Source organism: Salvia splendens, chromosome 6 (assembly GCF_004379255.2).
Source record: "Salvia splendens isolate huo1 chromosome 6, SspV2, whole genome shotgun sequence".
Taxonomy (NCBI): Eukaryota; Viridiplantae; Streptophyta; class Magnoliopsida; order Lamiales; family Lamiaceae; genus Salvia; species Salvia splendens.
The window spans coordinates 5,856,888-6,138,435 of record NC_056037.1 but is presented as its reverse complement, the minus strand read 5'-3'; the positions used below and the strand labels follow the sequence as shown (position 1 = coordinate 6,138,435).

At 38.1% G+C, this 281,548-nt stretch overlaps 27 protein-coding genes, 2 long non-coding RNA genes, 2 other non-coding genes and 9 pseudogenes across 52 annotated transcripts; 15 read left to right on the top strand and 25 right to left on the bottom strand.

The window, feature by feature from the left end:
- Positions 1 to 10,994: 10,994 nt before the first annotated feature.
- Positions 10,995 to 16,475, bottom strand: LOC121807637 (protein EMBRYONIC FLOWER 1-like). The gene is made up of 8 exons (XM_042207910.1): positions 16,210 to 16,475; positions 15,107 to 15,284; positions 14,603 to 14,874; positions 14,400 to 14,522; positions 14,196 to 14,303; positions 13,083 to 14,107; positions 11,833 to 12,844; positions 10,995 to 11,739 (listed from the first exon to the last, which is right to left on the bottom strand). Exons 2-8 carry the CDS (start codon positions 15,271 to 15,273, stop codon positions 11,447 to 11,449), a joined length of 3,000 nt encoding a protein of 999 aa, XP_042063844.1. The 5' UTR covers positions 15,274 to 15,284; positions 16,210 to 16,475; the 3' UTR covers positions 10,995 to 11,446.
- A 3,492-nt stretch (positions 16,476 to 19,967) lies between these two features.
- LOC121806681 (protein PEROXIN-4-like) lies at positions 19,968 to 25,706 on the bottom strand. 5 transcript variants are annotated; one of them, XM_042206800.1, is made up of 7 exons: positions 25,577 to 25,705; positions 25,278 to 25,333; positions 25,080 to 25,199; positions 24,856 to 24,984; positions 23,921 to 24,050; positions 21,118 to 21,181; positions 20,405 to 20,648 (listed from the first exon to the last, which is right to left on the bottom strand). In XM_042206800.1, exons 2-6 carry the CDS (start codon positions 25,281 to 25,283, stop codon positions 21,135 to 21,137), a joined length of 432 nt encoding a protein of 143 aa, XP_042062734.1. In that variant the 5' UTR covers positions 25,284 to 25,333; positions 25,577 to 25,705; the 3' UTR covers positions 20,405 to 20,648; positions 21,118 to 21,134. The 5 variants fall into 5 exon arrangements, with proteins under 5 accessions (XP_042062733.1, XP_042062734.1, XP_042062735.1 ...); XM_042206798.1 differs by lacking the exons at positions 20,405 to 20,648; positions 21,118 to 21,181 and adding exons at positions 23,143 to 23,476; positions 23,527 to 23,601 and having other exon boundaries at positions 25,577 to 25,706; XM_042206799.1 differs by lacking the exons at positions 20,405 to 20,648; positions 21,118 to 21,181 and adding an exon at positions 19,968 to 20,193 and having other exon boundaries at positions 25,577 to 25,706.
- A 543-nt stretch (positions 25,707 to 26,249) lies between these two features.
- On the bottom strand, positions 26,250 to 30,728 carry LOC121806623 (TOM1-like protein 9). Its single transcript, XM_042206740.1, has 10 exons — positions 30,445 to 30,728; positions 29,720 to 29,798; positions 29,302 to 29,400; positions 29,107 to 29,220; positions 28,854 to 28,996; positions 28,573 to 28,654; positions 28,275 to 28,360; positions 27,871 to 28,059; positions 27,310 to 27,761; positions 26,250 to 27,014 (listed from the first exon to the last, which is right to left on the bottom strand). Exons 1-10 carry the CDS (start codon positions 30,543 to 30,545, stop codon positions 26,476 to 26,478), a joined length of 1,884 nt encoding a protein of 627 aa, XP_042062674.1. The 5' UTR covers positions 30,546 to 30,728; the 3' UTR covers positions 26,250 to 26,475.
- A 1,547-nt stretch (positions 30,729 to 32,275) lies between these two features.
- On the top strand, positions 32,276 to 34,808 carry LOC121808254 (protein Mpv17-like). Its single transcript, XM_042208651.1, has 3 exons — positions 32,276 to 32,603; positions 33,641 to 33,732; positions 34,224 to 34,808. Exons 1-3 carry the CDS (start codon positions 32,460 to 32,462, stop codon positions 34,627 to 34,629), a joined length of 642 nt encoding a protein of 213 aa, XP_042064585.1. The 5' UTR covers positions 32,276 to 32,459; the 3' UTR covers positions 34,630 to 34,808.
- A 200-nt stretch (positions 34,809 to 35,008) lies between these two features.
- Positions 35,009 to 39,792, bottom strand: LOC121808253 (beta-adaptin-like protein A). Of its 2 annotated transcripts, none has more exons than XM_042208649.1 (11): positions 39,533 to 39,792; positions 38,457 to 38,973; positions 38,120 to 38,244; positions 37,839 to 38,037; positions 37,348 to 37,576; positions 37,076 to 37,242; positions 36,740 to 36,949; positions 36,414 to 36,524; positions 36,171 to 36,347; positions 35,627 to 36,085; positions 35,009 to 35,423 (listed from the first exon to the last, which is right to left on the bottom strand). In XM_042208649.1, exons 1-11 carry the CDS (start codon positions 39,583 to 39,585, stop codon positions 35,133 to 35,135), a joined length of 2,538 nt encoding a protein of 845 aa, XP_042064583.1. In that variant the 5' UTR covers positions 39,586 to 39,792; the 3' UTR covers positions 35,009 to 35,132. The 2 variants fall into 2 exon arrangements, with proteins under 2 accessions (XP_042064583.1, XP_042064584.1); XM_042208650.1 differs by having other exon boundaries at positions 35,627 to 36,070; positions 39,533 to 39,790.
- Positions 39,793 to 67,814: 28,022 nt separating this feature from the next.
- On the bottom strand, positions 67,815 to 70,013 carry LOC121808676 (indole-3-pyruvate monooxygenase YUCCA2-like). Its single transcript, XM_042209272.1, has 4 exons — positions 69,393 to 70,013; positions 68,667 to 68,915; positions 68,087 to 68,209; positions 67,815 to 67,994 (listed from the first exon to the last, which is right to left on the bottom strand). The coding sequence occupies exons 1-4, from the start codon at positions 70,011 to 70,013 to the stop codon at positions 67,815 to 67,817; spliced, it is 1,173 nt and encodes a 390-aa protein (XP_042065206.1).
- Positions 70,014 to 76,003: 5,990 nt separating this feature from the next.
- Positions 76,004 to 79,865, top strand: LOC121807882 (annotated as a pseudogene).
- A 3,699-nt stretch (positions 79,866 to 83,564) lies between these two features.
- Positions 83,565 to 89,275, top strand: LOC121808450 (transcription factor MYB3R-1-like). Of its 3 annotated transcripts, none has more exons than XM_042208954.1 (12): positions 83,565 to 83,789; positions 84,341 to 84,549; positions 84,701 to 84,755; positions 84,866 to 84,923; positions 84,999 to 85,093; positions 85,208 to 85,311; positions 85,430 to 85,558; positions 85,659 to 87,378; positions 87,660 to 87,985; positions 88,065 to 88,158; positions 88,239 to 88,451; positions 88,993 to 89,275. In XM_042208954.1, the coding sequence occupies exons 2-12, from the start codon at positions 84,470 to 84,472 to the stop codon at positions 89,110 to 89,112; spliced, it is 2,994 nt and encodes a 997-aa protein (XP_042064888.1). In that variant the 5' UTR covers positions 83,565 to 83,789; positions 84,341 to 84,469; the 3' UTR covers positions 89,113 to 89,275. The 3 variants fall into 3 exon arrangements, with proteins under 3 accessions (XP_042064888.1, XP_042064887.1, XP_042064886.1); XM_042208953.1 differs by having other exon boundaries at positions 83,565 to 83,815; XM_042208952.1 differs by having other exon boundaries at positions 83,565 to 83,819.
- A 637-nt stretch (positions 89,276 to 89,912) lies between these two features.
- On the bottom strand, positions 89,913 to 94,136 carry LOC121808451 (eukaryotic translation initiation factor 3 subunit L-like). Its single transcript, XM_042208955.1, has 8 exons — positions 93,689 to 94,136; positions 92,831 to 92,989; positions 92,062 to 92,393; positions 91,005 to 91,344; positions 90,683 to 90,831; positions 90,493 to 90,586; positions 90,334 to 90,405; positions 89,913 to 90,230 (listed from the first exon to the last, which is right to left on the bottom strand). The coding sequence occupies exons 1-8, from the start codon at positions 94,046 to 94,048 to the stop codon at positions 90,186 to 90,188; spliced, it is 1,551 nt and encodes a 516-aa protein (XP_042064889.1). The 5' UTR covers positions 94,049 to 94,136; the 3' UTR covers positions 89,913 to 90,185.
- Positions 94,137 to 95,138: 1,002 nt separating this feature from the next.
- TRNAL-CAA lies at positions 95,139 to 95,222 on the bottom strand. Its single transcript has one exon. It is a non-coding gene; the product is annotated as a tRNA-Leu (tRNA).
- Positions 95,223 to 96,161: 939 nt separating this feature from the next.
- LOC121808452 (nucleolin-like) lies at positions 96,162 to 99,403 on the top strand. Of its 2 annotated transcripts, XM_042208957.1 has the most exons (5): positions 96,190 to 96,300; positions 96,369 to 96,426; positions 96,573 to 97,019; positions 98,355 to 98,610; positions 98,749 to 99,403. In XM_042208957.1, the coding sequence occupies exons 3-5, from the start codon at positions 96,681 to 96,683 to the stop codon at positions 99,135 to 99,137; spliced, it is 984 nt and encodes a 327-aa protein (XP_042064891.1). In that variant the 5' UTR covers positions 96,190 to 96,300; positions 96,369 to 96,426; positions 96,573 to 96,680; the 3' UTR covers positions 99,138 to 99,403. The 2 variants fall into 2 exon arrangements, with proteins under 2 accessions (XP_042064890.1, XP_042064891.1); XM_042208956.1 differs by having other exon boundaries at positions 96,162 to 96,426.
- Positions 99,404 to 100,395: 992 nt separating this feature from the next.
- LOC121806280 (polyadenylate-binding protein-interacting protein 6-like) lies at positions 100,396 to 102,904 on the top strand. The gene is made up of 3 exons (XM_042206269.1): positions 100,396 to 100,638; positions 101,835 to 102,274; positions 102,552 to 102,904. The coding sequence occupies exons 2-3, from the start codon at positions 101,837 to 101,839 to the stop codon at positions 102,702 to 102,704; spliced, it is 591 nt and encodes a 196-aa protein (XP_042062203.1). The 5' UTR covers positions 100,396 to 100,638; positions 101,835 to 101,836; the 3' UTR covers positions 102,705 to 102,904.
- Positions 102,905 to 104,739: 1,835 nt separating this feature from the next.
- On the bottom strand, positions 104,740 to 109,625 carry LOC121809452. The gene is made up of 5 exons (XM_042210087.1): positions 109,489 to 109,625; positions 106,794 to 108,892; positions 106,499 to 106,619; positions 105,820 to 105,879; positions 104,740 to 105,720 (listed from the first exon to the last, which is right to left on the bottom strand). The coding sequence occupies exons 2-5, from the start codon at positions 108,815 to 108,817 to the stop codon at positions 104,935 to 104,937; spliced, it is 2,991 nt and encodes a 996-aa protein (XP_042066021.1). The 5' UTR covers positions 108,818 to 108,892; positions 109,489 to 109,625; the 3' UTR covers positions 104,740 to 104,934.
- Positions 109,626 to 111,286: 1,661 nt separating this feature from the next.
- Positions 111,287 to 115,157, bottom strand: LOC121809720 (triosephosphate isomerase, cytosolic-like). The gene is made up of 9 exons (XM_042210487.1): positions 115,040 to 115,157; positions 114,276 to 114,351; positions 113,186 to 113,309; positions 112,996 to 113,080; positions 112,758 to 112,890; positions 112,100 to 112,194; positions 111,934 to 112,012; positions 111,674 to 111,756; positions 111,287 to 111,552 (listed from the first exon to the last, which is right to left on the bottom strand). The coding sequence occupies exons 1-9, from the start codon at positions 115,076 to 115,078 to the stop codon at positions 111,502 to 111,504; spliced, it is 765 nt and encodes a 254-aa protein (XP_042066421.1). The 5' UTR covers positions 115,079 to 115,157; the 3' UTR covers positions 111,287 to 111,501.
- A 471-nt stretch (positions 115,158 to 115,628) lies between these two features.
- On the bottom strand, positions 115,629 to 125,199 carry LOC121806754 (myosin-10-like). The gene is made up of 18 exons (XM_042206890.1): positions 124,804 to 125,199; positions 123,962 to 124,180; positions 122,843 to 122,938; positions 122,115 to 122,167; positions 121,869 to 121,965; positions 121,490 to 121,563; positions 121,275 to 121,389; positions 120,558 to 120,668; positions 120,236 to 120,312; positions 119,593 to 119,659; positions 118,792 to 118,857; positions 117,755 to 117,862; positions 117,485 to 117,615; positions 117,068 to 117,134; positions 116,877 to 116,944; positions 116,699 to 116,792; positions 116,329 to 116,399; positions 115,629 to 116,229 (listed from the first exon to the last, which is right to left on the bottom strand). The coding sequence occupies exons 1-18, from the start codon at positions 124,951 to 124,953 to the stop codon at positions 115,857 to 115,859; spliced, it is 2,037 nt and encodes a 678-aa protein (XP_042062824.1). The 5' UTR covers positions 124,954 to 125,199; the 3' UTR covers positions 115,629 to 115,856.
- A 2,051-nt stretch (positions 125,200 to 127,250) lies between these two features.
- LOC121807059 (ABC transporter G family member 6-like) lies at positions 127,251 to 129,523 on the top strand. Its single transcript, XM_042207247.1, has one exon. It carries the CDS (start codon positions 127,251 to 127,253, stop codon positions 129,432 to 129,434), a length of 2,184 nt encoding a protein of 727 aa, XP_042063181.1. The 3' UTR covers positions 129,435 to 129,523.
- A 2,673-nt stretch (positions 129,524 to 132,196) lies between these two features.
- Positions 132,197 to 141,267, top strand: LOC121809681 (annotated as a pseudogene).
- LOC121809682 (actin-1-like) lies at positions 141,240 to 143,513 on the bottom strand. Of its 3 annotated transcripts, XR_006052289.1 has the most exons (6): positions 143,412 to 143,513; positions 142,970 to 143,048; positions 142,484 to 142,877; positions 141,795 to 142,408; positions 141,570 to 141,715; positions 141,240 to 141,456 (listed from the first exon to the last, which is right to left on the bottom strand). XR_006052289.1 is itself a non-coding variant. In XM_042210435.1 (5 exons), exons 2-5 carry the CDS (start codon positions 143,027 to 143,029, stop codon positions 141,650 to 141,652), a joined length of 1,134 nt encoding a protein of 377 aa, XP_042066369.1. In that variant the 5' UTR covers positions 143,030 to 143,048; positions 143,412 to 143,513; the 3' UTR covers positions 141,240 to 141,649. The 3 variants fall into 3 exon arrangements, 2 of the variants coding, with proteins under 2 accessions (XP_042066369.1, XP_042066370.1); XM_042210435.1 differs by having other exon boundaries at positions 141,240 to 141,715; XM_042210436.1 differs by lacking the exon at positions 143,412 to 143,513 and adding an exon at positions 143,382 to 143,400 and having other exon boundaries at positions 141,240 to 141,715.
- Positions 143,514 to 144,565: 1,052 nt separating this feature from the next.
- Positions 144,566 to 147,309, bottom strand: LOC121808029 (annotated as a pseudogene).
- Positions 147,310 to 149,668: 2,359 nt separating this feature from the next.
- LOC121808031 lies at positions 149,669 to 152,057 on the bottom strand. 2 transcript variants are annotated; one of them, XR_006052092.1, is made up of 4 exons: positions 151,916 to 152,057; positions 151,647 to 151,791; positions 151,183 to 151,296; positions 149,669 to 150,000 (listed from the first exon to the last, which is right to left on the bottom strand). It is a non-coding gene; the product is annotated as an uncharacterized LOC121808031 (long non-coding RNA). The 2 variants fall into 2 exon arrangements; XR_006052093.1 differs by having other exon boundaries at positions 149,669 to 149,986.
- A 2,565-nt stretch (positions 152,058 to 154,622) lies between these two features.
- Positions 154,623 to 157,024, bottom strand: LOC121808675 (annotated as a pseudogene).
- Positions 157,025 to 158,704: 1,680 nt separating this feature from the next.
- LOC121808028 (heat shock cognate 70 kDa protein-like) lies at positions 158,705 to 161,305 on the bottom strand. Its single transcript, XM_042208365.1, has 3 exons — positions 161,268 to 161,305; positions 160,913 to 161,141; positions 158,705 to 160,513 (listed from the first exon to the last, which is right to left on the bottom strand). Exons 2-3 carry the CDS (start codon positions 161,124 to 161,126, stop codon positions 158,883 to 158,885), a joined length of 1,845 nt encoding a protein of 614 aa, XP_042064299.1. The 5' UTR covers positions 161,127 to 161,141; positions 161,268 to 161,305; the 3' UTR covers positions 158,705 to 158,882.
- Positions 161,306 to 163,081: 1,776 nt separating this feature from the next.
- LOC121808674 lies at positions 163,082 to 164,914 on the bottom strand (annotated as a pseudogene).
- Positions 164,915 to 166,087: 1,173 nt separating this feature from the next.
- On the bottom strand, positions 166,088 to 172,092 carry LOC121808030 (CDPK-related kinase 3-like). Its single transcript, XM_042208366.1, has 11 exons — positions 171,364 to 172,092; positions 169,846 to 169,976; positions 168,902 to 168,943; positions 168,645 to 168,753; positions 168,471 to 168,549; positions 167,525 to 167,821; positions 167,290 to 167,399; positions 166,934 to 167,041; positions 166,796 to 166,858; positions 166,536 to 166,703; positions 166,088 to 166,440 (listed from the first exon to the last, which is right to left on the bottom strand). The coding sequence occupies exons 1-11, from the start codon at positions 171,850 to 171,852 to the stop codon at positions 166,306 to 166,308; spliced, it is 1,731 nt and encodes a 576-aa protein (XP_042064300.1). The 5' UTR covers positions 171,853 to 172,092; the 3' UTR covers positions 166,088 to 166,305.
- A 10,404-nt stretch (positions 172,093 to 182,496) lies between these two features.
- Positions 182,497 to 184,592, top strand: LOC121809939 (rho GTPase-activating protein 5-like). The gene is made up of 4 exons (XM_042210788.1): positions 182,497 to 182,994; positions 183,379 to 183,499; positions 183,573 to 183,692; positions 183,770 to 184,592. The coding sequence occupies exons 1-4, from the start codon at positions 182,597 to 182,599 to the stop codon at positions 184,367 to 184,369; spliced, it is 1,239 nt and encodes a 412-aa protein (XP_042066722.1). The 5' UTR covers positions 182,497 to 182,596; the 3' UTR covers positions 184,370 to 184,592.
- A 2,173-nt stretch (positions 184,593 to 186,765) lies between these two features.
- Positions 186,766 to 188,210, bottom strand: LOC121806746. Its single transcript, XM_042206879.1, has one exon. It carries the CDS (start codon positions 188,006 to 188,008, stop codon positions 187,142 to 187,144), a length of 867 nt encoding a protein of 288 aa, XP_042062813.1. The 5' UTR covers positions 188,009 to 188,210; the 3' UTR covers positions 186,766 to 187,141.
- Positions 188,211 to 193,704: 5,494 nt separating this feature from the next.
- Positions 193,705 to 197,197, top strand: LOC121808591 (probable protein S-acyltransferase 12). Of its 2 annotated transcripts, none has more exons than XM_042209156.1 (8): positions 193,705 to 194,010; positions 194,081 to 194,276; positions 194,613 to 194,704; positions 195,128 to 195,254; positions 195,364 to 195,449; positions 195,666 to 195,731; positions 195,976 to 196,096; positions 196,367 to 197,197. In XM_042209156.1, the coding sequence occupies exons 1-7, from the start codon at positions 193,756 to 193,758 to the stop codon at positions 196,093 to 196,095; spliced, it is 942 nt and encodes a 313-aa protein (XP_042065090.1). In that variant the 5' UTR covers positions 193,705 to 193,755; the 3' UTR covers position 196,096; positions 196,367 to 197,197. The 2 variants fall into 2 exon arrangements, with proteins under 2 accessions (XP_042065090.1, XP_042065089.1); XM_042209155.1 differs by having other exon boundaries at positions 196,171 to 197,197.
- Positions 197,198 to 200,093: 2,896 nt separating this feature from the next.
- On the top strand, positions 200,094 to 201,927 carry LOC121808613 (annotated as a pseudogene).
- Positions 201,928 to 201,958: 31 nt separating this feature from the next.
- Positions 201,959 to 206,340, bottom strand: LOC121808612 (heterogeneous nuclear ribonucleoprotein Q-like). Of its 4 annotated transcripts, none has more exons than XM_042209180.1 (9): positions 206,083 to 206,340; positions 204,747 to 205,191; positions 204,522 to 204,638; positions 204,227 to 204,367; positions 203,949 to 204,128; positions 203,092 to 203,296; positions 202,626 to 202,801; positions 202,455 to 202,546; positions 201,959 to 202,373 (listed from the first exon to the last, which is right to left on the bottom strand). In XM_042209180.1, exons 2-9 carry the CDS (start codon positions 205,119 to 205,121, stop codon positions 202,229 to 202,231), a joined length of 1,431 nt encoding a protein of 476 aa, XP_042065114.1. In that variant the 5' UTR covers positions 205,122 to 205,191; positions 206,083 to 206,340; the 3' UTR covers positions 201,959 to 202,228. The 4 variants fall into 4 exon arrangements, with proteins under 4 accessions (XP_042065114.1, XP_042065113.1, XP_042065117.1 ...); XM_042209179.1 differs by having other exon boundaries at positions 206,118 to 206,340; XM_042209183.1 differs by having other exon boundaries at positions 202,455 to 202,540; positions 206,118 to 206,340.
- A 5,407-nt stretch (positions 206,341 to 211,747) lies between these two features.
- Positions 211,748 to 214,966, bottom strand: LOC121809736 (conserved oligomeric Golgi complex subunit 4-like). Its single transcript, XM_042210509.1, has 2 exons — positions 213,209 to 214,966; positions 211,748 to 212,563 (listed from the first exon to the last, which is right to left on the bottom strand). Exons 1-2 carry the CDS (start codon positions 214,805 to 214,807, stop codon positions 211,934 to 211,936), a joined length of 2,229 nt encoding a protein of 742 aa, XP_042066443.1. The 5' UTR covers positions 214,808 to 214,966; the 3' UTR covers positions 211,748 to 211,933.
- A 1,256-nt stretch (positions 214,967 to 216,222) lies between these two features.
- LOC121806802 (protein CURVATURE THYLAKOID 1B, chloroplastic-like) lies at positions 216,223 to 218,161 on the top strand. The gene is made up of 6 exons (XM_042206956.1): positions 216,223 to 216,468; positions 216,548 to 216,663; positions 216,758 to 216,844; positions 217,689 to 217,751; positions 217,844 to 217,881; positions 217,961 to 218,161. Exons 1-6 carry the CDS (start codon positions 216,318 to 216,320, stop codon positions 218,016 to 218,018), a joined length of 513 nt encoding a protein of 170 aa, XP_042062890.1. The 5' UTR covers positions 216,223 to 216,317; the 3' UTR covers positions 218,019 to 218,161.
- Positions 218,162 to 220,560: 2,399 nt separating this feature from the next.
- LOC121809976 ((-)-5-epieremophilene synthase STPS3-like) lies at positions 220,561 to 222,998 on the top strand. 2 transcript variants are annotated; one of them, XM_042210842.1, is made up of 7 exons: positions 220,561 to 220,767; positions 220,905 to 221,178; positions 221,283 to 221,631; positions 221,715 to 221,933; positions 222,038 to 222,176; positions 222,272 to 222,517; positions 222,594 to 222,998. In XM_042210842.1, the coding sequence occupies exons 1-7, from the start codon at positions 220,666 to 220,668 to the stop codon at positions 222,891 to 222,893; spliced, it is 1,629 nt and encodes a 542-aa protein (XP_042066776.1). In that variant the 5' UTR covers positions 220,561 to 220,665; the 3' UTR covers positions 222,894 to 222,998. The 2 variants fall into 2 exon arrangements, with proteins under 2 accessions (XP_042066776.1, XP_042066775.1); XM_042210841.1 differs by having other exon boundaries at positions 220,564 to 220,767; positions 221,256 to 221,631.
- LOC121809977 lies at positions 221,465 to 232,362 on the bottom strand (annotated as a pseudogene).
- Positions 222,965 to 225,265, top strand: LOC121808673 (annotated as a pseudogene).
- A 3,828-nt stretch (positions 232,363 to 236,190) lies between the features above and the next one.
- LOC121808625 (protein transport protein SEC23-like) lies at positions 236,191 to 242,876 on the bottom strand. 2 transcript variants are annotated; one of them, XM_042209204.1, is made up of 12 exons: positions 241,937 to 242,876; positions 241,656 to 241,829; positions 241,406 to 241,567; positions 240,695 to 240,840; positions 240,339 to 240,414; positions 240,031 to 240,200; positions 239,699 to 239,771; positions 238,884 to 238,961; positions 237,958 to 238,119; positions 237,602 to 237,865; positions 236,865 to 236,969; positions 236,191 to 236,710 (listed from the first exon to the last, which is right to left on the bottom strand). In XM_042209204.1, the coding sequence occupies exons 1-12, from the start codon at positions 242,705 to 242,707 to the stop codon at positions 236,558 to 236,560; spliced, it is 2,334 nt and encodes a 777-aa protein (XP_042065138.1). In that variant the 5' UTR covers positions 242,708 to 242,876; the 3' UTR covers positions 236,191 to 236,557. The 2 variants fall into 2 exon arrangements, with proteins under 2 accessions (XP_042065138.1, XP_042065137.1); XM_042209203.1 differs by having other exon boundaries at positions 236,191 to 236,732; positions 241,937 to 242,866.
- Positions 242,877 to 244,977: 2,101 nt separating this feature from the next.
- Positions 244,978 to 246,821, top strand: LOC121806532 (transcription factor bHLH77-like). 5 transcript variants are annotated; one of them, XM_042206605.1, is made up of 7 exons: positions 244,978 to 245,599; positions 245,687 to 245,752; positions 245,825 to 245,893; positions 245,989 to 246,060; positions 246,153 to 246,287; positions 246,376 to 246,454; positions 246,526 to 246,821. In XM_042206605.1, the coding sequence occupies exons 4-7, from the start codon at positions 245,998 to 246,000 to the stop codon at positions 246,561 to 246,563; spliced, it is 315 nt and encodes a 104-aa protein (XP_042062539.1). In that variant the 5' UTR covers positions 244,978 to 245,599; positions 245,687 to 245,752; positions 245,825 to 245,893; positions 245,989 to 245,997; the 3' UTR covers positions 246,564 to 246,821. The 5 variants fall into 5 exon arrangements, with proteins under 5 accessions (XP_042062539.1, XP_042062538.1, XP_042062536.1 ...); XM_042206604.1 differs by having other exon boundaries at positions 245,825 to 246,060; XM_042206602.1 differs by having other exon boundaries at positions 245,687 to 245,893.
- Positions 246,822 to 249,242: 2,421 nt separating this feature from the next.
- Positions 249,243 to 255,319, bottom strand: LOC121807828 (annotated as a pseudogene).
- Positions 255,320 to 271,668: 16,349 nt separating this feature from the next.
- On the top strand, positions 271,669 to 271,775 carry LOC121810152. Its single transcript, XR_006052409.1, has one exon. It is a non-coding gene; the product is annotated as a small nucleolar RNA R71 (small nucleolar RNA).
- A 1,471-nt stretch (positions 271,776 to 273,246) lies between these two features.
- LOC121808115 lies at positions 273,247 to 274,017 on the bottom strand. The gene is made up of 2 exons (XR_006052121.1): positions 273,957 to 274,017; positions 273,247 to 273,868 (listed from the first exon to the last, which is right to left on the bottom strand). It is a non-coding gene; the product is annotated as an uncharacterized LOC121808115 (long non-coding RNA).
- A 2,044-nt stretch (positions 274,018 to 276,061) lies between these two features.
- On the bottom strand, positions 276,062 to 277,378 carry LOC121808672. Its single transcript, XM_042209270.1, has one exon. The coding sequence runs from the start codon at positions 277,376 to 277,378 to the stop codon at positions 276,062 to 276,064; it is 1,317 nt and encodes a 438-aa protein (XP_042065204.1).
- Between the last annotated feature and the right edge of the window lie 4,170 nt (positions 277,379 to 281,548).

The window sequence follows — 281,548 nt, the reverse complement described above, 5'->3', positions numbered from 1 at the left end:
TCTCTGAGATTATTTAGTTTTTTTATCATCAGCTTGTACATGATGACATCTGATTTTTTTTAAGTGTGCTCGACTTAATATACATTAACTTATTTCCGGGCGTTGGGCCTATATATGGGCCTAAATTTTGTTATATTCGACAAATTATCAACTTACTGCTAATATAGTACTACTATATAGCAGCCCTTAACTTTATTGAATAAAAATAGATTGCATTAATTATAGCTTGTAATAGTGAGTGAGTGAGTGAGACAGATGTAATAATGAGTGATGTTAGAGGGAGAAGGAAGCAGACTTTATAGAACACGATTTTCAATTACCTCAAAAAATGATAATGATAATAGTATCAAATACTCCCTCAGTCCGCCATTCAAAGTCTCATTTTGATTCGACACGGTTTTAAAAGATTGTTTGATTTTGTGAAGAAAAATAGGATAATAAATTATTGAAAAATGAATAATCCATTTTTATATATTGGTTTTATAATAGAACGTGATTGAAATTAGTAAGATGAATGGTGAGTCTCCTTATCCAAAATGAAGAAAAGAAATTAAACCGCGGATATTCTAAAATAGCAAAGTGAAATACTCATTTCGTCTGCCACTAAATGTCCCATTTTATCTTTTTCGTCAGTCTTCCAATAAATATTCCATTTCACTTTTACTATATTTGGTAAGTTGATCATACATTCCACTAACTCATTTGACTCACATTTTATTATAAAATCAATATATATATATAAATAGGTATTAGATATTTAATTATGGACGGAGAAAATATTTTTCAGCGCAAGGAGAGGAGTAAACTCAAATAGAGAAAAGTCAATATTGTCATACTAAAGTTGGAGCCAACTAGGCAACTTAGATGGACTTGGATCCTCTACGTACGGTGGGGTTAAATACAACATGTCACAATGTGCATGAAACACAAAATTTAATTCTCCCTGTTTCAATTAAGTTAGAGCCAATGCTACAAAATTTAATACTCTTTCAATTAAGTTAGAGTCAATATTTTGAAAGTAAAAATGGTGATAGAATGAGGTAAGAGTAATTGAATATTTTATTTTTTTTTATTAAAAAATAAAATGACTTAATTTAGTTGAATATTTTAAGAAAAATACGTCTCAATTTAATTGGGACGGAGGTAGTATTATATCGAACGACATGCAAAAAGTTTGATATGATCATGGGCTATTTCTCTATATTCATCTACATTTTTTCTGTTTTTGTTCATACTAATTCTTAATTACTTTTGTAGGTTGATTTTATCATAATTGAGGTTCGGTGATATGCATATACTATGACTTTTTGCTAATTTTTCATTTTAAGGTTTTTTAATGATAATAGTAAGGGAGTATTATGGTGACACCATGTTTAAAGTGACAATACCATAATACTAATTCTAACTCTTAGATCTTTAAGATGGGCGCCTAGAATTGAATTGGTGAAATAGAGTTCGAATTGCAATCTTATATGTTGGATATTGCAGACGTAAGTATTTTAGTCAATTCTCAAATATTTAAATTAGAAACGAAATTGGTAATATGTAAACTGCAAATACTACTTAGTAATAATGCAATATTCATATAGTAACACTGCAATCTGGTAAGGTAAAAAAATTATTACGAATAATGCAGGCACGTAACACTGCAATATTCATAGAGTAACACTGCAATCTGATAACAGACTGAAAATAGAGAATATCGATTTTGCCATTCAGCGTTTTTTATGTTCCAATTTAATTAAAATAGACTGCCTCATGGCAGCTTGAGAATCACACGATCTAACGGCCTAAAATGGTGGTATGGTGTTACAATAAAGATGATTGTCATATTAATACATCCCTAAATGGTTTATAAAAGAATAAAAGATACTCCATAAAAGAATAAAATATTAAAAATTAAATGAAGTAAATTTCCGTTAAATCACAAAACTACTTTTCCCATATTCATCTTTTATTTTTTTATTATACTAAAAATATTTTAAATTAAATCATCACAGCACGTTTAGAATTAAAATAAGTATCTAAATGTTACTTTAAAGTTAATGGCTATCGTTGAACCCCAATCATGATAAAATCAGCCTACAAAATAATTAAGAATTAGTGTGAACAAAAACAAAAAAAAAATGTAGATAAATGTAGAGAAATAGCCTATAGCCCACGATCATATCCAACTTTTTGCATGTCGTTTGATTTGATATATACTCCCCCCTCCCATAAATATGGACAATTGATATATGATACGAGAATTAAAATAAAATTGGTAAAGTTAGAGAAATGAGAAGAAAGATAATTAAAGTAGGGTTAGTAAGAGTGAGACTTACATCATTGGTAATGTTTAATGGTGGTATAAATTATAATAAATTGACGGTAATAAATTAGGATAACTTTTCAATGCAAAATTGATAAAGTAAATGAGAGTTAGAGAGAAAAAGTAATTAAAGTATTGTTAGTGGAGAATGAGTCTCACATGAATAGAGAGAATAGAGTTTCCAAAATTAAAAAAAAAGTATATATTATTATAGGACGGACTAAAAAAATGTATATTCTTGTGGGACGTAGAGAGTACTATTCTCATTACATTATTCAATTTCTCTCATCAGAAAAATTATTAAATTTCAGTTATTATATTTGGTTACTTAACATTCCCATATTTATACAAAAGAGTTTACTTACTGTATATAGTGAAAGTGAATGAGAATTTTATTAGGATAAGTATCGAAATGACAAAAAAGAACACCATTTTTCACTTTTGAATTCTCTCGCTACAGTCTTACAGATTATAGTTTTCTCATTACATAATTCAAATTGACCCATTACATTACTAGTACAATTTAATTGAGAATTTTATGTATCTCAGATGATAGTACGATTTTTCATCAATATAAGACCATCCACAATGCGTCTCGCGCCGGGCTCGCGTCTCGTCTCGGAGAGACGAGACCCCCGCGAGACGCATTGCAGCGCCCATCTCGTCTCTATCTCGCGCCCGTCTCGTCGCGTAGCTCGTCTCGGCGAGACACGAGACGAGATGGCTCGTCACGCGCCAGAGACACGTGGCACGTCCCCATGCGTGCGTGACGCCCACTCGCTGGCCCGCGAGTGGGCGTCGTCACTGATGACGCAATAATTCATTTTTATAAAAAAAATCGATTTTTAATTAAATTTTTTTTTTCAAACGGTAATATTACCGTTAAATTTTTATTTTCATTTTTTAAATTTTTTAATTTTTTTACTCTATAAATAATTCTATTTCATACTCATTTCAAACACAAACACACATCTATTCCTCTCAAATCCTCTCTATCACTCCAATTTTCATCTTCAATCAACTCAAACAAATGGATCCTTTTGAGCAAATGCGTCAATTAATGGAACAATCACTCGAAGAAGATCGACGACGAGAGGCGGAGGAAGCCGCACCACCCCCACGACGCTCCCGGAAGTACATCAATCGGAACCGGGAGGAAGCCGCCGCACGGTTAGTACGCGACTACTTCTGCGATAACCCGATTTGGGGAGATACCTATTTCCGTCGCCGTTTCCGCATGCGGAAACCGCTATTTCTCCACATAGCGAATACTTTGGCGGCCAGGGAGGAGTTCTTCCGAGAAGGGTTCGACGCGGTCGGTCGTCCCAGCCACACGACGCTGCAGAAATGTACTGCAGCCATCCGGCAGCTTGCGACTGGACAAACGGCTGACATATTCGACGAATACCTGCACATCGGAGACAGCACTGGGCGCTTGTGCTTGCTCAACTTCTGCAGAGGCGTCCGGGCAGCCTTCAGTGACGAATTTCTCCGGAGGCCAACCACGGAGGATTGTCAGTTCCTCCTCAACCTGCACGAACAAGTGCACGGATTCCCCGGGATGCTTAGCAGTGTCGATTGCATGCACTGGCAATGGAAGAATTGCCCGGTGGCTTGGAGGGGTTCCTACACGAGCGGCCACAAAGGCACCCACCCAACCGTTGTACTCGAGGCCGTTGCCGACTACCGACTTTGGATCTGGCACGCGTACTTCGGGGTCCCTGGCTCGAACAACGACGTAAACGTGCTCCAACAGTCCGACCTCTTTACCGAAGTTTTGGATGGTAAAGCGCCGGCCATCAACTTCGTCGCCAACAACCGGCAGTATAAAATAGGGTACTATCTCGCCGACGGCATCTACCCGAAGTGGCCGACCTTCGTGAAGACGTGCGGCAGGCCAGCGAACCCAAAGCAGACTCTTTTTGCGCAGAAGCAGGAGGCTGCGCGCAAGGATGTGGAGAGGGCGTTCGGGGTTCTCCAAGCGCGCTTCAACATCATTAAAGCCACGGCTCGTTCGTGGTTCATGGAGAGCATGGTCGACATCATGTATACGTGCATAATCTTGCACAACATGATTGTCCGAGACGAAGGACCCGATGCCGGAAATTGGTTCGACCCCGAATCCCCCGGAAGCTCAACCGCAAGTAGTCCGCCGCGAAGTGGAGCGCATCCATCTATACAAGAACGGTTGGCTATTCGGGCAAGGACACACGACTCTAGCGCCCACACCCAACTCCAAGAGGATCTAATTGAGCACATTTGGGAAAATTTTGGCGGAGAAGATTAAATTATGTCATTTTTATTTTTTTAGAATTTTAATTATGTCTTCGTTTTTTTAATGTTAAGTTGTAATGTTGTTTTAATTTTAATAAAGTGTGTTTGTTTAAATTGAATTGGGTTTTAAAAAAAGTTTATAAATTAAATTGAATGAATAGTAATTAAGAGACGGTATAGAGACGGTTAAGAGACGGAGCGTTGCAAGTTCCGTCTCTTAGTTAAGAGATGGAGGAAAAAAGGACAGTGGGGCCCTCAAATAGTGCTCAAATAGTAGTTAACAGACGGTTTAAGAGACGATATAGAGACAGCGTTGTGGATGGCCTAAGGCCATCCGCATTCCCGTCTCTTAACCGTTTATTAACCGTCTCATCTCTTCACTATTCACGGGCCCCACTGTACTTTTCACCCCATCTCTTAACTAAGAGACAGCACCTGCATCCCTCCATCTCTTAACCGTCTCTTAATCATCTCATCCCTTAACTATTCATTCAATTTCATTTTTTATTTTTATTTTCAACAAATTCAATTAATAAAAACATACTTCATTAAATAAAATAAAATTACAACTTAAAATTCTAAAAAAATAAAAAACCACATTAATAAAATCCTAAAAAAATAAAAAAATACATAATTTAAAACTCAAAGAAGCAGAAGAAAGAGTTGTCTATTGACGATCATGTGCGTCTACTGGTTGCCAAATTTTGTCCAAATGTGCTCCATTATATCCTCGTGGAGTTGGGCGTGGGCAGTAGAATCACGTGTCCTTGCCCGAATAGACAGCCGCTCTTGCAAAGACGGATGCACTCCACTGCGAGGCGGACTACTTGCGGTAGAGCTTCCCGGGGTTTCAGGGTCGAACCAATTTCCCGCCTCAGGTCCTTCGTCGGCGACAATCATGTTGTGCAAGATTATGCACGTATACATGATGTCGACCATATTCTTCATAAACCACGTACGAGACGGGGCTTTGATAATGTTGAATCGAGCTTGGAGAACCCCGAAAGCTCTCTCCACATCCTTGTGAGCAGCCTCTTGCTTCAGCGCAAAAAGTGCCTATTTTTCGTTTATCGGCCTGTTGAACGTCTTCACGAAGGTTGGACACTTCGGATAGATGTTGTCGGCAAGATAGTACCCCATTTTATACTAGCGGTTGTTAGCGATGAAGTTGATGGTCGGCGCTTTACCATTCAAAACTTCGCTAAAGAGGTCGGATTGGTTGAGCACGTTGACGTTGTTGTTCGATCCGGGGACCCCGAAATACGCATGCCAAATTCATAGCCGGTAGTCGGCAACGGCCTCGAGTATAACGGTGGTGTGGGTGCCTTTGTGGCCGCTCGTGTATGACCCCCTCCACACCACAGGACAATTCTTCCATTGCCAATGCATGCAATCGACGCTGCCAAGCATCCCGGGGAATCCGTGCACTTCTTCGTGAAGTCGGAGCAGAAACTAACAATCTGCGGTGCTTGGCTTCCGGAGAAATTCGTCAGTGAAGGCTGCCCGGACGCCTTTGCAGAAGTTCATCAAACAGTCTCCCAGTGCTTTCCCCAATGTGCATGTATTCGTCGAACACATCCGCCGTTTGTCCAGTAGCAAGCTGACGGATTGATGCAGTACATTTCCGGAGCGTCGTGTGACTGGGACGGCCAACGGCGTCGAACCCTTCTTGGAAGTACTCTTCCCGGGCTGCCAATGTATTTGCGATATGCAGAAATAGCCATTTCCGCATGCGGAAACGGCGACGGAAGTAGGTCTCTCCCCATACCGGGTCCTCACAGAAGTAATCGCGTACCAACCTTGCGGCGGCTTCCTCCCGGTTACGATGGATGTAAATCCGGGATCGCCTTTGAGGCTGCGCTTCCTCCTCCTCCTCCCTACGTCGATCTTCTTCTAGCGATTCTTCCATTATTCGACGCATTTGCTCAAATGGATCCCTGAATGGATTAAATTTGGGAGAAGAATAATGTTTTGAGATGAATAATGTAGAGTGTTTGAGTGAGAATAGATAGTTTTTTTTATGGTGGATTAATTTGTGGGAATGATTTGATATTTATAGAAGTGATTGGGGGCTTAAAAAAATTTGTAAAAAACGGCTATATAGGCTAGTATATTTTTGGGATTTTTTTTATTTTTCGAATTTTTTCTGAATAAAAAAAATATTTTTAACGGAAATAAACAACGCCCACTAGCGGGGCGGCGATTGGGCGTCACGGACGAACCGGAGCTCGCCACGTGGCCAACGCGCGTGGCGGGCTGTCTCGCGCGCTGCCTCTCCGCGGCGAGACGCCCGCCGAGACGAGACCGAGATGGATGGCTGCATCGCTGTCTCGCTGTCGTCTCGTCTCTCCGTGACGAGATAGAGACAGCGTCGAGACGCGATGCGGATGCTCTAAATAGTAACAATGTCTTTCAATACATGTGATTTGACAATCTAATGACTAAACATGTCATTGACAATCTTATCCGTATTAACTAGACCAGTAAATTTAAAATTAGGTCTCTGGAAAAATCACGTACAATCATCTGCTTCTGTTCAAAGGAGTGCAGGCAAAACAAGGGCAATTATTTTCATGCTGTTTGTGAAAAAGAATGCTCCTACAGAGGGACGGAAATGAAGCTGGTGGTCCCTTTGGCTGCCAGAGTTACAACTCATCCACTGAAATTTGCAATCCACTGATTCAAAATATGATCCGTCAAAAGCTTTTAATATCATCTCTAATAATACACTAAAACTTAAAATATGGTAATAGATAATCAGCTATTTACTCAAAACCCAATCTCATTTTTATTTTTATTAAAAAATAATTATTTTTAGATTTATACTAAATCAAATCTATTTTTTTTTAATTTTATGAGTAAAAAATGCATAATATAGAGAATATTTTTATATTTGAATTTAATATAAATGATTGGAGTAAAATCATACTCCATCCGTCCTATAATAGGAGTCACTCTTATTGTGGGCAACGAAAATCATACTCCCTCCTTCCTTCCCATATTTTACGTAATTGAAAATAGAGAAATATCCCACATATATATGAAAATTATAAAATATTCTCTTCATTCATTAAAATAAATTTGAGAGAATATTTTTTGGGCCACGAAATTTGGCAAAATATCATTTCTAATCTGATCTGAAATTTGGCAAAATATCATTTCTAATCTGATCTTTAATTTCTTCTCTTGGTTCGGTCCCAGTGAGCTTTGATTGTAGGAGGAAATTACAACTGATGTCAAGAGGGCTCGAACTCGACACCGAGTGCAATAATGTCTAAGCTCCTTGCCGCTAGGATAAAGGCTCTGGACATTTCCTAACGCAAGTAATTGCATCTCACTTTTGTGTTCCTACAAGATAAATTCTTTTTTTAGTCACACTAAAAATAACATGGGTCCCATTATCCACTAACACTACTTTAACTGTACAATTTTCTTCATCTCTCTTACTTTATCTATTGTGCATAGGGATAGGTCGATAAGATATACCGTAGCGAGAACGTCATACTGCATATCGTATTGAAAACTTCGGCATGACAAAATATTTTCAGTATATATTTTATGATATATAGTAGTACCGCTATACTGAAAAACTCTATTTTATATCTAAAATATTTAGAAGTAGGATTTTGGAAGTTTTTTCCTTTTAAATTTTATTTTATTTTGTATATATGTATATTAAATATATAATAATATTTAATATTTCAATATATACTTGTTTTCGTATGTACCGAGGATTCGGTATGCCATGATAGGAGAATTGATATTGTTATTGTACTGAAAATTACAGTATAGCAAAAACTGATACTCCCTCCGTCCCCAAAAAGTATGCACTTTGGGTTTGATATGGGTTTTAATGCAAAATTGGGAAAGTAAGAGAGAAGTATAGAGAAAAAGTAATTAAAGTATTGTTAGTGGAGAATAGGTCTCACATCATTAGAGTGAAAAGAGTTTTAAAATTAAAAAGTGCATATTCTTGTGAGGACGGCCTAAAAAGGAAATAGTGCATATTCTTATGGAATGGAGGGAGTACTTTTTATACGGTAAATATAGTATTTTGATATTTTAATATTTTTCTCCACCCCTAATTGTGCATCAGGCGTTGGGCCAATATATGGGCTTGAATGGTTAATGGATCATATCAGAAACCCCCAACACCACACATCTCCCCATTTGTGTTCGAATAAAATTCAAAAAGTTAAAAAGGAATTTATATGAGATTATATACTACTCTCCTAACGGTTCCGTTCAATTATCATGATTCATTATCATACTCTCTCTGTCCCATGTTACTTGCACTTTTCATTTTAAATCATAAATTTGAAATTATTTTTTATTATAATTAAATTAGAATTTGAAGTATAACGAGATATCGCTTAATAAATGAGCTCTTAACTTAACTAACATATTAATTAAATACATTAATTCTAACTTCAACTAGAAATAGTGTAAGTAGTTTGTGACATGCCAAAATAGAACAATGCAAGTAACATGTGACGAATGGAGTATTATTATTTATCTAGGACTAAATTAATAAATTATTTTAATTGGAAGAAGTACATATGATTTATTATCATATGATTATCCATCTACTGTTAAAGTTGTGGGATTCAATCATATATATATCTAATATAAATCTAGCAAACTAAACAACCCTTGTCTATCATAAGTTTAGAGATCACAGTCCGCATGGGCAACGCAGTTGGTTCCTGAGGGGCAGATTCGTATGAATGGCCAATGATCAAATCTCATTACTGTCGTGTAGTTGCAACACCTTACAGGCACAAGTGTGAGGCCTTGAGAAGTGGGCTTGATCTGGCAAGTAGTGGGTTAGGCCCTTCCCTTAGCAGGTCACTGTGTACCCTAATTTAACAATCCTCATAATACTGTCGGACCGGAAAGGGGCCCCTTATATTAGGGTTTCAACCTTTTATGAATGAAGTTTAATGAAGTTTAGAGATCACAATTTTGTTTTTTTTTTCAGAGTACAAAGTTCAAATGGGATAGTTTATGGAGTATTAAATATGCAGTTCACTCATATAACTGGTTGGTGCATGTGAAATATTTGAAGTCAGATTACACACCCATTTATTTATATATATCAAGATGATCTTTTATAGTTGGTCGAATTATAACTTAATAGTAATTTCTTTATGTAATTCATAGAGATATAATATGACGAATTACGTATGCTGACATGTGTGGGGTAATGGATGGCACATCAAGCTTTTGTTAACAATATAAGCTTTTATTTAATAGCAAAACTGGTGTTTATTATTAATATTAATGAGAATACTGTTTTCACAGGGAAAAAGAAAACATTGTAATTAAATTAGGGGTGTTATTACAATTTATTTGTTAACTTATTTACTTTAAAACTTACCTGACCTATCGATCATATCCTATATATGTAGAGTTGACTCTAGTTGCATAACAAAATAGTTTTTTCTTAACTAACCTATTTATCTTTTGTAATAGGGACTTTATTGTTCTTTAAGATACAGTACATAATTTTAAAAAGGATAATAATTTCTTTTTGAATTATAGTAATTTTTCATTTGACTTTTGATCAATTCCATAATTTTTCAATTTGAATTTTGAAATATAAAATCACTACTTTTCAAAAAAAAATTTAATTACCTAATAATGATCAAACCAAAATTAATGTAGTACTATAACATATCAGATCAAATCACGTCATTTAGGGGTACATCTCGCCACACATGGTTGCAGTTAGAGTTTATAAACCTTAAGATAAATATTCTAAACTTGATATTCAAGTAGAGTTCAATTGAAAATACAAAGTACTCCCGCAATAGGAGTCACTCTTATTATAGGCACGGGTTTTAGAAATGTAAAGAATAGCAAGTTGAAAAGTTAGTATAATATGAGACCCACTTTTTAATAATGTGAGTGAAGTGAGTTAGTGGAATGTGAGACCTATTTACTATTTATGGTAAAAATGAAGTGTGGCTCTTATTGTAGGATAGACCCAAACGTTAAAGTATGACTATTATTGTGAGATGGTGGGAGTATTTCCTATAACCAATAAGTTAGCCGTTCTATGAGAGTTCATGCATGGTACAATTCCAGTTTTCTTCATCTCTTAGTTTTAAAAATAAATAAATTGTATCTCTCCCTATAACAGTAAATAAGACACTTCTTTTAAGCATGAGATTTAGAAAATGTAATTAATTAGTTAAAGTGAAGAGAAAGTAAAGTAGAGTAAAATAGAGTACTAACTATTTCTCCATTTTAACTATTAGTAATATATAGAGTACTAAAACTGAGTAATATGCATATCCTGCTATTTCGAACAGGAATGTAAGAAACATTAATAACTGTCGTACGAATAATAAAATCAATAGTTATATTTCATGTTGTTCTTTTACTTTAGTAGTGTATCCAAAGCTAAACAACTCCTGACTCATGGAAATATAAGGGAAATATCACACAAATAGTTTAATTTAGTTCTGTGAGTTTGTCCAGAAACAGACACTTTTGAACTACATAAGTTGAAGAATCTAGAATGAAACCTCCAACAAACCATTACACAGCAGCATTTCTTGAGATCTTGCAGAGAAATCTGACTATCTATATGGAGTATTATATATATGCTGCAATGCTGATCTTACAAGATCCCCAAAAAAAAGAAAGAAAAGTGGACCGAGGTCGAGTAACTTTGATGTTATTCCCAAATGATGAATGCATAAGCATATGCAAATTTGGATATGGCCTGAATGCGTGTAACATGTTCCCAAAAAAGAAAAAAACTAAAGAGATCCATCCCATTGAAAGAAAAGCATAAACTCAGTCTTACAGCACCAACCCGCGAAGCATAACAATGCCATAAGGTTATCTCAGCTATTTTCTTGAATACTCTCTCACAGTGGCGTCTTTTCTTGCCCTTCCTCTCTTCAGACCCTCCAAATTCAGGCCCTGGGATCTTTCCTTCAAAGATTTCCGTTTTCTCGATTTCATACCTCTAGCGGTTCTAGTATACTCATTCTTTGCATCAGGGATGCTGAAATCAGCAGGATTCCGGTTAAGAGTGCAAATCTCCATTTCCATGTTGCCCCTTGATGGTCGAGTTATGAGATTATCTGAGCTGTCTGTGTTGAAGACTTTACTGTTTCCTCGTGGTGGAGGCATGTGGCCTGATGACATGAATAAATTTTCAGATATAAATGTCAGTTAAAAGAACACAAATGCAGTAACTGTCATCAACTGTTGACAAAAATGATATTGACCTTGTGCATAGTGTTTTTTCTTAGAGGATTCACCAGGGAAACAGACACCGTTTAGTAACACAGGGAAGTCCTTATTACTGTGGCTACCTTGTGAAAAGAACGGCCCATTGAGGAATGGGTCGTTCTGCTTTTCGCTTACATTAAGCCGTGGATGGTGGTTGCAAGGAGAGAAAGGTTTATCATGAAAGCTATTTGAACCTGCTTTGAACGTAGACCCTGATACAATTCCACGATCCATCAAGGACAGTAACTGCATAGCTGGTATTGTATCATTTGTATAAGCATCCATAGATCCGGCAGACTTGGTGCTTGATCCGATTCCACCATCTTTGTTTGCAGAGGCATCACGTGCAACTCTTCTTGCCTTGCCCTTCATATCACTAACATTCTTCCCCTTGTAGCTTTGGCCGGGGAATGACTGCATATCCATACCACTATGCTGAACAGAGCGGTTTGGTCGAACATCAAGATGAAAAGGTGCGTTCTTCCTCCTTGGAGCCCATAATAGATCAGCCCCTTCACTAGGTCTAGGCCCCGAATAGAGAGAATTTGAGGCCAAATACTGTGATTTCTTTGGTTGACTAGATTTGAATGAATTGAAAAGCCTGAACTGGTTCTCCTCCATACTGCCTATGTCCAACTGACAATTTTTCGCCAGCGGGAAACTCAAGATACCTTGGCCGGGTCCCGTCTCGCCACTTTTAGCACTAATCCCACTTCTTGCGTTGGTTAGAGGAAAACTGATGACGCCAGGACATCCATCAGCGTAGACGGAGGGAGACCCTCTAACAGAACTGTTGCTGGTAGAAGCAAGTAGATGGTTCCTCGACATTTCAAGCGTCCTTTCACGTTGATTCCTTGCCAAAAGCTCAACTATATCCATCGGTATATCATCTAAAGTTCCGCCAGATTCTACATTGCTATGTATCTTACGGACAGCTTGTGGCATAGACACTCCAAATTGTCTTTTTCCTTCTTCAGCCATATGTTTACCAGAGGAGGTGGCCATATCCTGGATTCAATACAACTAGTTAATATCAAATGAAATTTTGCACAAAATACGACAGTAGTTAAAGTAGTCGGATAGCAAACATCAGATACTTATACCCCCCAATCAAGTAGAATAAACTAAACCTTTCTTGTTGGTTTGTCCTAGAAAGATTCATAGCTGTCGAAATCTAAGGTATAAAGGTTGTGTAACTTCATAGTAGAATAATCATGCAATTTATCAATACAAAAACTTGGCATACCAAATTTTTGTGCACAGTTGAGCACCTATTCTCAGAAGTAAACAACTGCTTCCATTGAGATGAAGACGATTTTTCCGTAAATGACTCATTCAGATCTGGAATGGCCCTATGCTGCCTGTCAGATATTTGGCTGTTCGAGTTTCTTTCAGCATTTGTATAGCTGCTCAGTGAAAGCTCCAAGGCCACTTTCCCTTGAATGCTGCAGCCTCCCACAAAGCTCTTTCTTGGAGGCACGAGAGTTCTATGCTCAACTTCGACTTCAGGCCTCTTACTTGTGGACTTATCAGAGGTTCTATCCACTTGTTTTCTAGATATTAAATTATTTAAATGTGGTGTGAATTCTCCTCTCATTACGTGAGGGACATTCTCCATATTACCACAATTAGTCATGACTGGAGCAGAATGTCTCTGCATGTTTTCCAGAAACATCTCATTTGTCTTTGGCAGCAATTCACTTATCGGCATGCCATTGTCACCATAAATATGCTTCCTCTTTCTTTTGATTCCAAGAAATTTATTTCTTTTGGGCTTGTTCTGTTGAGTCTTTGCACTAAGTTGCAAATCTGACTCTGCGGAGCCATCTCCTCCCGATTCTGAATCGGATATTTCAAGCGTTCTACGTCTTTTATCTGAATCTGGAAGTGGACACTTAAATCTTTTAGCTGTATCAAGTGGATTAGTTGCCCGAGGAGGTCCTCTGTCTTCTTCAGCAGCAATCTTTCTTTTCCTATGAGGACTTATAGATACTGCTGCAACATCAGCAGACGTCTCCAACTCAGAACGATGACGTGAATCATCTTCCTTCTCGGTAGATCTGACCTGCATCCCACTGAACAAAGCAGACTTCGTTTTAATATGCTCACTCATTGAATTATTTTCTTCCTCCATTATATCAGCCAAAGAACGCAATTTTGGCTTTCTCCTACGTGGTAACGCACAACCTGCGGCATCGCTTGGAAACGATAAATCATCTGGCTCATCAAATCCGAATGAAGCATTCTCAGCTATTCTCACATCTGACACATCTGAAACCGAGAAAAGCAAACCAATATATCATCCAATGACCTAGAGATAGTAAAAATCTCAAAGAAGCCAAACAATTCTGCCAAACACCTGCATTGTTATCATTTCTCTGTACAATCTGGACTGGACTAGATTTTGTTGTATGAGCATATGAAGTCCCACATTCGTCATTCTTGACATCTGATTTCTCTTTGCTGCCTGCAGACATATTTTGTTTGTTAAAAATGGCTAAATAGTGTTGACAGCTTTGGAACTTGTGTTTCGTGTGGTCTTCTGTAATAAATTAAAACCTACTTGTGGTAGCTTTATGATGCTTGCACTGTGGACCAGCATTTTTCATTTTGTTACTTGGATCTTTGTCTGCCCTATCTATAGAACCCCTTATAACATGTGACTCCTTTAAAACATGCCTATCACCTGCAAAGCATATTAGTAGACAGATGTAAAGAAGACTATGCTAGACGGAACATGCCTGATTTGAGGGTGCATGTATGTACCTATATTCCGCCTGCTATGTGAGAACAAAACTCCTTTTTCTGGATCAACATGCTGACAAGTACTTGTGCCAGCATCACTTCTGACTGCAAGCACCATTTCAAGTCCAGTACCCTCAGCAGCAAAGTCTGGGACACAGGTCGAACACTGCCACCATCTAAACTTAGGCACAGATAATGGAGGTAGATCATCGATGAAATCATCATTTACTCCTTGGGAGGAAAATGGTAAACATGTCTTCGAATCTTTTTTCCGCATTCCAGCAACAAAGCCACTGCATCCACAGATTCAGTTACTACCCTTTAATATATAAATTTCTGCAATCTCTAACAATTTTATACTAGTATGAGTCAATGAGAATGATACGCCCGTCTTTGTAAAGAATATACTATGATGTATATTGTTAGATCGCATCTAGAAAGAACAATATAAAACATATTTCAGGATGCAGTATTGCAGTATATATTTCAGAAAAAAATTTCAAAAGAAAGTAAAGAAAGACTTACCGTATTGAAAAATGCTCATGCAAGGGTGACCCAATCTCTTCCATGACACAACTGAGATCTATAGCTATAGAATTAATCTGGACGAGTGATCCAAAAGACTTTGATGCAGAAACTGGATAATCGCTTCTGCAATGACTTTCTTCCACAGCCACAATACTCTTACCCATTTAAAAATAACCTGCAACCATCACACCATAAAACAAGGGAGGATCAATGAACTAATAGCCTGCAATCGCAACTCAAGAACTCAAAGCACAAATACCAACTCAGCAAAAGGCATGCATGAGAGATGGAGCGGCAAGAATAAGATTATATTATCACATGCGATATAAAAACTAAAGTGGATCAAAAGTTGGTTAGACAAGAAGAATCAATCCCCAAACTAAGGCAAATATATTCACAATTCAATCTCCAGAGATGGGAGAAGAAACCAAAGCTCAGCACCAAGAAACGGTAACATGCAATGGTGAAAGTATTCAGGCGTTTTACCGACCAAATATATAAACCCTAATTTCACAATCAAAGTAAACACAAAGCTTAATCCAATCAAAGGTTAGTATTCGAGCACGTCACATTTAAAGCCAACAAAACTTCCCAAATAGTAAGCAAAATAAGTAAGAAAATAAAGAATAAAAGGTAAAGGCAATTCTAGGGTTTTCATTAGGGGAAAAAGATGCTGATTTGATTGCTCTCCACAACAGTGAAACCAAAGATGAATCGACGGCTCAGAAATTAACTCGAAACCCACATTACCTCTCCCAACCGTAATCGAATGAAAAAGCAACCCAAATAAATCTAATCTCACTAACCGAGATTAGGGTTTAACGAAACACGGATCGATGGCATTTCCACTGCACTAGCTAAATCAGTAAGGAATCAGCTGTAAAGCAGCATAAAATAACAATAATGTGAAGCGGAATTGAACCGGAAAATAAAAAAGGAAATAAAATAAACCGACGCTATAGAAATAAATGGAAAGACCCACTTCAGATAAAGAGATATTTCAAAAAAAAATCAGCTGGAAGTCAGCTAAGACCTAGTACGAAGCAACAAAAATAAGGAGAAATTGAACTCATACAGTAGCAAAAATTCAAGGAGCCAACCTTAATCGGAAATCGAAGGGAAAAAATCAGATAAAAAACCACCGCTGTTTAATTAACCCAGCGCAATCCATCTACGGCTCAGATAGAAAAAAAATCTTCCTTCGAAGAAGCTCGCGATATCATCTCTATGAATTCGCTGAAACGATTCGATAAAAGCCCCCGCTGATTGGACTTTGAAAGAAACGGAGGAGTGCTCGCTTTTATTTAGGTCTGAAATTCGAAGGATATGTTTTTTTTTTTACAGAGAGAGAAAGTGAGGTTAGATAGTGAGAGTGATAAAGTGCGCAATTTTTTAATGTGAGTTTACTGTTGAAAAATACGAAATTTGTAGTATTTATACTGTTTTTGTCGTTGTATGCATATGTACTCCCATTTCTAGAGAGAGAGAAATGGAGGGAGGAGAGAGAGGGGTAGGGCCAATGGGAGGGCGCCAGCGTGGCGCAGTGGTGGGTTTGCTCATCACCATCGCACTGTAAACCCTAGCCAGACGAGGGCTGGCGCGTGGGGACACTGGCCGGTTATGGAAGGTTGTTGTCCACGCACTTGGGCGAGATCTGATTGGGCGTGGGGAACGCGCGGTGGTTGCGCAAGTGGGGGTGAGAGAGGGATTTTTCCTGAAAAATAAAAAGAGAACCCTAAGTTGTGTGGTGTACCAGTAAAGAAAGGTGGGGATAACCCTAAAAGGGTGAGGCAATTTCAATTGGGGGAGTAACTAATTTACCAAGAACTTATACGTAAATATTGAATGGGAATTAAATGTAGGAGTAGTTAGGTTTGAAAAGAATATTATTTGGGTTTTATAATCTTTAACTCTCACTTTTGGTTGTTCTTTTAAAAACATAAAACTGTATTTGGCGGCGGAAGTTGTGAGTAAATAAATGGAATTTCGTTGGATTCCCGTGTGAAAAAAATGAAAATAGGTTCTTTTATTAAATAGTATGAGTATGTAAAATAAATTCGTGTTTTTCGAATTTAATTTTGCTTTGAGTTGGGCATTTACAATTTACATGCATCAATGATGATGGGGCCCACGTAATGTGGATTCATGTAAATAATATTATTCGCTAATACCAAGATTTGGAGGAAAGTGGGTAAATGAAAATTGTTGAGTTTATTTTGAAATTACATGAGAGCGCAGGCCACTTATAGATGTCATTTCAATAGATGAGGCATTTTATGAGAGGGTGTAAATTTAATTTTGTTTTAAATAATACTATTATTATCGATTACCTTAATTCAAAGTGCATGCAGCCGTTAGCGTCGGTTATTAATACATAAACCTAACATTTATTGTAAAAATTAGACTACGAAAAAACAATCTACATTGATCCTATTCCTACCGACGTATACATTTGAATTTTTGGGGTAAAAATAGTATAATTAAAAAATATACTACCACTACTATTTCTTTACTCTTTATTTGGCTTCATAGATGATAGTGCGAGCATGCATATGATCTGGATTTTACACGTAGCACTCTTAACATTTGTCGAAATTTAAAAATTTTGTTTAAAATTACTTGCATAGGTACTCCAAAAAATATAAATTATATATGGACGAGGAATCAAGAGAATCAATTCTTACGTTGATACGCGCATATAAAAGCTCGTATATACAAAAAAAAGGTATTTAAAAGCTAAATTTAACGATATTTAAATAATAATAACTATGGGAATGTCATAATTCAATATCAGGTATAATATGTATTGATAGTTGTATTTGAAAAAAATGTTATCATGTGTGTACAAAATAAATATTCATATTATATATGTGAGTGAATGATGCATTAAGAGTGTTATATTGCCTATATATATATATATATATATAGATATAGATATTCCCAAAATTATATATATACCCCCTACTTGCCATTGTCGCACATTACAAAATTGAGTCTAGGATATATGCTTTTGGATCGAAGCTCACTATACACCCATCAAAGAATTGTCGAAGGGATAGTTGAAAATGGTCGTCAGCAATTTATGGCAGATAAATACGAGGGAAAATAAATTAAATAGTCATAATCGCATTTCAAAATTAGCAGAGGAAGGTAGGTATGTAAAAGTATTTAAAATTATTAATTTATTAGTATTTTTTATGATTTTTACTAAAATAACTTGGTACAGCAAGTCATAGTATTAATATATGTAAATAGGAGTGGTATCATAGTTAATTAGAGTTTATAATGATACTTCATCCGTCTCAATTAAAATGAGTCATATTCTTTCTTGAGATGTCTCAACAAAGTTGAGTTATTTATTTTTTAAAAAATAAAGTATTCAATTTTTCTTACTTGATTTCATTACCTACTTCACCCTCTTTTATCTCTCCATTTTTTTTCTCTTTGTATCAACTTAATTAATTGGGATAGAAAGAGTAATAAATAAGCATATCATGAGTTCTGCATGACCCTTATATCTTGCAATCTAGCTGTTTAAATCATCTCCACGTGGCCCACTACTTTTAGCATTTTTAACGAATAATAATTAAATCATTTTAGCAAGCAAAAACAGATAAAGAAGATCCTAAACATGCTTACAAAAGTAAAGATTTTATTCTTGTAGATTCGACGATTGCTTATGTCTTCTCCATATGTTGATCCTTCAATCCAACCTTATAACTTCTAACTTATTCCCAATATAACATTATGATTCTTATGTAGTGATATAGGCAACCAATACTAGAGAACAAGAATTTAGTTAACTATAAAGAGCGATTTAGTTCACTGCAAAGAAGTTTCAATTTACAAACGAATTTGAAAACAAGGAGTGAACCAAAACGCTATTATAGTGAACTAAATCCTTCACAAAGTAAATCCTTCACTATAAATTATAGTGAAATGTATCGCTCTTATAGTGAACTAAATTCGTATTTCTAATTATGCATTTAAAATTAATCCTACCTTGATATCTCCTATACTCTTATGTGGACAAACTTATCAGAATATAATGAAAAATAGAAAGAAAGAAAGAGAGAGATATGGCCAAAAATTTGGCCAAAAGACAACAATACTTAGAAATTATTTTTATTGAAAATCAAGCTAATTTTCTCCACCAAACCACATCAATTTATGGGCCTAAATTTCATTTGAAATGACTGAATTTTTATCATCATTATAAGAGAGTTGAAGCCATGGGTATAACAAAATTGATGGTTATCTAGCTTTTATGTCAAATGCGTTTCAACATAAGCATACAACTCTATGTAGCCAACTACCTCGATAATGCAAAATCATACGTGAATTGAGATTTTAAGAGGAACACTAGGCATATCGATACATGACTGTCCTTAAAATGATGAGCCATTTTAATGGAATTGAGCTTTTAAGAGGATCAATAGTTCGAAATTTTTTGGAATAATAGTTAATCTAGTAGTCTCCCTTTCCCTTTTCATAATTATAGAAGTACATCGATTTAGCATTTTATTGCAAAACAAACACCTTCAACATTTTCCAATAACTTCGAAAATGACTTTGGCATGATTTTTATCTTCTATGTGGATGAAATTCGACTAAAAAATTAAGATAGCATGATAAAATCGTCATACAAAAAAAGGAAAGGAAGAAAATATATACTACATGAGACAGATAAACACGGTTTAGTTATTAAAATGTTTTATGTATTTCAAAAATTCTACTCCCTCCGTCCCAATAAATGTGAAGCATTTGCTTTTCACATGGAATTTTATATATAGTGTTTTTTTGAGTTGTAGAAAGAGAAGAAGTAGAGATAGTATTATTTTATTTTATGAAATGTGTCGTTAAAGGATATTCCCTACTGATCACTATTATTACTACCCCATAAAAGATCTTAATGTACACGTAGATGCGTACAACATGAGTATCTGAAAATAGCTAACTTTATGGCAGTGTCAGAAATATGAGAGGGAAGACTGATCACAGCTTCTTGGGCATGGCAGCAAGTCTGGTATACATCCTAGCCATCGACTGGTAGCCTAGGATATCGCCAGACTGGAGAAGGTTACCTCCAACAAAAGGCAAAAACACATCAACCGGAATAATCATAATGAAATGAAAGAATGCGACTACACAAAGAATTAGAGCGAGGATGGATAACTGTGTGACCAACTATGTCACGACCGCCCTTTAGGGTTAATAAATACGGGCGATCGTGATTAAAAGAATTTAATAAACAGACGAAAAAGATTAGGGTTTCAACACAAGTTGGACCAACTATTAATATCCAATTAAATAACCAAGAGTTTAATATTATCCAACAAGAAGTTCGGAATATCCATTATCCTAACAATTAAAGTTGTCGGCCCAAATAAAACATGAATAAACGAAAAGTCACAGCGGAAACGACCAAGAGAAAGAGTGACGTCATGTGTGAAGACACAACGACACCCAAGGTTCAAAAACAACCATAATATCTTAAATTCACTTGCTCAACACCACCACATCCTCGTCGCCGCTCAACCTGCACATAAGGAAAACACATGCAGGGCTGAGTATTATAAGAATACTCAGTGGCTCATGCCGAAAACATTTTTCAATAAAGAGTAATTTATCATGCCATTCACAAGTAACCATCGGGGTTTAGCTTTAGAAATGTCCGAGGCACTCAAAATCATTTCCATTTCAAACATCGACTGATCAGTCATTTTCCCATAGACGTTTACCATATCTGCCAATACATGACTTGGAATGTGGCCACAAACCAAGCCACTAGACCGGCCAGCCCGTACGCTAGCACACGATCTACCATAGGTGTACACTAGCCCAAGTAGGGTTTGCGGCCCTACAAGGACCCGAATTCGATTTATATAATAATGGCATAAAGCCCTATCAGATAGGCACGTAAAAATCAAACCATGGCATGATAAATACAGTTTCATTTCCATCGATAAAATATTTAGGACGTTGTCCTTATTTAAAAGAAAGCCCACCTCAATTGCTTAATTCTCTACACTTCCTTCCCTTTGGTATCTCGATTCCCTTGCGAAGTCTCACCTTTAGAATTTAAATAATACATATATCAACATACTTTCCAATTAGATAAAATAAAAAAATGCATGCACCCTAGTTGAAGTCTTTTATCTTGTTCCCTCGAATTTTCGCATATTTTCGATTATTCGGCGGCCGCTTGTGCCCATAATTCCTCCGTTGGCTCCTCGTACTTTCCTCCAAAATATAGAAATTAATTCCCAATATTTATTTAAGCTCGTAATTAAATCCCCGCAATTATTTCTCTTCGAATTAATTATTTCCGACATAAGATACAGTTATTCACTATTTGAATTATTGTGGAAATTAATTAAATATTCTTTACCATTAAAGTTATTCATTGGTCCAAGTATTTAAATTAATTCCCAGCCTACTATTAGTCTTCAATTTAATTTGTGAGCCCAAGACAATTTAAATGGAACCCAACTTAAGTAAATCTTCCCTTTTAATTTAAAGGCCCACTTTCTAAAACAAAGGGGAGGCCCAATTAGTAGCCCAAATCTTTCTTAAATGAAACAAAAGAGGTCCAAGCCCAATTTCCCTCCTACCATCTCCACGCCTTCTCTCATTCTTTCTCTCTCTCTCTCTCTCTCTCTCTCTCTCTCTCTCTCTCTCTCTCTCTCTCTCTCTCTCTCTCTCTCTCTCTCTCTCTCTCTCTCTCTCTCTCTCTCTCTCTCTCTTGTCTGAAAAAGGAACTCCCCAAATTTCCCGTCGTTCTTCTCCGATCTGGCGTCGCCTTCCACCTCCGCCGTCAGTCGCTGCACCGACCGCGCTGTCGCCCGCTGAACCGACGCACGCCGTCGCTGCTGTGCGGTTCAACCTCCGCCGCGAAGGGTGCCGCCACCGGTCGGTCCCAGCGACGATTCGCACACCGTCGTCGCCGTCGGAGTGGAGGGACTCTGCCGCCGCTGCGGTCGTCCAATTCAGCCGAGCCGCTGCTGCCGTCGTCCAATTCATCCATCGTCCATCACCGAACCAACCCCGAACAACTCCGAACAGCCCCGAAACGACCCGAACAAAAACCGCGCAGCCCTGACTAACTCCGAAAGATAAGTTCTCATTCAAAGTATGTTTCTTTTCGTTCTTAGTTTGATTTTGATTCTAAAAAAGGTTCGATTGGTTTTGATTGTGCGATTTGATCGTTGATTAGTTCTTTGTTTGGGAGATTGATGCGGAGTATGTGATATATGAATGCAGAATGCAATAATTCATGTTTCCAATCTGGGTAGGAGATTACCTCTGTGAATGAGTTTGGGTTGTGAAGTTCACAAACCTAAAAAGGCAGGGTCTTGATGCCGAAAGGATTTCAATTTCTGTTGATAGTGATCTGGTGTTAGATTCCAAAGTAGGAGCAATTTAGATACAAATTGATAGGAATTAGTTTACCTTGAGTAGAAGTTGAAGGATGATTCTTGCTTGCGGAGACGATAGGTGAGGAAAAGAAGTAATGGTTGAAGATTTAATATACGGGAGAGATTTGTGGGATAGATGGAGCGGTTTCAACGTGGGATTAGGGAATTTAATTTCAAATTCTCCCCTTTTTTTTGTTAAACGCGATTTAGCTGAAATTATATTGGTTTTTGGTATTTTATTTGCAGATTACGGAAGAGGAATATCTTTTCACGGAGTAGGAAAATCTGCGCAGAATCTTTAATTAAAATTGGAATCAAAGATGTTTTATTTTAATTAGTTTAGTTTAATTCATAGCCCATTGTATTTTATTTTAAATTGTGCAGTACACAATTTATTTATCACGGACTGGACTTTCATATTATTTATTTAATTTATCGGATCCAACATGGAATTGAGTCCAATAAATATTCCTCACGGAAAGGAAATTATTTAAATTCGCGATGTAATTTATTTCATAATTTCTAGCTCTCATAACAATTAATCGATTATCCAAAAACCTTTAATTTATCCTCGTATTCAATTATTCGAGCAGCCACGTCACATATTCAACACTGTTGACCCAGTCAAAATTCCAACTCAAAATTAGGTCACGAAAGGTATCCAACAATTTTACTCGATAATTAATTCGCGGACCTCGCAATATCAAAAGCATTAAATACATGTACTTTAGGGTTCGAAAATTAGGGTTCAAAAAGTGGGGCGTTACAAACTAGTTCCAGGCAAAAACGTGCGTGCATCCGAATATACGCACATATAGTATAATTCGTGTTCACAATTCCTATCTGCTAATCAGAATAAGGGTATTATGATGGATGCACCATGCCATCACTTTGGATTGCAGCAAAATAGACACTGATCAAATTTTGCAATTTACCACGCTGGAAAAATGTTGTGGTACGAAGTAATGCTGGCTAAGCAATTTACCACGCTGGAAAAATGTTGTGGCACGAAGTAATGCTGGCTAAATCCCGAGGAAACAAAAACAAACTGTTGGATCTTGAAAAGATCATATGCTAGCAAATCAAAAAGTGAGATCAGTATTGACACGTTTTATAGTCTGTCTAAAACCAAAATAGAGTCAAAGTTGGCGATGTTTTAATCAAGATTTTTTCATAATATCCAAAAACTAAACTACAATGGTCCACGGAGAAGCATCAAGATTTTCACTTATGGTGGATCTTGCTACCGTATATCAACTATAATTGATCAAAAGGGAATTAGTATTGCAAAGTAACAAGACGAGAACAGTCTAGTTTACAAAACCATGGCTGTAAAACTGAACTAAGAAGATATGTATCATAGACACTAGACAGATATCACAAACAATGATACCTGAATCACAGTTAAGTGGGCTATCGGGCTCTGGATGACCCATCAACGCTATTATGGCCCTACAGACCGACAGCAATGTCCATGCGGGGCTCCAAGCATTCTTCAAGATATCAAGGCAAATCTCACCCGTCTGCACAAAACGAAGGAAACAATATCATAACCAGAGCAATTGTATCAAATTCTATTGTTTAATCATAAGTGAGGGGAGAAACAATGACATCTTCAGATTATAAAAGCCAAGCTTACAAACTATGGAACCAACGAGTTAGGAAGCGTTTCACCACAAATAACCTAGCAGTGCATACACAAGGAAAACTACAATTCGGTGACGAAATAGGAACTATGTCTAAAGTCATTCCTTTGTCTTTCTAAAACCTATCTATAAGTACGTCCTAGTTTTTTCATGTCGGAAGCCTGTGTGCTTTTCCATTTTTCAGACACCAACACTTGACTCAGCACTGTCCCGACACATGATAACAGTCAGAGATACTTAGCTTGACCAGTAACAACAAATCAACCAGCAATGGTATGAAAACGGCCTATCAACTACAAAACCAGGACTATATATCATCATGATCATACTAAAAAAATTGAAAATTTCATTTCATACTTGAACCCCAAATCCAACCTCTTATTGAGCAATTTCATTCAGCAATTCAAACCGGCTAAAATAGAGCAAAAAACGGCATGCAAACAGCTAAAAAATTGATTACGAGCCCTATCAAGTGCTCCATTTCAGCAGTTCCACTTCCATCGTTAGTTGTACACATCACTTCCAACACTAAAATTACTCAATCGAGAAAAGACTTTATATAACTACAGAAGGCACCAAACACTTCATGCTCGTCGCCATTAAACAATCACACGAGACAATAGCAAGAAACATATCTATTGAAACTAGAGCATCTACGACAATCCAAGACAAGATAGACTACCTTGAAATGCACATTTGGATGGAAGATCTTAGTCAAAAACCGAACTTGAGGTGGCTGCAGAGGATAGTGCTCGGGCACAGTAAATAAAAGCTGGAAAATTCCACCTTCATACGGAGTTTCTGATGACCCCTAAACACACACCAATAAAATCAACCAACTAATTTAAATAATCAAATCCTCAAAGTTTCTTGTTCCCTGAATGAAAACGAGGAAATGCAAACCACCTTTATAAGAGCTGTCCATTTAAATATATTTGAATCATCACACACCAATTGAATATCAGGATCAGCTGATTTCTCTCTATGCACCTCTTTGTATTCCTTGAAAAGCCTAGCCCTAGACGCCTAAATCAGAACATTTGATCAAATTCACCAAAACACAATTGAAAGAAATCGATTGAACTTCCAGAGAGCAAAACTAACCTGCATTATGAGGCCTAATAATTGAAATTAATGAGGCCTCAACTATAGAATAAGAACTGCATAAAGTCGAGATTATCCTATACGACTCAGCAATTGAATTATATAAAATCCAACAACTCATCACCATACATCCCCAGAAAAAAAAAGAAAAAAAACTATTCTTTATGGGCAGAGAAATTCCAGATGTATTGTGAAACAGTTTTCGCAAACCGAGTAAACAGAGACGCAAATTCTTGAACCCCATATTACATCTACTTGCTCTAATTAGAAACAAATTGGGGGAAAATTAATACACTTACGGAATTGTACTGTTTAAAGGCGATCAAGAAATTGGAAACTCAGCGTTAATCTGAAATGCGAACTGATAATCAAGAGAGGAAGCAGACAGAAGAGAAATTGGTGTTGAATTGATTTCTATATTTTCAAAGCTTGTTTTAATTATTTATTTATTTATTTATTTATTTATTTATTTATTTATTTATTTATTTATTTATTTATTTATTTATTTATTTATATAGTCACTAAAATCTTTTCGCTTCATTTGAAACTTGTTTCGGTATACACCAATATTTTAATCAGTTTTCAGACAGGCGATTCAGTGTACAAAAAAACGAGATTCTACATTAAGCATTTTTTTTTAGTTTTTGAATTGAAAATTTAAGTGCGTCAAGGATAAAAGAAATTCCCTGCTGATTTGTGATTTTATTTACAATTTTTTGTTGATAAATGGTAATCATTTGCTCATACTTTTTTTACAGACGTATTTATTTCTGAATTTTTGCAGTTTTGTCATAATTTTCAGGAGCACTATTTACTATTGTCCATATTACTATTAATCTTGAAACACGTTATAAATTACCGCGGGTATTAAACTTAGAAACTTATCCAAATTTTCATAATTAGAGTTAATGGTGCCACACTGAAACACACTACGTAAGGACAATAGCAGTTTAAGCAAGCTTTTCACTTGCATTCAAACAAATAATGTGTGATTTATACAAATAATAACGTCGAATTGTACTTGCATTACAAAAAATAATGTATGAGAGAGAGAGAGATACAGAGGGGAATGAGGGATGGGGTCAATGCAGGAGGCCAATACAAACAATGCGTATCAAACAAATAAAAATACAAAAAAATGAGCCAGAAATGGGTAAAAAGGAATTATGATACAGAGCAGGTGTCACAAACTCCTAGTTCAACCTACTGTGGCTTTTGCTGGTTTGTATATGGTGATGTCAACAAGGTCTTTGAAGAGCTTGTCCTCCGGCTTCATCGGCTTTCCAGACGGAACATAAGCCAGTGCCGATGCATTGTAAGAAGCTGCACTGCTGTCCCTCAGTGACAAGCCAGACATATTCTGTTCGAGATACTGGGCATTGTGCATCTGCTCCGGGCTATAGCCATATCCGTAGCTGGCCATTTGGTTGTTGTACATCTGTTGGGGATATGTGTACCCCATGTGGTCAATTTGCATTGGTTGATGATACACGCCCATGGGTTGCATGCCCCCCATCATCTGGTTGCTGAGGTGGCTTGAATAAATATATGGTCTGACCACTGGGTTATTTGACTCTGTTTCGGGCCGTGGGATGTACGCCCCACTAGGCAAGGGCTGGAAGCCGTTGGCTGCTGCTTGTGTAACTTGCGATTCTTGAGGTTGGCTAATGGCTGAGATGCTGTTGTCCAGCTGGGCTTCCCAAGGAGGAGGTGGAAAAGCACTGCTACTTTCAGAACCTACCAATGGAAACATATGAACTCAGATTTTTGCAGAAGAAAAAACTGCGTGCATCGACTCCAATTAGGGTTCATCAATCTCCGATTATGGTTTTATTAATCCCCAATTAGGACATATTAATCCCAACTTAGGCTTCAATTAGGATGGAGTGTGCTTCGTCCGAGAATGAGAGTTGATCCCAAAAAAGTGGACAGAAACAAACAAACATGATTGCATCAAACAAATAAGTTTAGATCACGGCTTGTTAGATTCACACAATTGGGATCTTCCGGCAGGAAAAATTTCAATAGTTACCATATATTGGTGAGTCTGGCAGTTGTTGCTGGTTCATTTGGCCATTCCATGTGAAGGCAGGTCCTTGCGAGTAAGTCAACTGGTCATGTTGAGCTACCAATGGATTCGAAGCGCTTCCGTTAGGGAGTAGAGACGGTTGAGGAGATTGACCATTATTTTGTTGCTGAAAATGAGGCAATGAAGAATGGGCTTGCCTATTGGGATTTGAGGATTGAATGTCACTCTGTGGATACATATCGACCAGAGCAAGAATATTCTTCTGGGATGCAACTGGGCTCGGCGGCTGAGGCTCCGACAATGGAACAAGTGCCAGAGAGTCTGCTGTCAGCAAGTTCAAATCATCTCCACTCAAAAGATCAACTTTTGCTGTAGTTGTCAATTGGTTATTAGTTGCTGGAGGAGCAGTGAGTGTAAGCAGCAACTGTCCTTCTAAATTACTTTCGAATATCGATCTGAAAGTGATATTTGCATCTTAAATGATAGATACAACCAAATTCAATCTCAAACAAGTTGGGAAATTCCGACATCAATATATTTCATAGTTGGACAGCTGAAAATTACCCCTTTTCTGATTGTTTATCACCAGTGTCAATGAGAGGAGCATCAATGTTGACCAAGGCTTGAGCAGGTTGGGGTTTTTTGTTCTCTGATTGAACAGGGATAGAGCCAGAAGAAATTGATTCATGTTTAGCCAAAATACGTTGCAAATCATCATTTAGAGCCAGTCCTTGACATAATAGCGATTCATCCCTACATCATAGAAACATGGAAAGGGCCTTTAATCAAACCAGAAGTATGATCATGCACAGCCACATCATTAGCAGGATGCTTAGTCAAAGACAGATTTAATGCATTTTGGACAGTTTCCATACGTTTGTGCATCACAAAACATACATTGATGTACAACATGAGCTCCTACAAAATAATTTATACCCATATTGAAAACTAGAAACCACAGCTCTTACGTTGTTGAGTTAACAAGATGTACAACTCTAAGCTTATAGGTACGGCACTTTTTCACCAGATCAATAATGAGATCTTGCTTTACTTCCTGCCACCAAAAAAAATTTTAATTAAAAAAATCAAAAAGAAATTCTTAAAATTTCATAATATTATATTTTAAATTAGTCTGTAACACGGTGGTAGCCATTAAGCAGCCAATTTCGCTTCCATGAGACCAGCATAAAGAAGTAATTTTGACTAAGCTACGTCAGCAGTAAAAACTTATGGTCATTCAACATAACCAAGTATAATTCACCATACCTCTTTGTTATCAGGGCCTATAGTGTTCAGCATTTCAGCAAGGACATCCAAAATACCGCGTGCATTTTCAATTTCTGTCGGGCTAACATAGAAAGATCTACCATCAACTTTTTACACGGATAATTTCCAATCACTAAGACAATAAAAAGATGCTAATAGAGGTATGAAAACCTTTAAATTACTCTGTAGTTTCAATTCTGAAAATATCAGATAAAGCCACCAGGTATTTAAGGGATTGCTAAAAACTCTATCCAGATAGGGAGAAGTTAAGAAAAATGCACCTCAATGTTGGAAATTCAGGTTCAACAGATGAATCAGCTGGAGGCGGTCTAGACTCAGAATTACCGATATTATGTGGGTTAGATGGCGGTGCAAAAACAGGCATTGATGTCTCAGAAATTCGGGGGAAAACTGCTCCGAGGCGCTGGAAAAAGGCCACAGGTTGCAGAAATAAGCAACATCGGATATGTAGGACATGAAAAAAAGTAAACCACCAAGCAATGAGTAAGTCATGAATATGCTAGCACCACATACCAACAACTCTTGATAAGCTGCAAAGTATTGGGTATATCTTGCCCTTGGTCCTCCAAAGGCTTCTTGCCAAGTATTTATTAATATTAATATCTTCTCTTTCACAAGAAAATCCGGCTGCAACAAGAAATTTTGCGTCATTAGAAATTCTAACAACTTTTGGAAAGGAATCTAAGGGCGATAATAGCGACTAACTACCTTCTTCTTCGCAATTTTCACCATCTCACGTGGCAACTCCCTCTCAGCCACAAGCATATGGACAATATCACCACAGTTCTTAACAATTGTCTCCAATAGCTAGAACACAGAACAAAACCCCAACTATTAACATTCCATCAATTGCAGGAAATCAGATACATTTCCTATAAAGGTTCTTTAGTTGTGGACAATTCTTTCAACACTTAAGTCATAGGGTAAGAACTGATCTACTAAATGTTTTTAAGGGAATCTTTATTGCCGTGTATAACTTAATAGAAATGAGAGTTGACTCATTGGCTATTCAGTTTCCCTGATGCACGTGTACTCACAATTTGCACCCTAAGTGTGACTTTTAGCAATTATGGTTACCGTTACTACAGGACCAGCAAAATGTTTATGAAAGAAAAGTCAAGCTTACAGTCAGGGCAAGGAGCTGGACTCTGGGCCGTTTGCTACGTAGGCGATTCTTTATACCTTTTACAACATCTTTTGCTTGTCTGATACAAACAAGAGAGACCATGAGCTCACAGAAGGAATGTGCTATGCTTTCTCAATAAAAACAACTAGAATGCACATAAAGAGGTGAAGCTAATTCACAAATTTCTAGCATTCAGCATGAATGAAAGACACTACTGATCAGTTCAATTATCATGGTGATATAGATCCTCCCAGATCTATAGATAGCTTCCTCCTTCCAAATCCAATAGTGACAAACCAACTACCTCATACCTCAGTTTTTCGTTACACACTCCAGAATACAAACTACTCAGGCAACATAAATTATTTAAACTAATCATTAAAAGGAAAGTAGGTCACTTAATCATCTAATCATAGCAATATGATACATCATGATGCGTAACATGACTTCAAACTGTAGTTGACATCCTAAAATTATCAACGAGATCAATCAGTAGTTCAAGTCGGTTACATTCTAAAATCATCATGAACATCTCCATTTCTGCTGACCAGCTAAATCAACACTTCTAATCATTCCAAACACAATTATGAAGCTTGATTTCCATTTAATTACAGACATTAAAATCAGATCAAATGCAGACTAACGCAAAAAGCATGCTGGAAAAGCAATCATTACACTAAAACTAAAAGAGTTCGTAAAAACTATATGCAACTTGAGAGAATTACGCGGGATCGGCATTGCAAATATCGCAGATCTCGATATTTCTCGCCCAATCTGGACCGATCAGCATGTCGCTCGTAGCTCTTTCCACCATTGCATTCACCATTTTCGCTACAAAATAATATCTCTCGCCGGATAAATATTACTGATCCCACCGGAGCTGCCGAGTCACCGCTGGCGGAACCAGTCACGAAATTCCGGCGACGCCCTCGGAGATTAAACTATAATTTGAACTAAATATTTTATTTATCAAAGGCGTCAGATCGCAGGCTTTTATCAAATGTATAGATCTTTTATGAATTTGGTATAAGAAAAATATTGAAATATTATGTATATATATAGGTGAAGATTATTAAATAGTATATTAATTATATTTAAAATTCATTCCCACTGACCTGTCAACTGTTGCAATAGCATTGTTCTAAAATGTCGGTGTAATCCATCCGTCTAGGGTTGGTTTAGTACGATATACTGTACCGTGAGTGTCATACCATATACCGTACTAGAAGTTACGGTATGACAAAACAACATACCGATACAGTACTGAATTTTTGATATACCGAATTCCGGCATACCTTAAAATTAGGTAAGATAGTTTTTGATACCGTTACCATACCGTATTTTCGATATACCGTATTTTTACGGTGTACCAAATGCGGTTATACCTGTAATATCGGAAAAAATCTATTATACCCAAAATATGTAAAAAAATAATTCTATTTTTATTTTTGTATAACAGATAATTCTGTTTTCAAATTTTAGTATGAATATAACATAAATATTATATATATATATATGTGTGTGTGTGTTTTTTTATATATATAAACACATAGGAAATCTAATACCGTTATATACCGGTATACTGAAGATTCGGTATACCACGGTATAGGAAATCTAATACCGTTACCGTACCGAAAAATCAATATAGTATTTTTTCGGTATGGTAAGTCCGATATTCATGTATTTCGGTATAATTCCTCAGCCCTACCTCCGTCTGTGTCTCTATAATACTTCATCTGTCTCAATTAAGTAGAGTCGTATTCTTTCTTGTATATCTCAACTAAGTTGAGTAATTTCCTTTGTTGACTAAAAATAAAACATCCCATCATTCTTAATTTTTCCCATCACCGACCTTACTCTCTCTATATCGTACATGTTTTATTCAACTTTCCTACTTTTCAACACAATTTCTTAATCTACGTGTTTAAAAGTTTTATATTGACTTAATTGGAACGGAGGGAATAATAATTAATTACAGTAAAAATATAGTAAAATAAGATAAATAATTATATATAGAAACTCCTTTTTACATTACTATCTCTCTTATTTTATTTATATCCACTTAAATTACTCCTTATTATCATTTTTTTAAACACAAGGGTCCAAAATGAAACGTCGTCTCTGCTGCATGGATGGGTGGAATATAATTTAAAAAAAAACTAACATTGTACTCTTTGCTCCTTTTTGCTGTCAATTCACTTTTTTAAAAAATAGTATAACTATATTTTTTATATTTTACTTTTAGAATTAATGACTATGTCACTTATCTACTTTATCTATACTTTATTATTATATGTACCTTATTAACTACTCCCTCCGTTCCATTGTAGTGGGAGCATTTCTTTTCGGCACGGAGATTAAGAAAGTAGAGAGATGAAGAGAGAATAAAGTAAGAGAGAGTAAAGTAAGTGAGAAGAAATGTGTTAACTTTTACTAAAAAGGGAAATGACTCCACTACTATGGAACGTACCAAAATGGCAAAATGACTCCACTACTATGGAACGGAGGGAGTACAACTTAATTCATTATAGTATTTCATTTTCTTAAATATTTTACCTAAGGAATCAATAGAGATAGAAAATTAGGCAGAGAGAGAAATTAAGGAGAGAAGCCAATCCACCTTTGTTCCCTACTGTCTGTGAGAGAGTTGAAACTTGAAACACTCCCTCTTAACACAATCGTTTGGAAAAAAACCGTGAAGAAAACGTCGGATTAAGCTGATTGAATTAAGAGGAAAATCATGTTGAGATTGTGGAAATGGTACCAGAATTGTTTAGCGACGCATCCAGTAAAAACGCAGGTGATTAGCTCCGGCTTCATTTGGGGGTTGGGCGATATTGCAGCTCAAGCCGTCACGCACTCCACCGCCAAGCCGCAAAAGCATGTGCGTTGTCATTCCTATTATTATTATCATTTCCTTTTTCACATTCGAGGTTTTTGCTAGGGGTTTTGGTTTTGATGATTTTAATTGCGCGTTTTTGTTTGAATTTTTTCAATAGGGGAACTTGCACAGTTTGTATTTCGCTTGCATTTTTAGGGTTTGATGGAATACGATGCTAATTGATGTCTTATGATTTTCAATTGAGGGATTTTGCGCGTGTAGGGATCGTTTACTGTGAGAAACCTGCGTTTGCATGCTGTTCAATTTGGTTTGGTGATGAAATGGTTATCATTTCCCTATTTTTATGTGACTTTGTTTACTTGTATTAGTCGTTGTATGTGGATTTGTATGAAATTTAGTGAAGGATTGGTTCGATTCTGATAGAGAACTTCGATAGTGTTTGTTGTGGAAGGTTGTTCGGCTACTTGGCCCTGATATTGCACATAAATGCTATTGATTGGCATCATATATATGATAGTGAAGCAATGGTGTATCTCTGTTTAGAGGTTTATTCTCCCATAATCTACTTGTTCAATCATGCTCTTCATGTTATTTTCGATCTCTTATCCAACAGATGGTGGGAGTGTTCTGCTGCTTGAACTCGTGCACTGTGAAATACCTTTGCCAGTAATCTTAGTGTAACACGTGAAGATAATGGATGTGAATTCATCTTATTACTTATTTCATGGCAATGGATGAATCAGTATTTATGATGCTAGCAATAATCTTTACTGTGATAAAACTAGATGTTGTGGTGTGTTTCTGAACGTTCTTAAGACACCCTATATCTCTTAACAGTGTGGACAATAGTATTACGTGGTTGTGCTTCTTTGAAGGTATTAAGCTGCTTCCCAGCAGAGAATAATGAATAGAACATAAAATTCATAAATGGGCTGTTCCTCCATTTCATAAATATGATAGGTGGATCAGTCTTTGCGAATTCGGGGTTTGATTTTAGGTTTGATAAGTTGTTGATTTTTTGAGATAATGGGTCCCTCATTCTTCAATTAATAATGGTATATCCGTGTTCACTTCTCCAGGATGAACATAAAGAATTAAAGATCAATTGGAGACGAGTAGCCACCACAACCGTGTTTGGTCTTGGATTTGTTGGTCCAGTTGGTCACTACTGGTCAGTATTTTACCTATTTCCCGCATTGTTTTAGGAAAGTTGTATTTTTTACTTTTTACTTGTATAAACTCTTACATATGCTCGGTTTGAATATACTGGTGGATATACTCTATTCACTTCAACTGCATGCCCAGCCATTAATGACAAGCATACAACTGTTGCCATATTTGAATCTGTTGCATTCTACTTAGTTCACTAAAGAGACGCAAACTATTTTCCATTATGACTTGCTTGAAGAAAAACATTGAAATGCACAGCTAGTGCACACTAGTTTTTTTACTGACTACTGTACTAGTATCAGTGTATGTCAACAAACGAGAAACCAGCAATGGGCATATTCTGTATCATCTTCCGGATACTTGAGCACAACAGTATTTTCCTGTATCTCATTTGTATGTCACTCTGGCTGGTAACTGTCAATGACACAGCCCAGAATTGTAGGGGAAAATGTTGGATGACAATAATGTTATTAATATTTGTCTGCCATGCAGGTATCAGGGGCTGGACCGCATCATTAGGGTGCGGCTAAAGCTACAGCCAAATTCTTTCCGTTTTGTTGCTTCAAAAGTAGCAGCTGATGGTATAATCTTTGGGCCCTTGGATTTACTCGTGTTCTTCACTTACATGAGCTATTCCTCGGGAAAAAGCACTGCTCAGGTTAAAGAAGATGTCAAAAGAGATTTTCTCCCAGCTTTGATTTTGGAGGGAGCAATATGGCCAGCTGTTCAGGTTGCCAACTTCCGATTTGTCCCTGTTCATAACCAACTTCTTTATGTCAACCTATTCTGTTTGCTGGATAGCTGCTTCCTTTCGTGGATTGAGCAACAACAAGACGCCCCCTGGAAGCGATGGTTGAAATCTAGTATCTCATTCAAGGAAGAGGGTCAAGGCGGCTGAATTCTGTTGTCCCTTCTTATAGCTTCTCCTTGAGTTTTCTGGTAATCACCATTTTTGTCGGTGGAAAATCGAGCATTGAGCCAGTTTTAAGAACACCTTTTAATGGTGGCTTGTATATTTGAAGTGGGTATCCATGAAAAACATTGTTCCATCCAACAAGATGACGACAAGTTCTCTCTTTTCTTGTTGATCATTTTTCTCTTATTTTTTTCCCCTATGATAAATTTGTTGAACTTGGTAAAACAAGCAAATTCATAGTATTATCAAATTAGAATTTACATTATTTTCAGAAATGAGCTTTGCTTCCATATCAATTTCAATTTACTAAGTTACTGTAAAAATATAACTAAGTCCAATAACATATTGGAGGAGCAGGACAGACAAAAAGACAACATAAATGAGCTATTTTTTTCACGTATTGTACACAAATCGAATTTTACAACTGTTTCTATTGTTCATTGTTTTTCCAGACAAAAATGGAACTAAAAATGTTGTTTAGAAGCCTAAGCAGAACCAAATTTGGCCAGCGCAGACTGGAACAACTCGGAGAATGCCTGTGACGTAGCCTGGTCATCGGCTTTGATCTTTAGTTGCACTCTACACGACGATGAGTTGATGATACACTCCACAAGATAAGCAGACGAACCATCTTCCTTCTGCGCGAAGAAAAAGAACTTGAATTTTGGGGCTTGGCCACCTGATGCTATGCAGTTGATGGAGTGGCCTTGCATATGCTGAGGGAGGGCCTGAGGATTCATCATTCCCGCCACTCCTCGTGGATCTATTGAGGTTTCCTAAACGAATAAACAACAAAAGGGCTTCATCTATAAGATGTGTAACAAGAGAAAAATTATGGAAAACGCAAACAATAAGTAGAGAGCTTATTTCAAGTCTGGGCTATTAATTTTCAACTGAAGCCTAATAAAGCCCACAACCAAATCCATATACCCTCATCACAAGCATATTAGTAAAAAGGCAGCTATGGAGGTTCATAAACCTGGGATAAAGATATGGATTGCTGGCGCCATTTCTGCTGAAAAGCGTTCGCGTCTATGGAAGCTTTGGCATTAAGCAGCAAGGTAGGAGGAGCAGAACTGGGTGCGGCTGGCATTCCAAGACCGAGTAGATCATCAATTGCAAAGCTAGCAGGTGGATGTACTGTAGATGGCTGGTCTATCGATACGAGATCAAAGTGGCCTTGAGAAGCACCAGCTGTTGTCGAGGCATTGTAAGACGGGGCACTATATGCAGAACCATTGCTTCTATAACCATGACCCTCTTCCTTCTCGGATGTACCCAATAACAAGTCATTGTCATTTGCCTCGACTCTCTGAGCCGCAACTGCAGCATCTGAAGGCTCGGTGCCAATAGATAGATTACCCAGTTCCTCTGAGAAAGCAAATGGGCCTCTGTGTTCCTTGTCAGTGAACATGTATGATGGCTGCAAAAATTGTGCCTGCATTAGATAGCGTGACCTGGCTCGATACATACTTCTGAGTATATATATATTGGTTGCGCATTTACCCAGGAATCAGAAATACCTTTTGGTATACGACAGAGAGACTGTTGAATTCATCGAAGATGCGATCTTTCATTTCACTACTTTGTGTATCTGCAAAGACTGAAACAGCTTGTTTTGGAGGGTTTACAATGCGCTTAGCAACAGAAACATCATACTTTAGAAGCCTATAGTACAAAAGAGCTCGATCGCGAACATCCTGCAGTTAACCAAGATTTAGCAACCATTCTAGCATTAACAGAAGGATCGTAAACTTGAGCTTGACCTGATGAAAATCAGCAACACCAGCTGCTAGAGCATCCCCTAGTGCCTTTTGAGTCTCTGGTGCTCTTCTCAAGAAGCACTTCATTACTGCTGTAAGAAGATGTAAGCGAACCTGTGTATCATATAAAAGTTAATTACTAGAGCAGGATAGGTTAATTGAGTTTAGTTTTTTCTTATTCTACTGCATGTTTCAAGATGGCTTCTGCAATGGCAATTTATAATTTAAATAAAAGAACCAAAAAGCAAGCTGAACCCACCTAGCAGAAAATATATAGGAATTAAATGAAAAACGACAACAAAAGAAAAAAGAAAGTGGCTTCCAGTTACCTCAGTAGAGTCCTCCTCGTCCCAGTTCTCAACAAGGCCCTCCAGAATATAAGGACTATCTTGCATATCTTGAGCATATTCACCAAGCATCCAAATGAGAGCAGCTTTGGCTTTTGGTTCCTGAACATTTTTGCTGCTGATATTCCCAACAACTGCTATGCAGTCATGGCTCCACTGAGGATATTTTCTGAGCAGATCTTTCACAAGAACCTAGATATGTAACATGTTAAGCTCAAGCTTCTCCACGACACATACTTCAAGAAATTGGAAATCCGCAATAGTATATCTCAATATTGGCAAATCGGCATGGCCCTAGAAAAGAAACTAGATACTTACAAGAGTTTCAGCAGTCACATGCTCTTTTTCCATTTCCAAGAACTGAAGCAGTCGATCAACTATTGCATTCACATCATATTGTTGCAAAGCAATTTTACCAACAGCTCGAATTGATTCCCTTGCCATTGAGATATCAACATTGGCAACATATTCACAAAGTTCAGTCACTGGAATTGAACCACAAGGTTGGCAGTGAGCAGTGACTAGAGTATAATTTGATTATGTTCTCTTTCATAGCAAAGGCTTAAGAATGCAAACAGAATGAAAGTCACCTATCTCATATGTATTGCTCTCATTTGCCACAGCAGTCAACATCTCAAGCTTCAATTTCTTGACATAAAACGGCTCATTATACTGGCAGTAGAAGTGCTTGTAGTCTGAAGAGAAAATGTATGGTGCACGCATCACAAGTAAATGAAGGTGGCTAAGAACTGCATAAGATTGCTCAGGACTTCCTGAGCTTACCAAAGTGAGCAGAGGAGCTTTAATTCGCTCATAGACCTGGAGAATGTATCAGCATTTTTTTATCAGATGATATAACAACATATCTCAAATATAAGGTACTGCATTGTGATTTCTGCAGGCTTTAACTGCAGCAGCAAAAGTATGTAGAGTTCTAAATGCCATACACATGGACTAGAACAAAACTCTTCGTGCGACAAACTCTCAACGCATTAAATTCAGTTTTATTAGGAACCACAATCATGCTAATGTTCATCATTATTTGTGAAGTTATGGATAATAAAATGAAAAGATAAAGTACCTGTTGGTGAACATCAGTCATGGACAGCGTCATATGTAAAAAGACCTTAATAATTGCCAAGACAACTGCACCATTTGCATGATGAAGTCTATCTTCAAGAAGATTCATTATGTCAAAGATCTCTTCAGTATCCATAGGAGCATATTTAGAAACCAACTCTAAGATAATACACTGTGCCCATTCACTGAACTCTTTCATCCTGAATCCGTAGGAAACCAAGTTAGGTCCTTTTACAAGATAGAAAAATGATTTCATGGCGGGAAACTTCTTTCACTCGATACCTATTTAAAAAGTAATACACAATTGGCTTGCTAAGCAATGTTTCTCTCTCCCTTGCTGCTTCCTCAGATGTACTTGCTTCGAGACTCCAGATCTCTTGCAGAGAAGTTAAACAGTTTGCCACAACCTGTTTAAACAATTGCAGAACTAGTGATAAAATGGTAGCTGTAGTGTGATAGCCATTGTCCAATGACTTGTACTAGCCAGCATCCAAACTCAACTTTTATATTAAGTCGTAAATTTTGTATGTGTCAAGCAGAAAACAACCTTTATATTAAGTCATAAAAGTAACATCTATTCCTAAGAAAAGGTTACTGCATCAAGGGTGCAAAACCTGACCTGGGAATCTTTGTCTTTGAGCATTAGTTGCTTCAACAGAGGTGGAAAATCAGCATCCAAGCATGTTGAAGCCGATAGGTGATACAGCTTAAGCACTCCGACAGCTGCAACCATCCTCACATAGCTATTCCCATCTTTTAACCCATTACCTAACGGCCCCACCAAGTACTCCACCAAATTCGCCACACCAAGTAAGCACAAACTCCTCAAAGCCAAACCTCGAATCATGGGGTCCTCATCCTTGCAGTCTCTTTGAAGAAAGTTAATAGTCAAAAGCGCAAGATCCGGATTGTGTTTTGCATAATTCCCAACATACAAATAACACATCTTTTTCAGCACAATGTCTGAGGTAGCCGAGCACATCACCATTTCACTAAAAACTGAAGATACATCAATCCCAATAGTCATGTAAGATATAACCTTCTTGAACAGCTCCCTCTTTGTGTCATCTGTTCCAGGCGCTCGGCTACCTGCCAGCAGGCGTAGCTGCGTTTTAAGATCAGAAACCTCTCCCTTTCTGATAAAAGTAGAAAACAAGAATTAGACCTCTGGGAACTACTACTATCAACATTTTCAGATATAAGATTATATGCTCTACAGTTGAAATGTTGAATTCAGTACAACCTATTGCCCCAATTAATCATTATTCCCTCCCTAACACACAGGCACACACAAAAAAGGGGCCAATTCTTCATTTCTCATCTAATCATCCAGCTGAGAATACGACCAATTTTTCGTTTCTCATCTAATCATCCAGCAATCACTCATCTCAAAACTACCATTACACAGAAAAATAACTCATGAATCAATGAGTTTCTTCACTTCATATTCCTTATTCAAAACGAATGGATCAAAATTAAGCATTTTCTTATCATGAATACTCAGAGCATTACCCAAAACCAGCAGTTCCAACATTCATCAAACTAATTCATACTCCCAGCGCTAAAATTGAGATAGAAACTAAAAATGCAAACTAACTCCTAGTAAAATTATGCTACACATATCGGCACGCAAACATATAGATGGGAATAGATTGACATTGGGCGGGCGGAGGGATTATGTGATCGGAAAATTACCCAGACGGCTGCGAAGGAGAAGGGGATCGATGAGATTGAGCTGGAGGTGCCATAGCTAATTCTGATTTCTTCAAATTCACGTCGCAATTCGCCCTACTCTGAGACTTAGATAGCACTCACTGCGATTTTGAGAGGAAAAAACGATCTTTATGAGTAAAAATTACATGCGGAGACAATTTGATCATGATCGATGATATTTTCCTCTCTCTCTCTCTCTCTCTCTCTCTCTCTCTCTCTCGTTTTTTGACTTATTTTTTTCGTTTTTTTTTGTGTTTTGTTTTCCGTCCATAAATCATTTTCGTCGGAGTGATTTCAGTTTTATTTTGTTTTACGTAAATGATTTTTTTATTGCTTGTTTGAAGATGGCAAAACATAAATTGAGGATTTAATTAGCTCTGCTACCTTTTATATCTAGAATTCTAGATATATATTTATAAAAATATATTTTTAGAATCAAAAGAAAATATATATTAATGGGAGTAAGAGATCCGATACTCATTATATTTTGAACTCACAATCATGTACTTTAAAATAATAATACATGGTTTAATTAAAAATGGGAAGCATGAGTAAAAATTATTTCCTTAAAAGGCCCATAAATATTTGAAACCCATTCGAATGGCCCAAATCATTTTTCAGACCAATGGGCTTTTTCGGTTCCTTCCGTACAGTAATATTTTCAGTGGAATTTAATTACTAGTAATCCTATTTAGTTCGACCAATATAATAAAAAATTTATTTCCAATCTTTCTTTTAGACGAAATTAATTTTTAACTTAATCGCATACTAGTATTAAAGTGATTTTGTATTCTTAAAATTATTTTATAAGGAGCGGAGTAGATGTTCTGAGATAAGTTAATTAGTAGGAAAATCACAGTTAGATGATAGGAATTAAATTTAAAATGTCACAACAATAGAATCTGACATTTAAGTATTAATTAATTCATGACAATGGGGAATATAAGTTGGTCAGAAAGGTTTTTACACATAGTAGAGATTAACTGAAAGCCATGCCACCAGATACTGTAATACAGATAAACAAAAAAAAATTATTGTTCCTTTACCAAAAAAAAATTCTTGTTCCATTTTATGGGAACAAAGCAAACAAATTTATACTTGAATTATTATATCCCTGGCCAGGCCTCTTTAATTTTACTTTAAAATATTATTTGAAAAAAATTTACCCTGTTATGACTGAACAATTTCAGTAGTGTATTAGGAAAATCAAGGGTGCAAAACCTGACCTGGGCTGCTTCAAATTACAAAAATAATTATCTTGTGCAGGTGAAGAAAATTGGGGCTTTTAATACATATTGATAGAATCAAGTTATATAGATGTATATTTCGCTAATTTTATACTCCCTCGGTTTCGTCTATCAATAGTAGAAGTCCTACTTTTTGGCGATATGAGTTTTAACAAATATGAAGGCACATAGGTGCAAAAAATTTTATTAATAGTATGACTTTCATTTGATATAATATTAATTGTATAACTAAATGTTAGTGAAATGAGTTAATAAATAGAATGTGTTCACTACATTTAGTGAAATAAGACATTGAATGTCGGCCATCTCAAAATGACAAATTATAAGACATTTATAGGCCAATTTTTTCTTTTATATTTGTCTTACTTTATCATTTTTACATTAAAACGTGTGTTATCCACTGTCAAGACTATTTTTCGTGGACGGAAGTAGTATGTTGATTGAATGAAACACATCGGCTCTAGCTAGAGGGTTTAATATCTTAATAGTGTGGACAAGTGGGCTTTCAAGTTACAAATATTATGCACTATTTCTGTTTGTGCTTTTCCCATTTGCTTGTGCAGTGAAAAATAAAAGGTTTCATTGTAAACCAATAAAGATTAAGATTTGTGATCAAGTCTCCGATGTTGACGAGAATAAAAAAGAATGGTAGTAGTATAATTGTTGTTTGAAGGAGTACTTCCCAATAGAAAGATGGATATTCCACCATTCTCACTTCTCCATATAAGATGGATATTCCACCATTTTAGCAGGCTCTTTCTCTATCACACACTGCTTATAGTTGGTCTTTTCATCTGACACAATCAGTCTTATGAATTAGTACTAGTGCTTTTTAGTTATTACTACAACTCAAGAATCTAGTGGAGCAATTTAAGCATGTGTATGAAATAAAGGAACTACTTACGTTATTGAAGACAAAGTGGTGGTCCATTTACTAATTTCTATCTTTGTTTTGGAACATTGATATGATCCGTGAACATTTGTGAACCGATTATTAAAATATATGATGATGATCATGGTTGTATTCATGTCAAAATTCTGATATTTTCATTTACACATATACATCTCGAGAGTCGAAAGTTGGGAGCATAATTACAGAACCAAAATGCCCCTTCCCACCATTTCTTCACCTTTATACATTTATTACAAATTTTCAAATATATATAAAAACTAGTATAGAATATTCCTTCTCAAGTATATAAAAAAATTATATATATATATATATATATATATATATATATATATAGGGTTATGTTAGGTTGAGATTTTTTAGCTTAATTGAGAATTGAGATACATTTTCAGCCATTCTTCTATAATATTTTCGAAATGTCAACTGCAAGTAGATTATGTCAACTCGGGGGTATTATCGTCAATAGCCTGCACATCAAATGTCAACAACTTATAGTTGATATTATGCGTGTATAGTTTACATGAATTGTATATGTAGTTAACATTATAGGTGTGTAGTTGACATGAATTGTATATGTAGTTGATAAGAAAATAAAAAATTTAAAAAATTAAAAAAAGTTATTAATTGAATAAAATGTACCATGAAATTATCATTCTGCCATTTCATAATTAATTAATCTAAAAATATTTTCCATGTGCCAAATTCTGGACCATTCATTTAATAAAAATGAGTGACTGAAAATGCATCTCAATTCTCAATTAAGCTAAAAAATCTCAACCTAACAGGACCACATATATATAATTTTGCCCCTCCTACCATGAAACCCTAGCTTCGTACCGGAATATATGTATCTAACTTCATCAAAATCAAGTTGTATCGTTCATATATAATATAATAATCGAACTCATTGAGCAAGCATTATTTAAGCAAGTACTGTTTTCAATGTTTCACATCATAACATTACATATATATGTGTGCTTCACCTAAATGGAGTGTTGCAGTCATAATTAGAAACTTGGGACCCTATTTAAAAGTGACTCGACTTTTCAACATATTCACCATTGGTATATATATATATAGAGTTGTGATCAATCTCGAACCAATTTTAAAGACCGAACTAGAGACCAAATCTGGGCCATTAGATCTAGTTTATTTGATGAGATGTGCTGCTGTGTAAATTTTTCGGTCTTCATTACAGACCCATTTTACTTCATTGTATAGGTTTATTACTTCATTTCGTACGTAATACCTTGAAACTATAACATGTTTTTACTTTCTTCCAGTAGGTTTTGAAATGATTCAACATATGTTTCATTTGAATTTATATATATATATCGTCGACAAATATATATTACCACTCAACATACATATACTGACGGATGATTATTATGATGATGATTTGTCTCTTTCATTGGTGTATCTTTTCATGCATCCAAAGATGCTGGAATTTATTGTGCATATATTAATTATTCATAGTTTTTCCCTCTCCACAAATGAACGACTAGTCAAAGTCATATATAAAAATGGCACTCTCTTTATTCTAAATAGTTAGTATCTTGGTCAAAGTGGAGATGATGTTCATCTCTTTTAGGTATTTTTCAAGATTAATCCTATATATAGGGAGGCCTAACACCCACAAGCATGCATGACTAGTATATACTACAGTATAATCTTTTGTTGGTTCATAAATTATACTTATGTTACAAAAATAGAAAAAAAATTGAATGTCGTTTGGGAGTGTCCGTTGACGCATAGACATATGTAAACTTGAAAGCAGAATTACTTTCATAGCTTCTATAGTAAATACTCCTGCTAAATAGTTATAATTGAAATACTAATCAATGGCTTTTATAGGTAAAAGGATTTATTTGTTATTAAAGCTTAGTATATTCAATTTGATTGGGGTACCACCAAAATTGATGTTGCAAATGTTGGTACAATTGTACATATTCAAAGATTATGTAGACCACAAATAGTGGTCACAAGTTATGTGATGGATAACGTATGACATGATACCACTTATCCTTCGTACACATGCTGCACATTCATATATACTTAATTAAGCATCACACCATGTAATTAACCATCCAATCCAAACAATAAATAATTTAATTAAATTTATAAAAATTTAACAAATTTCTAAGAATTCTATTTTATACAAAGTTTATTGCTAATAATCTTATTATAAAGAGGAATAAAAAAGATAGAAAAACTAAATAGTTATATAGTTTTATATTTTTCAAAATCATTGGGAGTCTTAGCTAGCCCCACCCCATAGATCCTCTAAGGGCATCCGCAACGTGTCTCGTTGCGGTCCCTATCTCATCTCGGAGAGATGAGACGGCAGCGACACAGCGTTGCGGGCTCCGTCTCGTCCCCAGCCCGTCCCTATCCCGTCCCGTAACTCATCGCTGAGAGACACTCAGCGAGTTGTCTCGCCACGAGCGTTGGCGACGTGGCGAGCTGCGGTTCGTCCGTGTCGCCCACTCGCCGGCCCGCGGGTGGGCGTCGTTTATTTTCGTTGAAAATGTATTTTTTTATTATTTTTTAAAAAAAAAATCAGAAAAAATTCAAAAAAAAAATCCCAAAATTATACTAGCAGTTTATAGCCGTTTTTTTACAATTTTTTTATTTTTTTTATTTTTTAAAAGCCCCAATCACTTCTATAAATATCAAATCATTCCCACAAATTAATCCACAAAAAAAAACTCTCTATTCTCTCTCAAACACTCTACATTCTTCATCTCAAAACATTATTCTTCTCCCAAATTTAATCCATTCATGGATTCATTTGAGCAAATGCGTCGAATAATGGAAGAATCGCTAGCAGAAGATCGACGTCGGGAGGAGGAGGAAGCCGCGGCGCCTCAAAGGCGATCCCGGATTTACATTCATCGTAACCGGGAGACCTACTTCTGTCGTCGTTTCCGCATTCGGAAACGGCTATTTATGCATATCGCAAACACATTGGCAGCCCGGGAAGAGTTCTTCTAAGAAGGGTTCGACGTCGTTGGCCTTCCCAGTTACAGAAATGTACTGCAGCAATCCGTCAGCTTGCTACTAGACAAACGACGGATGTGTTCGACGAATACCTGCACATTGGGGAAAGCACTGGGAGAATGTGTTTGATAAACTTCTGCAAAGGCGTTTGGGCAGCCTTCACCGATGAATTTCTCCGGAAGCCAAGCACGACAGATTATCAATTTCTGCTCCGACTTCATGAAGAAGTGCACGGATTTCCCGGGATGCTTGGCAATGGAAGAATTGCCCAGTGGCGTGGAGGGGGTCATACACGAGCGGCAATAAAGACACCAACCCCACCGTTATAATCGAGGCCGTTGCTGACTACCGGCTATGGATTTGGCATGCGTATTTCGGGGTCCCCGGATCGAATAACGACGTCAACGTGTTCAACCAATCCGACCTCTTCACCGAAGTTTTGAATGGTAAAGCGCCGGCCATAAACTTCATTGCTAACAACCGGCAGTGTAAAATGGGGTACTATCTTGCTGACGGCATCTATCTGAAGTGGCCAACCTTCGTGAAGACATTCAACAGGCCGATGAACGAAAAACAGACTCTTTTTGCGCAGAAGCAAGATGCTGCTCGCAGGGATGTGGAGAGAGCGTTCGGGTTCTCCAAGCTCGCTTTAACATTATCAAAGCCCCGGCTCATACATGGTTTATGGAGAATATGGTCAACATCATGTATACGTGCATTATCAAACCCCAGTTGATATGAGGCGGGAAATTGGTTCGACCCTGAAACCCCGGGAAGCTCTACCGCAAGTAGTCCACCTCGCAGTGGAGTGCATCCGTCTATGCAAGATCGGTTGTCTGTTCGGGCAAGTACACGTCTTTCTACCGCCCACGCCCAACTCCAGGAGGATCTAATGGAGCACATTTGGGCTAAATTTGGCAACCAGTAGACGCACATGATCGCCATTAGACAACTCTTTCTTCTGCTTCTTTGAGTTTTGAGATTTTGAATTTAGAGAGAGTGAGCGAAAGATTTTAAATTATGTATTTTTTATGTTTTTTATGATTTTATTAATGTGGTTTTTTATTTTTTTAGAATTTTAAGTTGTAATTTTATTTTATTTAATGAAGTATGTTTTTATTAATTGAATTTGTTGGAAATAAAAATAAAAAATGAAATTGAATGAATAGTTAAGGGATGAGATGGTTAAGAGATAGAGGGTTACAGGTGTTGTCTCTTAGTTAAGAGATGTGATGAAAAGTACAGTGGGACCCATGAATAGTGAAGAGATGAGACGATTAAGAGACGGATAAGATACAGCGTTGCGGATGGGCCCAGTATATACTCATATGGGCACATTGTAAGATCGTTTCATAATTGATAAGGCATGTCAATATTTGTGTTGTTGAATTAAATTCATTTTTAACACCATCTTAAAAAAAATATTCCTAAAACAGTCTCATACTTTTTCTCAATCAATTAGAGAATTTTATATAAGCTCGGAACTTTTTGGATACCAGTAATTGATACTATAAATTATTTATTTAGTTAGCCTCAAATGCATTTAACCAACCAAATATTTGTTTACTCTAATTTACTTATTTAGTTTTCGATATACTCATTACACTAAAAAAAGTATGATTAAGGACAATTTTTTAATTTAATTAAAAATGCTAATTGATGTATTTAAATACATAATCAACACTTCTTGAAATGTCATTATTCTTTTTTTAATGGGTAAAAAAAGGTTCTCATTCTTGACGTCTAGAATGGAAGCTCAAGCTCAATAACAGTATTAGATTGCAAGCCAAATTCGAACCATATGATTAAAGCTCAAGTCGGGTTTGAGTTGGTCAATATTCGGCTCGACTCGGCACATTTACAACCCTACTCACTTGATCTCTGAATAAATATTCATTTTAAAACTACATCAAAATTATGGCAAGTTTCACATTAATTTACTCTTTTCATCAATACAAATTCTTTTAGAAGTTTGAATTTCCATTCACTAATTGACTTTAAAAAGGACGAATATTTCTCAAATAGGTGTGTGTGTGTGTGTGTGTGAGAGAGAGAGAGAGAGAGAGAGAGAGAGAGAGAGAGAGAGAGAGAGAGAGAAATCATTTGTTGTCCCACTATAAGAAAATGATTTTCTTAATAAAGATTTGATAATTAAGTTAGGGCTTGCACGTAGCTCATAAAACATGCAAAGCTAACACCTTAACCACTCTCCTTCCTACAAAATGGTCCTAAATAAAGACACCCACATGCAACTCTTCTTCTCACCAAAACCCACCCACAAACCTCAGATTGCGCGCGATCATAATCATGTTTTTATCATTAAAAAATTTGGATCCAATCAAAAATTATTTCTTAGAATATAACTAAGATTGATCATTAACCAAAAGGAATTAATAGACAAGTTTCCATTCCAAGTATTGTGACTTTAAACGTTGCTCTAGACTTCTAGCTCTCATCATTATTCATCAACGAACCTAACGAGAGCCTTTTTTAGGCTAACTAATCGGTAGAGTGAAAATAAATAAATTTATGATTTAATGATTATACCTACAAGAACACCTTTAGATTGAGTCTATCATACCTACTAATTACTAGATTACTATAAGAATGGAGTTTATTGTAAGATCCTCTCAGGTTGTTAACTGATGGGGTGCGTACTAAACAAGCCCAACAGCAATGACGGCCCATTAGCCCAAAGCCCAAGGAAGAGTATGAGTTCGGCATTACCAAAGAGTTCGGCCTCAGCCTACAGCTCGGTAAAAGCCAACCAATCAAGCTCTGCTCTCAGGTCGGCATCAAGCTCTACTCTCAGATCGGCAACCAAAGCAGTTCGGTCTCAGTATTCGACCGAACAAGGAGTTAGTGGACCCATACAGGATTTCCACAACTTCCAACACACCCACTACCACGTGGTGTCAACTCAGGCCACGATCGTAGGCCATGACCTACGCTACATCCACGATCTTAGGCCATGACCTACACGACATCCACGACTTAGGGTGGTGATGCAAGCCACGATCTTAGTTCAATATATAAATAGAACTTAGATCTGATAGACAGGGGTTAAGCTCTCTAGAGATAAAATATCATATAGCAAGTCTGTGTTGTAAGCTGTAATCCCAGATCAAGCAATACAATCTTGCCCTCCCTTCTTCCCGTGGACGTAGATTTACTTCAGTAAATCGAACCACGTAAATTCTTTGTCGTAGTCTTTATTCTCTACCAGCATTTACTAACATCAGAAATTCGCGGATTCATCACTGGCGCCGTCTGTGGGAAACAGAGAACAAAATTTGTGATAAAACGAATTTTTGACCCTTTTCCACCCCAAAAATGCGTACCAGATCACGTAACACCCGTAACACCGTTCGCGATAACCAGGAGGAAGCTAGTCCAGCCCGCAGCTCTGGGAAACAGCCTCGGGAGACTACCTCCTGTTCTCACGGTGAAGGAACTAGCCGCTCCAAAAGCCGTCACACCGAGTCTTCCCAGCAGCCCGATTTGAACGAGGCTGTCAAGCTGTTTTTGGCTGAAAAGCAGGAGGAATTCTTAACCTTCCTGCAAAAAAGCCAAAAGCAGCCGGAGACGAAAACGGCGGATTCTCCCTCTCCCTCCATACGAGACAGTCACTACCGCAGTAGTGTCATGTCTTCCAGGAGAAAGAATCCTCGGTACCGGAATCACAGGAGAACTCCATCTCCTCCATACCGAAGAAATGTCGGGTTCGCCATGTACGGAGCATTGAGGACTCCGTTCTCGGACGATATTACCCGAACTCCCCTACCACAGAACTACCGAACTCCGTCGATAACCTATGACGGACTCGTGGATCCTCATGATTTCTTGGGACGCTATCAATATAACATGGCGAACCAGGGTCTCAACGAGGTCCACATGTGCAAGCTGTTTCCCGAGCTGCTCATCGGGAACGCAAGAAGGTGGTTCGATAGCCTCCCCCAAGGCAGCATTAGATCTTACCGAGATCTAATGGATGCATTCCATAGGAGGTTCTTTCAGAAAGCGGAAGTCCGAATCACTTCGGCTCAGCTGCTTTCCATTCGTCAAGGTCGCGACGAAAAAATCAGCGACTTTATGACAAGATTCCACAAGGAATGCCTGCAAGTAGACGATCTCAACGATCTGCTTGTCATCTCGGCATTCCAAAATGGAATCCTGCCCGGAGCTCTCTACAGGAAGCTCGTTGAGTGCGGTCCGCAGACGGCTCAGGAAATGTGGGACATTGCGGACCAGTACTCCCGGGCCGATGAGGCAGACCGTCGCAAACGGTCGTTAGACAGCTCATCGTCCCGAGGAGACAGAAGGAAGCCCGATCATAGCGATCAGGGGCATCCTCGCCGGACTCCATTTGAAAGAATTCAAAGGGCTCCGGTGCAAGACAGATTGGGACCCCCGTCTCAATCCCGAGAAGCCGCCCGCTCAGTTCGTACCGCTGAACAAGCCGAGAGCGGAAATTTTCGAACTGCACTCTGACCTGTTCGAAAAGCCAAAGCGGATGACGAAATCAGCCGCGCGCCGACCCCAGGATAACTACTGCTCCTACCATCAAGACCACGGTCACGATACCGAGGAGTGCAGAAACTTGGCTGCAGGTATCGATGTTCTTGTGAAGGCAGGGACATTGAAAAAATACCAAAGCAAGCAGTCAAAGAAGAATAAGAAGCAGAGAGGTGCGAACTGCGCTCCTCAGGATCCGAAAAGGCAGCCGGATCCCGAAGACGATGACGAGCCGCAATATGATGGAGTAATCCAGACTATTGACGCTCTCCCTGCCGGGAAGACCAAGTCGTCCCTGAAGTCAGAGCGCAGAGGCTCCAATCGAGAGGAGCCAACGCATAAAAGGCTGAAGCAGGACGAAGTGATTACGTTCTCGGATGCTGATCCCGTCCCGGCCATCTCTCCTCACCAAGACGCCATTGTCATCCGAGCCGGAGTGGCAAACAAACTGATCCACAGGGTGTTTGTGGATACAGGAGCGTCAGTCAGCATTCTTTTTAAAGAGTGCTTCGACAAACTAGAAGTGGACCCAGCTCGGCTCAGTCCGGCTCCGCTTCCCCTGAAGAGCTTCGCCCAGGAGGACACCCGCCCTGAAGGTATTATCAGCCTTCCGATCACGGTGGGGAAAGCGCCTACTAGCTCCAGTACGATGATTGAGTTTTTCGTGGTGAAAGCTCGGTCCCCGTACAACGTCATCCTGGGAAGAGACTGGCTCAACACAGTTCGGGCCGTTTGCTCTACTTATCACCTCACCATCAAGATTCCCACTAAAGGTGGGATAGCGGTCATCCGAGGTGATCAAAAGAGAGCAAAAGAGTGTCTGCAGATTGCGCTTAAAAGTGCCGAGCAATCAGATCGGCACCACCAAGCATAGCAATCACAGCAGCCGGAGTCAGAGGCAATGACCGAAGTCATACCGGAGCCGAATTCGATGACAGTTCAGCTGTACGAAGACGATCCATCCAGAACGGTTAAGATCGGCTTCGCGGGAACGCCTCTACTTCGGGAAAAAACCATCCAGCTCCTCAAGGAGTATAAAGACGTCTTTGCATGGTCTCCGTTGGACATGACCGGAGTGCCCCCCGAGGTAATCACTCATCGGTTAAATATTGATCCTTCGGTCCGGCCGATAAAACAGAAGCAAAGACTCTTTGCGGCAGAACGAAGTCAAGTCATCCATGACGAAGTCCGTCAATTATTGAAGGCGGATGTGTTATTCGAAGTGAAGTATCCTTCGTGGGTGGCCAATCCTGTCATGATCAAGAAAAAGGAAGGAGGATGGCGGATGTGCATAGATTTCACCGATCTAAATAAGCACTGTCCCAAAGATTGCTATCCCCTTCCGAACATAGATAAAAAAGTAGAAGCTTTGATAGGCTTTGAAATTTTTTGTTTTCTTGATCTGTACAAAGGATACCATCAAGTTTTAATGGATGAGATTGACGCTTCAAAAACGGCCTTCATTACTGATTTCGGCATTTTCGCTTATAAAAAGATGCCATTCGGTTTAAAGAATGCCGGAGCCACTTATCAAAGGATGGTAGACAAGCTTTTTCGGCACCTGATTGGAAAGGAGGTCGAAGTGTATGTTGACGATATAGTCGTCAAAAGCAAAAGCACTTCGGAGTACGAGCACAACCTCAAGTCCACTCTCAACGTGCTCAAGAAAGCCAACCTCAAACTTAATCCCCAAAAGTGTACCTTTTTGGTAGATTCGGGAAAGTTTCTGGGTTGTTGGGTTTCAAAGGACGGACTCAAGGCAAACCCCTCAAAAGTTCAAGTCGTTCAGAACATGGCAATGCCGAAGTCCATACATGACGTGCAAAGGCTAACCGGATGTCTAGCCGCACTGAATCGATTCCTTTCCCAAGCAGCCGAAAAGCAACTGCCGTTCTTCAAGGTGTTGAAAAAGGCACCAAAGTTCGAGTGGGGAGCCGAGCAGAAAAAGGCCTTTGACGAGCTCAAAAGTTATCTAGCCGAGCTTCCTATTCTCTCTGCTCCAACCGAAGCCGAAGTAATATTCTTATACTTAGCGGCATCGGATCAAACCATCAGCGCGGTGCTTGTACGAGAAGAAGGCCTAAAGCAGCTTCCCATCTATTTTACAAGCCGAGCATTAAGAGGTCCAGAAACCAGGTATCAACCTCTGGAAAAGATTGCTCTGGCATTAGTAAATGCAGCAAGGAGACTGCGGCCATACTTCTATGCTCACAAGGTATGCGTCTTAACTGATCTGCCACTTCGGCAAGTGTTGACCAAACCAGAAGCATCAGGCAGAATCGCCAAGTGGGCTATAGAGTTGGGAGAGCACACAATTGAATATCTACCTCGGAAAGCCATCAAGGGACAAGCCTTGGCAGATTTTCTTGCAGAAGCAAAGTTCGATCAAGCAATTCCTGTTATTGCCGAACAGAAGAATTCTGCCAATGCCGAACTAGCACAGCCCTTGGAATCCGAAGTAGAGCCGCCGGACTGCTGGAGCGGATTCGTAGATGGAGCTTCAAACAAGATGGGAAGTGGAGCTGGTATTTTACTTGTCGCTCCCGACGGACACGAGGTAACCTACTCACTTCGGTTCCTATTCCCCACTACTAATAATGAAGCCGAGTACGAAGCCCTCCTGGCCGGACTCCAGTTAGCGCAAAGTCTGCTCGTCAAATCTCTCAAAGTCCATTGTGATTCACAAGTCATAGTAAATCACATGTTGGGTACAAGTGAAGCTCGTGACGAGAGAATGAAGAAGTATTTGGACAAAGCGCAAAGCATCAGCCGAAGTTTCTCCTATTTTCGGATAATCCGCATTCCCAGAGCGGAAAATAGCCGAGCAGATACCTTAAGTAAGTTGGCCTCAGATCCGAGCTCAAAGGCGGAAGAATTAATGCATCGAAGCATTGATGAAGCCGAGGTACATTCAGTATCCAGCTCGCCGAACTGGATGACGCCGATCTTGCAGTATCTGGATCAAGGACAATTGCCCGAGGATAAGAGAGAAGCTCGGAAGATCACGTGCCGAGCACTTCGGTACGAACTTCATGAAGGAGTCCTCTTTAGAAAGTCTTACCTCCAGCCGTTATTGCGGTGCGTAGGACCAGAAGAGACGGACTACATCCTCAGAGAAGTTCATGAAGGATCGTGCGGTAGCCACATCGGAGCCAGAGCTTTAGCTAAAAAAAGTTCTGAGATGGGGATATTATTGGCCAACCTTGGTACAAGAGGCAGTGCAGCTCGTCAAGAAGTGTACGAAGTGCCAAATTCATGCAAATGTCCCAAGGATGCCGCAGACCGATCTATACACTATGCAAAGCCCTTGGCCTTTCATGCAATGGGGCATAGACATAGTGGGACCACTTCCTCAAGCTCCTCGGCAAATGAAATTCCTTATCGTTGCCGTGGACTACTTCACGAAGTGGGTGGAGGCTGAACCATTAGCTACGATAACGAGCTCAAAGGCATTGGACTTCGTCTGGAAGAACATAGTGTGCCGATTTGGCATACCCCACATCCTCATCTCGGATAATGGGACTCAGTTCACCGACAAGACGTTCAAGAATTGGTGCCAAGAGCTGAACATTCAACAGCGGTTCACTTCGGTCTCCCATCCCCAAGCAAACGGACAAACGGAAGTAACGAACCGGATTCTGGTGAAAGGGTTAAAAGCTCGGTTAGAACAAGCCAAAGGACAATGGGTAGAAAATCTCCCTCAAGTCCTATGGTCCTACCGAACTACACCCAAAACCTCCAACGGTGAAACTCCGTATAGTCTGGTGTACGGCACTGAAGCCGTAATTCCGGTGGAGATCGGCGTACCCAGTCCCCGAACTCTAAATTTCTCCTCAGAAATGAATGACGACGGACTGAGAGCAGAACTAGATCTCGCCGAAGAAAGAAGAGAATTGGCGTGCATAAAAGCAGCCAAGTATAAGGAGCAAGTAGCCCGGTATTATAACCAAAGGGTGAAAAGCTTCAATTTCAAGTGGGAGATCTCGTCTTGAGAAACAACGAAGTAAGCCGAGCAGAAAAGCTGGGCAAACTCGAACCCACATGGGAGGGTCCATATCGGGTGTCAGAAGTCCTCGGCAAAGGGTCTTATAAATTGACTCACATGTCAGGAGAACAAGTACCCCCGAACATGGCACGTCTCCAACCTCAAGAAGTTCCACTTGTAAGAGACAAAAGTCCGGTCAGTCCGTCTCGTGTCTAGTTCGGTCATAGGGGTATATGTTTTTATTTGTTTGTTTCTTACTTGTACCTTTTACTTGTCGTTTTTTAAAAAAAGTTTAAAGTTTTTTTTCTTTCATCTTTTTCATTTTTTCTCTATGTGTTTTGTCTCTATGTGCTTGTCGTCTCTTACAATTGGTACCAAGGTATATCGTTCTTTAAAGACTGATCCCCTTTTTAGATCGATTATTAAAGACTATTGTGAGTCCAAGCTTCTAAGGAGGATACAAGACCACAATTCAGCTTAACAAGCAGTCCGTCTGAAACGAACTGCAACAAGCCAACGACTGTGAGTCCAAGCTTCCAAGGAGGATGCAAGACCACAATTCAGCTTAACAAGCACTTCGTCTGAAACGAACTGCAATAAGCCAACGATTGTGAGTCCAAGCTTCTCAGGAAGATACAAGACCACAATTCGGCTTAAGAAATAAGCACTTCGTCTGAAACGAACTGCAATAAGGGAAAGTCCGATCCACGCGATAAACCTCGCCGAATTAGGACGACCAAGTTCGGTCAAAGAAGTTTACCTCATAAGACCGAGGACGACCATGTCTAGTCAAAGAGGTTTACTGCATAAGACCACTTCGGTTAACTGGGAAAGTCCGATCCACGCGATAAAACTCGCCGAATTAGGACAAGGGAAAGTTCGATCCCGGCGACAAAAATCGCCAAATTAGAACACAAACCAAGTCCGGTCAAAGAAGTTTCCTTCATAAGATCAAAGACGAGTCCGGTCAAAGAAGCTTACTTCAAAGTCCAAATACGAGTCCGATCAAAGAAGCTCACTTCATAAGACCGATGACGAGCACGATGAAATTGTTTCGCAGAGCTGTAAGTAAGCAGTGATAAAAGCGAAAGGAAAAAATTTCATTTATTAAATCTCGTTCGGCTGACAATTCAGCTCCCCTACGAGAAGGCATTACGCCATTACAAAGGACTATTCTACTGTCCTCGGTTGCTAAAGTTAAGCCACCTATCTGCAAAATCCTCTGGAAGCCGAGTTCGGTTGTTCCGAGCAGATGAAGAATAAGCAGGTCGACGAGATGCTATCCTCGACCCAACACCTCTTCCGCGAGCCCCAGAAGCTCTAACCCCTCGGCGATGAAGAGTCTCTGCAATAAGCATCTGCTGATCTTGCTCGCTCATAGTCACAACTCCTCGGCGAATTTCAGTCCGTCCCTGTCTTGACGATTCCGGTTGCTCCTGAGCCCGTTCTCGTCTTGACGTTTCCGGCTGTTCCGGAGTTCGTTGTTGACTTGGAGTAGGATTTTGAACAAGGGAACCAGAGGCTTGATCTGGAGTGTGAGCATCTGTTGGCGGGAAATGCCTAAGGAATCTCTCGATTGAGGGACGCCGGGAAAGAATGATGTCGTACCGAGAAGCCCAGCGCCGTAATGATTTCACAACTTGTTGGCAAGCCGAGCTCTCCAGCGCATTGTTCCTCCGGAGTACATGATATTCCTCCCACAGTTCGTCAACTCGACTCTGAACATCTGATATGGTCACTCCCCCGCGCACACGGATGTAATCCTCGTACGCAGTCCTCTCAGCAATGGTCGTATTCAGCTCGGCCTCCAGATCCTTCTTATCGGACTCTAAGTCCTTATTATCGGCCTCCAGCTTCACTAAACGAGCCAGAAGCTCGTCATTCTTCGTCTGATCGGCTATAGCTCTTTTCTCAGCTTCGTCTAAAGCCGAAGAGTACAGCCGTTTCCAGTGAAGTATCTCCATCTCCTTGAGTACAAAGCAGCTATATTAGTTCGGCAGCTGTACCGAGCAGATAGTAAAATACAACAGGAATAAAGGCGAGTACGAAAAGCTATACGAAGACAAGTGTAGAGAATTTTTCATTCACAAGGAAAATTTTTTACACTAGGAGGGCTTCAAGGCCATTTTACAAGGAAGAAACTAGACTAAGAGAAGGGAGACGAAATCATACTCCGCCAGCTTCGTCTCCGGCTCCTCGGTCTGGTTCAGCTTCTTTCTCCTGAGCTACCTCAGCCTCGGCCTCGCATCCTGCCGGCCTCGCCTCCGCCTCCTGATCGGCTTCCTTCTCCGGATGCCCGGCCCGCTCGACTTCGGCCTCCTGCTCCAGCGGCTCGGCCTCACCCTCTCCGTTGTAAGTCGAAGCGGGTGAAACGGGTCCCACGGAGGCAAAGATAGCCTCCAGGTTCTCGTCCCGATCAGCTCGACAACTCCGGACTCGGTCTGCAGAAAGCAGGACCGAGGATGAAGCGAGCTCCTCAAGGAGCGGCAGATTCTGAAGCCGAGCTGCTATCTCTCGGCTGTACAGAGGCAGCACGACGTCGGCCCCCTGCTCGCCCTTATCGGTAATTAGCCTTACCAGACTACCGACAAAGGCCGAGAACTGGCCGCTCAAAAAGAGTTTCTCCGTGTAAACACGGAGAGCCTCCCCCTGGGCAGCCACGGCGGCAGCCTCCTTCTGAGCCTCCCGGTGCTTCGTCTGCTCTTGCAGGATGATGAGCTGGTTTTTGGCTGACCGGGCTTCATCCTGAGCCGAGATCCTAGCAGCTCGGGCCCTCTCAATTTGGCCTCAGCCTGTTCGGCCAGACTACGAGCAAGATGCAACTTCTTCTGCATCTCCTCGTAGTCGTGGGATGCTTTGGAGAGCTCCACGGAGACGAGCTTGGCTCTCTGAAGATGAACAAGGAAAAAACTCAACAGAATGGCCATCAAAAAATGTGGAAAAGAAGCCAAGTCAGAAAGCTTACCTCCACAAAATTCGTCGGCCATTGAAAAGGCTCAGGGACGTGTTCCGGGATGTCTGCAACCACCTCGGAGATGACCAGGTCTTTCCCCGACACTCTTGGGGACTCATGAAATTTCCCCTTCCCTTTAGCCGAACATGGCTCCGGCTCTTTCGGATCCGAAGAAGAGGTTTTTTGCCTCTTCGGATTCTTCTCGGCTTCAGACGCCGAGCGAGGGGCTCTCTGCCTCTCCGGCTCCACAAGCTCGGAGGACTTTCGGATAGCCTTATTCAGCAAGTTCACTGTCAAAAAACAAAAAAAAAAAAAAAACAACAAAGTCAGATTTTCTTCGTTAAAGCAGTAGAGCATAAAGATAAAGAGAAATCCTCACCCTCGGCCTCTTCGTCCGAAGACGAGATGTCGAACACGACGTCGCCCTTGACGAGCTCAGACTCCGTGTATTGTTTCCTAACTATGGGAATCTTGTTGAGCTCGCCATCGAGCTCGTCCAACGGTTCAGGCCGAGGATGACGGATAACGGACTTCGGCCCTCTCCAGGGAAAACTAGGAGCCGCGGTCCTATCATAGTAGAAGAAGCGGTTTTGCCACTTCGGCCACTTCGTTTTACAAAAGGCCCTAAAGGGCTGTACAGGGATCAAGTAAAACCAAGACCCCTTCCTCTTAAATTGAAAGAATTTAAGGATCGCCTTCAAAGACAAATCCCTTCCTAACTTACGGAGTTCGGCAGCGAAGGCCGACAAGTGCCTCCAAGAGTTCGGAGTCACCTGGCCTAAAGGAAGCTGAAAAAAATCTAGTAAATCTATAAAGGCAGAAGGGAGGGGGAAACGAAGCCCGCATTCTAAGCAGGCCTCGTACACGGTGGCGTAACCCTCCGGCGGGGAGTCAGCCCTATGATCACCGTCAGGTACCACCGCCTTCCCCCCAGGAAAAAAGTATTTTTCGGGTAGGGATATCACAGTATCCTTACTCAAAATACTATGGAAATACTCTACGGTCTTCTCCCCGGACTCTTTCCGGCCAGAAGACCCCTTACCGCCTCTCCTACCGCTACCCGACTCCGAAGAAGAAGAAGAAGACATTTTTCTTACTTTTTGAAGGTGAAGAAAGTCTGAAGAAATTCTTGAAAGCGGAGAGAGAATTTTCGCAAAAAAGAGAGAGTGCAGAAGAAGCAGTCGCAAAAGTGCTTCAATGATGAAGAAAGGAGGTATTTATCAGATTCGGCGAAGATTTCAAAATCGTCGCACCGTTTCGAATCCCACCTTTTCAGGATTCAACGGCCGGATTTTACTGTCGCATTTAATGCAGTCACGTGCAAGGCACGTCCCCTGACATCAGCCTCCCCCTTGCCTTTATCCAGAATGCCGAAGTGACTCACTTCGCCGAAGTGATTCACTTCGCCCTTCGGGGGGGGTAGTGATGGGGTGCGTACTAAACAAGCCCAACAGCAATGACGGCCCATCAGCCCAAAGCCCAAGGAAGAGTATGAGTTCGGCATTACCAAAGAGTTCGGCCTCAGCCTACAGCTCGGTAAAAGCCAACCAATCAAGCTCTGCTCTCAGGTCGGCATCAAGCTCTACTCTCAGATCGGCAACCAAAGCAGTTCGGTCTCAGTATTCGACCGAACAAGGAGTTAGTGGACCCATACAGGATTTCCACAACTTCCAACACACCCACTACCACGTGGTGTCAACTCAGGCCACGATCGTAGGCCATGACCTACGCTACATCCACGATCTTAGGCCATGACCTACACGACATCCACGACTTAGGGTGGTGATGCAAGCCACGATCTTAGTTCAATATATAAATAGAACTTAGATCTGATAGACAGGGGTTAAGCTCTCTAGAGATAAAATATCATATAGCAAGTCTGTGTTGTAAGCTGTAATCCCAGATCAAGCAATACAATCTTGCCCTCCCTTCTTCCCGTGGACGTAGATTTACTTCAGTAAATCGAACCACGTAAATTCTTTGTCGTAGTCTTTATTCTCTACCAGCATTTACTAACATCAGAAATTCGCGGATTCATCATTAACTATACTTGATATTACTAAAATTTAGTCTATCCGATCTAAAAATAGTTGACTACGATCAATTTTCGCATAATATCAACTAGGGTTTAATGAAGTTAACTCGTGTGTAAATATCTCAAAGCTTCAAACTCATATAGCTATCTAGATTTACACTATTTTTCCACAAAAAATATAGTATCAAATTAAAAGGTGACAAGATCCTAATTGCATATGTTTTAAGTTAAAATTCAATAATTTTATTCGAATTTCAATATTTTTGACATTCAGATTCATGTCAATAGATAGTACTCCCTCCGTCCCCAAAGAATATGCATTTTGGGGGTGACACGAGTTTTAATGTAAAATTGATAAAGTAAGAGAGAAGTAGAGAGACAAATTAATTCAAGTATTGTTAGTGAAGAATGAGTCACACCTCATTAGATAGAAAAGACTTTAAAAAACTAGAAAGTGCGTATTATTGTGGGACAGACTAAAAATGAAAGAGTGCATATTCTTGGGACGGAGGGAGTATATATAATGTCAATTATATGCATGCATGTTCAATGTCAATCAATATAGTTGACATTATTACAGTACCGTGTTAACATCGCAAGAATCACAAAATTGCCATGTATGAATATGACGAAAATGCCAATTTTGAATTAATCAATACAAAATAAATTTTCGCGTGTCACCACTATATCTTTTAGATCTATTGGCTCACTATATCTTTTAGATCTAATGGCTAGAAATTGGTAGTAGTTATCCATTAATAAATAGTTAGTGAATAATCAAATCTGTATATATAAATATATAGGAGTGAATAATATATAGTGATATTGCATATTTTGGCTTAGCACCAAAAAAAAAATTAAAAACTAAAAAGTCGCAATTCAGGTTGATGTTTTGCGCTGTTGTTCTGAGAGAAGAAAATTTAATATATTACTTTAGTCCGTAAAAAATAGTCATTATTCTCATTTTAAGTATTCTCCCGTTTCACTAACAATACGTTAATAATCTTTCTCTCTACTATTTTGTGGACATAGATATAAATATTAATCGTATGGATACAATTAAAGAATGCATGCACATGATTAATTAAGTGGTGATTGATGAATCGGCGAATTTCTGATGTTAGTGAATGCAGGAAGATGCAGATCACGACACAGAGATTTTACGTGGTTCGATTTACTGAGGTAAATCTACGTCCACGGGAAGAAATGAGGGCAGAGTTGTATTGCTTGATCTGTTTTCTTACAGCTTACAATACAGACTTGATATTTTGTATTTTATCTCTAGAAAGCGAGAGAGTCTATTTTGAACTTAACCTATCTATCTGATCTAGGTTCTATTTATACATTGAACCTAGATCGTGGCATGCAGCCATTTACTAGGTAGTGGATGTCGTGGAGATCGTGGCGATCTTGCATGGGTCCACTATCCTGCATGAGTTAATGACTGCTTGACACCACTAAATAGATCGTGGGTGGTGGAGGTGGAAATCCTGCATGAGTCCACTATCTCCTAGTTCGGTCGAATACTGAGACCGAACTGCTGAATTATGGCCGAGCAGCTTTTGCCGATCTGAGAGTAGAGCTTGATGCCGACCTGAGAGCAGAGTTTGATTGGTTGGCTTTTACCGAGCTGTAGGCTGGGGCCGAACTCTTTGGTTGTGCCGAACTGAACTCTGATACTCTTTAGTCATGCCGAACTGATACTCTTTCTTGGGCTTTAGGCTGATGGGCTTTACTGCTGTTGGGCTTGTTTAGTACGTACTCCATCACTACCCCCCCCCGGAAAGCGAAGTGAATCACTTCGGCATTCTGGATAAAGGTACGGGGTAAGTTGATGTTTGTCCTCGGTCTGATGAAGTGAACTCTTCTTTGACCGGACTTGGTTTGCGTCCTAATTTGGCGAGGTTTATCGCTCGGATCGAACTTTCCGTTGTCCTAATTTGGGGATCGGACTTTCCCTTGTCCTAATTCGGCGAGTTTTATCGCGTGGATCGGACTTTCCCTTGTCCTAATTCAGGCAAGTTTTATCGCGTGAATCGGACTTTTGTTGCAGTTCGTTTCAGACGAAGTGCTTGATTTTTAAGCCGAATTGTGGTCTTGTATCCTCTGTAGAAGCTTTGACTCACAATCGTTGGCTTGTTGCAGCTCGTTTCAGACGAACTGCTTGTTTAAGCTGAATTGTGGTCTTGTATCTTCTGTAGAAGCTTTGACTCACAATCGTTGGCTTGTTGCAGCTCGTTTCAGACGAACTGCTTGTTTAAGCTGAATTGTGGTCTTGTATCTTCTGTAGAAGCTTTGACTCACAATCGTTGGCTTGTATATGTTCTAAGAAGGGGATCAGCCTTCGAAGAACAAGATACCTCAGTAACATTTGTAAGAGACGACACGCACAGAGACAGACAAAACACACAGACAAAACGCACAGAGACAAATAAAGACCAAGTAAACCAAATAAAGCACATTGACTGAACAGGACTCAAGACTGACTGACCGGACTGTCTCTTACAAATGGAACTTTTTGAGGTTGGAAATGTGCCATGTTCGGGGTACCTGTTCTCCTGACATGTGAGCCAATTTGTAAGACCCTTTGCCGAGGACTTCTGACACCCGATACGGACCTTCCCATGTGGGTTCGAGCTTGCCCAGCTTTTCTGCTCGGCTTACTTCGTTGTTTCTCAAGACGAGATCTCCCACTTGAAATTGCAGCTTCTTCACCCTTTGGTTGTAATACCGGGCTACTTGCTCCTTGTACTTGGCTGCTTTTATGCATGCCAATTCTCTTCTTTCTTCGGCAAGATCTAGCTCGGCTCTCAGTCCGTCGTCATTCATTTCTGAGGAGAAATTTAGAGTTCGGGGACTGGGTACGCCGATCTCCACCGGAATTACGGCTTCAGTGCCGTACACCAGACTGTACGGAGTTTCACCGTTGGAGGTTGTGGGTGTAGTTCGGTAGGACCATAGGACTTGAGGGAGATTTTCTACCCATTGTCCTTTGGCTTGTTCTAACCGAGCTTTTAACCCTTTCACCAGGATACGATTTGTTACCTCCGTTTGTCCGTTTGCTTGTGGATGAGAGACCGAAGTGAACCGCTGTTGAATATTCAGCTCTTGGCACCAATTCTTGAACGTCTTGTCGGTGAACTGAGTCCCGTTATCCGAGATGAGGATGTGGGGTATGCCAAATCGGCACACTATGTTCTTCCAGACGAAATCCAATGCCTTCGAGCTCGTTATCGTAGCTAATGGTTCAGCTTCCACCCACTTCGTAAAGTGGTCCACGGCAACGATTAGGAATTTCATTTGCCGAGGAGCTTGAGGAAGTGGTCCCACTATGTCTATGCCCCATTGCATGAAAGGCCAAGGGCTTTGCATAGTGAATAGATCGGTCTGCGGCATCCTTGGGATATTTGCATGGATTTGGCACTTCGGGCATGTCTTGACGAGCTGCACTGCTTCTTGTACCAAGGTTGGCCAATAATATCCCCATCTTAGAACTTTTTTAGCTAAAGCTCTAGCTCCGATGTGGCTGCCGCACGATCCTTCATGAACTTCTCTGAGGATGTAGTCCGTCTCTTCTGGTCCTACGCACCGCAATAACGGCTGGAGGTAAGACTTTCTAAAGAGGACTCCTTCATGAAGTTCGTACCGAAGTGCTCGGCACGTGATCTTCCGAGCTTCTCTCTTATCCTCGGGCAATTGTCCTTGATCCAGATACTGCAAGATCGGCGTCATCCAGTTCGGCGAGCTGGACACTGAAAGTACCTCGGCTTCATCAATGCTTCGATGCATTAATTCTTCCGCCTTTGAGCTCGGATCTGAGGCCAACTTACTTAAGGTATCTGCTCGGCTATTTTCCGTTCTGGGAACGCGGATTATCCGAAAATAGGAGAAACTTCGGCTGATGCTTTGCGCTTTGTCCAAATACTTCTTCATTCTCTCGTCACGAGCTTCACTTGTACCCAACATGTGATTTACTATGACTTGTGAATCACAATGGACTTTGAGAGATTTGACGAGCAGACTTTGCGCTAACTGGAGTCCGGCCAGGAGGGCTTCGTACTCGGCTTCATTATTAGTAGTGGGGAATAGGAACCGAAGTGAGTAGGTTACCTCGTGTCCGTCGGGAGCGACAAGTAAAATACCAGCTCCACTTCCCATCTTGTTTGAAGCTCCATCTACGAATCCGCTCCAGCAGTCCGGCGGCTCTTCTTCGGATTCCAAGGGCTGTGCTAGTTCGGCATTGGTAGAATTTTTCTGTTCGGCAATGACAGGGATTGCTTGATCGAACTTGGCCTCTGCAAGAAAATCTGCCAAGGCTTGTCCCTTGATGGCTTTTCGAGGTAGGTACTCGATTGAGTGTTCTCCCAGCTCTATGGCCCATTTGGCGATTCTGCCTGATGCTTCTGGCTTGGTCAAAACTTGCCGAAGAGGCAGATCGGTTAAGACGCATACCTTGTGAGCATAGAAGTATGGCCGCAGTCTCCTTGCTGCATTTACTAACGCCAGAGCAATTTTTTCCAGAGGTTGATACCTTGTTTCTGGACCTCTTAATGCTCGGCTTGTAAAGTAGATGGGAAACTGCTTTAGGCCTTCTTCTCGTACAAGCACCGCGCTGATGGTTTGATCTGACGCCGCTAAGTATAAGAATATTACTTCGGCTTCGGTTGGAGCAGAGAGAATAGGAAGCTCGGCTAGATAACTTTTGAGCTCGTCAAAGGCCTTTTTCTGCTCGGCTCCCCACTCGAACTTTGGTGCCTTTTTCAACACCTTGAAGAACGGCAGTTGCTTTTCGGCTGCTTGGGAAAGGAATCGATTCAGTGCGGCTAGACATCCGGTTAGCCTTTGCACGTCATGTATGGACTTCGGCATTGCCATGTTCTGAACGACTTGAACTTTTGAGGGGTTTGCCTTGAGTCCGTCCTTTGAAACCCAACAACCCAGAAACTTTCCCGAATCTACCAAAAAGGTACACTTTTGGGGATTAAGTTTGAGGTTGGCTTTCTTGAGCACGTTGAGAGTGGACTTGAGGTTGTGCTCGTACTCCGAAGTGCTTTTGCTTTTGACGACTATATCGTCAACATACACTTCGACCTCCTTTCCAATCAGGTGCCGAAAAAGCTTGTCTACCATCCTTTGATAAGTGGCTCCGGCATTCTTTAAACCGAATGGCATCTTTTTATAAGCGAAAATGCCGAAATCAGTAATGAAGGCCGTTTTTGAAGCGTCAATCTCATCCATTAAAACTTGATGGTATCCTTTGTACAGATCAAGAAAACAAAAAATTTCAAAGCCTATCAAAGCTTCTACTTTTTTATCTATGTTCGGAAGGGGATAGCAATCTTTGGGACAGTGCTTATTTAGATCGGTGAAATCTATGCACATCCGCCATCCTCCTTCCTTTTTCTTGATCATGACAGGATTGGCCACCCACGAAGGATACTTCACTTCGAATAACACATCCGCCTTCAATAATTGACGGACTTCGTCATGGATGACTTGACTTCGTTCTGCCGCAAAGAGTCTTTGCTTCTGTTTTATCGGCCGGACCGAAGGATCAATATTTAACCGATGAGTGATTACCTCGGGGGGCACTCCGGTCATGTCCAACGGAGACCATGCAAAGACGTCTTTATACTCCTTGAGGAGCTGGATGGTTTTTTCCCGAAGTAGAGGCGTTCCCGCGAAGCCGATCTTAACCGTTCTGGATGGATCGTCTTCGTACAGCTGAACTGTCATCGAGTTCGGCTCCGGTATGACTTCGGTCATCGCCTCTGACTCCGGCTGCTGTGATTGCTATGCTTGATGGTGCCGATCTGACTGCTCGGCACTTCTAAGCGCAATTTGTAGACATTCCTTTGCTCTCTTTTGGTCACCTCGGATGACCGCTATCCCTCCTTTAGTAGGGATCTTGATGGTGAGGTGATAAGTAGAGCAAACGGCCCGAACTGTGTTGAGCCAGTCTCTCCCCAGGATGATGTTGTACGGGGACCGAGCTTTCACCACAAAGAACTCGATCATCGTATTGGAGCTTGTAGGCGCTTTTCCCACCGTGATTGGAAGGCTGATAATACCTTCAGGGCGGGTGTCCTCCTGGGCGAAACTTTTCAGAGGAAGCGGAGCCGGACTGAGCCGAGCTGGATCCACTTCCATTTTATCGAAACATTCTTTAAAAAGAATGCTGACTGATGCTCCTGTATCCACAAATACTCTGTGGATCAGTTTGTTTGCCACTCCGGCTTGAATGACAATAGCGTCTTGGTGAGGAGAGATGGCTGGGACGGGATCGGCATCTGAAAATGTAATCACTTCGTCTTTCTTCAGCCTTTTATGTGTTGGCTCCTCTTGATTGGAACCTCTGCGTTCTGCTTTTAGGGACGACTTAGTCTTCCCGGCAGGGAGAGCATCAATAGTCTGGATTACTCCATCATATTGCGGCTCGTCGTCGTCTTCGGGATCCTCATGCCTTTTCGGATCCTGAGGATTGCAGTTCGCACCTCTCTGCCTTTTGTTCTTTTTCGGCTGCTTGCTTTGGTATTTTTTTAACGTTCCTGTTTTCACAAGAACATCAATACCTGCAGCCAAATCTCGGCACTCCTCGGTATCGTGTCCGTGGGCTTGATGGAAGGAGCAATATTGATCCTGAGGTCGCCGCACGGCTGATTTCGTCATCCGCTTTGGTCTTTCGAACATATCGGAATGTAGTTCGAAAATTTCCGCTCTTGACTTGTTCAGCGGTACGAACTGAGCGGGCGGCTTCTCGGGGTTGAGACGGGGTCCCAATCTGTCTTGCACCGGAGCCCTTTGAATTCTTTCAAATGGAGTCCGACGAGGATGCCCCTGATCGCTATGATCGGGCTTCCTTCTGTCTCCTCGGGACGATGAGCTGTCTAACGACCGTTTGCGACGGTCTGCCTCATCGGCCCGGGAGTACTGGTCCACAATGTCCCACATTTCCTGAGCTGTCTGCGGACCGCACTCAACGAGCTTCCTGTAGAGAGCTCCAGGCAGGATTCCATTTTGGAATGCCGAGATGACAAGCAGATCGTTGAGATCGTCTACTTGCAGGCATTCCTTGTGGAATCTTGTCATAAAGTCGCTGATTTTTTCGTCGCGACCTTGACGAATAGAAAGCAGCTGAGCCGAAGTGATCCGGGCTTCCGCTTTCTGAAAGAACCTCCTGTGGAAAGCATCCATTAGATCTCGGTAGGATCTAATGCTGCCTTGAGGAAGGCTGTCGAACCACCTTCTGGCGTTCCCGATGAGCAGCTCGGGGAACAGCTTGCACATGTGGACCTCGTTGAGACCCTGGTTCGCCATGTTATATTGATAGCGTCCCAAGAAATCATGAGGATCCACGAGTCCGTCATAGGTTATCGACGGAGTTCGGTAGTTCCGCGGCAAAGGAGTTCGGGTGATATCGTCCGAGAACGGAGTCTTTAATGCTCCGTACATGGCGAACCCGACATCTCTTCGGTACGGAGGAGATGGAGTTCTCCTGTGGTTCCGGTACCGAGGAGGAACAGGAACATGTCGGGGTTGAGGATTCTTTCTCCTGGAAGACACGTCACTACTGCGGTAGTGACTTTCATGCCTAGATGAGGAGGGAGAATCCGTCGTTGTCTTCTCCGGCTGTTGGCTCTTCTGCAGGAAGGTTAAGAACTCCTCCTGCTTCTCGGCCAAGAACAGCTTGACAGCTTCATTTAAATCGGGCTGCTGGGAAGACTCGGTGCGATGACTCCTGGAGTGGCTTGTTCCTTCTTCGTGAGAACCGGAGGTAGATGTCTCCCGAGGCCGTTTTTCAGACCTGCGAGCTGGACTAGCTTCCTCACGGTGATCATGAACGGTATTACGGGTGGTATGTGATCTGGTATGCATTTTTTTGGGGTGGAAAAAGGGTCAAAAATTCGCTTTATCACAGATTTGGTTCTCTGTTTCCCACAGACGGCGCCAGTGATGAATCCGCGAGTTTCTGATGTTAGTGAATGCAGGAAGATGCAGATCACGACACAGAGATTTTACGTGGTTCGATTTACTGAGGTAAATCTACGTCCACTGGAAGAAATGAGGGCAGAGTTGTATTGCTTGATCTGTTTTCTTACAGCTTACAATACAGACTTGATATTTTGTATTTTATCTCTAGAAAGCGAGAGAGTCTATTTTGAACTTAACCTATCTATCTGATCTAGGTTCTATTTATACATTGAACCTAGATCGTGGCATGCAGCCATTTACTAGGTAGTGGATGTAGTGGAGATCGTGGCGATCTTGCATGGGTCCACTATCCTGCATGAGTTAATGACTGCTTGACACCACTAAATAGATCGTGGGTGGTGGAGGTGGAAATCCTGCATGAGTCCACTATCTCCTAGTTCGGTCGAATACTGAGACCGAACTGCTGAATTATGGCCGAGCAGCTTTTGCCGATCTGAGAGTAGAGCTTGATGCCGACCTGAGAGCAGAGTTTGATTGGTTGGCTTTTACCGAGCTGTAGGCTGGGGCCGAACTCTTTGGTTGTGCCGAACTGAACTCTGATACTCTTTAGTCATGCCGAACTGATACTCTTTCTTGGGCTTTAGGCTGATGGGCTTTACTGCTGTTGGGCTTGTTTAGTACGTACTCCATCAGTGATCATGGATCTCGCCTTTAACCGAAACTCACCTTCGTCGTGGCTATAGAAAAACTACTAAAACAGAATCAAGAAATTAATGCTGATCATTATCTTAGTTAGGCCATCTTTAAGAACCAGTAGTTAGTTAGATGGCGTTTCCGTCTCATATATATTTCAACACATTAATTAAAACCTTTTCGATTTAGGTATCTAGCTAGAGTGATGATCAATATTGTATATAACTAAAAAACACGAATTTAGTTTAAAATAAAAGTGATTTCAGTTTACTATGACGGTAATTTAGTTCACTATAATTTATTGTGGAGGATTTACTTGAAGGATCTAATTCACTATAATGACGTTTTGGTTCATCCCGTATTTCATTCATGTTATAAACTAAAAACATCTTTATAGTGAATTAAATCACTCTTATAATTAATTAAATGTATGTTATATAGTTATGCATTTAATTAAGTAGTTGTTGCCCTATATCACTACTCTAGATAACTATATACTCGTGAAGTAAGCATTGTGTATAAATATCACGCATGATTGAAAAAAACATTGTTATATTGAAAGAAACATTATTTGATAAATCGGTTTAACTTTATTAATAAAATGAAGATATTTACACAACAAATCGCCCATCCACTTATATTACTAGAATAATATAATTTGATAAAATAAATGTTATCATAATTAATCCAAATAAAGTTGGATAAGAAGAGGTGAACAAAACAATAATGAACTTCTACACGGTTAGGAATACATAAAAACCTAAAAAACAACTATCGATCATTGACATTCTAAAACATATGATAGATATTATACCTAAGCACTTCATCAAATGTAGTGAGAATGTGCTAGTATTAACTATTCAGAGTTCCTTAGCTCCATAATCTCTCTCTTCTTCTATCGATCTAATTACCAATAAAAACTTATTATATACACATAAAATCATATACTACTAGCTAGATCTATATATATACATCACACAATGTAGAATGGCTTTTAATTAAAACTCTTTTTGCAACATTTTTCTATGTCCTTTGCAATGTTCTTAGCATCTAAGGCTGCCCCAAGAAGACCGCGTTGGGTGAACCCCACTGCATACAGACCGTGCTCGCCTTTCCAGCCGTTCGGGAATGAACATTTTGGAAGACCGTCTTTCTCAGAGAACATCTTGTTATCCTGTCACGCCAACATGAAATAAATGCACATAGTGTGATGTTCGATATCAAATCAACTGTTTATCGTTGTTCATGTAGCATTTAAAGAATTACCTTTAGCCATGATGGCACGTTGCTTTTGTAACCCGTTGCTAATATTATTGCGTCAAATTTCTCTGTTCTTCCATCCATGAATTCTACACAATCACGTCTCACTCTCTTGATCCCGGGGAATACCTGCAGAAAAATACTATAAAAGTAAAATCAAGAAAAAAAGAGCTTAAAGTCACAATTTCATGTCTCATTTTATGTGACAGGAATGCACAATAGTTAGAGATAAAAGGTTGTTTAATTACTCCTATTAATTATTGTATGTCAACATTATTATATCATCATTGATGAAATACAAATTCAACATTTCCCTAAATAATCAAAGCAAAAGCATCAAGCGTGGAGAATCTCAGCAACATAAACTCACACAAACCCTAAAAAAGTGAGACAAAATCAATGAAGTTAAACACTTTATACTTTGTCAAATACGGAGTAGGTTGTTTTTGTGTGTATATATGTACGTTTGCTCACGTGTGACTTAACCAGCAATGTACTTTCCGAGTTAGAACGAAGAGGAAATCCTCGATTGTAGTACTCCTATTTTGCAAATGAGGAGTTGCACCTATAGCATTATGTATTGTACCTTGATGTATCCCTTTTTGATCTTATGAAGGGTTCCGACATCCAATACCGGAGTCTTTCCGAACTTTGTCTTTAGCTCTATTGGCCCTAATTTGGGCCGTTGGATCCCAAGCCGCTCCGTATTTCCGATCGTCAACCATGAACCGGCCAACAAAACCCGGTCGACGAGACAAACCGGCAACATTCTCACCAACCACATTGATAGCCCGAAAGTTGAAGCTCCGAGTATCTCCTTAGGTAGAATGTGAACCTAAAATCATCACCAATTTCACTGAAGTTAGACAAAATTAAAGTTCTGAAAGTATATTATTTGGTGATAATTAGATAAAATTATTCATTGTTAATGAAATTAATCTCAACTGATGTTACAAAACGATAAATTGCAAAGACAAATAAGAGAAAAATAAGTTTTGATTTATTCGTTTATAATTTTTAATATTCGGGTTCTAATCACCTAATTTTACTAGAAGAAGAATAGAATAAGAAAATTTTAACACCAAAAGAAAACTGAAAAACTCGATTTTTAGCTAAGGAATGAGGAAAATAAAACTCATTGTTTATGAAGGTTACTTACATAACTGAACAAAATAACAAAAAATAACAATCCCATTCCCATGCGCAAAACCAAGCAAATCAATTATCGAAATCGAAATTTAAAAAAAAAACGAAAAGTCGAAATTGGAACGCAAAAAGTAACAGTGAATTGAAGGTGAAAAAGCACACATACTTTATCCCTAACGACGAGCGAAGGCTTAGCATTATAGTTGCAGAGATCCAAAGCAACTTCCATTCCTGAATTTCCGCATCCAACCACTAGAACTCTCTTCCCGTCGTACCCCTCGCCGCTCCTGTACCCGCTCGTGTGCCCCACGGCTCCTCCGAACACCGACATACCCTCGATCTCCGGCATCACCTCCTCCGCGTTCTCCCCCGTCGCCACCACCAGCCACGGGCACGCGTACTCCACCCCCGCCGCCGTCCTCACCCTCCATCCGCCGTCGATCCGCGCCGCGCTCGCCACCGCCTGCCCGAACGCCGGCCGGATCCCGAACGCCGCCGCATAGGACTCCAGATACTCGACGAATTGCCCGCGGCTCGGGTAGGTCGGGAAATCGGGGGGGAAGGGCATGAACGGCAGCTCGCAGTAGCGTTTCGGGATGTGGAGCCTCAGCCGGTCGTAGGTCTTCAGCTGCCAGAGCGAGGCGATGCAGGTTTCTCTCTCTAGGATTAGGGAGGGGATACCGCGGAGCTTCAGGCACGCCGCGGCGGCCAGCCCCGACGGTCCGGCGCCGACGATGATCGGAGAGGGGATCCACACGGCGGCGCGTTTGGCTTCGGCTTCTTCCATGGCCGAGAATTTCATTGATTAACCGTCGATTTTGATCTGAGAGAGTGAGATTTGAGATGAAATTAGGGGTATAGTGGGTAAGATTACTGAATCCGACGAAGAATTGGGGGAATATTCCAGAGATTTTGGATATAAAAAAGGAGGGAAAATCGGAAATATGGAAACGAAAATTGGAGATGAAATGAAATTAAATGGATAGAGTTTAGGGACAGGTTTTTAGGTGGATTTTAGACAGAAACTAATCCACTTTGGAAAATTGGGGTTCCGTTTTTCCGAATGTATCATAGTGTTTTTCATACTCAGCTATATATATATAGTTGTTGATTTTGGAATTAGGATGTGGTTGTTTGGTACTCCTATATAGGACTAATAAATAACTAAACAATAAAGTACACTGAAAGATGGAATAAATAATTTCATGCAGAATAATCAAGATATTATACAGAATTTGGATTTAATTATAACCACATTAGTATTAAGGTTAAGATGGAGCACTTACATTATCATGATTAATTGCCTACATTAAGTCAATCTACATTATTGTTCATTGTTATAATGTTATATTACTAGAAAAGTGTGTTTAACTGTTTCATTACATCAGCTAGCTAGCTAGTAATGATCTATTAGTAAATGTAATGTACCATTAGTATATATTGTAATTGTATAGATACGACTATGGGGTTTCGAAATTTCAGTTAAATCCATATTTATTTTCTGAGTGTGCTCTTTTAGTTTAAACCCTACTTATTAAAAAGTTTAGGTCAAAGTTTTTGAAAGTTAATAATGTTTAAAGCATCCACAGTTGGACGGATGTCCCGGCGGACATCCCGACGGACTTCCCAAAAACACCCCCTACCACGTCATAAGGACATCTCACTGCACTGCCACGTCATAAGGACATCCCACTGCACAATGGCGGACATCCCCAAGGACATCCCGACGGACATCCACAATAATAAAAATTCACCAAATTAAACAATTTACGGAATTAAAATTTCGACACGAATACGGAGAAAATGCACCCACTTTATTTAAAACAAAAAACATACATAATTATTAAAAAACTACATAGTTAAAAAAAACCTCAAGCTTCGACAAATGCGGCCCCTGTCTCACTCCTCGTCATCCCCACCGCCAGTCCCGTCGTGCCCGTGGCCGGTCCCGGCGTCACTCACGGGCAGGGACGGCATCCCCAAATCGCGCCGCCTACTGTCGATGACATCCTTCAGCATCCCCACCGCCATCCCCACCGTCATCCCCACCGCCAGTCCCGTCGTGCCCGTGGCCGGTCCCGGCGTCACTCACGGGCAGGGACGGCATCCCCAAATCGCGCCGCCTACTGTCGATGACATCCTTCAGCATCAACTTGTATAAGGGGTCAGTCGCTGCATACCACTTCTCCATGGTGTGTATTAGGGTCTCATGCTGCTGTATGCGGGCGGGTGAGGGGAGCTCGGGATCGATTTGGGAAGGAGCTGCCGATTGGACCTCGGGGGACCTGCTGGCGCTTCCCCTAGCCATCCGCATCGCGGTCTTTTGCCCAACCGGGCGACGGCGGTGGGAAGACGATTGAGGGGTCGGGAACTTTGCCTCGGCGTCAGGGAGTTCGTGGGAACCGGCACTGCTGATGTACTCCCCGGAAGCGTTGATCTTCATCCGCTTCGGTCAGCCAGCTTCAACACCCGAACTAAACTTGGCGGAAGTCTCCACCACAAGATGACCTCCCAATATTTGAATTCTCCGAAACCCAATTCACTGTCGGGGAACTGCTGGTGAGATAGAAGCTTCACATCATCGGCGGACATGCCGCTGGTTGCCGTGCGGAGGTTGTTTTGGTAGATGCCGGCAAATCGGCTGAGCTGCCTCCTCAGCCGCTCCCACTGTTTCCGGCATTGCTTTCCATCGTGGGGCTTCCCACCTGACGGTTTGAATTGGAGGTAGATTTGGCTAATGCGCCACCACATTCTGTCGATATGCTGGTTAGCCCCGACGTAGGGATCCTCGACTACACTGATCCAGGCCTTCGCCAGCGTGACGCACTCCCCTATGCTCCAGATGGTCCTCTTTCTCCCGCCGGCTTTCTCCCCCTCCTCCTCGGCCCCTGCCCCGTCCTCGTTCCCCGCACGCGAGGACGAGGTAGTGCCCTTGTCCTTCCCTATCCCTTGTTTCCACGTCCTCCCTATCGCCGGTGGCATCTCAGTGGGAGACTCCCTGACCGGAGATAACCCAAACTCCTCAAAAGAGAAAGTCTCAATGCCGGTGACTGAGTCTCTAGAGGAGTACTCTAGGGGAATCACTAGACAATAAATCCATGTAGGGGCGATAGACATTGTCCCCAGGTGATTGGGTGACCCCCTGCCTACTCCACCGCAGCGGCAGGCATGCCCTGCATCATCCCGGGCATCATCATCCCGGGCATTTGGGGCATCATCCCCGTCATCGCGGCACTCATCCCGGGCATTTGGGGCATCATCTCTCCCATCTCTGCACACCAAGGGGGGACATATTGTAGTACCCGGGCATCATCCCCGCCATTTGGGGTTGGGGCATCATCGGCGCCATTCCGGGCATCATCTCGGACATTGGTGCACTTCCGCCGGCATTTTCCCCAACTCTAATAGGAAAAGTCGGCGTTTGTGACTCCCTCGTGGCTGGGGAATCACTATCGTGGTGCTCCATTTATCTTCAAAAGAAATGAAAGTAGAGAGAGAAACTCGTTCAAACAAGTGGTGAGAATGAAATGAAGTTCAACGAGCCGTATATATAGAGTTTTTTTTTAAAAAAAATAAAAATCGGGATGTCCGCCGAGACGTCCGTCGTGGCACCGCAATGGCGGACGTCACGACAGACGTCCCGACGGACATCGTCGGAAAGCTGCGGAATTCCAGTGTCCGTAAGCGACGTCCGCGTCCTCCGGGTTTACGCCTAATGGCGGATGTCCGGCACGCCGGTCCGACGGACGCCCACCGCGGCATATGCTCTTAGATTACTATGAAAAATTTGCATTTTATTCTATTGAGCTAACACTGCAGGTCGACATACGATTTTACTTTAGCAGTTTAGCTATTTATTTAGCCAATTAATTATTTGCATTTCGTATTGGCAGTTGTCAAATGGTTTTATGAAATCTAAATATTTCTTTTTAATCGTTTTGGAACATTAAAAAATAAGATTTGTAATTCGACAGTGTGACTGAGTGATTATATATGAACAGTGATAGACTGATCAATTGATTGAAATAAGATCTCACCCGCCTTATAAAGATTAAAATACCAAATGTGCGAATCCTAAAATTATATGTATTGACTTTCTCTGAACTTTAATTAGGGTTTACTTTTTTTTTATTCCACGCATAACTTATAATTACCTAAATTATGAATATTTCCTAATTATATTTTGGTACGTAGACTTAATATAGTACAGTATATATAACTCTCCAACTCTTCCTATCTGTCGCATTCTTATCCTAGGAATAATAATATTTATTAATTAAATACTTAAAAGGATTATATGTGGTCATTTAATTATCAGTAAAAGATTACATAAGACATTCACATAAAAAACTCGTAGACTGATACGATGCTTCTTTTATGAGATGTACTCCGTAATACTATATTGTTTTTGTTTTTTATTAGTGTATGAAGTCAATTAGCTAAATGTGTGGTATTTATGTTGTGTTGATACAAAAAATATAACATAGTTACCTTACTTGAGTAAATAGTTATGTATCGATACTTGCCTTTTGGTATGAAGCGGCCTTAAACCCTTGTCAACCTTTTGAAATATGACCTTAGACCCTTGTTAATTGTTTTATCCTTCGAGATGCCTATAAATTAGCACGAGAAATATTCACCGAGTAATAACCCAAAAAAATTGCATTACGTAGGCATCTATCAATATAAGGCAAAACACTTCAATAATAGCTATAGTTCTCTTTTTTCTTTTTAATTATAACAAATGTATTGAATCTATTATCAACCCCTTTTTTTCTTTTATTAAATATGTATTGAATCTATTTTCAACCTCCTAACTGAATGTTGTTGAAATTATCTTGTACTTTGAATTGCCAAATTGTATGTCATTTTAACATTGGCAAAATCTATTAAATAGTCACTCAATATGTATGGAAAAGGGGTAACAAATCATTAATGGGATAGGGGAAAATTGTAATACTAATAATTCCTTACTAACTAGTACTAATAATTCCTTACTAACTAGTACTACGTATGTCTTAAATAAATGATAGAATATGCATTTTTTATTTTGTTAACTTTTTAATCCCAGATGCAGCATTAAGAATTATTCCGTCGCATAAAATTATGAATTATTTTTTTAAGTCTGTTTCATAAGAATATGCATTTTAAATTTTGTTAACATTTTTTTATAATGTTGAGACTCATTCTTCATTAACAATACTTTAATTACCTATTTTTTAACCTCTACTATTGTACTTAGCAATTATACATTAAAACTCGTGTCCAACTAAAAATATATACTCTTGTGAGACAAAAAAAGATATATTGTATCTAAGGGTTGTGATCAATTGAGAATTTTTAGCCTAATTGAGAATTGAGATGCATTATCAACCACTCATTTTTATTAAATGAGTGGTCCAGAATTTGCCACATAAAAAATATTTTTAAATTAATTAATTATGAAAGGATAGAATGGTAATTTACATTTAATTTTTAATTTTATTCAATAAAATTTATTTAATTATTTATTTATTTTTTTAAAAAAATTTAATTTTTTTTTAAGTTTTAAATTTTAATATGTACAATTAATGTCAATTACATATATAATCCATGTCAACTACATATACATACTATGTCAATTATATGTAAAATGTTGTTATTGACATAATTTATACGTAAAATGTTGCTGTTGACATTAATTATATGTAAAACGTTGTAATTGACATTAATTATATAGGTCGTTGACATGAAAATGTTTATTCTTGACATTAATTATATTGCTCGTTGACATAATAACGTTTGTTGTTGATATGAATTATATAGGTCGTTGATTTAAATTTTATGAAAAAATGTTGTTGACATAAATTATATGTAAAACATTGTTGTTGACATGAATTATATGTAAAACGTTGTTGTTGACATGAATTATATGTAAAACGTTGTTGTTGACATAAATAATATAGGTCGTTGACATGAAAATATTTGTTGTTGACATTAATTATTTGTAAAATGTTTCTGTTGACATAATAGTTGGCATAAATTACGTTTGCTGTTGACATTGTAGTTGACATAAATAACGTTTGTTGTTGACATTGTAGTTGACATAAATAACGTTTGTTGTTGACATCGTAGTTGACATAATGTCTCTGTAGTTGACAACGCGCAAAAATGACAATTATGCCCCCTAGCTGACATAATGTCTCATTAGTTGACATCGCGCGTGAATGGGTGGCTGCAAATACTCACTCCGTCCCGCACTACTCGCACCTTTTCTTTTGGGCACGGAGATTAAGGAATGAGTGATACACAAAGTCAACAATTACGGCTGTAGGTATAAATTGTTACTAAAAATGGAAAGAGTGCAAATAACTTGGGACGCCCAGAAAGGAAATAAGTGCAAGTAGTGCGGAACGGAGGGAGTATATTTTAGTACTCAATTAGGCCTAAAAATCTCAACATAACAAGACCCTTGTATCTAAATTATACATAGGTACAGAGATGAAAAGAGAATAAAGTAAGATAGATTAAAGTAGGTGTAGAGAAATGTGTTGATTTTAACTAAAAAGAAAAATGACTTTATTAGTATGAAACGTACTAAAATAACAAAATAGCTCTATTATTATGGGACTAAGGGAGCAAATAAAAAAAGAAAAAAAGAACATCGCCGGATAAAGAATTTGGAAAATTGGTGTGTGAAATTAATTATTTTCCCATAAAAGGACAGATACGACGCCGTAGCCACCTCGATTTCTGTGACCGTTACTCTTTCCCTTTTTTGAAAACCGTAGCCCTAATCACTCACTAAGTCGAGTAGCGTGTAAATTGATATCCAATCACCGATTTTTACTCTAAAAGCACGCAAATGCAGGGAAGGCAACCGGAGACAATCCCCCGCCCCCCGCTGCCGCTTTGGTCCTCTCGGTGCAGAGAAATTTGTCCGTTAATTCTTTTCACGCTCAGCATTCCATCAAAGCAAAATTAAAAAGTATGGAGTAAAAATTTAATTAATTTCTGTTTATTATTTTTTGTAGTGTGGATTTTGTGTGTCGGAATCTCGCTGGAGCTGCTGATTTACACGCAGGTAAGGCGGTGCTTTGCATTTTGTATGCTTGCTCCTTTTTAGTTTCAGATCGAAACCCTTTTTGCTTCGAGACCTTTTTGAGAAAAAGTACTAGGAATTATTCATTAGATTTTAGGAAAAATGGAAGCATATTCAGTGTGATTCCTGCTGTGATGTGTGTTAACATTTCCCATTGCTGATTGTATATTTGTTTCTAGTGAAGCCGTTGGAGTAGCATTTTTCAGAAAAGGGACTGACTGATTTTTTTTGTTTGATTTCTTTTGTGTAGTTGTGTGTATGCTTCAAATTTAGCTTGTGGTTTGGTTTTTGATAGATGCGAAGGTTTAAAAAGGCCTTTATTCGGAAATTGGAAATGGGGTGTGCTCAATCGAAAATAGACGATGAGGAATCGGTTTCTAGATGTAAGGAGAGGAGGAATTTGATGAAGGAGGCTGTAGTTGCGAGAAATGCTTTCGCGTCGGCACATTCCGGCTACTCCGTCTCGCTTAAGGATACCAGCGCCGCCTTGAGTGATTTCGCTGGCGGGGAGGTTCCCCCGCCGCCGCTGCTGGCCACGTCGGTGCCGGAGAATCCTCCGGTTGCCGACCGCCCTCCGCCACCCCCTCCGCCGCCGATGGAGTCCAATCTCCCTCCGCCACCCCCACCGCTACCGAGCTTCTCGCCCATGCCGCCCCTCCAGCGAGCTGTTACAATGCCAGCGGCATTGTCGGAGTCGGTTAGGAAGGGGAAGATGAAAGGGGTAGCTGTGCACGAGGACAGTATCTATGAGGAGGACGAGGAGGAAGAGAGGTTTCGTGGGAAGAAGAAAGAGGATGAGGTGGCGGAAGTCGAGACTCCAATAAGGCCACTTCCTAACCCGTCCACGACCCCTTCGGAGATTAAAGGGATGGCGTGGGATTACTTCTTCATGGACAACATGCTAGAATCTAATTTGGACGAGGATTCGTGGGAAGAAGAAAGGGGATGAGGTGGCGGAAGTCGAGACTCCAATAAGGCCACTTCCTAACCCGTCCACGACCCCTTCGGAGATTAAAGGGATGGCGTGGGATTACTTCTTCATGGACAACATGCCAGAATCTAATTTGGACGAGGTCGGAGAGATAGGCGAAGGGGGCTATGATGAGGACATGAATGTGAATCTCGATCAAGCATTCGAGAATGTGGCAGGAAATGATGAGTTCAAGACTCCGGAGAAGCAAGTGGGTTTCAATGATATGGAAGCGTTCAAGACCCCGGAGGAGACGCCTGCGCCTGCCCCAGCCCCAGCCCCAAAGTTTATGCACTCGAACATGGCACCTACTATGATGAGTAGAACTGTTATTGGTGGGAGTGCGGCATGAGATGAATATGGTGTGGATCTGTTGAAGATTTTGAGTGAGATCGACGATCATTTCCTTAAAGCTTCCCAAAGCTCACAAGCTGTTTCAAAGATGCTCGAGGCCATGAGATTGCATTACCATTCGAATTTTGCTGGTAACCGAGGTGATCATTTTGCTTGAACGTGCCTACATTGTGATTTTCTGTTGTTTAAAGTTCCAGCCTTGCAATTTAGAGTTGGATTTGAAATTAGTCGTATACATGAATCATGATAATATGTCCATTGAATCTTGAATCCAGATTTGCATAATCTCATATTGTATTGATGCATTTAACTTAAAAACATCTTGTAGAAAATATGTTAATTCGTTTACTAGTTTTTGTGAACATATTGACTTTTCAAATGAACTACTAGTACTCAATAACTATCAATATGTTCGATTGATTTATGATCACCGTATTTAACTACTCATATATCTGTTTCACACTGCAATATTGAATGTTTGGAGCCTCTTTTACTAGTTCCTTTGGAATAATTTTCACATTTACTGTTTGGCATCTCTTTGTTTCTTTTCCGATTTTAGATTCGGTTGTGAACTTTTTATCGTATCCTGGCCACATCGACCATGCAGCTCGAGTCATGCAAGTTATTACTTGGAACAAATCCTATAAGGGCGTCTCAAATGGTGAAACAGCGCTAGTTAGCTTTGATCCAGATGATTACGAGACACATGCCACTGTTTTGGACAAGTTGCTAGCGTGGGAGAAAAAGCTATACGAAGAAATCAAGGTTTGTCTCTGTTCAAGACTCGATCTCCCTTTCCTTTTTTCCTTATGAGTAATTCATATTCATAGTTTGGCATCAGTCTTGTATTTCTGTTGTCTTCATATGGGTAGGCGGGTGAGCTTATGAAACGTGAGAATCAACGTAAAGTTGGCGTGCTGAATAAGCTAAAGAGACGCAATGCCAGTGCCGAGCAACTGGAGAAGGCGAAAGTTGACATGCAATCGTTGGATTCTACGGTATCAGAAGTCAATGATATACGCGACAAGCAGTTGTTTCCCAAGCTCGTGGCTCTCGTCCACGGGTGAGTGCCGGTGGTGCCTGATTTTTAAGCAGCCTCCTACTTCTTTTAAGCGATTTAACGTCTACGGTTGCCTAATATGTCGATTTCTTGAAGGATGACAACAATGTGGGAGTCTATGTGCGTACATCATGATAGGCAGCTTGAGCTTGTCACAGGCCTCAAATCCCTCGACGTCTCGGGTGTTCTGATCAAGACGAGCAAGCACCATCACGACAGGACGAAGCAGCTCGTGACAGGCCAGAGGCAGTACATTACGAGGCTCTTCAACTGGCTGAAGCTGAATCTCATCCCCATCGAGAGCAGCTTGAAGGAGAAAGTGTCAATGCCGCCAAGAGTCCCGAGTCCTCCGATCCAGCTTCTGCTCCGCGATTGGCATGACTACCTCGAGAAGCTCCCTGATGAGGTGGCAAAGGGTGCCATCGCATCCTTCGCCGCTGTGATCAAGACGATCATCCTCCACCAGGAGGAGGAGATGAAGCTGAAGGAGAAGTACGAGGAGACAAGAAGGGAGTACGTCCGGAAGAAGCAAGCCTTCGAGGAGTGGCATCACAAGTACATGAATCGGAAAACACCCCCGACGGACGAGGGCGACCCTGATAAGGCTGGGGAGAGTGGGACGAAAACCTGGTGGGGGAGAAGCAGTTCGTGGTCGAGAGCTTGAAGAAGCGGATGGATGAGGAGATGGAGGAGCATCAGAAGCATTGCATTCAGGTGAGGGAGAAGTCGCTCGGAAGCCTCAAGATCCGGCTGCCGGAGATCTTCCGAGAGCTCAAGATCCTGCTGCCGGAGATCTTCCGAGATCTCTCGGACTATGCACATGCGTGTTTCAAGGCATACGAGCGGTTGAGATTGCTCACAGAATCGCAGCATCCTAAGGCCTCCGCAGCTGCACCGCCGAGCCATCCGCCGCCGGCATTATCTGGACGGTGAAGAAGGACGTCACGAGGTACTCCTCTCTGCTCTCCACAAACCAAACCCAGCTGTTTATTTGGGGAATCTCGTCGATTCCACCTACATCGGCATCTACCACGTAACATATTGAGAGAATTTGGTTTCCACCTTAGGGTTCCGTCAAATTTTTGACGAAACCGTCCAAAATGGACCAAATGTTACCCGTTTTTATTTGTGAGAGACTGAATAATTCAAAAGATAATGTTTTGGACCAAAATAAAAAAATCGAATATGTTAAGGATCAAAATGGACCTTTAGTCTTAATTTTTACAATATTTACTGTTTTTTGATAAAATTGCTTTTAAAAGTTTTTCATTGAACCGGTGTATGGACATCGTTTACCCGTCGCGTCAAGAAAGGGTTAAAAAATGGTAACAAATCGAATTACTTTTAATTGTTTTTTATTTAACTCTTTTTTTGTGAAATTGCTTTTAACTATTTATATCCAATCGAAGTCCACTGTCGGAAGGGGTGGAAAAACCAGAGAACGGGTTAAATTATCATCTTAAACGTAAAAATCGAATTACTTTTAATTGTTTTTCTATTTTAACGGTTTTTTGCCAAAATTGTTTTAAACTGTTTTCATTGAATTGGAGCGTAAGGAGAACAACTAAATTTCATTTTTTTTGTTGATTCAAGTTTTATTTTTGTATATTACTCTCTCTCGTCTTTGAAATTTTGTCACACTTCTTTTCTGTACTATATTTTATAAAAATAATACTCTTTTTAAAGAAAGTGGGAGAATAATCCATAGAAAAGTCTTAACTATATTATTCTCTCTCTTACTTCACACTCTCTTTACTTTTACAATTTATTATCATTTTCACAAAATGAGTGCAGAAAATAAGTGTGACAAACTTTCAGGGACGGATGGAGTACTAAACAATTTTTTTCATGTTGACTGGTAGTATATATTTAAATTGGTGAACTGCAAGAACTAAATTATACCTCCTCCCTTCCATAGTAGTGATGCATTTCTTTTCGGCACGCGATTAATGAAAAATTGTATTAAGTGAGTTTAGTAACGAAAGAAAAAAAGTAGAGAGAAGAAGTGAGAATAAAGTAAGTGGGAACAAAGACTTTTACTGAAAAGGGAAATGACTCCATTACTATGGAACGTACAAAAATGACAAAATAACTCTACTACTATAGAACGAAGGGATAGTATACTGTAAATTACTCATACGATTTTTTTATTTTTTGTTGACAACATAATAATTTTATTATTACTCAAGTGTTTTTATAAAATTTTGTTTAATACTACAATATACTTACAGATGAATTATCCTCATTAGAACTCGGAATAAGGGGGACTGTGTCGAAAAAAACATCAAGAAGCATGGCATAGAGTGCAAGCTGATATGCCAAACTCGAGAAATGTTGACGTATGCAACAATCAAAGGCGGCGTTGCCGATTAGCCAATTGATATTGGAAAGCGAGTCATGGAAGGCTAGGCTAGTATACAACTTTTTACTCTTTTTTTTTTCATTCACAAAACAAGAAATTCTTTCTTGCGGTCATCCGCAACGCCGTCTCTTATCCGTCTTTTAACCGGCTCATCTCTTCATTATTCATGGGCCCCACTGTACTTTTCATCTCATCTTTTAACTAAGAGACAACACCTGCAACCCTCCATCTCTTAACCATCTCATCCCTTAACTATTCATTCAATTTCATTTTTTATTTTTATTTCCAACAAATTCAATTAATAAAAACACACTTCATTAAATAATATAAAATTAAAACTTAAAATTCAAAAAAAAATACATAATTAAAATCCTAAAAAAATAAAAATTACATAATTTAAAATACAATTTTATAGAAATTATAAAAACTACTCCGCCGGCGAATCATCCCCCGAAGGCGGTGGCGGTGCACTTAAGCTACCTGGAGGGGGAATACCAATTTGTCTTGCCATAAACTCAATTCCGGCAAGATGGGCTTGATATTGGGGAGGCGTCATGCGGGAAGTGTCAGCCATCGTGGCGGTCAAGTACATGGACAACAGGGTTTTCGAGCCCGAGACCGAGCCCGAGTCCGCCTGGCTTGATTCGCCTCGGCCCCTCCTCCCTCTAGCCGCCTTCGCGCGCCTTGGTCCCTTGCGGCCGACGGCGCCCACGGGAGGACCCCCTGCATCGGTGGCCGTGCCCTCAACCTCTTGTGAGGCAAACTCTTGTGGGTCTTTATCTGACCCGCCCTCACTAGACGAGTATTGGCCACCCGCCGTGTGCTTCGTGCGTTTCGAGCTCGAGCCCGTGCTGGACTGGACACTGCCAGCCCACCTTTCAACGTCTCTGACAGCCTCCCAAACATCGACATGTTTGAATTCTTTGCAGTTGTCGTCAAAAAAAGACTTGCAAAGCCGCTCTATGAATGTCGGCTCCACTGGCTCCGCTTTGGTAATTCGCCGCTTCATTCTTGTAGATTCCACAAAAATTTTTGACATCTCTAGCGACTCAGTCAAAATGACTGCGGGGCATCTTCATGGTGCGGCGGCGGGCCCCCTTCGGCTTGTTCTCGTTGTAGGTGTCGATGACCTTTTCCCAAAAACACTTGTGGGTTTGTTGATTCCCGACAATGGGATCGTACGAGACGCTGACCCAAGCGTTGAACAGAGTCATCGTCTCCTTGCGGCTGTATGGATGACGACCGATATCCTCCTCCTCCGCGTTCTCCTCCTCCTCTTCCTCCACGGCGTCGAATGCGTGACCCCCGGAGCTTCCACCGCCTCGTGCTCCTTCCGGAGTGAGTTCATCCAGAAAATTCTCCCTAATTTAGGATAATCCCTGCGAATACCTCGGGGCAGAGGGACGAGCGTATGCATCCATATTAAAATGGGGTGGTTGGTACGCCGCAGGCGTCGATGAGCCTTGGATGCCCGGCGTCGACGAACCAGACACCCAAGAAATTATACATGCCCCAGTCGCCAAACGTGTTCAAGTCATAGCCGCCGGAGCCGCCAGAGTTTCTGTCGCCGGACATTTTGAGATTAAAATTGGAGAGGAAAGATAGATGATTTGAGAAGAATAGATGCGTGTTTGTCTGTATAATGAGGATGAAAGATGAATATTTATAGAGTAAAAAAGAAAAAAAATACCATTGAACGGTAAAAAACGGTAACATTACCGTTTTAAAAATTTTTATTATTAAAATTGATTTTTTTAAAAAAATGATTTATTGCGTCAGCGTCACGACGCCCACTCGCTGGCCGGCGAGTGAGCGTCATGCCTAGCGCCAGCGCGCGCCACTCGCCACGTCTCGCCAGCCCACCCTTCGGGATGACACGCCCGCCAAGACGAGACCGAGATGGAGGGCTGCAACGCCGTCTCATCTCTCCGAGACGAGATAGAGACAACAACGAGACGTGTTACGGATGACCTAAATCTCCAATATGAACTTAATTTTTTGCAAACATGGAGATAGCATTACAACCCTACAAATGGATTACAGAGCTTACAAGGCAATCAAACACACCCCTAGAGAGGTCTCGGGTGATGTGATTTGGTTAAATTGAAACTCAAAATATTTCTTTTGTTTTTTTGTTTATTTCATATCACTTATTCTCCATTTTTCATTTTCTAAGCCAACTCTAAAACATTATAACCCCTACTACAATCAATTTCCATTTTCAAATAAAATATTTTCACACTATATTTATTGCAGAGGATGAATAAACAACGATATGTCATCTGGAATTACCTCAATTTTGGACAAGTATAGGCAATTAATAAAAATTTAAATTGTTTCCAAATGTGCCGTTATGCTTAAACATTTGTATACAGCATACAAAGCTATGAATTCAGATTGCGCAGCGTGGCGGAATCGTAGCCGTCGATGGAAAAAAGTTGTTCGACATTTACCGTCAGGGGTTTGAAACAAAGCCTCTCCGCACTTTTTAATTTTGAATTATTTCGGCCGTTTTTTATTTCACTTTCTTTCTCTAAAACACACACTTCACGCACTACTTATCATAGGAAACACATCATACTGCGGCTCTCTCTCTCTCTCTCTCTCTCTCTCTCTCTCTCCTCTTGCCAAATTTCACCGAGAATCAGCGGATCCCTCTTGTGCTACTGGATTTATTGGATGCGTGGATGTCTATGAAGTTTCTGCTGGATCCGCTAGTGCTCGGTTGGAATTTTGGTGTGTCTGCTGTTGGATTGAAATTCGTTAGTAAGCATTTCAAATTTCAATTTCCGTTTTTGAACTATTATTTGAGCAAGATGGAAGAATTATTTTTTGTTAGAGTTCTTTATTTTTCTGGATTTGGTTGCGGTGTTGGTATAAGGAATAACATGAATTTAGAACCCTAGTTATTTTCACTTTGTAACAAGTTAATTTTTGTGTTTGGTTTTGCTTGAAGATGGTCTTTTGTTGATTTGAGTGGTTTGGCATCAATAACCAAGTCAGATGTGGTGTTCGGAATTAGTGGTGTTCGGAATTAGAGTTATTCATGTTTCAATGCAACCGGATATTTCAAAAAAAATTTATTTTAAGAGCCAAGAAATGGCTATTTTTTCAATCTACGGCTCTAATCACATAAAAGTGTAATTTTGTTTCAATTGTATACATTTCACGGCTAGTTAGTGCAGTTGATATATAGAGTGTGCAACAATTTTTTGAATTAATATGCTTGTTTCTGTTTGTGTATGCGCACACCTGACTTCTCTCTTTTCATCCTTCCATGTTCCTAGCTATTGATTCTATCCCAGATTCAGACAGTTCCTACCTTTTTATAAGGTAGCTTATAATGATTTTTGGAAAAAATCTTGAAGAGAATTGCCTACGAGTTGGAGGCCTAAACTTACACTTATCAGCCAAATATGGAAAGTGATAGGACAGGCAACAATAACCCTTCAGATGTTGCAAAAAATGGTCTGCAAAGAGCTCGACCTTTACATGGGTACTATTTCAATATTTTGTTCATGGTTATTATGTGGAACCAGTTTCCATTTTAGTGAAGTTGTGTAATCTATAAATAAATTATGGTGGCTCGTGCTCAGATACATAATAGTCTTTCGATATATATGACCTTTTCTCGTTCTGTTATGCAGGAGAACCAGTGGCCCAACACGTCGTTCGACGAAGGGGCAATGGACTGCAGAAGAGGTTAATATGAATTTTTTCCTATAGTTGTAGTTATTCACGTCTATAAACACAATTACAGATAAAATAAGAATGTGTTGGGTAAAAGATTGATTTTTTAGCTCTTATTGCAGGATGAGATATTGCGAATGGCTGTTCAACGCTTCAAAGGGAAAAATTGGAAGAAGATAGGTAAGAAAATGGGTTTAAGCCTTCATGTAGTGAATTATTCAATTCACTTACTGTGATATGTTATGATATATTCAGCGGAGTGTTTCAAGGACAGAACAGATGTTCAGTGCCTCCATAGATGGCAGAAAGTTCTTAATCCTGAACTTGTGAAAGGTCCATGGTCGAAAGAGGTTAGACTGCTTCTCTAGTCATCAATGGCTTTGATGTCATTCTCTTGGTTTATCTCTATATTCTGTAATAAGATTTATAGAGTCTATTTAATTTCAACTTTTACACATAATTAGGAGGATGAAGTTATAACTGAATTGGTCAACAAATATGGTCCCAAAAAGTGGTCTACGATCGCAAGTCATCTTCCTGGGCGTATAGGGAAGCAATGTCGTGAAAGGTAACCTTGCAGGAGCTTCCATTGATTTTTGTGATATATTATGAAGTAATTGACTCTGCATTTTGTGTTATTGGCATGCTTTATATGTGGGTCATTTGGTGTTACTCATTTTTTTCAGGTGGCACAATCATCTTAATCCCAACATCAATAAGGAAGCTTGGACACAGGATGAGGAATTAACATTGATCCGTGCCCATCAAATTTATGGAAACAAATGGGCGGAGTTAACTAAGTTCTTGCCTGGAAGGTACATAAACTAGTATTAGCCCCTTCACACCTGTATGTTGTATGTAATTTCTCCTTGTTGTTACTCATTTTGAGTGCCTTTTTTGACTGTCTGCCACCAGAACCGACAATTCTATCAAAAACCATTGGAATAGTTCTGTCAAGAAGAAATTGGACATGTATTTAGCTTCAGGATTACTTTCACAGTTCCAAGGTCAGCCTCTTGTGAATCATCCTAACCAGTCAGAACCTTCCTCCTCTTCAAAAGCACAACAAAGCAGTGAAGACAACAGTGTTGTTCGAAGCAGAATAGAAGCAGAGGAAGCCTCCGAATGCAGTCAGGGCTCTAACATTGCTAGTATGTCTCAACCTACAAGCAACCCAGTTGTACATCCTGTAGGGGACTGCAGAATAACTGAAGAATCAAGTTCAATTCAGTATCCTGAAGATTATCGTCCTGCGTTTCAAGAAGCAGCATTTTCTATACCAGAAGCACCTTGTGAACTGAGTGACAAGTTTCTTGAGCATGATTTCTCTCTAGATTGGGGTGCCTTAGCGGGGAAAGATTGGCAACTAAATCCAAATGAACTACCGTACATGTCTTTGCTAGATCTAGGGCAAGAGTCCCCTGGAATGTTCGTCGTAACATCTTCAAGTGGCCGGAATAGTAATCATGAAGAACTCTTTCAGCAAGAGTCTCATATGCCATTAGGGACGTATACCTCCATGGTGAACATGGCTGTAGATGCTGATGCCACAAATATGGTCTCTACTTTAGACTGCAGGATGGTTTACACCGAGGCTGATCAAGGTGGATGCTGTCCCTCTGAAGTTATAAACCAAATTGATTCATTGCTCCATTCTTCAACTCTCCTGTTTCCTGAAAATGGGGCTTTTGCTTCACAATCTTGTTATACACCTTCTGATACGCTGGGTCCTTCATTTCCTCAATGTGTTCCCTTCCCTATACAACTTCCCTCTGCTGATGGTCAGCACATGTTTGGCACTCATCCAAATAAGTACAGTATTTCACATGCAGATCAGGAAGCTAATCCACCAAGTACACATGGCTTCATATATCCCCCAGAGTCTGATCACTTGCAATGTGAAGATAATTTTGTTGAGGAAAAGGGAACACCGATACTAGTTTCAGTTAATGATTTTGTCTTGACATCCTCAAATGATTCTCAAGGTTGTTCTTTTGTGGACAAAGATACTAAAACTGAAGAACAAAAGGATTCTGGATCTTTATTCTACGAGCCCCCACGTTTTCCTAGCTTGGACATACCATTCTTCAGTTGTGATCTTATACAATCAGGTAGCGATATGCATCAAGAGTACAGCCCACTTGGCATCCGCCAACTTATGTTATCTAGCATGACCCCATTCAAACTGTGGGATTCGCCAACCAGAGATGACAGCCCTGATGCTATTCTCAAAAGTGCTGCCAAAACTTTTACAGGGACGCCGTCAATATTGAAGAAAAGACACCGTGACTTGGTGTCTCCTTTGTCCGAAAAGAGAGGTGAGAAGAAGCTTGAAGGTCCTAGAAACCAAGAATCATTTTCGAATATGAACAGTGGTTTTCCCCGGTTAGAGTTTATGTTTGATGAATGTAAAGAGAAAAAAGGACAGCTGCTTTCGCTATCGCCAAACAGAAGAAACTTTGAAGTGTCTTGTATGGAAAAAGAAAACGCAGCTCCTGCTTCTGGACAGGAACAAAATGAAGGCAATAAAAGCATTGTCACTTCAGAAAGAGATACAGCAGAAGGATCTACTAACAATGGCAGTGGTTGTTCGAACAGTATGACTAAGAATGCAGAAAAAGACTTGACTGTATCAGTGAGTACCCTACTTTGTCTCCACAGGCATTAATCGGCTTCTTTCTGCATTAATGAATCGGAAAATACCGATAATTACTAAAAGCAAACATTTATTGCTACTGCCTTACTAAAACGAATTTGCTGCAAAGCTATCTAGAATATTCTCATTTTCTGTACTGCATTGTATTGCACATCATGAATTTGGTTATTCTTTGTGAATGCACTAATTGTAGCACTGCACTAGAATGTTCCCAGGTTATTTTTTGCAATTCTGATGTGTTACGATTTTGATACTGGCAGGCGAATGAGTCTTCTGGAATACTTCTCGAACATGATGTGAATGACCTGCTATTCTTTTCTCCTGACCGTTTCATAATGAAGAATGATAGAACTGTTGGTTCAAGTGCTAGAGCCCTTGCAAAACAGTCTTCACGAAGATTAGATGCTGTGTCAAAACATGGGGCCGTTTTAACTTCCTCAGATGCATGCTTTTCCGTCCTGTGTTCTCCTCGACTGGGTTCAAAGAACAGGACTAATTTGTTTAGAACTACCTCTCTGCAATCCTCGAGTCCTTCAGCGAAGAAAGTTGAGGCTTCTGGCAAAGGTTTAGCCAATGAAAACAATATGTAAGATCATTATCACCTGGTTAAATGCTAGCCACTTGACATTTCTCAGTTGCTCCTAATTTTGATCCTTTATTTGCAGGTTTGCAGAAACACCTCCTTCAATTTGGAAGTCCCCTTGGTTTATCAATAACTTCGGACCAGGCCCAAAAGTGGATACAGATATATCAATCGAGGTATGTGAAATATTTTAGTGGGATCATTATTTTCATTGTTTTATTTTTTCATGTTATCTCATAGTATGTTATTTTGGTAGGACATTGGCTACTTCTTGACCCCGGGGGACGGAAGTTATGATGCCATTGGGTTAATGAAGCAATTAGGAGAGCAGACAGCAGGTGCGTTTGCTGATGCCCAAAAGGTTCTTGGAGATGAAACTCCTGAAACCATAATGAAGGGAAAATGTGTCACAAACCCTGACGGAGAGAAAGAGCATAACCACAATCCATGCTCTGCTTCAAGTTTCATGGTATGTGTTTACAATAAATTCTTAAATATCTTTTTCTACACCATTACGTATTTTGCTATATGCACCGAGACTAAATAGAATACGTGGTTTCTCCAACTTTCTCTAACTCTTACTCTAAGGGCCTGTTCAAGTTGCTATATATGGGCAGAAAATGGTGTATTTCTGGGCTTAAACCTTTGTTCATGTTTCTTGTTGATTTTGAAGTCAGCCCGAGAAATAGATTTGGGCCCTCACTGTTTGAGCCACAAATACCATTATTTGAATTCTCGACATTTTGGTGGTATTATATTCTTGCATTGAGAGTTGTGCCTAGAAATGAGGGACATATACCATATTTGCCCTGCGAATTTGGAGGTGGCGGGATGTGAATTTTTTGGGTGAGGACATTTTAGGCAGAACGCTCCTTATTGCCTTTTAATTAAATAATAAAATAAAGCTGTTAAATCTATTACAGGTCTAATTATCTCATCAAGATAATATTCTAGGCTATCCATATCAATTAAAATGAACAGGCCTTAATGGTATTATCAATCTGTTGCAGTCTGAGAGGCGCACACTCGATTTTAGCGAATGTGGAACACCTGGAAAAGAATCTGCAAGATTTTCAAGCAGCACCAGTTTGTCAAGCCCCTCTTCCTATCTGTTGAAGAGTTGCAGGTAGAAGAAGAAGAAGAAGGCAAGGCATTCATGGTATAGAGCAATCCTACTGTAATATATATGTAAGTCTAAATTTTAAATTTTTTAAATTCTTGAATACCATATATAACAAATGGCATGTGTCCGTGTAAAATGCATTTGGGAAATTATACAAAACCTTCGATTTATTCTAGAGGCCATAAACCTTGATTGATTGTTTGATGTTGCTGTTTCGATGATACTCTTATTGACAATTCAGTTTTCATATATATACAGCAATTGAAGGTATTTTTATTTATATTAATATTTTTTGGATTTTTAATTATCCCCTTTTGTATGTGATCACACTCCTAAATTTACAAATGTCAACTAATTATTTAGTATTTCTGATTATAAGAGATTTCTTATTACGTATTTGCACAACATAACTAGTAAAATTTTATTCGATGAAAACGATAACGCTTATACGCTATTCATATTCAAAATGAAATGAAAAAAAAATACTCCGTTAGTTTAGAGTTTAGACATTAAATTACTACTATTATGATAGCAATGTTTTATAGTTTATGATCATATTTGATGTTGGCTTTTGATAAGAAAGTCTCAACAAACAAATTCTGAAGCTGTTTATTTAACCATGTAATAATATTGCTTCTTTATAGATCATGAATTTATGAATACAAAATAAGTAGCACTAGCGAAGTTATGTTTCATAGCAATACGTCAATTCACATAATATTAACTTTATATTAGGATTTAATTCTCTATTGTACAACTAATAGATGTTGCAATTAGCAAATTTAGAACAAAGAAATAATTCTCAGCTAACAATAATTATGATTCAAGTTATTTATTAAAATAAAAAAAGATCTGAAATTTAAACAGGAAAACTCTTCCTAAAACCAAAGAAAATGTCAGAATAAATTAGAGATATAATAATTATTGAATCATATATAACACTCACACAATCTCGGAAGATAAAAAATGATGCAACAAAACAGCATTGTTCCTCTCATACCCTGAATATTTTGAGCTTTTGCCCAGGGAACCTTCCAGAAACCGAGAAAAGGACAAAATCATAGAGCAAGACTTCAATTCTTACTCCAGCTTTACTCTGTCGATATCAGACATTATCCCTTCAAGCTGCAAGATGAGTGTTGAAGGGAACAAATCAACTTTATATACTTGGTAAGCATGCCGTGCAAAGAAAGTATTCCAAATGAATTTTTGGCTTTTCTGTACGTACCTTGACAATTTGGCGCATAAAGTAATCACCGTATTTCTTTGGTGCTTTGGATTCAACAACATGGATCATGTCCTGAGATAAGAAGATCAAATGAATCCTCATTCGTGTTACAAATGAGTCAGTGGGAAGAAAAGATGAAAACATACAAAAAAAACTCACATCATCAATGTAGAAATTGGTATCCATATTGGAGATAATTTTTCCATCTGAATTAACCGAATGCATCTTGTGTTTGTATGTCATCAAAATTGTCCTGTGAATAGATGATGAAATACTGCTTACGGAAGCATCATTTTGATATATTAAGGAAAGCAGGATCTCAAGTTTGGATTTAAATGTAACACGTCACCTCAAAGTATCCTCATCAACTTCCATGTACGAGGCCAGCTTTGCAATGGAGATTGTAGAGTATACATTTAAAAAGGTCCGGATGCCTGATAATAGTTGCTGCTGCTTTACTTCATAGAGAAACAACTTCAACTGTAGTCTATAGGCATCCTGAAAATATCATATTTGAAAAGCCTATGAGATTATGAAAATAAATTAGAATAAGCATGACAGCTTAATCCAGAAAACAAAACCAGAGACATGTGGTATCTATGCCTAATGCACATGAGAATTGAGAAACTGAAATCACTTAATTAGAGTTCGCTCGGATGATATATTCACACCTGGTTGTAATTTACAAGTGGCTCCTCATAACTTGAGGCAGATGGAGTGATGAACTTTGGGCATGCATAAGAGAAGAGCTCGTCATATAGAGCAAATGCCTCATCATCATATCTCTGCATCCTCAACATTTTTTCACCATACTTCTCCCGCAGCTGAGAGTTGACAGTCTCCTCAACAATCTTCAATTGAGGACAGAGGGAAAGAGTGACTGCAAGCAAAGCATACATTTGCTCATTCTTTTTCAATATCTGTTCATATTGAGGGGACTTCTGGTGATACTGCTTAGTCTTGAATATGTAAAGAAGTATTTTATTGAATTCTCGAATTGCCTCCGTATACCTGTACATATTTTTATGAGAATGTATTAGAATACATCCTTCATAAACAACTCTCTAAACAAGAAAATCAGTTGGTCTCATTATGTTACTCAATCATGGCCTATTTGTATGCACATAGAAACATATCATACCATGCTACAATGATGTTCAGTTATCACAGCATGATATGATGGAATAAAGTGGACAAACAATACCATTGAAGATTAATTCATGCAAATCAATGTTATCAAATAGCAGATATGGCGGCGCCATGGCGCTATGGCATGGCGTTCTGTGGTGGATCCGCCATTTGACAACATTGTGTGTGTACTGCATTTAGGAATGGGGCATTATGCAAGAAACACGGATGTTAGAGTTGTATTTTATGCTTTATTAATTGTTTTAAGAGTTTTAGATGTTATATTTTTGTTATTTTCCAATTTTTGAATTATGTATAAATAATAAGTATTATTTTATTTAATTAATTATTGACCGCCATATCCGCCATACTAATACGCCATATCCCTGTGGCGGTTTTTAGGCGAACCGCCATAAGCTGCCATACGAGATTGATAACACTGATGCAAATACTTCCTTTTTGGCCCACAGCAACAACCTTATTATGAAAGCACAAAGCTGTATTCAATTCAATACATAAGCCTACTAATGAGGGTATTGAAACACGAAGATTACGATAAAAGGTTCATAGAGCTTTAGGTTAAAAGAAGTTAACACCCACCTCCGAAGCATGAGATTTGCAAACCCATAGTGATATATTGTGGTTATGTGGCTCCCAATGACACTGGTATAGACGCCTTGTTGACTTATGTCAATAGGAAGTATGCACTTCAGGCCAGTGTGATAATCACCCAATAAACAGTGAACTCTAAGCAGGCCTACCATGCTGAAGTACCCCAAGACCTTCAACACATTACTTCCGCCACTATAATCATATCCATCTGTAGCAGTAAACTGCTCAAGACCTTCCTTCTCCTGTTCCAGAATCTGAATGATCGAAGACTTCTCCACAAGTGCTTGTAAATAATTGAGGACACCATACACATTCCACGCCTGAGAAACAAATATAATAATCAGAAATAGTCCTTTCTTAAAATAACAATGATGGCAAGATTGACAAACCAGTATTCAGCAGTATTATGGAAACCTATTTATCATGCAAAATTTCATATTGACTTCTCATTATCCCTGACATACAATGTGCACGAAGGAAATTCAACAACGTAATGCACAAGGCTAGGAGAAGCCCATCCAAAGACAGCATGAGAAACTCAATAGTAAGTTGGTTTCCCCATGAGGCCTCCATATTATTTCCCTTCCACTATTCTAATATGAAAAGTTCTTTCTCTCTATACATGACTTCACACAAGCAATGAAAATCATAGATAACATAAATTAGAGAACTCTGTTATAAGAATATTACTCTAAAAGAAGCACATACGCACACAACTATCTATATAAAATTACTCATCAATTTCTCACTGACAAACCTGATCATACTGGCGCAAAAGTGCAATCTCCTGCTCAGTTTTGTTCTTCATCTTGGCACGATACTGACAGAATGACTGGAACTGGTACACAAATTCATCAACCATGTCCCACAACCACTGATTTGGCAGTTGCATATTCACCACTCCATGCAATACAACCTATCAAAATTTCAGATTCAGCACGCAAAATCATTCATCACAACAAGCAAAGTCCATCTAAACTATTACTATTAACTTACATTTTCTCCACCACGTCGAAATTAAGAATAATTATACAATCAGCATGGATTCCCACCAAAAAAAATCATACAAAATATGGAAAAAAAAATAAGTACTACTACTATTTAGTACCATCTTGAGGTCCGTTGTAACTGAAAATCACTCTATCTGATAAAAGTGAATAACAGGAACCACCCTAGTTCATTCATTTCATTTATCACAAACAAGCATCATTATAGCCAACGACCGTTGAAGTTTGCTAAATGGAATGCAATTTGATACGTATATTGGGCCAATAATCGTCGTATATTGAGCCACCTTCAAGCACAAAATAAAAGTCCAACAATACTGCTATAGACAACACGTGTCTTACACGCCCAAAAACCCATCATCCTCACAATATTTCATCATAAAAAAAACATACTCCACATTGCTTCAGTTTATATGTTGTCGCTCACTCAATAGAAACACCGAATCACTCTTGTTGCAAACATTTTGGATCAATTTTCTACTACCATTCACATTCCACATTAATTAGAGGAATATAAATACGAAATTTTTTGGATACACTGATGTTTCAGCTTAACCACTGTTGAGACAAGCAGAAAAAACACTGAATTCCATAAAATTAGCCCAAACCTGGAAGAGATTGCAATAATTATCCCACGAATCAATCCGCTGCTTAAGCGTCGGCGAGAGGCGCGCGTAGAGGTGGCGGAACCACATCTCGCGATAGAGCAGGCAGAAGACGTGGTCATTGTCGACGTAGGTGGCGACGGCGTCGACGGAAGGCCACGGGGCGTCCTTGAAGAACCTATCGCTAATGCTCTGGAACGATGTCTCGTACATTTGGTGGATCTCGTAGACGTTCTTCTCCCGTATTTGGCGGTACATGTGCACCACAAATGACTTCACGGAGTCCGGCACGTAGTTCGGGTCGTAGCCGGAGGCGGAGTCGCCGTGTGGTTGATCAGAGTCGTATGGCGCAGCGCCGGTCATGGTGGCGGTGGTGAAAATCTTCCGGCTCGGAGCTCAAATATGCTTCTCCGGTGTGATAGAAAGAGTTTTTTTCGGGGGTCAGTTTTGCCCTAACCAAAGAGAGGTAATAGGAATTAATGGGCTTAGTTTGTAGTTTTGGGTCTATTTTGGGCCTTGTTCCCGTGTGGGCTTTCATATGGACTCTAAAAAATGAACTCATTTTAATAAAATCAATTTAGTATGCGTTTTAAATCACTATGCTTATCATTATGTGTGTGCGTTGGTTAAGCGGTGGTAGAGTGATTAATGCCCGACCAAAGATCTAAGGTTCAAGCGCACCGTGGCATGGTCTTTTCAAATTTTAATTCATTTATCAATAAAAACAGAATATGCTTATTATGATGTAGGTGAGTTTGAGTTCGAATTCTCCGTAATGTCAGGACTCTTATTTGCAGACGAATTGAAATAGAAAACCGAGACTGTGGACGAGTGTCGTTTTTTTTACATGCATTTCATTAATCCTTTGATGCGAACATGGTAGTTAGAACTTGATTTGTTTCCTTTTTCTTGCTCAGGTCGGAACCATGAAAGTGGAGAAACGAATGAATGAGATAGTTAACAGGTTAAACAAAACAAAGGTTGAAAGAGAGCCAGATCTAAAAGGTGCTTGTATGTGTGTGTGCCTTTATTGAACTTTGCAAGATAAAATCTTCTCGTTTCTTGTGAGTCGTGTTTTGTGTTCAGCTGAATGAGAGGCTGTCAATGCATCCGAAATAGTAGAAAGGAAGCATCAGTTGAGAGACAAAGTGAGTCACTTCACCTTGGTGATGATATAAACCTATAGGTCTCTGCTATTTATGACTTTTTTGATGAATGATGTTTTGCAGAAACGTCGAGATGAGCTTTGAAAAGCTCGAGAAGGAGAGACAGGCTGAGCTGAGAGAAGATGACCTCGTAAAGCCAAAGCCATATATATTGATCTTCTTCTTTGCTAAATAAATAGTAGTATGAACTATCATAGATAATGGTGATATGTAAGTATAGAACATGTATTATCTCTATAAATTGCTTTTGCTCAAAGTAAATGTACGTATAAAATAAAAAACATAAATGTCAGAAGTGGGATTTGAACCCACGCCCTCGTTAGAGGACCAGAACTTGAGTCTGGCGCCTTAGACCACTCGGCCATCCTGACTCCTTGTTCTTTTTCTTAAATTTATTTATTACTACAATTTAACTTTCTTTGTACACAGATCCGTCCAATTCACGGTTCATGTATGAGATGTATACTTTGTAATCCAGCCAATAATCTAAAATATCGATAGTGTGTAGCCATTTAATTTAATACTACTAGCTACAAATTGGTCAAATTCATAAATTTATTAGATTTAAAGTTACATATTAGAAGTCAACTGAAATAGGATAAATAGTCTAACTATCAAACTGAATGATGAAGAACAATAAAAAAAATAATAGAGTATAATAAAAATGTAATGGGTATATACAATGTCAAAATGCTATTTTTTTCACCGTAATATTTTGGAAATTTGCAGAGAGAAAAAATGCTACTTATAAGCCATAATACCACCCAGAGCAAAAGTGGTAAATTTATGCTATTATTTCTAACAAAAGCTGCACATTTATTAGTATTACTACGTTTATGAAAGTTGGGATAGTTGTAATAATGATAAGATAATTATTTCTTTAACATTGATTACGTTTTGCCTCTCTTACCTAATGGCTAATAGCTTTTAAAAACCATCGTAACAAACTAAAATTCTAAAAAAAAAGCAAACTAAAAATGTACTTTAAGAAACTAAATTTATTTTGGAAACAACTTATTTTTAAAGTAGCAACTATATCATGATTTGATTTTGTAAGATATGCAAAATAAAGTATCTCATCTGTTGTGAAAAATAATACAGTAATGGGCAATATATGTGACAAATAACTCCTACTACTACTCTACTAGTATACGTATAAGTAAGATCACTACGGATTTACTACTACAATATTTGGGGAGATAAAGGTAAATTAAGTGGGCAAAATTTGGAAATAATCAAAACTACAAGGACCGGTTTCATACACAGAGCACAAGTATAAAAGCGCGTGGCTTCCTCTCACGTTATCTCAACCACACCTCCGTCTCCAATTCCGAAACCCTCTCTCTCTCTCTCTCGCCCCACAGGCGTCACTGTGTTTATATGCAACACCTATACACACACAGCGAACGGATATAGATACGGATATCGTTCTCACACATCGGAACCCTAGTATACCTCTCTCATTTTGATTTTTTTGTTGTTGTCAATTTGGAACCCTAATTCTCTCTGAGCCTTAGCTTTTCGGAATCGCATTTTTGGAAGCTGTGAATAAAGGAAGTTGAATATCGATAGAAGGTCTTTCGAAATCTGAAATCTAATTATACGTCATCTAAGTTTCGCGAAATAATTTGGAGTTCGTCTAATTGATTTATTTTGTGTGTGTGAATCTACTCTGTTCTGATTGTGTTTTGCTTGTGTTTTTGTACCTTCTGAAACTCTAGGAGTCCTTGGAATCATCGGCCATTGCTGTATCCAAGCTCCGGGTTTGGATCAATTTCGAAAAAATTTCTGTGTTTCACCAGGGCTTTTGACAATTCGTGGGATTGGAAATGGTTGGAGGCGGGAATAGAAGGGATGAGTCGTCTTTTACTGTGAGCAACACCAATGTTTTTGCGGCTCTGGATACTTTGAGGAAGAAGAAGAAGTCTGACAAAGAAAAGGGGTCCTCTAAGGGGGGCAAGGGCACGTCGAAAGCTGCGGGGGGACAAAATACTGTGGCAGAGAAGCAGGTGTTCTGGGCGCCGGCACCTTTGACAGTGAAGTCTTGGGCAGATGTTGACGATGAGGATGATGATGACTACTATGCCACTACTGCTCCTCCCCAGGCGATGTGGGGTGGTTCAGCTCTGAATGCACCTGAAGAGACTCATAAACCTGATGTTGTGGAGGTATAAATAGTGAAGACTATGGTGTACTATTACACATTTGTGTGTTATTTTCAAAGTTGCCTATTTGTACATGCTTCTGAGTCTGATTAATTTGAGCATGTATGATGATAGTGAATTAATCATTCCTAAATCTTTGGGGATCCGTTGGGGATGGAAGTGTTTATTCACGTGTGCCTTTATTTATACTAGCTATTTGTCATGAAGGTCTAACATGTTGCTTTTACGTCATGATTTGCATCGTATACAATCCATCATAAATGTAAGCTTTTCGTTGACTTGAAAAGTCGGTATGCCTTGTTGAAAGTGTAGCTAATTAAGTTGTTTTCCCTTTTCACGTTATTTATGTGCAACAGATTTATCTGCAAGCGATACTTTGATGTATTCCTTCCTCTGTCATATATTGTTTGATTGAATTGGATATAAAAAGAATTGTTGAAATGTAGCTCAGAGCTACCATAGTTGGGCTGGTAATGTGCCATGTTATTATTTGTTTGCATGATTGACATCAATAGAGCTTCAACATGTATGTATTATTTACAGACATTCCTTTTTTCTGTAAAGGCTTTTAATGCTGTTACAGCTGGAAATTTGATTTTTGTCTTGACTGATCTGCTGCCATGATGGCTTTACTGCAAAACCAATAACTTGTTTTTTTTGCTAATTGTGGTTTCGTTCTCCAAAAAGAAATGTCTGATTAAAATATAGAAGTTCATGGCTCCTATTGTTCAATTTTTTTGTCATGTGAGCTTTATTAAACTTCTAGAATGGGCTGCAACGTTACGTCCACTAACTGTTTGAGTTAGTTATGGTGTTCAATTATTATAGGTATATATTCCTCTAACTGATGTAATGTTTTTACTTTTATTCGTGGATCCGGGGATTGTGATGATTGTCAGAGAAAGTGCAGTGCTACATGTATTGTTACAACTTACAAGAGTGAAATTGAACATGAGCAACTGTGCTTGTTAATTGAAGCTACACCTATAATTTTCGACCTACATTGCAATCTCTTGAATCTTCTCTTGATTAGTAATGCCTTCTTCAGGCTGTTCTTATATCCTCCTTTCATCTACTACTCTACCAAGTATTTGATTGAGCCTGTTTCAGCGACTCTTACATCCCTGTTTCTCTCCCTCAGTACCTCATGTACAATATCTTTTTCTGCCTCTGACCAGTAGGGGGTCTATGGTAAATGCTACATGTTTAAGTGTACATCTGAGAATACAAATATTGGAAGATTCTTTGCTGTCTGTTAATTAGCACAATTATGTGCCGTGCATTGACATGTGTGAATTGCATTTTTCACACATAATAGCTAATTCGTCGTAACTGCAGGAAAGTGAAAGTGAGGATGAACTTCTTGATGAAGGTGATGATGATATGGAAGATGGGCATGGCCAGGAACCAGAGGTTGAAGAACAGCCTGAGCCAGTGGCTGTGCAGCCGGCAGAAGCTTCATCAGCACCTAAAGAGACAGAAAGACAGCTTTCCAAGAAGGAGAGAAGGAAAAAGGAGCTTGCTGAGCTCGAGGCAATTTTAGCTGATTTTGGTGTGAACCCCACAGAGAAAGCTGAAGATGAGGCATCATCTGGTAACATTCTCCCCTAATAAATATTGCTGTGTTATAATTCCAGACAGTCCTATAAGAAAGCTCTTTGATCTGTTGTGCTATTGTTGCATTTGTGGAACTTTCTTGGGCGGAGATAAAAATCAGGCTTTTATTCTGCAGATATTGCGAAAGAGCAGAAGGATGGACAATCAAATGGGACTGCTGATAAGAAGGATAACCCCCCTGCTGAGTCGAAAAGTGCAAAGAAGAAGAAAAAGAAGGAAAAGGCTTCCAAAGAGGGCAAGGATCCTCAGGATCAGTCCAACAGCTCGGATGTTCCTAATGGACAAGAGGAGACTGCTGGAACTGAACAAGTGGAAGAAGACGCCTCGGCCGTAGACGTGAAAGAGAGGCTCAAGAGGTTGGCGTCTTCCAAGAAAAAGAAATCAAATAAAGAGGTGGACTCTGCTGCAAGAGCTGCTGCTGTTGAAGCTGCCGCTAGGAGTAAAAGACTTGCTGCTGCCAAGAAGAAAGAGAAGAACCATTACAACCAGCAACCAATCCGGTAAGATATATAGATTATTGAATCTACATAGAGATGGAGATGTGATTTTATTGCTCGCGAATAAACTTGGAGCTCCTCCACCCTGAGTCCTCTCGTTTCATGATCGATGAACTTTGATGACATTTACATGACCCCAGATGATGATTTTGGTTATTGAACTCGGTTTTTATTTGACACTGTTTCCTTTTCCCAGAGCAGTTTGTAACATTCTAGTACATGTCATGAATCTACTTCTTTTGGAAATCTGATGGATTTTTTGTGTTTCATAAATTTATTTGACTTTCATCTCTATTTCTTGTCGAAAACCTAAGCATAGCGCCAAATTAGGATTTAGATGGTTTTTTTGGAAAAAATAATTCAGTGGCTACCCAAGATTTTCCAGGGTTTATAATTGTTGTTGTTTACAATTCTGGAATTCATGTCTCCTTTTTAGGCCTTGTTTATAATTGTAGTTGTATTTTATTTTAATTATTCGTTGTATAATTTTACCGGTTTGCAATACAACGAATATTCGGGCCTAATTACCTCGTATTCTAGTTATTTATACTGCGATTATTTAAATTACACTTGATTGAAACAAAAAAATATTTAAAAATGAAAATTGATTATAAAATTTGGGGGCTATTGGAGTTGTCCATTATAGTGGCGGAAATAGAATTTTGGGGCTATTGGAGTTGTCCATTATAGTGGCGGAAATAGAATTTTGGGGCTATGGACAACAAAATTGGGGCTATGGACAAAAACTGGGGCGGGGCTATTGGGCGTGTCCGCCTTATAGTGGACACCCTAGGAGAGTAGGAGAGGGGAGGGAGTCGTGTATGCTGTAAGTCTGTAACTCATAACTACCATTAACCTTAATATTTAGTACTTTAAACTTTCAAAATTAGAACTAATATATTAGCAATTAGAAATTACTAATATAAAGCGGACGTTAGGTTATTTCATATTTGTGTTTGTAAATAAGTAAGAATATGCAAATTAGAATTAACACACTATTTATTAGTTTTTAAAAAAATCAGATAAATCGGGTATATACCCGATCAGGTATCGGGTTATTTGATACCCGAAAATCCAAAATTCTCAATACCCGATTTGAAACCCGAAAAATCGGGTTTCAGGTATCCAATTACCCGACTTTTTCAGGATACCCGATATCCTTTTTGACAGGCCTAACTACAACAGTAAATTAATTATACTGTAATACTAGCACTACAAATTTCCACCAATTTATGATCTCTTTGCAACTTTAATGTATTAAAGGCTACTAAATAAACAACTGTGTCGATGATGATGAAATAAATGAGTTAACAATTCTATACATATTAAATTAAACCGTCCATTTTTCGGTGTCCATTTTTCCGATCTTTCGCTATGATTCCAAAATTCGCAAATTCTTCCCCAATTTGATTCTATTATTTTCGATTTTCCGATTCAATTTCAGGTGATCACGAATCCTAGGGTTTCAGCTTTCAACTGCAGTTCGTTCTCCGCGCTCTCAACCTAAGGTGAGAAATCTTTCAATCTGTATTCATCGCATGCGATCTCGTAGTCGTATACTGCACTTATTGTTTCAGACTGTAAATCGCGATTCCTCTGTTTCCTTATCTAATTAATCTCGATTTGTTTTAACCGTATGATCATGCAGTTTCTTGCCTGAATCTTGCTTTGTTGCATCGTCGACGTGATTGGATGGAATGGATTTGCATTAATTTTTGTTGATTTTCTGAAATTCTGTTTCTGTTTAATTGCCTGTCTTTGCTAGTTTTCGGTTGAGAAGCGATGCTGGTATTAAGTGCTCGCGTTTACAGTAATAGAGATTCATGGTAAAGATTTAAAGGAAAAGAAATGAAAATTTAATGAGTAGCGGAATCAGCTCTTCGTTTGTTTTGCGTATGCATCTGCTTAAATTCTTTATATGTATTGGTTTTTAAAGTCACTTGTTGAATATATATTATGAAGCTGTTTAAGGCTAAATTATTAATACTATTATTGAAGCAATTTCACTTTTGCTTTTACTACAATATACTTTCGTGCAAATGTAATTTTCTTGTTTTGTACTACTATTTTGGTAAGTGAGCTGTAAGGTGATATCAAATAAGAACGATTCTTTGTACTTCTGTTTATGCAGCCACTCTCTTCCTTTGTCTTGGTTTGTGCACAAAGAGTGAGAAATAGACTTAGAAGTCAGTCAATACTGTTTTGTTTTGTTACTGAATTCTATGGGACTTGTTATTTAGCTTTTAGGGAACTGTCTCCAAGCAACTGATGATTATAAAAACAATCAAGTATTTAAGATGTATTTGATTTGAAGGAATAAATTGACAAATAAACCAACTATTCAAACATATTTCTGTAAAATCTTCAGTATGTGCAGGATTAAGCAATATGACATGATGGAGATCACATCTCATGCCTGTTGGATGTAGTCTTGTAGATCCGAACTTGGTTAGAGTTGGTATTATAGAACTCCTTTTCTTGAATATATGTTCACATGATGCTCCTTACGAATTTGCTTAACCTTGAAAAACTTATCATGGTGTAAAAATAGTTTGTATGGTGACGATCATATCTTATTTGTTATGTTTACTTTTAGATACACTTGCTGCTACATGTTTTTCTTCACCGTGTTCCTCAAATGAAAATTTTGTTCTATGGCGATGCTAGAGTGGTTTCATTGTTCTCACGATTCCCAATGTTGCAGCAATGAAGACAGGATCTTCTTTAAATCCTTATGCAGCAGCCTATGTGCCACTCTTTAAAAGAGGCCCTGCTGATCTAACCAAAGAGTTTGGTTCACCTCAAGAATTTAACAGTGGAAATGAGGCTGGTCAAAAATTTGGATATCATCCTGTAAATCTGTTTCCACGAGGTCAGCATCCAAATGTTTATCAAAGTCATTCCCAGAGTCCTGGTGCTCCCCAAACTGCTGAATATCCTAAATGGAAAGATAATCGCAGTAGTGAGTTTTTTGCTTCGACGTCACAGTACCCAGAAAAGCAAAGCTTTGATGTAGACTCTGACATGGACCTGGCTTACCTGCAAATGATCTTTCCTGGAATATCAGATGAGTCTCTTTCTGATGTCTATCAAGCCAACAGATGTGATTTGGATTCTGCAGTCGACATGCTAAACCAACTTGAGGTATTATTGCATACCCTTTTCTTGTCAATTTGTGGTACAATTAGACTGATATATTATGTCTAGTTTGCTCGGAATTAGTGAAGATTTGTACGTATGAAACAATTTCAACCGATAATCTCCACATTATGTGAAGTTAACCCTACTTTTAATTCGTTATGATTTTTATTCTTACTAGGTCTACTTTCGATGATGTTTAGCTCCATTGATAGTAAGTCAGTGGATTTGAAAATTATGTTTTATCTTACAAGTTTTAGTTTATCCTGATGTTGTTTTACAGGTCCAGCATGATGATTCAACAGATAAGCTTCCCGATACACTGGACATCGGCGATGTGCCCGATTCTGCGCCTGTCAAAGCACCACAGGGAGCAAAGAATGCAACAGGTGGAGCTTCAACATCTGCCTTGTCCGACCTTCCTGCTAAAAGCTAATCTTCATACAAATTTGGAATTTAGCAATTTTGTGGGATTTGTTTCTTTTTTTTTATATTCTGGAATGTCGCTATGAATTTCTGAATCGATAAAATCCATTTTTTCTTCTTTGGTGTGCATGCGTCTTCTTTGTACAAATTGAACGCAAACTGTATCATAGCATCATTGATTGTTCAATCAGATTCTGTTTCTTACGAGGACACCACCCCTTCATCGATTTTTTATAAATCCTACTAATAATAAATAAATTAATGACAACAAAAATTAGCAATATATGATTAATTTTTATTTTGTTTACTACTATGATGAAAATTGCTTTCGTGAAAAATATAATAATGGAGTGAAATTGCTGAATCGTGCGCACTTAATGGCGAATATGACCTCCCTGCGGCGGAAAGCAAACGATTTGTTTATTACTATTAGTATTATATTATTTTTTTCAGTTTATCCCATTTTGATCGGTTAGACATATGTGTTACAACCATAATATCTAACCAAGCACATCAGCCCCTCAAGAAAACAGAGGGGGATTCCAATTCATAATCCAGAATTTTCAAGTTTTCTTGTCTGTAAATGCGTTGAACCCTTGAAGATTTTCTTGAAGTTTACAAAAAGAACAAGGCCTACAGAAAACTGGCAATGAGATGGCACAGACAAGAACCCAACGACAAAGCCGAAGCCAAGGCCATGTTCGCGCAAATCTCTCAAGCGTACGAAGTCACTCTCTCCAACATATAAATATCAATCTCTCAGTTCCAACCCAAAAAGTTGCATCTTCCCTCATATATACTTATCATAATGTGCAAGAAATAAAATGGGAAATAAGTTTATTTGATGAAAGCTAGATTTAGGGCTACTCTGATCACATATAAGACGACAGTTTCAAAGTTCAACCCTCGAAATGCAGAGGTCATATTTGCAGAGTTCTTTGGTCTTTAGGTATAGAGATGGGGTCAAGAAAACCACCTGCGAAGAGTATGCTGCCTTGTGACCTTGATGAGCTCTACACCCAGGTTGTAAGTTGTTGGTATACATTTTACCTCGTTAGTGCTTCCATTCTTCTTTACTTGGCCAAATGCATCTGTTTTGATCCTTTCTCAGCCTAACGAACACTTTTTTGATAATTTCGAGGCCTAATGCAACGCTTTTTGAACCATTTCTTGATCTAATGCAACTAGTTTTGAATCATTTCTTGACCTATTGCAACGGTTTGTCATTTCTTGATCTAAGGCAACTAGTTTTATTATTTCTTGCATAATGCAGCTGTTTTAGATCATTTATTGATCTATGCAACAGTTTTGGATAATTTCTTAGTGAAACTGCTTTTATAATTTTCTTCATATAATGCAACAGTTTATCAATTTTATTTTTATCCTAATGTAATTTTTAACTATTTCTTGTTCGATTACAATAGTTTTGAGTCACTACTCAGTCTAATGCATCAGTTTTGGGTAATTTCTTGGCCTAATGCATCAAGATTTTAATCATTTCTTGGTCTAATGCAATAGTTTTGATCAGCTTGGCCTAATGCAACAGTTCTTGATCAATTCTTGGACTTTTGTGTTTGATTTCTTTCAACTGTGTTTTATTGTGTTTATGCGCATGAGGACTGAATCAGATATATTGACTACAGAGGTGAAGCCAGGCTGAAGGAAGGGAACGACATAGATAACATTTCCAGACGATGGGAATCAGCAGATGAGCCAGCTTCCTGCAGATCGACGAGAAGCCTCAGTGCCTCACGACCTCTTCAGCCACGACACCAATGCCTTGATGATGATGATGAGCCAATGTATTACACTAGTTGAGGCTGTTGGAGTGAGGACCATGGTGCTAACAATGGTAGATGGTCCGACTTCGTCTGTATCGATAACCCTGCATTGTGAGCCCCGGTTAGCATGTGGTGGAGGGAGAGGGCATACAACATGCATGCTTGGATGTCACAGTGCAATTTAGTATTTTCCATACTTGATTTCAGTTGATGTTAAGCTAAAGAATACAAGATTAAAAAATAATTCATGTTGATATGAAAGCCTTGAACTTCAAAATGAGCACATAAAATATAATGTATAGTGAAAAAACATTAGGAGATAAATTGATTACAATATCCATGAAGTGAAATGAAACTCCTTCAAACCGAGAGAAAATTATTACTACTTGTTTTATTTCCTCAAGAGCAAGGCCAAAATACTCCTTTCTCCAAAAACTTAACGCATCAACAAATTACAAACTATTGTTGCTTCCATCTCGCATCATGCATGTGCTGGCGAGGCCGCGGCCATCGAGCTGGCTGCACAAGCCCACCCAATGGCTGCTGGTACACTAAATCCGAACCCATTGGGTGAGTGGGGAGGCAAGTCGGGCCCTCCGGCCACCACTCTGGAATATCATCGTCGTCCTCCCACGACTTTACGCTAAGACCTCTACTCTCCGCTCGATTCATAGTAACGGCACTGTCACTACTTTGTCCATATTTTTTAATAAGCTCTCTCACACGATCGACCGGAGTCGTCGTCATTTTATCATCATAACTATGCATTTCTCGCGATGATAACCTAGCTGCGGACGAGTTGAAATCACCAGAGAAATTGAACTCAGGCAAATCATCCTCGTCTCTTGTGGGCCCAAACCCGGGAGGAATGTCATCATCATCCTCTGGTTCAGACTTCAGATGCAACGTGTTTTTGGACACATGAGCCAAAGCCCGATGCGCGGGGATATTAACATTAACATTTGATGAATGTTGTAGCCTATTAGAAGAAGAAAATGGTTGCTTTTTGGAGGGGTGTTTGTGATACGAAGATGCATTAGGAGATACACTTAAATGAGCTCTTCTCCATACAACTACACCCATCAGTTCATTTCCCACAGAATTATCACTCTCACGACCTTCCTTGGGCAGGTGCTTCTTTAGCAGTTCTGCAATTCTTGGAGTAGGGGGGCATAGGTAGAGCTCGACTCCAGCTGCTGGCTCCGCGAATCCTAGCCTTTCGTCCGAGGCGTACGAATTAATAGCCTGCGTGGAACAAGATATGTCACGTCTCATGTTTAAAATGACATGACTGGAAAGCGGATTGAGTTATAAAGCTATTAAAAAGGATTAATAAAAATTTACCTCAGAAATAGTGGACTGCTGACTCTCAGATGATTTGTCCTTCAACACGAACTGGATTATCTGTGGATAGAGAGAGATTCTATTTTTATTAGCTGCAAAACTACATACCAATATCTCTTCTGATATGTATGCACAACAATTATAAACTATAAACCAAGCCTAGTTAGAAATCATCGAGCCCACAATAACGATTAGTATGAAATCCGCTTGTCTACAATCTAACGTCTAATCATAACATCAAAGAGTGACGTAACAATTCCCTCATAAAAGCAAGAGAGTGAAATCTGGATTCTTCAATCACTCAGAAACTTGTAGAGTTCAATAAAACCTAGGAAGTTTATGTCTAGCAAGGCTTTGGTACAGTTGAACTTCAAGACAAATGCCATTAAGACAGTCACTTGCTGCCTAGCGTCTGTGGCAACTTAGGTATTATTCTTGTTTTATGTAAATTAACAGCTGTAGGCATCTGCTGAAGCGAAAAATATGCTGTGAACTTAATCTTGTTGCTAGAAATATGTATGGTTCTATTGTACATGGAAACAAACACTATGCTACATTTAATTGTATCAAACACAGAAAATAGGAGGCTATTATGCCTTAGTTGCAGAGAACCAAAAGGCAATGGCCTGTACAGGCTGAAGAATTCAGATGCAGAGAAAGGGAGGCAGCCTTGATGTACCATGAGTGCACGAGTTCGAGACTTGGGGAGCTCCTGAAGGAATTTCTCAAAAGCATCGAGACGGACTCTGCCCTTGATCTCAAGAGAGGGGGACCACTCCTTTGCGGACGTCTTTTCACCACTGTTGACAAAATTGACATTATTCAGCATATATAAATTTTGATACATCTCAGAGCTAAAAGATCAGTGGTATGGTGTTATGGTATGTCGACCAAATAACAGCAGAATAGCTGTCACACACACATATATATGGAGAAAAACGTAGTATTATGCATGCCAGGTGCAGGGCACAAACCTCTGAAATAGACCACGAACAGTGACAAAGGATGATACATTCAACTGAAGAATACCCTCCCAAATAGATGCAACCTCCAATGCACTGCTAGGAACTTGATTCAACAGAGATTGATATTTCTTGCTAACGTCAGCCCTTCTTGAGGGAGCATCTCCAGGAGAGATTGAAGCTCTACGAGAAGAAGCCTGGGCATCCCTAGGAGAGATTGAAGCTCTACCAGAAGTCTGAGTGTTGCTAACCACTTTCTGGCTCACCTCATGAGCTACTGAGATTTTCTGAGCTGCATCTTCTGAAAAATTATCAAAAGGAGGTACGGAATTAAGGGATTCCATAAACTCATCCAGTGAGATAACAGGAGGTAGAGATGCCGCATCCTTGATATCATCCACCATCATTCCTTGCATTAAATCATTTCCATCAGTGGGAATAACCAGGCTACCAGAAAATTCCTGGCATTCTGCATTTTTTTCTTGACCAGCAACATTGTCTTCATCCGTACAACTTGGACTCGGAGAGTAATTTCCAGTCTCCTTTTTCAGTAAACTTTGTATGTTCACAGAACTGCCTCTAGAAACCTCATCAGCAATGCCATCATCATCATCGTGCTCATATTCTACTTGATACTCACCCTTGTGAGTTTTCTTGACCAAGCGCCTCATATTAACTTCAGTATCAGGTAAAACTACCATTTGAGCCAATTCTTCGGCTTTGGCTATACGCCACTCTGATAATTCCTTGGAAGCAAGCTCTTCCGCTGTCATTGAGCATAGTCTTTCAGGAGATATTTTACCCGACATAACTCTTTCTTTCAGTTCCGGATTCTTCTGATCTTTGAGGTTGAATAAAAGAGATCTACCCTTCTCTTTGTACTTTTTGTTTATGCCGTCAAATAGCTTGAACAGTTCAGCTTCAATTTTAATAGCCAAGTTCTCTGGTGTCAAAATTGCTACCTCGTTTCCATTATCATAGAAGTCAGCTTCCTCTTTCGCAGATTTGGGCTTATCCTCATTCTGATCCACTTTCCCCTCCTCCATCTGTGCATCAGCATGAATTTCCCAAGAAAGCCCATTTCCTTGCAAAAGATCATCTTTAATAAAAATATTGTCACTGAATTGAATGTTGCCATCAGGCAAACTGGAATTAAACTGGAATTCATGAAAGCTCTGTGCACCACTAAACTTGCTTCTTTTCATAGAATTCTCACAAGATAACTCCAGAGAATCACTAGTAGTATCTAATGCTGATCCTTGAGAAGGATCTACCCCCTCATTAACAGCACGAGACTGGAAACCTTCGAGCATCTGATGTGTAGCAGAATGCTCAGTTTTATCTTTCTTGCCAGTTGAGGCATTATCTGGGTTTTGAGATTCCAAAACCAGTGCAGCAGCCAGAGACTCCCTCATTTTGGACCTGACTGCATCAGACAACACAGGCTGAGACTTGGTTGCTGAATCAATTTTAGTAATTTGCTTCTTTGGAGGCCGTCCGCGTTGTGAGCCAGATTTACCAATAGACTCAGGGTGTACCTTTCTTTTACTTAATGCGGAGTGAGCCTGTGAATCTGGAGAACCTAGACTGTGCTGCACTGGTCCGGTTTTCCTTCTGGATTCTGATGATTGCACAGACCCAAGGGGCCGATCATCTGCTCTGAGATTTACTGTGCCTTTGCTAGGCAACTGCATCTGCAGAGAAACATAACTGTTCAATGCATGTCCCATCTCAGCATTCCTTTCCACTGGCCTAGTTATACTACCCAGTATAGGTGCATCATCAAGTCTGGGTTGGTTTGACATAGTGATGGAGCTTGACTCCACACTACCATATGTAGATTGCCACTGTACAGCATCATTGCTAGCCAACATAACAGCATCGAACTCAGAATCATATGATATTGGCTCCAGAAAACTCATTTGACCCATTGTCACATTAAAATGCTTTGGATCGTGATAGTTTGACATGTTTGGTACCACTCCCATTTGCACTACAGGTACTGGAAAGTCCATAGAGTGGGGAACATGCTCCATCTAAATTAACAGAGTGAGATACATGCAACAGAATCTAGCTTTAGAAAATATATTAAGCAGAGCCTCCAGCACCACCTACAAGGAATTCCCACATGTTACAAAATGCACAATAAAAAAAATGAATTAGGCTGTAGAAATTGTAAAGTTCGCACGATGAGCTGAATATGATCTTATTCTCTTACAAACAAGACCATAAAAAGTAGACATACTGAATAAATCAAGCACTATCAATGGTCTCCAGAGATTGAAAAAAAACATAAGACCAATCCAACCACAAATATCAAGAAGCTCGTCTATCTTATTTCAATAAAAAAAAACAGGCTATCTTATTTCCACAAAAAACTGAGACAACAAAAATCTTGATTTAAATGAGAAATAATATTTCCTTCCCATCCCAAAACCTACAGAGAAATCGATGCCCCAATATCCTAATTTCCTATTTCTGCTCTAGAAAATGTGCTCAATCGCCTAATTCCTATCCGCTATCAGGAAAACTATATTCGTGTCGAAAGAATCCAACTTTTATTTTGAAGAAACCCTAGAAACGCATTAGAAGATTCCATGAATACAAAAAACAGCTTGTTTTCTTATCGACATAATGAAACTTCGATCCGAAACCAGTCCTCATAAAACCACAGATAAAATTGATGAATAGAGCAATTGGTTTTTACCTAATAAGAAGTGACGAGCAATCGATTAAGCTAATATGCGTGAATTCGAGGAGAGGAGTGGAGAAATTGGTGTTTTCCAATCGAAGCCCTAGAAATATCGTATTGCGTTTCAAATGCATCTGCTTCTTTAAATTTACCCTATTTATATATACACGACTAGTATTTGAGATAATTTTTTTATTATCTTAGAAGATATATAGATGAAAATATACTAATGAGAACCTAACACCAATTAGGGTGGGTAGGTAGGTACGGTATACCTTACCGAAATCACCATACTGTAAAACCGGTATGTGAAAAAATCATACCTTTACCTTATCAATATTTTCGGTATATCGAACTTCGGTATACCTTATTTTCGGTATGACGAATTTCCTACCGATACCATACCTTATTTTCGATATACCGTACCAAAGTTCGGTATACCGTACTTTTGTGGTATACTTTACTTTCAACGTCAATTAAAATAGGTAGTTTGAGTTTTTAGAATATATTATTTATATTTTATAATTTAAAATATATTAAATATATTTTGTTCATAATTATATTTGTATTTTACAATAGATTTTATATTTAAGAATTATATAAAGCTATATTTTATATATAATTATATTTATATTTTACGGTATATACTGATTTTCGGTATGCGGCGGTATACCGCGGTATATGAAAATTTATACCGTTATCTTACCTTACCGAAATCTTTCGGTAATATATCATACCGTACCGAAAATTACGGCATATAAAAAATTCGGTATTTTTTTAGTACGATAAGACCGGTATTTCGGTATTTTTCCCCAACCCTACACCAATATAGTATTACAATGAAATTTTTGTTAAAACTGCTTATATTTGTACCCAATCACTGAGGAGGTAAGATCCATTTGTTATTGAATTTATATTTGGTATCCGAAATTTATAGAATTGAATTAAAATAACAAATCATTTCAGTTTTATAATTTGAGTTTTATATTTAGAGATATTCAGAATCAAATATCGTAATATTGAATGTTTTAATATCTTTCTTTTTTATCAATCCCTAACCCTTATTGATGATTTGAACTCTTGCAATCTTTTTTTAATACTTAACTGCTAATATAAAAATTATAAAGTTTCACATTCAATCACACAACTTTAAAAATAATTAATTACAGTATATCATAATTTTAACATTTTTTCAATTGTACCACTGATTTGGATCAAATTTAAATAGAGTAGTATTTTAAAATCCGGGCTGGGTCATAATTTTACACATTTGGTGTCAAGTTTCAAAACAGCCGATAATGGATTCATATAAACATGGTACAAACTTCATTTTTTAATTTTCCTTCTAAACTTTTTGGTAATATAAATACTTGAGTTATAAGTTATTAAAAAAGGTCGGTTTTAATCTTAACCAAATAAAATTGAATTAATTGTCGAAAGTGCTAGTGTGCCAAACATTAAAAATTTAAAATGACATAGCAGAAACGACATTATTCAATAGAAGCATGTAATAAAATGCAAAAATACATAAGAAGAATGGAGTCATAGCAGGTGAGGGCCGTGGGTTTGAAAATCCTGGGCTTCAGGTTCAGGTGCAGAACCGCAACTGCATTTGCAGATACAAATCGTTCTATCCTCGGCAAATTGTCTTGCACTTTTTCGCTTCATATAGCAAATTCAGTATACATGTAAAACAATTCTACTTTACACGGATCTAATCCTGTTTAATATGCAGGGTAAATCCAAGTAGGGATTTCTTGTGGAGTAGTGCGTGACAGATTAAATTTATTGATAATGAAACACGCAATCAACATAAACGCAAACATTCATGAAGAAGCATATGAAGTTGTTGATCAATAACAATACAAGGCTAATGGTTGCCAGATTTATTAGTATTCGGTACAGTCAAAGCAACTTCAGGTGCCGCAATTAACTAGAGAAATTGCACAACAGACCCAAACGACCTAATAGTTATTACATCTCTCCTATCAAAGGCTTCAAAAAATTGACTCTCCTCGACTCTTCAACTCATGCGTTCTTCTTCGTTTCAGCTGACTTGATGATGTCAATGAATTCCGGCTACAGATTGAAAAAAAATCCATGTCAGAATATCGCCCACACAACTCTATCTGTAGTCCCACTCGTACAAATTTGGAAGGTCGCAGAACATATGCCAAATAAAAGGAAGAGTTGCGATTACCTTGAGAGAAGCACCACCTACAAGGAAACCATCCAGATCGGGCTGTGAAGCCAATTCCTTGCAGTTGCCACCATTCACAGATCCTGCACGAAAATATCAGATCAATATGGTGCCAGTTAAGAAGAAAGTTTTACAAGAGACTTATGAGAGATACAGACAATCAGGGCTATCCAGAGCCTTTCAGGGAAAATTAGTGACCTAATAGCTTATATATTTTATGAGAGAATATTTGAATTTGGCTAAATGCTTGTTGCTGTTACCTCCATAGATGATCCTGGTTGAAGCAGCAACATCAGCATTCACATTGGCTTTAAGCCATTTCCTCAACTCAACATGTACCTACAGCAAGATATGTTTGAGTGGCGTTAGACGTCTTCATGTCATTCGACTTCTACAAATGGAAACCATGATCTTGTAAAGCCTTACTTCTTGAGCCTGAGCAGGAGAGGCAACCTTTCCAGTTCCAATAGCCCATACAGGTTCATAAGCCAAGACAACATTTTTCCAATCAGAAATCTTTTCTGTAATGTAAAAGTGGAGTTAGTTTCAGGAAAGAGTCGCATAGGGGTAGGACTATGGATTTTATAAACAAGACAAGCGATCAACATATTAACCTATGAAAGAAGGATAGGAATATCATTTTATCAAGGTTGAGCAAAACTACCAAGATAAACAAAAACATCCAAAATATATTCACCATCACAAATTATATGATACTACAATTTTTTGAACACTGTCAAAACCATAGCAGCTCTCCTAGCAGGACAAGGAGATTATGAAACTAGCAGTTACCTGGGCTGGAAGTCCTCACAATAATTTTCATCAAAACTCAAAAGCACTATTTATGTTCATGGATGAGTGGATGGAGTTAAACATGTAGGAGGCCGAAATACAATATTAAGGAAAACCAAGCACTACATGCTGATTTGAAAATGAGACGTCCAAGTGTACCATGATGTACTTGATTTGATTTAATATTTTACAAGATGATACCCAATAAAATCAGGTCTAAGAAAAATTTGTACAATTAATCCCCCAGAAATGAAACCTTGACCAGGAAACCTTTCCCCGATAGATTCATTACCTGCAATGGCCTTAGTCTGTGCAGCCACAACATCCACAGTTGTTCCGGCTTCTCTCTGTTCAAGTGTCTCACCGATACAGGCAATTACCTTCAAACCTTTTGAAAGTGCATACGCAACTTTATCCCCAACAAACTGGAATCACAGTAAATTACAAGATTAAATTATATGAGGAAAAATCTAATACTACAAACTAACAAAAGTACATAGAATTTTAAGAAGGTTCATTAGAAATATTACCTCACTTGATTCATTCAACAAAGCTCTCCTCTCAGAGTGACCAAGGATAACCCAAGGTACGTTCAGGTCTACAAGCATCTCAGCACTACAAAAGATGAGTAAGTATATGAAGATTTTCATACTCCTAAACCCACAACATACTTGGATATGCAAAATCTTTCAGCTATATTAGATCACAGAAGATGCTTACCTAACCTCACCGGTGTAAGCACCTCCTTTATTAACCCAACAATTCTGAGCTGCAACATGGAAATCAGGTCGCAGAGACCCTTTTACCAAGGGAAGAAACACATATGGAGGACTGACAACCACCTCTGCAATGAACGGCCAATAAACAAAAAAATTAGTTGACAGGGAAGAAACCAACACGAAGGCATACATAAACATCTCTTGAGATTAAACATATTTCCCTCAAGTAAAGAGTCTTGGTTCTAAGTTTTCCATAACAGTCCCCACAACTATTGAATGTTATGTAACCAGCAGTTTAGCATATTTAGAACACAATTATCTTCCATGTCATTCGGTATATCAGGATAAATTTTATTAGGTAATTTTATACTCCCTCCGTCCCATAAAAATATGGGCAATGAATATTGCACGAGAATTAAGACAATATTGGTAAAGTAAGAGGGATGAGGAGAATGGTAAGGTAAAGTAAGAGAGAGGAGGAGAATGGTAGTTAAAGTAGTGTTAGTGGATAGTGGGACCTACATTATTAAATTGATATAACTTTCCAAAAATGGAATGCACATATTTTTGTGGGACGGACGAAAATGGAAAGTAAACATATTTTTATGAGCCGGAGGGAGTATATAAGAACTGGAGCAACTCTTCTAAATGTGATTATTCAAAATTTCAGTACGTCAAATATCATTAAGAGATGACACACGACTCAATCATATTGTTATAGACCATAAGCCCAAATAATCATTCAGAAGGATTTGTATTTGAGTCATATGACATTTCCTTATGAATGAGTCTATGGTCCCCCTAGGCTGAAAGAAGAGATCAAAATGATTCAAAATAAGCAGAATGTGTTGAAATTATATTCATGTTTACTTGAAAAAACAGTTGATGGGACAGACCATATGAATGTCAATGAAACAAGACAAGCAGACAGTTTATTCCTATCCATTCTGGGAAATAGCAGAAAGAAATCATATATGAATATGTATGCAACAAATCAGTGGACTGGCGGTGATTATTTCATTATTTCCTTGACCATTAAGATATCCATCAGCTAGAAGCTTTAAAATGTCAGGTTAATACAAAACACTCACCAACAACATCTTGGGATGGCACTTGAGCGGCATTGAGTGATGCAACGATCTTCTTCACTTCCTCAGTAGAACCATTCTGCAAATATAAATTGAAATCATTTAGCAAAAAAAACAAGTGCAGCCAAAATAAAAGTATAAATAACTGATATTCAAGCAATCACTCCAGTAAAAAGAAAAAATAACGAAAAAACATTAAGAAAATAAGATTCATTAACCTGATGCTCTGTGCAATGCTACAAGACACGCTTAAAAAAAGTGTAAATCTCAAAAGTAATAACATAGGATATGCAGTATGAGGAAGTTGCAGCACATATTAGACTAGCATGCTGCAAAATCTGCCTTTCATAAGAAGAACAATAGATAACGAATCTACCAGGCTTTCATTTCAAAGAAAAAAATATAGTATCATCGAAAAAATCAGTGAGTTCATCTCGTTTCCATCGACTTCGAAACTACTACTGAGACGAGATCAGCTAAGATCCGAATAAAATAGCATTTCTACAACCAACCAACTTCAAGGTTCCAAACAGTACACTCCCAGCTAAAACGATATCGAATTCTAATCAGCGATCACGCCCAATACAACCGACTATTGCTGCAAAATCTACAGATATAATATCCCTAAGCATGGAGATCCACATCAAATCGGCAGGAGTGCTGCTAAATTAAACAGTAGATCGGAAACGAAATCGGGTAGAAAGAAAAAGGAAATCTAGAATTAACGAACCAATCATTCTATGATGATCGAAGAGACGAATACTTACGCATTTCCAGTTGCCGCCGACGAAGAACTTTCTGCCCATTTTTCGATATCGGAGATAACTAGAAAATGAAGAAAATTTGCTTTTGGTGTAGTGACAGGCTCTGAGTGACTCAGATATATCCGCGAATTTATACAATCATGAAAATTGAAAACTCATTATTTGCGGATCAATGAAAATGAATTGCCTAAAACGCCCTTGATGACGTGGAGCTGTGGGAAAAAAGTTGACGGCATATATTGAGCGCACGCGGGTATCAGATACGATACGACTTTCTCTTATAGTAATAAAATATTTTACTAAAACAATATTTCCGTCCTTTAAAATAAATTATTTTTTTTCAAATATTCACATAAACTCGTAAAAAATAGAGCACTACGTTTTTTTTTGGCAGTATACAACACAACTTTTAAATTGAGACCATTTCTTCACTCACCATAAAGTAACCACTTTTATTAATTTATTACAGAATACGAAAAAGGGCTATAATGTGCCTTGATTAATGAAATGTAACTATATCATGCCTTTGGAGAAGTCACTTTGAATAAATATAATTTGTACTAACATATTGACATAACCTGCAATCATCCCATGATAAAAGAAAGGCTAATAGTCACATCTCTAGTTTCACTTTAAATAAGTACATATGTTAACAATTCATCCGCTGGATTTACACATCTTGATGACATAATAGTACAAACATTTCACAGTGTACACATAAATTAAAAAATTTGGAACAACGGGAATTATACAAAGAACTCCGAGGAGAAAAACATAAAGAGTTCTACAACATTGAGTGTTACTAGAATATAGACAACACCTATTTTCTTGATGAATCACCGGATTTCAGCTCCCTCTCAAGCTCATCGAATTCCCATTCACCGATTTCCTGGGTAGAGTAGTCTGGATTTACTTTTCCAAATTCAGACTCAAGTTTCGCTAACTCTGCTTCAGGGTCGAGTGTCTGGATCTGCTCCGACTTAGGTGAGGGTCGTTGCGGCTCGTTAGCCTTCTCAGCACTGACTTCTCTTTCTGCTTGCTCTGTAAAGGAGCTTGCAATGCTTTCGCTGGGTGATGCATCCGTCTCTTTAGTGGGATTCTCAATATCAAGAGTAGGTCGCTCGATGGATTCGAATTCCTCTCTTAGCTTCTCAATTTTGTCAAATAGCTCTTCAACCTTCTGATTCTCTTTACTGAAATTAAAAAATATTCGAGGTAGGCTTAAGACGGAGTCGAGGCAAGGTACTACATATGGAAGGACTGAAGTGGTTAAATTTGATTAGCAGCCAGACCTGGATAACTTTCCTTGTTGGGCGTAGAACTGCTCTCTCATGTTGTCCACTACGCTGAAAGTAGTTATTATCTGCAAGTTGTTGCAAAAGATAAACCGCTTAAATTTTTGTAAAGTCTGATGACTCAATCGCCAACGACTACTGGTGTTACACAAGATACAGATCGAGAAGAAATTCAAATGCATGATATTTTCATGAGTTACTTCTAAGAAAAAAAGAAATCAGGGCGATGAAAAGTTGACCAACATGGGGATACAGATAAAAGAAGCTCCCATAGATTATGGGTTTGAACTCTGAAACAGCTTAAAGGCATCAATTGGATGATCAAATCGCAGAAACTTGTACACAAAAGGAATCAATTTTGGTTTACCTTAGCTTCATAATCCAGGTATTCATCCTCGAGATTTCTTCTTGGATTAACCAATTGAGAATCACCAGTTTCGGTTCCAGGAGTGAGTTCAGAGCTGTCACCAGTTTCAGAAATATTAGGCTCGCACGTAGCCAAACTAAAATATTTACTATCTTTCGCAAATTTAATGAGGAAATACCCATCACTCATGCTCTTCAAGTTCTCCACATACTTTCCAATGCGATCAATAGGTTGTCTCAACTCTTTCTGCGACAATATGAGACAGAAGAAGATGGATATATAGTTTGCAAACACACAATTGTTAAAAGGAGATCTGGCATGCCACTGCAGTGAATAAAATAAATAAATAGGAGTAGATAAAATAAGCACCTCATAAGAAGAAAGCAGCTGCTTAACCAAATCTGTGAAGTAATCTTCATGTCTCTCGATCTCAGCACTTGCAAAGGAAATGGAAAATGAGCATCAATATACCCTAGGCTTTTTAAGAGTAAGTTGTAAGTGTGTCTACATAAACATGCAGTATATGCACTAAAAAACAACTTTGCAGTTCTTTGAAAATTGACACTCTGTTAGAGGTCCCTAGCTAGGAGTTCAGTTGACTATCAAATACTACAATATCGTCTTAAATGAAATTCACCTAAAAGTCCATTCAGAGTGTGCTTTCATACAAGTGTTATAGAGCTCATATAAAAAAAGAGCATAAATAAGTTAACTTTAGAAGTTAAAATGAATGTGTTTACACCAGAGATTTCTATTCATTAAATCATACTGAATTCATGCACATACTTGGTTTCCTTGTCCTTAGCCTCCAAATATGAACACTGAAGAGACCAAGTATCTTCCAAAAAGTTAAGCCACGTACTAAGAATGTCTGATTCTGTTCGACAAGACACAATGGATTTTGCTAGTTCATCCTCCTACAGAGTTGTAAGGATATGTTAAACAAAACAATCAAAAAATGGATAAGGCAATCCTTGAAGTATAGTTGATAGTATTATCCATGTGATTCAGTAGTTCATGGAACATGTAATCTTTCATGAGAAAGGTATAGCAGACCTTAGTTTTCACATGGGCGACAATTTGATCATTAGCATTGAAAAATTGATCCCTCTCTTCTGTTACATTGTGAAGACGAGCTCGCACAGCAGACAAGGAAGTATTGACCTATATAATCAAAATGTTCAGATTACCAACGACAGAATAAGTTATTTTAAAATAGATTAAGCATAAACTACTTGTGTGATTGTATCCATATAGGAAGAAGTTATGGAAAAAATAATTTAAAATATCTTAAGAGCAAATGAATATTATGTTTATCTAAGATTCTTATTGATCCAACAGAGTGGAATATAAAAAATTTAGTTTGGAACTTAATTAAACAACAGAATAAGGACCCTAAAAAACAAAACAAAATAAAGGAGAGACTGGCAGTTGGAGGATGGAAACCAGTTCTCTAATGCAAACAGAATCAAGGTTTCTAAACCAAGAAGAGTTGCTCATAATAAATACCTACCCATCCCCCAACCAAGAGTCAGAGGGGGTGATGGAGAATGACAGAAACCAAAACTTGATTCTATGCAAGATCATATTTTGGATTCCACTATATTTCAGCATTTTGGTGCTTTCGGGCTTTCAGCCACCACATTCACAAACAATAAAGTCTGAATCGTTCCAATTTTAATAATGCTTGAGGCCAAAGGTCTCGGGTTCGAGTCCTCCGTGGCGCGGCCTTTAAATTTATGTTCATTTAACCATAAAAAAAATTTAAAGTCTGAATATTGCATACCATCATAATTGATGTTTATGAATTCCTGAGACACAGATGGAACATGATTCCCATGGGTTAAATACACTCATTCACCTCCCAGCCATGACCAAGCATGACAGGACAAACACATCTATAAATCAAACACCATGCATGACAAAGACACCATGAGTGATATGATAGACTGATAAAACATGGGATCGTGTATTTTAAGGATAAGATGGTCAACAAAGATCAAAATGAATCCATCCATCATATCACTCAAAGTAAACACCTCCTAATTGTTTGTCATCAGAATTTAGGTTATTACACATGGACTATGAATCACCTTTTTCAACTGAGCTTCAAGTTCACCCTTCTGTTTCTCAAGATCAGATATCTCAGCTTTTAGTTCCTGAAAATGAATTGAGCCATCAGCATATCTAGCATGCAAGAAATCACAAAACTACCCATGACACTATATAAAAAAAATTATGATTGTCAACCGTACTCAATGATAAACTTCACCTATTTCTTCCAGAACAAATAACTAAATAACTAAATCTACAGAAAGACAAGCCTTCTAGAAACTCAGAACTTGATTTCAGTTGGTATACAAAAGTGTTTCCGAGGATATCATTTCGAGTTACCTTCCTAGCAACATTTTCTCAAACTTATTATGTATTATATCCAATTCTTGAAACACAAAAACAAAAAGCAAAGAATCATCCCATAAGAGATCAAGTTGAGGGCATGGTGCGGCATCATTAATAGAAATTTTGTATAGGATTCTTCAAATAGAGAGGCTTATATTTATAACATAAGGATCTTCACAGTACTTTAGCTGACTTACTGAACTCATGCATCTTTTACTTTTTTAGTTTATCTATACTAGTAACTTATCCTAATAGAACAATATTAATTTTCAATCAATATTCATAATCTTTTAGTAGAAGGAAGCATCAGATGTGCATTTTGATGAGAAGAATAAATATTTTTTCACCACTTTTTGGTAAGTTAATTTTTAAAATGTTCAAGTTGTTCCCTTTCTAAGTATTTTTTGTGTTCTATTGGGTTTCAGTAAAACTCATCCGAAGTTTACCTAAGCAAGAAAAATTTACACCACACTCATCTTCTTAAATTCCTATACCTTTTCAATTTCACTAACTTCACTGACTTTGCTGACTCGGAACTTCAACGCATCTTCTTTCTGAAGCCTGTGAAAAACAAAGCAAAATGAAACATTTCAATTGTAGTGCCAATATAATAGTCCATCTGTCCATGAAGAGTGTGGTGCGGAGGAGGGGGAATCGGTTTTAAGAAATATTAGAGATGTATCTAAGTAGAGATGGGTCCCATAAGGGGTATTGGCCGTTGGGTAAGTATTGGTTTAGAGGCTTTGGAGCTCACTAAAAAGTAAAGAGTAAGTGGTGGGTTTTTGTACAAAATATTGAGTGAGTGTTCACAAAATATAAGAGATTGACTTAAAATGGAAATAACACACTCTTGGTGGAAGGATGAAAATGGTAATAAGACCACACTCTTCGTGGATGGAGAGAGTAACAAGGATTGTCGTACAATGAAAAGGAAAAGAGATATCTAAAATAATTTAGCACAACACTACAGATCTACCCTAACAAAGCACCTTCCTGAAGGAACATAAGCACAAAGATACCTGGGTGAAAATTATAAATACCCACTTTTGATAAGGCATATGTAGAAACCACTCACTTTTATAAAACCTTGTAGAAAAAATCCACTTGACAACAAACTTGTAAGATGCAGTACTATACCTGTAGTCAGAAATGCGCTTCTCAGCTTTCGAAGAGGAGCTTCCCAGGGATTCCAACAATACCTTCAATTTATCAACCTGGCATTCTTAAGACACAAATATCAGAGGCAACATACACTGAACCTTATTAAGTTCCCACAGGAAGCAATGGACATCAATGAAATCCATATCACAAAATGAAAAGGAAGGCATAATGATATAAGCGAAGATAGTGGGCTGAGAAGAATGTTCACATATTTGGGAAAGAAGATTGACTCTATCATGAGATAATAAATGGTTTTACTAACACCATAACAGTAAAAACAGAAGGTCCATGTAAGTACCTTCTGAGAATGAACTTCAGATGTGTCTCCACATTTAATTGCTTTCTTTTTCAGTAGAAGCGCTTCCAATCTGGAACACACTCTGATGTGCGCAAGTGCCTCTTTAAGAGCCTGATGGAGGAAAAAGATAACTCGACATGTAAGATCATGAATTTCAAGAAATCAAAATAGTGCACTTTTAAGTCATTTGATATATGTGTGTGCATATATAAACATATGCACAGACCACACCTGGCAACTATAATTCTTCCAATGAATTGACTACTTTTTCAGATAACATGGAAATGTATTGTAACAAACAGATCAAATTCCTTCTGAGTTTTTAAGGATTAAAAGTTATATTCAATATATATAGTTAATGACTTGCATAAAATTCCGCAGTAGTTCTGTGGATTTGAAGGAGCTGCCGCCACCAAAATCGATTTTGTGTAATAACCGAGATCTTAAAATATATAAAAATACAAAATCTTAGTATTCCTAACTTGAGCACAAACTAACACTAGCTTACCATCTGTTATGGCATTCACTGGTTGAAAGATTTACCAATATTCTAAAGCCCTGAATATTTCAAATGGAGTAGAAGCAATAAAACATCTATAACATAACTATCCTGTCACCTTAATAACATGGAATTAACTTTATATTTTAATAGATTCTGCCTTAGGAACCAATGAAACAGTTATTTGAAAAATAACGAGTGGGTACAGCAATGTTCACCTCTATTGTTGATGCAGTGCTCTGCTTACTGTTTGTTTCAAGGCTGTCACCATCAAGGTTATAAGATGCTCTTGATTCAAGTTGTTTCTTCAGTGTGGAGACTTCAGCATCAATCCTGTTTGTAGTAGGACCAAATGTGTGTCAAAACTTTTTGTGGGCATAGATTACAGGAAAAGGTAGAAGGGGGAAGTAATGAAACTGGTATTCGACGAAACCTTTGAATATCAGCATTGATTTTCAACCCTGTTATGGCTCTTTCAGCAAATTGAAGCAACTCTTCTCTCTTCACCTATCCAAATAACAATATTTAGATTCTTTAGAGGCTTATATTTCAGACTGAATTCAGTGAAGGAATAAGACGTATTTCTTCAACTCAGTTTTTTAACATTAAAGATAAGCTATTTTAAGCGGTGCCTGATTTGATAGGGTATAATATGCATTGTCAGTGTGATAAAACGTAGTACTATCTAACAGTAGTATATTAGCCAAAATTTCTTCTATGGCTTTGCTTCAGTTTTTTATGCCAACGAAATATTAATGTTTCTTCCAATGCTGTGCATGAGTTTTTATGAAAGGTAGGTTATAAACTAGTACCAGTACTTCATCTTGGTAGCCAGAAAAAACTTTTGCAAGATCCTGAATGCTGCTAACTATTGCATTATGAACTGCTTTTCCACCTGTGAGGCAGTGTCTGCAGGTGAACAATTTAATAGTCTTATACACAGATCCAAGTATAATTTTCATTTGGCCGATATGCTCCAATGGAGAGCAGCATGGCAGCGTTCTCTCTTTCTGAGCATGACTTAAATACACATTAGCTACCATAATGGAGAAACTTACCCAAATAATTCAAGCAGTAAAGCAACTTCATCTTCACTTGGAGGTTCAAGAATCTAATCAAGCAAAAGAGAAGACAGCACAAGTCATAAAATCCATCAAAATACATAAATATTTTAACCAATATAGACTATATAGTTCAATTGATATGATAATCAATTGTTAGGCTTGTCTTATCAGATCAGAAAATGTAAGGTTCTTGCCAGTTAAAATATATCTTCAGGCATAAATACTGGGAACACACCATAACCAATAGTAAGCAATAATGCCTACCACATACTACCTCCATCCACAAAAAGTTGACTAGTTTTACCATTTTGAGAAAAAATGGAAAGTTTTAAATACTACTAACACTAATAATGTGGACTCCACAATCCACTACTTCTACCACCTCTCCCTCTCTCTCTCTCTCTCTCTCTCTCTCTCTCTCTCTCTCTCTCTCTCTCTCTCTCTCTCTTTTACTTTACCAATTGTGCATAAAAACCGTCCCATTTGTAGTCTATTTTTTGTGGACGGAAGTAGTATTAAACTACAAGCTTTGGCAACAAATGTTGACTGATGCATTACTCCTAAAAACAGGAAAAGCCAAAACACACCATATCCAATAATAGCGGCTTGTTTTTGGTAGCAAACTTTAGGTTTGCATAAAAATTATTATTACAAGATCATTAACAATATATAAACATAATGTTGAAACTACCATATACTGAATTGGGACGATTTTCACTTACCATACAAATCGATATTCCCTCCAAAGCCTGACTGTAAAGAAATACATCACGGAAGGTCAATGGTTCACCACTCATATCTGAATCATAATATAACACCTGCCCATATAATAAAATAAGGGGACATTAAAAATTTGATCCATGATAAGTGATTCAGGAGATTCAATTGTCACTGACAAATCCCAACTAATTATAAGAATGATTACAAATAATCATAACTTATTTACAAATATTACTTATATACCTCATACATTATTTAATGTTATTTTTGCAATGCAAATTTTTACGATTGTATCTCACTTTTTAGCATTCCATGATAAGTAATTCAGGAAGAAAATTTTGAAGCAACCTGAAGAAAATTTTGAAGCAACCTAACTATCTAAATTGAAGGGAGAAGGCTAGGTACAAAATTCCATTCTGATCAATAACAATCCAATGTCATGGAGATAAGTCATGTATGTGATCCCTGAATTGACCCAATGGGCAGATTTTGAGTCATTAAGGATGTTCCAGGACAACACATCAATCCTCCCTTGCTCTAATGTCTAGACTGCCAATTTGATCATATATGGCAAGTAAATGGTACTCCCTCCGTCCCAACTAAGTTGAGTCATATTCCTTTTTGGGATGTCTCAACTAAGTTGAGTCATTTCCTTTTTTGACAAAAAACAAAACATCCAATCACTCTTACTTTATCCCGTCACCTACTTTACTCTCTCTTTATCTTTCCTACTTTACTCGTCTCCTACTTTTCAACACAATTTTTTAATCTTCGTGCCCAAAAGTTTTGACTCAACTTAGTTGAGACGGAGGGAGTATGTATCACACATGTAAGCATGAAGGATGATCTTCCACCTAGCACAATTATGCTAATATTTCTGAAATTATATGCACGAAAAGAAAACGAAAAGATAAAAACTGAGGATGTTATAGGTTTAAAAAGCATACACCCCAGCCTAAATGATCCTGGGTCCCACAGAGCTTACTGCTTGTTAGTTTCGATTCTTTAGAAAGTGAAACTGATTTTTTTTTTTAAATGGGATGTTAGAGAAATGAATAAAATCAGTTTAACTATACAAGCATGAAACAAGTACAGCTGTAGTGTAGAGCTCAAGAGCTAACCATTGACTGTCTTCTTGGGCTCTTTGGCTCTTCATGAAGTTGAAGATGCTCACTGTTCTTTTCTTTTTCTTCAAATGTAAGAGTTGAAGAGTTTTCAATTTCTTTTAAAACAGCTAACCATCTTCTCATCAACTCAGCTCTCTCACGTCCCCTACATGAAACGGAAGCCTCTTCTAACCTTTTCACAGTCTGCTTGAAGCTTTTAACATTGCGACCACCCTGACAATACCAACTGCAGACTTTACAATTTCATGGGAACTAGTACTACAAATGTTGAGCATGTTCCGCTTTTCAAAATAGATAGCCAGTGACAATTTTTATTTTTTTCTTATGCTCCAGTAGCGGACAGATAATAATCTATAATTTTCAATTCAAACTGAGTCAATTGAGTGATTTTAATCCAAAAAGAAAGCCCCCTTCTAGGTTCATGTGTATTCCTCAACTCCATACATGCTCAACAGTCGGATCCTAGTTAACTATACAAACAATTAGACAATATCTCCATTAAACAACTTCAAAGAATTTCTGCAACAGAACAGAAATTTTAAGCAAATGAACTGAGTGTGCATTTAACGTCAACAGACACAATCGTATTCCATCGCAATACCTCAATCAAAAAAACTCAGGTATATGTTTTCCCAATTCAAATAATAAACGATCGATAACTGAAACCTGATAGTGTGCCAACACGCAAAACCTAAATAATCGAAAGTCAAACTACCCATATTTCGCTGATAAACACTATTTTGGTCCAGCAAAAACTCCAAACAGCTTGATATTAACCAAACTTTTTTTCTAAGCGAGAAACGAAATTATACAAAATTGAGGTATAAGAGATTTACAATGCGGTCTTGGAAGCGTTTGGCGCCCTCGGCCACAGCTTGGCCGGCTTGTTGGACGACGGAATCAGCGTAATTTTTTACGGTGCGAGTGAGGTTGTTCTTGTTCCCCGCCTCCACCGCCTTGCTCACCGCCGATCGTATCCACGACATTGCCAATACTGAGATATCTGCTTCTGATGTCTGATTTTTGAGTTTGTGTTGCCCACAGCTTCAGCGAAACGGTAAATTGACTGCGAAGTAAGACTGCACTTGCCGTTGATTCCTCACCAATTGCAAATAAGAGTAATTAAATTTGCTCCAAATCAATCGATCGGTTTGAAAATATCAATACAAATGGACTATGTTGGTTTTTTTTGTCCCTGAAATGAATATAGGCGTCGTATTAAATATAGTTGATGGAAAATTTCCTCACTGCTTTTTCAAAGATCATAACTGTGCTTCTCAATTTTACAATAAGGTGTTCTTTCATATGTTAGTCTAATCAAATATAATCGGCTCTTAGAGCATCCGCAATGGCGGACGTCCGGCACGCCGTGGATACGAACGTCTGCTGCGGACATCGGAGTTCCGGACGTCCGGCACGCCGTGGATACGGACGTCCGCTGCGGACACCAGAGTTCCGCGGCGTTCCTGGGACGTCAGTGGCGACGTCCTTACGGCCGTCCGCCATTGCGTTGACCCCGGGCGGACGTCCCAATTATTTTAGTATTTTTCGAAAATTCTATAAATACGGCTCGTTGAATTTCATTTCATTCGCTCCACTTGTATTAACGAATATCTCTCTCTAAATACTTTTCTTTCGAAGATAAATGGAGCACTACGATAATGATTCCCCCACCACGAGCGAGTCACAAGGATCGATCTTTCCCGTTGGCGGAAGTATCCCAATGTCCGCCACGATGTCCGGAATGGTCGGGATGATGCCCTAACCCCAAATGACGGCGGGGAATCTGAGGAGTGAAACGACGGTTTTTTTTTACTATGTAATTTTTTTTAATAATTATGTATGTTTTTTTTGTACTATGTAAGTTTTTTTTAAAAATAAAGTGGTTGCAATTTCTCCGTATTTGTGTCGAAATTTTAATTCCGTAAATTGTTTAATTTGGTGAATTTGTGAATTTTTATTATTGTGGGAAGTCCGTCGGGATGTCCTTGGGGATGTTCGACACTGTGCAGTGGGATGTCGTTATGAAGTGACAGTATAGTGGAAAGTCTTTATGACATAGCATGAAGTGTTTTTGGGATGTTCGCCGGGACATCCGCACCACCGTGGATGCCCTTAATGTGAGCATAAATGTTAACCGGAATGGTCTCTAATTGTAAAATCGGACAAAATCAATACTTAAACAATTTACTTAATAACATGTGAGCCTAAAGATGATAAACTCATTTTAATCCAAGCCCATTGGCTTAGCGGTAAATGGCGCGCCTAGCGGTAAAGGGCGCTTAGATACCGCGTCCATCCTGGAGGTCACAAGTTCGACCCCTGGAAGGCACATCTTGGGGATTAAGCCTATCGGTCGGGGGTCCGAGTCATCTCGGGGGTAGCTGAGGAACTATCGTTGACCCTCCTTAAAAAAAACCATTTTACAGTAGAAAAAATAGATAAATGAACCCAAATACGAACACTACAATACCCTATACGGTCCTAATTTTTGTTGGGCCTCATCTTGCGGCCCAGCAACAAAGGAGCAACTATATGTATAATGAAATTTGTTTGGATTATACTCCTATCAATACTATTCCGAAAGTGCTTTTTTTTTTTGGTAATAAACAGTGGACAAAGTTCTTCCATATATACATTCCGAAAAACTTGTAATAATACAGCAATCTATTAATTTTGTGAATAATGGCTGTCAAACCCATCCTAATTTTTATTAAAAAATGAAAAACTTTTCGCCATGAAATCAATAAATTAGTTTAGTGGATGGATATATCTTATAGTTTCCGACAATCGAGATGCTTATGCTCAATTCTTTTATTAGGGTAATTAAGGTTGTCAATTTTAACTTCACATGTTACAACGTCGCCCCAATTTGGTAAGGCAAAACAGTAGATTACCATCCCCACCTAAATGAATCACGCCTCAACAAATCAGAGACATACACATGTCTTGACCCATATATAGCCATACTCGTAGAAAAAAGATTAGGAGATGTAGGTCACCTCTCATATCTATCCATCTCCACAAATTCAATCCCATACTCCTTCACTTGATACTTCATGCAAAATAACGGCAGCAAAATCTGTATATCAATTCATAATCTATATACTAATCACCATTTCAAGATTCAACAAAGTGTGCCAACATATTTAATCACCACTTTGACTTTGTTAATTGCTCACAACTCCTACAACTCACCACCTAATTGCCACCGGCTTCATACGTATAAATATATTTCTTCTCCACATTGTAGTTCTCACAAGCAAATTAATTTCGTTAAGCAATGTCGAGAGTAGTCGCCGATAATTCATATCTCCCTTCGCCTTCTCGAGACAACATACCACTTAGAGAGGTGGCCCATGCAGACTCATCGCCCACGCTCGGCCACCTCCTCAAGTGCGTCGGCGACCTCCAGAAGGAGGTTGCAGGCGACGAGACGCCCGTGCACCAGGCGCTCCAGATCAGCGGCTGCCCCGAGCCCCGCTCGATTCCGTTCCTGCTCTCGTTTACTAACATCACCTATAGCATCAAGGTCCGCCGCAAGTTCACCCTCCGCCGCCGCGCGGCTGCGGATCCGGAGTCAGGCGAGCCGGATTTCTCGTCGACGAAGACGATCCTCAACGGCATCTCTGGTGAGGCGTGTGATGGCGAGATCATGGCGGTGATGGGCGCGTCGGGCTCGGGGAAGTCTACGTTGATTGACGCGCTGGCGAATCGCATGGCGAAGGGGAGCGTGAAGGGAGAGATCACTCTCAACGGGGAGCAATTGGAGTCGAGGCTATTGAAGGTGATCTCTGCTTACGTCATGCAAGACGATCTCTTGTTCCCGATGCTCACCGTCGAGGAAACCCTAATGTTCGCTGCGGAGTTTCGGCTGCCGCGGACGCTATCGAAGTCGAAGAAGAAGCTTCGAGTGCAAGCGCTGATCGACCAGCTAGGGCTCCGCAACGCGGCGAACACTGTCATTGGCGATGAAGGCCACCGCGGCGTCTCCGGCGGAGAGCGGCGGCGCGTGTCGATCGGGACCGACATAATCCACGATCCGATTTTACTGTTCCTCGACGAGCCTACCTCCGGATTGGACTCCACCAGCGCGTACATGGTGGTGAAGGTGCTGCAGCGTATCGCGCAGAGCGGAAGCATCGTGATCATGTCCATCCACCAGCCGAGTTATCGGATTCTCGGATTGCTGGATAAAATGATCTTCCTCTCGAGGGGGCAGACTGTTTACAGTGGTTCGCCGTCCAATCTGCCGGTTTTCTTCTCCGATTTCAAGCATCCGATCCCAGAGAATGAGAATCGCACCGAGTTCGCCCTCGATATCATTCGCGAGCTCGAGGGCTCCCCCGGTGGGACTAAAACCCTCGTCGAGTTCAACAAATCGTGGCAGGCGCTAAAGAGAGGAAACGACGCCGTTCAAACAAACGGACTAAACTTATCACTAAAAGAAGCAATAAGCGCGAGCATTTCGAAAGGGAAGCTCGTATCCGGATCTGCCGCGGCCGGGGCCGCCCCAACCTCACTAGTCCCGACGTTCGCAAACCCTCTCTGGATCGAAATGGCGGTTTTGTCGAAGCGATCCGTGACGAACTCGAGACGGATGCCAGAGCTCTTCGGCGTCCGTCTCGGCGCGGTCATGGTGACGGGATTCATCCTGGCCACCATGTACTGGCGGCTCGACAACTCCCCGAAGGGGGTGCAGGAGCGCCTCGGGTTCTTCGCGTTCGCCATGTCGACGATGTTCTACACGTGCGCCGACGCGCTCCCCGTGTTTTTACAAGAGAGATACATATTCATGAGGGAAACCGCATACAACGCCTACAGAAGGTCGTCTTACGTGGTCTCCCACGCACTGGTCTCACTGCCGTCTCTGCTGTTCCTCTCCTTAGCCTTCTCCGCCACGACCTTCTGGGCGGTGGGGCTGGACGGGAGCTTTATGTTCTACCTACTAATAATATTCGCGTCTTTTTGGTCGGGAAGCTCATTCGTGACCTTCCTGTCCGGGGTCGTGCCTCACGTGATGCTCGGGTATACAATCGTGGTGGCGATTCTAGCGTATTTCCTGCTATTCAGCGGGTTCTTCATAAACCGGGACAGGATCCCGGGGTACTGGATATGGTTCCACTATCTGTCGCTGGTGAAGTACCCGTACGAGGCGGTGCTGCAGAACGAGTTCGAGGACCCAGTGAAGTGCTTCGTGCGGGGGGTGCAGATATTCGACAACACGCCGCTGGCGTCGGTGCCGGGAGATCTGAAGGGGAAGCTGCTGGACAGCCTGAGCAGCTCGCTGGGGATCAAGATCACGAGCAGCACGTGCGTGACGACGGGGGCGGACATACTGCAGCAGCAGGGGGTGACTGATCTCACCAAGATGGGGTGCCTGTGGGTGACAATCGCCTGGGGTTTTTTCTTTAGGATTCTCTTCTACTTGTCGCTCTTGTTTGGCAGCAAGAACAAGAGGACTTGAGCGCCTTAACCCCATTGTTTCTTAAATTTATACTCCTTTTCTCGCACTTTTTCAACTGTATTGTTACATAAAACTGATGCAATTTTATATTTTCTGCTTAATTTGGTTCTTTTCTTCATAATTATATTCGTTTCTATTGCCGATTTTTTTTATTGGATTTTATGTTTTCTTCTAGTTTTAGACATTATGTGTGACCCCGTAATAATGTGCAATAGACAAAATATGATTTGAAAAAGCATCAAATATCCATACCTTGAGTAAATGTTTGGATTAAATGTTTTCTCGTATTCGCTATAGACATTTTGATCGAAAAGGTAAAACTTGACTACTATGACAGTGTTCGTGCATAAATACTATCTTTGACACGTGGAATTTAGATGACAAGCAGGTCATCGGCAATTAATTGACTTTTACTATTATGTTCAATTGTTGATTGTTATTGTCCCGAGCTGTAACTAAATACTCCTTTTTAACAATATTGAAACTCTTTTTAGGTGAGGCAGATATTGACCATGATTGTGAATGATCGATAGCGAAACGTACAAGAAACTCTTTTAACTTTTACTTATTGATTAAATAATGATAACAATTTAGTGGGTTAAAAATAAACAAATACAGTATATAATTGCATTTGATAACAGGATTTCTCTATGTTTTTCAGTTTGGGACTGGTCATTTTATTCATTAGACTTAAAAGTTAAAACAGTATATATACTCCGTCCATTGAATTTTATCACACTTTGGCTCTGGGCACAAGTTTTAAGAAATGCAATAGAAAGTGAGTTGAAAAAGTTAGTAGAGAGTGAGTCATACTCCAAAAATGTAAGTTAGAATAAGTTAGTGGAATATGTGATCCACTACAAAAAATGGTAAAAAGTGAAATATGACAAATTTTATGAGACTGACGAAAATGAAAAAATGTAACAAAATTTAAAAAATTTAAGGGACAGAGGGGATGGAGTATATTTTTCACTGAATAAAGATGCAGTGATATCATGCGTATACTCATCAAAGGAGATGATCAAAGTATAACTAATATTAAGTGTATAACTAGAGAACAAATCTCAGTCATTAGATCAAAATGATATAGTTCACTATATATGCGATTTAGTTCACTATAAAAGTGATTTAGTTCACTACAAAAATGAGTGAACCAAAACACCATTATAGTGAAGTATTTACTTCGTGAAGGATTTAGTTAACTGTAAAGGCGTTTTGGTTCACTCCTTCCTATAGTGAACTAAATCACTCTTAGAACTAAATTCGTGTTCTCTAGTTATGCATTTAAGTAGTGGTTTCCCTATATCACTACTCTACTCATCAATGTACAAATATACACTCTAATAATTTGGCAATTAAAATGCAAATTTATAAATTGAGTGTAATTTGTTTGTTTTCCAATTTTTATTTTGTTCCCAATAAGGCATCAATACAACTACATTAGTACATTTTGTATAACAAAACCAAATATTAAACCATTTTATCATAATATACCAACCACGCAACATAGCAAAGCATCCAACAAGATTTTAAAAGTTCATATTCACCATTCACGCGAAACTGAACAAAGTTGTTCTAATTTTTTTTACCACATTCTAAATTGGTGTTGCAAACATAGCTTCTCCGAGTGAAGTTCATGATACATATGTGAACTTCAACTAAGTTCAAGCTAAGGCTAATTACATAGTGTGAGACATGTATTCCATATTCATTTTCAATAATGGGACCATACTATATATATTACTGTTATTTTGATAATAACCTTTTTCATCATGTTTGATCCCATAAATTTTGTTTTCTGCTATTAACTAGGAAAAAAAATTCAGTGGTCATGACATAACAAGTGGCAGTATGACGAGTACGCCCCACCAATAAATCTATGACATATGGATTTATAGAGGCTCCATTAAATACCTTAATTTCTTTATAAAAAATAGATATTATTATAAAGTTTGGAAACTATCAAAAAATTTAGGAGTTCCTATATTTAACACTCCCATAACTTATATAGTACTTATAATACTTATATTTCTTATGACAAAAAATTTACTGCACTATAAGATATAAATTGTTTCGTCCTTTTATCTATGAATAAAAAAATGAATTTAATAAAATAAAATATAGTATGAAATAGTATATACTCTATTATGTTTTGTTTATAGATAGACGAGGATTTCATATTACAAAAATAATTTCAGAACATTTGCTTAATATTATTAGCTATATTTGTATTTAATGGAGTATAATTATTCATATATATGAAATGGTAAAATAATACTATAAGAATATAATTACATAATCATTCATAATTTCACAGAACTCGGTCATTTGATAAAAAAAAGAAAGAAAGAAAACAAGACTTCTAAGTTATCTTTACAATTTAAAAATAAACATAATTAAATCATAAATAAAATTAAGTGACAGTACTTTAACTATGCGATATTATGAATGATTATAGGGTTTCACTCTTATATATTATTTTACCATTTCACATTCACATAAATAAATTCTGAAAACAAACTATAATATATAATATTTTATATATTTATTTTATCAAATTCACGTTCTTATTAAAGACGTAAGTATATTATACATAAGTTAAAAAAATATAGGAACTCCTCAATTTTTGGATAGTTTCCAAATTTAATAATAATATTTATTTTTATAATGAAATGAATGTATTTAGTGGGACCTCTATAATTCATATATCAAAGATTTATTGGTAGGGCATACCATATTGCATTGCCCCTTGGTATACGGTGACCACTTTTTCTAGTCTATTGGAGCCTGGAGGCGTGAGCAACAAACATTCCAGTTCCACACTCTCAAAAAATGAATTATCCATCATCGCCAAACACCAAATATCTTCTACTTGCAGCTTTTCTCCTCTTCTCGCAATCGGTGCTCACTGCTTCCCGAACTATAGACCCGAAGCACCTCCGCCAGCTCAATCACGTCGGCGTGGACGACTCTCCGACTTACATTTGGCCGTTGCCTTCGCAGTACACCTCCGGCAACCAGACTCTCTCCGTTAACCCCAATCTGGCCTTATTTACCAGCGGAAACGGTGGCGGCTCTCGAATTGTTTCCCAAGCATTTGAAAGGTACAAGAGAATCATCTTCGAACACGCTAGTTTAAAGTTGCCGACCGCTGGAGTTGACTATGATCTCAGTAAACTCACTATACTTGTTCGTTCAGATGATGAAGAGGTACTTTGGAATTCACGAGCGCCGTTGTTTGCTTTAATGCGTGTGATTTTTATTCAATTTTTTTAATTATGTTGTAGCTTCAACTTGGAGTTGATGAGAGTTAAAATTTGTTGGTTGCCGCCAGCGACGCGCATTCGGTGATCGGTGAAATCACAATTGAGGTGCACTCAATACTAACGTTGTTTTTGTTACTTCAGTTAATTTTTATGTTCGAATTTAAATTGCAAATTTCTCCCGAGGTTAACTTATTTTCCCACTATCCTATTGAGAGGAAAATCACCGTGAAGTCTATCTTACCATTGTGCTAATGACAGAAATTTATATTAATAAACTGAAATTACGTTCCATGGGTTGAGATGCTGGCAGAATGTCAGTCCTTCGTAGTAGTTCATTTAGGATTTAGGAAGATCATGTAGCAGCTCGTCAGATTTGTGGTGTTTGTTTGACCAGGCTCATTCAATGAGTGGCTATCTACTTTGCCAGCCATTTGGGACTTGTTTTGTTATTTTGATCCATTCCAATTTGTTTATTACCTTAATTCTTATTTGTGTGTAAACTAAACCGACAAAAGTGAGAAAAATAGGACCATGACTTTCGTATTGCTGACTGACTGCTTAGTTTGCTTATCTTGCTGTGCCATTTTTCTCTATTCTCATGATCTTCATAAACTTCTTCCTTATTACTTCCTGCAGGCAAATTCTATCTATGGAGCGCTGCACGGCCTAGAGGTATATTTGATTGTAATAGGTTCATGATTTTTTTAAAAAAACAGCATTGTAATACTGAGATTCTCGGATATTCCTAAAAAAATGTTACACGTTAGAAATGTAATCGTTAGCCTTCTAATGACTCTTGTTTATACTTTTTTGTCCAGACATTGAGCCAGCTATGTGCTTTTGATTATGGTACCAAAACTGTAAAATGTACAATGCTCCATGGTACATTCAAGATAAGCCGAGATTTGAATACCGCGGTCTTCTGCTTGGTAGGTGGAGCCTTAGTTGCAGATATTCTTTCATTTACTATGGTTCTTTATAACGTTGCTTGAAGTTGAATGTCTTGTTTACATGTTTTGCAGATACATCTAGGCACTATTTGCCAATTGAGATTATCAAGCAAGTTATAGAGTCTATGTCATTTGCTAAACTTGTAAGATACATGAATCAAATATACTTTTCTTTCTCTAGACATTTTTTCCATTTCATATTTAAGAGTTTTGATGATTGCATTCAGTAGAATGTCCTCCAATGGCACATCATAGATGAAGAGTCATTTCCTCTTGAAGTCCCAAGTTTCCCGAATTTGTGGAAAGGGGCATATACAAAATGGGAGCGATATACCATAGACGATGCTTCTGAAATTGTCGAGTAAGATTCTTATTCTTTCACATCCTACTCAGTGAGTGTTAAGTCTTAACCAGGAGCGGGTAAATGTCTGTATGGAACTTTAATTGGTCCTATTAAGTTTTGTATTTCTGTAATGTGGAAGGCATCAAGTAGTTAAAAGTTTACTGCTGCATACCTTTCTAAATTCCAGTCACTTTAACCATACATGTTCCAATATTTTCATCTTGATTTGCTTTATAGAACCTACCTTCTATGGTATTGCCGGAAGTTTTCAACTTAACTTTTCTATGCCTCGAGTGATGAGAAATTTGCACATTGCTCTGACTTTTGCATCAGCTCTGCATCCAGTTACTAGCTTAGTATCTCCCTATATCCTCACTCTTGACAAACTGATTAAGATTTTGTAGGTTTATCTTTCCATTACCAGTTTCAGGAAATAATAGACCCTTTTTAGATAAAGATAATCCCTGGAACCTGAACTTATGTAGGAGGACGTTAATCTGTTGATGATTTATTTTAATCTAAATTACGACTCACGAATTTTAATTTAATTTGGTTTAACAGAATGAGCACATCCCACCTTCTTGTCTCTTTTACTTTTGTTTTATTTTGGCCTTGTGAGTTACGAGAAACTAATAATTTGTTCCTTGTGCAACATATTCTCCTTGTGCCTACATTGAAGTTTTGCAAAACAGAGAGGTATGTTGTGTCATAGAACCAAGAAAATATTATGTCTGTTGTTTAATACCTAATATGATTTGCTTGAGGATTTAATCTTTATATAGAATCCACTTCAAGTTGTTTCAATTAAGTCTTCTGAAGCTTTCTCCTTGTCATCCTATGAATATGAATGTATATCCTTTTGTTTATGATGTTGGTTTTTAAATTATTATTATTGCTTAACCAAGCTAAGATCATTTGTCAAACTTTGACGCTGGGTCCAAATGTGTCCTCTCTGTTTCTTTGCACAATATCTCAATCATCTGATTGTTTTATTTTCAGGTATTAATGTCATGGCAGAAGTTGATGTTCCTGGACATGCAGAATCATGGTAAAATTTGAGATTAAGTTATTCTTTCCCTTAAGCCACTGTTCTTTGTCTAAAGCTAAACTATTTCTACTATTTATTAAGTTTTATGTCCTTCGACCAGACTCTGATTTTCCAGATACCATGCAGTGTCTTTACTTCTTAATAGCATCACTTGTCATCTAACTGTTGCATGTTGCTTAATACTCGTAAATGCTGATGAGCAAGTTATGGTAGATAACTTCTAAAAATAGTTTCCATGGTTATCTCATATTGTCATATATTAGTGGTTCCATTATTATGTTTGTCACTTAGGGCTCTATGTGGGTGATTGATTCCCTGAACCAGTGCGTTTGGCGTATGCCATGGACATCTACCAAAAATAATATAAAATGCAGGCTATTCTGCTGGAACCTGTGCCCCTTCTGCAAGTCTTTAATGAGTTTTGTTGATATGGGATGTGTCTCAGTATTACTAGTTTCAGCTGAAGTCCGATATGAACTGGTCATCTTTTTATTACTCCTATATTACAAATTCCGGTGAAAGAGTAAAACAGTACATACATGCCGATTTGTACTTTCTTGACACAATGTCTATTTTTCCTGAAGGAGACTCATAAGTGGGATCTTCTGTTGATAATAGAATTATCACGATCTTGAGCAGTTCAAATGTCTCAATTGATAATTTCTTGCAGTGTTCCTGTAGATAGGGATTAACTCCAAGTGAATTATTTGGAGGAGGTTTTGTACTATCTTTCCTCTGCTGCAATAGACTATAGGAACATTGGCTAAGAAGCCTGACCATTATATATGCTTGTTCAAGAAACTGCCATACTCACTCTTATCTGCTGAATGCATCCACCCCTTCAAGATACACCTGTTCAGATGACCCTTTTCTGTATGCAGGGGGACAGGATACCCTGATCTTTGGCCATCCTCTTCCTGCAGAGAGCCTCTAGATGTTTCTAAAAACTTTACGTTTGATTTGATCTCTGGCATACTCTCAGGTTAAGATATGTTCTCTTGAATGAATTATGTGATATATGCTGTCCTTCACATTCTTGATATGCATCAGTCTGTTATCTGCATATCTTGCTGTTAGGCTGCACATTTATTTGTATAGTGAATCTCACTGGTTTGTCTAATCCATTTGGAACTTTGCAAACTTTACTCTGTACAGAGAGATTCTCGCATAAGTAACTTTGCTGGTCCATTTTGCAAAGCAGACTACAAATCTTAAAGTAGTCCTAGTGCAGTCCATTGTGAATGAGTCTTCCTCATGGGGTCTTGCCTATGGGTTTGGCGGTGATAATTATAACCATTATATAAGTTTTTCAGACCACTTGTGATTATCTTGCTGCAGAGGTTAGTAAATGCCGAAGTAATATATTTGGTCATTTACAACTTAATTTACTAAATAATCCAATTTTCATTTTTTTGTTAATCATTTAGTCTTGTGTGAGATTACATGACAAACCATCTCTAATTTCCCATGCATGTGGTATGTTCGTGGACATAGATTTTTATAAAAATTGTGATTTGTGACTGTTATGAGAAATTCCATCTAGAATCTAATTTGGCAAAAGCGCTTATAAAATAGTTTTCACTTTTACAGATGTTACTTTATCGCTTATAAAGTAATAGTCTCAGGTGAATATATCACGGCAGAGAATGCAACTCAAAAACCAACACTTCTGTTGCTAGGCTAGTTTCAGAAGTTATTGGCCTTTCCATCTTCTAGATGCTTAAATTATTTGATAAAATCTGCTATTCATGATCTACTTGCATCACAAGTGATATAAGAATAATGCATGTAGCTGAGGAAACATCCTTGTGACTGCTCTCTGCCATGGAATAAATTTTGGTTTGTACTTGCAGACATGAAGAAGATATTTCCTTTTGGACTTTTCCATTTAGGTGGTGATGAGGTCAATACAGGTAACAGCTCTTAGCTTCTTCCTTTCTTATCTGTTCCTTTGAACGCAAATTGCTTAACTTTAAACTTCATATGAGATAAGATAACAGCGTGCTTTCTCACAAAGAGGAAACGCATGTAACTGCTTAATTGAGGGATTGGTTAAAGGCCTCAGGCTATGCATCTGAACTATTCTCTTTGATATGTAATCATGTGTCAAAAGATTACTGATATAATAAGAATACTTCCGGGAGAAAAAAAGTTTGATTTAGATTCCCTCAGATCTAGTATTATGTTTGCTGGGTGAAGGAACTTAATCACAAGTTCTGCAGGCTTGGAGAAACTGATTTATCACACATGCCATCACTAGTCTTTATAAAAGAAATAAATATGGGCAGTTGTTGTGAGTATTGGTCAGTTATTTGAATTGTTTTAGAAAACTTGTCATCTAAAAGAGGTGAAATACAAATTAATGCTTTATTTGGTAGTTTAACTGTGTGCTCTATCTGTGGGATATATTATTTTTACTGCTTCTGCCCATTTATTTGATTTCATTCTCAATCCGCCTCTTCGAAATTATGCAGATTGTTGGACCTCAACCCCCCATGTGAAGCAATGGTAAGTCCCAACCCCTTTTTCTATAATCTTCTGAATGGATTGCTAATTGCATTCTTGCAAAGTTCATGTAGTTATTCTTGCAAAGTTCCTAAGGTCCTTAAAGTTTCTTCTCATTAACATATGATAAATTACTTATGTCTTCTGACATACTCATAGACTCATAAAAACCATATTATGTGTCTCGAAAATTGGGTCTCCATAAACTTCAATATGTGGATTTATCATCTGGCTGTTTTTTTTGTTCTCTGTATGAACCATGGTTATTTCTCTTGTTTGGACTTGCATGGTTTTTTCTATTGTTCTCAGGAAAGTATTTGTTAACTTTCTACCTGTTGTGTTGATTACGGTTACAACATCAATATGCAGGCTTCAAGATCATAGTATGAGTGCAAAAGATGCATACAAATATTTCGTACTACGAGCTCAGGAAATAGCTATATCTCTAAATTGGACTCCAGTTAATTGGTAAGTTGTTAGTCTTCTCAAAAACCATATCTTAACTCTAGAGTTGTATGTTCTTTTCCAACCATAGACAAGTACCTGGATATTCTTTTCTCACTATCATTTGTCATTCCTAAACTGATACCAACTGTAAACTATTTTCAACTTTATCCCATCAGGAGCATGCTTCTTTGAATTCTAAGTAATTGATAATTGCATGTTTCCGTGTTTGATATCTAGTCCATATTCTCAGGGAAGAAACCTTCAACAGCTTTCCTACAAGTCTCAACCCCGAGACGGTGGTTCATAACTGGTATATTTCTAATATACAGCTTTAAAATTTAGATGAATTAGTAAGTAGTAACTTCTCTGGTCTAACATACTTGCACGATGAAAATATAGGCTGGGAGCTGGTGTTTGTCCAAAGGCTGTGGCAAAAGGTTTTCGATGCATTTACAGCAACCAAGGTTTCTGGTATCTTGACTGTCCCCTGGGAATCAGTCTATTTCGCAGAACCGCTAGAAGTTATAACTGATGCTTCACAACAAAAACTTGTGCTTGGGGGAGAAGTTTGCATGTGGGGTGAAACAGCTGATGCATCGGATGTACAGCAGACAATATGGCCTCGAGCAGCTGCAGCAGCAGGTATGTTCTTAAAAGCACCAGTAATTACACTCCATACTTAAGACCTTATTGCAATTGAACATTAAAGCTTTAGTTACTAGTGTTAATCCTTGTTCAGTGAGTTCCAATAAAAACTCTCGACATCTAGATTTTTCTTATTGATGAGTACATCAGAGTGCAGAAATCGCCAGTGTTCTTTTGTTGGTAGTTGGTCACTGAGCACGTGCCATTCACATTTGCTACTGTTTTTAACGTTGATAGATTATTTACAATAATTTGTGTTTCAAATCTTACTGTTTTAGAGCCTTGAACATGTGTTCCAAATCATAATGTGACATGATTTTGTTCAACACAATGCAAAATTACATGTAATGGTGCCTCAACGTTTATGTAAATTTTGGTTTTATCTTCCTGCAGAGCAGCTATGGAGTGCGCCGGAATCTGGTTCTTCGCGTAACAGTACAACTGTGTTGCAAAGATTAGAGTATTTTCGCTGTCTGCTGACAAGGCGTGGTGTCCCAGCAGCCCCGGTTAGAAATTTTTATGATCGCCGTCCTCCGATTGGTCCAGGTTCTTGTTACAGCCAGTGAGGTGAAGCTCTGACTCTCCTGAGAAACATTTTAGGTGGGTAATATGTTTCTTCTATAAGTCGAGTAAATGGATTAATCTGAATAATATTACTCCACTTAAAATTAAAACCGATTGCACCATTACCAAACCGGTAGAAACTATATGTTGGCCTAATATGAACCAAATACTGGAGTACTTAGTATAGAATGACTCTAGTGGATCAGCTTGGCCACTTATTTGGGAAAGTTTATTTACCGTTAAATTTGTGATGACTAAATTTCTAACTGAATATAGACATATAGTCCATGATGGATTGGTGTTTTATCAAATAGTAGGGCATTAGGCTAAAAAATGGTACTTCTCAACTGACAAAAAGAGAGATCTGTTGTTGTCGGAGGAAGTAATATAAATGGTCTACTTATACCTTTCCTTTGATTAAAGTGTAGGAGCTTGTTATTTTACCAGCAACAGAATAAAAAAATGATAAATACTTCAATGTACGTAAAATAGGCCTCACAAATCAAGAACATCGAGGCATTATTTGTCGATACGAACACAATAAAGTTTGATATTAACTCATTAATTCTGTGCTTAAGTTGTTTCCAAAATTACCTTTCTTAAACTAAAGGATCGAGCAAATCGAGTTTAAAGAGGACATTACAACTAAATGAAAATAAGTCTTATAATTTGATTTATAAAACCTCAACTTCCGCAATAAACACAAGTTTACTAGTACTTGCTGCCAAGACTATACGTGTCATAAACGTTAACTTTTTATTAATAGTCGGGCAATGGCTAGAAGTTACAACTACAAAAGGCAAAACTTGGTCAAACATTAAAGAAGCATAATAATAATAATCCTGTGAGATCATATTTTGAATAATAGAACCCACCACATCAACTTCTCAGATGAAATACATGCCTGTACAAGACCACACCTTGGGTGTTGAATTCCTTCTCCACTGTATTCTCAATGATCATACAATATACAGTAGTAATAAATCAAATTTGAGTCACATAGCGGCAATTAATGCGAAAAATAGTTGAAATTTTCGGCTCATTCAAGATGCAAGAACGCGACCAGCTGAGGCTGCTTCCTGCAGTTTAGCAAGCTCAGGGAGAAGAAAAGGCCAACGCGCTTACAATGAAAGTTGCCAACCATACACAAAGAGAAGGTGCATTTTTTTACACTCACTATTCATACTTACTCGAGGCTAGTGCATCAGAACACTACTTAACTGATGTCAAGTTTTCAGGAGCCTATGTCGAGGAGGAGAAACGTAATGTTAACAGAAACAGCCTATAATTTGCAATAATGGACAGCAACACTATATTTGCTTCTATTTTGATATTATGCTCTCAACATCTAAAGTGTGTTTCAGTTCTTTTGCTTGCAGACAGACACGGCTTCAGTGCTTCTTGAGGCTTCTGCTTCAATCCAAGTGTTGAGTACAAACCTATCCCACATAGGAAATCTGAGGGAAGTTGGAAGGTGTATATAATTCCTGTCCAACCCCAAAAACAAATCCGTGCGGGCTAGACCCAAAGCGGACAATATCAAACTAATGTTTGCCGACACCGACAATCCTGACACCAAGCACTACAAGACCAGATTGAGGTGTTTCAACTTTCCTTACACTAGCTTGTTCTAAATGTCTTAGCTGAGACGACCTAACCATTTTCAACATCTAAGTGAGTTTCAGCTCTTTTGTTTGCAGGACATGCTTCACACTATATCAGGAAAGCAAACAACGACGCAGATAGGAGAAAAAAGATCTAACCTTTCGAAGCAAGGGATTGTGCTTAGTACCATCAGTCGGTCTTGAAGAACTTGATAGGCGATTTCCCCAATACCTGCTGCAAATCTATCTGCAGAAAACCGTCGATTCGAAGGACTAGGCTCCAAGAGTTATACTATCTTTTAAGAGCCAAGAGTTATACTGAGTTTACCACCTGTGCCGTACCAGATGAAATAGACATGCATTTGTGTATGTGTGTGTGTGTATGTGTGATAAATGAAAAACAATCAAAGAATAGGACTCAAGAAACAGCAGGTCCAATGAAATAACACACATTTTATTAAGCATCTGGAACAAAATCTACAAGCGAAAAGATGAAAATAAAACATAAAAGAGTACAAATCCATCCTAATTTATTACTATAGCATCCCTTGCAGATTTGAGGAAAACCAGCAGACCGCGACATGAGTTGTAGCGATAGTATACAGTGCGCTCCTAGTACCAGCTCAAGATGATAGTCTTTCTCAATCCAACTGGAACGTCAAGTTATTCATCTAATTTTTACCAGTTGTAGCTCTTGGAGAAACATGCTAAAGAAAGAAAAAAATTCAAAGAATAGGACCAATGAAAAAAACAACTCTGTTACCATCTTAATGAAATAAAAATCCGAAACTCGGTTTTGACCACCAATAGATCCAGTGCCAAAAACCTCGTGAGATGACCTGCTTAGAAACACTTCCTGTGGACAATGGATGGACCCGACTCATCATATTCGGATTTGGATATCCACATCTGTATAAATGAGATAGTCAAGTTATCAGATTGGAAATGAAGGTTGAGTGGAAATTATTGATTGAAGATGGTAAGCAACCTGTTGGAAGGTACTGAGAGATGCTAAAATGGAACCTCCAATCCAGACACTATATTTCCTTTCAGGCGGGGCAACAACCTTAATCTTCATGCTGCTGGGAGCGAGGGCGGTGATCTCCTTGCTCATTCTATCAGCAATACCGCCGAACATAGTGGTACCACCACTGAGAACAATATTGCTGTAGAGGTCCTTCCTAATATCCACGTCGCACTTCATGATGGAGTTGTAGGTGGTCTCATGGATACCCGCTGCTTCCATACCGATCATGGAAGGCTGGAAGAGGACCTCAGGGCAACGGAAGCGCTCATTGCCAATAGTAATGACCTGGCCATCAGGCAGCTCAAAGCTCTTCTCCACAGAGGAGCTAGTTCTTGCAGTCTCGAGCTCCTGCTCGTAGTCAAGAGCAATGTAGGAGAGCTTCTCCTTCATGTCCCTCACAATTTCTCGCTCTGCTGAGGTGGTGAACGAGTAACCACGCTCAGTCAGAATCTTCATCAGGTAGTCAGTAAGGTCACGCCCGGCCAAGTCCAGACGAAGGATGGCATGTGGGAGGGAGTAACCCTCGTAGATTGGGACAGTGTGACTCACACCATCACCAGAATCCAGCACAATACCTACAAGGAGCGAACCACGCCAGAAAATCATTATATCACCATCAGTATATCAACATGTGTACACCAACTTCTTACCAGTGGTTCGTCCACTGGCATACAGGGACAGGACGGCCTGGATAGCAACATACATGGCAGGAGCATTGAATGTCTCAAACATGATCTGAGTCATCTTCTCCCTGTTAGCCTTTGGATTAAGAGGGGCTTCAGTGAGGAGGATGGGGTGTTCCTCTGGAGCCACACGCAGCTCGTTGTAGAATGTGTGATGCCAAATCTTCTCCATGTCATCCCAGTTGTTGACAATACCGTGCTCAATGGGGTACTTCAGAGTCAAGATACCTCTCTTCGACTGAGCCTCGTCCCCAACATATGCATCTTTCTGTCCCATACCAACCATCACACCAGTGTGGCGTGGCCGGCCTACAATGCTAGGAAACACAGCTCGTGGAGCATCATCTCCAGCAAAACCAGCCTAAAAACAAACAATACCACAATTTGATACCATCAATGCATAATAAAATTTACAAAATTGATGATCTCAAGCAATTGATGGAGTTATTATACCTTCACCATTCCAGTTCCGTTATCACAGACAAGTGGCTGGATATCCTCTGCTTCGGCCATCTTGAACTGGTTTTTTTAACTATAAAGAAACATGTTCCACACACAATAAGCGCATATACAGCTCTCTTGATTACATTATTTCATTTCTCGTCACATCAAATGTGAGATAAATCAATTGAAAAATGCTGGAACAACAAAATATGATTTCCAAAAACACGCATGCTATTTGATTTTGAAAAAAACTCGATCTATGCATGAATCAATTTAATGATGTGGCGCAATTACCTAATTTGTTCAAAGCAATAAAACATTTTCATGCACACATTATCCAATAAAATCTATCTCCATTACAATTACAGCAACAGAATCGAGAAAAAACAATGCGCATCACGAATAAAGAGAATTGAATCACCAATTGTTGAGAGAGAAACTGAAGATACACCTTATGAGACAGAATTAAGAAGGAGACGCAGTTTTTTGAAGCGATTTGGTGAGAGTGTGGATGTATGGGTAATATATACAAAGAGATCCGAATTTACTGATCCTCGATTATTCCTATTTTCATGCTTTAACTCTCATTTCTACACAAACTAATTCTATTTTTATCTTTTATCGTTTTCAAATAAAAAGATTATGATAATGGTGGTGAATAATTGCCGGACAAATTTTTTAACGTGAATGCATTTTCCTTTAATAATAATAATACCATATTCCAAATCGTCTCAAAATAATTCAAAGATCGTTAGTATAAATGTGTAATAGTACCTGAATTTCAAACTAATCCTCATATAATTTATACTATTCCATATTATCAAAAATATTTTTAGTACCTGAATTTTTATTTTTAATCTAGTTGAATCTTTGTAAAATTTTTTGGGTGACATAACTAGGAGATTTCATTGACTTAAGTCATTCTAATATGTAAATCAGTGTATGCATACACTAGGAAATTCAATACTAGTAGACTAGTAGTTAGTACTCCATTTAGCATTGAGTAATTAAAATGCACGGTTTGAAGTAATTTCTGAATTTGCAAAATGTCAATATTTTGTACAATTGATCGGTACAAAAACCCAACAAATTGAACAATTCTCAGAAATTAAGACAAGAAGATATAAAATCACAAGATTTTAATGGGGCTAGGAGGCTTAATCTGCTTATCTAAAAAAATAGACCTATTTATTGATTTGGGACATCAGTTTTCTCTTGCTAAATTCTTTTTTTTAGAGTGAAATTTTTTGCCAAAACAAATAGCTGAATTTTTTTATTTTTACGTTTTGACCCTTCCAGTTTTCAGCCTATTAATTAGCCAATTCCTGTAACAAATGAATCCATCCTTTTCTCTGCGAATTCTTACTTGCAAAACTATATATGCAATAATGCAAAAATACAAGCTGCCTTATATGGTAAATTTGAGAGGAAAAGAGCCGGATTTATGAATTAGAATTTTGATACTCTACACTACTAATCTGCAGAAAACCTATATTTAAAACATGACACTGATGAATAAAAAATAAGCACTGTATCTATAAGACATTACAAGTTTACAGTAAGCTGGATTTTAATACTACTACCTATTAACTCTTGTAGTCTGTGTGAGGCAAAAATAGTCTTTATTCACTTAGAGCAATCAAAAAAGATCATTTAAAGACAAGTTTTTCAGTCTAATATACTAAAAAATGCTGGTCTGTATCATCAAAATGGAACAAAAACAAACTACACGATCCTGCCAATCTGCTTCTCTAAATTGTGTCACGTTGAATCTTACTACATCTTGGCAATAATCGGGCCGAAAATGGTCTCGAGTTCTCTCATCTCGTCTTCAAAATAATCAACCTTTGCATGTTTATTTGACCCCAACCACTGTGTAAAAGACTCAAAAGCATCTTCCATGTTATTCTTGTCTGCTCGTGTGAGCCTGGCTGCACATCTGATGGTGTCCCTCATGCTGTAGGCGTAGTCCTCCACGGCATTCTTTGCCTCCACATTCTTCCTATGATCCTCGTCCTCCTGCTTGTACTTCTTGGCATCCATTATCATATGCTCGATTTCTACCTTGGACAGCCTGCCATTGTCGTTGGTGATGGTGATGTTCTCCTTCAGTCCAGTCCCCGTTGCCTCCGCTGACACAGTCATGATACCGTTCTCATCAATGTCGAAGCACACTTCGATTTTAGCAACACCTCTGAGCGCGGCTGGAATGCCATTGAGCTCAAATTTCCCAAGCAGATTGTTGTCTGTTGCCCTTCGTACACCCTAATCAGCACACTGGTCTGATTGTCCTCCACTGGGAAGTAATCTTCTGTTCTCCTGGTTGGGATAGTTGTATTCCTCGGAATAATTATACTCATGATATCTCCAGTAGTACGAACACCAAGGGACAAAGGAGTAACATCCCAAAGAACCAGATTCTGCACCTTGTCATTGCCATTACCACTCAACTTGGCAGCTAGTACAGCAGCACCATATGCCACAGCTTCATCCGGATTAATGCTCTTGCACAGATCCTTCCCATTGAAAAAGTCCTGCAACAGCTCCTGAACCTTGGGAATTCTACTTGACCCCCCCAACCAGCACTATGTCATGGATGCTGCTTTTCTCCATCCTTGCATCCTGCAAGCACTTCTCCACCTGCTCCACACACTTCCTGAATAAACCCTTGTTAATTTCATCAAATTTAGCACGTCTGATAGTTGTAAAGATATCAATCCCCTCAAACAATGCTTCAATCTCAATCGTGGTTTCGACAATGGATGAAAGGTTCCTCTTTGCCCTTTCACATTGACTCCTCAATCTCCCAACAGCTCTAGGGCTTCTAATTATATCTTTTTTATACTTTCGCTTGAGCTCATTCATGAAGTGATTCACCATCCCATTGTCCAAGTCTTGACCTCCAAGATGAGTATCGCCGGTAATAGCCTTCACTTCTATGATGTCCCCCTTAATCCTCACCAGAGACACATCTAACGTCCCACCACCAAAGTCAAAAAGGAGCACATTCTTTGCCACGGAGCTAGTGGACCCTTCATCCAGACCATACGCAATTGCTGCAGCAGTAGGTTCATTGATGATCCTCATAACGTTAAGGCCGGCAATGATTCCAGCATCCTTGGTCGCCTGACGCTGAGAGTCGTTGAAATAAGCAGGCACAGTTACAACAGCATCCTTGACTGTTGTTCCAAGAAATGCCTCTGAGATATCCTTCATCTTAGAGAGCACCATTGAAGAGATCTCCTCGGCTGAAAACTGTTTCTCCTCCACTTTGTAGTTTACCACGATCATAGGTTTGTTGGTTGCATCGCGTATGAGCTTGAATGGCCAGTACTTCATGTCATTCTGAACCGTTGAGTCACTGAATTTGCGGCCGATCAACCTCTTTGCATCTGTGTGACACCCACCGCGTAAGATATTCCTCAACCACATTTTGTAATTAATCATATCCCCACTTTATCTAACAGTTATCCGAATTAACTTAGAGTATCCCCAACCATTTACACTACTAAAACTCATTTTAGTGTAAATATCACATCAAATATAATTTTACTCTAACTATTTATGATTAATTAAAACTTAAAAGAATATTCTCTGTATAATGCATTTTTTACTCGTAAAATTTTTAAAAGTTTTAAATATAGGTAATCCTTCCGTCCCAACTAAGTTGAGATAAATCTTTTGGGCACGGAGATTAAGAAATTGGTGTTGAAAAGTAAGAGAGATAAATAAAATAGGAAAGATGAAGAGAGACTAAAGTAGATTGGTAAAATAAAGTAATAGTGATTAGATGTTTTGTTTTTTTAAAAAGAAATGATTCAACTTAGTTAGGACATCCAAAGAGGAATACAATTCAATTTAGCTCAATTTAGTTGAGATAGAGAGAGTTTTTTTAGTCAGATATAAAAAATGGGATTGATTTTAGAGTAGCATTAAGCTAATTTCCTACTCCATATTAGGATGGTTTAAGAAAACTATGCTTACTCATACATGTGCACTTGAAATACTAACAATAATCACAGAAGCGAAAACTCACCGAAAATAGTGTTAACTGGATTTCTGGCGGCTTGATTGATGGCGGCGTCGCCGACAAGACGCTCAGTGTCGGTGAAAGCCACGTAGGACGGGGTGGTGCGGTTGCCCTGATCGTTTACTATTACCTCAATGCGGCCGTGCCTCCACACCGCCACGCACGAATATGTCGTCCCCAAATCGATCCCAATAGCCCGTCCTTCGCCCTTTCTTGCCATTAATGATAAACACAGCTACAACTCAAACAATACAAAAATTATCAAAACTAATGCTCCAAATGTTCATCGAAAATGCTAGGAAAGAGGTGAGAAAATGAAACGTCGTACCTTGAAAGAAACCTATGATCGACCAAAAGTAGAGATCGAATATATAGAGCAAAAAAGTAGGAGTAGAATTACTTCTTGACATCAGCCGGCGTCGTCTCCCAAACAATTCCATATACTCCGTAATAAAAAAATTATATAGAATTGTTTCTAGATTCTAGTTAACGCTGCTAAATAAAGTCATAACTAAAATAAAGCTTTCTTATTATAAACAGCAAACTTTATAACAAAAAATATAGTATTACTACATATAATCATGAAGTATTTTTTCATTATTATTTTGAATGAATGACAAAAAAATAAAACTGTCTTGCCCAACTAAAAGATCCATTAAAAATTAAGTTTGATCTAAATAATAATTTTAAGTTGATTTGGAAATAAGAGTAGATATTATTTCCTTCTTTCCATAAATATAGCTTTCTTTTTCCACTTTGGTCCGTCTCACAAAAATAGTCTCTTTCTACTTTTGGCAAGTCTTTTTTTATAAGGTGGAACTCATTCTCAACGATCAATACTTAAATCACCTTTTTCTTTCTACATCTCTCATACTTTACCAATTTCGCATGAAAACATGTATTGTCCCCAAAGCCCCTATTTATAAGGGACGGGGGAGTATATATTTCCTTAAAAATAAACACTTCATTTTGGTATGTCTCATAAAAATAGTACTACTCCCTAAATAAGGCATTTCTTTTGGTCACGGTAATATTACGAAATTATGTTGAATGAGTTAAACGAAGATAAAATTAAATAGGAGAAATAAAAAAAAAAAGAGCAAAGTATGAGAGAGAAAAGAGTAAAAGTGATTAGGGGTTTAGGTTTTTGTTAAAAAAAAGAAAATGCTTAAACTTAATTGGGACAACTCAAAAAGAAATATGATTCAACTTAGTTGAGACGAAGGAAATACATTTCTATTTTTAGCAACTTTTTTTATACTTACTATTGTGGTGAGTCTGTTCTCCATTATCAATACTCCAATCACTTTTCTTTTTAAATCTTTTATACTTTATTAAATAATTTTATATTATTTTTATGGAACGGAGAAATATGATTTTATATTTGTAATAAAAAAATAAAGGACTTTATATTAACTATAAATATTCTTCGTTAAATAAAAATATAGATATTTGGAAGTACATTGAATTTTAATTCATAATTGATAAAGAATGAAAGAAATATAAAGACAAATATTAGTAGAGAATGTGGCCACCAAATTAGAATTAGAGAAAAAGAAGTTATAAAACTATGCCAAAATATAGATTGAGTCTCTATTTCTATGGGATGACGGAGTATAAATTAGAGTTACAGTCCATGTTTCATATTTTTATATTCTCTCTTCCGTTAATGCGATGTAAGTTGGAGTATTTCTTCGTATCATTCGATATTTGATAATTCGATTTTTTTAAAAATAAAGTAGTGTCATTACTGTGGTTTCCAATCTTTATGAGTCATAGTAATTGGCTAATTGCTAGTCTACCTTTTTGGACCTTTTTGGTGATGGAAATTCTTTTATAGAGTGATCGGAGAATTTCTGAATGGATCGTAACAAGATTCTCCACTAGGGACATTAATTTCAAACAAACCTAGTGGTTTTATTATCACGCACAACTATTTTGACTGATGATGAATTAAGAATTCAATTCATTGTTTGCCTTTTTCTTATTCTTAATTGTTTCCACGTATATATAGTGAAAGTGGTTACAGATAATGTTTGAACTCATCTTCATTTGGCTTTTATTAGTACTAGATATTTGGTCTTAACAAAAGAAATAAGTACTCCCTCCGTCTCTCAAATATTGTCACAGTTTGACCGAACACAGATCTTAAGAAATGTAATGGAAAGTGAGTTGAAAAAAGTTAATAGGATATGAGTCCTACTTTTAAAGGATTAGTTTTATAATAAAATGTGAGTGAGAATCACTACTAGAAAATCAGCATTCCGTGACACTTGAAAATGTCAAGAGAAATATAGTTTTGTGGCACTTCATCTATACTGGCACTTGAGGCAAGTGTCATGCCAAAAGTTGTAATAACAGGTGGAGTGTGAGGATAGAACATCTATTCCTTCACCTAAACATGTCATGAAGAAACGCATGTGGTGGCACTAAGAAGTGTCAAAAGATAATGTCTAAGACTACACCATTTTACAGCGTTTGAATATTTACAAAATGGCTCCTATAAATGTTTTTAATTAGAATTTACCTCTATATTGTATTTAATTTATACTTCCACCTATAAATTTCGGTAATTTTCATTTTCATCCTTCAAATATTTATATATTATATTTTCATCCTTTAAATACTTGTATTTATCTTTTTTCTCTTGTAATATACCAAAATTTTACTAAACAATATTAATCATCCAATAAAATGTATAAATAACTCATTAAAATATCAAATTTGAATAGACAAAACTTCAAAGTATCTATTGGTCTTACACCAAAATCTTACATGTATTGAAACAAAATTCATACAAATGGAATGAACTACTACTTAAACTCAAAACACAAAAACCATACCAAATAAAATAAACTACTTAAACTATACAAACAAAACTAGTACTAAAAATTGTAAAGTCTTCATTCCTCTAAAACAGGATAACACATTTATACGTGCATTCCTTGTCTCTTTTGATATTTGAGCCTCTTCTATTTGTCAAAAGAGCGAAAGTCCTATACAACGTGAACTGAAACATTAAAATTATAAATTTTCAAGTTACTACCATAAATTACAACAGATATACTGGCATTAGATGAATAATACATATGGACAATATCAACTATAAGAGAAACTGAAAAAAATAAAAGTAAATAACAACCAAAAGTTATACGATATCTTATGCCATGATATAGAAAACATCAAAATAGTAAGAAACACAAGACTATGTAGTATTTGGCAACCAACATACAACCTTAAGTATACCATAGGAAGAAAGTAAAGTTCTAATTCAATCTCAAACACAATTATCATGATGACAAGCATAAAGGAGATTGATCAAACAAAAAATAATATAACTAGTAAAATAAATTTACAGCCATCAAAATGTGAGTTGAGAAATTTTCAGGATGTGAATCAAATTGCAAAGACAAAAATTTTCAGGGTGTGAATCAAATTGCAAAGACAATCATTCTCTCATTATTTAATCAATTGCTGTAAACCACACCAAACATATTCAAATTAATGATGAAATTTCAAAACATCTAAAACAAAAACATTTAAGTAGTATAACTTAATTCAGTTGGGATTACATTTATGTTTACCTCCTGCAGACATAGCTTTAGTAGGCTCAACATATTTCTTATTTCGACTAATTTAACATCTAATTACCTCGTATTTTGCAAGGCATCTTCAGATTCACTCACTGTATTAATGGCAACATGTGTTATATGAAGCACATTGAGGACTACTAAAGTCAATCCTTATGTATCATTGCCATAAATTAAATATTTGGTTTGGAATTGATAATCCTCAAGAATATGTATATTTGGATACAACTTTATCATCACCTAGATATTTTGAAGACTAAACTTCACTATTGAAACTTTGAAAGGCAAGTCCTAAATATGATCTATAATGCTTATCAGAAACAAAACATATATCTCAAGTCATAAAAAAATTAATCAAAACAACCGAAGAGCATTTATGCATATACTTGATTAGAGATAGAATCCTTGTCCTTGAACAAGTAAATGATGCTAGCAGTAACAAACGATTCAAACACAACACCAATCAATCTTATAGTATTTGTTTCCTTGAGAGCGGTGACAGTTTCCTAGTGAGTACTCATAGCAATTTCTATATGTCTAAAAACAATTAAAGAATGAGTATAGAATTTATTGGATTGTTCATAAAACTATAAAATGCATACCTTTCATAACTCAGATTTGTCTGTTCTCCCAACATACATCTTCAATTTCATATCTCCCAAATGATATTGATCCCGAAAGAAAAGATTATGTATGTTCATCCAAAGAGGGGCAAACTAAGAAGAAAGGAGACCACCAATAAACCTTTGATTATAAATTAAATTTTGTTATTTGCTACAAAGTATATCAACAAAACTCTTTTCCATCGACAATGTTGTCTAAAATAGCTACAATACACTACTTGGTTCACCCAGTATCGAAGCATATCTAGAAAATTATTCATAAATGAAGTCACAAAAGATATAAAATTTCCCAAATTCATAATCATAACTTAACAAGAATTACTCCCAAATGCAAATAGGGCATGTTTGTAATTCAATTTTTTCTCCCAATCTCAAAATATCAGCATCAGCCACACAATTTGTCTAAAAACAATTAAAGAATGAGTATAAACCCAACAACTCACCATCTTCATACGCACAACGTGATCCAGCCATCAAAAGAATATTTGGAGCAATTTAAACGCATAAAAAAGTTAAAACAGATCCCAAATCTTCAAGCCTAATGGTTCCATTTCTTAACTGCTCAAAACCATCAATCTTTACAAGCATCTGAAATGCCACAGACAACAAACCATCACACAAAAAATTGATATATTTATTCAATTCAGCCTTACAAAAATTCCAAAAACATATAGAAATTACAATTGCAAAAAATTTCATAAGGAGAACTTACCTTATAATCGACTTAGAGTAATAGACTTGTGAACTATCTGAGTCGTCTTCTGTCAAAATTTCTTCTCTTTCTTGACTTGTGAACTATTTGTGGTTTCCGATCGCTGTGGAAGAGTGGCGCGCGCAGTTTCATTTCAATTAGGTTTTGGAGCTAGTTTGCCGCTTATTTCTTAATTTCTGAAAGATATTAAAATATAAAAACTAGTCCACAAAGTATTTCATGAAATAAACGTCTTTAGTATATTTTACACTTATGAAATGTGTATACGGAGTATTATGATAAAATAATATTATTAACATTTAATTTAATGGAAAGATATCACTAGTTTACTAGAATAAGTTTATATTTTACAGAATTAATAATCTTCAATTTTAAAATAATAGTTTTCTGACTTTCTTAATTAAAGTTTTCTAAAAGTATTCGTATTATTGATACACTACTAAACTATTTCTACAACTCCAGTATACTGTAATTAACTCTCTTGCCGTATAATTTAGACGAATTATTATTTGTTTAAAATAAAATTCATAAATAAAAAGTAGTGCCAATGCAGTTTAGGTCAATATTATTTTTATGTATTTTATGTTGAAATATCAAATTTGTTTTACTTACATATTTTTTTAATAAAATTAGTTTGGAAGAATTACGTATGAAATAGAATTGTGTGTAGACATGATAAGTGTAAGTAAAGGAAGCTTATCTTGGCATTTAACTTGATATGTAATATTAGTATGTGATATAAATGCAGCAAAAAGATGGTGTGTTGATAGAATATCTGTGCTGGCACTTTTTATAAATTGTCATAAGTAAGGTGTAAGGACAGCCCATTTTTCTAGTAGTGAATAAGTTAATGAATTGTGGGGTTCATTACCAAGAAGATATAAAGTGAAATGTGACAAATTTTGTGGAACGGACGGAAATAGAAAAATGTGACAAAATTTGAGGAACGGAGGGAAGGAGTAGTATTTATTTGGTTTGTTTTGAACACAAGATATAATAATAGTACCATATTTTTCCATGTGATCGAAATTCCATTCTTGTCCCTACAAACCCTAAAATACAAAGTAGATACTAACTTATCTCCTGTGCGACGCTGTGGAACGGTATTCACTGGCGTAGTCGGTTGGTTGTCCAAGATTGGTCTTACCTATGTCTCACAACTCGTTCCAAGAACCTTGCACGGGGGCTTGTTCTATCTCGAATGCTCTTTTCCCCTCCAGTAGTTAAATGTAATTAAAACAAACATATACTACAATAATACATTTGATAAAAGTATTGAGTTTTATTAAAATAAGTTGGGTGCAAAATTATGAGTGAGAATAATTTGTGTCAAACATTTGGCATAAGAATAATTTTTATTATAAAGTATAGTATTGATAAATGTGCATAAATAGTATTTAGAACAAAATTATATGAATTTAGTTAGTTTGAAAAAAAATGAGTGTACATATCCAACTGAGTACATTTGATATTAATAACAGTTTAATTAAATAACATAGATATATGAATATTAAATAATTGAATTGTGAAAATATAACTAAAAGATAGTAAAATAAACCACACTAATAATTATAATCTCAATCTGAGGTAATATAAGAAAAATGGTAAATTCAATTACGCATTTTAAGTTCAAACTATTAGTATAATATACTCCGTCTGTATCATGTTGCTCGTATTTTCTATTTTGACTCATCCCAATCTACATACAGTACATTTTTTATATTTTAAATAAGAATTATTAATATATTAGAGTTAATTAAGTGTTTCTTTATTAAGTGATATTTCATTACGATTAAAATACTAATTTAATTACGCTAAAAAATTGATCTCAAATTTATGACAAAAAATGAAAAGTACGAGTAATGCGGAACGGATGGAGGATTTAATATTATGTAGGGTACATAGCTTACTGCTAGATTAATTCTAGAGCTGAATAATTGGTGGCAAGATAATTTAATCATGAGGTTGAACAGACAAAAAAATATTAATTAGTGTAATGTTACATTTTTGTCAATAGATAATCGACTTCGCATTAGCCCAACAAAAAAGTTACTCTGCGTAATGGATGACGTTTTTCACACAAATCTTAATCAATACTCTACTTCATTGACCAACCCAATTAATTGAAGCTCCACCTTCACAGTATAATACTTATCATCCAAAATTCTAGGGCTATACCAATTCTTCTTGGCGCCTCACTTCCTTAGTTCCTTTATCCTTAGCTTCGTGATTTAAACTTCTATTTTCCCTATATTTGATATTATTAATAATTACTAATAGTAGTACTATAATATTTGCAGCACAAATTATAAAACTTAATTAGAAAAGGATGACTATGGAGGCCTTAGAATAAGTATGCAGATGAAGATAATTAAGTGTTCGAGGCAAACTATTTATTATGAAAAGACAACTGTTTAATTAATTCACTTAATATTTATTATAAAACCGGTTTACCATTGTAGACAAATACATAAATAACATGACATGGTTTTTTTGGAGTGGATATTCGTGGAAATGGTTTGTAGTATGAAGTAAATTGGAAACAAATTTGCATGACAGTTTTGATCCAAAGATAAAATATTGGCGACCGCCCCTAGATTTGCGGCTACCTATATTACATATGCACATCTTCAAAATTCCATGATTCGTGTACCCAGTTTTTCAAAACACGTCATTTCGGACGTAGGTTTCATTTTGTAAATTTGATTTAAAAGAAAATTCGGACGTAGGTTTCACCATCCCATTGATCTCCAAGATGAGTATCACCAGCAATAGCCTTCACTTCTGTGATTCCTCCCTTAATCGTCACTAGAGACACATCGAATGTGCCACCACCAAGGTCAAAAAAGAACACATTCTTTGCCACAGAAGTAGCCCCTTCCAATAGACCGTATGCAATGGCTGCAGCAGTAGGCTCGTTTATGAACCTCATAATGTTGAGGCCAGCAATGGTTCCAGCATCCTTGGTCGCCTGACGCTGAGAGTCGTTAAAATAAGCAGGCACAGTCACGACAGCATTCTTGACAGTTGATCCAAGATATTTCTCGGCGATATCCTTCATCTTGGAGAGCACCATTGAAGAGATCTCCTCGGCTGAAAACTGTTTCTCCTCCCCTTTATAGTTTACCACAATCATAGGCTTGTCAGCAGGGCCGGGAATGACCTTGAACGGCCAAAATGTCATGTCACTTTGAACCGTTGGGTCACTAAATTTGCGGCCGATCAACCTCTTTGCATCTGTGTAAGATATAATTCAACTAGTTGGAGACTTGAAGTAGAAAGAGAAGCAAAACAACAAAGCTTAGAGTGATTCATCTCCCCAAATGGAGCTTGAATGGGTTAGTAGAGTCTGCTCCAACCACATTTTACAGTATTTAGTCCTCTCCCCACTTCATAACTGATGGGGTACGTACTAAACAAGCCCAATAGCAGTGACGGCCCATCAGCCTACAGCTCGGTAAAAGCCAACCAATCAGTTCGGCATTACCAAAGAGTTCGGCTCCAGCCTACAGCTCGGTAAAAGCCGACCAATAAGGCTCTACTCTCAGATCGGCAAAAGCTGCTCGGCAACAGTTCAGAAGTTCGGTCTCAGTATTCGACCGAACTGGGAGATAGTGGACTCATGCAGAACCTCCACGACCTCCACTACACGATCTATTTAGTGGTGTCAACTCATGCAGGATAGCGGACCAAACAAAGAGATAGTGGACCCATGCAGGATCTCATGACCTCCACGACATCCACTACTTAGTTAGTGGTGATGCAAGCCACGACCTAGTTAGTGGGGATGCAAGCCACGATCTTAGTTCAATGTATAAATAGAACTTAGATCAGATAGAAGAGGGCTCTCGAGAGATCAAATATCAAATAGCAAGTCTGTATTGTAAGCTGTAGAAAACAGATCAAGCAATACAACTCTGCCCTCTTTTCTTCCCGTGGACGTAGATTTACCTCAGTAAATCGAACCACGTAAATCTCTGTGTCGTGATCTGTATTTTCCAGCATTCATCACCATCAAAGATTCGCCAAACCATCAATAACAGTCGATCCTAATTTAACTTTGAAAATAAAATTATCCCTCCTCACAAATACACAAATCGAAATTAATTAAGTATTTTTAATTAATACCACACACATCCAATTACTATCCATCCAGAAGCAACATTTGAAGTTTCCATTTACTTTTGCCGGATCCTTTTACTCCATTAGTAATTACTACTTGTAGGACATAACCACAAAACAAGGAAGTCGTTATCATTATTTAACTTTGATAAGACGAAGTAACACAAGGCACCAAAATTTGAAATACTAATAATACAGTACTAATCACTGAAGAGGAAACTCACCGAAAACAGTGTTGATGGGATTACTGGCGGCTTGATTGCTTGCAGCGTCTCCGACAAGACGCTCTGTGTCAGTGAAAGCCACGTAGGACGTTGCCCTGATCGTTTACTACTATATCAATACGGTCATTTATAGAAAGTTGTCTCAACTCACTACCATATACATCAATTTATTTGCAACTTATATCAATATGACTCATCATTACAACTCATTAAACACTAATAACAATGAGATCCATTAACACTGCTTTAGCTATCCTTCAACTCCTCTCTCTTACTTTAATTTGAACGCCCATATTTTTATGGGATGGAGGAAGATTTTTATAGTTTTACGTTAACAAAGTTACATGAGTATAAATTCCTTTCAATATACATATATATTGTGGACTTGTAGTGCAAAAGACTCTCTTGTCGACACACATCACTTTCTTCAACACAAATTCCATTCACTATATGAAGAATATTAAGATTGATAAAAAAATAAAATAAAAGTGTGTAATTCTCTAAAGAGGGGCAAACCTCTACTACCTTTGTACATGAAAATCTAGTAGTTTATGCGCCCCTTCTCGCCATTAAGGATGGCAACGATAAACAACGCTACATCACAAACAACACACACAGACAGAAATGATCAAAATGAGTACTCCAAATGCACGTTACTGAAAGAGGTTTTGAAAGGTGAGAAAATGAAATGACGCGTACCTGAGACAAACCCTAACCTGAAACGATCAGCCAATATCGAACAAAAAGTAGGAGTAGCAGCCATCACCATATATAAATATAGGTCTCTCTGTCATCTTAATAAGAAAAATATGTAACGCCGCCAAATTAAATTGTAAACTAAAATTCTACTCCATTTGACTTAGTTTAAACTTTAAAGACGGACGAGGGAGGTTGTATCGGAAGAAGGTTTTTTTTTTACATAAGATCCACTTGTTCAATTTACAATATAGTAGTAGCTTGGTGATCCTATCAGATATCTATTTAGTAGTTAAACATTATTTCGGAAAATATCAACAAAATTAACACTAGAACTAAATTATGGGCATCGAATTTGCGAGCTTATATAAATAAATAATAAAAATATAGTCGAAGATTTAGTTGCATGATATTTGTTTGGATTATTTGGGCTAATTACATGCCAATCACCATTTAAATCTTTAATTTAACCAAATTTCCAAATTAAACAAAAATATAAAATATACTCCCTCCGTCCCACCACAAGGGATCAAATTTCCATTTTGAGTTGTCCCACCACATGTGATCAATTTTGTTATTTAGCTAAAAACAAAACTTCAATCATCTCTTACTTTATTCATTCTCTCTTACTTTATTCTCTCTTTATCTCTCTTACTTTTTCTTCTCTCATACATTACTCTCTCCACTTTAACTCAATATATATCATATTCTTAATTTTCGTGTCCAAAAGAAATCTATCACTTATAATGGGACGGAGGGAGTACTCCCTTTCATCTAAGTTAGCTGAGTTATTTTTTTATCACGAGAATTAAGAAATTGATATTTAAAGATTAAGGTGAAGAAAGAATCATGTATAAAAGAATAAAGTATGAGAAACGACTCAACTACGTTAAGATGACAAAAAAAGAATACGACTAACTATTGTTGGACGGATGAATAGTATGCATAAGTATAAATTTTATGTAATCAAATATACTTAATAAAGTATTATGCATAAGTATAAATTTTATGTAATCATATATACTTAATAATACTGCTATTAATTATCAGGTCTCAAAATCTAAATATGCCCCGAGCAGGGTGGAATGAACGACGCAACAATTAACATGGTATCTGATGAGATTTTTCATAGGTATATGTCGTGGAAATATATAATAGTATGAGCTATTTAGAATATAAGTTTTCTTGACATATCATTTCGTTATAACGTGCATATATAACACATTCTAATACCATTGACATCATTTCGTGACGTGCATAAAACATTCTAATCCTATTGACATTATATCAGACATTTAGTCATAGCGTGCATAGCACATCCTATCAGTTTCATAAAACAAATTACATAAGTGAAGTAGATATCATATCATTCCCCAGTGTGCTTCTTCCAGTTGTTGTGGGTCTATATAAATCGAACTATTAACTCCCCCTTGCATTTAGCCTTCGTTCCAATTGGACGACATCGCGGCGCTTGGCCCACCTCCTCGCTTGAACATTGGCCTGTGTCGGTGTGCTTTGTGTGTTTCGGGGCCGATCTTGAATTGGACTCTATGCAGTTGCAAAACTTTTGAATTTCAGGGATCACTCATTCAAAACAAGCCCGAAGCTTCTTGTACATCTGTAGTGGAAAACCATCAGACCGAATCGAATTGTACGCCTCACAAACTCTCAGCCAAATCTACCATCAACACAAAACTATTTCATATACTCCCTATTATCTCTTGTGGTCAGTGAGTGGCAAAATTAGTTTTCATTCACTTATAAAGCAGTCAAAAATATCATTTCACCATATTTTTTCAGTCTAATACACTGAAATGTTGGCCTCACTTCAACAAGGTGTCTATACCAGCAAAACGGAACAAAACAAACTATATGATCCTGCCAGTCTACTTCTCTATAGTCCAAATCACCAAGCCTTCTTCTTGCTACATCTTGTCAATAATCGGGCCGAAAATAGTCTTGAGCTCCTTCATCTTGTCTTCAAAATCGTCAGCTTTTGCATATTTATTTGACTTCACCCACTCTATGAAAGACTCAAAGGCAACTTCCATCTTATTCTTGTCTGCTTGTGTGAGCCTGGCTGCACCTCTGATTGTGTTTCTCGTGCTGTAGGCATAGTCCTCCACAACATTCTTTGCCTTAACATTTTTCTTATGCTCCTCGTCCTCCTGCTTGTACTTCTCGGCATCCATAATCATATTTTCAATTTCTACCTTGGACAGCCTGCCATTTTCGTTAGTGATGGTGATGCTCTTCTTCAGTTCAGTACCCGTTACTTCCGATGACACAGTCATGATACCATTCACATCAATGTCGAAGCAGTCCTTGAATTTAACAACACCTCTGGGAGCTGGTGGAATGCCTTCGAGCTTGAATTGCCCAAGCAGATTGTTGTCTGATGCCCTGCTTCTTTCGCCCTCATACACCCTAATTGTCACACTGGTCTGATTGTCCTTAACTGTGCAGAAACCACTTTTTGTTCTCCTGGTTGGGATAGTTGTATTCCTCGGGATAATAACGCTCATGATATCTCCATCACATTTAACACCAAGGGATAAAGGAGTGACATCCAAAACAACAAGATTCTGGACGGTGTTATTGCCATCGCCACTCAGCTTGGCAGCTAGCACAGCAGCACCATATGCCACAGCTTCATCTGGATTAATACTCTTGCACAAATCTTTTCCATTAAACAAGTTCTGCAACAATTGCTGGATCTTGGGAATTCTACTTGACCCCCCAACCAACACCACTTCATGGATGCTGCTCTTCTCCATCTTTGCATCTCGCAAGCACATCTCCACCTGCTCCACACACTTGCTGAATAAACCCGTGTTAAGTTCATCGAATTTAGCCCGAGTAATAGTAGAAAAGAAATCAATCCCCTCAAACAATGCTTCAATCTCAATTGTGGTTTGGAAAGTGGAAGAAAGGATCCTCTTTGCTCTTTCACAGGCGGTCCTCAATCTCCTAACCGCTCTTAGGCTTCCACTTATATCCTTACGATACTTGCACTTGAACTCTTTCATGAAGTGATTCACCATCTGGTGGTCCAAGTCTTGACCTCCAAGATGAGTATCACCGGCAACAGCCTTCACTTTTATGGTGCCAGCCTCAATTGTAGCTATAGACACATCAAACGTGCCACCACCAAGGTCAAAAATGAGTACATTCTTTGTCTCAGAGCTAGCATTCCCATCATCAAGACCATACGCAATGGCTGCAGCTGTAGGCTCATTGATGATCCTCATAATGTTAAGACCAGCAATGGTTCCAGCATCCTTGGTCGCCCGACGCTGAGAGTCGTTGAAATAAGCAGGTACAGTCACGACAGCATCCTTGACGGTGGATCCAAGATATGCCTCAGAGATATCCTTCATCTTAGAGAGCACCATTGAAGAGATCTCCTCGGTTGAAAACTGTTTCTCCTCCCCTTTGTAGTTTACCACGATCATAGGTTTGTCGGCAACATCGGGTATGACCTTGAATGGCCACAACTTCATGTCACTCTGAACCGTTGGGTCACTGAATTTGCGACCAATCAACCGCTTTGCATCTGCTTAACACCGTGTAAGAAATTATTAATCTAGTTAGAGACTTAGAGTAGCGATAGCGAGTGAATAGATACAGCAAAATTTATCCATACCCCAGATGGAGCTTGATTGGCTTAGTGGTGTCTCACACGTACACAAATCCAAATTGGTCAATATATATATATATATATAGTATATAGTTCTACTACATACATAGAAATTAAAAAAGGTAAGTATGATTGAGATATTTGAAGTTTCAATTTGCATTTTTGCTAGACCGCTTCACTCCATTAGTAATTAGGGCATTACCATAAAAGTAAGAACTCGTAATCATTATTTAGCTTCGATAAAAAAAAAACTCTCAACATCACACGCATTACACGAAATACAGCAAGACACGGAAATTTGAAGAGAAAACTCACCGAAAACAGTGTTAATAGGATTTCTGGCGGCTTGATTGTTGGCGGCGTCGCCGACGAGACGCTCAGTGTCGGTGAAAGCCACGTAGGACGGGGTGGTGCGGTTGCCCTGATCGTTTACTATTATCTCAATACGGCCGTGCTTCCACACCGCCACGCACGTATATGTCGTCCCCAAATCGATTCCAATCGCCCGTCCTTCGCCCTTTCTCGCCATCAATAATGCCAAACACTGCTACAACTCAAACAATATACAAATTATAAAAGCTAATGCTCCAAATGCTTGTCTAAAACGTGAAATTTTCAATAAGGAACTGCGCCGCACGGTACTGAAAGGGGAGAATATGAAACGACGTACCTTGAAAACAAACCCTAATCCGAAACTATCAGCCAATCCAAATGTATGAGCAAAAAGTAAGTCTCAGTACTTCCCGCCATCACCTTTTCTCCTTATTATTATTATTATTATTATTATTATTATTATTATACGAATAATACGAATAAAATTATTAAATAAGATATTTTGAAGATATTTTAATATAAATTTATATCAGGATAGATTGATAACTATCTTAAATTGATAACAGACAAATATCTTCGTGTTGACAAGATGTTTACATAATTGTTAGTTATCAATTTTAAAATAATTGTTAACCAACCAGACCCTTTATATCATTATATAAATTTGCGAGCATCAGTATATAATATATTTCGGCAAATATCGAGGCCATCAAATTTGATTTAAATTTATATAAGTATTCTGTCATTCAACATAAGAAAATAAATAAATAGGTAGAACTATAGTAGTGTTCTTATAGCAGTAGAAAAGTTTAGTTGCATGCCATTTGTTTGGATTATTTGGGATAATTACATCCCAATAGATTTTTAATTTAAACAAATTTCCAAATAAAAGAAAAATATAATACTACATACTACTACTCCGTTCGTCACATATTAGAGAATGCACTTTAATTAGATGCACTTTCTAATTTTGAAAATTAGTTTTCTCACTAATAAGATGGGATTTATTCTCCACTAAGAATAATTACTTTTTCTTTCTACCTCTTTTTTACTTACCAATTGAGCTTTAAAACTCGTGCACAACCCAAAATGCATACTCTTGTGGGACGGAGGAGTATTATGCATGTAAAAAAATGTAAATTTTAGTTTTAAACATATTGCTGAAATACGAAGTTGGTTAAGAACATTCATTTTTTTGAAATTTTAGTCTTAAACAAATGAAATCGTCGTCGGATCGGTTTTTTTTACGGTTCCATAAAAAACTACTCCCTCCGTTCCCTTATAGTTGAGTCATTTTCTCATTTCGAGAAGTTTTCTAATAGTTGAGTCATTTCCATATATAACAACATTTTTCTCTTTCTTACTTTATTCACTTTTTACTTTATTTTATTTCATACTTTTTTATCTATTATTTTTACACACTCAATATTCATTTCTTAAACTTCGTGCTAAAAAGTTTCGCCTCAATTATGAGGGAACGGAGGAATAATAGCCAACGGATGATTAGTGAAAGAGCATAGTCTTCTCTTGCTAAGTTCTTTTTTAAAGAGTATCTTGTAGTAGGAAATTTTTTACCAAAACTAGAAAATTGTGCATATTTATTGGGATGGAAAGAAGCGTAGTCTTCTTTTGCTAGGAATATTTTTACCAAAACAAGAAAATTGTGGTTTGTGCAGTTTTAATTGAATAATAGTACTAAAGTTTCAAATAAAATTTGACGTATGCACAACTCCAATGCGTCAAGTAAAATTTAAGAAGAAAAGAGTCGGATTACTGAATTAGAATTTTCAAATAAGACACTACTAATCCGCAGGCAGACCACTTAGGATTTGAATTTTCAAATAAGACATTACTAATCTGCAGGCAGAGTACTTAAAATAAGACATTCGAATAAAAAATAAAGCACTTTGTATGAGATACTAGTAGTCTAGTACATTGCAATTTTACAATAAGCTAGATTGTTTTTTTAATTATAATAATCCCTCGATCCCAAAATAAGAGTCACACTTTACCATTTTAGTCCGTCCCACAATAAAGTCATGCTTCATTTTTACCATAAATGGTAAGTAAGTTTCACATTCCACGAACTCACTTCACTCACATTTTATTTTAAAACTAAATATAAAAAAGTGGATCTCATATTCCACTAGCTTTTCCAACCCACTATTATTTATATTTCTTAAAACTCATGTCCACTATAAGAGTGACTCCTATTGTCATAGAAAATTTTTGCACTATTCCATACAGCTATACAATTGTGGTCATAGTGAGGAAAATTTAGTTTTCACTCACTTATAAGTAGAAAAGAAGATCATTCCCGATAATTTTTTCAGTCTAATACACTTAAATGTTGGCAATAATTGTCTGGAGCTCCTTCATCTTGTCATTAAAATCATCAGCCTTTGCATGTTTATTTGACTCCAACCACAGTACAAAAGACTCAAATGCATCTTCCATCTTATTCTTATCTGTTGGGGTGAGTGAGCCTAGCTGCACCTCTGATGGTGTCCCTCATGCTGTACGCGTAGTCCTCCACGGCATTCTTTGCGTTAAGATTTTTGTTATGCTCCTCGTCCTCCCACTTGTACTTCTTGGCATCCATAATCATATTCTCAATTTCTACCTTGGACAGCCTGCCTTTGTCGTTCGTGATGGTGATGTTCTTCTTCAGTCCAGTCCCCGTTGCCTCCGCTGACACATTCATGATACCGTTTGGTTGTCCAAGTCCTTTCCCTTGAACTATTGTACGAAGTGATTCACCGTTCGGTTGTCCAAGTCCTGACCTCCAAGCTGAGTATCACCAGCAATAGCCTTCGCTTCTATGATGCCCGCCTCAATCGTCACTACACACATCGAATGTGCCACCGCCAAAGTAAAAAAGGGAGTACATTCTTTGCCTCAGAGCTAGTAGTCCCTTCATCTAGACCATATGCAATGGCTGCAGCAGTTGATGATCCTCATAATGTTAAGGCCCGCAATGGTTCCAGCATCCTTGGTCGCCATTGAAATAAGCGGGCACAGTCAAGACAGCATTATTTGACGGTTGATCCAAGATATGCCTCAGAGATATCCTTCATCTTGGAGAGCACCATTGAAGAGATCTCCTCGGCTGAAAACTGTTTCTCCTCCCCTTTGTAGTTTACCACGATCATAGGTTTGTTGGCAACATCGGGTATGACCTTGAATGGCCACAACTTCATGTCACTCTGAACCGTTGGGTCACTGAATTTGCGACCAATCAACACCGTGTAAGAAATTATTAATCTAGTTAGAGACTTAAGTAGCGATAGCGAGTGAAGAGATGCAGCAAAATTTATCCATACCGCAGATGGAGCTTGAGTGGCTTAGTTTTACAGTAATTAGCCCTCTCCTAACTTCTCAACAGTCGCTGCTAATTTAACTTTGAAAAGAAAACTATTCCTGCTCACACATACACAAATCCAAATTGGTTACTAATAGTGTTTATAAATAATAAACCTCCCACATAAATACGTTTCCATTTACTTTTGCTGGATACTTTCACTCCATTACAGAAGATCGAATCATTAGTCTTTAGCTTTGATAAGAATCTCACACACATAACACGAAATACAAAGACACGAAATTTCGAAATACTAACAATAATCACAGAAGCGAAAGCTCACCGAAAACAGTGTTAATAGGATTTCTGGCGGCGTCGCCGACGAGACGCTCAGTGTCGGTGAAAGCCACGTAGGACGGGGTGGTGCTATTACCTCAATGCGGTCAGACCGCCACGCACGAATATGTCGTCCCCAAATCGATCCCAATAGCCTTTCCGGCCATTAATGATAAACACAGCTACAACTCAAACAATACAAAAATTATCAAAACTAATGCTCCAATTCCAAATGCTTGTCGAAAACGTCACAATTTCAACAAGGAACTGAGATGTACGATACTCAAAAGGGGGTTTTTGAAAGGGGAGAGAATGAAACGACGTACCTCGAAAAGAATTAAACCCATTGATGGGGTGCGTACTAAACAAGCCCAACAGCAATGACGGCCTATCAGCCCAAAGCCCAAGGAAGAGTATGAGTTCGGCATTACCAAAGAGTTCGGCCTCAGCCTACAGCTCGGTAAAAGCCAACCTATCAAGCTCTGCTCTCAGGTCGGCATCAAGCTCTACTCTCAGATCGGCAACCAAAGCAGGAGTATGAGTTCGGCATTACCAAAGAGTTCGGCCTCAGCCTACAGCTCGGTAAAAGCCAACCAATCAAGCTCTGCTCTCAGGTCGGCATCAAGCTCTACTCTCAGATCGGCAACCAAAGCAGTTCGGTCTCAGTATTCGACCGAACAAGGAGTTAGTGGACCCATACAGGATGTCCAACACACCCACTACCACGTGGTGTCAACTCAGGCCACGATCGTAGGCCATGACCTACGCTACATCCACGATCTTAGGCCATGACCTACACGACATCCACGACTTAGGGTGGTGATGCAAGCCACGATCTTAGTCCAAGATATAAATGGAACTTAGATCTGATATGAGGAGGTTAAGCTCTCTAGAGATAAAACACCATATAGCAAATAGCAAGTTTGTATTTGTAAGCTGTAGAAAACAGATCAAGCAATACAATCTTGCCCTCCCTTTTTCCCGTGGACGTAGATTTACTTCAGTAAATCGAACCACGTAAATTCTTTGTGTCTGTATTTTCATTCTCTACCAGCATTTGCTAACATCAAAAATTCGCGGATCCATCACCCATCAGCCAATCGAAATGTATGAGCAATAAGCAAGAGTATCAGTCTCCCGCCATCACCTTCGTCTCTTTATATCTTGCTAATAAAAAAATATTATTATTATTATTATTATTATATGGAATTGATCAAAACACTGTTTCTTAATTATATAATCATTACTTAGCGAGCATAGATTAACACTTAAGCTCGCAATATCCCTGTTAATCTGCCCAAATAATCTTAACAAACTTTACATTCGGCTGGTAATTTCCCCACGTCGATTAATCAGTATATCCAACTAATATACGTAATCTTTTTATCCGATTTAGCACGACTAAATCAATGGGATCTTTTGTTTTTCTTGCCACCAACATAAAAACTAGTCTAAAATATCCCTAATGTTACACGGTTGCACACGTACTGTAGTGCAAAACACTTGTCCACACAAAACACTTTCGTTAACACATATTCCATTCATTAATCATTATATCAAGAATATAAAAATTAAACAAAAAAACAAAATAAAAGTATGAATTCTCTAAAGAGGGGGGCATGCCTCTACTACATTTGTACATGAAATTCTTATAAATTTATGCGCAAAATCTGTGTCCACCAAAATAATTTCTTTTCGAGGATTCCCTAAATCAAGAATCAAGAGAAGCTAAGCTTAGCTAATGATGTCTCATGTTTGAGCTCCGAAGGGTGAGCCCATGCAAAAACTTAGTATATCCCACCAAACTCAGTCTGCCGTCGCTCCTCAACCAATCTCTCAGCATCGAATACGCGCTAGCCCCGACGTTCAGCTCCTGCATTCACCCGAATTCCATTAAGCTACGATGGAACATGGATCACCACAGGCGATACACACAACATTTTAGTTAGTTGATGACAAGATACATACCTGAGCCAACTCCTCTACTGATATAGCACGGTTACCCTCCTCTTCAAAATGCTCGAAAGCCGTGGAAGCAATTTGCTCCCATCTCTCTACGGCCTCCAGTTGGTAAGTGCTGATTGCAGCTGCACAGAACTCTTCAAACTCCATATTTCTATAAGATAATGGTGCCATCTGAATTAACAGAAGAAAATTAGCTTATTTAGTTTCATAAAGTTAAGTACTTGTGATGTGTTAAATATGTATCTAGGGCTTGGCTAGCTAACCGCGTGGAGGATATCCGGGACCCTAGATGCCTTCATGGCATCAGTAGCATTACGTGCAAGAGCCTGCAAAACGATTACCATGTTAATATGGGCACGCATGATTCAGAAATTCAGGGACGGGAGGTTAAGCTCGATGACCTTTTTGAAGTTCTCGAGAGAGACTCTTCCATCCTCACTAGGCTCTAAAAGCAAGAATTGTGCTCTGAGGTAGACCAACTCCTCCTCACTCAATGCCTTTGAGAGAGCCTATATATATAAGATCAATTAATACTATATCGCGACAATCTCATCAAACAGGGAAAATCTACGAAATTAAAAAATAGAGAAAAGCGAAACACACATAAGGTGTGCGTTTTTAGAAAATTTGTGGAAACTACTCGAGATAAATCATATGCAAATAGACCTCAAACATCTGTAGTAACTTAGAACTAAAGGACAAAAACTGTTAAATTAAACAAACTTCTAAAATAACATTTCGCGAAATAGCTCACAACCTTAAGTGCTGCACGTTTAAAAGGTGTAGCGTGTAGATACGACTTCACTAGCTTATAGACCAATATGTCTAACGGAATTGGATGGCTCTCACTTCGCAACCAAGGATGAGCTGCATATGCAAGGATATATATATTAGTTCATAAACTTTGAAAAGTAAAGTTAGCAGCATCGTTTAGCAATATATTGGCGATTTCAAATTGGACTTTATGAGAAACTCATGGAGTAAATACTAACTTAAAGCTTGAGCAGCAGTCATTCTTTTCCGGTAATCCTTGTTCAAAAGTCGCTTTATGAAGTCCTTGGCATGTGAAGAAACAGATGGCCAAGGCACGTCCTCAAAGTTTGGCTCAGCTCTCAAAACAGAACGGAATATTCCAGATTCCGTTCTTGCCCAAAACGGTCTACTTCCACAGAGCAAAATATAGGTGATGACACCGATACTCCATATATCAGCCTCCACACTGTAGGATCTATGAAGAACCTCAGGTGCTACGTAATAAGCACTTCCAACAATATCATTTAGCCTTTCATCTGCCAAGTCAAATATGCAGCAAAAATTAGAAAACTAAGATATCTGCTTAATTAATGCAGCGAATGCTTGGATTTCAGCACTAAGTTGGTAACAACTTTTTGGTTCACTGAAACAGTATAAACAAAAAATTAAAAACCATTTCTAATTTTTTACTGATATAGATATGTGCGTTAGGGAAAGTTCACTTAATCACTTCCAAAAGTCAAAATGTTATGGAAGAAAACAGGAACTAGTCATAGACTTAACTGACAAAATTCAGAAAGCCAGACGAAAGAACTGATAAACAAAAAATTTATACAAATACTCAAAAGAACAACCACAGATAGCAATTGCACATGGCATGCACAGAAAGTGAGAAGCTTAAGAAAAACTCTTAATCCGCAGAGCCAGACGACTAAAATGGGAGGCACAACCGGATCAGAAAACTCGAGCAAGTCAAGAAAATACCATCAAACTCATCAACTAAGTACAAATAAATAGGCAGTGTGATGCAGTTGACCCAGAAGAATCTAATACAATCTACATTTTCTCAGCATTTAATAATTAACTTATCGGGCAATAGCTGATCTCATACATAGGAATAAAATTTAAGTTACAGCAAGGCGAAAGATAGCAGTTCCCAGAAAAGGTGATAAAATGGATTATTACCTGTTCTGATGAAGTCAGAAAGACCAAAGTCAATAAGCTTCATATCAGCATCTTCACTTCTGGAGGTAAATAGAAAGTTCTGAGGATTTGGATTAGCATCAATGTCATGTTGGAAAGATGAAGTCTTCTATCAAGAGCTATAGCAAATGGATAGCAAAATAAAATTCCATTTACCTCGGGTTTCAAGTCACGATGTACGACACCTTGAATATGACAAAATGCAACAACACTAAGAATCTGAACAATAATACGTTTTGCTTCATCTTCAGTATATCTACCACCTCTGAAATGAATAAACTATTGTGAGTGTTTTGCTGCATGCATTGTAAAGATGGCTTGAAATTAGAACATAAACAAACATCAGCTTTTCTCAGCCTCCCCTCCCTAATAGAGTGCGGGAAGACTATGAAAGGAAAACTTCTATCACTTACTTTGACAATATTCTGTCAAGCAGTTCTCCACCTTCACACAACCTGCAAGAAATGAGAGAGAGTGCCAATATCAGAATTACATACTCTATTGGTTCACAGACTCATGGTACAAACTTTTAAATCACCTGCCCAGTTCCAATTGTATCTATGTTTTCTCCTAAATCTAAAGTGTTTTGAAATCAAAATGTATTTTTCATTTATAAACCCTTTAATTTAAAAGAGATCATTCATACCGAAAGGAAAATTTATATATATAACCTATTACGGGATGTTATAGAAAAAACTTGTACAAAACCATCACATAGGCGAAAGTCCTAAGATAGAACCAAAATAACAATTTTAGTTCAATAGCCATCACTTTGATAACCATAATTCTCATTTTGAGAAAGTAAGACTATTAGAAGCAACATATCAGTTGTATTGAAGTGGAGCATCTGTATGACAGACCAAACTCAATGAGACGGTTCTATAAAAAAATTGTTGAAAGTTATTTATGTCTAATAAAGGAAATTACTTAACTAAATCTGCATCCTAGATGGGGGAATGGATATAGGCTCCACCATAAGGTTAACGACGATATAAAGTTATTTTTGGAAAAGAACCTTACAGTAAATTTTAGCATGTCTTAGCAAGCATCAACTATAGTTCCTAGGTTAAGAAACTATTAAAAAATTGCCTGACCTAGGAAAGGTGTATCAAAATATTTTAGCAGATATCAAGGACATAAAGTCTCTAAAGAAAGGGTCAATCAGGAAAAACCGCAAGTTTCACTAGACAAAGATTCAGTTATGCACACAAACAGCACCAGGGAAGAGAGAAGAAGTTTCACTAGACAAAGATTCAGTTATGCACAAAAACAGCACCGGGGAAGAGAGAGAAAGTTTCATTAGACAAAGATTCAGTTATGCACAAAAACAGCACAGGGGAAGAGAGAGTGTACGTACTCCATTATTATGTATACATTATTGGCATCCTCACAAGCATCATAAAATCTAACTAGATGTCTATGACCTGAGAGAGCTTTCAAAATTTTCACTTCTCTGCGAACATCTTCAATGGATATTGCAGTCGTCATCTGTGCAAAAGTTTGTTGAGATATTAATCAAGTTGCATAACATCATAAATTCTAAAATCAGGAAGAAAAAGAAGGAAAGAACTCATCACAAGTATAAAGAAAATTGTGCAGTTAAACCCTAAATCATAGAGAAATGACAAATACGGTTCTTTCCGTTCCGTTTCACCATGCTAAAGTTGGAATGTAATCTTTCGAAGTACCCTTAATGATTTCCTTAAAGTCACTCTAATCCAAAGGTTTACTTCTTCCACCAGTAAAGATATTGATTGTGGTCTGCTCACTGTGCACTCGCATCATCTCCAAAATAATGTATCAATAAGGACATCATGAAAAATTATTATGTTCTGAAGCTGAAGGTAGATTTTTTATAGCTCATTCTCTAATTCGACAATCATTTTAAGGGGAAAGCAAAACACATATCATAATGGGAGCACTCATATTAAAGCTCATACCAACATAAATACGATTGAAAGGGACCTCGTGATACATATCATAATAACACAGTCAAAAATATGCATTCTAGAACCAAATGCTATTGTCCATAACCAAGATGACAACTCAATCATTTCTTTATCTGAAACCACAATCTCCCTCAGCTCAACAGTTACCTCATTCCGTTAGGTAGTTAACTTCCTAAAGTCATAAGAAAAATGAATTCTCGAACTAAATGCTATTTTTCATAACCAATATGACAACTCAATCATTTCCTTATCTGAAACCACAAACCTCCCCAACGGTTACCCCGTTCCAGTTTTAAAGCCGTTTAACTTCTTAACGTCGTCAAAAAAATGAATTCTAGAACCAAATGCTATTTTGTCCATAACCAATATGACAATTCAATCATTTCTTTATCTGAAACCACAACCTCCGTACACCTTAACGGTTACCCCATTCCAGTTTCAAGTTCGTTAACTTCCTAACGGCGTCAGAAAAATGAATTTTCGAATTAAATGCTATTTTGTCCATAACCAATATGACAACTCAATCATTTCCTTATCTGAAACCACAACCTCCCTTCAACTCAATGGCAACCCGTTCCAGTTTTAAGGTCGTTAACTTCCTATAACCCAATACACAACAAAATATTACTCTAATTAGAGTTGAATCAGTTAAGAATCAAATCCTGCAAGTTAGGTTTCAAAAGGATAACTGGTTGATCCGATTAAAAAACATCTTAAATGCTTTGGTAGCAACATTCAACAGCCCTAAACCTGTTCTCCTGATCTGCTAAACTTCACCAACCTATTCAAACCATAAATACATTGTTGATCAGCTAATCGAAGCTAAAAAAGATGCCTCTTCATTGTAAAGATAATCAATTGACTATGAAATAAAGATTTTTATTTGGGCAGTAAAATGAAGCACATTATAAGTGAGAGAGATAAACCTTAGGTTTGGAGATGATTTTAACAGCAAGAGGCAAGTCCTTGAGCTCCCCCTTTCTCCCTTTAGCAAAACAGGTATGACCAAAATGCCCTCTGCCAACCTCCTTCCCAAGCTCATACTTAGCCCCAAAATTCTTATTATACCCAAAATTCTTATCAAGCGCGTGCTGCTGCTGCTGTTGTGGCGGCGGCGGCGGCGCATCCTCCGGAATGGTGCCGTGGCGGGGCGACTTCTTCCTGTGCCCCAGCTTCCTGAGAGAGGCCCTAATGTGCTTGGCCGGGGAGGGCGGAGGAAAGGGCTTTTTGAAGAACCTCATCGGCGTGGACCTCGCCGGGGAGGGGGAGACGCCGGCGGCGCTGGGGTAGGGGCTGTTGGCGGCGGAGGATCTCGCCGGAGTGGCGCTGGGAGGGAGATCGGAGGCGGCGGCGGTGGTGGTGGGGTACCCATCGTCGTTTTCGGTGGGGATCGTCTTACCGTAACACTGCCCCATCAGCAGTGACTGTCACCTCTCTCTCTCTCTCTATACTCACTAAGCTATAATTGGATGGAGTACAAAAGTATATACGTTTCTGTCTCTATTTGCAACTGTGATTTCTAACTGTATCTGTATTTGTAGTAATTTGCGAATTTTCAAACTGGCAAACAAACAAAAACACACACATTTACACACATTCATTTGATTCTTGGAATCTTATGCACAGTGTTTCTAGAAAGAGAGATCTGCGGAGAGGAAAGGAATCACTATTGTAACTTAGAAATAGTGTTTCTCATTAATATATGGAGTACTACTACCAGTTAAAAGATGGATACTCGATTTTGTCCTATTGTGTTTATTCGAAATCGAAAATGATCCAACGTTGGCTATTGAAACATCTACGCCGATTACCTAAATTTCACATTAATTTTTTAAAGTTACACGTCGATTACTCTATGGACATGCAATTTCAGTTGCAGCGTCGATATTTCAATCACCATAATTTTTTTTTTCGGACATTTTATTCCTAAAAATGAAACAAGTACTAGTATATAATAATGTTCCTATCGTTTCCTATCAATAGAGACATTTATTTTCGCCATGAAGATTAATATGTTAAGGTTTTATTTGGTTACTATGACTCATTATCATATGATTATCCAAGATTAAAATTTTAGATTATTTTATTGGATAGATGACTATGACTCATTATCATATTATTATCTACTCCCTCCGTCTCATAGAAATATGTCATATTTTCTTTTCGTCCGTCTCATACAAATAGTCCATATCCATTTATAGCAACTTTATTTTCCTTCATTTTTACTTTATCATTTAAGGACTCCACCATCCACTACACAATTTCAACTACTATTTTTTCTCTTTCTCTCCTACTTTACCAATTACGCATTAAAACTCGTGTCAACCCTAAAAGGTTTATTTCTATGGGACGAAGAGAGTATTTAAAAATCTCATGAGCCAAACATATGAATACTTATTTAATTATTGGATATAATATTTCAAACCAAACATATCCTAAAAAAGAATAAGCTACTCTATTATTTTTTGTCAAATATAGAAATGACTCTATTATGTAGAACATGTAGACCATGATTACGACTCTATTAACACAGAACGGAGGAGTAATCATTTAAACGGCGAGACATTTCGGATAACGCCACAAATAATGAGACAAAATCGATCATTTACTCAGTATAAAAATAGTATTTTTAAATTTTTTTCAAAATCATATTAAAGGGCTTGCTTATATTTGTGTAAAGACTGTAGAATATTAAGTGGAAGGAAAACGGCTCTTTATATATGTCCCATTAATTATAGGAAATCGAATTAAAAATTGATGGACGATGAAAAAAAAGGAACGTCTACTGTGAATTGAAATAACGTACGGAATCTAACATTCAAATAATCATTATGGAAACGGTTAAAAAATGTATTTATTAGTTACGATTAAATTTATTTTTGTTTTCCTTTTTAGCATAAAAGCTTGACAGTAATTATTGTCCTGATCAATTATGTTACAAAAATTTATTGACATTCGCGTTTTTTTTCAAAAGGCCAATTGCCAATAAGAAACTCAAATAATTTAGTCAAATTCAAGTTAATATAATATTATTTAAAATGGTCAATTAGATTACGTAATTTTAACATTTTTATTAATTACCGATGGCAAAAAAATTCATCATATTATGTTTCTGAATTTATTAACATATTGCGAACATGTGTAAAAATTAAAGAGATGATTCACTATAGTCGAACGTTTTGTTCGAATAGTATTTTATGTGTGCCAAGTCAATTTATTGTGTGTGGGACAAACAAAAATATATCAAAGTTATGATATAGTAGTATTAATTATTTTTATAAGTCGCGAGATTAACTCGAATTTGATCAAATTTTTTGGGCAATTTGCCCCTTTTCAAAAAAATTGTTTTCGCCCTATTAAATTATAATCATTTGCGCTTTAAATTTTAGTACAATAATGCACAACATTGGTAAAATTTACTTTCTTCTTCCTACAAAATTTGTCATTTTTTGATTCGGCATAAATTTTAAGAAATGTAATTGAAAGTGAGTTGAAAAAATTAGTAAAATACGAATTTTAATTTTATATTTCAATTCATAATAAAATGTGAGTGACAATGAATTGATGGAATACGAGGTCCACTTCAAAAAATGATAAAAGTGAAATGTAATAAATTTTGTAAGACGGATGAAAATGGAAATACGAGACAAATTTTTTTAGATAAATGGAGTATAATTTTAAGGTCAATCTGTTTGGATAAGAACTAAGATTTTTTTATATTTTATTTTTATGAAATAAAGCAAGTTGGGATAGTAACCTAATTAAGTGATAGTGAGCAATAATGTGAAATTACAAGCCACCTACAAAGTACCCAGTGCCCAGCAGAATTAAACAGACTATATTATCATGCAACTACTAATATCCAAAACTCAATTATGCTAACAATTAAATGCATTCTTCATTTCGCACATTTTGCTGCTGCACTATATATCAGTTCTTTCATTCAATAATGAGTCAATGACACATCCAATAATCAATAACACATTTTGCAGTTGCAAATCAAATTTTAAACAAATTCAAATGCTACAGTATGGGTTGATAAGTTTTGATACGATATCAAAGCAAGATACAATCATGCACGAAATTAATATGTTGATGTGTTTATGGTGTTCATGTTGGTAAGATAAAGTGGCGATAATTTCATATCATATTTTATTTTTATTAAATGATTATTTTAGTTCTTAGTTTACTAGTTATGGTTTATTTGAGTGTTACTTTTTAAACAATTTTTTTTACTTATGGTGCCATGTCGAATTTAAATTTCATCATATTGTCGTGTTATCAGGATATGTCAATATCAATTAAAACTTGACGCTATCGTGTTCGTGTCTTTATGAGTCATGTTGTATTCGTATTCCTTACAGCGTCGTGTTCGGATTTAGCTTTGTCGTATCGTTATAGTATCAATACGATAATGACCCAAAATGCACTATTTGCGGAGCCTAGTCGACATGTGTTTTCAATTGAAATAAAGGCTCCAAACTTAATTGCTAGTCGTACACGTAATATTAGGTTAAATTAATGATCTAAGTAATTTATTTCCAACTTGAGTAGCAACTTATTTAATTCAAGTCTTATTGGGTTTTAATTTTTGGTCTATATAATGTGTTGATACAATTTCAAATTAATGAGTTAAAATCCGGCAAGAGTCATAATAATTATTGTAATATGAAAAATCTGATGGTATTATTTCACCTTTCATATTTGGTGACTGTATTTTAATAGGAGTATCATTTGTCCAGAGCTTGCCACTACACGAATCAGGCTGGCCTTGTTGAGTATTTGGGCCCAGGCCCATTTCAGGTTTAATAGTGCTAACAGTTTAAACACATTTTTCTCTCTAATTAAACACATTAACCAATAACTCTTAAAATCTTGTGTCGATTAAGAAATATATCATCTTAGCCGAGATGATAAGACTGAGTAATGATGTTATTCGATTTAGTAGTTGCGGCATATACTTAATTTCAGGATATGCTAGATATGATTAACATTGATTTGAGTTTTGATCTCTCCTTGTGAATAAATTAGTCTTAGGTTCTCTCAGATCAATATTTGAAAAATTGATAAATCAAGATTGTGTTAATGTAAATATATACTCCGTAATTGATAAATCACTATACACGTGTGTGTGAATAAAATATTAGGCTGGTAATTGTTTAATGACAATATCCAATAAAACGAGGCTTGAATATTAAGAAAAATATTTAGGTGGGAATTTAGTTGAGCTTTTCTCTGACTTATACTTAGTGGGACCATATGTTAATACCTTACGTATTAAAAGGAGTTACTTTCATGGGTATCTTCAAAGCAAATTAAGTGTACATAAATAGATTATATTTTGTACTATATAATCAACTTTACTTTAGAGCATCCGCAGTGGCGGACGTTGGACCGGAGTGCCGGACATCCGTCATTAGGTGAGCGACCGGCGGACGCGGACGTTGCTTGCGGACATTGGAGTTCCGTGAATTTCCGACGACGTCCGTCATGACGTCAGCCATTGCGGGTTCCCAACGGACGTCCCGATTTTTAATTTTTTTTATAAAAAAACTCTATATATACGGCTGTTTGAACTTCATTTCATTCGCACCACTTGTTTTAACGAGTTTCTCTCTTTATACTTTCATTTCTTTTGAGGATAAATGGAGCACCACGATAGTGATTCCCCCGCCACGAGCGAGTCACAAACGCCGACGTTTCCCGTTAGAGTTGGGGGAAACATCGGCGAAAGTGCACCGATGTCCGGGATGATGCCTGGAATGACGCCAATGATGCCCCAACCCCAAATGGCGGGGATGATGCAGGGGTACTACAATATGTACCCCCCTTGGTGTGCAGGGATGGGTGGGATGATGCCCCAAATGCCCGGGGTGAGTGCCGCGATGACGGGGATGATGCCCCAAATGCCCGGGATGATGCAGGGCATGCCTGCCGCTGCAGGGAGGAGCATACAGGGGGTCCCCCAATCACCTGGGGACAATGTCTATCGCCCCTACATGGATTTATTGTAGAGTGATTTCCCCCAGAGTACTCCTCTGGAGACTCAGTTCACTGACATCGAGACTTTCTCTTTTGAGGAGTTGGAACTATCTCCTGTCATGGAGCCTCCCACTGAGATGCAACCGGCGGCAGGGAGGACGCGGAAGCAGGGGAGAGTGAAGGACACGGGCACTACTTCGTCCTCGCGTGCGGGGAACGAGGGTGGGGTGGGGGCCGAGGGGGTGGGGGAGGAAGCCGGCGGGAGAAAGAGGACCATCTGGAGCATAGGGGAGTGCGTCACGCTGGCAAAGGCCTGGGTCGGTGTAGTCGAGGATCCCTACGTCGAGGCTAACAACACATTGACAGAATGTGGTGGCGCATTAGCCAAAGCTACCTCCAATTCAAACCGCCAGGTGGGAAGCCTCACAATGAAGAGCAATGCCGGAAACAGTTGGAGCGGCTGAGGAGGCAGCTCAGCCGATTTGCCGGCATCTACCAAAACAACCTCCGCACGGCATCAAGCGGCATGTCCGCCGATGATGTGAAGCTTTTGTCTCACCAGCAGTACCCCGAGAGTAAATTGGGTTTCGGGGAGTTCAAATATTGGGAGGTCTATCTTGTGGTGCAGACTTCCGCCAAGTTTAGTGCGGTGTTGAAGCTGACTGGCCGAAGCGGACGAAGATCAACGCCTCCGGGGAGTACAACAGCAGTGCCGGTTCCCATGAACTCCCTGACGCTGAGGCATAGTTCCCGACCCCTCAAACGTCTTCCCGCCGCCGTCGCCCGGTTGGGCAAAAGACCGCGATGCGGATGGCTAGGGGAAGTGCCAGCGAGTCCCACGAGGTCAATCGGAATCTCCGTCCCTGGTCACTCCCGAACTCAACAATCTCGCCCGTGTGCAGCTAACGCAGAGTATGCTCGACACCATGGACAAGTGGTATGCAGCGAATGATCCCTTATATAAGATCATGTTGAAGGATGCAATCGACACTATGAGACTCGATTTGGGATGGCACCCCTGCCCGAGAGTGGCGCCGGGACTGGCGGCGGGGACGACGAGAAGTGAGACGGGTGCCGCATTTGTCGAAGTTTGAGGTTGTTTTTTTAACTATGTATTTTTTTAATAATTCTGTTTTTTGTTTTAAATAAAGTGGTTGCATTTTATCCGTATTCGTGTCAAAATTTTAATTCTGTAAATTGTTTAATTTGGTGAATTTGTGAATTTTTATTATTGTGGATGTCTGCCGAGATGTTTGCCATTGTGCAGTGAGATGTCCTTATGATGTGGCAGAAGGTGTTTTTGAGAAGTCCGTCAGGATAACCGTTCCACCGTGGATGCTCTTAATATATGAGTGTAGCTTCTATTACTTGAGTTGGATGCATATGTTAAGAATTTGAATGGTAGGGGCAGTTTGTCACAAATCTTACGAGTATGACTTGTGAGAGTTTGTTAATGGACACTCAAATTCATATTAAGATGTATTGTTAGGGACAAACTATAATTTGTTCTATTATCGTTAAATCCAAGCGTGATAACTCATATTTAGAATCTTTTTAGTGGTACGTCAGAAAATAAATACTGTATTTAAAAGAAGTATTGTTTGAATAAATTTTTTTATACATAAATATATTATTCAAATAAAACTTTTTATATATAAATATACATTAATAGTCAGAGATATTGTCTTAGTAAGTGAGATATTGAGACTCTTAATTAATTAAGGAATGAATAAAAGGCGGGGATGGAAATAACATTCCATGTGCCATCATGAGCATGATGTGGATGTCGCACATTTATCGCGCTTGCATATTATTATTAGATAGTAGATACTACTATCAAACATTATCTACATTTATATCGTAACAAAAATTTTCTAGGGATATTGGTCCATAAAATCATCATTTGCCTAAAATTTGGTATTTCCCACGAACTTTGAAATTGGTATACAATATCATAAACTTTGCACCTTGTTTGGTACTTTCTCCGTCCTAAAGAAGATGGCACGCTTGGGAGATGATACGAGATTTTAGGAGATGTTGTTTTGTGTGTTACGTGGTGAGAGAAAATATAATTTTATAATTGATGTGAGAGAAAACTTTTTTCAAAAGATGAAATGTGACATTTTTTGTGGGACAAACTAAAAAGGAAAGTGTGACCTACTATGGGACGGAGGGAGTATTTCTCACGGTATGTCTATTACTATATTTGACTAACTTACGAGGTTTTTTTATCATACTTGATACAATTAAATCAACGTGGTTTTTAACATAACTTTTTATTCTACATGTCATGAACTTAAAAAAGTGATTTAAAATATCACAATTAATTAAGGATTTCTGGTGGCTTGATTGTTGGCGGCGTCGCCGACGAGACTCTCAATGCCGGTGAAAACCACATAAGACGGCGTGGTGCGGTTGCGCTGATCGTTTACTATACCTCAATACGGTCGTGCCTCCACACCGCCACGCACGAATATGTCGTCCCCAAATCGATCCCAATAGCCTTTCCGGCCATTAATGATAAACACAGCTACAACTCAAAACAATACAAAAATTATCAAAACTAATGCTCCAATTCCAAATGCTTGTCGAAAACGTCAAATTTTCAACAAGGAACTGAGATGCACGATACTGAAAAGGAGGTATGTCAGAAATACCGTATGTAAAAGAAGTATTGTTTGAATAAATCTTTTATACATAAATATATTATTCAAATAAAACTTTTTACCCCTAGGTAAAGGTGAAAAGGTTTCTAAAAATAGGAGTACATGTTGGGAATTTAATAATTTAAAATCATGTACTGTGTTGGCATGCAAAACAAATAGTCATTGAAGAAAGTAGCTGAAGTCGTTAAGAATATTGCAAGGGCTGAATTAATATCACCTTTTTCTGTAATTATTTTTGCTATGATAGTAATAGTATTACTATTGCTCTTCTGAGCATATCTACTCATATTATCCGAGCTTGGAATATTTGAGAGGAGAAACATAAACATCACTCCTACTACTACTCCTAGTCTCCTACAGCCTACTGTATTATACTCTAGTAGATTATTAGCAGAATTTCCATTTTCTTTCTATATTAGATGTGGAAACAATTATCAGACTGGTAATTAATTTAGTGGCATATGTACGTGAGTAGTTCATTTTTCTCCTATACATAAAAGAAAGTTGAGAAGAGCTGAAGAGTAAAGAGGCAGGAATCTCTCAATTCTTTGTAGGGAAGCAAACATGGCATCTGATACATGATCATGCGATAGAATTGGAGGAAAATAATTAATCAAACTAATTAACTTTCTTCTTTCTGTTCCTCCAAAAGTAACTATCTGCCACTGCCACTACACATGTAATAGGACGAAAATGACTTCACAAGCGCACACACATAATTTTATTTAATTTTGTCATTCCTTGAGCAATGTCAAAAACCAACCTACAAATGTAATAAGCCCAATCACATGACCCCAAGCGCCCATTAATTCTCTCGTCCTTGTGTAATTCTACAAAGGAAAAAACAGAAATACTAGTAGTATATTATATAGTACTAGTACATTTGCTTCTATTCCAAACAAAATGTTACTCTCTTTGTCCCTATAAATTTGTACACCAACATATTTATTTTTGTTTGTTCCATAAAATTTGTTATATTTTACTTTTTACTATCTTTGTCAACCTGTCTATTACATTTATTAAAATCGGTACCATATAAAAATATTATAAAATTTAAGGGTAGAGGGAGATAATATATTGAAAAAACACAAATTGTAGTCAATGATATATATTATAAATATAAAAAAATTCCATCTCCTCACTTTTGCATGCACGAACTTGATTACGTGGAGGCATGGGAGGTCTATGGGGGGTAGGGCCCAACAATTTTTTTAAAAGTATTTTAGTAATTAAATGTTATATTGTTAATTTGTTTATCACTCTTTAGTAGTAGTACTACTATTATTTAAAGATTTAACGCGAGCAAAATAAAACAAAATACTAACTTTTAGAAATCTGTTTGATTTAAATTTAATTTTGACTAAGATTTTAAATGAAATCTTATCTAGGAATAAGTCAATAAACAAACAAACAATATAGTAAGGCCACCCGCAACGCGTCACGCGGGTTGCCCGGAACCCGTCACGCAGGGATGGGAGGGCAACGCGACGCGTTGCGGCGCCCCGTCTCATCCCCAGCCCGTCACCATCTCGTCACGAAACCCGTTCTGCCGGGACGTAACGCGGGACAGCTCGCCACGCGCCGCGGCGACGTGGCGCGCTCTCATGCCCTGCGTGACGCCCACTCGTCGGCCCGCGAGTGGGCGGCGTCACGCTGACGCAATAATTATTTTTTTAAAAAAAAATTGAATTAAATAAAAAAAATTAAAAAAAGTGAAACGGTAATGTTACCGTTTAAAAGAGTCGTTTTCAATTTATTTTTATTATTTTTATTTTTTTACTCTATAAATACTCCTAATTCATCCTCATTTCACACACAACTACACATCTATTCTTCCAAATTCATCTCCATTTCCTCTCCAATTTTCATCTAACATCTAATCACAAAATGTCCGACGACGGAAACTCCGGCGCGTGGGATCTCAATGCGTTCGACGACTGGGGGAGCATGTACAACACATTGGGTGGTTCCTGTTCGTCGACGCCGGGCACCCAGGGTTCGGGCACGCCGGGGGGTACCAACCACCCAATTTTGATGTTGATGCAAACGCCCGTCCCTCTGCCCTGCGGTATTCGCAGGGATTATCCCAGATTCGGGAGGATTATCCGGTTCAACCCACTCTGGAAGACGGCCGAGGCGGGGGAGGCTCCAGGGCGGATGCGGAGGAGGAGGAGGAGGATCTAGGCCGGCATCCGTACGGCCCCAAAGAAACGCTGGCGGTGTACAACGCCTGGATCAGCTTCTCGTACGATCCCATCGTCGGGAATCAACAACCCCGGAAGTGCTTATGGGAAAAGGTCACCGAGGCCTACCACGAGATTAAGCCGAAAAAGACCCTCCGCCGCACATATAAGATGCTCTGCGCTCACTTTGACCGAGTCAACGGAGTGGTCAAACGATTCTGCAGCATCTACAAGAATGAAGCGACTCAGTATCAAAGCGGAGCCACGAGAGCCGACATTCTGAGGTCGGCTTTGCGGGTCTACTACGAAGACACCGGCAAACAATTCAAATATCCCGAGGTTTGGGAGGTCGTCAGGGACGAGGAAAGGTGGGCCGGCGGTGTGCGGTCCAGCTCGGGCTCGACCTCGAAGCGCACGAAGCACACGGCGAGTGGCCAATACTCGTCTGATGAGGGCGGTTCGGGCATCGGGCTACAAGAGTTTGCCTCGCTGGAGGAGGAGACCCCGGCAGACGATGCCGGGGGGTCCTCCCGTGGGCGCCGTCGCCGTAAGGGAGAAATGCGGCGAAGGCGGCTAGAGGGAGGAGGGGCCGAGCCGAATCAAGCCAGGCGGGCTCGGGCTCGGGGGGACCCTCGAACTCCCTTATGTCCATGTAGATGACCGCCACAATGGCGGACACTTCCCGCTTTACGCCCACCCAATACGAAACCTGACTTAACGGAGTCCTGTTTATGGCGGCACAACTTGGTATCCCGCCTCCAAGTGGCCTCAGGGCACCTCTACCGCCTTCGGGGGATGATTCGCCGGCGAAGTAGTTTTTTTAATTTTCTATAAAATTGTATTTTAAATTATGTCATTTTTATTTTTTAGGATTTTAATTATGTCTTTTTTTTTATTTTTTTGAATTTTAAGTTGTATTTTTATTTTATGTTGTAATGTTATTTTATTTTTAATGAAGAGTGTTTTTATTAATTGAATTTGGTGGAAAAAAAATAAAAAAAATGAAATTGAATGAATAGTAATTTAAGGGACGAAGGGTTGTAGGTTCCGTCCCACAAATAGTGTTTTAAGGGATGGTTAAGAGACGGTATACTGACCGCGTCGTGGATGGCCTAAAACGGAAACAAAAAAGGAAAAGTATTTTTATTAATTTGGATTTTGGAATATGAATCTGTATATGAAAGCCAGTCGACATCATAGTACAACTACAACCATCATATCATTAATAATGAATTAATCAAATACCAATGCATTTCATCTTCATCTTCATCTTCTCAATTCTCTCTAAATTATAGTAGGAGTAGTTCTATAAATTTATTCCTCAAAAAATGACTCGCCGCTTCCGATCCAAATCCTGTTCTCTCAGCTCAACCCCGCCGCCTCTCTACGAAGGCGACGACGGCTATTTCGCTGATTTCAACACTGATGACGAAGACGACGACGGCGGCGGATTTTCCGAGAATCCAGCATCCACGCCTTTTTTGAGCCCAGGCGGAAATGGTGAGAATCAGCCGCAGTTTTCTGTGCTGGGGGTGGTGGCGGCGGCGCTGAGGAAGTCTCTCGTGACGTGCTCCGTCGACGCCGACGACGTTGCATCTGACGTGGACATAGGCTGGCCTACTGACGTACGCCACGTGTCACACGTCACCTTTGACCGATTTGATGGCTTCCTGGGCCTACCGCTAGAGCTCCAGCCCGAAATCCCTCCTAAACCCCCCAGCGCCAGGTTTAATTCACTCTTCCCCTTTCATTTTCTAATCCGTGTGTTAAATTGTTGAATTTAATGCCCTAATTTATGGTTAATCCTAATTCACAGTAGATAGATTGTGTATTTTCCGGATTTTGGAAATTACATAATTTTATTTTAGGAATTGGATTAGAGGTCTTGAGTTGATATTGAAAAAGTGATCTGGTTGTATGCAAGCTGATCAAATTAATTCATCAATATTGTTTGCAATAATTGCAGTGGTGGATGATGATACGCAATATTGATAGCTGTGTGTTTGTGTGTTGCGTTCATGTGCATAGTGTGAGTGGTTAGTTGAGAATTAAATTGATTTGTGGAGTTAGAATCTGATGAATTATATGTATTTATGATGATGATGGACAGTGCTAGTGTATTTGGAGTTTCTGCCCAGTCAATGCAGTGTAGCTTTGATCAAAGAGGAAACAGCATACCAACAATTCTTCTCATGATGCAGAGCATGCTGTATGAACAAGGCGGCCTTCAAGTATGCACTTTTTCGTAGCTACATGTTCATGAGTTCATCATCTGATTAATTGTGTGTGTGTGTTAATTTGAAGGCAGAAGGAATTTTCAGAATTAATGCTGAGAATAGTCAAGAAGATAGTGTTAGGAAGCAGCTGAACAAAGGAGTTGTGCCACATGGAATTGATGTCCACTGCTTATCTGGTTTGATAAAGGTATTAACTACTGGAACTAGATGATAGATCCCAACAAATGTATAAAGATATATGCATAATGATGTTATAAATATCAGGCTTGGTTTAGAGAACTTCCTTCAGGAGTGCTTGACTGTTTAAAAGCAGAAGATGTGATGCATTGCAACACAGAGGAAGAGTGCAGTGAGCTCGTAAAACAGCTTCCTCCTACTGAAGGCGCGCTGCTCGACTGGGCCATCAATCTAATGGCCGACGTGGTGCAGCACCACCAACGTAACAAGATGAACGCAAGGAACATTGCTATGGTTTTCGCACCAAACATGACTCAGATGGCTGATCCTCTGACTGCACTCGTCCATGCTGTCCAAGTCATGAACTTTGTCAAGACCTTCATAGAGAAAACACTTGCAGAGAGACAAGAAGGTCAGCAGAGTGCTGCTGCTGCAGTTGTTGTTGATGATGATGAATCTCGCAGCTGCAGTAATGCAGTCGCGAGTACTAGTACTGAGGTGGCTGCCACCATGACCACGACCACGCGTAAAAGGCGAACCTTCGGGCATGGTTTCAAAGAGGAATATGAAGCAGAGGACGGAATTCTCCATCGCCTTAGTCTGCGGAGAGGTATGCAAAAGCTATACCGACATCCAGTGTTCCACTTGACCAAGACACAACCTAAGAAGCTATATAATTCTAGTTAATCTCTTTTTAATGCTTTTAAGCTAGCTATTTTTTTTTTCTTCCACATAAATAGACAGGCTTTAGACAGCTTGGTTTGGAGCTATGATTCTTAGGTGTTTGTCTTGGGAAATTAGGATTTTCTATTTATCCAAGTCTGTTTATTTATTCATTCTAACAATACCCAAACAATTCGATCTTTGTTTTATTTATTTATTAAAGAAGATAAATAATGTTCGCCATTTATTTCTTGGCTATGAAGGAAAATATCTTACTACTAACTAAGTAGCATCGGCCAAACATTTCAATCTAACATCTCCGACGTGCTTGAATATATACTTCCTTGTAACTATCTCAATTCATTCTCAGTTAACATTTTAATAAATCAATTCTCCTTAAACTTCAATCCATCATAATTCAAACTGTCTATTTTCTACAAAGTACAGACAACGACGCCCATATTTCATAAAAGTATAAGAATGGGCATACAATTTGATTTGGGAATATCTGATTTGAATTTATTGTTTTATTAAAACGTTTGCGTCAGTTGATGGTACCAAAAAAATTAACTATGAATCTGAGACATAAGGTATTGTTAATTGTTATAATAGGGTTTAGTTAATAATTTTGCATGATTTTCTACTCTGATTAATTTTGAAATTTATGGTATTTTATTTTTGTGTGTGGACTTTGTTACATCTACCTATTTTAGGTTAAAGATTATAATAAAGTTTTTATTTGATTTGAAAAAACCAAATCTAATTTATTCTCTAATTAATTCAACTTAGCACCTTATGATCTTATCATTATGAAAGTCATTTATGTACTAGTTATTACGATTTTAAAATACCACATTTTCCCATAACTATCAGCAGTATTTCTCTTCTCAGACTATCAAAAAAGTCCTTCGTATTAGAGTTTTTGTAGTAGTATATAGGTGTATTTTTTTCACATTGCATTCTTATTCCATTAAATATTGAATGATATTTAATAAACAAATCATACTCCGCGTCGGTTCACTAATAATATTAATGAATAATAAGACTAAATGTAATTATTTGAGGGGTGCAAATTTTAGTAACAATTTAATAATATTTTCCTAAAATGGCAACTTTAATAATTACAATTTGATGAAAATTGAATTTTTTTTTCTATGCATCTTGCTTCAAATTCTAGTAGCAAAATTTATTACTCGCCATTTTCTAGAACGAACACTGAAATTTAATTCAAATATCTACTAGTAGAGTAGTAGTAGGATTAGTGTTTATTTTGGTTTGTCCAAAGATATTCTGAATTCCTCTTTGATGGAATCCACCTACTCGACCAGATTTGCGGATTAAGGCCGAAAATCTCTCAGCGGATGGAGGAATTTGAACCCGTGACTTAAAGGTTATCATAGCTCCGCGCTGCCAGCCGTGCTACAACTTGTTTGTTAGTATACTACTTAGTATTTATTAGCATCACCCTACCTCTTATGATACTATCGATCCTTGCAAACAAATTTTGAGAAGCTCGTAACGACGAGATGCGCAACCTAGCTAGCTATGGAATTGTGGCATGAATCTTGAATAAAACTAAATTGAAGTAAGGTGGATATTTTTGCATGCATTACTCTCGGACATCCTTATCTTGATAAATGATAATTTTGCATGAGCCAAACAATTATTATGTCATTGGGTTGTCATAAGTCGATCGTCGGGCAACTTGTATCGAGTCGCTGACACACTAAATAGAAATAAGGAACTTTACTACTTAAGTCCCTCACAATTTTTCTCTAATTCAAAATAAGCGGAAATTATATAAAAAAATATCTTCAATACTTATTAAATTAATGTAATGTATAGAAAAAATCAGCGGAGTCCCTGTCAATTTTTTTTCTATTGTTATATTTCATTAAAAGATAAATCGATCGATTAAAGAAATGATTCTTATGAATATTTACGGTTACAATTTTTTGTCTGAATAACGATTCAATTTATCAAGAAATAGCATGCGAAGGGAGCATAGTATTATCACAAATCATTCTCCCAGATAATGATTTTTTTTTTGTTATCATGTTACATATATCACCCACACAAATTTAAATAATAGTAATTCTTCTGTTTCATGTGTTTTAACTTTCCATTTTATTTGTCTTTTATTAATCATCTTATTTTAATTTTACTATATCGGACAATCGTCACACTTCATTAATTCATTTTGATCATTTTATTATACTTTAATATATAGAATTAGGATCCATCGTACTACTAGTTTTTATAATCCATATCTTTTTACATTTTTACAAACTATGTGAGGTCGAAGTGGAACATGGACACATATTTAAGGATGGAGGTTTAAGTATACATGACCGTGTCCATCTTTGCTCTCATTTGTTGGCGGAGTCAATTTAAACGCCACGTACACGGAAAATTCTATATCTCTGCAAATTCATATTGTAATTTATTCTTCATTTTTAGTCCGAAATCATATTCAAAGGTTTCATATCATTTTTCCTTTAAAATTAAAGCAACTGAGAAATTAAAAATAAAACTCATTGGGCTCATAGAAAATGAAATCCACCTACTGATGTGGTCCAATCCCAGCCCACATAAATTCAATAAATTAAAAAGGATAGAGAAGTGGAGAGAGAAGAAGAAGACTAGGTAGACATTGAGCAATCCAGCTTCGAATTCGAGAGGGAGAGGAGAGGAGAGGCCGAGGGATACAGGCCTCGTTGACGCCGTCGTATGATATGAGATGATGATAGGTCAGAATCAATCCAATAACTGAAATTTATTAGCATTTGATTCCCATCAATACAGAATCCAGTGCTCGCCGTCAATCCTGATTTGAAATCCGTGCACCCTCGCAAAAATATGAACCGCAGTACGCACCCCAACCCAGGCGTAGTCATGCCCGAACAGCACCCCTCCGGGCTTCAGCACTTTAAACGCGTTGTTAATATCCACCCACGCCGAGTGGAAATCATGCGCTGCATCCACCTCCACCAGATCCCCGTACACCCCCCAATCGCAGAGCCCCCCCAGCGCCGTCCCCGCCGAGAACGGCATCATGATTATACTCCCCGTCGCATTCGCCCTCACCACATTCTGCATAAACTGATACATCAGGAGAGAGTCCCCGTTCACCATCTTCAAGCTCTTCTCCTCGTCGTAGTACCCCGGCCAGCCGCGGAAGTCGTCAATGCACACAATCTGCGTGTCGAGGCCTAGTTTGCGGGTGAGGCCGACCATGTGCGTGGCGGAGGCGCCGAGGAAGGTGCCGACCTCGATGATGGTGCGGGGGCGGACCTGCTGGATGAGGTGCTCGAAGACGGGCATCTGCGAGCCCCAGCCCTTGTTCCAGTCCTGCCAGAGGAGGGGGCGGGCGTGGGCGGGGGGGAAGGCTTCCCACGGCGAGGTGTTGTTGAAGACGCGGGAGATGATGGTGCGGCGGACGTCGGAGGAGGGGACGGGGGCGCCGCACTGGTTGGGGAAGCTGTTATGCTCGTAGACGTCGCTGGCGGTCTGGGAGAGGAGGGGGTGGGAGTGGGAGAGGTAGCCGAGGACGAACGCCAGGATGAGGAGGATGATGTATGCCCTAGGCCTGGATACCGAAGTCTCCACGCGCTTCATGAATTGGCCCTTCCGCCGCGGCGGTAATTGATCGTCTATATTCATATCGTGATTGATTGATGATTCAGTGATTCGATCGGGATCTGATTTGGAATATGAGAAGAGATGAATGGAGGACAAGAGGAGGGGAGCGTGGATATTGGACAGCCTGTTCAATTCATTTCATTCTTCCTTTTTTATTTTATAGACACACAGATCTGTTGACTTCTTCCATCTTATCACCACTCCCTCCCCTATACCTTATTCTTAATCATTCACATATCATTAATCATCAAATCAATCATTATCTCTTAATTATTTTATTAACGGCTATTGGCTGGAGATATCATTAGCCTTTTAACTAAACCACCTCATTCATAAATTTTTCTAACCCCCTATTATACCAATTCGACTCTTTTTTCTACTAAATTGAAATCAATGCGGCTGTAGTCGGATTTAACTATATAGCCATCGCAGTTAGGTTTCTTCTTCGCCTATCGAGTGAATCTCTAATTCAGGTTCTACTTGAGCTCTAGTTAAAAAATAATTATATGTCCTCTTTGGTGCAACATTATTTGTTAGATGCGTGGAGAGATAATTATATTTATTTTGAAATTTTCAAATTTTAAAATTTATTCTCTTTTATTTTTTATGCTTAGGAACTTTGTTATTGTGTGACCCGTCATGGCCACTTCACATGTTGATGTCACTGGACAACCATATCAGTTTTAATTTGGTTGAAAGTTAATGTTGGGTGATATTTGCACATAAACCAAAGTTCAATAATAGTCTCTCAGTCTCAAGCTAGTTGGACCATTTATTTTGATCATAAAATTTAAAAAATTGATGTGTTAAAGGTTAAAATGAATAGAGTAAAATAAGAAAGGGAATAAAGTAAGAGAAATGAACAGAGTAAAACAAGAGAGAGAGAAAATTATTTAACAAAAATTAGTTATGTTTTCGATCAATACAACTTTTATTAATTTTATCAATTTAATCCCAAGTTTTTGGTGATTGAATCAGCTTTAGCACAGTTCTTTTATAAATGTCAATCTTTTCTATTTGTATAAATTTAATTTATCAGTTTTAGATAATTATTTATAAAATAAAATTAATAATTGTAGAAGTATAGCTTTCTTTAGACAGTAGACACGTTATGCCATGATTTCATAGTATTTGATGCGAGTTAAAATAATGGTGATATAAGTACTTTTTAAAAGATTAATATACAAATAATAAAATTTTAAAATTAAAATAAATCTGATTAAACTACTTAAGGTCATTGAATAATTAACCCTATTATATATTAATTCTGTATATTATTAAGAGGAATCAATTACTCCTAAATGTGATTTCTTACCACATCGCTTTCTCCCACTTGGAAAACAATAGTGATTATATGCCAAACCTTTTAATTTATTGCCTCTATTGTAAAGAAGTTTCCGAAAATTATAGTTAAATGTTGATTGGCGGAAAGCGTGGGGAAAAAGATATAGTAATAAAGACTTTTCTCAATAATATCAACTTGACTTCGGAAGTTTTCATTTTTTTTTAAAAACCCAAATTATGGATTGTGTGTCGTGCCTTGAATTGGAAATAAAATAAGATTACTCATATCGTACTCATTTTTTTCTTCTTAAAATCAATCGGTCCACCTTCACTCATCAATTTTTTTGATTATTTATTACCAACGAGTGGTGATACAAATACACAATAATCCTCGTACTTCTTAAATCAGATAACACAACCTATAATTAGCAAAAATACTAGGAAAATGAATAATTATGAGACCACATTCAGTGTTGCTTCTATCTACTACTCCATTTTAGTGAAACTGATATTGCACGTATAAATTCAAGAGATATTGGTTTTAAATATTACTCCATAAATTTTTTGAAAAATTTGGACCACTCCATTTTTCACGAATTTTAAAAATGATCTTAAAAATTACAAACTTTAAGACTGATATAAATTTTTCATAGCGGGTCGTTCTTCAAATCCGCCGGATACAATACGAGGCATATTTTATCCTATTAGGCACATGATATTTAACGTCGAATTCAAGAATTAGGGTGTCACAACAATGTCATTAAATTCATGTATTATTTAGATTAAGTCACGTAGAATTCACAATTTGGCACGTAGGATTTAACCCTGCCAAAAAATATCTATTTGTATTGGATGGATAATATTTAAGATCATTTTCAAATTTCGTAGAAAATATTAAAATTCTACTAAACTTTGAGGAATTAAATTGCACTTTAAACTGTAGATCATTGTTCATTCATTCATATCATATATACAAATTAAAATAATGTACCTAACATTCTCAGTCAAGATTAACGTATTTGGCATACACACATATGATAGAGATTTTTTAATGCACTATTTATTGTGGAGTACTAATTATCGATCTATACTCCCAAGGCTCCTTTGAAGATGTCGAAAAGGCCGACTTTGATTTGTTTTTTATATGGGAAATATCTACTAAATACGTACAAATTACAACCACCCAAAAACTATATCCAATTTTCTATGAAATGAAGTACTTAGATTATTTTTATCTACAAATACTACAAGAACACCAACGAAAAACTATATCCAGTTTTCTAGGAAATTAGATACTTAGTTTAAATCCAATTGTTGTTTATCTTGTCATTGTTTCTGACAAAAAAACATGTGGATGGTGGTAGCGATGTATGCAATGCTATTTCTGACTTGATTAATCTATTACAAACCTGAGAGTTAAATATTAATATGTCCGGCCTAACATCACCGGATGGCATCGCTCCAATCACCATTTATTTTTCCTTTTTTAGAGAAATATCTAAAACTATTGCACTATTAAGTACTAATTATATTATCATACTCCACTATATTAAACTAGACGATATTATGATGATAATTGAAATGTCAGCATACTAAATAATATACTATGAGATGTCACGTTAAGTTATAAAAGAAGTCGAACTTGAATACCCCTTCACAAAGTATGGAGTACATACTTTCTATTTACAATAGCTAATTTTAAGACGAGATTCAATATTTCATTGTAATATATTTTTAATAGTGTAATAAATAACACTACCTCTAGGGGAGATTCATTTGATGGTGGCTACTTTTGATAAGATTAACATGTTATGATATAATTCAAGATTGAATTACCTCGAAATTAAATTAATACATGTTATCCAATATTAATTTTGTTATACAGAGGAGACCAAGACTCATAAGCTAGGACTAATTTTATGTAACATTGTCTCGAATTCAAGTATTGTTCTATACATTATTCTCTCTTTTACTTTATCATTTCTCCACTTTAATCATTTATTAGTACCATTTTTTATAAAATGAGTGCAGAAAAGTCAACAGGACTTCTAATGGCGGACGTAAGGAATATAAATTTGAGAGTTACCTTTCGATATAATATAAATCAAAGAAGAGAAAAATATATTGTAATTTGAGTATATGCGAAGTCTTTGTGTGTGTTTCACAATCAAATATTTATTGGCTGGTCATCTAAAAGTGGGCCGCCAAATTAGTTGCCTAGATTAAAATTTAAATTTAAATTGCTATGATCCACTATATTTGAGGACACGATTGAACTAAAGTTGAACTTCAATAATTTTGAAAGCCTGATATATATTCATCGTAGTTTCTGATGTGAGCATGCATGTATGGAAATACATATTATAGTGGATGAAATCGAAATTCGACATTGGAAATGAATTCATTCATTTTTCTCCTCTTCTTTCTTTACATTATTTATAAATAGTGTTTTTTTGTTGATATTTAATTCATCTATCCTCGATTGACTCTATTTTAGTTTAGTTTGAAAGAGTTTCGAACTTTCAATTGTACTTGCCTTAATTTCATTTTTTTTTCGAAAAAAGGGAGAATAACGTAGTGTACTATAATGAACTCAATAGTATAATGGTCCAATTGGGATACACTATTGAGCAATCCCAAATAAAGGTTATGATTCTTTATTATGAAAACTTATAAAGTATACTACTATCTAAAAAGAAAGTAAGGATGGAGTACAAAATTGTGACCTGAAAAGGTTATATAAGTAAATAAAATGATGAATTTGAAGTAATGCATTGACTAAATTTTGCGCATTTAGAGATATATGAGTAATATTTATGAGCATACATAGTGAATTTAAATTAATGCACCACCTTAATTTTGCGTGCATTTTCATATATTTAGAGATGTGCTAGTAGATTGCAATAAAAATCAATATATACCATTGATTTATCATACTTTGGTTTAATCAATCTTCGATATATCGAAAATTATAAGACAAATAGAGGATATATAATAAAATAAGCTTACAAATTTTAAAAAGATGGGGTTAAAGTTTAAAGCATCCATGAACTAATATTGGAATGATTTATTTTAATATATAGAAAAGTAAAGAAAAGCTTTTTTCCCCTCTCCGGTATTACTCCATTTCGTTTCGCGAAGAGGGTAAAAATGTAAAATAAAAATGGAATTAAATAGGAATACATCTATTTTCGGAAATTATAAAAAGAGTGAACTACATCAAAAATCCCTAACTTAAGTCCATAACTTTTTGGTTTGTGACACTGTAGGTCCCTAACAAAAAAAATAACGCCAAAGGACCCTAACGTTAAGTATAATCATGAATCATATTTTTTCAGACCAAAATACCCTTAGGCCCTAAAAGGGCATTTTTGTCAATCCATTATATTGTTGACATGTGATTTCTGCCACATTTTTATTAGCAACTTCTTATGTAATTTTGTAATAAATTCTAGTACTTCATATGTAATTAAAATTTTGTCATTATTTACACTTTCTATTTTTTTTATAGTATACATATTTATCATTATCTGCATTAATTAATATGAAAATAATAAAATGAGACCCTTTCTTCCTTATAAAACTCACTTTCAGGTATTTTTCGATGCTTTCTATTTCCACTAATTTTTATTTGTTTTTTACCTTGATTTATCGATTGATTTTATTTATTATGATAGTATCCTAATTTTGCAGTATTAATTTATAAATTTACATTGTCTTAATTTCAGATACTATTATTCATAAAAAAAAATCTACAAGGATTAAATTGCTTGAACATTTTCAAAATATAACTCCTGTTTCAATTTTATCATGAATGACAAGAAACTATGCAAATTTATATATAAAGATTGAATATTTATATGATGTTAAAAATTTCAGTTTGAGCTATATTATAATTCTTGATAAAATATTAATAAATGTAAGATCGTCTTAAAGTTAGGCTTACATTAACAAATTAGTTCAATGATATATAATGAATAAATATTTTAAATGTCAGTGTTTCAAGAAAATAATACTGTATCATTTAATTAAATATGAAATATTTTTTATTTTGTGTATTATTGATTCGGATTTTATTTCATAAATTACTTCACTTTTCCATATTTTTGTTGTTTCTCAATGAATTTCCTATATGATATACCTAGTATATTGTTACCACTAACTAGAAATAGAGGAATATAAGAAGTTTTTTTTGGGTACAAATATTGACAAAACTTTAATCACGTATGAAGTATCAGAACTTAGGAGGATATCACATAAGAAGTTACTGACATAAATGTAACAGAATTTATATGTCAACAAATTTAGGGATTACCAAAAATGCCCTTCAAGCCATTTGGGCATTTTCTACGGTGTCACATACCCAAAAGTTAGAGACGTAGTTCACTCTCATAAAAAATGATAAAATTACCGTGCTGCTTGAGCAGAAATACCGAACCTTCTATTTTGTGTGTAGATAACTTGCAACTCTGGGTTCTTCATATATGCTGAAACGACTAGCTGGATCAGGATCTGGAGCGCGTAAGGGGCGAAGATCGATCCGTTTAGCGATGGATCTGAATCCATTCAGGCTGTGCTCGGGGCTCAAGTTCCTCGGCTACTTCATGGTGGGGCTTGTTTTGGGTTTAATTGCAGTCTCCTACTACGCTGTCGTCATCCTCACCTTAGGGCCCGACCTCCTCCATGGCGGCTTCACTTCACTCTTCTCTATCCTTCTCGTCGCCATCTTTCATGTCCTGGTACTATTCTTCCTTCCCCCCTTTTTACTCGGAGCGAATGTTTCTGATTAGACTGATTTTTGACCGGTAGCTTGTATTGTTGGCTTGGAGCTATTTGATGGCTGTGTTTCGCGATCCTGGTGCTGTGCCTCCGAATTGGAAATTGTTGCCACAGCAGGACGCCGCCGAGACTTCATCTTCAGTGGAATTGAATGCAACAGCTATTCCGCAATTTTGCAATCGATGCCAGAACGGGAAGCCACCACGCTGCCATCACTGCTCTGTTTGTAAGCTCTTCCCTATTTTGCTCGATCTGTTAATTGACTGTGTTGACTAAAATTAGAATCTGAATGCCTTTGTTTTTGTATGGCGTATTTGTCTTGATTGCTTTGGTAACCTTCTAATCCTGGTAGCCCTATCATTCTTCAAGCTTGTTGCTATGGTGCCTGCTTCACCAATAGGATTAGTTTCACATAATATATTGCTAATATTTACTTGGAATTCTGCAATTACACTTGTACACTCCATGAGTTTTGCAGCATGTCGCTATAGTCATTATTATAGATGCTTGACTTTGAAGATGTTTGTATTTTCTAATCATAAGCATATTTGTGCTAATGCAGGTGAACGTTGTGTTCTTAAGATGGATCACCACTGCATATGGGTTGTTAACTGTGTTGGTGCTCGCAACTACAAATTCTTCCTCCTATTTTTGGTGCGAATAAATTAAACTCTGAACCTTTTTACTGGGAGCTTTTGTCATATATGTATATGTATGTGTAGTTTTTGTGGTGTCATTAAGTTTACTTGTGTATTTGAAATTAAAGTTTAAAAAGTAGTAATTGCTTAAATCTATCTTGGGCTCATAAAATGCAATGCTAACTCTTTTCATTACAATGAAATAGTTCTTTAAGTATGACAGCTATAACATGAATTTATTTATGGGTCTATCTCTTCCAAACCCATTTTATTTTTATCCATTGGGAGTGTATAACTCTTACTTTAGCATGTTGCAAAACCTGAGAGAGATCTTGGTGATTGAAATTCCTGTATGAGCTTTTCAAATTGTTGCAGTAGACGAATTAGTGTATCTTAATATCTTTCTTTTTGTCTCATTGTCCTATAAAATGATTAACAGTTATACACTTTTCTGGAGACGATGCTGGATACTTTTGTACTGCTTCCTGGTTTCATAAGTTTTTTCAGACAAGCTGAGCATCATTTTAGCTCACCAGGCGAATTAGCTATCACCTTTCTGGCCTTTGGTAAATTTCTTTGCACCTTTTATCATTGCATCTCCACTTCCCCAATCTATCGCTGCATTCTCAATTCTCATCCCTCTATATTTCTTACAGATTCCATCCCTTATTGCAGTTCTTAATCTAGCTTTTGTGCTGAGCCTTCTCTGTTTCGTTGTCATGCATATTTCCCTGCTCTTGAGCAACACAACCTCAGTGGAGGTAAACATAACTATGAGTCATCATCTACACTATTACTTAATATTTACTGATTATTAAAGAAGTACAAAATCATACTACTCTATAATATAATGTGTGTCAGATTACATCAGAACTGCATCGTTTTGATTTTCAAAATATCATAGTACTTCATGCTAGTAATGCACCAAGTCTGCATCTCAGTTGGACTATCTTGTTAATTGTCAGTTTTGGTTTCAGGTTCATGAGAAGAAAAAGGGTATGCCATGGAAGTATGACTTAGGGTGGAGGAAGAACATTGAGCAGGTAAGCGTTCTTTTAATTCATCTAGAAATTTACTAACCTTGATTGACAGAATGCCACTAAAGAATGAGAGATCTGTCCTTGTTTCAATTCCATAGAGTAATGATCTAATAATAATTGGCCATTGGCAGTTAATTATTCTAGAGTTTCGTGGACAAAAATCTTGTTTGTGTAATACAAGTCCTATTTTTCTGTGCCCAATTGAGTCTTGTTCAGAAATCAGAAGTGGGTAATCTTGTCGATGCAGGTTTTTGGCACTAGAAAGGTTTTATGGCTGTTTCCAGTATTCTCGAAAGAAGACTTGGAGAGAGTGCCTGCACTTCAGGGTCTAGATTATCCGACACGCCCGGATATTATTAATGTATAAGGTATTAGGCTGAGCTACACCTATCTGCCCACTGATTGATATATACATGTTTCCAATCTCTACTTTTCATTGCAGTGTGAGCGAGAGAGTGAACAAAATATAAGTGGGAAGGGCTGTGAACTGAAAGTTTCTGAAAACCACATGGCAGTCAATGATTTGTAAATTACTATAAGATAGAAGCAGAAGCACCAGAGTCCTGAAAATACTATATATATTCATTAATATCAATCAAGTAGAGATTGAGTAATTATTGTAGCATGCGTGTTTGTAGATGGAAAATCACATATGATATGGTTAGGATGATAGCTAATCGGGAGATGAAGTGAGAGAAGCAAACTAAAATAGGCGACAAAGAGAATGAGTCCCACAGGCACCATCCACTGTTGACGGTTGGTGGCGTGGAAGCACCAGTCCCACCAAATCAACATCGCACAGCCTGCCAAGCTCACCGCCGGCCATCTCAAGTATCCAATCCTTCTCTCCTTTAACTTCTTATTTGTACGAATATGATGTCATTAAAAATTCCCTCTCTGCGTTTGGAAAGATTTATATGATCTGCATATTAATCAGCTCATATTTAATGGGGGAAAACTAAAAACCAGTGGTGTAGCTCATCCCATAAGAGTGCCTTTTCATGGAAGTAGTTGTTAATTGCTTGAAGAAAAATGATGATAAGGGTCTGGCGTATAGCTTTCGAGGACGGATTTTAGTTGAGAAGTGGCTTGTAGATTGCATATACCTTCTAGTTGGCAGTTAGGATGGATATGTCATATAGGGAACTTACAGAGTATGACATCAGATTGCCTAACTTGAGAGTTCAGAGTTGAGTTTGAGTATCATTAATCACACTTTACACACTTTTATATCAAAATAGTATGCAGCTAATGGTTGCCAAATATGTTTCACACCCTCTGTTTGGCACGCATAACAAGATAAGAATACAAGGCAAATATGTACAGTAAAATGAGGGTTGATGCCATTGATATCTTAGAAGGTCTGTTTGTGTTTGTTGGGAGGTTCATTTTCTCAACTATTTCTATGTACCTATATGTACAGTAAATTGTTTTCTCTCCAATTCAATTAAGCAGCTCTTTATTGTCAATTTAACTTACACCAATCCTAAATGGGCTAGTCAACAAGTTTGGTTGCTTGAGGCCCAAAAAGGTCAAAGAAGAAGCTTGATACTGAGATTGGGACCTATCTGCCTAACAAAATGGCAATAACAGTCCATTTGAGGATAAAATATTAAAAGTTTTTATCTTTACAATAACAAAATGAATAGTATTTTATTAGTTCAATATAAACATAAATATAACATTCAAGTATATTGGATGATTGGGCTTAGACGGTTCAAATATTATCCGTATCAATTAATCAATCATAAACGGATTTTTCCCAATATGGAATGAATTATGAATCCAACTCTCATAGTACTTGAGATTGACATAATTTTCGTACATTGACACAGTTAGGAGCAATCAAATAATAGACAAAGCGGCTAAGCCTATGGACATGGGCTTCAGTGTTAATTAACAAAAGAAACTATATAGTAATTAGAAAGTATAAGGTAAGCTAATGGTGTTGGGTAAATTTTTTTAATGCTGTGGCATACATTAACAAATGAAATGCCTAGGTAATTAGAATAGTAGTACTTTTTATACTTCACTATGTAATTTTGGGACAAAGCAATGTCATATGTTATTTATGAAGTTACTATAATTAGGGTTCTCAATTTGATTGTTGTTGGGGTAGCGTGGTGTCTGAGACTGGAAATATCATTCTCAATTTGAAGTTTTACTGTTCGAAGCAATTGTCGAAAAAGTACACAAATTTTCCAAGAACTTTTACCCCTATAAATTTCACTTTGAAAGAAAAGATTCGTTGACTTAACTGGATATGAATTAATAACATTTTAAGTCTTAAGTATTCAATTTCATTTAATATATTATCTGCACATTACTAGTGTAGTATGGTTGTCAACTTGCTCTTACTGACCGAGAAGTCCCTATGGGCCTATGGCCTATACCAACTCGTTCGCTGTTAAATAGTAGACTACTCTTTGTCTATCTCGTTATTCGCATTTTTCATTTTAGGCTATAAATTTAAGATTAATTTTTAATATAATTAAATTAGAATTTTAAGTGTAACGAGACATAACTTAATAAATGAGCTCTTAACTTAATCTAACATATTAATTAAATACATTAATTCTAACTTAAACTAGAAATAATGTAAGTAGTTTGAGATGAGCCGAAATGAAATAGCGCAAATAACATGGGACAGAGAGAGTAGTATTTCATAGTACTATTATTTTTTATTTGTTTGTCCATTATTAAATATTTCATTTCATTTTTACTAATATTGATATATCTATGTAAGTATGCATAATGCATCGAAAAATCAATTTAGTTCTTAACATTGCATATGTAAAAAAATAAAAAAGGAAAAGAATACTTTAAACAATATTTATTGATGAAAAAAATACTGTAACTTGGAGCAAATTTTGAAGTCTATAACCGTTAAACAATAGTCATTCATACAACATAATCATGTGGCAGCTTTTATACATAGCATTTTGATACACTTAATTAATAATTTAATCATGGGAAAAATAAAAAGAATAATGTTGTCTATTTTTGAAATTTATGTGGTAATGGATGGATGTTAGAAGTTGGGCAGTGTTAGAACCTCGATTGGAGCAAGATCATACAAGAATTTGTAACTCACAAATTGATATGAAAACTATTCAAGAACACGAAGATATAAGTGGTTCAGCGTAAGCCTACGTCCACTGACAGAATGAGAAGGAATTCATTGATGAACAACTATAGATACAATGAAGAAGAACACTCCCATATCGAATACAAACGGGAACTATGAACACTCATTTTCTCTCCCTCAATCTCACTCGAAACACGACCTGGTTTCGAGAGCACATAGCACATATTGCAATTTGTATTCTCTATGATGAAGTTGTTCTCTCTTGCTGATCTCTGCGGCTTGCATCAATATTTATAGGAAGAGTAATCCATGCTCAATGCTTCAAGATCATCAATAACCGATTCTTGATAACTATCAATCGGTTGTAACCGCCGTCAACCGCCAACCGCTATGAACTAACATCAAACGGCTAGTTGCCTTCTCATTGATCAAGTCCTTAATTTGTTGTAGTGTTTTATCAGCTCAAAATATCCTAACAGGCAGCTTAAATGCCAAATGTTGAACCATTGATAGTTTGATACAAAGATAATTAAGACGGCAGCTAACAGCTAGCAGTAGCATACATCTATCTAACCTACATAATTTGCATTAAACACGGCAATATGATTTCCTGATAATTTATTAATTGATTTAAGTAATTCGAAACATAATTTGTATTTTGATTTAAAAAATATTATCAAGCAAATTATGATATGTCTTTTTCGGCATCTCAACGTGAAGCATTTGGCTATGTTATAATCCAAAAATACCCGCAAACCCCAAATATTATATGAAATGATTGAAATAATTAGATATGCGGTACGAATATTTATTGAGGTTAATATAGTCACATTTATTTAGTTTTGGACAGCCAACTGTTTCCTCCCTTCTTTATTACTGTATTACTATTTCGTAAACATACCATTTACGCTTGCTTCAAAACGAGGCGACAAGTGGGCTAAAATTTGTTGAATCCAAAAATGAAATGGGAATAATAATCATATAATCATTATTATTAAATTGAAATAAATTAATGATGTCTATAAATTGAAATAAATTAATTCTTATTAATATACTACCAAATAAGAAAAAAAAAACTATTTTTAAGAGATGAATTATCGTAATGTTTTCCTCACGTGGGCGGTGATTCAAATGACTCTAGCAACGTTACCTATAATTTGTTGTATTTTGTAGAGACACTTTTTCTTAGACAAACTAATCAAAAATCCAATCCCATCTGTTTCACCTAGTTGGTGAACTATCTTCCTCTATAGTTTACACACACCATTTCTCCCAATCATCATATCATATATACACACCCAAATCCCTCTACATTTTCTTGCTTCATTCTTTCTTTCTCTTTCTATTTCTCACCCAACCAAACAAGCTCCATCTCCATGGAAAGCATCGACATGAATGAGGAGAGGCTACTGGCCGAGGTCGACTTCAAGGACTCCTCCGTCGTCATCAAGATCCGCCGCAAGCTGCCGGATTTTCTCCACTCCGTCAAGCTCAAATACGTCAAACTCGGCTACCACGCCTACTCGTGCAGCCTGGCCTCCGCGGTGCTTCTCATCCTGGCTGCGGTGGCCGTGTCGAGCCTCTTGTTGGCCAAGACAACACTCCTTGACACGGCCACCATTTTGCTGGCCGCGGCCGCCCTGGCCTTCCCTCTCGGCATCTACTGGACCAGGCGGCCGCGACCAGTCTATCTCGTGGATTTCGCTTGTTACAAGCCCCACGACGAGCGGAAGCTCTCCGTGGATTCATTACTGAAGATGACGGCAGAGAATGGAGCCCAGAGCAAGATCGCTCATCGCTCTTTGCTGGGGGACGAGACATATTTACCCAGGGGATCACATCTCGTCCCCCTAACCTGTCTATGGCGGAGGCAAGACAGGAGGCGGAGAGCGTCATGTATGGCGGTCTCGACGCCCTTTTCAACAGCACTGCGATCGACCCCAGTGCTGTCGGGATATTGATTGTGAACTGTAGCTTGTTCAACCCAACCCCTTCACTCTCCTCCATGATAATCAACCATTACAAGATGAGGAAAGACATCAAGAGCTTCAACCTCAGGGGGATGGGTTGCAGCGCGGGGCTGATATCGATCGACCTCGCGAAGCACCTCCTCCGGGCTAACCCGGACACGTACGCCATCGTGGTGAGCACTGAGAACATCACCCTCAACTGCTACTTCGGCAACGACCCCTCCATGCTGCTCTGCAGCTGCATCTTCCGGATGGGGGGCGCGGCCATGCTGCTGTCGAACAAGTCCCGAGACAGGCGACGGTCCAAGTACGAGCTCGTCCACACAGTGCGGACGCACAAGGTGGGGGTGTCGCTGGCGCGGGAGCTGATGGCCGTGGCAGGGGACGCGCTGAAGACGAACATCACGACGCTGGTGCTGCCGCTGTCGGAGCAGCTGGCGTTCCTCGTGAGGCTGGTGAAGAGGAAGGTGGCGGGGGCAAGGGAGAGGCCGTACATACCGGACATCAAGAAGGCGTTCGAACACGTGTGCATCCACGCAGGCGGGAGGGCGGTGCTGGACGCCGTGGAGAAGAACCTGCAGCTGACGGAGTGGCACATGGAGCCATCCAGGATGACGCTGCATAGGTTCGGGAACACGTCCAGCAGCTCCCTCTGGTATGAACTTGCCTACACCCGAGTTTCGAGAGGGAATCGAGTGTGGCAGATCGCCTTTGGCTCCGGGTTCAAGTGCAACAGCGCTGTCTGGAGGAAATCCCACCCCAAGAATGCACCACTAATCCATGGTTCGATTGTATCCATAACTACCCTCTCCACATTCCATCTTCCACTTAATCATTAATTCAAGTCATCACGAGATTGATTATATTTAGCAAACAATGCATCTCTTTTAAATTGGCTTCTGCAATATACCCGAACACTACTACTAGTTATACAGCAAACCATAATGCAACATAAATTATAATTTCAACTTGATCTCTCCAAAGTTGAGGATATAATGAACAATCAAATACTAAGAAATTTCAGTTAGGTGTTGATGTTTCTTATTATAAGAATTGAAGAAAAGTAGAAGCATATCTATATAATGAACCACCTGACCTACCTACTCATTTACTTTTCAAACCTATATTTCCCTCACCTCAAGGATATACTAAATGATTTTAATGTGTTAGTATTACCAAAGAAATGAAATTTTTTCAATTTTCAGAATTATACAAAATAGAAAGTGCTTTATTTTAGCCCATGACACTATTATTTTGTCCATGGATAATAACTAGTCGAATGGTCAACCAACATCACACCAAAGGGCAAACTTTTTATATGAACTCAGCAGCAATCTTTTCCCACTCAACAAACGAACAACTTAATTTCCATCTACTACCAACATTGAAGTAGCCCAGGGTTATAACTTATAATCATCTAGCTTATCCAAATACATAATCATCTAGTACGGCCTGTATCGTCTACCACGGTTGCTATCGTCACTGCCATTACCTCCTCCCCGCGCTTGTGCTCCACCACTACCTCCACTACTCCTATCATTTCTGCGTGGTCTCACAGGCTGGGGAATCTGCACACCGGGCTGCTGTCTGCAATATATATAAATTTGTCACGACGCTACACGGTTTCTTCATTCTCATACTACCTATGCCATATATAAGGCAACTTACAGGACATAGCCAATTCGACCATCGGGTAAAACCATTGGCACCATCTGCATTCCTGATGGCATTGGCCCCCTTCCATAAATCATCGGCTGCTGCTAGAAAATGTTCCGGCAAGTTAGAATACACAATTAAAGGAATGAATAGAAACCGAGCAAAAAAGAGAACAGCAACTACCTGTTGAAAACCAGCAGCTCCGCCATATCCAGTAGCTATAGACGCATAAGGATTTACAGGTATACCGCCATATCCTGGATGAGGAATATAGTTTGGAACTTGAGCGTTGTGGGGATTGGCTGCATCAAACTTCCTCTCAGCCTGAGGTTTTGCGAGGACAACTTCCAACACCTGGCCTGCAAGTATATATATAATGATATCATTCTTCGTCCAAATAGTTCAACAAGGAAGTGCACCCTTACTGAAAATAAAGGGCAAGGCATGGCTTTCTTGTTCATCACTATCATAACAATCTTTTTTAACAAGTATGAAATTAATGCACCTAAATGACTTCAACATACATTTGCATTTCCCATCAAATGCATGCCTCATAAGCGCATCAGCCATCAAGTGTCATCAACTGTATATCTAAATGCTAATAGCATATTGCATTTGTCCTAGACAAGAAAGAAAAATGGGAACTAACCATTTATCTCATATTTTTCTGTTTCCTTGACAGCATTAAGGGCACTTGATCTTTCTGCATAGTGTATGAAGCCAAAGTCTCTCTTCCCACCAGCTTTAGCAGGTGGCATAACAACTTTGGTGACTTCCCCATGTTGGTGGAAAATTTCCTTTAATTGTTCGGTTGTTGTATTCTCAGGAATGTTCTTAACATAGAGGGCCTTGACCTACATATAAACATCATAAAAGAAAAAAAAATAACATCAAAACATAAATTGAGTATATGAACATAAGTATCCTGCTCACTAAGTAAAAAAACATAAGCATTTCATAAGCCCATATACACAAGAACAGAGAAAGAGTAACTACTATTGGACCAGTGGATGACAAGACAGTGGCAGTGTCACAAGTCTATTTTCATATTCAAGTGCTTGCCGCTTGGCATGTTGATAAATGTTGCTCTTGCATCAAAATCAGTTTTATGAATAAATGTTACTCACATTTCTAGGAATTAGACAATTAGTCTTGCCGTGACAGATAGCAACCAAATGTAACACATACAACTATGCAAGTTACTCATGATTGGCAAAACTAAGAAACCATTTGCCACAAGGATTATTGTAGAAAATAGATAAATGACAGTAAATTAGCCAGAACAAAATCCATTTCTGCTGTTATTCCAGTAGTTCCAATTCACAACATCTTGTATATTACTCCACAATAAGAAGATAACAGCACAATTTGAAGCAAGCATACATCACCAGAATGTTAATATCCAGCATTTCAAAGAATGAGAGTATCTTAACTACTTCCGGACTATGACACCCAAGAATATCAATATGCACACAGGTAAGGGAAATTTCAGTTTCAAAATCAGACCTGAGCAGAAGCAGCAGAATGATCAGGTGTAATCTTCGGGTCAGCCCAAGTTACAGTTGGCGTGTTGCCATCCAGCTTGAAGCTCGCGGCAGTCATCTTTTGCCTGGAATAATCAGCACAAGCATTGTTGTAATATTCCACAAAGGCAAAACCTCGATTACGACCAGGGTTCAGAGGATCCTGTAGTAATAAAGTGAATAAGGTCAAAACTGATGTACTACTTTGCTGAGAGACAGCTGAACTCATTAACAATAAAATAGCCACTAAGCCACATATACCTTTATTAGTTCAATGTTTTCAGCACCAGGACCTGTCGATTCAATTAATTTTTTGAAATCATCTTCACTCCATGCCTTGGGTACATTGCCTATGAACAACCTGTATTTAGTTTCGGAAAATGAGCATCGCAGCGTCCTACCCTGAAGTGAAGAAAGGGTCGATAACAAAGAAATTTATTTTTGTCACTAACAGACAGAATAACAGAAATAGGAAATAGTTAGCAAAACAAAAGGCTAACTGGCTAACATTGTTCCATTAGAAAAGGAAAACAAAAAGGAATATTTTCTCAATTACCTTGAATTCCTTGTTATGCAATTCTTCAATTGCCTTTTGTGCCTCATCTTTTGTTCTGAAGGCTACAAAAGCAAAGCCCTTGCTTTCACCAGTATCCCTATTCTTCATTACCCTTATCTGCAAAATGATGAAGCTATGATAATAAAGAGAAACAGTATGTGCATAGAGATATCTGTTTGCCACAAACAATTTGCAGGTAAAATTTTCCGCCTTATATCCACTAACCTCAACAATTTCACCAAGGGGTTCGCAGAGTTCCCTCAAGTCTTCCCCTGAAACATCTCGAGAAAGTCCTCCAATGAAAACTTCAGAGCCATGAGGTGGAAGATCAAGAAGTTCAGCATGTTTCTCTTTCTCATCTTCACTAATAGATGCTGAGTTCCCTTTATCTCCCATATCCCCAATGCTAATATCATTTTTATCTGTTCCCGGAGATTGACCTTTCCCACCATCCTCACTTCTAGTATCCTCCTGAGGTTCTTCATCATTTTCTTCACCTTCTCCAGCTCCTTCATCTTCCATGGGTTCTTCATCATCTTCTTCAGTGTAGTTATCATCATCAAAATCAACACGGTCATCCACTTCAGTATTTTCTGCCATGATTCTCTTAGGTTTCAAGTGTTGTCACACAATAAACACAATTTGGAGGCCCGGAATCCACCAGTCGAATCTGCATGCTTACATTGTTATTATGGCAGAAGGGAAAAGAGAAAACCATCTGCAGATTGACATGGGCTGGCAGGCACTTAACCATGACGAATTTGAAAAACATCATTTCGGGTTCTTTAAAATGTGATATGCTAGGTAGCAGGTCATTTCATGTTTTTGGGTAGTAGGAGTATATGGTAAGTTTTAGGTAACTGGAAGTCATGGGTGTCTAACCATCTATTTAGGGTCCACCGGCTAGACACGAAAGTTCTGTTGCCACTAGCCAGATTTCGGAATGTGGGGGAAAAAATGCGTGATTCACAGTCAACAATGTGTCTGGTTATTGTTTCAGTTTAGGGATTATTCTCGGAATGGAACCAACACCAGAAACTGGAAATCCATTGGACTAATTTCCTTTTCAATAACAAGGGGAATGGACTCGAAATCAAGAGCAAATACTCCCACACTAGCTTAAGCCAATAAGGAAACCAAAGATGTGTGTTTGCCCCATCCTATATATTTATTTTTTGGATGCTATGTTATACACTAAGCCAACAAGGCCTTATCCCTTCCCACCTTCTTCCCCAGCAGAAAGAAATCGCCTTCCCCCCCCCCCCCCCAAAAAAAAAAAATCCAAATAATTTAGGTAAATCACATAGGCCCTCATTAAATTGAAAATAAAGAGCTCTCAAATCAAAACGCCGACAGCTAGCTCCAAATAGCAAAGAATTTCAACTCAACAAGAATCAAAAGCAAGCGGCTTTGAAGAGGGGGATGCATATGTAAATATAAGATTCAGCGAATCAAGGGATGTATGTATGTGTATGTGTTTGTGTTTGTGTTTGTGTTTATGTATGTGAGAGTAAACAAGTATTGGAAGAAAGCAGGAGGAGATTTGAGTAAGACTGCATACCAAAAAAAATTCCTTTTGATTTCATTTCCCTTTACCTTTTCTCTCTCTGTGGAGTGTGAGATCTATCCGATCAAATTGCGAGAGAGAGAGAGAGGCCGTCTTCCCTTTTTTTATATGCTTCTGACCTAATTTTTTGTAATTTCCCTTCTCATCGAGGGATACCTTTGTCTTTTTTTAAAAAATAGTAGTATGTCCAAATAAATCATACCGGAGTTTCAGACGCAGACGATGACGATGATCTCATTCTCACCTGACAAGTTGTTTACTAGAAACTCACAGAAAGTAGAAATTCAAACCAAGTAAAATACTGGTGATGGAGCATTGGATGTGGATCTCGACTCGCTTCTTCAAGGGTTTTTTCTTCTTTAGTTCTAGAGTACATTAATCATTCCTCGTTTGTACTGCGTTTTTTTTTTGTTCCGGATTTGGGAGAGACGCATGACCCTCATGCGTCTCTTTTTAATGAGACGCATGACTGTCATGCGTCTTTTATAGAGACGCATGAGGATCATGCGTCTCTCATTTTTTTCCGTTTTATTTTGACGACGCATGAGAGTCATGCGTCTTAAAGACAGACGCATGACGCTCATGCGTCTTTTATTTTTTTAAAATTTGACTGAAGACGCATGAGCATCATGCGTCTTAGAGAGAGACGCATGAGCGTCATGCGTCTCTACTTCGAATTAAACCAGCGGCGAAGGCAGTAGCTCCTCACTTACGAACGCAGACAGCAAACACTCACGGATACGGCGATTTCTTCCTAGATTCGGCGAAAGAAGACGATTTCGACTTGTTTTCCGGTAAGTTTCGTTCAATCATTCTACTTGTTCGCCAAAATGTCAGATCAACCAAAGCTCTTATTGGCAACTCTCTTACACCTCTCAGTACGTTGTTGTAGCTCTCTGACATGTTTGTCGAGGGCACCCCCCATCTCAGTTCATCATCGTAGCAAAGAGACCAGTTCTCTTTTTTGGCTTTGTTGAGCTCGTGTATCGCAATAAGACTTTCCTCCCGTAGTGCACGTCGCCTTCTCACGTACTTGCGTACTTGTGTTGTGACACCCAATGCCCATATCATGCCTTTTGCTTTTCCTCCCTTACCCTTTAGTTTTGTCAAGATATTTTTCCTCACATGGATCAAACAAAATTTGTGGTGACATATCGGCGGCTTTTTCCATTCATCTGAACGCATAGCCTTGAGGATTCCTTTGTGCCTATCCGAAATGATGCATACCTCCCTTTCGTACTTCACCACATGAATTCTGACATGATCCAAAAACCACTCCCAGCTGTCGCCAGTTTCTTCATCAACAATAGCATATGCAATAGGCAGACATTTCTTGTTTGCATCAACACCACAAGCAACAAGCAGCTTACCTTTAAATCTTCCTCGGAGGTGAGTTCCGTCTATTGTCAAAACTGGTTGGCACTCCTGGAAAGCATGTATAGCAGGCCCAAGTGCCCAGAACACGTAATAGAAGACTTTAGTACGGCCCTGGCTCAACAACTCGTTATGCCTCCACTCAACAATGGTGCCTGGATTCCTATACTGCAGTTCAAGCATGTAGCTTGGCAAATCCCTAAATGACTCCTCCCATCCACCAAATACAATCTCTAAAGCCCTCCTCCGTGCATACCATGCCTTCTTATAACTGACTACCACATGAAATTTGTCATGAACAAAATTTCTTACGGCGGCGGCACTAAACTCGGCATTTTTAGCAACTGATGGCGAATACACAAAGCAATCATTGGTGATGAAAAGTTAGCATGTCCTCTATCATTACGATGACCTTCACAACTATGGCGTCCCCGCCACTTCCTAATCTCCCACATATCATCATGGGCCATGTGTGTAACAGACACTTCCCACCGACATTCATTCGCTTTGTCAGCGTCGGTCTCGCTGATAATAGCTGTCCCATCTTCTGTCCTCCCATTTGGATATTTGCACACGGCATGCCACCTTAATTTACTCTCAACCACCCTAAATTGCCGGTGTTGCCTCAGACTCCACATAGTAATAGCAGTCTTCACATGCAGCTTGCTATCAAATTTTGTTCCACCATTAATCCGATATGGGTGTTCTTCATCCCAGTACATGGTACTGCGTTCATTACCAACTTCAGGTACCTCAGTACGACCACTTGGCAGTTTGCGAAAATATTTCAACCCAGTGTGAACATATTCTGGAAGTGGTTGTTCACCTTGTACGACGGGTTTATACACTACCTCCTCATCACTAGAGTCAGCACCGGAATCATCACTTAAAATATCATCAGACGATGATGACGACAATTCTGGATCTGCAAGGTCTCCTCGTACAACATCAACATCAGCATGTTCTTGTACATTCTCTTGAGTATTCAATCCAACATCTGCAACGTCTGTTTGCTCATTCATACCGCAGTCGATGCTCATAGGTTCAAACCTCGTAGATGAACCAACACCATGATCAACAATTGGTGGGATTAAGGCATTTCCAACAGACGAATACTCAACAAATAATTCAATATGCCGAGTAGAATTTAGAGCCGCATTGAACATATAAAACACACTTTGATCACTGTCAACCGCAGTACATACATAACTCGTACCGGTACCCAAGAAACAATGCCTCCAAGATATTTCGATGAAGTGTTGGTTGGAATCTATTCTTATCTTAGCACATATCATTCCTACTAATTCAGATAATGAAACACATGAATCCAATACGATGGAAGCTCTCGCACGAGGAGGATCATAACAAATGCCCACATGAGGAAGTTGATATATTCTACCACCCCAATATAAACTCACGAATACTTGCATGATTTCTGCAAAAATAAATATACAAACCAACAACAATTAAAGATAAATTTTTTCAATAAACCCTAAAATAGTAAGTTTACATAAATTTTTCAAAACCCCTACTAATATGCAAATAAACAACAAATAAGGGAGCAGTGTTGAAAGATTGAAGGAAACTTACCGAAATATGACGGGAATCGCCAAGAAATCGCCAAGGAAATCGCAACCTTTGCTGTCTGCGTGCGTGAATGAGGAACTACTGCCTTCGCCGCTGGTTTAATTCGAAGTAGAGACGCATGACGCTCATGCGTCTCTCTCTAAGACGCATGAGCATCATGCGTCTTCAGTCAAATTTTAAAAAAATAAAAGACGCATGAGCGTCATGCGTCTGTCTTTAAGACGTATGACTCTCATGCGTCGTCAAAATAAAACGGAAAAAAATGAGAGACGCATGACCCTCATGCGTCTCTATAAAAGACGCATGACAGTCATGCGTCTCATTAAAAAGAGACGCATGAGGGTCATGCGTCTCTCCCAAATCCGGAACAAAAAAAAAAGCAGTACAAACGAGGAATGATTAATGTACTCTAGAACTAAAGAAGAAAAAACCCCTTCTTCAATCGCGCGGCGCCGACAAAGAAGATGGTCACCGCCGCACCCTCGACCAAATTCTTCTCTCTCCTTCTTCCCCTTCTGTTCATCTCAACCAATTGTTGAGCTAGGTTGAGAGATCACGGAATATCGCATTCACATTGCCATTCCATTCCTCTGGTTGACTAGCATAGCCATAAATAATGCCAAATGAGTATAATTCGTTGTAGTTACTCACAGATTTATACTTTATAGATTAGACCAGATGACATAATATCGTGTCGACTTATATTGCCTACTAAATGGTGTAAACAAATGCGCTTTCAGATGACGTCCCTTGGTTTGCAAGGAGATAGATCTCATGTCCCTTTAACTTCCATGTGCTTCAATCAGCATGGAGATATGCTCTTTGCAGGATATGGTGATGGTCATTACACTGTTTGGGATGTGCACAAGGCCTCAGCACCTAAGGTTATCACTGAACATAGAGCTCCAGTAGTTAACGTGCTATTATCTGTGCCAAGATACTCAAGTTAATCGTCAATTTCATGTGGTTAGTGGTGACAGCAAAGGTGTGGTCAAGTTGATTTGGTTTTCCGTGGTTCCATGGCTCAATAGGATGTGTTATACAAAATCTATGGTAAATATGGGGAAACAATGTCAGCTTTCCCAGAACTGAATTTGAGTCAATGTTTCAGAAACTTTTAGATGAAACTACTAGCAGAGTAGTATGTGCTTCTCCACTGCTATACAACAAAGGATATGGAGGTGCAACGCTTTCTTCGCAGAGTAGCTTCACTGTTTCGACTAGTAGTATAAGTAGCATGATGGGTGGCATGGTTGACAAAGGTGTTGTCATATTTATCACGCATCAGTGTGCTCTTGTGGTAATGTTCGTAGGGAGGCTGCATTCCTCAGTGATTTATTGTTCCTTATACTATTACTCTTGAGTGTATGCTTGCATTTTTTGTTTCTCTGAATCTCGTGGATTGAATATTCCCCGAAGACAAAAGTCATTCTCACTGTGGAAGTATACGCTCAAATTCCCAAAACCCGATGGCAATAGGGAGGGCTATATGCCATATGTTGCATGGAGACGTATATCCCAATCTCTCAGTTCATCCTCTGGTATGTGTGAATGAAGTTTGTTAATTTCCAGCAATTGCTGTTTTCTGCAAATTTTAGTTTGATTTTTTGTTCCAGAAAATGCTCTTGTTTAAGCGTCAGACAAAGCTTCATTGCTTGGGACCAGAAGTTGAGGTTGCTAAGCTATTAAAATCAGAGTTGGAAGTGCTAGAAAAGTGGACTCTTGAAAATGCAGCTGTCGGCTTGGCATAAAAATTATCATTCTCACCACCTTGCCTGAAGCCTAATTTGCATTACAGTAGGTAAATATACATATGTCACAGATGCTGGCCATCCTCACCTCTGTTTGTAAGTTAAAGATGGAAATTTGATCCACCAGACTAGCTTTTCTGTGGATGACTTTTGAGGGGATAATTATTTGATTTCTCGTCATATATATTTTACTGGGAACCCTGAGAAAGCTTATCACAACAGTATTGATGCTAGGGGTGCTACTAATACTATATGCATACTTGGACAGGAGCATCTCATTGCATCTCGCCTTCTCTCATAGAAGGAACTAATTGAAGTACTGCGAACTGGATTGGTTCCTTAAACATGGCGATGGCACTTTATGATGGCCAATCATTCGGTCTTGTAGATATTCCCAAAAACTTGGATGACTTGCAAAGAACTATTATGCCTTTTCTTTCGGAGTTACTTCAGGCATATGTTAATGTTAGTGAGTATTTTCATACTTATCTTTTGCTTGTTACAGCCAAAATACAAAGGTGGACCAGTCCGATGAGATTAAGGAGCAATACATACGTGTTGGTGGTGTTGCTGTTGAATTTTGTGTGCATATCAGGATAACTGACATCCTGTTTGATGATATCATGAGTAAATTTGATGAGGCAAAGTTCTTTTTCTTTAAAATTTGGATTTGCGGTTCAGTTTTATTGGTTGTATTTTTATTCTCTCAAAATTTGAATATTTAGATCGATTTAAGTTTGACAAAAATTCAATCTGAAATACAAATCAACCTTATAAAGATTGAACTTGAGTTCAATGTGATGTGAATATCATCATCCAATCTTACAACTAGATTAGCGAAGGATCAATCTTAATGTCTGGTGGTGGTGGTGGTTATTTTCTTTAGGATTTCATCAACAAAAGTATTATTTCATCCTGTTAAGGGAAGACAACCTACGCCATCCAGACACACCAACCAGGATACATAAATTTGCTAGAAAACAACTAATGATGCTTATTACACATTTTCAAATGAAAAAGACCAAATAACCTCAATACATCCATTATAAACCAAAAAAAAGGCAAAGTAGAAGAAATGCTGAGATTGTAAATCAAAAGATCAGCGAGGAATGATAAACAAAAAGTGTAGGAGGTTACAACTTAAGAGCAGCTATAGCTTCAGGTTTAAAATCAACTCTGAGACCCAATACTCTTCTCACCTCAGCAGGAGTCAGTCTCCAAGTCATGGGCCCTGAGTTTTCTCCCCAGAAATCCAAAATCTCAGACACCTTCTCCAAGTTTAGAATAGTAGCCATCTGCGTTAGCCGCGAAAACTTGTCTCTGACAGTCCTCTGTGTCATACTGGAGAAATGACTTACCAGTGTCCTGGCATCTCTATCAAGCTGAAGACCACCAAGTTGGCTGAATCGTTTTTGCATCATGATCACTTCAAGCCTTTTCACAATGAAATCAATTACAAGATGCAAAAATGTGTCATAATTTGTGGCTGTCATCAATGGCTGAAGCCATGCCACATTGATCTCAACAGCGTGAAGGAGCCTTTGCACCCATGGATCATTTACTTCATTGTCAGCATATTCTGCTTCAGAAAGCTCAAAGCTGATAGTTGCCACGCTATCTAAAACTGGCCGAATTCGAGGAGTCACAGTGGCCACGAGCTGCTCCATTCCAAGATTCAAAGCCTTCTTAAAGCTATTGCTCATTTCTATCAGTTCAGATAAGCAAGATTTTACTCTCTCTCTATCAGCTGGTGCGGGGAATACCTGCAGCGACCAGCAGGATTTAGTCAGAATTATGAACTAATATAAGAAGCAAGCGAGAAGAGAGCATAAGATAGTCGAGAAAACAGCATCCAGCAAGATTGTTGCACTCCTACAGTTAACAACTAGCTTTTGGAAAAAAATCAGGTGGTAGGTATCCTTGTAAGAGCATCTATACCTTAGAAACTTTACAAAATTCAAAACTAGTCATAGAAATTATACATATATACTAAACTAATTACCAACAATCAATATTTTCTCAGTGAAATAAAGGTTGTGCTTTATAGGATACAGTGGCAACATGGTTATTGAAGATCTACACGAAAAACAACATAAACATTGACTACTTGCATCATCTATTTACCAAAAAACATGAAGATATTACCATGTTCCTATCATTACCACAACATATAACAAGTTGACCATCAATTAAAGCATTAAGATCATATTGAGGCAAGTAGAAAATCTCATAGATGCTTATATAAGATTGAACACAGTAGCATCAAGGCATAGAATTACATCATCTCCAATTGACTTCAGCTCAAGCTAAACACTTGGAACACAAAACCAAATCCGTACCATCACACAAATTATAATATTAGTGGCAGAGGAAGAAAGCAGAAATGCTACTACTACTTTAACACATACCTCTAGACATTGCTCTTCAATCTCATGGCGAAGTTTCAAAGCATACTCACTACTAACATCCAAGTTGTTCAAGGTTGTTGCAATCTCTGTTCCAGTCTTCTGCACTCCAACACCACCCAAAAACAGCTTCGCTCCAAGATTAGGCTCCCTCATCTTTTGCTGCAAAGCTTCACTATATTCATTCCCCAATAAACTCACAGCACTACTGAGCACTGCAATAACTGAGCTAATATTGGAGGTGGAAATTGCCCTACGGCAGCAACTCTGCAGCACATAAAACACATCATCCACCATCGATGTGGTGAGACTGTCAGGCACAGGCTCATCTATCTGGATGGCTTTCCTCACATTCTCCACCATAAAGAACCCCTCCAAAATGACGTAATAGCCGGTAGTGTCCTGAGAAACTTTGCTGAAATTCCCACTCCTAAAAGCCTTGGTGGCTTGGGGCCCTAATTCCGGATCCACAGAGGTCAAGCTCCTTATTTTGGAAACCATATACTCGGTGTAATCCTCTCCCAACTGTGTCAAGGAGAGTATCTCCTCTAGGTATAGCTCAATTTCTCTAGGGTCTGGACCCTCCGCATGAACAGACAGCAAATTACTCTTGTATGAATTAATCTCAGAGGTCAATTTTGCCAATTTCCGATAATCCATGAATTTTTTCAAGATATTAGAACCCCTTGAATCACATTCCTCTTGTAGCTCGCAAATGGCATAAACAATGCCATCCTCGCCACATAAATTCCTCAAAATCTCATCATTTTCCTCAATAGCCAACACAATGTCTTTGAATAAATTTGTCAAACACGGCACGAAACTCACCTGGGTGTTGCTATTCGATTGCTCAATCTGTTCCAATAACTGCTCGAATTCCTCCTTGGATCTGGAAGAAATGACCTTCTTGAGATAACTTACATAGACCTGCAGTCCTTCCTCTTCAAGGGCAAGAGGCTTGAAGAGCTTGATGAAGCGGAGGATGGTGGGATGATCACGCTGATCCACCGCCGCGGAGAGCCTCTTCTTCACAATGCCTTCCAGCTGCTTCTTGTAGGAAAGGAGCTGCTGGCGCTGATCCGCGGCGGAGGAGTCTTTGAATTTGGAATCGATCTGGAGGAATGTCTGAATGTAAGAGGCGCCAGATTCGAAATCCTCAGCGAGGAGAGATTTGAGGACGCCGTCGAGGCAATTGGAGCGATCGACGATGGCGTCGATGCGGAGGAGGGTGTCCTGCACGCGCGATTGGGCGAGATCGAGGTGGCGGACCTTGGCAGAGACCTGATCGGCGAGGGAGGAGGTGGAAGAGATGTTGGAGAGCATGTAGGAGGAGTCGCCCTTGACGATCTCCAAAACGTCGGCGGATTTGTGGAGGTTGGAAAGCTGGCGATCCAAATCGGATCGCTGGGAGAGTAAGCTCTCGAGCTCCAGATCTAGGCCGCGCTGGTAGGCGATGCATTCATGGAGGAAACGAGTCATGGCGCCGACATCGGTGAGTTTGCGGACGTGATCCAGCGCCTCTGCCATCCCAAATTGCAGAGACGAGGAGGAATTTGCCGTCGCAACGTCGCCGTCGGCTTCGCTTCGCGGTGACATCGCCATCGGAGCTCAATTTCCTCCACAGTCCAAAACCCCTAAATCTAATCAATAATTTTCAATATAACTCCTACTCTTTCGCCACTCCTAATGCACCATTTCTACTAGATTTTGCTGTGAGATTGAAATACCCAATCTTATTACTGTGTTTTTCGTTTCTGAAAAATATTGGTTTTAATTTTTTTTTACTTAGCATTTTAATAATTTTTATTCCTTGCAAAGCATACAAGTTCCAATTTTAAGCTAAAATTGGACCAAATTGCCCAAATTAATTGCACGCCTAACTACAAATTTTGGGGGCAATTTGGTTAAACACATTTTTAATGGAACATTTTAGTGGTTTATCTAAATCATACAAAATGTTTCATTCGTGTTTCAAATTAGTACATTCCGTTATTTTTGTTTAAACGATGTTAACTTTTACTTATGTATCGCACAAACCATAAAATAAAATGAAATTTTTTGTACCAATATGAAACAATGGAATAAATTTTGTACTTCATATATACAAAGAGTTAAAAGCATCCATATAAAAATAACGGAATGTAGTAAATTGATACATGAATGAAACTTTTTATACGATTTATATAGACATCAACTTTTTGTACCAATATGAAATAAAAATGAAACATTTTGTATAAGTTACGTATTTATCCCATTATTTAAGCTACAATTGAAGTGTTTGATATATTTATATAAGTAGGAGTATATTACATTGATAAAGCAAAATGAGTATTTACATTAAGGTGGTATATTTAGTATCTTAAAAAAGATAAAAGTGTACTATAAGTGATAAGTTAAAATGAGTATTTACATTAAGGTGGTATGTTTAGTATGTTAAAAAAGATAAAAGTGTAGTATAAGTTTATTTTTGAGAAAAATAAACTCTAACATAACCTCTAGTAATTACAACTAAACATGGTAATCGAAAAACTATTTAAATTATTATTATTTTCAAGGTTAGTTGACTCGAAAAACTATTTAAATTATTATTATTTTCAAGGTTAGTTGACTCGTCGAAGATCAATTTTATATTTCGGTAATTGAAAATGGAGTCTAATTAGTTTCAATTGCAAAAAAATCTAGATTGGGTGTTTAAATGCAACTTTCAAAAAACAATCGCATGTCTATAAAACATCAAGACACATTTTTCTTTCAAAATAGATTTGTATTCATTTGTGTATCAAAATAATAATAACAATAAATTTTATTACTACTTGAGTACATCCGCAGGATTTAATTTTACTCATCTATTGGATAAATCACTATTTTCATCATTATTATGGAGTACAAATATATATTTAAATTTTTGATTCCCACTTTCGTTAAAAACCATTGATTCTGATATTTATGTAGGGACCTGATATACTTTATCAATAACAACACATAAAATGGCTATCCTTTAAAATGGCCACCTATCAATCCAACATTATCCATAAGATTGCTATATTTGTTTTTTGATAGAGAGAAAAAGGCAACAAAGAAGAGAGCAGCTGCTGAATTTGTGTTAGAAGAAATGGCCTCAACAACAACATGCACCCGCACCCCCCTCTCTCTCTCTTCTTCATCCAAGGCTCCTCGTCTTCAGCCACCACCTTCCGGCGCCGCCCTCAGCATTCCAACTCCTCCTCCACTGCCTCACCTCGCCCAGACTACTACGTCTAATTGTCTGTATTCTTATCATATTTTATCTTACTATCTTTTTTTTATCAAAGTTAATTAATTATTCATAAATTCGTACAACAGCTAGGAACATTGGCCGGAATGTGGCGGCCATGGCTACGGGAGAGGTGTCCGCGGCTGAAGTGGTTAACGTTGCCACCATTGAGACCCCTGAAATAATTACCAAAATTCAACAAGCAGTAACAACTTCATTTCCATATATATATATATACATATTTTACCTTTAATAGATTAATTACATATATATGTTTGATATACATAACATACTTGTAGTGGGAGAAAGTTGAAGACAAGTACGCCGTTACTTCTCTTGCAGTGGCCGGAGGAGTTGGACTCGTTGCCTGTGCCGGAGCCATCTCCGTAAGCATATACTTTCTCTGTCTAGCTTTTAAAAATACTAACCTTTGAAACCACTCAGATTTTTAATGCACGAGAGATTAATATAAAAATGATTAAAGTATGATATGGAGAATGAAAAAAGTTTTCTATATTAAAATTTTTTATCAACTGACCAAAAGGGAAATAGTTAATTGTTAGTACTACTACTAAAGGGCAAAAAGTATATTCTATATAAATGCAGTATTCCCTCAATCCGTCATTAGGTATCTCATTTCTTGACGGCACAGATTTTAAAAAATATTAAGAAAAGTAGACGGAAAAAAGTTAATGGAATAAGGGTCTCATTTATATATATTAGTTTTAAATGAAATGTGTTGATATGGGTTAGTGGAAGGTGAGACCCTATTATCATTTATGGTAAAGGTGAACCAAGACTCTTATTTGTGGACGGACTAAAATGACTGAACAAAAAGTGACAAATTTTAAGGGACAAATGGAAATGGAAATAAGTGACAAATTTTAAGAGATGGGTGAAGTACTTTTTTTTCTAGAGATGGAAACTCTATTGTAGTCACAAGACATAAGTAATTCGCAATCATATAAATATGATAGAACTAGTAGACATGTTTTACTTTAATACTCCTGCTTGGTGTGAAGTTGACAATTCAGTGTTATTTTTACATTGTTACACTAATTTGTTCGCATAAAGGCATTAATATTATAATCCAAGGAATATTATTATGTAGTGCGTGGAAAGAATTTCCATTTGCTATACAAGGAATTCTAGAATGTTCCTTCCATTAACTCTATTTTCTAAAGTGATATTGCATGTTTAATATATTTATGCCCTCTGTTAATTTGCAAGGCTATTGACAAGCTTCCATTTGTACCTGGACTTCTCGAGCTCGTAGGAATTGGATATACTGGCGTAAGTTCTTTTTATCCATTTACTTATATACTCTATATGCTGTTACAAATTAATCTATTTATTGATGCATCGCATTATTAATTTTGGTGCAGTATTTTGCATATAAAAATCTGGCCTCGAAACCAAGCAGGTCTTATTTCTTTCTCATATCCTAATTTGGATTACATTAAAGAAAATGCTTTTTGACTGACTGTAGATTAAATTTTCAGGGACGCTCTGATTCAGAAAATAAAAAATACATACAATGATATAATTGGGAGCAGCTGAGACCAAAATACTGCAGCTACCTATGTAACATACTCGGTGTACATTTTATTACTCGCCTGTATAATTGTTTTTTTTTCTTTTCTAATTTTAATAATAATGGGAACATTGTTATTTAAACCATAAATAAATACACTTTTGATCAATTTCATAGTAACTTTTAAAAGTAGTGAATAAGATTATAAGTTTTGTCCCATATGATAAAAATTATGATTAAATTTAATGAACCCTTCCATATTTCCAAGATATGCTGCAAATATGCAGTGTTTGATCCCTATTTTAACACAATTAAAAAAGGTAGTGTGGATCTAACTATAAAAACTAGACTAAAAAAATTAGGTGGGGAGATTAGAAAAGGAAAGAAAGGTGTATAAAGGGAGGAACCTTCCTTAGGACATAAGATCACTCACAACAAGATGAGTGCAACCTTTGATTATTTTTACCAAAACAAGCACTCCATTGGGCCCACTCACATGAGGGCATACAAACTATAGGTGTATATTTTTACTTTCATAATCTAAAAGATGAAATCAAGCAACTTAGGAATTGGATAAAATCTCACAAAGGATATATTCCATAGGAGTTTTTAACATTTAACAATAGGGTTTAAAGTCTCACAAATGAGTATATAGGTGAGGCTGGAAAATGGATAAAATCAGCCAAAATAGTGCCCGCGCCCGACCCGGGCGTTCAGAGAGTGGCAAATCACCCGACCAAAGTGAACTTTCTGCCCAACTTGTCAAAACCGTGCGAAGTCTCTGGACTCGTCCTCTCTTCTGCACAGCTTTAGTAAATCGGCCATAACTCTCTTTAAAGTCGGACTCCAATTGAGGCGTGCAAGATACTGTTAGGGATATTTACTCAAATGTGAACAATAGGATATCCTGAAAGGCGTGAAACACTTTCAGATCAAATCAATTTGGTGGTTCTACCAATATTTGATCGGATACAATTCAGGTTTAGAAGTTTCGTATGTTGATTCTGCGATCCCCACTTTGAACCGAAAATGATCAATAAGAAGAGGCCTGAAACGAAACGTCGCGTCTTTTCACGAAACGTTGCGTCTCTTCGTTTCTTAACCGATTTTAACTGTTTTTTCAAAGGGTTTCAAAAATTGTAAATTAGTCCTTCGACTATCAGAAATTATATTTCCGGATGAATTTTCTATACAGCTCGATCCCAGCCAGGGGCTCTGCCTCTTGGACCCCGCTACTCGGGGGTGCTGCCCCCGAACCCCCGTCTAATCATAATGAATTCAAACAAGCGTGCACTCCACACTTTCCAAACTTGTATGATGTCTCATTATAACAATATTGATCAATCAAGTTAATCCAATTACACTAAAATAACCAACAGATACTTAGGCGAAACTCTTTCGAAGACGAAGACAATGGTTGTCGTTAAAGAGCGTGTGGAAGTCATCACGATAAGCCGATTATCCTTATAATCCAGGTGCGGCTGAAACCTTTGACGCATGGCTCCCAATCCCAAATCCCATGATCATATGATCATATCATATTGTGATTGTATATATACGGCAATTGTCTTTCCACAGTATCGTCAGTTGTCATATAGTTTGAGAAAATTACATATTTACTGTAAAATTTTCAATCTAAACAATTTAAAAAGAAAATAATATACTAATTAATTATATAAGATAGAAAAATTACTACAGTATTGTAGTAAAATTAAGATTTGCTATCTCAATTCAAAATTCATCACTCTCTAAACAGTCTGAAGATGCGTTGCAGCTGTTGTGCAGAATGATTGACAGGAGTGTTTTACGTAATGTTGTCATTTATATAAATTTTATTGAATTTGTAAATTGGTTTTATACAAGTCTAGCACAAACTTGTCGTAAGTAATGTTTTCAAGTTTCAACCCTCGTCGATATACCTATATGTATATCGCAGAACCTCGAACAATTAGTTATTCAGATTTTAAATTAATATTTTATCTGATGACTATGATATAATGACATCTGGATTGTTACGATGATTGAGAAAATACTCTATCAAGCCAATTTTTGCCATGGAAGTCACTGTCGGATTTGGACAAAATCGATTACTCTATTTAAGATTGAGACATTGAAATAAAGATTAATATGCATTTCCTACCTTTCTCGGCGACCACCAAAATCACGTGATGCCAATGTAAATCATCACGTAGTACATTTTGAACGCACTATACATTTTATAAAAGGTGGCTAATTTAATTTGGTGACAAAGTATAACCACCGATACCCTTTATCCTTGTCTTTGTTTATGTCTCCGGTTGGAACAAATGTTACGCTGTAAATATTGTTTATAAGAATCACACAACTTTTCCTCACAAAATCTAAATAAAATAGCATAGGGAACAGTACATTTTTATAAGAATAGGCCAACCTATCCCACTAAAGCAAAAATAAATACTCCATAACCAATAATGCTAAAATTATTTTTTTTATTAAGTATTGGCCAACCTTTTCTGACAAAGTAAGAATCGCCCATTGCAATACTATATTAAACGAAGCCCATTACTCTGTTTTCTATGCCATATATATATATATATATATATATGTGTGTGTGTGTGTGTGTGTGTGTGTGTGTGTGTGTTTTCTTGCTTAACAAAGTAACCAAGTTTGAGATTTGCAGACATACATACATAAATGGCGGCTGTAAATTCGAACAGTTTCTATCATCGTCCAGAGGCTAACTTCTCCCCCAGCTTGTGGGGTGATCGCTTCATCAATTACATTTCTGACTCCAAGGTATGCATGTCACACTATTTTTATTTATTTTTTTCAATTTACCTATGAATCAAGTTTGTTGAAGGAGGTAGATTAATTGATTGGTGGAAGAAATATTTGGATGATGCTAGTATTTAATTTTGATGAGGCATCTGTAGGTGATAGACAGCTATTCCAAGAGAGTTGAAGTACTGAAAAATGATGTTCGAAGTCTGCTAACAGCTCCAGATACCAAAATGATAGACACCATGAATCTGATCGACACCCTTGAGCGTCTTGGCGTCTCCTATCATTTTCAAAATGAAATCGAAGAGATATTGCAACGTTATTTCCATCTCAATACCAATTATCACGATGATGAAGCCTATGACTTGTACACTGTTTCTCTCCATTTTCGATTGTTCAGGCAGCACGGCCATCCTATATCTTCTGGTATATATATAACACATCTTCGTTTCTTGTTTTTAGTTGGAAAATAGTAACTGATTATATCTGCGTTTTTTTTCAAGAAATATTTGGTAAATGGGTGGATGTAGAGGGAAAATTCCAGGAGGGCCTCAAGAGCGATGCAAAGGGTCTGCTGAGTTTGTATGAAGCGTCGTATCTTAGAACACATGGAGAAACCATACTAGACGACGCACTTGCTTTTACTACGGCCAATCTCAAAATCATGGCGACAAACCTCGGATCTCCCCTCAAGGAACAAGTTGGGCATGCCCTCGTGCAGCCCCTGCATTTCAACATTCCAAGAGTTGAAGCACGCAGGTTCATCTCCATGTACGAAGAAGAAGAAGAGCAAAAAAATGAAACCCTGGTGAAATTCGCCAAGATAGACTTTAACTTGCTGCAAAATATGCACAAAGAAGAGCTCAGTGAAACCTCTAGGTAACATATCTCCAACCTAGAAAAATGACCTTAATGTGTATGAACATGTGTATTGATTGCTATACATACATTAACATATGTAGGTGGTGGAAAGAATTAGGGCTTATCTCGAAACTTAGCTACGCAAGAGATAGAGTGGTGGAGTGTTACTTTTGGGCTATGGGAGTGTTCCATGAACCACAGTTTTCTCGTGGGCGTATCATGCTGGCCAAAACCATTGCTATCACTTCTTTAATAGATGACACCTATGATGCTTATGGTACAATCGAGGAACTAGAGATTTTCACCGAGGCAATACAAAGGTCAACCTTGAACCCTAAACCCTATTGTTTTGTGTGTATTCAAATAGAAATAGCTAGGTTTCACTGATCCTCACTAATCAAGGTTTTATCTACAAATTAATTAGGTGGGATGATGTTGAGATTGCTCGACTACCCGAGTATATGAGACCTCTCTACAAAGCTGTTTTAGAAGTCTATGAGCAATTCGAGGAAGAATTGGCTGGGGAAGGAAGATCATACACAGTATACTATGCCATTGAAGCAGTATGCATGATTAATGGGCCTTAACTCAACATTTAATTCATTAATTGCTATTTTAAAAGTGTGTATTCTTATTAAATTTGATATAATAACCGTAGCTAAAGGAATTGGTGAGTGGCTATCTTGTTGAGGCAAAGTGGTTCATAAAGGGATACTTGCCACCATTTGAGGAATACCTAAGCAACGGTCTCGTTACCAGCACCTACCATTATCTCACCGCCACTTCTTACCTGGGAATGGGATCTGCTCGAAAAGAAGACTTCGAATGGCTAAGTAAGGAGCCTAAAATGCTTGTGGCTGCACTCAAAATATGTCGATTGGTCGATGATGCAGCTAGCTATGAGGTATGCATGCAAAGTCCTTCCAGTTTTGCTAGTATGAATAACATTATAACTCTCGCTACTTTTTTGGTGTGTTTAGGTAGAGAAGGAGAGAGGTCAAGTTGCTACTGGAATTGATAGCTACATGAGAGAGAATGGTGTGACAAAAGAAGAAGCCAAGGCTAAATTCTGGGAAATGTCTTTGGATGCGTGGAAGGATAGCAACGAGGAATATATAAAGGCGTCTTGCTATATACCAAAGGATATCCTTACGATAATATTCAATTTGGAACGAGTAATTGATGTTGTCTACAAGAACAGTGAAGATGGATATACTCATCCCCAAAAGGTTCTCGAGCCTCATATTATTGCATTGCTAGTCGATCCCATCAAGGTTTAGCTCACTTTTATTGGGTATGGAAAGTGAAATTAGTGTGTATTGCACTTTGAAATTGAGAGAAAATATATGATATGGATATATCTGGCTTGATTCTGAATGATGAAATAGTGAGGCTTACAAAGGTTTATTTCAAGAGAGATCACCTGTGAAGAGCTTACAAAGGTTTATTTCTAACATATGCAGATGAAGACCAATAACAATATTGATTAGAATTGCTAAATAAATCAACATGCAAATGTCAAGAGATGCGTGAGACGACACATTTATGTTCTTTGCTAACATACAAATTAACAAAGTAAGAGATATGCAGGGACATAAAACTCACCATCTTCATTGAATCTGTTTATCAGCTCTGCCTTTGTCGGAAGGGCATCAAATATTCCTGCAGTCACGTCTTTTCTAATGACAAATCCATGCTGGATCCTTTAGGGAATTTCCCCTACAGACAACAAGGTTTGAAGCATTAGAAGCTAGACACTGTTCAATGAGAGAATCATATCATCGACACTAAACGATTGGCATGATCGCGAAATGGAAAGTACAGAAAAAACTAGTGACCAGGCAGCAGGAAGAGGGAGGACATACTCTGAAGAAATGATTCGCTCAAAAAATATCCTGATCATGTCAAGTGTACGCTTCAGTCTCAAAAGAATTCTTGTGTTACTCCTGGCCTTGTGCACACAATCTGATCTAACGTCGTAATCAATCATCACCGGCAGCACAGCTACTGATTTCACAAGATCATTCACCTTAAATGAATCATACAAGAAATTAGGCAACTGCGTTGAAAATTCAAAGTTCTTCACGACTTGTTGAAAGAGATCAATTACAAAGTGATCAATACTTCACCCATCCCTAAGTCTATGTATATGTGTGAAGGGTTGAAGGAAAAACATAACAAACACATCAACATACTCTCTCATATAGTAGCTACTTTAGGAGCATCGGTGAAATAGGCACTATTCAGCCAAATTCAAATATAATTAAAAATTGTTTCGTCGATGAAATAGAATTACATTGAATTGAATTACGTGATATTAGGGGTTGAGTAATTAATACAAGAAATTTTTAATTTTAATTTGTAGGTGGTGGAAAGAAATAGGCATTATCTCGAAACTTCCTTACGCAAGGGATAGAGTGGTGGAGTGTTTCTTTTGGGCTATGGGAGTGTACCATGAGCCACAATATTCTCGTGCTCGTATCATGCTCGTCAAGACCATTCTTATGATATCTCTACTCGATGACACATACGACTTTTATGGTACAATCGAGGAACTCGATGTTTTCACTAAGGCAATATAGAATTTTCAATTGCACGTATATTTCTTAACCATTCAATTTTGTCAAATCGTTTTAACATTTTAACAAAAATGTGAGCTCACTTTTGGGTTTAGGTTCAAAATGGCCTAAATATAATTTCACATCGAAATTCATGTCTATAGAATATTCCAAGTCTCCTACAATACCTAATGGCGATATATTTCTTCTAGCTTGAAACGTTTCTTATAACCTAAGACTAAAATTGAAACATTAGGTATTTTAACTTGTTTAAAACTTTTTTTAAAAAAAAGAGAGCTTCTTGGTTAGGTGGGATTATGGAGAAATCGATGGACTCCCCGAGTACATGAGACCTCTCTACAAAGTTGTTTTGGAACTCTTTGAGCAACTCGAAGAGGAATTGGCCAAGGAAGATCGATCCTAGGCAGTGTATTATTCCATAGAATCAGTATAATTACTTAGCCTCAACTCTTTTACAATTCTTTTTATTACTATATATCAATATGGAGTAGTACTATATTATGGATCTAATGTTTGGTGATTGGTATGCATAGCTAAAGGAAGTGGTGAGGAGCTACTATGTGGAAGCGAAGTGGTTTATAGAGGGACACTTGCCACCATTTGAGGAATACCTAGAGACTGCTCTCATTACTTGCACCTACTGTTATATCGCCACCTCTTCTCTTCTGGGAATACAATCAGCTATAAAAGAAGACTTCGAATGGCTAAGTAAGAAGCCTAAAATGCTCGTGGCCGCACTCACAGTATGTCGAGTCGTTGATGACATAGCTACCTATGAGACAGAGAAGGACAGAGGTCAAGTTGCTACTGGCATTGAATGCTACATGAAAGAGTATGGTGCGACGAAAGAAGAGGCGATGGCCAAATTTGCAGAAATATCTACAAATGCTTGTAAGGATAGCAACCGGGAGAATGTTTGTCACAAGTCGAGGGATATTCTTATGAATATAATAATCAATGTGGAACGCTTAGTCGATGTTACTTATAAGAACAATGAAGATGGATATACTCATCCCCATAAGGTTTTGAAGCCTCATATTATTGCATTGCTAGTTGACCACATCAAGATTTAGTCACATCATGCATGCTTGTCAAAATAACTTACCATAATATATATTCCATACTTTATGGTTCTATTTAGTATTCACATGAATTCTGTTTACGGCAATGATAGAAAGTTGTACTCCCAACATAGTACTATGAGATACATATATCCGATGTTGAGGAGTATACTAGTCTTACCAATTTCACCATTCAGTTCCTAATCCTCTCGAGATGAGGAGTTGGTCGATGTACTCACTGACTTGGGCTGCTGAGGATATGAAGTTCAGCATCTCAATTCTTGATGAAGTTTCTGAAAGAGGAAAAAAATACTAGTACTAGTTTATAATTGATTCTACCTGTTCATGTTTTATTCTAACATATGCAGATGAAGACCAATAACAATTTTGATTAGAATTGCTAAATAAATCAACATGCAAATGTGACGAGATGCGTGAGACGACACATTTATGTTCTTTGCTAACATACAAATTGTAATAATGGAGTGCTCATTTCAGTTGGAAGAAGCTCGGCTAGAAAGGAGTTCGGTAAGCTCGGCTTACCGAGCTGGAACTAGCCTGGAACTAGCCGAGAAGAAGAAGAAGGCAGAAGTCGGTAAGCTCAGCGGTAAAGAAGCTCGGTATGGAAGCTCGGTAAGGAAGCTCGGCGTTGAGCTGGAATGAGCCGAGCAGGAAGAGTTCGGTTGTAAGCCGAGCCGAGAAGGAGTTCGGTTGTAAGCCAAGGAAGGAGTTCGGTATTGAGCCGAAGAAGGAGTTCGGTCTTGAACCGAGAAGGTAGAAGCAACCTAGCCGAACTAGCCGTTGGAGCAGCAGTTAGTTAGCCGAGATGTAGCGGTTATTCTTCTTGCTTTCTTGATTCTTCTTGTAGTTAGTTAGTAGCAGTTGCTACGTGATTATAGAGCTTTAAATAGCTCACCATGTATGTAGTTTAGAATATAGAGTTTAATCAATAAAGAGTTTTCCAGTTTTCTCTCCAAGATTATCATCTTCAATACTCAAAGTGTGAGTGTGTGTGTTTCCTGCATTGTGTGATCTCATACAACAGTGAGTGTGTGTGTGATCTTATTGAGTGTGTGAAAGCCTTGTGTGCGTAAATCCCAACAAGTGGCGCCGTCTGTGGGAAAGGGATATTGAAGCTGATTTGCAGAGGATCAAACGGTTTCAGAGATGGCAGCAAGGCTTGATGCAGAGAAGTTCACAGGCAAGAATGATTATGGCCTGTGGAAGATGAAGATGAAGGCGATCTTAATTCAACAAGGCTTGGCGGCAGTTCTTGCAAAACCAGATGAGAAAGGGAAGGCTCCAGTGCTTGATGAAAAAGCTCAGGCAAAGATGGAGGAGATGCAGCTCAAGGCACATTCTGCAGTGATCCTGTGCCTTGGAGATAAGGTCTTGAGGGAAGTTCAAGAAGCCAAGACTGCGGTGGAGATCTTGGACAAGTTAGATGAAGTTTACTTGGCCAAATCCTTGGCTAACCGGCTGTATCTCAAGAAGAGGCTGTATGCCTATAGTTTTTCTGGAGATAGGTCCATCATTGAGCAGCTAGAGGAGTTCAACAAGATTATTGATGACCTGGGATCTGTTGATGTCAAGATCTCAGATGAGGATAAGGCCATTCTCACATTGAATGCCTTACCTAGCTCGTATGACCAGCTAAGTGATGCAATTATCTATGGAAGAGATAAACCTATCACCTATGCAGAAGTCTATTCAGCCTTGATGGCCAAAGAACTCCAGAAGACAGCCAACAGAGGCTCTGCAAGCTCCAATGTTCAAGCTGCAGAGGCCTTGAATGTGAAGAAGTTCAAGAAGCAGAACTTCAAGAAGAAGTATGAGGGCCCTAAATCCTCAAGTTCTGATGCTCAGAAGGAAACCAGAGCTTGCTATTGGTGCAAGAAACCTGGACACTTGAAGAAAGATTGTCATGCATGGAAGAGAAAGATGGCCTCTGAGGGACACAATCAATCTGATTGTGTGGAGAGTGCTGATCCCCCGGCTCAACTCATGAATATCAGTGATAGTGGGGTCAGTCATAGGTGGATAATGGACTCGGGGTGCAGCTTCCATATGTGCCCCAATAGAAGCTGGTTTCATGATCTTCAAGAAGCATCGGGTACGGTTGTTCTTGGTAATAACCACATTTGTCAGATCAAAGGAATAGGGAAGGTAAAGCTAAGTCTACAAGATGGCTCTATAAAGATCCTAACTGGGGTGAGGTATATTCCAGAAGTAAAGAGGAACCTCATCTCATTGGGAATGCTGGAACAAAAAGGGTTCACCATATTGATGAGTCAAGGAAAATTGTTTGTGAAATCTGGAGATGCAGTGATGATGGAGGCTGACAGAGAGCATATTCTCTATTATCTGAAGGCTAGGGCTGTTGATGGAGAAAGCAATGCAGTGTCAGATGATTCCATAATGCTATGGCACAAGAGATTGGGCCACCCAGCCGAAGGAAGCTTGAAAGAACTCATCAAGAAGGGTCTGATCTCGGGAGATTTCAACAAGATGGACCCCTGTGAGCAATGTATACTTGGAAAGGCTAAGAAGGCACCCTATCCTACAGGTATTCACTCTTCTACAGCCCCTTTAGACTACATACATAGTGATCTTTGGGGGCCTTCACCGGTGTGTTCAATTGGTGGAGGAAAGTATTATCTAGCTATCATTGATGACTATACAAGAAAGTTGTGGGTATATATTCTTAAAGAAAAATCTGAAACACTCACAAAGTTCAAGATATGGTGTAAGGAGGTTGAGCTAGAGAAGGGTAGAAGTGTTAAATGCTTAAGGACAGACAATGGCCTAGAGTTCTTGTCTGCTGAGTTTGATCTGTTCTGTAAAGAGAAGGGTATGAAGAGGCACCGGACTGTTCCTGGTAATCCTCAGCAAAATGGTGTTGTGGAGAGGATGAATAGGACAATCCTAGAGAGGGTAAGGTGCCTACTTCTTGGGTCTGGTTTGAGCAGCAGATTCTGGGGTGAGGCTGTGTATACAGCAGCCTATCTCATCAATAAATGCCCATCTACTGCCCTGAAATCTGAAACTCCTGATTACATGTGGTATGGAGCTCACAGTGACTACTCAAAATACAAGGTGTTTGGGTGTGCAGCCTATGCTCATGCTAGGCAAAGTAAGCTTGAAGCTAGGGCTCTGAAATGTATCTTGCTGGGATATCAGAGGGGTGTTAAGGGGTATAGGCTCTGGTGTATTGAGCCTGGTAAGCAGAAGGTCTTGGTGAGTAGGGATGTGGTGTTCTTGGAGGATCAGATGCCATTCCTGAAAGATAAGCCGGACTCCAATGAAGATGAGGGTGATTTCTTCAAGGTGGAGCCTGTGGGGGTTGGCCTAGGAGCAGGTGGAGTCATTGACTCAGGGAGTGAGTCTGATTCAGATAAAGAAGAGGCTCCAACTCAGGGCAACCAGGCTGGTGAGTCTATATCAGACTCCATCAGAAACTATCAGCTTGCAAGGGACAGAGTTAGAAGAGAAACAAGGCCACCAACAAAGTTCTCTGATGTTGTGTATTATGCTCTGTGTGCAGCTGAAGGTATTGATGGTGCAGATCCACTCACATATAAAGAAGCTATGCAGAGTAAAGATAGAGAAAGATGGATTGAAGCCATGAATGAGGAAATAGAGTCTTTACTCAAGAATAAAACATGGATTTTGGTGGACAAATCCAAGCTGAATACAGATGGAAAGGAGAGGAAGCTGATCAGTTGCAAGTGGTTGTTTAAAAAGAAGGTAGAAACCACTGATAAAGACAGAATCAGGTTCAAGGCAAGGCTGGTGGCTAGAGGCTTTACACAGCAGGAGGGAATCGATTTCAATGAAGTGTTTGCACCTGTTGTGAAGCACACTTCGATTAGGATTCTATTGGCTGTGGTGAATCAGCTTGACTGGGAGCTACAACAGCTTGATGTGAAGACCGCCTTCCTCAATGGAGATCTAGAGGAAACTATCTTCATGGAACAGCCAGAGGGCTATGTGAAGATTGGAGAAGAAGGCAAGGTGTGCCTGTTACAGAAAAGTCTTTATGGACTTAAGCAAAGTCCTAGACAGTGGAATAAGAAGTTTGATGCACAGATGAAGAAGATTGGCTTCTCCAAGTCAGAATATGATGATTGCATCTACATCAAGAAGGCAGGCAAGACTCCCATTGCCTACCTATTACTCTATGTGGATGATATGCTACTTGCAGGGCCTTCTATGACAGAAATTCAGAAAGTTAAACAAGATCTGAAGTCAAGCTTTGAAATGAAGGATCTAGGAGAGTCAAGGAAGATCCTAGGCATACATATTCAGAGAGATAGAGGCTGCAAGAAGCTGTGGATGCTGCAAACTGACTATATTGAGAAAGTGTTGCAGAGATTCAAAATGGAAAATGCAAAAGCTGCATCAACTCCTCTGTCCCAGAGTTTTAAGCTATCAAAGGAACAAGCCCCTAAAACTAAGCAAGAGGCTGGTGAGATAGAGGCTATCCCTTATGCTAGTGTGGTTGGAAGTGTTATGTACACTATGATTTGTACAAGACCAGATTTGGCTCATGCTATCTCAGTGACTAGCAGATACATGGCAGACCCGGGGAAGGAGCATTGGAATGCTCTTAAGTGGATATTGAGGTACATGAAGTCAACTAAGGACTGGGGGATTGTGTTCAATGGCTGGGAAGGTGAATCTGAGGAGGTTGTGCAGGGCTATTGTGATGCAGACTATGCTGCAAACCTGGACAACAGAAAGTCCCAAACAGGTTATCTTTTCACCATGTTTGGAACTGTAATCAGCTGGAAGTCAGGGTTGCAAAGTGTTGTTGCTCTCTCAACAACAGAGTCAGAGTATATAGCTCTCACTGCAGCTGTACAGGAGAGTTTTTGGATTCAGGGAGTGATTTCTGACTTTGGTTTTGACCAAAAGACAATGGTGATTCATTGTGACAGCAGCTCAGCTATGTGCTTGGCTAAACATCCGGGCTTTCATGAAAGGAGCAAGCACATAGACATAAAGTTGCATTTCATTAGAGATGAGATTGAAAAGGGGAGAGTGAAGGTGATTAAGATTAACACCTTGCACAATCCGGCTGACATGCTAACAAAGTCTCTAGGTAGAGACAAGTTTGATCATTGCAAGAAATGGATCAATGTTTGTGCAAGAACTGAGATGAGCCCTCAGGTGGAGAATTGTAATAATGGAGTGCTCATTTCAGTTGGAAGAAGCTCGGCTAGAAAGGAGTTCGGTAAGCTCGGCTTACCGAGCTGGAACTAGCCTGGAACTAGCCGAGAAGAAGAAGAAGGCAGAAGTCGGTAAGCTCAGCGGTAAAGAAGCTCGGTATGGAAGCTCGGTAAGGAAGCTCGGCGTTGAGCTGGAATGAGCCGAGCAGGAAGAGTTCGGTTGTAAGCCGAGCCGAGAAGGAGTTCGGTTGTAAGCCAAGGAAGGAGTTCGGTATTGAGCCGAAGAAGGAGTTCGGTCTTGAACCGAGAAGGTAGAAGCAACCTAGCCGAACTAGCCGTTGGAGCAGCAGTTAGTTAGCCGAGATGTAGCGGTTATTCTTCTTGCTTTCTTGATTCTTCTTGTAGTTAGTTAGTAGCAGTTGCTACGTGATTATAGAGCTTTAAATAGCTCACCATGTATGTAGTTTAGAATATAGAGTTTAATCAATAAAGAGTTTTCCAGTTTTCTCTCCAAGATTATCATCTTCAATACTCAAAGTGTGAGTGTGTGTGTTTCCTGCATTGTGTGATCTCATACAACAGTGAGTGTGTGTGTGATCTTATTGAGTGTGTGAAAGCCTTGTGTGCGTAAATCCCAACACAAATTAACAAAGTAAGAGATGTGCAGGGACATAAAACTCACCATCTTCATTGAATCTGTTAATCAGCTCTGCCTTTGTCGGAAGGGCATCAAATAGTCCTGCAGTCACATCTTTTCTAATGACAAATCCATGGTATGAAGTAAAGACTGAGTAAGCTTCTAAAGCTGGATCCTTTAGGGAATTTCCCCTACAGAAAACAAGGTTTGAAGCATTAGAAGCTAGACATAGTTCGATGAGAAAATCATATCGTCGTTATACTAAAGGATTGTGTTCTAACATTGGCATGATCACAAAATGGAAAGCACAGAATAAACAACATGAAACAACTAGTAGCAGCAGCAGGAGGAGGGAGGACATACAAACTCTGAAGAAATGATTTGCTCAAAAAATATCCTGATCATATCAAGTGTACGCTTCAGTCTCAAAGGAATTCTTGTGTTACTCCTGGCCTTGCGCACACAATCTGATCTAACGTCGTCTGATCAATCATCACCGGCAGCACAGCTACTGATGTTGAAGCTTCCACAAGATCCTTCACCTTAAATGGATCATACAAGAAATTAGGCAACTGTGTTGAACATTACGATACCAATCATTCATACATCACCTCTCATAGTCATATATCACGAATCTACAACTACTAGCTTCATGGACTTGTGCAAGATAGATCAAACCATACATCTATAAGCTATGACAAAGTACGTACGATTTTGGAGCAAACAGAACATTAACATATCCTGCATTATGAATTTACCAAAATTGCAAAACACACCAGCATATATAAACAGCTGATACAAAATATTCAGAATCACAAATCATGCACAAAACATCAACGAGTAACTTGTAAAATCACAAAAAAAATCACTAATCAAACACAGAAATAGCAATGAATAGTCGCAATGTTGGTAAAATTATCATCACAATAATACTAAGACTTAACAAATACTCCATGACTAATGAGATTTCAACAACCGGTAACATACAAAATCACAGTGAACTCAACACAACTTGTTATCACAATTAAGCTAAATTCACAAAAAAGAGTTAAAATGAATTACTTGCGCAATATAATCGATCTCAGCGAATAAGAAAGCGGCGCCGAGACATCGGGAGAGAGGAGTGACGAGAGAGCAGGCGTGAGAACGCAGCGAGTTCGAGGCGAGCTTCTTCGCCTTCGGGAAACTCATTTAATCTGTTGCACAATTCTTTGAAGGCATCCGTCAATTTTTTCAAAGGCCTATCATCTTCCATTGCTTGACTTTGATCGGCTGAAGGTGGAAGAGAACTTCTGTTGAATGGACTATAAAATTTAAGTCACTTGATTAGATTTCTCTAGAATATAAAATTTTCAAAAATAGTGATTAATGTTTAAATAAGAAAGAAATAATATAGAAAAAAAACTAATATGGTATTAAGAGAGAATAAGTTTTTTTTATAAAGAAAATGATTAAAATAACTCAAGATAATCTGGAAAATACGACTAATAACTTAAAGATATACTACTATTAATTTTTAAAATAGACATGTAGTGACTTGGAGGAAAATAACTCGAGAGTTTATGATTTTATTATGGATGAGTAAATATAGAAATTACAAATGAGCAAATTATATTAAATTAAATTAGAATACTTATTACATTTTCGAATTTGACTTATAAAAAACTGGATGTTCGTATATTTCGATTAAGTTTAGACTTTTTTTTATTCTTTTAGAAATTCAAAGATCAAATCGAAGTCGAATAAACTTCAAAATCTGAACTCGTTCCTAAATGGTAATCCCCCGTCTGTGAATAGGAGTTTCATTTGAGTTTGGGTGTGGATTTTAAGAGTTATTAAAAAATAGATTAAATAAATGTTAGTGGAATGTGGGTCTCACTTTTATAGTACTTCCTATGCCCCATAGAAACAGGTCGTGTATTTCCTATTTATCCGTCTCATATAAATAATCCATATTCATTTATAGCAACATTTTTTCCTTCTTTTACTCTATCATTTATGTGACCCACAATTTCAACGATGCATTAAAATATGTTACAACTTAAATGACATATTTCTATGGAATGGATAGAATAGTTCCACTATTAGTTAATAAAATGTGTATGGAAAGGATCAATGGAATATATATGAGTGTGACCTGGTGCCAACGACTTGGTGCAACGTAAGTAACCACCAATTTAAAATGATCTGCTTATAATTCTATTTGCATTAAATTTTGAGGACAATTGTGAACTACTCCACTACTAGTAATTTATTTAAGAGTGGACTGTATCAAAGAGTCCTAACTTTTCGCTGTGTAACAGTAGATGCCCCTAACTTTTAAAAATCTCACCTGAGGGATCTAACAAAATATGTAATCACAAAACGTGTATATTTTGCCATTTTTCGGACGAAAATGCCCAAATGGGCAGAAGGGCAGTTTAGACCTTTTACATACTACACCTGCTCCCTATGCCTGCACATAGTCTGCATGTGCAGGCTCTGTCTTGTCAAACAAAAGCTTATACAAATCAAAATGTATTCGTGCAGATATTATGCTAATTCTTTTCATTTTTTATTCCTCTCACAAATACATTTTGATTTGACGTAGTATAAACTTGCCTCATATATTGGCCAAATGGTAGGAAAAACTATAAATTATTTGCCAAATGCTTAGTCGCCGCAGTTTTAAAAATGAATCATAAAAATCTCGAATTACTAGTATATTGTAAATTTGGTGCACATGTATTTTAATTTGATGGCATAATTGAATTATTTATTAATTGTATTAAGAAATAAAATGAAGTACTATAATTCACGGGGAGTCCCATATTTATAAATCTATTTTATATATTAAATTCGATACTATTTCATTCAAATTAAACATATTAAAATACTATATATTTTATAAAAAATATTAAATAAAGAGTTATAAAAAATTTAAAAATATAAAATATCTTTGGAATATATTATAAATTGGTTAGAAATAAAAACAAATTCACTACAGATAAAAAACAAATTCACTATAGATAACAAGGGCATACTCTACATCATTCCTAACTTGCGGCGCAGATCATCGATCATCCACTTGAGGTATTCGGCTTCGTCCGGGTCCTCGCACTGCCTGAGGGCGTGGTGCGTGTCCAACAACGTTATTCCACCCATGTATATAAATATCAGTAAAGTTGAATATATAAAATTAGAATGGAACCAAGATTTTATTAAGATACCGACCTTCCCATTTCTGAATATATTTATACAATTACCACATAAAGGACTCACTCCCCTCCATTAAGAGTCACGACTCACATCTTTTTAACGGCATTAATAAATGTTAAGAAAAAACACGAGTTTTAATAAATATTAAAAAATAAGTAAAAAAAATAGGATATTGATCTCATTTTTATATATATTAATTTTAAATAAAATATAAGTAGAATGAATTAGTAAATTATAAGACCTTGAAGTACTTTTTAACTGTATTTGTTTTTTTAATTATTAACTATTAATTACATACTTCAATACGTACAAATCTCTAAAAATTTAGAAGAAGTAACCAATGTGACTGAATCTCTATCGAAATACCAATTAGAAAAGGACTCCAATATAGTCTGCAAATAATTATAAAATATAAATAAATTAAAAAATATATTTTTTTTTAAGAATTGACAAGAAAAAGACTCACCAAATTCCCCAATTTGACTATGGCAACCAATGAAAATTGGAAATTACAATGCAGGTCCGAACGTTTGAAAATAATAGGGGACAAGACCCATGTTTTGCTGTCACATCAACTGCTTTTCGCCATCACATCAACAGTGCATGCAGCAGTGGCGGCCATACGAAAGGATGATTTTGCCCTTTTGAGCCCTGAGGGTGTTATGGTCCGAAAAAACACGTTTTGTGATTACATATTTTGTTAGATCCCTTTAGTGGGATTTTTAAAAGTTAGGGGTCTCTGCTGTTACACAGGGAAAAGTTAGGGCCATTTGGTGCAGTTCACTCTTTATTTAATTATGAAAATTTGTTACTAGCATGTCGCATTTCGTGGACAATTGTGAATCTATACAAGTTTGGGGCTTAAATTATCCAACATGAGATGACACATTTGAATTGCTTATTGATTAACCTTTGTAATAGCTAAAATTATTCAACATATACATTCATTTTCTCTGTAATTAATAGTAGTAATAATTATTTAAAATAGATATGAAGTACATTTCAAATCTTACACCAGGAGTAGAAATTGGTGGAATTGCAGCTCTCATCTTTGCTTTCTGTTTAAGTATATAAGAAATTTTGGAGAGTTTGTTCATAAAGATTAAAAACAATACCTTTATTAGGTTTTATCGACCCTGCGAAAATGTGTATTGGGTATTTTGATCTGTGAGAAAATAAGTTTAGGAGAATTTCTTTGAGAGGGTCAGAAAATAAAATGTTGACATAAGTTGTACTCCACCATTTAATTATGTGAAATGAGGTAAAGTTTGGTTGAAAATATTTCAGATATTCTATTAATTTCGAGAACAAGATTAGATAGGAAAAAAAACAACACTCCGTATAAGCTAATTTATGTTTATTTTGATGGGTTGAAATTTTTCGATAGAATTTATAAATCTCTAATGAGGATAAAAATTTATAGTTTACTAGTACTTAATTATGAAAAGTAAATGTTTTTTAGTATAAGAATTTGTAGCTATTTTGAATCAATTTAGAATTATACTCTAAGGATGTAATTAAATGCAAACTCTAAATATGGTATAAATTTCACACTATGATATGGACGGTTAAAAAATATCAACAAATGATAAAATAATAGCAATAAAAAATATCAAGTGTCATCAACCATTGATGTTGTGTTGGCATTTTGTTGAAACTATGTTGATATTTTTTATTACTATTATTTTATATGTTGATATTTTCTAACGTTCCAAATCATAATTTGAAGTTTGTATAATATTTAGAGTTTACATTGTATCACTACCCCTAGTACTCTCAATGTTCAAATTTTCAAATCATTCCACTGAAGTCGATTTCTAGTTATCCAAAGTGTGACTGCAACAAATCTGCAATATGTATATTTTCAGTACTCCCCAATTCTCAGTAACATAGCAAGAAGAACCCAAAATAGAGTATGTAAACCCAAAAAGTTTAGCAGAATCACTCTCTTCCAAATAGAAATGACAAAAACCCTCCATCAAGATTACATCCTCAAATTCAATACAAAAATTTCAAGTAGGGGTGGGGCTACCAATTTATAATTCTGAAACTTAAGGTCAAACACAAAAAATGTCTTTTTTTAACTTACAACACCCTGAAGTTTATCCAATAACTAATTAAGTTACAAATTCCTCGAGCACCACAGAATCCAATGATGCAAGAGACCTCTCGAGCCCAAAAGAAATATAGCAACAACTACTCATCGTTCAAACAGTGAGGGTCTAACCTCATTCTCGCAATTGGACGACCAGAAGACAGGAACAACCAGAAGACGCATAATTCACTCGTATAACATTGTTAAGAAGCTTGGACTGCGAGCCTCTGAAGGTGTTCAATGAATACTTGTAGACTCACGTCATCAGTGAAGATGACATCTGAGCCCGGGTGCATCATATCTTGTGCATTACTGTAGGTAGCTGAAGGATTCAACTTTGCCAGCAAAAATCTTGCCTGTGGCAAACATTTTCCACACCTTTAAAGACGAATTAATAAAAAAATAGAGTTTCAAGCTCAGTTATATATGGAAAAACATTCACATAAGTTACATAAACACACATTTGAGACATGAAATGTAGAGTAAATAATATCATGGGGTTAAGATTACCTGAGAACCATGCTGATCACAGACCACGAGCCTTGGTACAGGAAAACGGTCACGGATAATTAATTGGGAATCTTCCTGTGGAGCTTGTAACAACATAGCAAAACCCTAGGAATGCAGGAAGGCTTATCAGATGAAAATTCTCATATGCGCGGAAACACAGTATCACTCTAATGTAGTGCAGCAAAGATGAAGCTATGACCCATAAAATTATGGAATGGAACAGGAAGAACATAAGAAAACAACCGCATGGACAAACCTAGAGACTAGGAATTGCAATTGTTAAAATACAAAAGACCAAAAGCTCTTACAACAAGATGGAATAGATAAGATATCTTCTACATACAAATTATTGGCCATAATAATACTCTATGAAAGGAACTTGAATGTCCATGACCAGTTCATAAATTAGAGAAATAGTACATCCAAATTCTAGAAAGTTCGAGCATACTCATATGCTCTCGTGAATAAAAAAAGGTTTGCGTAAAAAGGTTTGTGTAGCAAAAGAAGCTAATTAGCTGCTAATATGCAGTTTCCCAAAAGATTTCCCTTCCATGTGTTCAGTGTCATTTTACCCACACCAAAAGACAGCCAAAGCAGGAAAAAAAATTTGTTGAATTTTAGTACACAATTTGACAGAAAGCTTAGATTCAATTTTGATAACAATAGGCTCTCTACCTAAAAGAGTTTCAATATAACAACATTCACAAACCAGGAAGAGCAGAATTTGTAAAACATACCTGATTTTCTGGCTGGTTCTGGTAGCCCATATTCCTCCACTGTGCAATAGTCATTCCATGAAAGATAACAACACTAAAATAAGAGTCCAGCAGGAGAATACGATCCGCTGCAATGGATTGAACATCAAGCAAAGCTGGTCCAGGAAGTGAATCAAAGCCGTATGATATCAATGATGGTTGAATCATGACTACCGCATTGCTTATAGTCTCACGATTCAACAAAATGCGGAAATAGGCTGTCTCATCCGGACTATTGTTGAACACCTAGAGAGAGGGAAAACTAGAGTGATCAAGAACTATAACAAAATACAAAAAAAATGATCGAAGAAACTTGAACACTGAGAGCATCATATGACCTGTACAAATTGTGATCGTCGTAGATTAAACATGAACTGAGGAAACAACGAAAAAAAGGAGTTTAAAGTGAATGATGCCGGATCATCTTTGTGGTAATCCCCAAATTTGGAACACAGGCGTATCAGATTCCTATCTAACCATCTTGTCGCATCAAAACCTTCCTGAAACATGTTCACCAATTAAAGTATATAAATCAAATCAAATTAACCTCTATAACACCAATTTGATTGATTGTAATTCTTTCTACCCTTGACGAACTAGATTCAGTTCTAAATAAGTTCATATATTAACATTATTTTTATCTGAAAAGTAATCAAAAGGATGTCTCACCAAAGGGTTGTTATTTCAAAATAAAACAAAACTAGATTTATCAAGCAAGAACTAGATACTATACAAAGTGTTCCTTAATTGTATAAAAGTCATAATTCATATATATGAGATTTGGTAATCCAATTACTCTCTCTGTCCTATAATAAGAGTCCTATTTTGCCATTTCGGTCCCGTCCCACAATAAGAGTCATTTTTTAGTTTTACCATAAATGGTAAGTAGGCCCTACATTCCACCAACTTATTCCACTCACATTTAATTATAAATATATATATATAAGTGGGACCCATATTCCAATAACTTATTCAACCAACTTTTCTTTACATTTCTTAAAATTCGTGCCATAACTATTTAGGACTCCTATTGCGGGACGGAGGGAGTATTATCTTCTGTCCATCTTAGTAAGTCCTGTTGACATTTTCTCAAAGCTATTTTGCTCCAAAATACAACCATTTGTTTTCTTAATAGCAATCTGTAACAAATTTCACACATTTCATTTTCTCGGTGAAGTAACAATCTTCACGTTTCAAATGCCCTAGTGGAAGAAACCCATTATCCAGGTTTACTCTTAGGCCAAATATATGGGACATGTATTACCTCCATTTCCATTTTATAAGAAGCTAGTCTAGCCATTATTACAGCGGCAACCTCTTGATCAAATCCTTGAACTAAATCCTGCGCACACAGAAAATGGGGAAGAATTTCAGCCAAAGCTAGAAAAATTCAATGTTAAACTTGGACTGTGCAAAATATGAAAGACTAGGATCCAACATAATCATTTACTATAATTAAAAGTTACAACTAAGTTTAAAATCAAATAGGTTTAAAGACTCAAATCTATGAACTCATATTTCCAACATTCATTTAATCATGAGAAGCCAATGAACATAAATCACTTACATATTAAAACATCGCAGAAAAGATCTGATCATAACCAATTTTCTGTCCCAAGAGGAAGGATTATTCACATGCTAAACGTAAACATAAGGAACAATGCACCCTGATACTCATTGAATAAATTATACTTTCCTATATGCACAGCTAAATAAGTAATAATTTCCTAAAATATGTTATCATAAAGAACAATAATAAGAGAACTAATTAACATGCTCACTACACGTTGAACAATGACTAGTTTCAATAAATAAATGTCTCCTTGTCTTCTTCTTCTTCTTCTTCTTCTTCATCACCTAGAGGTATCTTTTTCCCATCATTTTCACGTTTATGAACTCTTTTTGTATGTTTTAGTTTGTTCTACAAATACTATCTATGAACGCAACTTAGAAGATTCTTGAGAGAGACACTTGCTCCTTGGATGCATTTTTTTTAATGACTGACATTTTCTTATCAAATGATCTTCCCAGAAAAATGAGACAATAAGAAAATATTGGGAGAAAAAGGAAATAACCAACCTCACTGCCCACAGCCCATCGCCGTGTAACAGTTGTGACTCTTAGCCGCATCTGACCATCAGAGCTTTGATAACTGTATCCAAATGAATAAAAGATTTTATTACAATTCACAATCTGTAGGTTGAGAATACTTGTTGGTAAGATGGAAATAGCCATCTCCACCAAGACAGGAAGAGTTAGGATTACCATCTTGGATTGCAAAATTGATAGGAAAATTTTCATAAAAACAAAAAAAGTGACCAACAAAAGTTGGTATCACTAGTTGAAGTTCATTCACACGCTCTTGATAGGTTCTAGTCCTGTTTCTAGTACTCATAAAGATCACCCATTACCTAGTTAGGAATTGCAGGTATAATTGAGAACTTGGTCCTGCAGGATCAGACTTTTCACTAGACGAAACGTCAAAGAAAATCGTTAAGCATGTACTTTTGTCTAGGCCACACATCTTCCAAGCTGTAGTATTTCCCTGTCCTATAACTGTGCTAGCAACAGAAGGCCCTTTCTGCATAAAAAGATCATCACATCAGTTTTGGACAAAATGCCAAGTTACTGTAACAGCATAAAAAAATTGCACAATCAGAACTATAATTGGAGTCTAACATTAGTTGTTAAGACAGTAAGATGAGTTTGGAATAATAACCTTCTCAAGTGAGGTACATGGACCAATGATTCCTTGGACTTTAATATCCTTTGAGCAGTTAATCTCCAGCGTACCACTAGAAGTATTCATTGATGATTATTAATTCAGATGTTACAAATGACCATAACATTCTTACAAATAAAACTCAATATATCATCAAAACAGGTTCAGAATTAAGACACTTGCTATTTCTAAGATAATTGTTTAAGTCTATGAAACAAACAAGAAACAGCATAATCAGGTTTCAAATAAATAGAATAAGCAAAATTCTGATTAGAGCAAAAGAAAGTACATCCTCCTTTGCTTTGTTAACATGTAACTGGAAAAGACAATTTCTGACTCTAGTATCAACTTACTTGAATGCAAGCCCCAATGACTGCTCTCCTCCAACTTCAAAAATGCGCTTGAATGAATCCTTAAATACAGAGTGGCCAAAACTCTCAGACAGAACGACAAGTCCACCAGTTTTTTCAATGGCAACCTTCATCTCAGCAATCCCAACCTGAAGACTCACACTGTTAGCAAAGCCAGAATTGGTTGAAATTGGAATCTTGCAAATGTATAGGATGCATCAAATCCTAAATAAGTCAAGGCAATGCTAAATATGGGTCAGGAAATAAATTCAAAATATACCCACCATCCATGTTGCATATTTATCATAATAGTTGCAAATGACAGAGCATGAACTAATGATGCATAAAAACAATTTCTCAGTATGTAGTCTGGTTTGGGGGAGCTCAAAAACATCGAGATTTATGCTAGTATATCTACACAAAGGAATGTGAGCGATGATTTTTATATAGGAGCATTCATTTAATAGGAAAGTATATAAGTAATAAGATTTCAAGTATGATTCTAATAATGCATGTTGTATACACTTGTACAGTTGTACTGTTAAAATATGCATTAGGTTATAAGTTGCCATCCCCAGTACATGTAATCTCACTTCAAAATGAAACCTCACTCCGGAAATGATAGAGATATCAGAAGGCAAAATTTTGAACTAGCAATTTCCTTCAGTTTCACAAAAACACATGTGTAGTGTGATGGTAACATGCAATACAAACCTGATCAAGCGCAGAGGCAAAGACGTCCAGCACATGGCCTTGATTGACCAACTGCTTTCCAAGTTCATCGTAAAAATGGACTGCTTTTTTAAAAAAGGGTGCTGCATCCTTGTCAAGATCCTTATGTGAACGGACTGGATCAGATAGATCTTTTGAGACAATCTACAAGCCAAAGAACGTTGTTATTAGTTATTACCAGTCCATTCAATTTTTGTTATATGGAGCTTATATGTAAAAATTAAAACTTTACCGATCCAGGACCTTCTGTGCATGGACCTCCGACTAATAATATGATCCTTGCACCAGTCCCTGCCATTGATGCACTCAAAAGTCCACTGCCAACGCTCAGCGCAACTCCTGTGCACCTCAATGCTCTATTACCGGGTGCAATCGGCCATTGATCTGTGGACAACTCATCCAACAGCTGCAACATAATTCAATTGCTGAATAACAAGTTGCGTTTATTTAAAACTCGATGTGCAAAGACCAAACCAAAAACTTAATACGCATAAAACAATAAAGAAATATTACTGAATCCAATGTGTATTCGCATTCGGAGGCGGGTAACAAAAATCTGTTGATCCCCGGCCCAGCTCCAGCCACAGGGCTCGGTCCACCACCACCACCACCCTTGTGCATACCGGGACCAGGCCGCCTACCCCCTGATACAGAAAGGCCTAATTGCTCCAAGACCTGATCTTTAGATATGTCTTTGGATCCCCTAAACACGTAAACCTTTGACATCTCCGAGAACCCCAATTCGTGCACCTGCACCTGCGTGCCATACGATATAAACCCAACCATAGCATTTTCGGGAAGCATCCCAAGCGCCCGTTTCAGCGATGATTTGGCAAACTCCAACTCCTCCTCGATCATGCACGTATCCAGAATAAACAAATAAATCGGAGAAGACTGGTTGAAATTCTGCGAATTCTGGTAATTGGGGATCAAATACTCAACCGATGGAAAATTGGGGTACAATTCAGCGGGTAAATTGGTCTGCGAAATCGAGTTATAGTGTTGCGGGAAATGGTTCCTCTGGAAGCAGAAGGGGCAGATCCAAATCATGGCAGTGAAATCAACTCGGCAGAAGGGGTTTAGGACGGCGGAGCAGGTCTTGCATCGGAGAGGCGCGTAGGGCAGGATCTGCAGATCCACATGGGGGCGGATCGGCTGAATTGAGGTTGCGATCGGGATCACGCACTTGGACGCCTCCACCTTCGATCGCGGCCAATTCAGCCACGTCATCCGGACTCCCTCAATTCCCTCGGGTTCGGTTTGAGCTAGCTCCGGCGCGGCCATTGATGAAAGATATCGGGAAATCGGAAATTGGTCGGGGAAATTAAGGAATTGGGGGTTTTCTGGAAGAGGGTTTTCGAGATGGGCGGCGAAAGAGAGGAGGAAGAGAATGGCGATGAATGACGCCGGCCCGGAAGAAACTAAATCAGGAGTGTGTGTTGTGTGTGAAAGCAATTGGCCTATGAAACGTAATTCAAGCTAAGAGCATCTCTAGTGGGCGGATGTCCCACTCGGACATCCCAAAAACACCTCCTACCACGTCACTAGGACTTTCCATCCCACTGCCACGTCACTAGGACATCCTCTGCACAATCCGTCCTTCCCATCGCCCTTCCCACTAGAGTTTAAAAAAAAAATTAATTACCGGACGTCCGACCCGGACGTCCGACCCACTCCACAATGGCGGACGTCGCCCGCACGTCCGAGGACACCCGACGTCCTCACGGGACGTCCATATCCGACCTTCGACGCCACAATGGCGGACGTCCCGGTCGCCCGTCGCGGACGTCCGACCGGACGTCCGCCATTGGAGATGCTCTAAATTACCCCTCCATCTGTACTATAACCCACTGAATTATTATTATTATTATTATTATTATTATTATTATTATTAGGTAATAATACTACTAATCGATATCATATATTGCTAGGGTTCACCAAAATTTAATTACCACTTTCAATTAAGAAAACTTCAATATTAATCACTTCGAACTTTTCTGATGCATCCAATCGAATTTATTTTTCTTCATCTTTTTAAATAAATTGTTTTTTATTAACAACTAAATCAATATCTATCAAAGTTTATGTAACTATTACTTAATCTGACCACAGTCCATATTTTTGTTTTTACTTTAGGTAATCTTCAAAAAATTGACATCTTCTATGTTAGATAGATTTTCTCAAATGACTCATGCTACGTACTTATCTTTAAATTATTACTCGTAGTATATTTTTATATTAAAAACTCGTATTGAACATATTTAATGAAATTATTTTATTAAAGTTATATTATTATTTATATATTTGAATATTCAAAGTTTTTATTTGGACTTTTTTTAGATTTAGTTATGAAATTAAGATTTTCATAATCAATTTTTGATATTTTAAATTGATTCGAATGTATATTCTTTTAAATTATGAACTTTTAAACTGGTTCGACTTAAATAAAAATTTGATCCAAAATTTAAATGTTATGGACTTATATTCTAGACCGTAAGTTGAGATTCTCTTAAATTATTTTGGAAAATTGATTTTAATTGCAGATAATATAATTATTATTTTCATATATTGTTATTTCTTTCTCGAACATTCATATATTGTTGTTTGCTTCATTATATTTATTTTGCATTTGAAATATTTTTTATATTGGTAATATTTTGATGATTTTTTCTTATTTTACTCATGTGTTAAATCATAAAATTTATCTCCGCCTTTTTTATTAATTGAAAGTGTAGATTTGAGCTTTTTCATATAGATTTCTTTAGGCTTATATTATGACATTACATTTCACCAAAATTAATTCTAAAAAATTGGGCCAAACATGAACCGGACATGAACCGGATATGAACCGGTCAGCGCCTACTTATTTATTTAATTGGGCCAAACATGAACCGGACAATATGGACCCTAGGCCTATTTGGAAATTGTCTGCAAAGCCCAACTCGCATCTCTAAATTGTGTCTGATTTTTTGGACTTTATTAAGAAAGGATTTGCACTATAAAGTTGTGTTAACATATATATTTAGTGAGTGAAAACGACTTGACAAGATAGTTGGATTGTTATTTGTTAGTCTAACTGCTATACACTCGTGCGATGCCCGATCCATTTTATTTTCTTCATGCTTATTTCATATTATAAAATAATTTTATGAAATGATAAACAAAATATGACTTGCCCTGGAACATTTTATCAATAATTTACATAAATCAAATAAAATAATTAAATTCTTATTATTATAGTATATAGTAAATGTATATTTATTCAATAAAATTACACAATTTGTAAATTATGATACACCAAACGTGCATTTAGCTTGTGATTTTTAATTTTAAAACTTACGTATCATGGAGTATATTTTAATTATTAATATTATTCCAGTTAATCTTTTATTAAATATTTTATTAATCGAGGATAATTAACAATCGACCATCAATCAACTCCATTAATAAAAAAAATAATCAATCAGAAAGCAAGAAATAAATAATTCAATAAAATCATTTAAATTCAAAAATTTATGTCCATGTATTTATCTTTTGCTTCAATATTCTTCCATTTTATCTTCTCCCCAACATTTTCTGTCAACCTCCATCTATTTTCAATAAACTTCATCTTCACCGCCGGTGATAGTCCCTAGCACATTCGTCGTCCTATATCGGCTGCATCTTTTCTATCAGACTATTTTACCTCCATCTGTATTAGGCAAATACGTCAAACAAAAATCAACTATAAATCCTGTCATCAATGGAGAATGATCTCATTTTCAGACCCAACTGGGAGAATTCAGTGGATGAGAATGATCCCTTTGAGTCAGCACTGAGCTCCATGGTCTCCTCTCCAACTGCTTCAAACAACAACTATGCCAATGGCGAAAACATTGTTTTGCGAGAGCTAATTGGGGGAGATTAGGCAGCATTTGCAATTCCAGAGACTTTCTCTCTCTTCCGCCACCATCAGTTGAAGAAAACTTGGAATCAATTCTAGCTCCCCATACCAATTCAAAGCTTTCCAATCAGATCCAAACTCGCCCTAGAAAGAAAAAATCCGCTCCCAGAGGAAAGGGGAAACACGCCCCTGCTCCTCATCTTAGCGCCAAGAGAAGCATGATTCGAAGCTTCCAGAACCACCTAAGGACTACATCCATGTCCGAGCTAGACGCCCATAGCCTCGCAGAAAGAGTACTCTTTCAACACAAACAGAATACTTTTACTTTTACATTGAGTGCTTCTTTCTTAAAAAAAATGCATCTTGTGTTGTTGGTTTAGGTTCGTTGAGAGAAGATCAGTGAGAGGATGAAAATGTTGCAACATCTTTTACCTGGTTGCAATAAGGTGTTTTGGTAAGATTCAGAGTTTTCGGGATAATCATTTCTCACAAAAAAAGTGGTGCTATGCTATGTTTAGGTTACTGGCAAAGCCGTTATGCTTGATGAGATCATTAATTATGTTCAGTCTCTATAGCACCAAGTTGAGGTAAGAATTCAACAATCAAGAATATGTTTTTTTTTATGTGTCTACAGTTTGTTAATTGTTGATTTCAGCCTTTTATTAGCAATTTTATTGTGTAGTTCCTTTCGATGAAACTGGCTACTGTTAATCCAAGAATGGATTTCAACATGGAAGCATTAATGTCTAAGGATGTAAGTGGCAAAAAACTATTCTTGAAAAAACAGATAATCAACTTGGAATTGAAGCTTGTGTAGTGTGGGCTGATTTGAGGGCAATGCTGCAGATGTTTCAGTCTCGTGGCTCGTTGTACTCATCGGTTGGCTACCCGTTCCCATCTCCATGTGGGAACGATCCGCCTTTCCAGCCTAGCAATGGGAGAAACCAGCGGATACAGATGGAGAATTTTGGTGCCTCTCAAGTATGTGGTAGTTTGAGCCTTGATCCAGCTTTTGAGTTGCATTAGAAATGTGAATTTTTTGTATTAATAGGAGTATGATCTTGTGTAGGTTTCGTCGTTTTGGGAAGACGAACTGCATAGCGTTGTGCAGATGGGATTCGGACAAGGCCAGATGCAAAACTTTCAAGGTGTGTTACATTTTGGTGTGGAATGTCAAAGAAGAATGAAATTTTGATAAGTGTTTTGTTAATATGTGCAGGGATTCTTCCCAAAGCTCAAATGAAAGTTGAGCTATGATGGGTTCATTTTCATATACCATTCTTGATTTCTATTCAATTTGAAGCCCCAAGTGAGAGTGGCTTCTGTATATAGTGGGAAAAAACTCTAACCTTTTCAAGCTATAGAAATGGTGACAGAAAATGGAGCCTTCCCCTTCATTGATTCTTGCTCTGTATTTTGATATGATTATCAATTTTTTGGGGAAAAAAGTTTCCACAACCACTAATTAGTAGATGAAGGGACAATCATAATGCCATTTCCGCCCGTCCCATAAAATTTGTCACATTTCACTTTTTATCATATTTCCGTCCGTTCCACAAAATTTGTCACATTTCACTTTTTATCATTTTTTTTGTAGTGAACCTCATATTCTACTAATTTATTCTCACTCACATTTTATTATAAAACTAATACTTTAAAAGTAGGACACACATCCAACCAACTTTTTCAATCTACTTTCCATTACATTTTTTAAAACTCGCCCGATCAAATTATGATAAAATTTGGAGGACGGAATGAGGGAGTAATTTTTTTAACAATATTCTTCCTTTTCTCCTTGTGTCATATTAATCATTTATCTAGTGCAATTATTATGGTTCATTTTTATGAATTTTTAATTTCAATTTTGATAGTGGGGATTGTGATGGAAACTATAAAATTCTTCAAGATCAGATTTGTCATAAACAGCTGTTAGTTGGACCGGGACGTGATCATTGCTAACTATAATTATTAATCCAAAATTAAGATCAATTTTTAATTATTAGATTAGAAGATCTAACAATTAATATAATGCAAAGTGAATTATATTTGAAATTCAAATAATTATTAAATAAAATTAAAAGGTATTAATGTCAATTCTCTTTTATTAAAATTATCCTAAAACTTTAAATTTACGTAACTCTCTCGATTTAAATTATTTTTCGCAAAAAATATACTCCATCAAATTAAAGGTAATTTTATAAGGATTCTAACGAGATCTCAATTGCATATGTTCCGACGATGTTCGGATGATGAAATTTGATAATTTTTATTTCAGTTTTTCGTATATGTTGAATTGCAGATTTTTTTATCAATAAATATATCAAAAAATTTCAATATAATGCATGTAAAATCTCAATAAAACTGTGTTAATATTTTCGTGTACTTGTGTTGAAATACCCATGTCATAGTGTTGATATTTGTAATACACTATGTTAATATAAAAAACACATGAAAATTATGATATGATAACAGAATGTCGATCTTATCCTTTTGTTGATATTTTGTCTATTATTTATTGAAATTCGTAAGATTTAATCTCATCCACTCATTTTAAAATCTAAGGGTGGAGATTTGGTCTTAATTTTAGATTATGATGCTATAAGCAATATAAGAGGACTTAGTTGGACCAAATGTCTTCTTGATATTGAGCTGTAATCCAAATTACATTTGATTTATTTCTTGTGATTTTACTATTTACTTGTTTAGTAAGTACTATCTAATCAATGCTTTTTAAATTTTTTATTTAAAGAATGGAAGTTGCAATCTTAATACAGTTTGTCAATGCCTCAATGGTGATTTTTATAGTAGTGTCCGCAAGCATACTTAGTAATTTTTGCTTTTGAAAGATTTGATTTGTAGAAAGGTCAAAAAAGTTATGGTACCATCCATTAATTCAAGAATCTCTGTGGAAACATATACTCCTAGTATAATGCTGGGAAATCAATACCAATAAATACATTAGTAGTATGCGACATAAAATTACTCCCTCTATTCACAATTACAAGATCAAGTTTGATTAGGCACAAGTTTTAATAAATATAGTAGATAATGGATAAAAAAGATTAATGGAAGGTAGGTTCTACTTTTATATACTATTACTCTAGTATTAGCTTTATAATGAAACGTAAGTAAAATGAAGTTAGTTAAATGTGGGGCCACTATTAAAAGTAGTAAACGCAAATGGGATATTATTAGTAGACAGATGAAAATGGCAAAATGAGACGATTATTGATGGACGAGAGGAGTATGTATAAGTTAACCATAGGATGAAGTTATATTATGGTATTGGTAGAAAAGGGATCATATCTTGATTTATAAAGTCAAGATGGTTGGTGAAAAAGGATTTCAATCAATTAAAAAATCAGTAAATTAAGTCGAGCAAATTTCAAAAGTTAAATATTAGACTTTATTAAACAATGGTGGATGTATTGCCATGAATTACTCCGGATATAACGAACCAATAAAGGGTCCACAACAACTGCGAAAGGGAGATCGATGTTACTCATCAATGCCTGCTTTAGTACATGAAGCATAGGTTAGTTTGCGATGGGGTTGGATCGGACATTCCATCTCAAATAGTCTCAGCTCTCTCTCCACACAAACACAGAGAGACAATGTAATAAGTGTTTAATGGTCTGCAATACATGATGGATGAGTTGGACACAAAATTGGAACAAGAGTAACATAGGTATTGCTATGATTGTGTGAACCACTTGAAAAGTACCCCATATCTAATTCACATAAACCTACAAATAAATGTTCAATCTCAGCATCTCCCAATCAGGCCCCACGCTATCAATACCGAACAAACATTGCATTTCCTGTTCCAAAAATACCTTGCTTGTCTCTCACTCTCACCATCACAGCAGGTCGACTCTGTCCCTCGACTCAAAACCAACTAACTAATTCACACCAAGAAGCAGTAAATGAGCTTTCATCAACATATTTCAAATTTCAATTGATTTGGCAATCGTTGGAATACCTTTTTTTTATTTATACTATCTGACAGGCTGTGTTACATACAACAATGGACCACTCAATGTAATAATGTCATCTTGGTAAAAAGAATTTATGAGTTCTATATGTTGCAACGGTCATAACCTGAGAACCATGATGGGGGCTCTTCTTCAGCACCAAAAGATGGCTCAAATTCCTCTCGCCATCTCTGATCATCATCAGCTCCATTATTTTCGACACCAGCATGTTCATCTTCTTCAGGCATGTCAGGGGCTACTAGCAACTTGTTTACTATCTCAATCTCTTTGTAGGCATTCTCAGTCTCTAGCTCTGCCTCTATAGCACGTTTCTGTATGTTAAAAAGCATGTCAGTTTCTTATATTCATGTCACGTTTTAGATAACGTTTACAACAAATAATGTAAAAACTAACAGGAAAACTTTGCAATTGTTCAATGACAATTACAAGGAACAAGTTTCCTTGACAGTTGAGAACTTAGTAGTGACAGTAAATCTAACACAGCACACAAATGAGAGAGGAAACTAATCATCAAATTCACTAGAAATACAACAATAACCACAGAGGTTGATGACACACTCTAATTTTGACTTGCCAAAAGAATTTTTTCCCCTGTGAATTAATACTAAATAATAATCATTTGAAAATCTATTGGACATTAAAGAGGCCGTAGAAGTCCTGATGGTCAGCCATCTATTGACACAGGATATTTTTACTTGTCAGCCGTCTATTAGTGATGCAAAATATAATCCCAAACAATAACCTCAAGAGCATTCACAATCAAAAGTTAAAATTCTTTTATGGAACAGTTTATGCCAGAGCAGAAAGATAGGTCCTAGGAATACACTCCAAACTCACCAGTTCCCTAAAGCAAATGTTTTTTTACTTTGCCAAATTGAGAGATGTATTGAATTTCTAGTTCCTAAAGCACTAAAAGAGAATAAGAATTTGCATATGAATTAGAGATGGTCCCAAGATAGTTGTTTTAAAGTCAAAGTAAGTTGTAACCCACCATATGGGAATACACACAAGGTTTGAAGCATCTTTATTTTTTACTTTTCAATTTTTTCCCCAGTAAGACAAATTGAGAGATGGATTGAAATTACGTTCATCCAATTTAGTTAAGCAGCCTTCTAAGCTATTAAAAAGACTTGAGACATAAATATTATCAATGTGGACAGGAAAGCATGTTGGTAAAGTGAGTCCAAACTCACCTCTGCAGCTGCCATGGCTTCATCTGCTTCTTTAAGCCGAACAAGTAATTCCCCTGCCGCTTGAACAGCTTCTGCAGTATCTCTAAGTTGGACTTGAAGCCCTCTATTTTCATCCCTAAAGCGCCGCCTCTCCTTTTCTCTTTCCACTTTAAGCACTGAAATTTCAGCTGCTAGAGCATTGATAAATTTTGATTCAGCGCCTTTTACCCCTGCTTTTGCTGCTGCTTTCTCGACATCCTCAATTCCATCTTGGATACTTCTGTGTGCGCCAAGTAATAGAATGTGCTTCTCTTCAAGCTCAGCATATTGCTCAAGCATGGCCTTCCATTACCATCTGCATTGCTTCCTTAAGCTCTTCAGAGCACTTCTTTTCCATGTCAAGTTCTTGCTTTTGTCTTAGACAGATCGACCGATTGGCTTCAAGTTCCAATCTAAGTTCATCTACTAGACAAATCCAATTGTTCTCTGCTTCAGTCCATTGGATTCTCTCCTCAGGACTCTCTGATGTATGAGTAGCAGAAGGCGCAGGAGCAACTCTAGGCTTCACCGGATGTAAGCTGTAGAAGAGCGGTTTCACGTTTTGACATCTTTGGTGAGGAATCCAGATAATATTGGAGCTGAGCTCGTAAGTCTTGTATCTCCTCCAACAAAACATCCCTCTCACCTAAATCAAAGAAATTTTGATATCTTTCTAATTCATCTTGAACCCTCTTAAACTCAACTTGTGTTCTTAAAATGTCTGGATGATTATCACATTTTTCCTGAAGAATCTGCAAATATGAGTTCACATTTAGACACAACAGCATAATATTTCCATATTACAGTTGACTTACAAGAAATATATGATTGTACATTATGTTCATGAGTTAATGACAAGAGTTCCTCTTCCATGAACTCCTCAGTAGGTAATATTCCGTCCATCAGGCTCTCAAGCCGAACAATTTTATCTTCACGAGTTTGACCTATTATGACATTGCATTCTCTCTCATGTTTATATTGTTGGACCTGTACAAATGTTGAGAAATAAGAATTGTATAAAATTAATTTGCAATTGAAGTAGTGTGTTCTTGATTAGTTGACCAACTTACCAAACGATTAAGCTGTGTGATCTCAGAAGTTTGTTTTGCACACATCTCTTCCAATGCCATCTCTCTGCGGATAGCTCCAGCCAGAACCTTTTCCACTGCCTGATTGAAAAGCAAACGTAAGAAACTTTGAAATGGTTGGATGTAAAACATGCACCAATTGACCAGCTGACGTACTTTTGGAACTAGTTTGTTGCATGTCCGCGATGATGACTCGTTAATAGGTACTAGCTGCATATCTTGGGCATCATCGTTATTTACGGCCTCTTGTTCACGTACTTTTGGAGCTAGTTTGTTGCATGTACGCGATGATGACTCATTAATAGGTACTAGCTGCATATCTTGGGCATCATTGTTATTTATGACCTCTTGCTCACAGATTCTAGTCATGCATTTACTGCATAGGAATTCTCCTGTGCCCTTGTCAATTGATTTTTCTTCATGAGAAAGAGTTTGAACACCCACATCAACTTTGACAACAGGTACGATTGCCTTAAAATCAGCTGGCATGCAAGAGAATCTAAATGATGATCTTCGCATTGCAGGAGTAAGGCGCTGACTCTGGATTATATCAAGTCCATGGTTGAGAGTAGCAGCTAATTGTTCAGCTGAAGCCAAGCAAGATTTGCGAGTAGATTGAGAGTTCAAAAGGATGTTACTGGTAGGCTTTGCAATAGATGCATTTGCAGCATTTAAATTGCCGTGCGAAGCAGTTGAGGTCGATGATAACCTAAGACTTTTCCTGCTACTGGTCACTATGGGTGAAACACTAGGAATGGGTGACTTCAGAACAGGCTGTCCACCCAAACCCTTCTCGGATGCCATCTCTGATTCGATCTCAGGAGATATCTCTGGATGCACTATTATCCTCGGGCTTATGACATTAGATTTATCCTTGTCAGCAGTTTCAGACGATTCATCTTCCATATGGACATCTGCATCTTCACAACCAGGAGATGAGGCACTTGTTTCTTCATGGATTAACGACATTGTCTCATATGTATCCACTATTTCCATTTCTTCATCACTATCATCCGCAACATGAGGCAACACCATTGGCCGGTTGAGGCTAAATCTTAGGAGATTCAAACTTCTTTTTGCACTCCATCCAGTTGCATAAGCTCCAGTTTGACCAGTTTGATCTTGATTGGCCTTCATTCGGTGCAATTCATCCCTCAATTGCCCAATGACTTTTCGCAAGACATTTACATCTTCTTGCATCTCCTCATTAATGATTGCTTTGTTCTTGATTGCTTTAGCTCTTTGGGCAAATCGCAGAGTACTGAGAGTCTCACTCTTACAGCTGCCAAAAGTAAATTAGGTATAAGTGATACAGGCAAATAAATATCATTATAAACTCAGGTTTTTCCATTTCTTATGGGTCTTTGGGTTGTGCCTAGCTCAATTACACACTGCTCCTACAACAATACCATGTCATCTGACATATTAAAAAATAATCAAGATTCTCCTAAACACTTATGCGTTATAAGCAAATTAAGAAATTTTTAATGGCAATATTTCCCCATTCAGGTTTCATCACTAGCATAAATGCATGTTCTATGGTAGAATAGATATGTCTTTCATCTTATAACTCATACAGATGCCCCAGATATCATCGCCAACTTTGCATTCCCCCCAAGTGATTCCTGCAGCAGGAAAGTCAACTTTGAATCCCTGTAGGGGATGTGCCTTTGTTTTCCTGATTGGGAAACTTCTGCCAGAATATTTATCAAATTCCTACAATTCCCAGAGGAAACACAATAAGCCATATAATAACTAAACTTACAGATAGCAACGCATGGAAATAAGACAAATGACAACTGAATAGTGAATACACAAAGCACGAGGTACTGTTTGTAATAAAAAGATGATTATCATGCATATTCTGGAATCATGGCACTTTAAACTTCAAAAACACGTTCTTGAATCAACATAAAAAAAAACATGTGGCCTTAAACACAGATCACAATCTATGTCCAAGGAGTGTAAACAAGACAGTACTCCCTTAAACACATATACACACATACTAATCTAAAAATCATAAATGTTTTGAAATGACTAATAGTGAAAGCCATACATACCCTAGCTGTGAAAGTGAACGATTAATATTCCCCGCTTCCTTCAAACGTTCTCCAGCTGCACCTGTTTGCTTTTGTCTCTCAGAAATGAGAGGAATGAAGCATCACACTCCTCTGTGAAGCATCACCGAACCTTTAGCAGCAGTTGAGAGGAATGAAGACTCACAATCGAAATTGATTGTATACTATCTTCATTGCTTTTGTATACTATCTTCACACCGAACCTCTCATTAAGACTCCAAAAAGCATCACCGAACCTTTAGCAGCAGTTGAGACACATCCTTCATTGAAGATACACACTCCTCTCTTAAATTTTCGACATAAACACCAATTTTAGCATCTTCTCTAATCTGAAATGTGAAAGGAAACAAAACAATTACACGTATATAAATACATACAGCATATAGACTAAAGTTTTGATATAATTACCTGAAGATTCTTCTGACTTGGATCCAATAAATCCGTTATTTGCTCATTATAGATCTGTTTAAATGAAATTTAGATTAGATAACAAAAAAAGCTTAGATAGTATTATGCACAACAAGGAACCGAGTATAACCTACCTCAAGGAAAGAGCAGCGGCACATATAAACCAGGTTCCTGTCGGCTTGCTTGTTCTGTTCCTGCAATGAAAAAGGTATTACATGCTTGATGCATCGAGAAAATAACCATGCATGGAATTTTACAAATTTGCTGTAGTAAATAATCAGGCAGCAACCTCATTAATCCGTTCAAAGAGTCTTGAAATACACGTGGAGCTAGGCCTTGCCCATCTTTTTCCAATAAGGCGTTGGATGCACCCCAGATTGTGTACGTCTTTCCACTTCCAGTCTGATAAAACAATTGGTTTAAATGTGTAAAAGTCATTATACTCCAAACAGTTCATGCTGAAGGGGTGGAAATGAACTACCTGTCCATATGCAAAGACGGAACTATTGAACCCCGCAAGACAATTCTCAATCAACGGTGCACCTACGAGCTCGAATATATCACTCTGGAACAAATATTTCAAGACAAAGTTTCATCGGTTATTCATATTCAAATTTTCTTGCTGTTCCCAGCTTAATTCAACGAGAAAAATGTTCGACGTGCCTGTTTTGAATGAATATCAGCCACTGAGTCAAACGTAAATGTTTGACCTGATATTGTTAAGGAATCTTGGGATTTTTTCTGAACAACACCCCCTCCATCTTCTTCCTCGTTGTTTGGTGGTCTCACTCGCACAATTACCTAGTTTACAAAGTCCGTCAAATTAGCGGCAATTCCTTCAGTTATAAACTCGCAGTTAGGGAAAATGCAGTAAGAAAGCAATAGGTCGAACCTTCACGCCGGAATCCAATAAAATGGCGGCAGGCGCAGAGTAATCAGAGTCTGCGAGCTTGAGCTTGAGAGGTGGGTGCTGGAGACGACGCGATTGACTTCGGATCTGACGCTGGCGTCGGCGGCGCATTCTCTTTGCTGGATTTAAGGTTCCGATTAGGGTTTGGTGTGGTCGGCTTCGATTTGGGGTTGGGGGATGGTGCGACGTTTTCATGATTCTCTCTCATGACTTGATTTGTAGGCGCCATGAAATTCTTCATTGTGGAGATTGAATTATGGTGGGAAAAACTTGTATGTCTGGGGGGAAATGATTTTTGAGAAAGAGAAGGGCACAAGAATTGGACGTGTAGAGAGTGAAGAAGAAGAAGTAGCCGTGGGAGAAGAGAGGGAGATTTTTGAATTGAAATTTGGGGAAACAATATGACTAGGGAGTATACAGTAATTTCAATTTTCGGATCCGGTCAACGTTTCAATTCGGGGCCCCATTTTGGTGGACGAGATTCGGGGCATATTCCTACTCCTACTCCTACTCCATATTAAATTAATTTTGTTTCTTAAAATGATTTTTTTGGTCATACATTCATAATCCATCTTGTTTACTCATTTTTTTCCTAGTTTATAATTCTTACATATTTGAATATTTAATACTCCTACTGTTGTATTTGTTCATCACTATATATATATATATATATATCTTATTGTCATTTGTGGAATGTCAGTCATTATATTATCTCATTTCATTTGACTTTGTCATTTAAATGTTGTTTAAAATTCACTAGCATTTCCTTCGTCCATCACGTATTGACTCATTTTGTATCTTTGGTCTACCTACAACTAGGGATGTCAGTGTAACCCGCAACCCGTGGGCTGGCCCGATTAGCCCGCCAAATTTATAGGGTTAGGGCCGGAAATTTCTAGCCCGATAAAATCAAAACCCGATTAGCCCGTTCCCGATTAACCCGCAACCCGTTAGGGCCAGACCCGAAAACCCGATGGGCTGGCCCGAAAACCCGATAAAATTTCTATCATTCAATATTTTACTTATAATTCGACACTTCATTGATTAATTTATAATATATATATAACTAAAAAAATAACTTTCAATTTTATATTAAATATAAATATTATATATTGAATTTTTCATTAATATAAAAATTGATAAATATATTTAAAACTTCAAATTCACTAAAAGAATATATAAATTACTAAAACATGCATTAAAATTTCACAAAATATCTCAAATATTAGTATTTCATCATGTTTATCTCAAATATCTCATAATTAAATATTTTACATTTAATAAATATAACTATTTTTCATCATTATTTATTGGATTGATCGCATGTTAATTTTATCGGTGGCAACCCGATTAACCCGTTGGGCTAGCCCGAAACCCGAGCTTTTAGGGTTAGGGTTGAACTTTTATAACCCGAAAGAAATCACAACCCGATTAGCCCGCACCCGATTGACCCGCAACCCGAGCGGGTTGGCCCGAAACCCGATGGGCCGGCCCGATTGACATCCCTACCTACAACCTATCTTTCTTACTTATTTAATATATATATATATATATATATATATATATATATATATATATAAAGGATAGTGATCAATGTATAACTAATCTTAAATGTATAACTAGAGAACAAATCTCAGCCACACATCTTAATACTCCAAATTAATCTTATGGCTTAAATAATCTTGCAGATTTTTATAAAAAATAATAGCCAAAGGGCATTTTTGGAATTCAATATCTCAAATGTATCAACGTGAATTGTCTTCTGCGCAATTTGTACAATCTGAATCTGAATTGTCTCCGGTCACCGCCACGACCGGCCTCTTCGCCGCAGCCGAACATGCGCCGAGACGAGAGGGTAATTGGGAGGTAGGTGGCGGGCGGTGCGTGCCCCTACTGCGGCGGAATGGTGCAGGCGTTGGACGTGCAGAGCAACTGGAGATTCTGCTTCGTGCCGCTCTTTTTCAAAACTAAGCGCAAACTCTACTGCTCCATGTGTTTAAGGCGTTTAGTCCCCCTATAACTCTTTTCCAGATTATCCATGATTTTTACCTTTTCTTTCTTCTTATTTTCTTCATTTTTTATGTTTTTTTTTCAGTTATGAAGGTTTTGTTTTGGGGCTGAGTAGTTTTGCGGAAGTTAGTAGTGTGTATATTGTATGGAACTTTGGATAGTGTAATAAATCGTCATATAATTATGAAACTGAATTAACCTGAACTTTTTTTCATATTTTTTGAGATAAACATGTGTTTCCTTTCTATGTGTGTATATTATTCATGATTCGGGGATGTTAGTTGTCATTGTTCAAGTGATTAGCATAAGTGATTATCATGAATTAATACACACATCACTCTTAGCATGATTTTACTTCACTCTTGTTTACAAAACACATCACTCTTATTCTGATTTTACTTCACTCTTGTTCACAAAACACTTCACTCTTGTTCAGAAAACACTTCACTCTTGTTCACAAAACACATCACTCTTATTCTGATTTTACTTCACTCTTGTTCACAAAACACATCACTCTTATTCTGATTTTACTTCACTCTTGTTCACAAAACACTTCACTCTTGTTCACAAAACACATCACTCTTATTCTGATTTTACTTCACTCTTGTTCACAAAACACATCACTCTTATTCTGATTTTACTTCACTCTTGTTCACAAAACACATCACTCTTATTCTAATTTTACTTCACTCTTGTTCACAAAACACATCACTCTTATTCCGATCTTACTTCACTCTTGTTCACAAAACACATCACTCTTACTCTGATTTTACTTCACTCTTGTTCACAAACAAGAGTGTAATTCTCCAAAAATAGGTATAAGGCTGGTGTAATTCTCCAAAAATAATTATAACTTGATCAGAAACTGGATGCTTAGATGTATGGCTGAGTTGATGAATCCATGACCTTGATAAGAGAAGTGCATGCTAAAAGAGCCGTGGTGTTTCTCAATGCAGAAATTGTCAAATTGAAGTGGATTTTGAATACTTCACTCTTGTTTACAAAACACATCACTCTTGTTCACAAAACACATCACTCTTACTCAGATTTTACTTCACTCTTGTTCACAAAACACATCACTCTTACTCATATTTTACTCCACTCTTGTTCACAAAACACATCACTATTACTCAGATTTTACTTCACTCTTGTTCACAAAACACATCACTCTTACTCAGATTTTACTTCACTCTTGTTTACAAAACACATCACTCTTAGCATGATTTTACTTCATTCTTGTTCACAAAGCACATCACTCTTACTCAGATTTTACTTCACTCTTGTTCACAAAACACATCACTCTTACTCAGATTTTACTTCACTCTTGTTCACAAAACACATCACTCTTACTCAGATTTTACTTCACTCTTGTTCACAAAACACATCACTCTTACTCAGATTTTACTTCACTCTTGTTCACAAACCGCATCACTCTTAGCATGATTTTACTTCACTCTTGTTTACAAACACATGACTCTTAGCATGATTTTACTTCACTTACAAACACATGACTCTTAGCATGATTTTACTTAACTCTTGTTCACAAAACACTTCACTCTTAGCATGATTTTACTTCACTTTTGTTCACAAAGCACATCACTCTTACTCAGATTTTACTTCACTCTTGTTCACAAAACACTTCACTCTTACTCAGATTTTACTTCACTCTTGTTTACAAACAAATTCTTTAAAAAATTACTATACACAAATATTCTTTAAAAAATAATAAGGAAAAGGATGGAAAAGAGTAGAAAAAGCTGAGTTCCAAGAACTATCACATTGTTTGGTTGCAGAAAAGTCTTTTGTCTTCCAACCTGTATACGAGGAATGACCCGGCTCCTTCTCTTGATAGCTAAAATCCAACAAAAATGGTGGTAACATCACTGTCTATTTTTCTGATTATTGAACCAAAACATTAGTACTACTATCTAAGAAATTAAGAAAACCAAACTTTGATGGAAACTACAAAATCCCACTTGTTTCAAAACACTATAATTTACTTCATTAAAACACAAACTCAGTCATTCTCTCTCCCTCTTCAATTCAGTATTCAGAAAAACAAATAAAAAATGCCTATTGTGACACCTATTGAGATTAAATTACTAGTTCTCATAATCATTGCAGCTATCGTCGGTGGCTTGGCCGTTATCGCTGCTTTCATATACCTCATACGTTCACTGCTTCATTCATCTCACACAATGGCGTGGCCGATGGCGGGGAAGCCATTGACGGTGCTGAAGTTGCAGGAGACGTAAATGGGGACGAAGAAAAAGTCGGCCTCCCATGGCTCGAATGTGCGAATATCACTGCTCAACAAGGCTCGGTGGATGGCCACCTCCGCCGCGAATAGATGGCTGCTGCACCGCTCGTTTGCTAGCCAGTCGGAGTTGAATTTCGGTGGCAATTCGTAGACGTAGACTTTCATTCCATTGAGTGGCCATTTACCACATATCTGTACTTTTGACCATAATACCCCTGCATTTTTATTATAGAGTAAATTTATGATTAATGGAACTAATATCTCCTTAAATTCGAAAATTAATACTCACCCTTGATTTTTTTGATCTTGTGGCTATGATTTGTTCTCTAGTTATTTAGTTAAGGGGTGTTTGCCATAGATCACTACCATATATATACATATATATATATATATATATATATATATATATATGGATGTGATCATATCCTTTTTCCATCGTTTGTTCTATTTCCTTCTCAATCTCGACCCTCTATTTTCAAGATCTGATGGCCGAAATTTAAGCTTGTTTTCACTATTTATATTATTAAATTAATTCGAAAAGGGCATTTTAGGGAGAGTTTTTTTGCAGCGGTTATATCAATTCCATAATTCTCTCCATTAAGTTTGGTAAGTATATTTTCTAATTTATTTTACATATTTAATTCTTCTCTCCTCCATTTTCACGGTGTACATTGCTGCAAATCACAAAACTCAAATTCCATTCGTCTGTCATAATTTTGAGAAGTTACTATTGATTTCCTTCATAAGTTTTGGTGTTTTCAATTAGGGAAGAAGGTATTTTAGTTTGTTTTTATTTCGTATTCCTTCGTAATTTCTCTTTCTTCTCTCACATACTTGACTCGATTTTCTACGTTGAACACGTATGGTGGTGTAGTTTCTCGCCTAAACCCGAATTCTGGAAGTATTCCTCGATTGGTTTCATTTTTTTTAACAATAAGAAAGTAATTTAGTTAATTTTTCATTGTATTACAGCAAATAATGAACCAAAAGTATATAATAATGTGCATGAATCATTGAATAATGCACAGATTGAAGAGAATAATGTTGAAAGTAAATTGAATTCATGCCCTTTGGGTTTAGCAATCTATGAGGCTAGGTTGTAGTACTCACTCACAAACTGAACCATCACAAAGGGAAGATAGTCTGAATCAATCCCCTTGGGTTTACCAACCCATGGGGCTAGGTTATAGCACCACCACAAGAATTCAATTTTATTTTTTAATGCGTTTAAGATTTGGTACAACAAATAATGTACCAATAGTATCTAATAATGTGCACGAATCAGTGAATAATGTACAGATTGAAGAGAATAATGTTGAAATGAAATTGAATTCATCATGCCCTTTGGGTTTAGCAATCTATGGGGCTAGGTTGCAATACTCACTCACAAACGGAACCATCACAAAGGGAAGAGAGTTTGAATCATTCCCCTTGGGTTTAGCAACCCATTGGGCTCGGTTATAGCACCACCACAAGAATTCAATTTTATTTTTTAATGTGTTTAAGATTTGGTACAACAAATAATGTACCAATAGTATCTAATAATGCGCACGAAACATTGAATAATGTACAGATTGGAGAGAATAATGTTGAAAGGAAATTGAATTCTTGCCCTTTGGGTTTAGCAATCCATGGGGCTAGGTTGTGGTACCCACTCATAAACAGAACCATCACAAAGGGCAGAGAGTTTGAATTATTCCCCTTGGGTTTAGCAACCCATGGGCTAGGTTATAGCACCACAACATTAATTAAATTTCATTTTTTAAAACTACTCATACAATCAGAACAAAAGCGTCTCATACACATATACATTATAGGACACAAATCGTCCATTACTGAGTAAATAAAATTCATTACACTGAAATATTTTCACATTAAGATTTGTTACAGCAAATAATGTACCAACGGTATCTAATAATGTGCACGGATCATTGAATAATGCACAGATTGAAGAGAATAATGTTGAAAGGAAATTGAATTCATGCCCTTTGGGTTTAGCAATCTATGGGGCTAGGTTGTAGTACCCACTCACAAACGGAACCGTCACAAAGGGAAGAGAGTTTGAATCATTCCCCTTGGGTTTAGCAACCCATGGGGCTAGGTTATAGCACCACCACAAGAATTCAATTTTATTTTTTAATGCGTTTAAGATTTGGTACAACAAATAATGTACCAATAGTATCTAATAATGTGCACGAATCAGTGAATAATGTACAGATTGAAGAGAATAATGTTGAAAGGAAATTGAATTCATGCCCTTTGGGTTTAAGAATCTATGGGGCTAGGTTGTAGTACCCACTCACAAACGGAACCATCACAAAGGGAAGAGAGTTTGAATCATTCCCCTTTGAGTTTAGCAACCCATGTGGCTAGGTTATAGCACCACCACAAGAATTCAATTTTATTTTTTAATGTGTTTAAGATTTGGTACAACAAATAATGTACCAATAGTATCTAATAATGTGCACGAATCAGTGAATAATGTACAGATTGGAGAGAATAATGTTGAAAGGAAATTGAATTATTGCCCTTTGGGTTTAGCAATCCATGGGGCTAGGTTGTGGTACCCATTCACAAACGGAACCATCACAAAGGACAGAGAGTTTGAATTATTCCCCTTGGGTTTAGCAACCCATGGGCTAGGTTATAGCACCACAACATGAATTAAATTTCATTTTTTAAAACTACTAATACAAATCAGAACAAAAGCGTCTCATGCACATATACATTATAGGACACAAATCGTCCATTACTGAGTAAATAAAATCCATTACACTGAAATATTTTCACATTATGTTAATAAGATAAAACTACTCATAAAATCAGAACAAAAACGTCTCTGAAACATATCCATTACAGGACACATATCGTCCATTACTGGGTCAATAAAATACATTACACGGAAATATTTTTACATAATGTCTATTAGTTACAACTACTCCCTAACGTTGATGATATCTAAACCCTAGAGGTATGACTGGAACTCGTGGACTTTGCCGACGGTTGTGTTACTTACTCCATAGTACACCCTAGCCCACAGGATTGCTAAACCCTTGGGGACTAAATTAAACTTGCTCCATACACCGCTTCGTCAATGTCCACCCTCGGCTGCTTCACTGCTGTCCAAAAATCAATAATGTATTACATGTATATTATATAATGCACAATATTAACTATATAATGTTCAAAAGGAAACAAATAATGCACCAATGAATATTACATTATCTCAACCACTGACGTTGTATAAAACCGATGCATATACAAAAAAACATAATGTACACCACTCCCTACAACAATGTACATATGGCAGGAAATAATGCACAACTGAAAATTAAACAACAAAAATATTTGTACACAACTACCTACAATAATCTACTAATGACAGCAAATAATACACAAATGAATAATGCACACTATTCCCTACAATAATGTACAATTTTAATCAAGTACTGCGCGAACTTGAATAAATCTAGCAAATGAACATTACCATTACAACCAAAAAAATTCCATTGTCCAGCAACAGATATAATGTACTCATTTAGGTGAATACTACAATGAAATATACTTATATTTAAAAGAATGTTTGACTCAACTTATTTTAATACAAGAAATTCCCGCAAGTGTACGGGGCTAGTGTAGCACAAAGTAAGCAAGAGTATCGTATCCCACAGAGACAAATTATGTAAACTCAAGTACCACGAACCGATTTCAACTACTATTTAGACAAAGCAAATGTTTGGTTTTGATATTTAACTATTAAACATAAACAAAGTAAAACAAAAGACAAAAGATAAAGTTCCAAATAAGAGAACGAGGTGGAGCTTTGGATCCGACTACAATACCCACAATGTAAACAACTCAACAACTTTGATTACCCGTTGAAGTCTCTAGGATTAGTAGGACAATCGCTATTCTAGGCTAAGCCCCCTCTCGAGTGCACTCAACCCGTTGATTAACTATTAATATTGAAGTCTCCTTCTAATACTTCACAATTAACTCCTACACACAAAAGATTCAAGCCCTCACTCTAGAATTTCTTCTCTCGAATGCAAATTATCTAGGTGTTGTTCATTCTTTTATCAATCTTAATTAGGTATCTCTCGATTACTCAAAACTATGTCAATATATCCAATTGTTAGCTAGGCAATTGAATTGAAAGGCACAAGAATGAAGCAAAATAATCACAAGAGCATAGGTAATCAAAAGCTATTGAATTAATCACAAGTGTTCATTGTAGTCCTCACCAAAACTCTACAAATGATTTAGCTACTCATATTCAACTCAAAAACATAAGAATAAACCATAGTCATTGAATAAAACATGAAAACCAATGAAAATACTCCCAAGAGTGAACGGAAATTCGTCTTCGTCTTCAATCTTGTTGAGGATTGGGACACCTTTCCTCTCAATTCCACTCTCCAAACCTTCAAAAGCTGCTATGGGGCGTGTATGTTATGTTGAGGTCGAAAACCTAGGTCTCTTTTTATACCTGATGCGATATTTTAGAGTTCTTAATCAAAGTATAAAGATTATCAAGTTCAATTGTTTTAACTCTAATAATACTACACTACTGCAAGAATACAGTATCGTAGTAGTATTTCAAGTGTCGATCCACAGGGAGACGAGATTGCTTACGCTTAAAAAGACTACACAAAGCATATAAAGATATTGTTTTGATTTTTGAATGGTTAACTAACTTAAACTACTGAAATGAGATTTTTAACAAGAAAGACAAGTCACTTCAAGTTGCTCACTAGGCTTGCGTTATTTTACACCATTTACAACGAAACATACGACGGGATTAAAATTATCAACCTAATCGCGTGCACTGAACATGTCTACGACGTATAGTTCACAGTCAGCTGAACACTTGTTCCATGAACCAACTTTCAACGACATTTAATTCCTGCAGATGCGCGGGAACAAACGTCGTCTACTATGATTACTTACCTAATCCACTATCAATTTATCCCCTGAACAGTTTTAAATCGATAGCATACCAACAAACGATCAATCCTAAGCTATGTTAAAGAGACGATAGTTAAGATTTAACAACACTACATCATTAGCCAAAAACGTAGCATTTTAATTATCAAACACATTGTTGGTATCAAACGTATGATTCAAGGTGTTAAAACAACTATACAAGCCTAGATTACAACTTGAAGCAACAAAGAGAGCCTAGCCTTTACACATGGTAGAATGTAGAAATAAAACCATAGGTGTGCTGCTCTCGTCGAGTGGAGTCGGGAATCGGGAATAGATGGTCGGAACAATGGCTGGAATGCCTTCCTTCTCTTCTTCCTCTCCTCCTTTCTCTCTGTTTTTCTCTGTAAAAATCGTTTCCCCCCGTCTCTGATTCCTTTTTCGCTTATTTTTACTCCTCAACCGCCGTCTAAACTGCCAAATCGCAGTTGCGCGACTGAAACGCCCGACCGGGCGAATTCAAAGGGTAGAAACGCCCGACCGGGCGAAGTGCTACTGGAGGTATCGTGGGGAAACGCCCGACCGGGCTTTTTGTGTCGTCAATAATCGCCCGACCGGGCGAACTTTCTAGAATCCTCATGCGTAACGCCCGACCGGGCGTTTTTGAAGCTCAGAATCGCCCGACCGGGCGAATTCCTTATCTCTGCATGCTTTGCCCTTTCACCTGCGAACTTCCAGCTTCCAACTCTCCTAAACTTCCCTACAAATACACTTTGATGAGTTACAAGTACATGGAAAGTGTGTAGTTTAGGGGGGAAAAGTATAAGAAATATGCTTCGCATCAAATACCCCCAAACTTAAGCTCTTGCTCGCCCCGAGCAAGGTACATTTTTAACACATAAACTCAACCAAAGCTAACCTGCAAAAAGATTTTCATCAACAAGAAACATGTAGGGACGTGAGTGACAAAATCCAAACCCCCAACATTTCCAATCGAGATTTCCCACTCTCAAGAACAATCACTCATCCTCCTAGAACGTCAAGTTAAGGTGCACTTCAAAATAAGTCCAAGCATGCGATCAAACAACTCAAACCATCATCATCGACTCATCAAGCACTACTAATCACATAGACACACGGATTTCAAACCGAACTTCTTTAACTCTACCAAGTTATTTACACAACATCCACAAGCATCAACGATAAGGTCAAAGGTCTTGTTTCAAGGTTGTAATGGGGCTAGGGACGAGGTAGGATCAATATGGATAGTGAGCTCAAAGGCTACACATTTGAGTGCCAAAATCTTCCCTCCTACAACTTCCTTCCAAAGATTAACCAACGAAAAATTACAACCAAACCCACACTCCCCCAAACTTGAGATCTATTCCAGACGAGATTACACAAACAAACATAGAAGCTCTATCTTTATTTCATCAACTTATTCTTTTTTTTTTCTTTTTCTGTTTTTGTAAAGACCTCGACTTTTGCGAATTTGGAGGTCGTCTTTTTTTTTTTTTTTTCTCTTCTTAGAACTTCATTCTTTTCACCTTCTATCAAGTCTAGAAATGTCTACTCTTTACAATTCACCACCCACACTCAAACTCAAACCACAAAGCTCAACTTGTATTTAGCACCCAAATAGTAGCAAGGTCTATTGATGAGGCTAAAATTAGGCTTATTTAAGTAGCTAAGTGTTTGGCTAAGTGTTTACACAAAGAATAGGTAATTAAGCTCAAGGTGGCATCTAGGGGATCATTTGATGGACTAGGCATGTGATCATTTGGCCATAGAGTTCATCCTAGTGCCTTATCCTCCCAAATCGTTAACACAAACGAACGCAAGCACTTCACTCGATAAAGCAAATCAATCCAACATAATTTCCACAAGTCATGCGATTTTCACACTCTCCTCAACTCAAGAAATCGGATGTAATCACGACATGCTTTTTCAAATAGATTCATGCACCCATTCCATTCATCCTAGGCTTCAAAGATCAAGTAAAATCAAGCACGAATTCCCAACCAGAAAGCCGAAGATAAAGCATGCACCCGTCAAATACATTGATTCAAAACACCTTTATCAAATAATACACCCAATAAACATGCATCAAGCATAAAAATCATTGACAACCCCCCCAAACTTGAATGCGTCATTGTCCTCAATGCATGCATAGAAGAACAATTATAAAGTAAAGGGAAAGATAACTCCCCCAAACTTGGCATGAAGTCCATAGTGCATTCGGGTGGGAGGGTGGGTGTATATCTCTTTGTGGGTGTGCTTCCTCTTAAGCTCCAACAAATGTCACATCTCCATGTTGCTCCTACAAAAAGAAACAAAACCTACAAAAAGAAACACTCAATTCAAAATAAATGTTAGATGAAAGAATTGAGTAAACAAAACCTCCAACATAAGAAAACAAAAATAAAAGAAAAATAAAAACTTGGGTTACCTCCCAATCAGCGCCTTTGTTTATAGTCGTTGGCTCGACTTTCTTCATCCTTGATCTACACTTTTGGCTCCACCAGAGAAGCCACTTCTCTTGCCTCCATGCCACTTTCAACTCCAACATAAGCCTTCAAGCGTTGGCCATTCACCTTCCAAATAGAATCACTCTTCTGATCTCGAATGTCCACAGCACCATAGGGGTACACCTTGTGCACCACATAAGGACCCCACCATCTTGACTTGAGCTTGCCCGGAAACAGTTTGAGCCGAGAATTGTATAAAAGGACCAGTTGTCCTTCATGGAAATGACGAGGCTTAATGGCTGCATCATGTATCTTCTTAGCCCGCTCCTTGTAGAGATCAACGCTCTCATAAGCATGAAGCCTAAACTCGTCCATTTCATTCATGTCAAACATTCTCTTCTCGGCTGCAGCATCATAGTCCAAGTTGAGCTTTTGCAAAGCCCAATAAGCTCTATGCTCCAGTTCTACTGGCAAATGACAAGCTTTTCCAAAGACCAACTTGTATGGCGAAGTTCCAATCGGGGTCTTATAAGCCGTTCGATATGCCCACAAAGCATCATTTAACTTTTGAGCCCAATCCTTTCGAGACGGCTTCACAACTTTCTCAAGCACCCTCTTTATTTCTCGATTGGAGACTTCAACTTGGCCACTCGTTTGGGGATGATAAGGGGTAGCAACCTTATGTTGGACACCATACTTCCCTAGGAGGTTTTCGAACAATTTGTTACAAAAATGAGTTCCTCCATCACTGATAATGGCTCGTGGTGTCTCAAAGCAGTTAAAGATGTGGTTCTTGATAAACTTCAACACCACTTTGGCATCATTGGTTGCTGAGGCCACTGCCTCTACCCACTTAGAAACGTAGTCGACAGCTACAAGGATGTATTGCTGCCCATTAGACTTGGGAAACGGTCCCATGAAGTCTATTCCCCAAACATCAAAGAGTTCTACCTCGTGAATGTTATTCATCGGCATTTCATTTCTCCACGAGATATTGCCGGTTCTTTGGCAACTGTCACATCTCTCTACATAAGCTTTTGCATCCTTGAAGATAGATGGCCAAAAGAATCCGGACTGAAGCACTTTAAAAGCAGTTCGTCGTGCTCCAAAGTGGCCGCCATACACCGAATCATGGCATGCAGACAAAATCTGAAGGTGCTCATGCTCTCCAACGCACCTTCGAATCACTCCATCACTACAAATCCGGAAGAGAAACGGATCTTCCCAAACATATGTGCGGGTGTCACTCAAAAACTTCTTCTTTTGGTTAGATGACAACCCTTCTGGTATAATGCCCGTAACAAGGTAGTTTGCCAAATTGGCAAACCACGGCACATATGTTTCCCGAGCCTCCACTTGCAACACTTGCTCGTCGGGAAATTTCTCATTTATCCTTTTCTTTCTTTCATCTTCCGTCTCTTCCAATCCCTCTAGTCTAGAGAGATGATCAGCTACCAAGTTCTCGGTCCCCTTTTTGTCTTTAATCTCAACATCAAACTCTTGTAGTAAGATGATCCATCTTACCAACCGAGGCTTTGCATCTTTCTTATTCATCAAATATTTGATAGCTGAATGGTCCGTGAACACTACCACTTTCGTGCCAAGTAAGTAAGCACGAAACTTCTCGAAAGCATACACAACTGCTAACATTTCCTTCTCTGTCGTGGTGTAATTCAGTTGAGCTTCATTGAGTACTTTGCTAGCATAGTAGACGGCGTGTAGGACCCTGTCTCTCCTTTGGCCTAGAACGGCCCCCACAGCATAGTCCGAAGCATCACACATCAACTCAAACGGCTTTGACCAATCGGGTGTGATAATAATAGGAGCTTCAACTAGCTTTTTCTTCAACAATTCAAATGCCTCAAGGCATTTCCCATCAAAGACGAACTTGGCATCCTTTTCAAGCAAGTTGCAAAGTGGCTTTGCAATCTTTGAAAAATCTTTTATAAACCGTCGGTAGAATCCCGCATGACCAAGGAAACTACGGATGCCCTTCACATTCGTTGGGGGAGGTAACTTTGAGATCACATCAATCTTCGCCTTATCCATCTCCAACCCCAACTCCGACACCTTGTGTCCCAACACTATGCCCTCTTTGACCATGAATTGACATTTTTCCCAATTGAGCACGAGATTCGATTCTTCACATCTTTGTAAGACCCGTCTCAAATTTTCTAAGCAAAGATCAAATGAGGATCCAAAGACGGAGAAATCATCCATGAAGATCTCCATAATGTCTTTATTCATATCGGAAAAAATTGCCATCATGCAACGTTGGAATGTAGCCGGTGCATTGCACAACCCAAAAGGCATCCGGCGGAAGGCATACGTACCAATAGGACATGTGAATGTCGTCTTTTCTTGATCTTCCGGGGCAATTGCAATCTGATTATACCCCGAGTATCCATCCAAGAAGCAATAATGAGAATAACCCGCAATTCTATCTAGCAACTGATCGAGAAATGGCAGCGGAAAGTGATCTTTTCTTGTCGCCTTGTTCAATCTTCTATAGTCCATGCAAACTCTCCATGAGTTTACCAATCGAGTTGCTAAGACTTCATTCTCTTCATTGACGGTCACAGTTATTCCTCCTTTCTTCGGTACACATTGCACCGGGCTGACCCACTCACTATCGGAAATGGGATAGATCATCCCAAATTTCAACAATTTTTTCACCTCTTTTTCCACCACTTCTTGCATAAGTGGGTTCAACCTTCTTTGTCTTTCTCTTACCGGTTTAGCTCCATCTTCCATCAAAATTTTATGCATACAAATTGCAGGGCTAATCCCTTTGATGTCAGCAATGGACCATCCTAGAGCCTTCTTGTGTGACTTCAGTAGCTCTATCAACTTCAATTCTTCTTCATCATTCAACATCGCCGATATCACAACCGGTAAAGATTCACCCTCACCAAGGAATGCGTATTTCAGATTTGTCGGGAGTGGCTTCAATTCTAGCTTTGGTGGTACTTCGATTGAAGGTTTCACATCTGCCGTGAAAGTATCCACCACACATTCATTCTCGAGACTTGGTTCATCAACTTGAGAATCTTCTATTTCATCAAAATCGACTTTAAGTGTCGCACCATAGTCTCTCTCCAAACTTCCTTTATCATACACGCTTCCTTCTATTCTTGCCGAGCAACACATCTTGTCAAAAATGCACTTGTCGAGGACATCAACTCTAAAACACGCTTTTGCATCACTAGGATGCTTCATCGCTTTCTCAACATTAATGGTCACTTGCTCACCATTAATTCTGAACGTGACTGAGTTGTCCTTTGCTCCAAGCAACACATCTCCCGTGGCGAGAAATGGTCTACCAAACAGAATTGGTACCTCTTTGTCCTCGGGCATGTCCAAGACTATGAAATCCACGGGGATGACAAATTTGTCTACCTTGACCAAGACATCCTCTACTATTCCAGTGGGCTTCACAATGGAGTGATCAGCCAATTGTAGAGCAATGTCGATGGGCTCCATTCTGTTCTCCAGTCCAATGGCACGTGCTGTTTTCAACGCCATCAGTGAGATCCCCGATCCTTGATCCAATAGACATTTGGTGAAAATTGTGTTGCCTATCTCACAAGGAATCACACAACTTCCCGGATCCCTCTTCTTCATGGGCATCATTCCCGAAATCAGTTGTGAGCAATTCATGCTCAAAGCCACTATTCCCTCGTCTTGAAGTTTCTCCTTGTTTGCCATCATGTCCTTGAAGAACTTGGAGAACTTGGGGAAATTAGTGAAGAGGTCCACCAATGATACATCCACATTCACTTTACGGATCACGTTCATCATCCACTCAAAGCTTTTCTCTTTAGGGACCCTCTTCTTCCTCTTGGAAGGATATGGTGGAGGAGGAATGTGATCAGGGAAGTTGAACTTGCTTTTCGGATCTAGTGCTGGACTTGTCATCATCTGTCTCTTCGATTCCATCTCTACACTCTTCTTTCCTTTCTCTTCTGCTGAAATCCTTTCACTTACCTCGGATTCTACACCATGTTCCTTGCTGCCGGACGCAGCCTGTTCTTGACCATGTTGGGCACCCTGCACCAACGCGGGACTTCCCTTACATGCCTCGTCCGCCCCTGCGTGCGAGGAATGCAAGCCTAACATCTCATCCGCCCCTGCGTGTGAGATGCCGGAAGTACCTTGGCCGTCCATTGATGGTGTCGAATCCAACTCACGACCACTTCTCAAGACCACTGCTTTACACTGTTCGTTGCCTCTCGGGTTAGGTACGGTATTACTCGGGATGGTATTAGGAATCCTCGTGTGTGATGCTGTGGCCAGCTGCCCAATCTGCGTCTCAAGATTCCTCATTGTCGCCTCCATCTGCCCAAACTTTTCCACCGTCCTTTCCTTGAAATTCTCGTTCTCCTTTTGACTCTTAGTCATAAAAGAGAGAATCTGTCCTAACTGATCCTCGACGGTTGGCTTCTTCTCATAACCCGGCGGTTGAGTGTTGTTCCTCCATTGGTTGCCCGAGTTGTTGCTAGGACCAGCCTGATTCCATCCCGTTTGTTGAGGCCTCCAATTTTGCTGACTGTTGTATTGGTTGCCTTGATTGAACCCTTGGCGATTGTTGCCAATGTAGTTCACATCCTCCACGGGTGGTCCTTGAAGACTTGGGCACTGATCAGTATGATGCCCGCCTTGGCACAACCCACATCTCATCACCGTCACAGCTTGGGGTTAAGGAGTCAGTTGTAGAGATTTAACTGCCTTTGTCATCGACGACATTTGAGTGCTAATGTCCGCCAGTTGAGCCTCAATTGCGGTCACTCTTTCCGCATCCTTTGTAGCACCAAATGTATCTCCTGCTCTATCAGCCCCTCGCCTTGGATTGTGCCAATTCCGTTGATTGTTGGCCAGCCTTTGAAACAAAGCCCTCACCTCATCGTGAGTTAGATCATCTAGGTTCCCATTCGAACCTGCGGTCACCAATCCCGTGCCTTCACTGTTGAGACCTTTGTAGAACTTGAGGAGCTCATGCCCTGGAGCAAGACCATGGCTCGGGCATTTCCTAAGCAATTCAGTGAACCTCTTCCACGCTTCCGCAAAAGACTCATCATATTTCTGTCGGAAGGTAGTGATCTCCTCTCTCAACTTCTCAATCTTCATCGGAGAGTTATATTCCAAGAGGAACAACATCTTCAACTCTTGGAATGTGGCTATGTTGTATCCCGGAATAGAATCATACCACGCCCGTGCTTTATCCCTCAGTGAGAAAGGGAATAAGGTCCTTTTAATCTGATGATGGTCCACATTCGGGGGTCGATGAGAGTTCGTCAATTCGTACAACGCGTTGAGGTGGCTCACCGGATCTTCATCATCCCGTCCATGAAAAAGATTTCCTCCATTCACCAAACTGATGTAGTGAGGTGGTATGTTGACGTTGTCATTTGCGTAGGCACACTCCCCTGGGTACTCAATTCCCGATCTCAGAGTGTCGCCAAACCTCACCACAGGTGGTGGAATCTCATTGTTCTCAGCCATTGATTCACCGTCTGACTCTTGTCTATCCTCCCTTTCTTCACCAAAAAGCCGGTTATTTCTGATTGGACTCGGATAGTCCGGAAAGATCTCAACTGAAGTACCTCTAACCCTTCTTCTTTGATAACAGAGTAATCCAAACGGTGGTGTACCCTGTGATCGCGTGTGCATTCACTTTTTTTTTTTAAAACCTGCGCAACAGAAAATACACCAAGCACAAACACACTATATTTCCTATTACCGAAAGCGAGACCTCTCGACAACTTCGGGGTAAGTCCTATAAAAAGTGTGTGCTTAAGTGAAACTAACTACCTAACTAGAATTAAGAAAATGTCACCTAGAAAATATACTCCTTCGTCTTCAAGTCCAGACGTGGTAGATAGCTATCACCTCTAAAGAAAACGAAATGAGTACCTACAAAATAAAAAGAAGGATCAAATAAAAATAACACAAAAATAAACACACTAGAAGTTAAACAATCTATTGCCTTCCCCGGCAGCGGCGCCAAAACTTGATGCGATATTTTAGAGTTCTTAATCAAAGTATAAATATTATCAAGTTCAATTGTTTTAACTCTAATAATACTACACTACTGCAAGAATACAGTATCGTAGTAGTATTTCAAGTGTCGATCCACAGGGAGGCGAGATTGCTTACGCTTAAAAAGACTACACAAAGCATATAAAGATATTGTTTTGATTTTTGAATGGTTAACTAACTTAAACTACTGAAATGAGATTTTTATCAAGAAAGACAAGTCACTTCAAGTTGCTCACTAGGCTTGCGTTATTTTACACCATTTACAACGAAACATACGACGGGATTAAAATTATCAACCTAATCGCGTGCACTGAACATGTCTACGACGTATAGTTCACAGTCAGCTGAACACTTGTTCCATGAACCAACTTTCAACGACATTTAATTCCTGTAGATGCGCGGGAACAAACGTCGTCTACTATGATTACTTACCTAATCCACTATCAATTTATCCCCTGAACAGTTTTAAATCGATAGCATACCAACAAACGATCAATCCTAAGCTATGTTAAAGAGACGATAGTTAAGATTTAACAACACTACATCATTAGCAAAAAACGTAGCATTTTAATTATCAAACACATTGTTGGTATCAAACGTATGATTCAAGGTGTTAAAACAACTATACAAGCCTAGATTACAACTTGGAGCAACAAAGAGAGCCTAGCCTTTACATATGGTAGAATGTAGAAATAAAACCATAGGTGTGCTGCTCTCGTCGAGTGGAGTCGGGAATCGGGAATAGATGGTCGGAACAATGGCTGGAATGCCTTCCTTCTCTTCTTCCTCCCCTCCTTTCTCTCTGTTTTTCTCTGTAAAAATCGTTCCCCCCCGTCTCTGATTCCTTTTTCGCTTATTTTTACTCCTCAACCGCCGTCTAAACTGCCAAATCGCAGTTGCGCGACTGAAACGCCCGACCGGGCGAATTCAAAGGGTAGAAACGCCCGGCCGGGCGAAGTGCTACTGGAGGTATCGTGGGGAAACGCCCGACCGGGCGTTTTGTGTCGTCAATAATCGCCCGACCGGGCGAACTTTCTGGAATCCTCATGCGTAACGCCCGACCGGGCGTTTTTGAAGCTCAGAATCGCCCGACCGGGCGAATTCCTTATCTCTGCATGCTTTGCCCATTTCACCTGCGAACTTCCAGCTTCCAACTCTCCTAAACTTCCCTACAAATACACTTTGATGAGTTACAAGTACATGGAAAGTGTGTAGTTTAGGGGGGAAAAGTATAAGAAATATGTTTCGCATCAATACCCGGGGCGGAAATAATAGCAATTTCAATTTCGCAGAACACATCGCCCGACCGGGCGATTTTAAGTCGCCAAAACGCCCGGTCGGGTGAACTTTCTGGAGTTCGCGACCAAAACGCCCGGTCGGGCGTTTTCCCATTAAAAATCGCCCGGTCGGGCGTTTTCTCTGGAATCCTCCAAAAGCATTGTCTTCGTCTTCGAAAGGGCTTCGCGTGAGTATCTTGCACGCCCCCATCGGAGTCCGGATGAGAGAGTTATGGCTATTATACGAAAGTCGCGCATTGAAGCGCGCCCGGTCAGGCGATTCTTCCTTCAAGCTCGTTTTCAAGTCATTTTCACCTGTTTTGGCTCCAAACACTCGACAAACTCGTCAAAACACTTATGTAGTGGATAATGGATGTAAACTCAAGTAGTATGCTACAAAAACACTGAAATGTTCACGTTAAACATCCAAAATACTTGCTAAACTACGAGTTTATCAACTCCCCCAAACTTAAACACTTATTTGTCCTCAAATAAAAAGTAGAAAACATAAAATGTGAACTCGTGTAAGCATGTTGGAGTGTCATCACTGCCTCAGTAAAAGAAAACAGAATCATCATGTATCAATAACTTCGCAAACTAGTACACCAAAATGAACATTGCTTCAAGCTACTAGCACGTATTCCACTTTGTCAATTTGCCCTCACCGGAAGTATATAGTGTGATAAAAAAAATTTCTTCTTTCTCTCACTCTCAAAGTGTATGTGTATAAAATGGACCTCTCAAATCAATCAAAAATGTATAGCTTACCATATGCTTGCTCGAAGTCTAGACTCTCCTCTACTGTGTTGTGACTACAGATTTAGGATCCGAAAGGTCTTTACTAGAGGTTGTAATGTAAGGCTCTTTGGTAAGGTGATGAAATATTTGGCTAAAAAGTGACTAAACCCAATTATAGCAAAAGTGATCAATTTCACTACATCAAACTTAGTACCCCACCAACCATTCGAATCTCAGTAAATTCTAGACTTTGTCAAGATTTCTTCTCACTTCCCAATTCCTTTAATTTTTTTTCTTTTCAAGATCTTTTTTTTTGTACATCATTTCCCTTTTTTTCTTATGCACAACCAATTCTTTCATTCAAACAAAGATGTCTATGCACTTTTCACAAGTAAACGCGCTACTTTTCTTTCTATCTTATCTCTCCAACTCTTTTCACAAAATATAAACTAAAATTCACCAAGAGTGTATGGATATTCCCTTTTTATTTAGCTTCCAAAGAAAAAGGCTTTAAAGGCTCAAAGTGGCTAGCTAGGGAAAAATATTATGAATAAGGTCATAAATTTGGATATCAAAAGTAGCTAAGAAGGATGGCCTAACGTCCTCTCCTATTTCTATAATCACTATGTAGACTCAAGAAGACCGCGAACAAGTTCTAGAAACATATAACATAGTTGATGAAAAATCACACATTTTTGGAAAAAGATATTAGCTCAATTCTCACATGGTATTTTTCGGCAAATGACAAAGCAACGAGCAATTCACTCTAGGCAAATCACAAGCAGGAAATACGAGTTACTTAGCTAAATCAACAAGTTTTCACAAACATTTTACGCAAGTTCTCATCATAGGCAATTCATCCAACAAACCTACTTAATTCATCTCCAAATGTCTCCAACTTCCCATTCAATTTCACCCAAGGGAGTATACAAAAAGAAACAACACAAACTAACAAAGCACACACAAGGAAAACTTCACTAATCATCATATCAATTACGGTACCATCAAATAAAGAGAGAGAGAGGTAAAAGAAGGAATCCACTAGACACCCCCCCAAACTTATTCCAAGCAAAGCTGGGATAAGTTTGAAAGATAGTGGATCTCTCATGTACCTTCACTGCCGAGGAAGAGGCGCCACTGGCCACGGGCATTGATGTCGTTTTTCACCCATCAAAGCCTATTTCCCTGTTCCACTCAAAACACAAAGAAAACACAAAAACACACCAAAACGAGAACAAACAAAAACACACCAAAACACACAAAAATAAAAAATTTACCTACTAGGGGTTGCCTCCCCCATAGCGCAACTGTTTAACGTCGTTTGCCCGACGGTCTTCAAGCTTTCACTTAATGATCCAATCTCACTCGGATAATGTCATCGGGACCCTTCTTCGCTTTAGTAGTCAAGTAGAGCTTGTGTAGACGCTTCTTCCACCAAGTGGGCTTCACATCGGCCCCAACAATACCTTCTTTACGTATTCCAATTTCCACTTTGGCAACCTTCATCTTTTTACCCCCCAATCCATGTTCATCTTCAAACATCCATTCAGGCATAAATATTTCCTCCAAAGGATTCTCAACCTCATCATCCCTAGCCTTCACATGTGCCGTTTGTATCATCTTGGACTCTTCAACTTTTAAGGGCACCTCTTCCACTCTCTTGGACTCTTCCACTTCATGACGTTTCATCTTGTCCAACAAGGAGATAATGACCGTCTTGTTTCCATGCCTAAGGGTGAGTTCTCCCTTAGTGACGTCAATTAGAGCTTTTCCAGTTGCTAGGAATGGTCTTCCAAGGATGAGAGGGACATTTGGATCCTCCTTCATGTCCAAAACAACAAAATCCACGGGGAAGATAAAATCATTCACCCTTACTAATACATTCTCAAGTAGTCCATTCGGGTATTTGACGGATTTATCTGCCATTTGAAGGGTAAATGTAGTTGGCTTCAAGACACCAAACTTCAACTTCCGGAAGAAGCTTAAAGGCATGAGATTTATGCTTGCCCCCAAGTCACATAAGGCCTTAGTTTGCCTGTCATTCCCGATCACACAAGAAATGTTAAAGCTCCCCGGATCTTTCATCTTTGCCGGCATCTTTTCTTGGATGATTGCACTACAATTCTCGGTCAAGTTTACGGTTTCATAATCAACCAACCTCTTCTTCTTGGACACAATCTCTTTCAAAAACTTGAGGTAGCCGGGCATTTGTTGGAGAGCCCCAATAAGAGGAATATTGAGGTGCACTCTCTTGAAGATTTCAAGGAACTTAACAAGCTTCTCGTCCAACTTCTTCTTTTGCACCACTTGAGGAAAAGGAATTTTAACCTCTTTCGGCGTGGGGGAGACAATTGCCTCGGGTTGAACCTCAGATTGTATAAGAGGCGATTCCACCTCAATCTCCTCTTCTTCCTTCTCGTCGGGTACTTCCTTAGCTTCCATTTCAGGCATAAGAGGACTCTCATAGCTTGTCCCACTCCTTAAGTAGATTGCCTTGCAATCCTTGGGGTTCACATTTGGCTGTCCTGGAAACTGCCCTGGCTTTTGCTGACTGCTCACAGCTTGAGCAATCTGACTCATCTGTGTCTCTATGCCCTTCATATGTACTGCCATGTTGTGGACATCATTCTCAACCTTCTCCAGCCTTTGATTGGTATGCTCCATGTTCTTGTGTGACTGTAACATGAATGCACTCAGTATATCTTATGTACTTTTCTTCTGCGGCTCAGCGATCATCCCTTGGGAAACTGTGAACCCCGGTGGTGGCTGGAGGGAATTGTTGGGGTTCCCATACGACAGATTAGGATGCGCCTTGTTCCCAAAATGATTGTAACCCCCACCCACTAGAGGGGGGCGGGAGTTGTTATAGTAGTTGTTGCCCCCTTTTTGTATGTAGTTAACATCCTCTACACCCTCTTGCCGCTCCTGCATAGCCGGTCCCATCCCCATGAGATCTAACTTCTTATGGAGGAGCTCCATCTGCTTATACATGCTGTCCATATGGCTGCTCTCTGTGGCAGAGGCTACTCTGTGTATGTTGCTCCTCTCGTTGTTCCAGCCTTCATCATTAGAGGTCACTCTCTCAATCACCTCCATGGCCTCTGCTTCTCCCTTCTTTAGCAATGACCCCCCTGCGCTCAAGTTCAATTCGCGCTTCGCTTCAGGCAGACACCCCCTATAGAATGCTAGGACTTGATGCGTCGGATTCAGCCCATGATTGGGGCACTTCTTCATCAGCCCCTTGAATCTTTCCCAAGCTCCTCGGATACTCTTTTGGGGAGTCATCTCAAACGAAATGATTTCTGACTGCCTCTTCAATGCCTCACTCGGTGGGTAGTATTTTTCTAAGAACTTCTCAACCATGGCCTCCCACGTGCGAATGGAGTCGGGCTCCATACTGTCCAGCCAATCCTTGGCATCATCCTCCAGAGAAAAAATGGAATACCCTTAATCTGATCTGTTCATCTGTGACTCCATTTATCTTCGTCGTGTTGCAGATCTGGATGAATTTAGTGAGGTGCTTGTTAGGATCCTCGGTGGGTCGGCCTCTAAAAGCATTGTTTTCAGCCATCTGAATTAATCCTCTCCTGAGTTCAAATGTGTTGGCATGAACATTGTTGCCAACGGGTGGGTTTGCCACCCCATGATAGTTCTGGACAGGTACCACATTCTGCCTTTGATTTAACTGCCTCTGCAAGTCTTCGAGCTGTTGTTGAAGTTGAGCATTCGTTGGAGGAGGCGGTGGTGGAACATTATTCTCGTCTCCGTTCTCCATCAGAATAGGAGATTGTGGCTCAAACTGAATAGGGGAGTGAACTGGTGACGGAGTAGGTGACGGTAATTCTTGAACCGGTGAAGGTGATCGTCTATGGACCGAAGAAGAGACTCGGATCCTTTGATTTAGCCTTCTCAAAGCATTTCTCCTTCTGTTGGATGCTTCGATCTCAAGATCGATAGGCTCTAAAGGTAAACCCCTAGAGCGTGTGTGCATACAACCTGAAACAAGAAAACTCAATGTGAGAGCTCAAAAATAAAATAAAAATTAAAGCAATAAAGTCTAAACTAGTAATCTCTATCTTCACCACGATATTGAGCTAAATTAACACAAATTGTCGCCAAAAACTTGACTCAACTTATTTTAACACAAGAAATTCCCGCAAGTGTACGGGGCTAGTGTAGCACAAAGTAAGCAAGAGTATCGTATCCCACAGAGACAAATTGTGTAAACTCAAGTACCACGAACCGATTTCAACTACTATTTAGACAAAGCAAATGTTTGGTTTTGATATTTAACTATTAAACATAAACAAAGTAAAACAAAAGACAAAAGATAAAGTTCCAAATAAGAGAACAAGGTGGAGCTTTGGATCCGACTACAATACCCACAATGTAAACAACTCAACAACTTTGATTACCCGTTGAAGTCTCTAGGATTAGTAGGACAATCGCTATTCTAGGCTAAGCCCCCTCTCGAGTGCACTCAACCCGTTGATTAACTATTAATATTGAAGTCTCCTTCTAATACTTCACAATTAACTCCTATACACAAAAGATTCAAGCCCTCACTCTAGAATTCCTTCTCTCGAATGCAAATTATCTAGGTGTTGTTCATTCTTTTATCAATCCTAATTAGGTATCTCTCGATTACTCAAAACTATGTCAATATATCCAATTGTTAGCTAGGCAATTGAAATGAAAGGCACAAGAATGAAGCAAAATAATCACAAGAGCATAGGTAATCAAAAGCTATTGAATTAATCACAAGTGTTCATTGTAGTCCTCACCAAAACTCTACAAATGATTTAGCTACTCATATTCAACTCAAAAACATAAGAATAAACCATAGTCATTGAATAAAACATGAAAACCAATGAAAATACTCCCAAGGGTGGAGTGAACGGAAATTCGTCTTCGTCTTCAATCTTGTTGAGGATTGGGACACCTTTCCTCTCAATTCCACTCTCCAAACCTTCAAAAGCTGCTATGGGGTGTGTATGTTATGTTGAGGTCGAAAACCTAGGTCTCTTTTTATACCCGGGGCGGAAATAATAGCAATTTCAATCTCGCAGAACACATCGCCCGACCGGGCGATTTTAAGTCGCCAAAACGCCCGGTCGGGTGAACTTTCTGGAGTTCGCGACCAAAACGCCCGGTCGGGCGTTTTCCCCTTAAAAATCGCCCGGTCGGGCGTTTTCTCTGGAATCCTCCAAAAGCATTGTCTTCGTCTTCGAAAGGGCTTCGCGTGAGTATCTTGCACGCCCCCATCGGAGTCCGGATGAGAGAGTTATGGCTATTATACGAAAGTCGCGCATTGAAGCGCGCCCGGTCAGGCGATTCTTCCTTCAAGCTCGTTTTCAAGTCATTTTCACCTGTTTTAGCTCCAAACACTCGACAAACTCGTCAAAACACTTATGTAGTGGATAATGGATGTAAACTCAAGTAGTATGCTACAAAAACACTGAAATGTTCACGTTAAACATCCAAAATACTTGCTAAACTACGAGTTTATCAATGTTCCAATTACTTCCTTTACTCTTTGACTATACAAAACAGATGTACACATAATTCATGCGTATAGGAAAATAATGCTTTACCATGTACACATAATGCATATACTATACAATGTAATGTACTAACACATATTCCAGTTAATGTTTGAAAATTTAAAACAGAAATCAACATAATGCATTAACATAGTCAAATAATGCAATCACATAAGCAAATAATGTAATCACATAGTCAAATAATGCAATCCTAACACTGGCATGATGTATGATACAAGATATATATAGAATACAAATTAACGAACAAACTAATTTTATTAATGACAAATATACATCTGCATCCACTATCTCCACAATGACCACCCGCAGTTTTTAAAATGTTCTACGGTTGCATATAATGAATTTATATAGTCATATAATGCATATGTTTTAACAAATAATGCGCACACACATATTACAGGTACTTTTTAACAAATAAAAACACCAGTTCAATGATGCATAATACAGGATATTTTGATGCATAAAAAAATCAAATGATGTGAAGATCCATGAAAGTAATGAAAACACTAATATAGCCTATTTTGTAACACTAATGTCCACTGACATACAAACAATGGAAACATCAGTTATATTAATGCATACAATCATGCAAATAATGTACAAACTCGACTACATCATGTAGGATTAAATTTAAAATATGTCAACTAGAGAAACAGGAACAACGGCCGAACGAAAACTCACCCTCTTTCTGGGATTGTTGTGAATTGGAATGTCTTCCTCTTTTAGTCATTATAAAATCTGCTCGTAACAGCAAACAATCAAAAAACTACAAAATTTTAACAACACATACTCGAGGTTTAATGGTAATCAGTTGAATCGTGGTGTGAATGATGTATTACGGTCAGGCATTGGGGAAATGATTGTTGAAAATCGTAAAATAAACGACCAAACCCTACATGCTGTTGAAAATCTTGTTCAAACCAGGAATGATTATTGGAAATCAAGGCAACTCAGGGTGAATTTCCGAGAAAACGACGCCATTTTGAGTGGCGGCGGCAAGGGTTTTTGCACGCTTTTGAAATTGGGAAGACGCGTCGAGAGAGAGAATCGGGAGACAGATTGTGAGTAAATGCGAGTGATGATGGATGTTGTATTGAGTCGATGGAAAATAGTGGGGAGATCCAGCTTAAATTTTGCACAATACGTTTTCAGCGGTTTTGATTACATAGAATGACTAATTCACCCTCATGATGCACCAAATTGGTCAAATAATGAAGCGCGGGATGATAAATATGATTGTAATCAAGAACGTCCATCCTCCTGATCCAAC

Excerpts from the sequence above, each read along its gene's own strand:
- LOC121807637 (XM_042207910.1), bottom strand. The coding sequence starts at position 15,273 with ATGGGTAAGAGTATTGTGGCTGTGGAAGAAAGTCATTGCAGAAGCGAT. Across the intron at positions 14,304-14,399 it reads GCATCATAAAGCTACCACAA|GCAGCAAAGAGAAATCAGAT; the intron begins GTAGGTTTTAAT and ends ATATGTCTGCAG. Across the intron at positions 11,740-11,832 it reads GAAAAAACACTATGCACAAG|GCCACATGCCTCCACCACGA; the intron begins GTCAATATCATT and ends TCATGTCATCAG.
- LOC121806681 (XM_042206797.1), bottom strand. Across the intron at positions 24,985-25,079 it reads AATGGACAGCTCTTATAAAG|GGGTCATCAGAAACTCCGTA; the intron begins GTGGTTTGCATT and ends GTGTGTGTTTAG. Across the intron at positions 23,602-23,920 it reads CCCACTTAACTGTGATTCAG|CATATGATCTTTTCAAGATC; the intron begins GTATCATTGTTT and ends TTGATTTGCTAG.
- LOC121806623 (XM_042206740.1), bottom strand. The coding sequence starts at position 30,545 with ATGGTGAATGCAATGGTGGAAAGAGCTACGAGCGACATGCTGATCGGT. Across the intron at positions 29,401-29,719 it reads TCCAGCTCCTTGCCCTGACT|CTATTGGAGACAATTGTTAA; the intron begins GTAAGCTTGACT and ends TCTGTGTTCTAG. Across the intron at positions 28,655-28,853 it reads CCTGAATTTCCAACATTGAG|CCCGACAGAAATTGAAAATG; the intron begins GTGCATTTTTCT and ends TTTCTATGTTAG.
- LOC121808254 (XM_042208651.1), top strand. The coding sequence starts at position 32,460 with ATGTTGAGATTGTGGAAATGGTACCAGAATTGTTTAGCGACGCATCCA. Across the intron at positions 32,604-33,640 it reads CCGCCAAGCCGCAAAAGCAT|GATGAACATAAAGAATTAAA; the intron begins GTGCGTTGTCAT and ends TCACTTCTCCAG. Across the intron at positions 33,733-34,223 it reads GGTCCAGTTGGTCACTACTG|GTATCAGGGGCTGGACCGCA; the intron begins GTCAGTATTTTA and ends TCTGCCATGCAG.
- LOC121808253 (XM_042208649.1), bottom strand. The coding sequence starts at position 39,585 with ATGGCACCTCCAGCTCAATCTCATCGATCCCCTTCTCCTTCGCAGCCG. Across the intron at positions 37,243-37,347 it reads GAGCAATACATATGAGATAG|TGACTGAACTTTGTGAATAT; the intron begins GTGACTTTCATT and ends GTTCAATTCCAG. Across the intron at positions 36,086-36,170 it reads TCTCTGTCGTATACCAAAAG|GCACAATTTTTGCAGCCATC; the intron begins GTATTTCTGATT and ends TATCTAATGCAG.
- LOC121808676 (XM_042209272.1), bottom strand. The coding sequence starts at position 70,013 with ATGGAAGAAGCCGAAGCCAAACGCGCCGCCGTGTGGATCCCCTCTCCG. Across the intron at positions 68,210-68,666 it reads TCAAAAAGGGATACATCAAG|GTATTCCCCGGGATCAAGAG; the intron begins GTACAATACATA and ends ATTTTTCTGCAG. Across the intron at positions 67,995-68,086 it reads ACGTGCCATCATGGCTAAAG|GATAACAAGATGTTCTCTGA; the intron begins GTAATTCTTTAA and ends TTGGCGTGACAG.
- LOC121808450 (XM_042208954.1), top strand. The coding sequence starts at position 84,470 with ATGGAAAGTGATAGGACAGGCAACAATAACCCTTCAGATGTTGCAAAA. Across the intron at positions 85,312-85,429 it reads GGGAAGCAATGTCGTGAAAG|GTGGCACAATCATCTTAATC; the intron begins GTAACCTTGCAG and ends CATTTTTTTCAG. Across the intron at positions 88,452-88,992 it reads GCTCTGCTTCAAGTTTCATG|TCTGAGAGGCGCACACTCGA; the intron begins GTATGTGTTTAC and ends AATCTGTTGCAG.
- LOC121808451 (XM_042208955.1), bottom strand. The coding sequence starts at position 94,048 with ATGACCGGCGCTGCGCCATACGACTCTGATCAACCACACGGCGACTCC. Across the intron at positions 90,587-90,682 it reads GTTGATGAGGATACTTTGAG|GACAATTTTGATGACATACA; the intron begins GTGACGTGTTAC and ends ATCTATTCACAG. Across the intron at positions 90,231-90,333 it reads TTATGCGCCAAATTGTCAAG|CTTGAAGGGATAATGTCTGA; the intron begins GTACGTACAGAA and ends CTCATCTTGCAG.
- LOC121808452 (XM_042208956.1), top strand. The coding sequence starts at position 96,681 with ATGGTTGGAGGCGGGAATAGAAGGGATGAGTCGTCTTTTACTGTGAGC. Across the intron at positions 97,020-98,354 it reads ATAAACCTGATGTTGTGGAG|GAAAGTGAAAGTGAGGATGA; the intron begins GTATAAATAGTG and ends TCGTAACTGCAG. Across the intron at positions 98,611-98,748 it reads TGAAGATGAGGCATCATCTG|ATATTGCGAAAGAGCAGAAG; the intron begins GTAACATTCTCC and ends TTTATTCTGCAG.
- LOC121806280 (XM_042206269.1), top strand. The coding sequence starts at position 101,837 with ATGAAGACAGGATCTTCTTTAAATCCTTATGCAGCAGCCTATGTGCCA. Across the intron at positions 102,275-102,551 it reads ACATGCTAAACCAACTTGAG|GTCCAGCATGATGATTCAAC; the intron begins GTATTATTGCAT and ends GTTGTTTTACAG.
- LOC121809452 (XM_042210087.1), bottom strand. The coding sequence starts at position 108,817 with ATGGAGCATGTTCCCCACTCTATGGACTTTCCAGTACCTGTAGTGCAA. Across the intron at positions 106,620-106,793 it reads GTTCGTGGTCTATTTCAGAG|TGGTGAAAAGACGTCCGCAA; the intron begins GTTTGTGCCCTG and ends TTTTGTCAACAG. Across the intron at positions 105,721-105,819 it reads AGCAGTCCACTATTTCTGAG|GCTATTAATTCGTACGCCTC; the intron begins GTAAATTTTTAT and ends TGTTCCACGCAG.
- LOC121809720 (XM_042210487.1), bottom strand. The coding sequence starts at position 115,078 with ATGGGCAGAAAGTTCTTCGTCGGCGGCAACTGGAAATGC. Across the intron at positions 112,195-112,757 it reads ACAGACTAAGGCCATTGCAG|AAAAGATTTCTGATTGGAAA; the intron begins GTAATGAATCTA and ends TTTACATTACAG. Across the intron at positions 111,757-111,933 it reads AACCAGGATCATCTATGGAG|GATCTGTGAATGGTGGCAAC; the intron begins GTAACAGCAACA and ends ATTTTCGTGCAG.
- LOC121806754 (XM_042206890.1), bottom strand. The coding sequence starts at position 124,953 with ATGTCGTGGATACGATCGGCGGTGAGCAAGGCGGTGGAGGCGGGGAAC. Across the intron at positions 119,660-120,235 it reads AAGCGCATTTCTGACTACAG|GCTTCAGAAAGAAGATGCGT; the intron begins GTATAGTACTGC and ends TGTTTTTCACAG. Across the intron at positions 116,400-116,698 it reads ACCTGGATTATGAAGCTAAG|ATAATAACTACTTTCAGCGT; the intron begins GTAAACCAAAAT and ends AACAACTTGCAG.
- LOC121807059 (XM_042207247.1), top strand. The coding sequence starts at position 127,251 with ATGTCGAGAGTAGTCGCCGATAATTCATATCTCCCTTCGCCTTCTCGA.
- LOC121809682 (XM_042210435.1), bottom strand. The coding sequence starts at position 143,029 with ATGGCCGAAGCAGAGGATATCCAGCCACTTGTCTGTGATAACGGAACT. Across the intron at positions 142,878-142,969 it reads ACGGAACTGGAATGGTGAAG|GCTGGTTTTGCTGGAGATGA; the intron begins GTATAATAACTC and ends GTTTGTTTTTAG. Across the intron at positions 142,409-142,483 it reads TGCCAGTGGACGAACCACTG|GTATTGTGCTGGATTCTGGT; the intron begins GTAAGAAGTTGG and ends CGCTCCTTGTAG.
- LOC121808028 (XM_042208365.1), bottom strand. The coding sequence starts at position 161,126 with ATGGCGAGAAAGGGCGAAGGACGGGCGATTGGAATCGATTTGGGGACG. Across the intron at positions 160,514-160,912 it reads TCCTATTAACACTGTTTTCG|ATGCAAAGCGGTTGATTGGT; the intron begins GTGAGTTTTCTC and ends GGTGTTAAGCAG.
- LOC121808030 (XM_042208366.1), bottom strand. The coding sequence starts at position 171,852 with ATGGGGCAGTGTTACGGTAAGACGATCCCCACCGAAAACGACGATGGG. Across the intron at positions 168,754-168,901 it reads CTTGACAGAATATTGTCAAA|AGGTGGTAGATATACTGAAG; the intron begins GTAAGTGATAGA and ends TATTCATTTCAG. Across the intron at positions 167,042-167,289 it reads TTAAACGTGCAGCACTTAAG|GCTCTCTCAAAGGCATTGAG; the intron begins GTTGTGAGCTAT and ends TTATATATATAG.
- LOC121809939 (XM_042210788.1), top strand. The coding sequence starts at position 182,597 with ATGACTCGCCGCTTCCGATCCAAATCCTGTTCTCTCAGCTCAACCCCG. Across the intron at positions 183,500-183,572 it reads ATGAACAAGGCGGCCTTCAA|GCAGAAGGAATTTTCAGAAT; the intron begins GTATGCACTTTT and ends GTTAATTTGAAG. Across the intron at positions 183,693-183,769 it reads GCTTATCTGGTTTGATAAAG|GCTTGGTTTAGAGAACTTCC; the intron begins GTATTAACTACT and ends TATAAATATCAG.
- LOC121806746 (XM_042206879.1), bottom strand. The coding sequence starts at position 188,008 with ATGAATATAGACGATCAATTACCGCCGCGGCGGAAGGGCCAATTCATG.
- LOC121808591 (XM_042209156.1), top strand. The coding sequence starts at position 193,756 with ATGCTGAAACGACTAGCTGGATCAGGATCTGGAGCGCGTAAGGGGCGA. Across the intron at positions 194,277-194,612 it reads CTGCCATCACTGCTCTGTTT|GTGAACGTTGTGTTCTTAAG; the intron begins GTAAGCTCTTCC and ends GTGCTAATGCAG. Across the intron at positions 195,255-195,363 it reads TATCACCTTTCTGGCCTTTG|TTCTTAATCTAGCTTTTGTG; the intron begins GTAAATTTCTTT and ends CCCTTATTGCAG.
- LOC121808612 (XM_042209180.1), bottom strand. The coding sequence starts at position 205,121 with ATGGCAGAAAATACTGAAGTGGATGACCGTGTTGATTTTGATGATGAT. Across the intron at positions 204,368-204,521 it reads TGCATAACAAGGAATTCAAG|GGTAGGACGCTGCGATGCTC; the intron begins GTAATTGAGAAA and ends TCTTCACTTCAG. Across the intron at positions 202,547-202,625 it reads GAGCTGCTGGTTTTCAACAG|CAGCAGCCGATGATTTATGG; the intron begins GTAGTTGCTGTT and ends AACATTTTCTAG.
- LOC121809736 (XM_042210509.1), bottom strand. The coding sequence starts at position 214,807 with ATGGCGATGTCACCGCGAAGCGAAGCCGACGGCGACGTTGCGACGGCA. Across the intron at positions 212,564-213,208 it reads TTGAAGAGCAATGTCTAGAG|GTATTCCCCGCACCAGCTGA; the intron begins GTATGTGTTAAA and ends TGGTCGCTGCAG.
- LOC121806802 (XM_042206956.1), top strand. The coding sequence starts at position 216,318 with ATGGCCTCAACAACAACATGCACCCGCACCCCCCTCTCTCTCTCTTCT. Across the intron at positions 216,469-216,547 it reads CCAGACTACTACGTCTAATT|CTAGGAACATTGGCCGGAAT; the intron begins GTCTGTATTCTT and ends TTCGTACAACAG. Across the intron at positions 217,882-217,960 it reads CTGGCCTCGAAACCAAGCAG|GGACGCTCTGATTCAGAAAA; the intron begins GTCTTATTTCTT and ends TTAAATTTTCAG.
- LOC121809976 (XM_042210841.1), top strand. The coding sequence starts at position 220,666 with ATGGCGGCTGTAAATTCGAACAGTTTCTATCATCGTCCAGAGGCTAAC. Across the intron at positions 221,934-222,037 it reads TTCACCGAGGCAATACAAAG|GTGGGATGATGTTGAGATTG; the intron begins GTCAACCTTGAA and ends CAAATTAATTAG. Across the intron at positions 222,518-222,593 it reads ATGATGCAGCTAGCTATGAG|GTAGAGAAGGAGAGAGGTCA; the intron begins GTATGCATGCAA and ends TGGTGTGTTTAG.
- LOC121808625 (XM_042209204.1), bottom strand. The coding sequence starts at position 242,707 with ATGGCCGCGCCGGAGCTAGCTCAAACCGAACCCGAGGGAATTGAGGGA. Across the intron at positions 238,962-239,698 it reads GATGGGCTGTGGGCAGTGAG|GATTTAGTTCAAGGATTTGA; the intron begins GTTGGTTATTTC and ends CTGTGTGCGCAG. Across the intron at positions 237,866-237,957 it reads GACGATCACAATTTGTACAG|GTGTTCAACAATAGTCCGGA; the intron begins GTCATATGATGC and ends CCCTCTCTCTAG.
- LOC121806532 (XM_042206605.1), top strand. The coding sequence starts at position 245,998 with ATGAAACTGGCTACTGTTAATCCAAGAATGGATTTCAACATGGAAGCA. Across the intron at positions 246,061-246,152 it reads AAGCATTAATGTCTAAGGAT|ATGTTTCAGTCTCGTGGCTC; the intron begins GTAAGTGGCAAA and ends GCAATGCTGCAG. Across the intron at positions 246,455-246,525 it reads CCAGATGCAAAACTTTCAAG|GGATTCTTCCCAAAGCTCAA; the intron begins GTGTGTTACATT and ends TAATATGTGCAG.
- LOC121808672 (XM_042209270.1), bottom strand. The coding sequence starts at position 277,378 with ATGGAGCATACCAATCAAAGGCTGGAGAAGGTTGAGAATGATGTCCAC.